The sequence below is a fragment of the Patagioenas fasciata genome, chromosome 27 (genome assembly GCF_037038585.1).
Source record: "Patagioenas fasciata isolate bPatFas1 chromosome 27, bPatFas1.hap1, whole genome shotgun sequence".
Lineage (NCBI taxonomy): Eukaryota > Metazoa > Chordata > Aves > Columbiformes > Columbidae > Patagioenas > Patagioenas fasciata.
In genome coordinates, this window is record NC_092546.1 from 1,024,661 (window position 1) to 1,304,590 (window position 279,930).

The 279,930-nt window shown below is 55.8% G+C and overlaps 5 protein-coding genes and 2 long non-coding RNA genes across 12 annotated transcripts; 1 reads left to right on the forward strand and 6 right to left on the reverse strand.

Annotated features, from left to right (window-relative positions):
* Positions 1–1,867: 1,867 nt before the first annotated feature.
* On the reverse strand, positions 1,868–109,935 carry LOC139825711 (dynein axonemal heavy chain 9-like). Of its 2 annotated transcripts, XM_071799732.1 has the most exons (50): positions 109,768–109,935; positions 109,573–109,656; positions 103,610–103,806; positions 102,798–102,956; positions 101,926–102,006; positions 101,188–101,318; positions 99,344–99,555; positions 98,917–99,150; positions 96,241–96,408; positions 94,244–94,360; positions 93,369–93,519; positions 92,275–92,389; positions 90,379–90,447; positions 89,305–89,431; positions 87,178–87,433; positions 85,096–85,337; positions 82,208–82,343; positions 80,985–81,181; positions 80,466–80,890; positions 78,249–78,471; positions 75,829–75,995; positions 74,592–75,462; positions 71,431–71,561; positions 70,193–70,319; positions 66,648–66,800; positions 65,311–65,436; positions 64,440–64,679; positions 63,189–63,349; positions 62,000–62,156; positions 60,493–60,597; positions 57,686–57,843; positions 57,243–57,381; positions 55,628–55,915; positions 54,942–55,152; positions 52,544–52,671; positions 51,961–52,069; positions 51,132–51,279; positions 49,689–49,863; positions 46,558–46,731; positions 44,967–45,174; positions 40,191–40,356; positions 36,702–36,804; positions 35,219–35,458; positions 27,882–28,043; positions 26,896–27,092; positions 23,732–23,894; positions 21,002–21,125; positions 18,054–18,196; positions 6,473–6,517; positions 1,868–1,927 (listed from the first exon to the last, which is right to left on the reverse strand). In XM_071799732.1, exons 1-50 carry the CDS (start codon positions 109,918–109,920, stop codon positions 1,883–1,885), a joined length of 8,841 nt encoding a protein of 2,946 aa, XP_071655833.1. In that variant the 5' UTR covers positions 109,921–109,935; the 3' UTR covers positions 1,868–1,882. The 2 variants fall into 2 exon arrangements, with proteins under 2 accessions (XP_071655833.1, XP_071655832.1); XM_071799731.1 differs by lacking the exons at positions 1,868–1,927; positions 109,573–109,656 and adding an exon at positions 4,991–5,338.
* A 3,272-nt stretch (positions 109,936–113,207) lies between these two features.
* Positions 113,208–134,521, reverse strand: LOC139825678 (dynein axonemal heavy chain 9-like). Of its 3 annotated transcripts, none has more exons than XM_071799518.1 (13): positions 133,849–134,521; positions 127,692–127,888; positions 126,880–127,038; positions 126,008–126,088; positions 125,271–125,401; positions 123,427–123,638; positions 123,000–123,233; positions 120,324–120,491; positions 118,327–118,443; positions 117,452–117,602; positions 116,358–116,472; positions 114,469–114,537; positions 113,208–113,521 (listed from the first exon to the last, which is right to left on the reverse strand). In XM_071799518.1, exons 1-13 carry the CDS (start codon positions 133,999–134,001, stop codon positions 113,308–113,310), a joined length of 2,001 nt encoding a protein of 666 aa, XP_071655619.1. In that variant the 5' UTR covers positions 134,002–134,521; the 3' UTR covers positions 113,208–113,307. The 3 variants fall into 3 exon arrangements, 2 of the variants coding, with proteins under 2 accessions (XP_071655619.1, XP_071655621.1); XR_011735892.1 differs by having other exon boundaries at positions 113,438–113,521; positions 116,393–116,472; XM_071799520.1 differs by lacking the exon at positions 126,008–126,088 and having other exon boundaries at positions 113,232–113,521.
* Positions 134,522–134,796: 275 nt separating this feature from the next.
* Positions 134,797–157,274, reverse strand: LOC139825685 (dynein axonemal heavy chain 9-like). 3 transcript variants are annotated; one of them, XM_071799576.1, is made up of 14 exons: positions 156,963–157,274; positions 150,804–151,000; positions 149,992–150,150; positions 149,120–149,200; positions 148,379–148,509; positions 146,535–146,746; positions 146,108–146,341; positions 143,432–143,599; positions 142,426–142,542; positions 141,551–141,701; positions 140,493–140,571; positions 138,562–138,630; positions 137,488–137,614; positions 134,797–134,945 (listed from the first exon to the last, which is right to left on the reverse strand). In XM_071799576.1, exons 1-14 carry the CDS (start codon positions 157,113–157,115, stop codon positions 134,841–134,843), a joined length of 1,983 nt encoding a protein of 660 aa, XP_071655677.1. In that variant the 5' UTR covers positions 157,116–157,274; the 3' UTR covers positions 134,797–134,840. The 3 variants fall into 3 exon arrangements, with proteins under 3 accessions (XP_071655677.1, XP_071655678.1, XP_071655679.1); XM_071799577.1 differs by lacking the exon at positions 149,120–149,200 and having other exon boundaries at positions 156,963–157,271; XM_071799578.1 differs by lacking the exon at positions 134,797–134,945 and having other exon boundaries at positions 137,527–137,614; positions 140,458–140,571; positions 156,963–157,273.
* Positions 157,275–174,108: 16,834 nt separating this feature from the next.
* Positions 174,109–175,662, reverse strand: LOC139825707 (uncharacterized). The gene is made up of 3 exons (XR_011735933.1): positions 175,000–175,662; positions 174,338–174,502; positions 174,109–174,223 (listed from the first exon to the last, which is right to left on the reverse strand). It is a non-coding gene; the product is annotated as an uncharacterized lncRNA (long non-coding RNA).
* Positions 175,663–177,707: 2,045 nt separating this feature from the next.
* LOC139825719 (uncharacterized) lies at positions 177,708–178,429 on the reverse strand. The gene is made up of 3 exons (XR_011735950.1): positions 178,338–178,429; positions 178,023–178,082; positions 177,708–177,935 (listed from the first exon to the last, which is right to left on the reverse strand). It is a non-coding gene; the product is annotated as an uncharacterized lncRNA (long non-coding RNA).
* Positions 178,430–185,008: 6,579 nt separating this feature from the next.
* On the forward strand, positions 185,009–210,550 carry LOC136115773 (uncharacterized). The gene is made up of 3 exons (XM_071799477.1): positions 185,009–185,067; positions 197,693–197,893; positions 205,885–210,550. Exons 1-3 carry the CDS (start codon positions 185,009–185,011, stop codon positions 206,864–206,866), a joined length of 1,242 nt encoding a protein of 413 aa, XP_071655578.1. The 3' UTR covers positions 206,867–210,550.
* LOC139825670 (coiled-coil domain-containing protein 81-like) lies at positions 207,465–212,019 on the reverse strand. The gene is made up of 4 exons (XM_071799478.1): positions 211,887–212,019; positions 211,155–211,216; positions 210,499–210,655; positions 207,465–207,490 (listed from the first exon to the last, which is right to left on the reverse strand). Exons 1-4 carry the CDS (start codon positions 211,948–211,950, stop codon positions 207,465–207,467), a joined length of 309 nt encoding a protein of 102 aa, XP_071655579.1. The 5' UTR covers positions 211,951–212,019.
* Positions 212,020–279,930: the final 67,911 nt, after the last annotated feature.

The window sequence follows — 279,930 nt, forward strand, 5'->3', positions numbered from 1 at the left end:
CACCCTGGCACAACACCTGCACCCAACACCACCCCAGCACAGCACAGGCAGCTGCCGTGTTCCCCCTCTCCAGCTTTGGGCTCTGGGATGTCGGCACCAGGATTCACAGCGTGCAATTCCACTGCGTGCTGGGACAGCAAGTGCTGCTACGTAACTGCCAACGTGGGTTCTTCAGCTGGTGGCAAAGAGCTGGGGCCCACAGCCAACAGCATTTTCCATCACCACAACACACCCCACAACCCACAGGAACATCCAGACTGACCAGCTGCAGCTCTGGAGAAGTTACACACACTCAGCAGTTTTCCCAAAAGGTTTTTGCTCCAAGGCTCTCAGGGAAACCACTGCCCTGAGAGTCACAGGCCCAGGACCTGGCAGCCAGCGCTCACCACGGGAGCACAGGGATCTGCCAAAGATCTGGTGAACCAGCACGGTGGTCTGGTGATCCAACCTGGAGACAGCAGCACCAGAGCTCACACCGCCCCTCCGCAATGGCCACCTCCGTGAGCCACCGCAGGATCCAAACCCATCCCAGTGGCAGCTCCTCTCTCCTTCCAGTCAGGAGCATCTTGCCAACATTTATCCAGCACTTGCAGTGGCCACTAAGCAGGCCTGGAGCTGTCAGGAGAAAGGACTCCCTGGAGCTCACCCAGCTCTAAACTCAGCCCCAACCTGCTGCTGCCTCGGCAGCCGGCACTGCGAGCGGCGCAGAGATGGAGCAGTTGGCAAAGAGCTTTGCAAGGCAGAGCCCTCTGGGGCACAGCACTGAGCTGGACCCACTTCCCCTCTGCGTGACCCAGCGTCAGCCAAGAAAGCAGCAAGCTAAATTTCACAGGAACGGAAAATTAACATGGAAACGCTCATTTGTTCCCAGGTCGTACCTGTGGGATCGCCCCGAGGCTCACGGACACACTCAGGTGAAGCAGTCAAGGAGCCGCTGCCTACAGGGACGGCTGGAATCGAGCAGAAAGGAAAAGCGTTTCCATTTCACGTTGTGAAATGACCTGCAGCGCCTGGACGGGGGTCAGGCAACAACACGGGACCCAGACGCATGCTGAAATTGCCAAAGCTGCAGAGGGGCTGCAGACCCCTTGTCTGGGACCTGGCAGCTTCCAAACTACTGTGTCCAGGCCACATGCAACACCCCTCAAGGACCAGATGGACCAACACGGGGCCTCTCAGGGCCTTCTGACCAGGAGACCTCTCACACACACAAAAGGAAACCCACACTAACGTGGGAGCATGGAGCACCAGGGCAAAAAATGATCATCCATGTTTCTCCTAAATCAGAGCCTGCTGGCTACTGCAAGGCTCAACTATTGCAAGAAAACGTTCACAAATAATAAACCAAATACTAACAAACGCAAAAGGCCAGTAACCAATGAACACTGAACACTTACCCCTGCGATTCCCCTCAGGCTCAGGAACAGGATTACACCAAGAGGCTTGATCAGCATGGACTGCAGGAACCAAACAGGGAGTCAAACACGGGTGGGGAGCTTCCATGGCACGTTGTGATCTCCTGCTTCCTCAGTCACCTGCTGTGATGGGAGAGGGTGAGATAATGACACGAGACACATACAGAGGTGTGTGTTCCCACAGCTAGAAACAGAGCACGGGTGACCTTTTTGCTGAGACCTAGCAGGTTTTCAGGCAAATTGAACATTCATGACTTGTCTGTGTAATACCACCAAGGCACAAAACGCTTTTGGAAAGCCTCTGAGAGGATCTTGGGTACAATCACACATGAATAACCTATTAAAACACGAGTGTTTATTCGCTCAAGCAGACAGACAGTGACAACTCACCTCTGGGACAGCCCAAGGCTCCTAACCAGGACCCAGCTGAGAAGCTCGATCAACTCTGCCAATGCCATGTCCTGGAGTCAAGCACAGATCAGAGAGGTTTCCAGGCTCACCGAGCAACACTCCTGCATTCCAGGGAAAAGAGGACATAGACAAGAGAGAAAAAACAAAACACAACACAACATATTTAGGACAACAGTGCCCATATCTTGCAGAAAAATAGCCGTATTTGGGGAAAAAACTGGCAAAATGACAAAATATTCCAAATATTTGGGGGCTAAATTGGTCAACACAGGCAAAACAATCTGAGTATTTGGGCAAAAAGTGGCCCAAAGAGGCAAAAACATCCACACTTGGGTGCAAAGCTGTCGGCAAACATGAAAACATCCCATATTTGGGATCACAGTGCCCATATCAGGGGAAAAAATGGGCAAAAGCACCTGAGTATATCGGGTCAAGAGAGGCAGAAAAAACCAAAGCACCACTAGATTGAGCAAAACTGGCCAAAAAGGGGTATAACATCCCCAGATTCAGGGTGAAACTGGACCAAAGAGTCGAAGTATGCCCAGATTTGGGTAAAAAAATGGCCAAAAATGGCCCAAACACCCCCAGATTTGGGTATAAACAAAACTGGAAAACCAAAGAACTCCCAGATATAGGCAGAAACGATCCCAAAGGGCACAAATGTGCCCAGGTTTAGCTCTAAAGTGGCCCAAAGTGCCAAAGCAATCCCAGCTTTGATTTGAAACGGGCCCAAAGGCTCAAAGCGCGCCCTGGGATGGGGCCGTGTGGCACGAGGCTGGGGGGCAGGGAGGGCCCCACAGGGACTCAGTGCTGGTTTCTGCCCTGTGCCAGCACTCCCAGCCCCTGCTTGCCCAGAACCTGCCCCTGAAGCAGCCGCAGCCCCTCTCCCCTCCCTGCGGGTGTCTGCCCCCTGCCCACACCCTGGTGCTGCCTGGCTCGCCCTGCCCGGCCCAGCCCGGCTGCTCTCCCGGCCCCAGCCCCAGCCCTGGCCCCACTGCTGCCCTGCTGAGCTGCTCGGGGCTGGGTGCTGCCCCTGCTCGCCCACCTGCTCCCTGCGCTCGGCTGGAGCAGCCTGGGCGTCCCGGGCTGGCAGGGACACCAGGAGGAGGAACAGGGTGAGGACCATGGCCCCCACGCTCGCCCCATGATGCTGCTGCTGCCAAGACACAGCACAGCACGTCACCATGGGGCTCTGACCTCACAGTCACATTGGAATCACCACATCTGCACACTGCTGCATGGCCTTGTGCTACACCAGCATGGAAGGAACAGAAGTGGAGAAGGGTGCACCTATTTTGGGAGGCAGCTCTGCCTGTGGGAGTGCACAGGCTCTCACTTCTTGCTTCCCAGAAATCAATCAATCAATCAATCCCAAAAGCTACATATTAATAGTAAATTTAAATAAAAAAAGCCAACTTCAAGGGTCTTTACTTGTAGCTATATTTGTCAGGCAGCTCTCTGGGAAGAAACCAGCTTTTCCTGCTAGTTTGACCACAGCTTCAACGCCTTTAAAGCCACCACTTCTGAGCTCTGCTGCTCCAACACAGCCTCACAGCCCAGCAAAATCATAGTGCAGGCAGAAAGCTTCACCATACAGAGATGGAGACAGTCAGGAATACGTTCCTCTCAAAAGCAGACACTGCAAGCCACTCTTCCTCTTGCTTACCAAATTCAGACAGCGTTAGAAAACAACAACAAGGAAGCGAGATTCTTATTTTATGCACCCCATTGTATGGACCATTCAACATCAAGTCCAACCGAAGTCTGAACCTCCGAATGAGAAATGCCATCTTCAAATTTCTAGGAAAATGAAGGGCTTTGAAGTGGCAAGACCATAAAATGTTCATTAAAGCACTGCCATGCAAGTCCGCACCCCTGATCACAGACCACCTGCCCTGGTACCAAAGGCAGTGATGTTCTCAGCTGACATCTGGAAAGCAGCACAAAGTCTCATGTTCTCCAGTGCCAAACATGTAGTTTGGAACTGAAACAGGGCAGTAAACCATCTCCAGTCAGTCTGTTTTCATTCGAGTACATCAGGACAAGCTCAGTTCACGTTCACCAGGAATCACAGCAGGTCCCACCCGTCCCTGCAGACCCCAACACCGCTCCTGTGCAGGGTCCCCAGGAGCAGTAAGCACAGAACAAGAAACCTCCCTTCCAAAGAAGGCCCACAGCTGCTCTTCCAACGAGCTGCATAAGCAGCAGCTGAGAACAACCTCTGCTGTAGCTGCACCAGGCTCTGCTGTCTGCAGAAGGAGAGCAGCTCCTAAATGATCCCCAGCCCTACAGACACAGCCCAGGGCAGTGATGAGGAACCACCAGAGTGCAGGGACACCTGGCCATTCAGTTGAAGCTGCTGGGGAGAAGGACAGAGGACTAGCAAGAGACAAATCAGACAAGAGAGAAGACAGAGGAGCTGAGAGAGAAACAAACACACAGGGAAAAGGACGGAGAGATGAAGGCAAAAAGGCACAATGAGCTGGGATGAGACAGGGAGGAAGAACCAGCAGGGCTGATGAGCAGGACAGAGGGATGGGGAGGGGGGAGGAGGAGAAGCAGGAAGGGGCTGTGAGCACCTTGGTGCCACCCTCGCCACCCTTGGCCACCGCCACCGCCACCCCAGTGACCCCCACGGCTCCACCAATGAACTGCAATGATGGCACGAGGCGTGCGTGTGTCTCTGGGGTCCCTGTGGCCAGCTGTGTGTCCCACGGGTGTGTGTCTGTGCTGGGGCACGTATCCCATGGCTGGCATGGCCAGGACAAGCACGTCTGCAGGATGGAGCTGCCCCAGCCTCCCTGCTCCTGTGCTGGCTCTGACTCGTGCCCATGACCCAGCCCGTCTCCACATCCCAGCAGTCTCTGTGACCCAGGCCATCCATGTCCCAGCCTATCTCTATGTCCCAGCCCACCCCCATGTCCCAGTCCATCTCCATGTCTCAGCAGCCTCTGCGTCCCCAGGTGTCCTGGTTTTGGTAAAAACAAGTTTCTCTTTTAGTGAATTTTGCCTGTCAGCCAAAGCCTTCATGTCAGCTGCATTTTCCTGGAGAACCAGACACATGTTTTGGCAAACCCAGCAATGGAATGGAAACTTATTGACAAGCACAGATGGACATCTCGCGAGAGGGGCAACGAGAAACCGGTGACCAACTGTGTATAACATTCCGTTCACGTGAATACTTCATATAAAAGTGGGAGATCACGAGGATCTCATCCCTTTTTCCCTTCCCTTTTGCCTTTTTCCTTCCCTTCTGCTCATGGCCGACATCAGGAGAGGACCTTGCTGGTCGTCCCTGCGAACGGAGGCCAGTGAGAGACTGAATCCAGCTCCGGTTGGCTGCAGAGTCTGATCCAGGACTTTGGGTGCTGGCTCTGCAGTTGCTCAGACTTACAAGATGGGTTTTGTATATTTGTATTATTTTCTCTGTTCTCATCAGTAGCATCAGTAAAACATCTTGAACTTTTCCAACTCTCTCCCCTCTGTGCTTCTTCCCCTCCCGATCGCCTGTGCTGAGTGGGAAGGGGGGAGAGGGAGGGGCAAAAGGGGAAAGTGGGGGGGAGAGGAGGTTGACAACACATCTGCCAGGGTTTGATTGTCACCCCGCAATCTTAACCCTCGACAGGGACGGACATGGGGACAGAGGGACAGAGGGACAGAGGGACAGAGGGACAGAGGGACGGATGGACGGACAGAGGAAGGGACAGAGGGACGGACACGGGGACAGAGGGATGGACAGATGGATGGACAGACTGACCGTTACATGGGGACACCGGGGACAGGCACATGGGGACACTGGGGACAGGCACATTCTGACACTGGGGACAGGCACATGGGGACACCAGGGACAGGGACATGGGAACACCAGGGACTCTATGGGACACCCAGGGACAGTGGGGATAGTGGGGACACCAGGGACAGTGGGGACACCGGGGACAGCAGGGACACCCAGGGACACTGGGGACACCGGGGACAGCAGGGACACCCAGGGACAGTGGGGACACCCAGGGCCACCAGGGATACTGGGGACACCAGGGACACTGGGGACAGTGGGGACAACAGGGAGAGCAGGGACACCCAGGGACACTGGGGAGAGCAGGGACAGTGGGGACAGGAGGGACACCCAGGGATGCTGGGGACAGTGGGGACAGCAGGGACAGCAGGGAGAGTGGGGACACTGGGGAGAGCAGGGACACCCAGGGACAGTGGGGACACCCAGGGACAGTGGGGAGAGCAGGGACAGCGGGGACAGTGGGGACACCCAGAGATACCCAGGGACACTGGGTTCAGAGGGGACACCCAGGGACAGTGGGGACACCCAGGGACACTGGGGACAGTGGGGACACCCAGAGACAGCAGGGAGAGCAGGGACAGCAGTGACACCCAGTGACAACAAAGGGACACCACAGGGATACGCAGGAGAGAACACAGGGACACCAGAGGACAGCGGGGGACACCACGGGGCCACTTGGGGACACCGGCAGACACTGGGGGAACACCACAGGGACACCATGGGACACCACAGGGACACCTGGGGACACCAGGGTCACCTGGGGACACCACAGGACACACAGGGACTCCCAGGGACACCATGGGACACCCAGGGACAATGCGGGGAAACCTGGGGGACACCTGGGGCCACTCACTGGGGTCCAGGCGCAGGGACTGCTGGGCCGGGTACCACTGGGGATCTGCAGGACAGAGGGGACAGTGGAGGTGGCACCGCGGGGACACGGATGGCGAGGACAAGGGGGGGTCCCCAGGATGTCACAGTGCGCCCTGAGGACAAGGGGGGGTCCCCATAGTGTCACAATGGGCCCTGGGGACAAACGGAGTCCCCATAGTGTCACAATGGGCCCTGGGGACAATGGGGGGTCCGGACGGTGTCACAATAGGCCCTGGGGACAAGGGGGTCCCCAGGATGTCACAATGGCCCCTGGGGACAATGGGGGGTGCCCAGGATGTCAGAACGGGCCCTGAGGACAAGGTGGGGTCCCCATGGTGTCACAATGGGCCCTGGGGACAAAGGGGGATCCCCTGAAAGTCACAATGGGCCCTGGGGACAAAGGGGGTCCCCAGGATGTCACAATGGCCTCTGGGGACCATGGGGAGTCCTGGGATGTCACAATGGGCCCTGGGAAAAAGGGGGGGTGTTGTGACATCACAATGGGCCCAGGGGACAAGGGGGGGTTCCCTAATTGTCACACTGGGCCCTGGGGACAAAGGGGGGGTCCCCATAGTGTCACAATGGGCCCTGGTGACAATGGGGGTCCCCATGGTGTCACAATGTGCCCTGGGGACAATGGGGGGTCCTGCGATGTCACAATGGGCCCTGGGGACAAAGGGCGGTCCCCAGGATGTCACAATGGGCCTTGGGGACAATGGGGGGTCCTGGGATGTCACAATGGGCCCTGGGGACAAAGGGGGCTCCCCAGGATGTCACAATGGGCCTTGGGGACAATGGGGGGTCCTGGGATGTCACGATGGGCCCTGGAGACAAAACGGGGGGTCACCATGGTGTCACAATGGGCGTGGGGACAAAGGAGGATCCCCTGAAAGTCACAATGGGCCCTGGGGACAATGGGGAGTCCTGGGAAGTCACAATGGGCCTTGGGGACAAAGGGGGCTCCCCAGGATGTCACAATGGGCCCTGGGGACAAAGGGGGCTCCCCAGGATGTAACAATGGGCTCTGGGGACAAAGAGGGGTTCCCCACGGGGCCACGATGGGCTCTGAGGACAAGGGTGTCCCCAGGATATCACATGGGTCCTGGGGACAATGAGGGGTCCTGGGATGTCACAATGGGCCCTGGGGACAATGGGGGGTCCTGCAAAGCCACAATGGCCCCTGGGGACAATGGAGGGTCCTGGGACGTCACAATGGGCCCTGGGGACAAAGAGGGGTCCCCTGAATGTCACAATGGGCCCTGGGGACAAGGGGTGGTCCTGGGATGTCACAATGTGCCCTGAGGACAAAGAGGGGTCCCCTGAATGTCACAATGGGCCCTGGGGACAAAGGGGGGGTGCCCAGAATTTCACAATAGGCCCTGGAGACAAAGAGGGGTCCCCTGAATGTCACAATGGTCCTTGAGAACGAGCGGGGTCCCCACAGTGCCACAATGGGCCCTAGGGACAAACTGGGGTCCTGGGATGTCACAATGGGCACTGGGGACAAAGGGGGTCCCCATGGTACAACAATGGGCCCTGGGGACAAATGAGGTCCCAAGGATGTCACAATGGGCCCTGGGGACAAAGGGGGACCCTAGGACGTCACAATGGGCCCTGGGGACAATGTGGGTTCCCTTGAAGGTCACAATGGGCCCTGGGGACAAAGGGGGGTCCCCAGGATGTCACAAAGGGCCCTGGGGACAAAGAGGGTACCCAGGATTTCACAATGAGCACTGGGGACAAACGGGGGTCCCAGGATGTCACAATGGGCCGTGGGGACAAGGCGGGGTACCCATGGTGTCACAATGGTCCCTGGGGACAATGAGGGGTCCTGGGACGTCACAATGGGCCCTATAGACAAGAGGGGATCATTGGGATGACACAATAGGCCCTGGGGACAAAGAGGGGTCCCCTGAATGTCACAAAGGGCCCTGGGGACAAGTTGGGTCCCCATGGTGTCAAAATAAGCCCTGGGGACAAAGGAGGTCCCCATGGTGCCACAATGGGCCCTGGGGACAAAGGGGGTCCTGGGACGTCACAATGGGCCCTGGAGACAAAGGGGGTCCCCAGGATGTCACAATGGGGCCTGGGAACAAAGAGGGTCGTGGAATGTCACAATGAGCCCTGGGACAATTGGGGATCCCCAGGATGTTACAATGGGCCTTGGGGACAAAGATGGGTCACATGAATGTCACAATGTTCCCTGGGGACAAAGGGCGGTCCCCAGGATGTCACAATGGGCCCTGGGGACAATGGGGGTCCCCACGGTGTCAGAACGGGCCCTGGGGACAAAGTGGAATCCTGGAATGTCACAATGGTCCCCAGTGACAAAGGCGGTCCCATGGAGCCACAATGGGCCCTGGCGACAAAGGGGGTCCCCAGAATGTCACAATGGGCCCTGAGGACAAAGTGGGGTCCTGGGACATTACAATGGGCCCAGGGGACAAGGGGGTCCCCAGGATGTCACAATGGGCTCTGGGGACAATGGGGGTCCTAGGATGTCACAATGGGACCTGGGCACATAGTGGGTCCCCAGGATGTCACAATGGGCCCTGGGGACAAGCGGGGTCCCCAGGATGTCACAATGGGCACTGGGGAAAAGGGGGGTCCCCATGGTGCCACTATGGGCCCTGGGGACAAGGGGGTCCCCCGAATATCACAATGGGCCCTGGGGACAAAGTAAGGTCCTGGGCTGTCACAATGGGCCCTGAGGACAAGGGGGTTCCCCATGATGTCACAATGGGACCTGGGGACAAAGGGGGTCCCGGGATGTCACAATGGGCCCTGGGGACAAGGGGGGTCCCCAGGATGTCACAATGGGCCCTGGGGACAACGAGGGGTCCTGGGACGTCACAATGGGCCCTGGGGACAAAGGGGATCCCCATGGTGTCATAATGGGCCCTTGGCACAATGGGGGGTCCCCAGGATGTCACAATGGGGTCTTGGGACAAAGAAGGTCCCCAGGATGTCAGAATGGGTCCTGGGGACCAGAGGGGGTCCTGGGATGTCACAATGGGTCTCAATGACAAAGGGGGTCCCCATATTGCCACAATGGGCCCTGGGGACAAACAGGGTCCCCAGGATGTCACAATGGGCCCTGGGGACAAGGGAGGTCCTCAGGATGTCAGAATGGGCCCTGGGGACAACGGGGGGTCCTGGGACGTTCACAATGGGCCCTGGGGACAAGGGGGTCCCCAGGATGTTCACAATGGGCCCTGGGGACAAGGGGGTCCCCACGGTGTCACAATGGGCCCTGGTGACAAATTGGGGTCCTGGGATGTCACAATGGGCCCTGGTGACAATGGGGGGTGCCCATGGTGCCACAATAGGCCCAGGTGACAAAGGGGGTCCCCAGAATGTCACAATGGGCACTGGGGACAACGGGGGTCCCTAGGATGTCACAATGGGCCCTGGGGACAATGAGGGGTCCTGGGATGTCACAATGGGCTCCAGTGACAAATGGGGTCCCCATGGTGTCACAATGAGGCCTGCGGACAATAGGGGGTCCTGGGATGTCAAAATGGGTCCCCAGTGACAAGGGGGGTCCCTACGGTGTCACGATGGGCCCTGGGGACAAGGGGAGGGGTCCTGGGATGTCGCAATGGCCCATGGGGACAAAGGGATTCCCCAGGATGTCACAATGAGCCCTGGGGACAAAGGGGGTCCCCACAGTGTCACAATGGGCCCTGGGGACAAAGGAGGTCCCCACAGTGTCACAATGGGCCCAGGGGACAAAAGGGGGACTCCAGGATGTCACAATGGGCCCTGGGGTAAATGGGGGGTCCTGGGATGTTACAATGGGCCCTGGGGACAAACGGGATCCTGGGATGTCACAATGGGCCCTGGGGAAAAGGGGGGTCCCAGGATGTCACAATGGGCCCTGGGAACAACGGGGGCTCCTGGGATGTCACGATGGGCCGTGGGGATAAAGGAGGTCCCCATGGTGTCACAATGGGCCCTGGGGACACAGGGGGTCCCCAGGATGTCACAATGGGCCCTGGGGACAAAGGGGGTCCCCATGGTGCCACAATGGGCCTTGGGGACAACGGGGTCTCCCCAGGATGTCACAATGGGCCCTCAGGACAAGGGGGGTCCCCAGGAGGTCACAATGGGCCCTGGGGACATGGGGTATCCCGACGGTGTCACAATGGGCCTTGGGGAAAAAGGGTGGTCCCCAGGATATCTCAGTGGGCCCTGGGGACAATGGGGGGTCCTGGGATGTCACAATGGGCCCCAGTGACAAATGGGGTCCCCATGGTGTCACCATGGGCCATGGGGACAAAGGGAGTCCACAGAATGCCACAACGGGTCCTGCGAACAAGTGGGGTCTCCACGGTGTCACAATGGGCCCTGGGGACAAAGTGGGGTCCCCAGGATGTCACAATGGGTCCTGGGCACAAGGGGGTTCCCGACGGTGTCACAATGGGCCCTGGGGACAAAGCGGGGTCCTGGGATGTCAAAATGGGCCCCAGTGACAAATCGGGTCCCCATGGTGTCACAATGGGCCCTGGGGACAAAGCGGGGTCCTGGGATGTCAAAATGGGCCCCAGTGACAAATGGGGTCTCCATGGTGTCACAATGGGCCCTGGGGACAAAGCGGGGTCCTGGGACATCACAATGGGCCCTGGGGACGAAGAGGGGTCCCCAGGATGTCACAATGGGCTCTGGGGACAATGGAGGGTCCTAGGATGTCATAATGTCCTCTGGGGACAAAGGGGGGGTCTCCACGGTGTCACAATGGGCCCAAGTGACAAAAGGGGTCCCCACGGTGCCACTATGGGCCCTGGGGACAAGGGGGTCCCCCGGATGTCACAAAGGGTCCTGGGGACAAAGAGGGTGCCCAAGGTGCCACAATGGGGCCTGGGGACAAAGGGTGTCCCCAGGATGTCTCAGTGGGCCCTGGGGACAATGGGGGTGCCCACGGTGTCACAATGGGCCCTGGGGACAAGGGGGGGTCCCCAGGATGTCACAATGGGGCCTGGGGAAAACGAGGGGTCCTGGGATGTCACAATGAGCCCTGGGGACAAAGGGGGGTCCCCATGATGTCACAATGGGCCCTGGTAACAATGGGGGGTCCTGGGATGTCACAATGGTCCCCAGGGACAAATGTGGTGCCCATGGTGTCTACAATGGTCCCTGGGGACAAAGTGGGGTCCTGGGACGTCACATTGGGCACTGGGGACAAAGGGGGTCCCCATGGTGCCACAATGGGCCCCAGTGACAAAAGGGGTCCCCATGGTGCCACAGTGAGCCCTGGGGACAAAGGGGGTGCCCAGGATGTCACAATGGGCCCTGGGGACAATGAGGGGTCCTGGGACGTCACAATGGGCCCTGGGGACAATGGGGAGTCCCTTGAATGTCACAGTGGGTCCTGGGAACAAAGGATGGCCCCCAGGATGTCACAATGGACCCTGGGGACAATGGGGGGTCCTGGGATGTCACAATGGGCCCTGGGGACAAAGGGGGTCCCCACGGTGCCACGACGGACCATGGGGACAATAGGGTCCCCAGGGTGTCACAATGGGCCCTGGGGACAAAGGGGGTCCTCATGGTGCCACAATGGGCCCTTGGGACAAAAGGGGTCCCCAGGATGTCACAATGGGCTCTGGGGACAATGGGGGGTCCTGGGATGTCTCAATGTGCTCTGGGGACAAAGGGGGGGTCCCCACGGTGTCACAATGGGCCCAAGTGACAAGAGGGGTCCCCACGGTGCCACTATAGGCCCTGGGGACAAGGGGGTCCCCCGGATGTCACAATGGGCCCTGGGAACAATGTGGGGTGCCCATAGTGTCACAATGGGTCCGCAGTGACAAGGGGGGCCCCACCCTGTCACAATGGGCCCTGGGGACAAAAAGGGTCCCCAGGATGTCACAATGGGCACTGGGGAAAAGGGGGGTCCCCTGAATGTAACAATGGGCCCTGGGGACAAAGGGGTCCCCACGGTGTCACAATGGGCCCTAGGGACAAAGTGGGGTCCTGGGATGACACAATGGGCCCCAGTGACAAAGGGGTTCCCCAGGATGTCACAAAGGGCCCTGGGGACAAAGAGGGTGCCCATGGTGCCACAATGCGGCCTGGGGACAAAGGGTGTCCCCAGGATATCTCAGTGGGCCCTGGGGACAATGGGGGTGCCCACGGTGTCACAATGGGCCCTGGGGACAAGGGGGGGTCCCCAGGATGTCACAATGGGGCCTGGGGAAAACGAGGGGTCCTGGGACGTCACAATGAGCCCTGGGGACAAAGGGGGGTCCCCATGATGTCACAATGGGCCCTGGTAACAATGGGGGGTCCTGACATGTCACAATGGGCCCCAGGGACAAATGTGGTGCCCATGGTGTCTACAATGGTCCCTGGGGACAAAGTGGGGTCCTGTGACGTCACAATGGGCACTGCGGACAAAGGGGTCCCCATGGTGCCACAATGGTCCCTAGTGACAAAAGGGGTCCCCATGGTGCCACAGTGAGCCCTGGGGACAAAGGGGGTGCCCAGGATGTCACAATGGGCCCTGGGGACAATGAGGGGTCCTGGGACGTCACAATGGGCCCTGGGGACAATGGGGAGTCCCTTGAATGTCACAGTGGGTCCTGGGAACAAAGGATGGTCCCCAGGATGTCACAATGGACCCTGGGGACAATGGGGGGTCCTGGGATGTCACAATGGGCCCTGGGGACAAAGGGGGTTCCCCACGGTGCCACGACGGACCATGGGGACAATAGGGTCCCCAGGATGTCACAATGGGCCCTGGGGACAATGAGGGGTCCTGGGACGTCACAATGGGCCCTGGGGACAATGGGGAGTCCCTTGAACGTCACAGTGGGTCCTGGGAACAAAGGATGGTCCTCAGGATGTCACAATGGACCCTGGGGACAATGGGGGGTCCTGGGATGTCACAATGGACCCTGGGGACAAAGGGGGTTCCCCACGGTGCCACGACGGACCATGGGGACAATAGGGTCCCCAGGATGTCACAATGGGCCCTGGGGACAATGAGGGGTCCTGGGACGTCACAATGGGCCCTGGGGACAATGGGGAGTCCCTTGAACGTCACAGTGGGTCCTGGGAACAAAGGATGGTCCTCAGGATGTCACAATGGACCCTGGGGACAATGGGGGGTCCTGGGATGTCACAATGGGCCCTGGGGACAAAGGGGGTCCCCACGGTGCCACGACGGACCATGGGGACAATAGGGTCCCCAGGGTGTCACAATGGGCCCTGGGGACAAAGGGGGTCCTCATGGTGCCACAATGGGCCCTTGGGACAAAAGGGGTCCCCAGGATGTCACAATGGGCTCTGGGGACAATGGGGGGTCCTGGGATGTCACAATGTGCTCTGGGGACAAAGGGGGTGTCCCCACGGTGTCACAATGGGCCCAAGTGACAAGAGGGGTCCCCACGGTGCCACTATAGGCCCTGGGGACAAGGGGGTCCCCCAGATGTCACAATGGGCCCTGGGAACAATGTGGGGTGCCCATAGTGTCACAATGGGTCCGCAGTGACAAGGGGGGCCCCACCCTGTCACAATGGGCCCTGGGGACAAAAAGGGTCCCCAGAATGTCACAATGGGCCCTGGGGAAAAGGGGGTGCCCGGGATGTCACAATGGGCCCTCAGGACACGGCTGGGTCTCCATGGTATCACAATGGGCCCTGGGGACGAAGTGGGGTCCTGGGATGTCATAATGGGCACTGGGGACAACGGGGGGTCCTGGGACGTCACAATGGACCCTGGGGACAAGTCGGGGTCCCCAGGACATCACAATGGACCCTGGGTAAAAAGGGGGTCCCCACGGTGTCACGATGGGCCCTGGGGACAGGGTGGGGTCCCCACGGTGTCAAAATGTGTCCCCAGTGGCAAGGGGGGTCTCCATGGTGTCAAGATGGGCCCTGGGGACAAAGGGGGGTCCCCATGGTGTCACAATGGGTTCCCAGTGACAAGGGGGGGTCCCCATAGTGTCACAATGGGCCCTGGGGACAAAGGTTGGTCCCCTGAATGTCACAATGGGCCCTGGGGGCAAAGGGGGGTCCCCAGGATGTCACAATGGGCCCTGGGGACAAAGGGGGGTCCCCATGGTGTCACAATGGGTTCCCAGTGACAAGGCGGGGTCCCCATAGTGTCACAATGGGCCCTAAGGACAAAGGTTGGTCCCCTGAATGTCACAATGGGCCCTGGGGACAAAGGGGGGGTCCCCAGGATATCACAATGGGCTCTGGGGACAATGGGGGTTCCCCAGGATGTCACAATGGGCCCTGGGGACAAGGGGTTATGGGGTTGTGTTAGGGGGTTGGAGGATTAGGTGGTGCAGGATTTGGGGGTGCAAGGCTGGGGGAGCAGGATTTTGGGGGGCCTGATTTGGGCTACAGAGTCTGGGTGTGCAGGTTCCAGGGGTGCAGGATTTGGGGGTTCAGGGTTTAGGGGTGCAGTGGTTTGGAGTGCAGTGTTTTGGGGTGCAGGGTTTGGGGAAGGATGATATGGAGGTGCAGGGTTTAGGGTGCAGGATCTTGGGGTGCAGGGGTTTGGGGTGGGGGGCTTGGTAGGGCAGGATTTGGGGGTGGAAATTTTATTGGGTAGGGCTGGGGGTGCAGGATTTCGGGGTGAAGGGGTTGTGGGGTGCAGGGTTGTGGGGTGCACGGTTTGGGAGATCGGGACGTGGGGCTGGAGGATTTGGGGGTGCAGAGTTTGGAGCAGCAGGATCTGAGGGTGCAGACTTGGGGGGTGCAAGATTGGGGGTAGCAGGGTTTTGGGGAGCAGGGTTTAGGTCAGCAGGATCTTGGGGTGAAGGGGTTTGGGGTGAAGGGTTGGGTTGGACAGGATCTGGGGTGCAGGTTTTTAGGGTGCAACTTGTGGGGGGTCAGGATTTGGGGTACAGGGTTTCGGTGTCCAGGGTTTAATGGTGCAGGGTTTGGGGGTGCGGGTCTTGGGGAGGCAGAATTGGGGGTGCAGGTTATTGGAGTTAAGGGATTTGGGGGTGCAGATTTTGGGTGTTCAGGACCTGGGGGTGCAGGATTTGGGGATGTAGGTTTGGGGGGGCAGGGCTTAGGGTTTCAGTATCTTGGGTTGAAGAGGTTTGGGGGGAAGGGTTGTGTACGGCAGGATTTGGGGGTGCAGGGCTTTGGGCTGAGGGTTTGGGGGTGCAGGGTTCGCATGTTCAGGAACTGGGCGTGCAGGATTTGTGTTTGCAGGTTTGGGGAATTTTGCGGTAAAGGATTTGGGGTGCAGGGTTGGGGACGCAGGATCTGAGGGTGCAGCGTTTGGGGTGCAGAGTTAGGGGCTGCAGGATCTGGGGTGCAGGGTTTGGGGGGCACTGTTTTGGGGGGAAGGATTTGGGGGATGCAGGGTTTAAGGGTTTAGAATTTAGAGGTGTCGAATTTTGGGGTGCAGGAGGTGTGGGGTTTGGGGTTGCAGGATTTGGGGGAGAATGGTTTGGGGGTGCAAGACTTGAGGGTGCAGGGTTTGGGGGTTTGGGGCATGGGGCTGGAGGATTTGGGGGTGCAGGATTTGGAGTGCAGTGTGTGGGGGTGCAAGATCTGGGGGTGTACGAGCATTGGGTGTGGGATTTGAAGGACAATGATTTGGGGGTGCAGGGATTGGGGGTGTAGGGTTTTGGGGTTGCTGCGTTTGGAGATTCGGGATGTGGAGGTCAAGGATTTAGGGGTACAAGGGCTGGCTGCAGGATTTGGGGTACAGGGTTTGGTTGCAGGAATTCGGGTGCAGGGTTTGAAGTGCAGGGCTAATAGGGGCAGGATTTGGAGGTGCAAGATTTGGTGGTCTGGGGTACTGGGGTGCAGGGTTTTGGGGTGCGGGATTTGGGGGTGCAGGTTCCATGTCTTTAGGAACTGGGCGGGGAGGGTTTCTTGGTGCGGACCTTTGAGTGCAAGTTTGAGGGGCCTTGATTTTGGGGTGCACGGTTTGGGGGGCAGGATTCCGGGTGTAAGGTTTTGAGGTGCAGGACTTGGGGGCGCAGGTTTCACACGTTAAGGAACTGGGGCTGCAGAGGTTGGGGGTGCAGCGTTGTGGGCTGCAGGGTTGAAGGGTGCAGGATTTAGGGGTACAGGTTTTGGGGGTGCAGGACCTGGGGGTGCAGGCTGTAGGGATCAGAATATGGGGGTGCAGGGTTCTGGGGTGCAGGATCTGGGTGAGCAGGCTGTTGGGGTACAGAACCTTGTAGGTCAGCGTTTAGAGGCAGGATTTGGGGGTGCAGGGCTTTGGGGTGAGGGGTCTGGGGTGAGGGGTCTGGGGTGAGGGGTTCAGGTGTTCAGCACGTGGGGGTGCAGGACTTAGGGGGTTGGAGGATTTGGGGGTTGGAGGATTTGGGGGTGCAGGGATATGGGGTGCAACTTGTGGGGTGCAGGGTTTTGGGTATAGGGTTTTGGGGTGCAGAGTTTTGTGGGGGAGGATTGGGGGAGCAGGGTTTCAGGGTGCAAGGTTCAGTGGTGCAGGGTTTTGGGGGTGCAGGGTTTAGCGCCAGAATTGGGGGTGCAGGGTTTGGGATTGCAGGGTGTTGGGGGAAGGATCTGGGGGTACAAGATTGGGGGTAGCAGGGTTTTGGGGAGCAGGGTTTCGGGGTCAGGCTTTAGGGGGACAGGGTTTGGGGGGCAGGGCTGGGAGGGATGATTTTGGGGTGCAGGGTTTAGGGCAGGAGGATCTTGGGGTGAAGGGGTTTGGGCTGAAGGGTTGGGTAGGACAGGACTTGGGGTGCACGATTTTAGGGTGCAACTTGTGGGGGCAGGGTTTGGGGTCCAGGAGGTTGGGGGTGCAGGGTTTGGGGTGTAGGATTTAGTGGAGCAGGGACTGGGGGTGAAGGTCTTGTGGAGGCAGAATTGGGGGTGCAGGTCTTGGGGAGGCAGAATTGGGGGTGCAGATTTTGGGTGTTCAGGACCTGGGGGTGCTGGATTTGGGGATGTAGGTTTTGGGGGGTAGATTTTGGGGTGCTGGGTTCGGGACATGGGTCTGGAGGATTTGGGGGTGCAGGGTTAAGGGGTTTAGGATTTTGGGGTGCACAGTTTAGGGTGCACATTCTGGGCATGTATGATTTGAGAGTGCAGGGCTTTGGGGTACAGGATTTGGGGTGCAGGGTTTTGGGGTCAGGATCTGGGGGTGCAGCATTTTGAAGTGCAGGGTTTGGAGGAGGGAGGTTTTGGGGGGGAAAGATTTGGTGGTTCAGGTTTTGGGGGTGCAGTTTTAAGAGGGTGGAGGATTAGGGGTGCAGGATTTGGGGGTTCAGGATTTGGGGCTGCAGAGTATGGGAGGGAAGGATCTGGGGCTTCAGGATTTGGGGGTGCACTGTTTGGGGGTGCAGGGTTTAGAAGTCAGGTCTCAGAGTGCAGCGTTTGGGGTGCAGGGGTTTGGTGGGAAATTTAAGGTTGCAGACTGTGGGGTGCACAGGACTGGGGCACAGGATTTGGGGGTGCGGGGTTTCAGGGTTCAGGATTTGGAGGTGTGGAGGTTTGGGGTGCAGGGGATGGGGGTGAAGGATCTGAGGCTGCAGGGCGGTGCGGGAAGGATTCACCCCATGCTCCTGCACCAAGGCAGATGGCGAAGACCTGAACTCCCCCAGCCTGTCTCACCTTCAGCTGCCGTCGAACACGCTCTATAAAAAACTTCCAGCAAGTCTCCCTGGAGTCCACCAGCCCTCGGCCTTTGACTTCATTCCTCACGCTGTTGATTATGTTTTCTACTTCATCATCGGGGAAGAGATCAGGGATTTCACCTGAGAAGAAGGCAGGTTTGGGTTTACTGGTCTGGATTTTGTTGCAGTCGCAGAGCAAAGTGAAGCAGGTGCCTCCCTCTTCAGGGCCTTGGGGAAAACCCTTCCTTGAGAAAAATCGTTGTGCCAGGCGCCCATAGGCCCCAGCAGCAGCAAAGTGGCACAGAACATCATTCTGCTAAAAAATAAGCCCTTGTGAGAGCAACATTTCTCATAAAAGTATGAGCTAAACAAACACAGAATAAAGCCAAAGTACAGAAAGTCCATTTTTGTCAGATCGACAGTGCTGATTAGATTACAAAAAAAAATCGCAAATACCTAATATGCTATACACAATAATGAAATAATTTCAGTTTTGCAAATCAATTAGTTACCTGTACCGTTCCTGCAGCTGTTCAATGCCATTGCCAGTGCTGGTAAAATAACTCCCACATCACCAAAACATTTTAAAAGCCAGAAATCTTTTAAAAACTTTTTAAAGTTAATAGTTATGCAACTGATTGCCAAAAACATAACCAGCCAATTTTTCTTTTTTTTCTGGTTACTTAATTTATCACCTATTCACTTCCCTTCTGGCTTCTGATTTGATTGAAATCATTATTATTGAGTGAGATACTGTCAATATGAGCACTAATTACTTAGGAAAATACACTAATCAGATATCTGCTTGTTTATAAGAGAGTCTAAAATATATATTCTGTTCTAGCTCCTTAGGTGATGGAAAGAAGTGAAACAAGTAAGAAAAACAAGCCTGTAGAGAGCGGGAAGCAGCCAGAGCCCTCAGGCAGCACCCGCTGGGTGGCACTAGGTCACGTTTTGGGAGGTCATAGAACCACAGAACGTCCTGACATGGACAGGACCCCCAAGGATCATGGAGTCCAACTCCTGTCCCTGCAATGACAACCCCACAGTTCACACCGTGTGTCTGAGGACACTGCCCAGTCTCTCCTTGAACACTGTCAGGCTGGGGCCGTGACATCGCCCTGGGAGCCTGTTCAGTGTCCAGCGCCTCTGGGTGAAGAACCTTTCCCTCATGTCCCACTGCCCTCCCTGGCACATCTTCTGCCGTTCCCTGGGCTCTGTCACTGTCACAGAGAAGAGCTCAGCCCTGCCCCTCCTGCTTCTGCTGAGGAACCTGCAGCCCCATGAGCTCTGCCCTCAGTCTGCTCTGCTCAAGCTGAACAAACCCAGGGACTTCAGCCGCTCCTCATATGGTTTCCCCTCCAAACCTTCACCAGCTTCATGTCCCTCTGGACACCCTCCAGTAGCTTTATCTCCTTTTCTCCTGTGTCCCCAGCCCTGCACACAGTGAATGCTGCAGGTGAGGCCGCCCCAGCACAGAGCAGAGCAGGACAATCCCCTCCCTGCCCGGCTGGCCGTGCCGTGCTGGATGCACCAGGACACGGGGCCCTCTTGGCTCCAGGGACACTGTTGGTTCATGTTCAACTTGCCACTGACCAGAACCCCCAGAGCTCTCCATGGAGCTGCTCTCCAGCATCTCGTCCCCCAGTCTGTCTGTACAGCCAGGGTTGCTGTGTCCCAGGTGCAAAATCTGGCACTTGCCCTTGTTACACTTGTCATGGTCCCTCCCATGGTCCCTTCCTCAGTCCTCAGTCCAGCCACAATTCTGAGCTGCCTCCCCAGACCCTGAGTGAGGACTTCTGATCTGTCCCCTCTTCCCCACATAGCAGCTACAGGAAAATGTGACACCTTTCTGAACCACCGCAAAATGACCTGGACATCCCAAACCAGGCTGCTTGGCCTGCCCCTTGCTGCAGGACACTGCAGAGCTTCACTTCATGTCATGAGATATTTGTGCCATCTACACAGGTGACAGGAGCTACTCACCAGCCTCCACAACAACCCCTGTCTTTACTCCTGATTACAAATTTATCACAGGCAGAGATTGTTTGCTGCTCAAACCATCTGGCCAATTTACAGCCACATATGTCAACTCTGGAGTTTCGCACAAACTATCACTTCCCTGTGCTTTCAACTCTCCAGTCCTCACCATGCACAGAGGTCACCCGAACCAGCTGGAGTCTTCCCACTCCTGACTCATAAATAAGGAAAAAAGCATCATGCAGTTGGTAGCAGTGATTTTCCAGGGACTCTGGGGAATATGCCCAGGCTGGGTTACCCCCTGCGGTCACGGTGACACAGCCGCACGCTCCCACGTGCGCTGTAGCTGCAGTGCGCCCTGCATGGGGAGTGCTCCACCACACATACTCATGCCATGTTCTGCAGCGAAACAGAGCATCTGTGTGTAGGCTGGCTATTCTGCAATTGTTTGGGCAAGCAACAACTCAAAAACTTTAATGGAAAAACAAAGAGGAAAAGGACTGCAATGGGACAAGCAGCTAGGTGACGCACACAGACACGGTCATTTGGTGGCTTTGTACCATCCACCAACTTGCAGTCAAATATTCCAGCCAGGAAAAACCTTATTAGGTAACTAGAGTGTGGATGCATGAGATCCACAGGTCAAACTCTTCATCTGTTGATACATTCCTTGGGCTCTGTCCTCAGCTGCAATGTCACAACAGACACGTCTCTTAACTGTAGAGAGTATACCATGAAGTACGGAAAAACTAGGTACACAACATCAGAGAAAGAAAAACTATCAGATGATGGAGTACATCCTCACAAAGGAGACCTTATCATGGCTTTTAGTCCAGAACTTAACCCACATATCTTCTAGCTCACTTCATATATTGCCCTTCTGTATATTCTAAAACCACAGATGCTACCATGAGCACAACCACACTGAGAAGGGGGAAAGGGGAAATCAAGCAATGACAGAGGTACCTGATGCTAAGAAGTCATTCACCAGCACCAAGAACTGCTCATCTGCCACTTGAGCGTCGGTCATCAGGAACACGATGCCTATGTTCTTCACACCGGCTTTCAGGTACAGGTTTGCCAGGTCTGCCTGGACGTTGAAAAGCAAGAGGACTTAGGGGGTGCACCTCCATTCTGCAAAACTCAGGTAGGTACCACATCTACAAGCAGGATATTTCAGAATCTTCCCATTAACCAAGAATAAAGCAATGGCAATTAATTAGCGTGAAACTGCACTTTGGCCACTCTCCATCTTCATGGCTGAGTCTGCCAGGTTATATGGGGGAGTCTATCGCTGTCATCATTGTAAGACTTTACCCAGTAAGACTTGACGTTACGGCCAGGTCTGTGTAACACAAAAAAAAAGAGAAAGAAGCCCTGGCCAGCACCGCTACACACAGGGAAATGCTTGTAGCTGGAACACCTGGAGGTCAATGGATGTGGCTAAAGACATCAGTGCAGTCCCTGGTTGTGGAGGCTGCCCTGGGAGTTCAGAAAGGCTTACTGTGGGCACAATAAGTCACTATACGGGGACATTAAAGCACCACAGGGACTGGGAGGGACAGCAGCCACTGAAAATGTTGGACCTTGGTGTCCCCATGCTGTAGATTTCTCTGATTTCACAACTATACCTGAATTTTCTTTTTTTTTTCTGAGGTGCTGCAACACATTTCTTTCTGCTTGTGAAGAAAGGAGAAGGACACCTTGTGCAAACAGGGATGTTTTCAGTTTTATTCCTTTCCAGAGTCTGAGCAGGGACTCGCCCTTCAGTGTCCCACTCAGTGCAGTGATGCTGACAGAGAAACTGCTCATATGGAAAAGCTGTTTCACCTCAAAGGGGACAGTGTCCTGATGAAGGACACAGTGTCCTCCTGATGAAGGACACCAACTTCTTGAAATCCAAGTTGTTCATGAGATGGGAAAAACGCCATCATCCCGCTCAAACTCCATCATTTCCTTCCTGCCCCTCCAAGCAGGATACAAGGCATGCGGGAGACACTGAAGGAATTTACTGGCCTGTGTTCCAGAAACTTTCTTAGAAATTCAGCAAATACACACGCTCCCTCAAAAAGAATCATTTGTTACTTCCATCACTGGAAATTTGAATTAGATCAATTATAACAGCACGAGGGGCCAATGCCAGACAGGGTAATCTGTCACCATCCTGCTCTTCCATATCTAAGAAAAAAAGATGACTCCATATTTCATAAACTCTTTGAAAATGAATAGAGAGTGAAGGGAACATCAAATTATCTTCCACCTCCACAGACAGAAGTAAAGACATGCTTTGAAAACAAGTTTATTAATGCTGGTTTCAAGCTATATTCCTAGATGGGAGCACAGGTTTTCTCAATGAACAGGCAGGTAGGAGCTAGAAAATTGTACGAGTGGGGCTGAAGAACACAGAGGAAAGTTGAAAATACCCAATGGATGGAGGATCAGGCTTGTGTGACGTGACAAAAACATGACAAAAACAACCTGTACACAACTACAGGTCATCAGGCCCTGCCTCTGATGGGGAAGGAAGGCAAGGGTTCATTGGCCATCGCATCTCCCGAGCAGAATGGCGTGAAGTTACTGAGGTTGTGATTTTTACAACATTTCTGATGAGAATCCTTTTGCCAGCAGCTAAAATACTTGAAAATCATTTCAACGATATTTTACAATGTTGATTTGTAACTTCTGTGCTCACTAGCCTGTGCATAGATATAAGCACAGGCACCTGTTCTCTATAGTGAACCATCCACCATCCCCTCAGTCCCTCCCTCATACAAAATCCTGGTGGAAGGACTGGATACGACTTTGGAACTCTCCTCCTGCTCTCTCCTGCTCCTTTTCCACCTCCAAATCACTCCACAACAGGCACCTCACAGGTGAGCTAATTACCACATCTTGGTTTAATTAGAAATAATAGTCAAATACGGTTTCTTGAACAAGCATTAACTGCATGTCCACACCAGGGGTTTATCATCGGAGCCCAGCGCTGACTCTGAGCCTTGGGCTGGGATGTTGTTGGGTCTGGCCAGCTCAGAGGGCTGGCAGGGGACATCAGGCCTGTCTGCACCCCACAGATGTGTTGGGAAGCACTGCTCCTCTCTGCAGTCCCATATAGTCTCTGGAGCTTTTTACTGTCTTCACAATGGCGTCATTCAACACGCAACAAGACAGAATCACAGGATCCCAGCCTGGTGGGGGCTGAAGGGACCTCTGCAGATCCCCAGTCCAAGCCCTGCTCACGCAGGGTCACAGAGCAGATCACACAGGTGGGTCCAGGCGGGTTTCAATGTCTCACAGAAGGAGACTCCACACCTGCTCTGGGCAGCCTGGGCCAGGCTCTGGCACCTCCCAGCAAACAAGTTTCTCCTCATGTTCAGATGGAGCCTCCTGTGTTTCAGTCTGTGCCCGTTGCCCCTCACCCTGGCGTTGGGCACCACTGAACAGAGTCTGGTCCATCCTCTGACACCCACCCTGAGATATTGATCCATTGATCAGATCCCTCTCAGCTTCTCTTCTCCAGCTCAACAGCCCCAACTCTCACTGAGTCTTTCCTCATCAGAAAGATGCTCCAGACCCCTCAGCATCTTTGTCTCCCTCTGGTAATTCCTTGTCCTTCTTAAATTGGGGATCCCAAAGTTTTCAGGGCAAGTTCTGCTTTTTATTCCCTTCCGCTCCACCTCAGCCCCAGGAGTCACCCACCTTCAGGTCAGGGATCCCGTACCCTTTCCTCAGCGTGATCTGGAAAAGCTCCAGGGAGCTGATGAAGGCCGCCAGCCTGGTCAGGCTCTGCTTCCCGCTTCCACCCACGCCGACCAGGAGAGCGTTCCCTCGGGGGGACTCCAGGATCCGGTTGATGCGGCAACTAAATTGAAGCATATAAAATCTGTCATTAATAAGAGTATTTTTCTTATTCTCTGCCCACTGCTTTTCAATATATATTTTAATCACTAGGAAACCGTAGTCTGAATGGGATGAAAAATGTCAATCTAAGAGACATGTCAGCAATCAATCCCCATCTCTGCTGAGGCCCAAACAAAGGACGTAGCTGATTAAAAAAATAGTTTGGTGGCGATTCAAACTGTGTCCAATATTTTTCCACCTGCCAAGTCCTGCTGGATAGAAATATTTTAAGGTGAAGGCCTGGATGTCTTTGCAGGGAGGACAAGGGAAAAAACACATTACATGGACATGCAAATAGTGAGAACAGAATTCATGGCTCTGGTGCACCTCTCCAGTGAAGGTTCCTCTTCACAAAGCATTTTGGGTTCATGTTCAGGTGAAGGGTCCTGCTATGCATTAAAGCATATTCATATACATCTGGAATAGCATAATACCTGTCTGGAAAATACAGTCCAACATTATTTATCCAAGCCACCATTAAGAGTGAGATTTTGTCACACTTAAAATGAACTTGCTATTGTTTTTCAGGTCTGTTCACTTGTCCTTGAGAGTTGCACAGTGAGCTCTGCCCCCAGTCTATTCTCTTTAAGCAATTGCTGACATCCCCACGTTAAAATCCCAAGTGAGGGAGGTTTAGAGGATCCTACCTGTGAAAACCTCACTGTCAGGTGTCTGAAATGCAAGCACCATTCCCCTCTTGACATCACTGCCTTTATTCAACTCACTTAACTGAGTATTTTCCTAGACTAATCTAATTAATTTTTCAAATAAGACTGCAAGAAATACTGTACTGCTTTATTACAACTCAAGCGTCTTATGATCTATGTGCAGACTCCCACAGATTGTGAAATTAAACCCAGAATAGCAATCCAGCTTGTGTGGAGAGCTGGAATGTTCCTGCTTTTCATTCTCTAGCTGGCTGTCCCCAAAAGCAAGGGCACGGGGTGTGCGTTGGGAATGGGCACCATGAGCCCCGGGTCAGGAGGTGACTGACCCATATCCCCCACCTCCCCACATACATTAACTCCCTTACTTTTTTTTCCCAACAGAAACTTCACAACAAATTCAAGATGTCATCCATAAGCTGTTGGAGATGGAATAATTTGTGTGTTTCAGCAAAACGCAATTTCCAAATGCGCTGAATCGAAATCACTCAGCTCCAGTGAAAATCATGCTGAATACTCAAACCTCGCCTTCCCGACTACTCACAATATTAACTGGAGGGATACTGACAGGATTTGTTGAAAATCCCAATTTATGTAAAGTGCAAAAGAAGCACAAGATTAAAATTACTGTCACCTTTCTGCAAGCAGAAACACCAATGGACATCAGGTTGCATATGACTCATTAATACAAAGAAGTAAATGCCCAAACTATAAGGGAAGCCATGCCCCAGCACAGCCAGCACGCTGCACCGCAAAAGGAACAGATTGCTGAGCTCTTAGAACAGAACTGGTTAAACAGCTAGTTAAAAGGAGTAGAAATTTATATATATATATGTATTTTTTTAATTTGCATGAGAGTAACTGCATTAGGTTACCAGGTCCAGCAAACCTGAAATCACCCACACAAGCGTGCAGCAGGACAGCGGCTTCCTTCTAGCTTAGTCACAAACCTGCTCTTCATGATACCATGTTTCCAGGCAAAATCAGTTAAAACTATGATTTACAGGGGAGGTTCATCTTCAGAAATTATCTGAGGCCAGGTCTGCATTTCAGCCCCCAAAAATCAGACCACACCTGGAATATTGTGTCCAGTTGTGGCCCCTCAGCTCCAGAAGGACAGGGAACTGCTGGAGAGAGTCCAGCGCAGCCACCAAGATGCTGAAGGGAGTGGAGCATCTCCCGTGTGAGGAAAGGCTGAGGGAGCTGGGGCTCTGGAGCTGGACAAGAGGAGACTGAGGGGGGACTCATTCATGTTTACAGATATCTAAAGGGTGAGTGTCAGGAGGATGGAGCCAGGCTCTCCTCGGTGACAACCAGTGATAGGACAAGAGGCAATGGGTACAAACTGGAACACAGGAGGTTCCACTTAAATTGGAGAAGAAACTTCTTCCTGGTGAGGGTGTCAGAGCCTGGCCCAGGCTGCCCAGGGAGGTTGTGGAGTCTCCTTCTCTGCAGACATTCAAACCCCCTGGACCCCTTCCTGTGGAACCTCAGCTGGGTGTTCCTGCTCCATGGGGGGATTGCACTGGATGAGCTTTCCAGGTCCCTTCAACCCCTGACATTCTGGGATTCTGTGATTCTGTGGAATTCCCAACAAGCATTTAAATCATGTGTAAGAGCTGGAGGTACGTGTCACGATCCATACCACAGGCATGTAAATAGCTTCATAATGATCAACGGAGGCTCGCTATTTTCATATAGTCCCACGTGTCCAGTTTCCACAGGGAATCCAGCTGGACCTCCAGGCATCGGAATGCAAGCAGGCTTTCCAAAGGATCCAGGCAATTTAAGTGCCTCAGTCCATTCAAACTAGTAGCCTGAATTCACGTAATCTCACATTATATACATTTGAAAATCCCACTGAGAATTGTGTAAACGTGCCTCTAACCCAGTTGTGAAAGCATTTAGGGACATCCTGGTGTAACTAGTTCTGTGGCTGGCTGTCAAGTGAAGACAAAAAGCACTTGATCAATGTCATGTACAATAAACGTCTGTGCCGTATGCAGAGCATCAAGGGCCAAAGATGTAACAGCAACCAGACTTCAAACGACCAGCAGCATGCTGACCCTCCATCCGACAGCCCCGCATCCTCACAGTGTCAAAAGATCCCCCCAGCAGCAGCTGGAGAAGCAGGGCAGTATTTGTGCAGGACACACCACGTGGGCAGATGAAGCTTCTGCACACCTCCAGCTCCTTCTGCTCTAATAATGGATACCGACATCCTCCAGAAACCTCCATGGAAACAATCTGCATGGATAAAAGCTACAATGAGAGCATAAAGACAGAAAACTCCCTTACACGTGGCACATGGCGTCCTCAAACAGCACCAGGCTCATGGCAGCGTTGACTTCGTTGTAGCTGCCCAAGGCTTCCACAAGGATCTTGTTCAGCTCCTCCCAGGTCGGAACTGGCCTGTAGCTGGGTTCTCCAACGCCTTTAGCGAAATGGCAATAAATGTTCATTCGCTTGGTCTGCTCTAAAGTTTCCTCAATGTCCTGTCAAATTTAAAAATCATTTTTAAAAAAGGTATATAAGAAGTAAAGGAGAAAACACTGCAGCTCTATGTCATCTTTCCAAGTGAAGCACAGTGTTCCAAAAAATGTCCACATAGCTGCACCTGTGTGTTGAAAAAGGGGAAAGAGCGACAAAAGGGAAGGAAAGGGAAAGGATAAAGCCCCAATACTTGCTCTGGACCTTTTGTAAATCACAAGAACTCATCACCTTAAGAAAATGTGAGCACAAGAAAAGCCCCACAGCAACAGCTACAGCATGACACTGTTGCATGGACAATGATTAACAGCCAGAGGAAAAAGCACTGTCTGCGTTACTGTGATATTTGCAGGACTCCAATGGCAACACTGCCGGGTGATGACAGGACTGAAGCAAAGCAGGTCTAGAGCTTCCATTAGGAAGATATTTTGGAAAAAAAGGAAAGCACTAGGGATTTGTGCCTGCATCTCACTTTACTCCCACCAAGACTGGGGATCTGACTCTTTTGCTTTTGCCACAAGACTCAAGACATTTAAATAAAATAATTTAATTAATTCACAGAGCCGAAATCTCCTCTCCCCGGTGCCCTTAGGGAGAGCATCGTTCACCCAAATACCAACATTGGCAGCCCAGGAAGCAGTTGACAGAGATTTTGCTCCTGGTGTCCCACCAAGAGCATCACACTCCCTGCAAGTGAGAGACTGGCAGACCTTGGGTCAAACTTCTCTTGCCCAAGGAACCTTTTTCCTGTAAGCACGTACGTTATTATCAGAGTTATGAACCTCAACACTTACGTCATATAATTTCTTCACCGTCTCCAGCTGGATTTTATCAAAGGTACCATAATCCTTTTCTTCAACCATCTTATCCCGGTAGACTCGGTTTGACTCGTGCAGGTAGAGTTTCACCAGGTCTTGGGGGTGCTGCAGACGTTCCGGGGTAGAGAACAGAAGGCCCTGTGGGGTGCAGAGACCAGCAGTAAACCCCACCTTGACCTGAAGGGCCTGATGTCTCCCCAGCATCCAGGCTGAATGGGGCTGAATCACTCAAAATGCAGAGTTACTGTAACAACCTGCAAATAAACTTCTGAAGAAGCCCCTGGAGAACGTGCCCTTCGTTACCTCCAATTTCCCAAAGCAATTGTATATATTACACCAATTTTAATAGCCAAAGTGCATCCCCAGCGCAGCCTGATCTCCAAGAGTGCGTAGGGTCAGACACCAGCCCGACGGGCGGGTTTCTGCATCCCAACACCACAGCACGGCTGCTTTGTCAAGAAGAAGATAGTTTGGACATCTTAGCGGTGATGATTTTTTTCTAAAATCAATTAATTTTAATTAGGTGCATTCTGGCTGCAGGAAATATTAGTTTCTGTCTGCTTATCACAGCATGTTTACCATGAACTCTATTAAAATGCATAAAAGAATTATATTTCAAAGAGGTGTCACCTATTACTAAGCCTATTAACAGCACCCAGGGTTTTCAATGGCATGTATTAAACAGACAGTTTTTATTCCTAACATCTAATTATTTACACACAAAACATAAAATGTATTAAAAGCAATGTAAAGCAGGCCATCTCAGCTCGATGGATCATGGCTCAAATCATTTGGGTTTCACATTTGTCATTACAGCTGTCAAGCTGTTATTTTATTTATTTCAGAGAAAAGATAGTGAGAAGAGCTGATGACTCAAAGAGAATAAGGTGAAACCCATCAGGTCCTAAAAAAAAGTCACTCTAAAGACACTCCAAGCCACAAAAGTTGTGTTCTTGATGCAAGCAAATGTAAGGCTCAGAGGGAAGAAAATCCACGTTTCACAAATCTGTAAGCAGTTTATTAACTTAACACCTGAACATCTCCCCTTCCTTCACTTTACAGACCCGACTCTCCCGACTCCTCTCAGCAGAGCTACCAGGCTCTGCCACGGCAACCAGCTGCGTCCCCAGAGAGCGACGGGGACGCTCTAGATATGGAAGAAATTGCTGCCCCTGAGGGTGCTGAGAGCCTGGCCCAGGTTGGCCAGAGAGGTGGTGGATGAACCATCCCTGGAGACCAGGCAAGAAAAATAAATAACTTTTTCTTTGCAGTCTAAATAACATTCAAAATTATACTAACTAGTGCAGCATAGCGACCCCTTTCTAGCTGTCCTGCACTGCTGGATGAAGCACCTGCTCTCCTTTCTCCTGACGTTCTTCTTGGGGAGCCTGGAGCTGCCTCAGCAGCGGTGACATGAAAACAATGACAAACACAACAACAGCGTGTGGGCCACAAACTCAAGAGTCCTATTTAAAGCGCCAATTTTTAAATCTGCTCTGATATCAGGGAGGGTTGACGAGAGGCTCCAGTCACCCCCTTGGCACTGCATAGAATCACAGAATCATTTCAGCTGGAAGAGACCCTCACGAGCATCGAGTCCAACCATACCCTAATTCTAGCATGAAACCATGTCCCTAAGCACCTTGTTTAAACACCTTTCAAACCCCTCCGGGGATGATGACTCCACCACTGCCCTGGGCAGCCTGTTCCATAGCACCGTGGTTGCCATGTGCGATAGAGCAGCTGCTGGCACCTGGACCTCTGTTAGGAAGAAAAATAGCAGAGATGGGAAGAGAGAAGGAGGGGGAAGCTGTGAAACCAGACTGGCTCAGGTAACCACACGCCAGCCAAACCCAAGGTAAAGCTGTGCCAAACAACCGTGCCAGACCAAGGCACAAAACAAACTCTTGCTGACCCTGCGCCCATCTCGCCGCCGTCATTCCCAACTCAGCCACAATGTCAGCACGTAACACACAAGGTGCATTTCGGTGCTTCAAGCCTGAAGTTTGCAGGGCTCTTTAGTGAGCTCAACCAAGGGTGAACATGAAAATCCCTCCCCATGCAAAGGAGTGAGGAGTTCACTGGCAGCGGAGCCGACGTGGAGCAGCAGGACACGCCGGAGCCCCCGCTGCTGTCTGGCTGTCAGGAGGAGAGAGCCTGCTCTTCCCCAGCTGCCACAGATCTTCATGTGACATGCTGCTTCAAAATCTTGTTAGAAATAGGAATAAAAAGCAAAATACAACCCTGCTGGGTCTATGATTATTATTTTACAGAGATGACAGATATAATTTAGAGCATAATACCATGGTAACCCTTTCAGATGGAAAGAAAGACAGCAGCAGGGCTTTCTCTGGTGGGAGCCAGCGGGGAATGTATTTTTAAAAAGCATAATCCACAACTCTGTCACTGCAGAGACCTGTCTGCTTTAATCAAGGGTAAATTGCTTGGAGCGTACCAATCAATTTAACTCTGCAGTGCATGGTGGGACCCAGAGGCACGAAAAGGTGCTGTAGAAGTGCAAGACAAAGTAGTGTCGGACTTGAACCACAGACGGGACCCACTACAGAGCGAAAGTAACAGATAATACCTTCTGATGAGCCCAAAGGATTACAAAGGACTGAAGGGTGACCTTGCCCCTGCAGCAGTAACATCAGTAACAGTAAATTATATACTCACAACAACCAGGAGCCAGGCTGCCGTTCCTGCAGACCTTGCCTAACCCTGCTCCAGCCCCTTCTTGCCTGTCATCCCTGACTGTGGTTTCCAGCCCCTCCTCATATTTCCAGTGAAACGTGACGGCAAATTAAAGTCAGATTATTACAAATTATTACGGTACTTGCTGAGCCTTCTGTAGTCATTTAAAACCAGCCACGAGCCCAGGGGGCTGAAGATGGTCATAGATTTTGAGGTTCCTTGTTATTCTTTTTAAAAATCAGGAAGCAGCATCCTTCAGCCCAGACCCTGGTGTGTTCCCAGGTCAGCAGTGACCCGAATGTGTTTGTGTACTCAGCAGAGGAACCATGCCCAGTGCTGGCTTCCCCTCTTCATCCCCCTTCTTCACCCACAGCCCTTCTGCCAGTCGCCACCTCCCTGGAGACTCATGTTCCCCTTTGGGAGCCAAACCCCCCCACAACACACACATTACCCTGGTGTCACATAGGACAGACCAGCTTATCTCTACTTGAGGGCCTGAACCAAAGTTTCACCCTTGGCCAGCTGACGCCAGACAAGCAGCAGCACTGAGTACAATGCTGAGGCATTTAATGCTGTCCAGCTGAAGGTGAAGTCCAGAGACAAAATCAAATTAGAACAGTGGATGAAAATCATTGTTCTGCAAGGATACATGGAATTTCTCACAGCCTTCCCAAGTCAACACAACTAGATGGTTCATCTCAGGAGAAACCTATTGTACAGCCAGGGCAGCCTGGAAAACAACACGGCTCAAGCAGTTCAGACAGGAACCCACACAACAGAAGAAGACACCTGTGTCCTTGAACAGCCGCTGGAACCCAGGCTGGATATCCTGACATGTTTCAAAAAGCATTAGAGACCCACACTTGGGCAACAGAGTGAAACCACACCTGTGTCCCTGATGGGGCGCTGGACACCCTTCTGGCCTCCACAGCCTCGGATGAACCTGGATATCCTCACCTACCTGAATCTGAGCACCTTGAACTGGAGCCTAATCCCACCTTAGATCTGCAAAGTGCTGATGTCTGACAAGAGGACAGTCACCTTGGACTCCTTTCACCTCCAGTGAATGAGGTGCTTCAGAAACACAGTTCCTCTGAGCTCTTCTCCGTGTTTGTCCATGAGGAAGAGCTGATGCACTACAGACAGAAATGCCCATTTTTCTCTGCTGGGGGAGAGGACGCGACTCGCCAGGCAAAAGGGAATCCCACTGAAGATACTCAGACCCCCAGAGACGATCATTCCAATCAGTCAGGACAAACATGAACAGTGCTTGACAAAGTCAATCCACTGCTGCCTGCCGAGCCTCCTACCCCTGGGTGTATAGGTTGCTCTTTTCCCTTTGGTTTCACCAATACCTGACAAATCTCTCTGGTATTTTGCCATCATTTGTAGTGAACACCTGGAGTCACCTTCAGCTGAACCCTCGCTCCAAGCAACGCAGACATCAGCCTGACCAGCTGGAGCCAGGTGGCAATGGGTCTTGGGTGCAGAAGGGAAAACATGAGAGCAGTAAGGACCTGTACCTGTTGAAAGGAATTATTGCTGACTTGATTTGGGGCCGTCTTCCTTGTTCTGTGCAACACTCACATGCGTACAATGTCCAAATTCATTAGCTGCAGCAATTAAGATACAAGTTCTTGGAGTGTTTTGTAATGAGGTAATTAGCACAGGACTCCTTGTCATAAGAGCTGTCAGGCAGTTTTGACAAAGGGAATCAAGCTGGGCTTCTAAGGTTGGTAGGTGCAGTATTAATATATAATATATTATGTATATAACAGTATGTATATAATAGTGAGATAACAACAGAGCCACTGGACAGGCTGCAAATGGAGCCATTTTAAGGACCTGTGCAGAGCCAGCAGTATCACAGCACAGCGGCAGCAAGTCCAGGGGCTGACCCCTCCACAGCTGCAATTTCTACGTGCTTTGTGCCTTTAACAGTTGTCATTGGCTGCTTGTATAACTACAGAACAGTCGGTAAAACAACAATCTCCCAATGCCCTTCACACACACAGCTATTGTGCAGGCGGTGTTTGATTGCTTGTCTGGGATTAAAAGGAATTTGAAAAAGGCAACATGCACCGAGCTACATCCACCAGTTCTCCATCTGCCCACAAGCTAAGGAAACTCACATGTCCCTAACCAGGAAAAGGGGGTTGTTTATTCCTTTATCTTTTTTTTTTTTTCCCAGTTAGCATCATATCAAGGGTCATGGGCCATGGTAGACTGGAAGGTGGGTGGAGAACTGGCTGGCCCAGCAGGCTCCGAGGTCTCACTGGAGCTCCAGTGTTCCGCAGGGGCTGGTACCGGGGCAGTGGGTGTCTCCATGCGGGAGCCAGCAGTGCTCTCCCAGCAGGGCTGCAGCTGGCACTGACCACGCAGAACGCAAAGGGAAGGACCTTGACAGGCAGACAAAAGCTGTGTGAGGTTCAATCCACTTTTGGGGCCCCCAGGACAAGAAAGACATTGACATACTGGAACGAGTTCAACGGAGGCCACCAAGGTCATAAAATGGTGGAGGACAGGACATGCAAGGAAAGGCTGAGAGAAATCGGTTTGTTCAGCTCGGGGAAAAGGCGAAGGGGAATTTTAATTCTGTTTCTATCCCTGGAGACATCCCAGGCCAGGCTGGATGGGGCTCTGAGCAACCTGAGCTGGTGAAGATGTCCCTGCTCATGGTAGGGGTGGCACTGGGGGAGCTGGGAAGGTCCCTCCAACCCAAACTGTTCTGTGATTCTTTGACTCTGTCTACAACTACCTAATAGGGAGTTATAGAGAAGACTGAGCCAATTTTTTTTGGAGGTGTATAGCAAAAGGACAAGAGGTAACAAACTGCAGGAAGGGAAATTCCAACTGAAATAAAAATATATCAGCTTCACCGTGGAGTGGGTTTAGTGGTGTGACAAGGGTCGGAGAGGTTATGGGAACTCCAGTCATGGAAACATTCAAAACTTGGCTGATCAGCCTGACCTGACTTTGAAGCCAGCACTGCACAAGAAGGGTTTGGACAAGAGAGTGTGAGCTAAATTATGAGTTTATGAAGATTGAATGAAAGTAACACATGGAAATGCATTCCCGGAGTCCAGAGCTTCTTTCACACTCAATTTCAGGAAGAAAATTGTGTTCCCGTAGGGACAAACAGGATATCAGGAGATCTCAAAAACTCAAGAATATTTAATGTGAAGGAATAATCAAGAATTAATCCAAAAGCTAAGGAAGGATTTCAAGAAAAATTGGACCACTATTTAAATAAACATTATGAAGCCCAGGAGCCAGACTCCCCCACTCCTGAAGCCACGTGATAAACAAAACAACACCTGAGCTCAGTCGCTGCTCCTGCCCCAGCATCCAGACCTGGCAGGACATTTCCTAATATCCCACAACCTGAGCACCTTTCAAGCAGGTTACAGTTAAAATTAAAGCTTCCCATGGAAATGCTGCTTTTCTCTCTCTGCCTTTCAAAGCACAGATTAACCAGAAGTCAGGAGTTAACACGACCCACATCTAACATCAAAAGCTGCTGATGTTTAGCTGAGCATAAGTGACAGGTCTGATTCTTTCTTGGCACAAAAGAGTTATTAACTTTTTCAAGGCCCTGTTTTTGCATTTCCCACTACGTCATTACTTCAGTTCTTGTGTGATGGACCAGACCACAAGGCACCAAACTTTCAGTACGTACTTAGGAGAACAGGTGTTAAGAAGGACAGCAACAAGTTACAAACCGGGGTTCTACAAGAGTTTATGGTGTTCCAAACCTCTCGATTCGGCTGCTGAGAACCTTCTCAAATTTTACTAATCAGCCTTAAACTCTGAAAGGCTCTTTGAGCAGTAATATCTACTGCTTCAAAGTATGAGATTTCAGGGGAAAAAAAAGTCTCTCCGTTGTTGGAAGAAAATATTTCTAAATCTGAACAACTTCCCCTTGGTACAGAACTGGCTCTGGTGGAAATTCAGTTTTAGCAATTAAGTCAAAGCTGGGTTTGATTCAATTATCACCTTTTTAAATGCCACCCTTCATGCACATACTGAGCATCTGACCATCAAGAAGCTAAGAGGACATGCCAGTACAGGCCAACAAGCTAAGCTGGATCTAACTTCAGGGCCAGTAACCCACTAACTATCCACCACCTGCTTCAGTACAATAAAATACTTTGCCTGTGTGGTGGAACAGTGCCATTAATCCCCACATTTACACGTGTGGAACTGAGGCTCCCAAAGATGAGCGCAGCTCCATCGCACTCACCATCAGTCATTTAAGTGCTGAAGTCGGAAGCCCAAAGCTCCCTTCAGCTGGTCCCTTCTACAGCCAGAGGGCGTTTCAACCCACCCCAAACCTGCACATCCATCTGGAACTACTCATCCCTCCCCGCTGACCACAAGAGGCTGGAAAGTAACTAAGCTTCTCAAAGCCATGGGCAATGGTTCTGGAATCCATCCAAAACTAACAAGGAATTAAGGAATGGCCTAAGGTCACCCACTTTACTCAGGGCACACACGTGCTGTGTCATTTTTAGGTAGGAGACTGCATTCTGCCCACCAGAGCTAGAGGAACACAGCTCCGCAGCCTCTTGTAGCATCGGGACAAGCTTCAAGTCCCACAGGACAGCAACTGCACTTACTTGGAAGATATTGGAGAAGTCTCTCAAGTTGAAAATGTACTGGAACTTGATGGCTGTTGGAAGGAATGTAGCGGCTACTTTCTGGTGCAGTCCCAGGGCAAGGGCAATCAGCTGCTGAGCTGATTTTTGCACAGCCCCCGAGAAATTTCCACTTGTCAGGTGCTGCGTTAAAATGGTGCTATAGATCCTGGACAAGGCATCCTGCCCAGGGATGGACAGCGCGAAGACACAGAAGTGACGCTGAGGGAGAGAAAGGAAGGCATGGAAAGGTCAGAGAGGTAGAAAAACACCTTTCAAGCAAAATGCCCTTGGGGATTTGCTGTGATAATCTCATCTAGGCTCCCTTTCCCATGAAATGCTGGACCAGATGATCTTTTGAGGTCCCTTCCAACCTGGGTTGTTCTATGATTCTCTGATTTGCAGTCCACCTGAACAAGGTTATTTCCCTCTCCCAGTTTGCCAGCAGAGCTCAGGTGGGAAGTGACATCACTCTGCTCACTAAACCAGGGATTTTCAACTGCATCTCACCAATGCTACACTGGAAGTGCAGTCCATTGAAGAGCCAAAGGGCTCTGAAGGTCCCACCGACCTCTGACAAAGCCCAGTCACTGTCTCTATTAAGAGCAGCCCCTGGAAGGTGCCATCTCCCAGAGGACCTCTTTACTAATTTGGAACTTGCAAAGTTGCCCATGGGACACTTCATTTTAACTCCACACCTTGCTGAAGAGGAGCCAGGGTCCAAGCTGACTCTGGTCATTAGGTTTCTCCATGATGAAATGAATTTTGCTCACTGCTACCCAGTCCCTCCATCGGTTGGCAGCTCCCAAAAATCAAAGTCTAATGTTTAAGATCTCTTCCCAAATCTTCTGTTATCAGCAGCGCCTGAACTGCTTTTTGTTTGGCTTGGGGTTTTTTTGTTCGGTTAGGTTTTTGGGGGGATTTGGTTGGTTGGTTGGTTTTGGTGTTCTTTGTTTTGTTGGTTTTGTTTGGTTGCTTGGTTTGGGGTTTGTTGGGGTTTTTGTTGTTGTTGTGTTTTGGTGTGGCTTGGGTTTTTTTTTAGTTTTGTCTGTTTTCTTCGTTTGGGTTTCTCCCCCACACCTCTTTTTACTGACAGCTGCAGCAGACAATTCTGGAAAGCAGGCGGCGTTAATGCACCATGCTTCAGAGCTAAATACGAGCTAAATGAAGGCAAAATCTGCCTGTATGGACCAGAAGGTTGTCCTGAAAGTAGGTGTTAAGCTGGCTGGCAACTTTTGACTTCCTCCTCTGACGGAGCTGCAGAATGCGAGGAAAAACAAACAAGGGAATAAGGGACCCAGTTCGGTGCTTCACTATTAGGAATCACAGTCACTCGACAGATTCGTGCCATTTGTACTGATAAAACAACAGCAGGATCTGCCAGTGGTTGTCCTCTAACCTCACGTTTAAATGATCCACCCCAAAATAAACCCAGCGATGCACCTGCCGTTGTGCAGGGCTTTACCTGCAGCCGAGGGTTGATGGTGAAGCTCCCCGCCGTCGGGTTCACGCACGACACATACTGCACGTTCGTGATCTCCTTCAGCGACAGCTTGGTCCAGTCGTACCTTCGGGCAAAACACAAGCAGCAGCACAGTGACCACGGCCACTGCCTCTCTCAGTACGTGTCCCTGGGCTGCCAGAGGCCGCTTGTCTTCAGGGGGTCAAATTCTGCGTCTTGCCAAGATGAGGCCCAGGCCCAGGTTGCCGGCCTATCTGTACACGGCCTGGCACACGCGAGTCCTGCTCCTGGTGGAAATCCTTCAGCTTCAACAACCTGTAGCTAATATTTCTATCAGTAATAAGCACTGAGCAAAGCCCCTGGGCCATACTCTTCACTTGCATGGAAATGGCAGAAAACAGCAGGAGTGTCTCTGGTTTGATCCCAACCCGGGACAGGGTGTGAGAGACTACAAGGGTGACTCTCAAACACTGTGGCAAACCCAGCCCTGCAACACCCAGTCATGGGAGACGGGCCATCGTGAGCAGGTGAATGGTGATTTACATGTCAAGGCCGAGGTGACAGCCACAGACAAAGGCTGGGTGACACAGGCAGTGCTGTGTTGAAGGACACGCAGCCTGTGCGCTGACAGGCCCGACACGGTGTCAAGGCCCAGGCTGAGAGACCCTCCGGGCCTCCCCCATCTTCCACAATCACCCCCAGTGACGCCTGCACAAAAGCCCAGGTGATCCCGAGGGCTATAAACCCTATAAAACCTGTGCCAGCACGGGCAGGGTGCCACCCTGGGGACCCTTCCACCCACCGGGCTGACCACGGGAACCGAACCACACACCACAGGGTGCTGAACCCTGACTACAGACCCAAGCATTCCTGCATAGGAACTGGACCTGAGACTACAAACCCCTCAAACACACCACGGAGCCCTAAGGGTGGTGAGACCTTTCCTTTCCCTTTCCTTTTCCTTCCCTTCCCATTTCCTTCCCCCTTCCTTTCCCCTTCTTTTCTTCCTCTCTCTTTCCTTCCTCTATTCCTATTTCTTTGCCTTCCTTTTTGTGAGTAATACAGTAACATAAGGTTTAGAGCCCCACTTGTGCCACAAAACTCTTTCATGTGAATCTTTTCGCTGCTAAACTGTTTATCGATTGAGCTTAAGTAACATAAATCCTTCTGCCACTGAGTCATTTGCCAATTGGACCAAGCTACAAAAAATAAAGGTCTTTTGTTTGTGGACCTTCAGGATTGTATGTACTTTTTTCCAACCCAGGGGACTGACAAATCTCAGTCACACCTCCCCCAACCATAGCGCCAGGTGGGACATGACAAGGGTCAGCAGGCTGCTGCTGCCGGGGGAGGACAGGGAGTCCTGGGCTCCCTGGTTTAAGAAGGACAAGGAATTACTGGAGAGAGTCCAGCGGTGGCTACAAAGATGCTAAGGGATCTGGAGCACCTTTCTTGTGACAAGAAACTGAGAGAGCTGGGGCTGTTGAGCTGGAGAAGAGAAGCTGAGAGGGATCTGATCAATGGATCAATATCTCAGGGTGGGTGTCAGAGGATGGACCAGACTCTGTTCAGTGGTGCCCAGCACCAGGGTGAGGGGCAGCGGGCACAGACTGAAACACAGGAGGCTCCATCTGAACATGAGCAGAAACTTGTTTGCTGGGAGGTGCCAGAGCCTGGCCCAGGCTGCCCAGAGCGGGTGTGGAGGAATTGAAAACCATTCCAGTGGTTAAAATTCAGACAGTCAAGAAAACACACCTTCAATGAAAATAAAGAAATAATGGGAAGGGTTATTAGAATGGAGTCGTGAGACAGGTAAACTGAGCCTTGGCAGCTAGGAAGTGTCAGGTAGTCTGTAAACCCTGCCGTACCCAACCAACGGGGAACTGGGGAGGGAATTTGCAGTTGGGATTAGGGGTGGATATAAGCAGTGGCTTTTTGCCCTGTTTTGTGTGCCTACCTTTAGGTGGAACACCCGACCTTGCAAAATCGTTAATAAAATATGCTTTGCTGAGAGATCCTACCTGAGCCTATTATATTGGTGAGATGATAACTTCCTGCATGCAATACAGTGCCCAGTGGGCACTGCTGAGCACATGGGCAGAAGGCCTCGATGTGTCTGGGAGGGGACCCATGGCATGCTGCATCCGCCCGCACCTCGCTGCATCCCCTGTACGTTGCTGCATCCCCCCGCACCTCGCTGCATCCCCTGTACGTTGCTGCATCCGCCCGCACCTCGCTGCATCCCCTGTACGTTGCTGCATCCCCCCGCACCTCGCTGCATCCCCTGTACGTTGCTGCATCCGCCCGCACCTCGCTGCATCCCCTGTACGTTGCTGCATCCGCCCGCACCTCGCTGCATCCCCTGTACGTTGCTGCATCCGCCCGCACCTCGCTGCATCCCCTGTACGTTGCTGCATCCCCCCGCACCTCGCTGCATCCCCTGTACGTTGCTGCATCCGCCCGCACCTCGCTGCATCCCCTGTACGTTGCTGCATCCGCCCGCACCTCGCTGCATCCCCTGTACGTTGCTGCATCCGCCCGCACCTCGCTGCATCCCCCTATGCCTCACTCCATCCCCCACACCTCGTTGCATCCCTCTGCGCCTCACTGCATCCCCCTACTCCTCGCTGCAGCCCCTTGTGCCTCCAACGCTCCCTCGCAGCTCCCTCACCCTCTATCTGCCTGACTTCCCTGACACCCACAGCCCAAGATTTCTGCCTCCGCTCCACTGTCTCTGTTCCTCGGAAGCTTTTGGCAGAGCTCAGGCATGCACACAGCTGAGGAGAGTGGAAATTGCAATGCGTCCCTGCCCTGTATTCCCTGTGGAGAGATGCAAATATTCATGTCCCACACAGAGCTGCTGGCTAAAGTGTAAAACACACCAATCTCCTTCCAAAACAGTCACTGCTTTTCCTTCAAATCACCTCTGCCTAGATAATGGTTGTTTGCTGCTGCCTGACAGAAGACAATGTTAGGTGCTCACAGCAGGGGGGTTCACCCCAGCTGAGGCCAAATCCACAGCCGCCTCTGCTCTCAGCGTCGCGGGGCAGCAAGGCCGAGCATCGCGCTCCCCTCGCAGGCTTTGCACTGGGACCACAGTCACAAGCCACAGCAAGAGCAGAGCAAAGCTCCTCTCAACCCAGCTATGAGTAAGCAATCAAGCGGTATTAAAGAAGCGATGGACAACGTCCTCGGACACACGGTGTGAACTGTGGGGTTGTCCTGTGCAGGGACAGGAGCTGGACTCGATGATCCTTGCGGGTCCCTTCCAGCTCAGGACGTTTTGTGATTCTAAGTGAATTTGTTTGCTGGGGACAGGGGAAGCCCTGAGGGTGCTCAACCCTCAGTTCACCCAGAGCCTCCCAACCAGCTCTAGCCCAGCAGTATGCAATGGGAAGAGGGACCCACGCTTTGAGATTCTCTCAAACCCACTCCCCAGCACTGGAGCTGAACAAAAAGGTCTCCGACAACCAAGCCCAAGCAGGCTCCTACCAGTGGCCGTAGTCCAGGTGCTGCCGGATCAGCGTATGGGGCTGCACTGTCCCGTAAGCGTCCACCTCGGGCATGTTGAGATCATCAATGAAGTACACGAGCTTCTTGGTACCTGGAGGGCCATAATTCCTACCAGCCTTTTTCTCCAGAGGTTTCTCAAGCATACCTGTAGGGAGGCAGAGGTGCAAAGCTCATCTACTGGGAGAGCAACTGCTGCAAAATAAAAATGATTTCTCAGCCCAGCTCAATGCTGTGCTGTGTGTAGCTACAGCGGCCCCTCAAGGAGCTGAGATGTCCCCCAGCTGCAGCTGTATGAGGAGCAGCTGAGGGGCCTGGGGGTTCAGCTGGAGAACAGGAGCTGAGGGGAGACCTTCTGATCTCTGAACTGCCTGAAAGGAGCTTGGAGCCAGGGGGGGTCGGGCTCTGCTCCCCAGGAACAAGCACCAGGAGCAGAGGAAATGGTCTCAAGTTGCACCAGGGGAGGCTGAGGCTGGATCTGGGGAACAATTTCTTCCCCAAAGGGCTGTGGGGCATTGGAACAGGCTGCCCAGGGCAGTGCTGGAGTCACCAGCCCTGGAGGGTTGGACAGACGTGGAGATGAGGTTCTCAGGGACTAGAGTGCTAGAGCTGGGTTACGGTTGGACTCGATGATCCTGAAGGTCTCTTCCAACCAAACTGATTCTATGATTCTACAGTGCAGCTGGGAGCCCTGCAGGGACCCTTGGTCAGCACTTTGGTTTGACTTAAATCAGAAAGCTCTCAACTCTTCCTTCCAAACAAAAATACAACAAACTTCGTCTGCTACAAAACATGTCTACCTCAGAGCAAACAAGAGCTTTTCATGCAAGATAAAGCCTTTTGAATCTCTTCTGCATAATTTTTTAAACGAAATCTTGCTTGCAGAGGTGGCTGTGCCAGAGCAGTGAGCGTCCCCTGCTGCCTGCCCCGGCGATGCGGCAACTGCAGCGTGGCCAGGGCAGCAGGCACTGGGCGCTGCGATGGAGAAAGGGAGATGGATGCTGTGGGCACAGAAGCCCACGAGCAAAGCTGCTGGTTTTGTGAATATATGCATCTTTTACCCTGTTAGACAAAAATAGGCGATCTCAGGGCCAAATTCCTGGACATCTTCAGAACAACCAACATGACACTTTTATTTAAATGCATCAAATAATCATAAGTTCCCTGATCTTCTCACCAGCGTTACCCAACCCTCCAGATAATGTGACAAGACTTAATTCCAACACGAGCTGTCAAATTACCACCTAGTTTCAAGTAGGGTCACGCACACGCAAAGGAAAGCACGGAGAGAACAGTTTCGCATTTCAAAGCCTTGGAAGACTTTAATTTGTTTTAGCAGAAGGCTGGGGTCATATGTTGCTCTAGCTCATAAAACGTGGGGAATATTTATAATCCTGGGCTGATATTTAATAAAAATCACCCCACGTCGCTGCACATCATGTTCTATAGGTTATTGATTCCTCTGATTGCAGCCCAGGCAACCTTTACTGTCTCAGTAAGTGGAAAAGCAAACGGAAGCAACGCTCCTCTGCCCAGACCCCGGGTGGGTTTTCTGCCCTGTGCTTACTCGAAGAATTTGTTTCATTAGCAGTTTTGGGTTGGCAACAGACCTATAAGGTGCTATAAAGCAGCACACGGTAAGTAGCAATTCTTTGTAATTAGGGAAGACTGGCAAATGTAAACGGGACTGGGAGTTTTTTTAAGCCATTTATTATCACGTGCAAAAGTTGTTAAGGAAGATTTATATTCCGTTGGTTTGTTTCAGATCACAGACCTTTCAAAACGCTGGGTTTTTCCTGCTTGGGTGCACTGCAGACAGCTCGCCTTGCTCACCACTCAAAACGCAGCTGATTTCTTGTCACAGACAGTTGCTGCACAAAGGAATGGATTGTGCTACGGAAAATGATGAATCTTTCCTCAGCGGAGCCTCTCTCCCCGTTCAATAAAACCACAATATTTGAAATTTCTGGTAGCAAGTTAAATTAAGTGTTTCAAATAAGCATTTAATTTAAATTTAATTAGTCCCTAATTAACATATAAAATCAGCCCTTTTTGAGGTTAAACAAGTATGCAAGAGATTCATCACACTGAAATGCAATTACTGGGGATCAAGTGACATGTTCGTGGAAGTGGTATTTTAATTCAAAGCCGTATCTCACAATAATAATAAGGGGCGGTGTGTCTGTGTGAGATCCTGACACATACTCAAACCAGCACCTCAAAGAAACAGTCTGGACACCTCGTACCTTCTGGTTGGTGAGCAAGGGAGAGGGAAAAAAAGAACCCAAACAAAAAAACCACAAGATTTATTGCAATTTCTCTGAATGACAGAAGTCAGGGCTACATCTGATGGAGGGGCAGAGGCCCAAGAGGGCACGAAGCAGAGCGAGGCCCAGGGCAAATGCCACAGAATGTGGTATTTAGTCACAATAAACTACAGAAAATCCCCAAACTGGCCCCAGGTTCAGGCAGAGAGAGTGTTGGGCTCCTTTTAACCCCTGTGCACACGGCGCTTCTGGAAGCCACAGGATGCAGGGATGGGTTGAACAACAACTCTGCTTCCCCTAAGGGCTGCATCTTATACATCTCTGCAGCAACAGGCACCTTGTCTAAGGAACTACTGGAACTCAGGTTAGGATCTTTTTTAAGTAAGAAAAAATCCAAAATTACTTTGTGCCCATGTTTTACAAATTTAAAGATGTGCCTGCTGGGGAAAAGAATAAAGCAGCCAAGTGACAAACTACACAAAAAGGGACAAATTAACTCTAAAAAATGAGCAGCAGGGATCCAGGCCAAGCAGTATAAATCATGCTTCTCAATGCAAATCTCACCACCACATCTTCATCCACACACAAGACAACTTGCTCCTCTGTGCAGGGGAAGAAAATCACTGACTCAGCCCACAGCTCATGACCAGGGACACGGTGCCAGGTCTGCCTGTACAAATAACACCTGCACACACTCGCCCATCCAGCTGGAGACAAACGGCTGCACATTCACAGAATCACAGGATCCCAGGCTGGTTGGGCTGAAGGGACCTCTGCAGATCCCCCAGTCCAAGCCCTGCTCACGCAGGGTCACAGAGCAGATCACACAGGTGGGTCCAGGCGGGTTTCAATGTCTCAGAGAAGGAGACTCCACACCCGCTCTGGGCAGCCTGGGCCAGGCTCTGGCACCTCCCAGCAAACAAGTTTCTGCTCATGTTCAGATGGAGCCTCCTGTGTTTCAGTCTGTGCCCGCTGCCCCTCACCCTGGCGTTGGGCACCACTGAACAGACTCTGGTCCATCCTCTGACACCCACCCTGAGATATTGATCCCATTGATCAGATCCCTCTCAGCTTCTCTTCTCCAGCTCAACAGCCCCAGAGCTCTCAGTCTCTCCCCATAAGAAAGAATCTCTAGGTCCCTCAGCATCTTTGTCCCCCACCCAGGCAGCTGGACAGACAGACAGACAGACAGACAGACAGCTCAGCCCATTTAGCAGCTCAAGGGCATTTTGCAGAGACCCCAACACAGGGAAAAAAGCAAAGGGGCACCTGGGAGGGAGGAGGGAGACTGCAGCCATCACACACTAGCAAGACCCAAAACCCTTCAGACCTGCCCCAGAAAGCTGCCGTGACTCCACGACACAGCCCCAGGTGACACAGCGTGGGCTGAGCCTGTGCTGTCACCTCTGCGAGTGGATCAGTCCCACAGGGCAACTTTAAACTCTGACACCTTCCTTAAAACATCTGCAGTGTCGGGAGCCCAGCAGAGCACAGACAGGGGCTGTGATGCTCATGGCCGTGAGCGTGTTCGCCCCAGGGCCACCTGGCCAGGAAAAACCCACATGGTGAAGGTTAAAACCTTGGTCTCACTGGTGCTGGTCCTGTAGAGGGAGTAAAGGGATTTCAGGACACTTGGGTCAGACCAAACTCCATAAAGGAAGTTATTTTGGTTTACAGTGACCCACAGCTGTTGTTCAACTCAAAACAAGCAAGGTTGTTTCATTCCTGATTAATAAATACATGTAGAAAATTATCCTCTCTCTTTAGGTCAACTGAAAGTGAAAATACCATTCCAAAATGAGTCACTTTTCAACAATTCCCTCTTTCTCTTCATCTGTGAAAAGACTACACAGCAGAACTGACCTTATCCTGGTCTCAAACTTCATCTTTCACTGATGTGCCAAAATCCTCATCAAAGATATTCTCATGGGCTTCCCCAGGTCAGAGCCTCCCAGGGTCAGCAGCCGTGTCCCCTGGGGCGGTGGGATGTGGCACCCGCTCCGTGGGAGCACACGGGGCTGCATCAGGATGCGGGGGACAGCCCAGGAACCAGCAGCACCTGCACATCCCCATTAGCACTGTCCTCACTGACAACTGGGATGCAATTCCCATCATTGCACTCTGAGGACAGCTTAGATCCCAGCCAAGCAACCCATTCTATTCAGCACGGGCTTAAATTCAAGCGTATTAAAGACACACCTCAAGTCAAGTACGAGCTGTGTGCTGTAGAGAACAGCAGCAGATTTAAGTGTGTGCTTTGCACAGCCCTGAACCAGAGTCGTGGTGTTCAGAATTCAATCCCTCATGTTGGGAAATGCCATTTTCCATAAAACCAGGAGTCTGCGGACCAGTGAGTTTCACAGTGGGATTTAAGAGTCAGTGGGTGCCAGTGCAGTGCCCACAGTGCACACCCAGCTCCAAACCCCGACGGACACCCCAGGAATTTGGTGACCTGCCAGGCAGAAGTCCCACATCTCAGCCATTGTCTTACCTTGCAGCATGGCAGAGGTGGCGTAGTAGTTAAACGGGACCTTCTTCACCACATAGGCGTCTGTATCCAGTGAGCAGAGCTTGTCCCCCACCAGCACAGACTTCCCCGTGCCGGCGTTGCCCACCAGCATCACGGGGCGCCGGCGCTCCAGGAGCCTGTCCATGAAGTACCGCACACGGACCGTCTCGGTGGTGGGCACCAGGCAAGCCTGAGAGGGGCAAAACGAGCAGGTAAGTGTACCCATCTGTGGCACCACCCCACTGCCATGTTCTGAGGAGACATCAAACTGGGAGAGCCAGGAATGAGTGCGGTGACCTGAGTTTCTAGATGGCGCTAGGAAGGGAACAATACACTGCTACCAACCATTCAAGTCAAACTATCTGTACAGACGAAACAATGACAGCGGGATGCTGAGAGCAACATCTGGATCTCCCCGCAAACACACATTTTGCTAAAATGGTAACAATTTTTACAAGTCATCTGCTCACTGTGGCACCTCTAAAAGGAAAGAAAGGCATAGCTGGCAAACGCAATTCACTACCTGCAGCAACTCTCATTTTTCGTCCAAATCATATAAACAACCCTATTTTCAGCCACGCAGAATGACGAGATGGTGTCTCAGGGACTTTGTCACTACGTTGTCCCACATCCTGCTTCTCTCTGCAGGCCAAACGCACCTCCATCCCGCACCCTGGGCACACCAGCCCTGGCTCATAGGTGTCTCTGAGCCTGCGCCTCATGTACATCACTCAGCTCTGGAAGATGGATGGAGGATGAGTCTTCACAGTCAAAGTACAGTAAAGAAAGATGGGTAATTGAGTTGTACTTCATAAAGAATGTGTCAAGGGTTTTGATTGTGGGGTGACAATACAACCATGGCAGATGTGTTGTTAGCCCCCTCTCCCCCACCTTCAGCCCCTCTCTCTCCCCCATTCCCACTCAGGACAGGTGATTGGGAGGGAAAGAAGGATAGATAGAAGAGAATTGGAAAAATTAAAGATGTTTTACTAATGCTACTAATAAGAATAGAGAAAATAATACAAAATATACAAAACCAATCTTGAAAGCCCCAGCAACTGCAGAGCCAGCACCCAAAGTCCTGGACTGGACTGTGCAGCCAACCGGAGCTGGATTCAGTCTGTCATGAGGCCTCAGTTCGCAGGGACGACCAGCAAGGTCCTCTCCTAATCTCGGCCATAAGCAAAATGGACGAGATCCTCGTGATCTCCCACTTTTATATGAAGTATTCACGTGAATGGGATGTTATACTCTGTTTGTCAGTTTCTTGGTCACCTGTTTCTCATTGCCCCTCTCGCGAGATGCGAATCTGTCCTTATCAATAACCTCACATTCCATTGCTATGTTTACCAAAACATGGATCTGGTTCTCCAGGAAAACGCAGCTGATATGAAGGTTTTACCTGACAGGCAAATTCACTAAAAGAGAAACTTGTTTTTAACAAAACCAGGACGGAATGCCATTCTTATTATGAAGTGCTTGACCTCGAATGAGACTTCAATTGAAATGCCTGCATACAGTCACTAAAATGCATGTGCTCTTCCCAGACAAAACACGTGCAAGGTTCACATACCTGTAAGGGCATTTCTGGATCAAATTCAAACTGAGGAATAAGTTTAGACCAAGGTTCAAACTTCTTCGTTTCTGGATCAATGTAGAAGTCAAAGACTGTGCCCTGAGAGGGAAACTTGATAGTCTTGAATTCTGCCACCCACCACTTGCTGAACTCCACTCTGTAGTCCACAAGCTATAAGACAAAAAGTGGAGAAAATACACTAATCTGGATCAATTAATTAGTAATGGAGAATGTTATCTATCCCAGTCCACCAGAGCGGGATTAGTCCTTAAAATATATTCCACAGCATAAAGTTCTTATCATTTTTCCTGCTATTAAGCCTAATTTTTCATTTTCTTCATTTCTGCTCATCAGTCCTATTTATTCATCTAAATAATTCATCCTCTGTGTTGATCACTCTTGGTATGTCTGAGACTAGATAGATGGATCAATTTGAAAAAGAGAAATACGTGCCTATGACTAAACAGACCACTTGATTGATTCTTGGTGCCTACTTCTTCCAACAGACAAGGACACAACATCCGTCTACATCTGTGCTCATGGTCAGTCACAGCATGCATACCAAAGCCTTTCCTCATCAATCACACCACTCTATTCAGAGTGAGTTGTTGTCTTCTGGCTTCTTTTCAAGCCACAACGTTTCAGACAAGCAGGACTGCAGACACCAGCGTACCAAAGCAGCAGCGAGGGTCTGCCCCTTTGACCCCGCCGTGATTCTGCGCTGCCACATTCCCCTCAAAGCACCCGTTTCCTTGCTTTTCCCCATTGTATCTTTCTACACATGGAGATTTTGGAGCATCTGAATTTTTTCAACTGGGGTGACAGTTTTGCTTTAGATGCTGGGTCAGGACTCACAAAATGTGCTTAGTCCCCTCCTCTGCCCTAGGTCTCCTGTATGACATTGGGCCAGCCATTCTGCCCAAACACCTTCCCATGTGGACAATGGGAACCGGAGAGAGGTGGAGGGGAGGAGGAGAGGAAAATTGCTGTGAGAAAGATGTTTGTGAAATACCGGACGCATCATTTAGCCCGTTTTAACAGCACAGTTTGTTCCTGGGGTGTCTGCGGGTCTCTCCTCCCCATAGCCATACAATGTGGGGTCACCAACACATTGTCCATAGGCTGCTCGGCCTCCATAAGGAAACCTGGGTTTGTTGCTGAACTGAACCAAGTGTCCTCCATAAAGCCTCCTGAGCCACAGTCCCTCAAAAGACCAGTGGATTTGAAAAACACATTAATAGTATCCACGATTTTGCAGACTCATGCTATTCAGAGAGGCAGAATCCCTGTAATTCTCCATTCTCCTGTTGTTATAACTCCTCAGCAGCGGCAGCAGAGTAGCCCGCAGTGGAGCGGGACGTGCGTGGCTGCTAAAAGCTTTCCCACAAGGGTGCCCTTACCCCGCACAGCCAAACCGCCTGCAAGCGCGCTGTGCCGCGCTGCCCGCCCTCCCTGACCCCGCGGTTAAATGGAGCCACTCCAGCCCCAGCTCTATTGCCAGAACGGTGTGGAATTCAAACCACTTCCTTAATAAAAACCCCATATGGATTACCGCTAATTTCAGAGCCAGGAAATGGCAAATCTATCATCTGTTTTTATACAGGGGCCCCGCTACCCACCAACAAGCACCGAGTAGTGGGAAGCCTCCCAGACTGTTTCTCCTGACATTTCGGCCGCGAAAGGTCAGCGCGAAGGGCACCTTCGGTGGAAAGCAATAAACAGATTTTATATTGGATCATTTTTCATCAGGCTCCCCATTGCTCGGACTGCTGTACCCTCGCACTCTCAGCTCTGACATTTACAGAGCATCGCGGGCAGTAACGCACAGCCAGGCTCCCGGCGGAGCCTCCCGGAGGGTCGCTGTGCCTGCAGCTGCTCCTGCAGCCCACCCAGAGCCACTACCGCAGGCAGGAGCCCGGCCTGATGCACCCGAGACTGACTGTGCGGCATGGGGAACACAGCGGCCAGCTGCCACAGCACCGCACACCAGCATACTTGCGCTTGTACTGCTGAAGCAAAGACAAGTAGTGCTTCCCAGGCTTTATTGTGTTTTGTTTTGTTTCTTTAAGTCATCCTAGACCGGCAACACTAAGGCTGAGTATTTCCCAGCTGGCACATGGGAAATGGAGGCTCCACAAGGACCAAGGAAGCTGGTCTCGCACAGCTCATTCAATGGTCACAAGGTGTGATGGCACCAAGTGAGCACCCAGCTGAGCTTGAGCTGTGTTGTTCAGCACTTCCTGAAGCATCTGATCCTTGGCATGGAGCAAATCTGAAGAGACCAGCAGACACTCTAGGTCTGGCGTTAAGGTACATGAAAACACACAAAGAGACCCCTGGGAGCGCTTGAGCAGCCATCAAGAACGGCAGTGCCTCCACCCGAGCTGGGGAGGGGTGTCTGGTGTTACATTCGTGGAGAGACCTCCCGCATAGTCCAGACAACACAGAGTTTGACACAAGCCCAGCGGAGATCAGACGTGGATCTCCAAGCCCTTGACAGCAGTGCAGTGTGGGCAGACCCAGACATCAGGACTACACACTTTAGATCTGAGGATAAGGCGTCCTCTGACTAGGGGATGCAACCACCCAAGAGTAGGTGTGCCCCTGTGGCCACGAAAGTCAATGGCACCTGGGGTGCGTTAGGAAAAGTATGACCAGCAGGTCAAGGGAGGTTGTTCCTCCGGCTCTGCTCTGCCCTGGTGACAAAACACCGGCTGGTTTGTGTTATGTAGCACGTCTACCTGTGCAGTCAGAAGGCTGAAAGACTGCTCCACTGATACATCCATCTGATAAATCAGTCTTAATTTGATCACATTATGCACATCCACAGCCTTCTATAAGTTAACCTTATGTTTCTCCCCAGTGAAATGCATCTGCATAAGCAAACATCCCTCCACCTTTACCACTGACCCCTCAGCTGTTCTCCGGTGGTGTTACACCCTGGATAACGAGGCCTTTCGTAAAAGGAATTGTTGTGTTTCTAGTTTATTATCACCTATATGAGAGCCCCAGGAAAACAGCATTACTGGCATAGCACTATGTTTCAGAAAGTATGAAGAAATCAAAACAACACAAAACCACACAAACAAACTGTGTGAAAGATGCTGAAGAGGCATCTTCCGTCTTACCTGATCTCGAAACATTGATCCACCAAAGGCCCAGGCGGCAGCAAAGACAAAGTAAAGTTCATAAAGCTCCTTGGGACAGTCAGGAGGTGTGTTCTCCTCTGCCAGGAGACATTCAAGGAGGTAGCACAACATCTGAACCATACTCTGTTCAGGAATGGGAATAATCTTCTTAAATCTAAGGGATGGAAATTAGAAAGCAATACGTCCATCACAACCCAGGAAGACTAGAAATGCTCTTTCAGAATACTGGCATTCTGCTTGTCAGCGGTACGTGTCCTATTCCCAGGTACAATAAAGAGAACACCCATTCTCACACTCAGACCCGCTGGCACCGGCACATATACAAGTAATAACAATAATCAGAAGTTTCAAGCATTTTAAAACTTTGATCTTCTTGAAAGAAGCAGAATGGAAGACTTGCTAAAGGCAATGATTTCCTGCGAGCACGATGAGTTCAAAAGCGGTCAAATAGAGGAGTAATAAAATAAACCCTTTCATCTTGCCATTTTACATTCATTTAAGCTACACTTACAGAATTCCAAACTAATATTGTAGCTGCACTGAAGTCCTCCATAAAGTAATTATAGCTATTTGAAAGGTTGGTTCTACGATTTCTGAATTAAGCAAGCTACCAAAACACTCAGCTCAGGGTTGCCTGCAGCTAATCCCGTGGATTTCACGCTCTGAGACAATGTTCAGCAAACAGAATGGGAAACGTCCGATTGACTTTGCTACCAACAGTCAAAACCAACTTGGTCCCACAGAGAGAAGTTCCCTAGCACAATGTTTAAGTCCTGATTCCAGACCCTTCTGACACATCCCCCTTTTGGCTGACATCTCCCATGCTCACTGATTTTTCTTTTGTTTTTAAAGGAAAGTGCAACTATAGGAAGCAAGTAGAGGATGGGAGATGCTCCCTTAAGTTTTCTGGGACTCTACTTTGGCCAGTCCTCACCACAGTATGAGAAAGAGAATGGTTTCACATGATGATAAGCAAGAACCACATGACTTCCCTGTGGACACCGCTTTAAAGCCAAATCAAGCCAAGAAGCACTAGGACCCTTCCAAATACCCAAGTTCTTAATGAAAAATAACTTGTGGAGTGGGCTCAGGTCTAGCCTGACACATCAGGAGGCTGAAAAGCTTTCTCTTTGGGATCTGCCGGAATTATTTTCCAAGAGATAGAGAGTTGATACAGGAAATACAATAAAAATCAAATCAAAATCAGATGAAAACCAGATCTGACCAACACGATACAGGCAGGAGCGTCACTTTGCCCACCTCGCCCTGCTGGTTCTCTGAGCTTAAGCCAATGATGCTCAGGGCTTCCAGGGGCAAGGAGGATCATGTGCAGCACAACCCAGCGCAGCACAGCTGGGCTGGACAGTGGCAGGTGTCCCCATGCCCTCACCACGGGTGACACAATCACTCATCAGATGGTACCTTGTTCTGAGGGTGTCCAGGCAAATGGGCAGGTACTTATCAAACAAAATGGTCAGGTTGGCTCTTTCGGACTGGATCTCTCGCCTGTCGATCCAGCTGCTCACTGGAGGATTCCAGCCCAGATCCGACGGGTTGATGTACAGGATCCCTTTAGGCCCAGGGTAAGAGAGAACATATAGTAAAGACATAGCAGAAACTGTTCCTTTCTTCCAGCAGAGTTTACCAGGTACTTTCACACAACTAAAACCCTATCAAATATGACGGGACGTCCCATTACCTGCCCCCTTTTCCTGCCCCACTGCAGAGTAGAAACATGAACAGCGAAGAAACTTCACCCTTGAAACCACGGCGCTTTTCATGACCTTGCCCTAAATTCAGAACATTGTCTTGTCTGAGCAGTTTCATTGCTCTGGGCCCCATTTCCCCATGTGTAAAACTAGGGGACACCTCCATTCCCTTCTCCCATACTTCATGCACTTCTTCAGAAGATCAAGAACTCTTTGAGACAGATACTGTCCTTCTCCTCATAAAGTCCATCCAAAGGGCTTTGCACAACAGGAGCACTCAGCAACGCTGAAGCCATGATCACCCACCAACAGTCAGAGTGCTCTGGGTAAATCTCCAGGATGATGACAGCTCCACATGTGCATTTGGGGTCAGGATCCTCAGTTTGTCTGTCAGAAACCTGCCCTGCCCACCCACGGCCGCTGTGATCTCAGGTTGGGTACTTGCAACAGGAGTCAAGTTGGCCAACAGAAGACTGGTTAATGGCACGAGATCCTCCTGGGTTCACGGCAAATCCCAGTGCGGAGCTCAGGCCAGGACTCACCCGCTCGGGACACGGTTGCTGGGGTGGCTGTGCGCAGGTGGCTGATCTCAAACACCAACCGCATCGTTGGGTTCAGAGGGATTCTCTCATTGCTCGCCAGGGTCAGCACCTGCATTGGGCAGACAGACAGACAGAATGACATCTTCCCCAGGAACAGGAACGAAAAGCATTCAGCACTTTGCACTAAAAAGCTTGGTTGCTGCCAGCACAGTTCCTTGAGGGAATGCAGCTGATTTCCAGCAGGTAGTAGAACTGTCTTCCATGACTCAAAGGAACAGCACTCCCTTCGAGCGGCGGAAAAAGGTGTGGAATTATGACCCCACCCTATTTTTGAAGGGCCTGGAGTTACAATCAGGACATCTGTGATTATCCATGAGCCCAGTTCCAGGAAGGGAAATTACAATGAAACCATGATTTGAGCTATTTCCCCTCATGCACCATTTTCTATATGTGATATTGTTTGGTGTATCTGAAGAAACACAACCGCATTATTCTAGGAGGTGTTATTTCAGCATCTGCATTTTTAGGCTGAACCATGCCATGCAGTCAAAGAATATCTCCTTCTTTAACTTATATTCATTACCTTATTATCATCCATCACAGTATTAAGAGACTCAATCCACATTGGATCAATATCTCCATCTAGTACCATCCACTTGGGACCGTCATGCGTGATGTTGGCCAGCTCTCGCATGATTGATGAAAACAGGCCTGGGAGGGTGACAGGAAGATGGTGATGAACACTGAACTTGACACCTGCTCTAACGGTTTTCTCCAGCAACACAGTAAAAATTACTCTAATTAATGCTTTCCTCTCAAACATGCAAAACTCTATGTGCCTATACGTAAATATTACTATATCACAATACGGTTCTAGTTTGCTTTAAAGTGAAAAAAGGGTTATCAGTTATCACTACTGAAAATGATTGCAGACCTACGCACGAGCTTCATTCCCACCGAGAATCATAAGGGATAAGAAAAATGTAGAGTAGCTACTCAAAGGCAAAAGGCGGCATGAATTATACAATGCAGAGAAAACCACCTGAATATGCCTAGGAAATCCTTATAAATATTTTTTTGTGGCTCAAAGTATATCAGGGCAATCAAGATGCATTAAACGCTGGGTCATGGCTTTAGTGAGACTGAGGGGAGAACAAGCACAGAATGACATTGAATGACAGAACAAAATGTTGGTAAAATCAAGGAGAGAGAGGATACAGAGTCTCAAGGGGAGTAAATAATGAATGTTAAGAAGACCACGAAGGCTGGGAATAGAGCAGCAGCACTGCAGAGCAAATGAAAACTCCACAAAACTATTGCTCTCCTCTGCATGTGAAAATACCTCGGGAGATGCTGGTCTTCATGAAAAAACATCAGGCAAACATTAAAAAAAAGCCTCTCTTCCAGTGAATTGTGACAAGAACTCTTTTTTTTTTTCTTTTTTTCTCCAGGACAAGCTATTTCTTTGTGATCCAGATCAGGAACAGCTAGTGGCACCATCTGACTGAAGACAAAGCTTGTGCTCAGCAAATGCAGAACGGCTCACCTGGAACAGGTGTGCGATCCCGAGACTGGGTCAACAAAAATAACGCTTCAGCGCCTCTGCCTCCAGCCAGTTCCTTACGTGTTGGACACACGCCTTGGGAACCACTCCGACATTATTAGCATCAGAAACAGTTGCTGTCTCAGGGCATCAGGGCTTCCCTCGGATACACCGCGGCAGCGGGGAGAGGAAAGCGCCTCTGTCCTGACCTTGTGCATCCACAGCACACGGCTCTCTTGGGGTTTAAAAGAAGAGTTTTGTTCTGCAAAGAACACTTTTGGGATTCCCATATGGGACCTTTTACCACCTAACATGTAGGACCTTTTCAACTTCTGATAATGTGACAGGATAAAACTGGGGAGCGGAAAAGCAGGGGCTGATCTGTAAGGGAACAGGTCACCTCTTGCTAGGCTGTGGTGGAGATTGCCTTGCTGGTCTTTGACAACATGAAACAACATTTTCAGGAATGGTTACTGCAGAAAATATCTGCCTTGAAAGCTCAGGGAGGAGTGCCACTATTTCATTTAAACCATCGCAGGCCAGAAACCACTGGACAGTCACCTGTAAAATGTCCCTCCTGCTGTTCGGTGTCACCGCTGCCCTCGATCTGCAGCCACTGCTGCAGCCAGTCTGCACAGTTCAGGCTGTACCCTGCACGTCCCTCTGCCACTTTGATTTAGGCTCCCTAATTACAATTAGAAAGAAATTAACCTGGCATTGGAGCAAAGCAGGGGGTCGGGAAGGGTCCATGGCGGGGCCAGGGGAGGTGGGTGGCAGCTCATCTGCTGCTGTGGATGATTCATGGTAATGTCTTCCCTCACCTCCCCCACACCTCCCAAACCCGCCGCACACGTAAATCGAAGCTGCCTTTATGTATCAGTCACAACCCAACATTTCCACTCCAGATTTTCTGTAATTTCCAGCAAGTTTGAAATGTTCCTCAGGAGTAAGCAGGATCAACAGCTTGGCAAACGCTGGTGTGCTACAGAGATCGGGCAGCCATACTGAGTGGAAAAACTGACGTTAAGGCTGCTGTGCGTGCTATCAGCAATGAAAACCTGGGGATGGGACATTTTTTGGGGTCCCAGTGCACACCACAGTGCAGGAGGGACATCTCTTCCATCACTGGTCCAGCCAACTCCCAAAACCTGCCTGCCCCACTTAGGAACTGGTAAGTGTTGGTATTAATGGGCATTAAAATTATTCTTAGGGCAATAGGATCAAGTAGGCTTATGCTATATTTCCCATGTGAAGATCAAAGAGCTAAAACATCCTGTGTATCCTTTCAACAACAAACTGTCATGTGGCTGTAGGCAGCAGACAAGCACCTGGGCTCTCAGACCTGCACATGAAGAACCAGTCACCCTGCTGCTGCTCGGGAAAGTCATTAAAAATACCCGTCTTTATCTACATATTTCAGACATGAAATGACATTTACCGTCTTTCCATTCTCTTGTTGCTGGGTTAATGATGCCAAAGAGCTCATCATTGGTGACTGCCTTGGGGTTGAGGTCTGTCCAGACAGGACATCGCTTCATTATCTGGTAAGTCCTGTTCAGGGATCTCATCACCTGAGACTTGCCCGTGCCCGCGTTACCCACCACGCAGACAGAGTGCCGGACCGTCAGCAACTCCTCCAGCTGCACCACCTGAGAAAAACACTCCCAAATTTTAGACAAAGATGCCAAACTGAAGTTCAGGTCTATAAAATAGGTCCCACTGGGCCACCTCTTTAGAAAGACGTGACCCTGAGACACAAGCAGATTTGACAATTGAGTTTGGTCCAGCCACTCTAATCACAATGGGTGAAATCCTCAGCCTGCAGACAAACTTTCAGCGCTGTTTATACTTGACAACCACCACCTGATGAGGCCCTGCTCTCCAGGGGCTACACTTTCATGAGCCTACAAAAGTTGGCCCCTTTGGAAGCCCAGAGACTGATCCAGTGCTGACTTCAGGAGCAGGTGCAACTGCCTCAGACCCAGCACAGCTGACTGCCCTCCAGCGAGATCTGCCTGCAAGGACAATGCTGTGCAGAGCTCTCTTTGTAGAAGCAAAGCTGTTTGAGAAAACCCAAATGATTTGATGGCGACGTGGGTGTAGCAGAAGATCTCTTGGTCTTACTTTGAGCACAAAGTTGTCCTCAGCCTGCAGCCGGAGGTCCAGCACAGCCTGCCTCACAAACGACTCAAAATTCAGGTCACGCTTCCGAGGCACATCCAGTGCAGGGAATAGATCCCCAATCAGCCCCATAAACACCGGCACATCATCCGTCACAATCTTGGGGATGTTGAAGTCACGAAGAGAGCGCATCAGAACCTGGTCTTCGGGTCGCTCTGGGTCATCTCGCTTGAGGGAGCCAGCAACAACTAGCACTGACTTAATGGCACGCAAGCCCCAGTCGTAGTGATCCTACACCAGAGGAAGAAAAAAAAAGAGGCATGAGTTTATGCTTAGACAGTACCATGTAGGGTGAAGAACCACCATTCCCAAACTGCCAGACTAGTAAGCAATGAAAATACATCTAAATCTGTTATTTGCATTGTGGCCAGAGACCTTCTCCAGCCTGAGTGACCTGGTTTCCATCTCAGTAGGTGAGATTCCCGTCAGGGACAGTATTAAAGAGTCAAATAATTCAGCTGTTCAGACCATCACGTGGGCTCACAGTTGGCAGTAAGACAGCAGCAGGATTTGCACTCCAGAGACCAAAGCAATTTGTTTCACCTAAATCATAAAGCACCTATAGCAAGGCCAGCCAGCCCCCTGCATCTGCAGGAGCCACCAAGGTGAAAGGCTTGTTAGTCCATTATGAGGCCCCAAAGACCCAAGTTTCTCCACCCTGCCCATCACAAGATGACAAGCCTGTTTGGTCTCAGAGGAGGTCCAGGAATAAGGGGTCAGTAAAGACATTGCTGAAAAAGTACCACAAAACGGCATGAGAAGAACTCTCAAGCCAACAAACAACTGTTCATATTTCTGTCCCGTTAACACCCTCCAGAGCACAGCTCGACAGCTGACTGCTCTGTGTGGGAGGCCATGGCTTCCACCAGGCCCCTCAAGGCACAGCACCAAGTTTCTGCGACAGAGCATATCCCACCCAGCCTCATGCTGGCACAGCCAAGATCAGGTTTGTATCATCAGGAATCCTGATTCAGGTCTCCTCTGGACCCAGCTTCGATCTACACAAATAATGACAAGGAAAAATCTGATTTGCTTTGCACTGACAGTAACTCTAACAAGACCTGGAACCAGCCTAAGGCTGAACTCAGAGAGGGACACCATAAACCCTTTGCAGGCAGGAGAATCAATAGGAAGAGACTGGAAAGCAAAAGGTCACTGAATACTACCCCAAACATGGTGTCATTTAAACTCACTGAAAGGTCTCCCATTAATGCAGCTGGTCAAATGCTTTTGTCCCTGCAGATGCTCCAGTAAAGCAGTCTGAAAATTTTATTGCTCCGATGATCACAGTATCACAGTATCACAGTATCACAGTATGTTTGGGATTGGAAGGGACCTCAAAAGATCATCTAGTCCAATCCCCCTGCTGGAGCAGGAACGCCTAGGTGAGGTCGCACAGGAATGTGATCACCAACCCTCTCCTCCCCCAGCAGCCAGTGCAAATGCAGTCATTAAATAAAAGCTGTGAAACGTTAGCCATGGAGCTGAGCAGCACAGTGCCATGTTTCTGCTGATTTTGGAGATTCATCATACCACTCAGCCACAGAACCAGGCTCACCTGCTTGGACAGGAGCTCTTTGCAGAGTTGGTAGAGAGTAATGAACTTCCTGGCTAACACCCGGGCCTCGATGAATCCCTCAGCCAGCAACATAATTTCACAGATCAGCTCAAAGTCTGGCACAACCATCGCACACGGCCTAAAATGACAGGTGAGGAGGCATTGCAGAACAAGTATTTCTTGACTACAGGTCTTACAGGCAGCGCATTTGCAGCTTCATCTTCTAGGCCTTCTTTTATGAGCCAGGTCACCCTCTGCCTTCCCCACAACAAGGGACAGAGCTCCTTTGCCCTGCCTGTGCGTGCCCAGACCCAGGCCTGTTGTGCAAGGCTTAAACTACCTGCGAATGCCCTATGCAAGTGAATTCCCCAAGGACATGAGGTCGAGCCTGGATGTTCCAAAAGACAGTTTCTGCCAGGTCACAAACCCTGACCTGGACTCACCTGAAGAGAGCTTTTAAATTCTCAGGTAGCTCTGTTCGCCCTGCGTAACCAGGGTTCATGGTGATGAAAATGCCTACTGATGGTACTAAGTTGATGTCTTCTCCAAGAAAATTGAAGGATTTCTTCTTCTCCCGTATTGCATCCTGCACGCTCTTCACCTAGAAATCAAGACAGTACTATAGTATCAGCGTTCACTTATGAAAAACACATCAGACAACGGTGCTTCCTTCGTTACTCTTGGCCTCGTGACAAATGGGGCTAATCACTGTTTTATTTTTTACCGGCAGCACAAAGCTTTATACACTGTTTGGAGTACATCAGCATGGCAATATCAATTTCCCATCTCAGTCAAACTCTGGCAAAGCAGAAAAAAGAGCTGAAGAGAGTGGAAAGTCAAAATGCAAAGGAGTTGCAAGACTTCACACCTTTGCTCCATGAGACAATGATGAACGTGGGTCAGGAAGAGCAACTCAGGAGCGGGAAATGTCCCCAGCACTGCCTGCATTCACCTTGGCTTTTGACATCACCTGTGGGACACTGCTCAGCACATCTCACAGCAAAAACACCACCAGAGGCTCCACCATCTCTGAACCAGCCAGCCCAGCAGAGGTCTGATGTGTGAGAGAGACACAGGGCAGTACAGGTATCCACAACATAGCCAACACCCAAACGCACTCCCCAAAGTCTATCACAATATGGGCCCATTATTCCCTTTACCCATCTCACCTCTCCCCACACAGCGTTGCTCTTCAGGACATCCCAAAACCCTCCTGTGCCTGCTCCGTTCCCTGACCAGGCCCAGAGAAGGGGTAGCACCTCCCAATAAGCTTGGCCTCAGCTTAGTTGTAAACTGACCACTTGATATCACTTTTAAAGATTTTGGGACATCAGATGTTTGATTTAAAACCAAAACCAGAAGGCAGAAGCTGTAAAACCTCTCCTAACACCTTCACTCACTAATATTATATTGTTTTTTATATTTGCCTGATTGCAGCTTTGTTCTGCTCATTCCTCTCCTTCCGAAGAGTTCACCTCTCTGCAAACAGCACCTCAGCGAGGGGCAAATCTCTCTCTATTCACCGCTCTAACCTCACTACTGTTTGCCATCTCAAAGTAAAGCAATTAAAGGAATTTTTCCCTGTAAGGAACCATATCGACATCAGCTGCATGAGTAAGACAGCCAATTAAACATCGCCATGGTAACACTCCTAATAGCAGCCAGGAGACACCATGATGGAATGACGGCCGTGCCGCTTTCTTCAGCTGCCACGCTCCAGCCAGGAGCCAGGGAACCATTAGCAGTTGAGTCATTCCTGGGCTTCTTTTGTTCAGCTTCCCTTTTTATTTCAAGATCCTCAAAGACTTTTTTTCAATGACAACTTTAAACTAGGACCTGACGGAAGAGAAATTGAGAGGGAATGATACATAAACTCTTGTACCTGCCTGGGGCTTCTCTGGGATGCCACATAAGGTACCAATTATGAGTGAAACAGATGAGAAGAATGAGGAGTTCATGGAGGGGTTCAGAACAATGTCTTTGACCGAAACATTTACAGAAGTGTAGAAACTTCTGAGCTTTATATCTTTCTATAACACTGAGCCCAAAAGGGAGTCCAGGAACAATTCAGCACCTCAATCAGATATTAGGATCCTAAAACACGCACTCAGCTGACAGTTGGATCCTGAAGAACTTGGGCACTTTGGCACCTCAGTTTTCTGCACTGAAGCCCCCCAAGGCTTCCCCTGTATAAAATAATGCCAGGTTTCCTCATGGGCTGGTAAGAGGAGGGGAAGGAGGACGCGAAGTGACAGATTATATATATAAGCACGAGAGCACAGGACTTTCTGGCACGATGGGGAGGCCAGTCTCCCTTCCAGCCCTTCTCCAGGGATGCTGCTGCGCTTCACACGAGACTCACCAACACAATGCACTGAGCAGCTGAACTACAGAGGAGATGAGAAACCATTCGCCAGGGGAAACACCCATGCCCAGCTGGGCACCACTCCAATAGCTCTGTCCCAGGTTTAATCCCACGGTGTCAGGGTACCCTGGGCAAGCGCGTCAGCAAGGGCCGCAGATCTGCCCCAGATTCCAGCTCCCGAGTGTCACCAGCTGACACCGGCTTTTGGGAGCACCACGGGGCTGCACGCATTCCTCCAAGGAATGGTGCCAGTTGGCCAGGAATACCTTCCAAAGCCACTTGGCAGAGCTGTCGTTACAGACACCAGAACTAAATCCACAGCCATATAGTTTTGGAGACAGGTTAAGAAAATTAATCCTGAATGTATTCCCATTTCCTGAGTATGACACACAACCTGTGCCTGACCAGGGGTGATAAGGAACCCCCAGAAGTCCAGCGGATCTGCCCCAAACACCCCTCTTCCCCTCTGTGAAAATTATTCCCTACATTGCAGACTGAGCAGCCGCAAGTCAAGGCAGCTTCTCTGTCTTGAAACGATGTGCTGCAATTATCTCACAGCAGATTAACGACACGAGTGCTTTCCTGAGGAGGAACAGGTACAGAGCCATGGTGCGTAGTGGTCTGGGAAAAGATGCTACAAAGAATTGTCTTGGCACAAATGCTGTAACTGGGGCAAGAAAAGTGACAAATATCTTTGCAGCACGTAACTGCGACATCTTGGCAGTGCTGTGATATTCATGTGATTAATCTTGAGATCTAATCCCACACCTGCCTATACACAGAACTGAAACCGGCAATATGCAATTGCCATTTTTACCCTTGCTCCAAAGACTGCAGAATGGCTCTGCTCTGTTTGTATTTATTTATGAGTGTTTCTCCACTCACCTGTACAGCAACCACAGAAAGGACCTCAACTGAGATCCTGTTAAATTCATCAAAACAGCCCCAGGCTCCCGTCTGGGAAAGGCCTTTGTAAATATTCCCACAAGACTGGAAAAACAAAACAAAAACAAAGATTACAAGAGTGAAATCATAAATGGAATCAACTCCAGCAAAAAATTGATTTTATTTCCCAGCCTGTTTATTTATAGCAATTTACAGTCTATTGTGGGTATTTAGAAAAGTGCATGGAAACAGCAGGCACAACTCAATTATAATATTTATAGCTCTGCGCAGCTTGCCACTTTATCTGCTAATTGCACTTTCTCGATATATCTGTGCACCAGTTTCATTTAAAGGTCACTTGTGCTGAATTACTGATGGTCCCGTTTCCTGGGAGAGCCCATAAGCTAAATGAAATATGATCCGAGGCTACCAAAATCACTGTACCGTGCCAGACTGGCAGAGAGCAAGACTCAGCCTAATGATTCAGTGCTCTGTAGCGGCTGAAGGTTCACTATGTTTTGGGTTTATTCTGGGAGAGGATCCTGAGAAAACCAGGACAGGTCCCTCCCCGTGCCAGGGGCTGCCAGGTCGCGAGCACGCCGAGAAGAAACGACCAGGGTCCAACTATCAGCACAGCCTTGGTCTCAACTGAACAGACCAACATTTTTGAAGAATTACACATGAAATCTAACTCCAGAAAGGAAGGGAAATGCATAATGAGGCAGAGAAGATAGTTCGGGTCTCTGCCTCCTGAAGAACCTTGTGCAAATCTTAGAGAAGGAACGGGACGAGAAGGAAAAGGCATTCAGCTTAAAGGAGTGTAGCAGGGATTTGGAGAGAGGTGATCACAGAATCCCAGCCTGGTGGGGCTGAAGGGACCTCTGCAGATCCCCCAGTCCAAGCCCTGCTCACGCAGGGTCACAGAGCAGATCACACAGGTGGGTCCAGGCGGGTTTCAATGTCTCACAGAAGGAGACTCCACACCCGCTCTGGGCAGCCTGGGCCAGGCTCTGGCACCTCCCAGCAAACAAGTTTCTGCTCATGTTCAGATGGAGCCTCCTGTGTTTCAGTCTGTGCCCGTTGCCCCTCACCCTGGCGTTGGGCACCACTGAACAGAGTCTGGTCCATCCTCTGACACCCACCCTGAGATATTGATCCCATTGATCAGATCCCTCTCAGCTTCCCTTCTCCAGCTCAACAGCTCCAGCTCTCTCAGTCTCTCCTCACAAGAAAGAAGCTCCAGACCCCTCAGCATCTTTGTAGCCCACTGCTGGACTCTGTGCAGTTATTCCTTCTTAAACTGGGGAGCCCAGAACTGGACACAACTCCAGATGTGGCATCACCAGGGCAGAGCAGAGCGGAAGGAACAACCTCCCTTGACCTGCTGGTCATACCTCTCCTAATGCACCCCAGGTACCATTGGATTACTCTCATCCTTCAGGTTTGCTCGGGCCCTGAGCATCCCCAGCCCCATGTGACCGCACTGCAGCCGAGGTGGGAGCCATACCTTGTAGTCCATCTGCTCGGAGCAGTTAAACACGTACACCATGATGCCCAGGGCTCGCCCCAAATCTTTCGTAGTCTCCGTCTTGCCAGTGCCCGCAGGGCCTGCAGGTGCTCCGCTCATGGTCAGGTGCAGTGACTGGGTCAGGGTGATGTAACATCTTCCACAGTGAATGATGAATGAAAAAAGGAAATATGTCCAATAGGTCAACTGTGGGCTGCAGGGCAATAGCACTAGAGCATTGCACTCAGCAGAGCCTCTCCTCTGAAAAGCTGTACGTGAGCAGGGGTCATGTCTGAGCTGAAAGCCTTCTTGGCATTAATTACCACCTCTGCTCAGCTCTGTTTTCTCCAAGAGATACTCATCTTCCACCAAGGTCTGCCCAAACCTCTTCATGTCCAGCTTGTGTTCTCTCTGGATCCTCATACAACTCATGGATATTGGGCACATCTCAGGCAGTATGAGAAAAGGACAGCTTTTCTGGAAGACCTGTCACTGACAGAAACCTGCTCAGGTGGCCTATGAGTGAACCCAACTCAAAGCTGCAGCAAGTCCCAAAGTTTCTCCATCATGTTGATGATGGACACTGGGGTGGTGTCCACATGTGAGTATCTATACTACCTGTATAAGCCACAGAGGTGTAGTCAATATAGCCAACAAAACCTGATGATACCTGGGGGCTTGACGCAGCTGACTAACACAGGTGACTAGAGCCACCTGAGATGCTCTTGGTTGCTGAAATGTCACATAGGGTGGAGAGATATGACAAGGGGTCCATAGGAGACTTTTACACTTCTGGATTGGCAGCTGGAAGCCAGGTGGGACAACACAGAGTATCTCAAGTAACCCTAGGTGTCCCCACTGAGGCAACCAGGTAGATGTCTGCTTCAAGATGGGATGAAAGCTCTCTAGACTCACCAGCTTTATGGACTGTGGACATCTTGTGCACAGGAAGACACCCACAAGTGTTTTAATGTGTGAGCTGAATCCCACCCAGGGATCTGATGTACAAATTCCCCAGAGGGTACCACCAAAAACCAGATAAGAGTTAGAGCTCGACCACTGGAGTGCTGGGACATGGAGACAGAACAAGAGGGATACAGGTGTCTGAACTAAATCCATCTTTGGTTGGCATCTCTCTCTCTACCTGTGTGGCAAAGCCCAGCTATGACATTGTGTCCCAGGGACTTACCTGTCGGTCAGCGGAGTGATCACAAGCCGAGGGGTATTGCCAAGGTATTCATAGGAGTACAGGAACTGTGCGTCACAGATGTTGGCAAAGCAGTGCCGTTCCTCATCTGACCATCTGTGCCGGAGCTGTGACAGCCAAATGAAGGCCTGGGCATTGTCCACCTGCAACACACCCACAAACACCATCACAGGAAGGCCGGGGATGCCAGACACATGCAGCTCGGGGGCCAAAATAGCGACTGCTATAAAATTTTCATGGGGGATGACTGGTCCTCACTGCAAGGCAGGTGTGGTGAGGAAGGCCGCCTCCTTGCAATGCGGTGAGAAATGTCACCTCCCCATCTCCCATCAGTAAAGGGGGGGAACCAAATTAGTGACCACATTGGTGGGAGAGGAAAAAATTAATGGCCAAGAGAAAGAGCCTTACAAAAAGACTCCTGAATAGATTTAAGAAGCAGCAAGTCATGAAGAAGGTCTCATAATGCAACCAGAGTGAGAGAAGGAGCAGAGGCCATCTAGACAAGGAAGAGGTTGCAGACAGCACCAAGGAAACAGACTGGGGACAGGTGGACAAAGACAGGCATGGCCAGCGCTCTCTGCACAACCAGCAGGCAGGTCCAGATGCATCACTTCACCCCAGGCTGGACCGAGGCACCACTGAGCCCAGCTGAGCCTTGAAGACAGAAACCCTGTGAGCAGCCTGGCTGCCTCTGAGATGACACAGATGAGGGAAGAGCCACAACCCAATACATTCAGGGCATCTTCCCACCCACCTGCAAGGCTAAACACTTGGCATGGTGTCAGGGACAGGGGAGTAGTGTGGGAGAGGTGTTGCAGGAGAAGGGAGTCCCACATAAGTCCCTGTGGCCCCACACCAGACAAAGGACGCTACAAAGAACAAAGCTTGAATGCTTTTTCTTACTTTCTAAAGTCAAAACTGAGACTGAGTCCAGCAGCCTCCCAACACACCACCATCATCCACCAGCACATGTCTTGGCACCAGGACGCAGTGCCGCGCTCTCACTCCTGGTGTGAATCTGCAGCAACTACAAGTTGGTGTTGCAGGGCCATGACACAGCACAGCTCTGCAGGCTTACAGGGGCTTTCTGCACACTTACTACAAACATTGTAGAAATAAATTTAGTCATACGTCTCCCACTGAGACCGGCAGTGATCTGAATGGCCAGTGGTTGGGCCCCCTGAAGCCCCCTCTCCAGCACCCACAGAACTGTGCTGAACTGCCAACACCAACCTTCTGTGCTATCATCTTTGGCACCACATCCCGAGCATGCACGTCGATGGTGCAAATGGTCATGATTTTCTGTCTGTCGCCCTTGGAGAGCTGCCCGATCAGCATGGTAACGAGGGTGTTCAGCTGGGTCACTTGCTTCTTGTGATATTCCTTCATCGCATTCTCGTAGCCTTCCTCCACCCTGGCAAAGGCAATCCCAACCTCGGTTGTCCACCAGATCTGGGTGCAGCAAAGCGCCACCTAGGGAAATAGGCTGGTTCAGTATCAGGGAAAATACCAAAGCTTCCTTATGTTCAAGAGTGTCGGATCCACAGGGAGATCAAGGATGAAACATCCGTGACATGAAATTAAGTATTTTTTCATACAGTAGTCACAGCAGACAGTACAACAAGGATCTGCTCCATGACATTCATTTAAAACACCATATCAGTGATAGACACATTTAGCAGCTAGTTATAAGTAAATCAGCACCTTTCACATGCCTGACACAGCAGAGGAGGAAGAGTTGGAGACCACGAGGTTGTCAGAGGTGCATCTGAGGGGCTCTTCACTCTTATCAGGCCTCACCACTTTGCCTTCCTGCTGCACCTCTCACTGCTCTGGCTGTACAGACTGCACTGCCCAAGCCCCTGGGCTCTGTCACCCAACCAAGAGCCCCAACCAGAGCATGGAGCTCAGCCTGAAAACTCCATCAGGAGACCGCCAGGATAAAGGACAACTCATCCTCCCTTTCTCCTGGATAGCAAGGTGGAGGCCAGAAACATGCCTGTCCACAGCTGCTGAAAGAAGGGAAGGGCAGGACTGATGGGGAACCCAAGAGCTACCTTTCCACGAGCCAGCCTGAGTGGTGATAAGAAGCAGTGGCAGATACCTGGGCAGGATAGTCAAAGAGCCATTGTTCCCTTGGTTTTTCCTCATAAGCCATGACGGCTTCTGTCATCTCATCTCTCATAGTAGCCCTCATGCTGTCTAGTACATGACTGAGCCAGACTTCAACCTGGAAAAGAGATTAAATCCCAGTAACACATTTGCTCTTCTTAAGTGCCTTTGGTAATTAGTGAAGATAGGAAATGAGGCAAGCATCTCAGTTCTCTTTAGACTGGACATGAGGGAAAGGTTCTTCACCCAGAGGTGCTGGACACTGAACAGGCTCCCAGGGAGGTGTCACAGCCCCAACCTGACAGTGTTCAAGGAGAGACTGGACAACGCCCTCAGACACACGGGGTGACCTGTGGGGTTGTCACTGCAGGGACAGGACTTGGACTCCATGATCCTGGTGGGTCCCTTCCAGCTCAGGACATTCTATGAGTTAACCAAACCTCACAGCCTCCTTCAGACTGGGTAGATTTGGCTAATTCTGGTACTGTAGGATTAGCATCTACTTCCAGACACCAAGAACAGAAGACAGATTTTTTTCTTGAACTCTAGCTACAGGAGGAACCAAAATGAACTCCGTCAATGAATAATTTGGTCAGGTGTGTTCCACCTCCAGGCCATGACAGAATCCCTGGTGGGATGTGGGCAGTCTGCCAGCAGCAGAAGAAAGATGCTGCCAAACTTGGGAACACAATTCCTGCTGAATTTCATATTTCACAGGCAAAGCCCTCAACAAGAAGACAGACTGAACGCAGCAAGCTCCATTGCTGGGGAGCTCAGTAGCCGGTATTACGTACTTTAGCTTCCTGTAATAGACCATGCAGAAAGGTGAAACTACCAGGATAGATAAGCTGAGCAGTAGCTTGATTCTTACATTTCATACTTTCACTCGTGGTATGAAATAATGAAGACTTGAGAAACAGGTAAAAGGCCTTCTCCTGCCAAACACACCCGTGCAGAGGTACTATGGAATAGCTTAGTCTCTTTTCAGTCTGCATCCCCTCCCTCACCGAGGATATTTGTAGCAAGCTTTAAGACTAACCTTCAAAAGGTCTTAGAAAAAATCAAATTAAAAACCTAGTCAGAAAAATGGCACAGCTCTTTCTCTCACAGTGGACTGCGACATCCACGTCCCCCCTTAGTGAGGACCTATCCAGAGTGACACGAAAGGTTGTGGTGTAAGGAGGTACTAAATCACCACCTCTTCCAGCTTTTCTCATGCACCAAGGGAGAGCAGTGAAGCTCTATGACGTCTTGGCAAGGGATCTCACACGAGGGGCAGGGGAGCAGACTCCACCGGACAGTTTTGATAGACAAGGACTTCCCTCTCACCTGCCCACTGCAGTCACAGGGCTCGCTGAAGCTGACGTACTCCTCCTCTCTACTGTACATTCCCAGGCCAACCTTGGTTGGCTTTTGCTCAGAGTCCAGCTGGAATTTCATCCTGGCCAAGCCGTCAAAGAGTTTGGAAAGATGACGTTGCACCTGCAAAACGGGTTGTATAAATAAAGCAACCGAGACAGGACGAGCGGAATGAAGATCACTATACATGTCACAAGCAAAATCATGTTAACAAAATATCTTGGATATTTAGGTAGCACCACATCTTCTCAAATGTGGCCAACATACTGCCAACAAAAGCCTCTTGCTGTCTCTTGTAATACTTCCACCTATTTCTACGTAATTTAGAAAACAGACATGCCTTAATAAATCATGTTTCTCCATTGGGAAATCTTCCATACAGAGCAAAAGCATAGAAAACATTGAAACACCTCATGACTCCTACCCCAAATTTCCCTACATGTAGTGATGAGAAGTCTGTAGCCATTTCTCCACCTCATCCTATTCTCAGCACAACGTGGAGTTTTCTTCACTATGAACTTTCCTGTTTTTCCACTACTAGAAACTGATTTTGTGCTAGTGAAATATCCTAAATTCTCTTTCATGGAGAAGAAAGATCTTTATTTCTGCCTAAGACCTATGATAAACAGCCCAGACCTCCTATAGAACAACCATGTTCACCAAAAGCACTCTTCCAGAAGGAAAAGAATAATTCAGTTCTTTCCTGTTCACCTCCATCTGAGTCTGCAAAGCCAACAGGGAGATGCTGTGGGCTCTCAACATCAGCATCTGCCTGCTGGGAGCTGAGCAGGTCACCAGCACTTCTTCCAGACCACTGCGTAACACACAACTGCATCACTGCGCGCCCCACGCCAATGAAGGTGAGATTCTCCTAGGATTGACGTCCCCACAGAAAGGGGAAGCTCCCAAAGCAGTCCCAGACAGGAGCTGCCTCTCTCAATTACAGCAGAGAGGTAGAAAAACTCCCATAGGGGAGATGAGAAATGAGGGAAAGGGACCTGGGGGTCCTGGGGACAGCAGGGTGACCATGAGCCAGCACTGGGCCCTTGTGGCCAGGAAGCCAATGGTACCTGGGGTGGGTTAGAAGGGGGTGGTCAGTAGGTCAGAGAGGTTCTCCTGCCCCTCTGCTCTGCCCTGGGGAGACCACACCTGGAATATTGTGTCCAGTTGTGGCCCCTCAGCTCCAGAAGGACAGGGAACTGCTGGAGAGAGTCCAGCGCAGCCACCAAGATGCTGAAGGGAGTGGAGCATCTCCCGTGTGAGGAAAGGCTGAGGGAGCTGGGGCTCTGGAGCTGGAGAAGAGGAGACTGAGGGGGGACTCATTCATGTTTACAGATATATAAAGGGGGAGTGTCAGGAGAATGGAGCCAGGCTCTCCTCGGTGACAACCAGTGATAGGACAAGGGGGAATGGGTTCAAACTGGAACACAGGAGGTTTCACTTAAATTTGAGAAGAAACTTCTTCTCAGTGAGGGTGGCAGAGCCTGGCCCAGGCTGCCCAGGGAGGTTGTGGAGTCTCCTTCTCTGCAGACATTCAAACCCCCTGGACCCCTTCCTGTGGAACCTCAGCTGGGTGTTCCTGCTCCATGGGGGGATTGCACTGGATGAGCTTTCCAGGTCCCTTCCAACCCTGACATTCTGGGATTCTGCGTGAGATGCCCAATGCTCTGATGCTTTCAGAGAAGGAAGGGTGGAGGTGGATTTGTCCATCTAATTCTGACTCACTGACTCACAAAGAACTACAACCCTCCCTCTCATGAGCTGTGCTGCAAGTGGACGCAGCTTCTCACACACATACAAGCAGGGCCAAACCCTGGGAGGTGCTAAGTGACTCTGAGAAGCACAGGGCACTCAGCATCCCCCCAGATCACAGAATCATTTTGGGTGGAAGAAACCCTCAGGATCAAGTCCAGCCATACCCTAGCTCTGGCACTAATCCATGTCCCTAAGAACCTCGTCTAAATGTCTTTTAAACCCCTCCAGGGATGGTGACTCCAGCACTGCCCTGGGCAGCCTGTTCCCATGCCCCACAGCCCTTTCTGGGAAGAATTTTTTTACAATATCCAATCTGAACCTCCCCTGGCACAACTTGAGGCCATTAAGCGTATCTTGAGGCCATAAGCTTATCTCTTTTCAAACTGTAAGTAAACCGTAGAAACTTTTTCTTACATGTAGAAGCTTCTGGTCACAAATCCCCAGCTGCCCCTTCCCAGACCCTGTCCAGTCTGGAGGGTTCGGACACAACCCCAGCACTTGCTGCGATCCTGCTGCCAGAGCCCGAACGCACCTGAATCTGCACAAGTTCAGCACCCAGTTCACGAGGATAATGTCATTGTGTATTTAATCCTCCTTTAGGAATCATCAGACTTTGAAACTACATTGGGAAGGCTGAGAGTGTATCTATGTATGATACTGCTTGACATTTACTTTGATTTTACTGCAAATACTTTTGAATAACAGAAAACACCAGGAATTTCTTCTTACTCAATAGAGCATTTCAACACAGTATCTTTGCTTCCTGTGTTTTTTTTTTCCTCTTCATTTTAAATATCAATCAACTATGTATTTATGATACTCTGTGGGCTGAAATCACCCAGCAGCAGACACAGATAGAAGCAGCGTTAAAGGTTAGAGGTAAACAACAGCATTTCCAAATACACATGCAAACCTGCTCCATTCCTGTGCTCACATCAATACTGAAAATGGTGGAAAGCCTGAAGAAAGTGAAAATACTCGCTACCAAAAGACAGAATTAGGACTTTGTTCATCATCCAACACTCGCCTTTTGCTGTGAACGTTTTGACTGGTTTTATGCACCAACCTCTGAATAAAAGATGCGTCCCAAACAAGGCCAAGCAGAGCTGTGCAGGGGTGGGTGGCAACCCAAGGAAGTCCTGCCTTGGCCACAGCCACTGTCTGACCACCAGCTGTCTTACCTCTTCCAGGCTGTGTTCTGCTCTTCCCCTGTAAACAGGCCATCCCAAAGACCTTTGCATGGGGGAAGGAAGAAGTGGCTGACTAGCAGATGTCTCCTCTGCCTAAAAACAGAGACGTCTCCAAGCCCTCGGTTGTCAACACTGTCACATTTGAATGATCGGTCTGTGGCTCTTTCAACAACAGATGCTGTTTGCTGGCATCCCAGCTTGGGGAACCAAGCTCAGCAACAAGTTTTGGCTGAGATCCTCAAGAAATGGTTTCCCCCAACCTCACTGTATCCCAGCAGAAACAAACCCACTGTTTTTATGGTATCAAGAACATAGCTCTGCTCTGTGCAGTGCTTTCAGAACCATCTGCAAGCATCACCAGGGACAGATGGGACAACATACAGTGTGCGCATTGCCTTTCAGAGACGACAGATGAAGGCCAGCAGTGAAAGAGTTATTGTTAATCCAAGTGAGGGTGGGAGAAAAGGCACTCAAGAAAGGATAAGCTACAGCTGAGTCCCTAGACAGCATCTTCCACCCTGACATTACTGACAGCTGGAAAATGTGAAGGTGACATAGTGCAAGGCTTACCAGCTGTGGGTTGGTGCCATTGGAAAGAATATCCAATAAATCTGCTGAAGAAACAAAGTAAAATCTGGGAAAGGCCAATCTTTTCATGTCCAAATATTCAGCCAAAGCCTTCTCACACAGGGACAACCTGGGGAGAAGAGCAGAAAAATAGAGCCCAGGACAGGCGGGTGAATATCCTTTAATGTGTCGTGCTACAGTTTGGGTTATCGAGCAGATTCTCCCCTCCCATGGGGAAATGCCAGACATGAGCTGAGCCTGCAGGCTGGTCCTTTACAGCATTTTCCAAATAGATAACAAAGCACATAGTAACTCATAGATCTCTCTCCACTCCCAAGGGTCAAACAGACAAAGAGTCAGAGAATCCTCACCAAAAAGCAGAAACACAGGTGGAAGAAGAGGCTAGAAAGGCTTTGCAGTCTGACTTACTGTTTTAGACAAGCTCTCAACTGCCACAGGTGATTTCACACTAGGATGAAAGTTTCCAAAACTGCTTTTATTCTAATGAGCACATTTTAAAGTCTGATTCAAACCTACTCAGCTTTTTGTGCTTGTGAAGCCTGAAAAGAAACTTGTTTGCTCCGTTCTAAAATGAATCTCTCAGTGTTTACATGTTAAACTGCTGCTGAGCTTTCAAAGTTCATAAATAACATGCAGTTAGTCCTCCGTGGGGAACACGGGCCTTATCTGTTTAGGAAGTAAAATTAGATCTCTATTTTAAATGGATAGTTATTACTGACACAACAGCTCTCACGTTAACTTGTTAGGTGTGTTCCAGGTAGAGTAGCTCATATGTTAGGTGAGAACTGTATCCATCTCTGGACATTAAGGTCTTTCTCAGGGAGTTTAGTTATACCATCTGTGAAGGGTACACACACAAAGATAATTTTGTTAATTAAAGCACACGGGATCAGCTCTGCTGCAGATATCCCTGCTTGGACTGCTAAATAGATATTTAAGACACCAAATTTGGGGTGGCAGTGAGGCCACATGTTATTAAAACCAACTGAGTGCCTAGCTTTGTATGTGTGCAAATCAATATTCAAGATAAGAGTTTGCACATACGCAAAGCCAGAATCCACCTTGGGGGCTTCAGGGTGATGGATCATGAATAAAAAGACTCAATGTGTGAATGCAAAGAACGCACAGTCCAGAAGGAAAGCCTTGGAGCACAGGTTAAACCAACTTATTAGAGCTGATCCCAGTCTCTGACAAAATCCTGGGACTGAAGTTGTACCTACCTACTCTGAATGTCCTCCAGTTGTTGGGACAGACCTGGTTTATTGGTGGCCTCAACCACATTTGGGGTTTTCTGAGTTTCATAGGCCAGTTCTTTAAAGTCCGCATCAATCCCTTCAAAGCGTTTGGAGTCCTAAAAAGCAACACAAACATGTTCATGGTAAAACATGGATTTTGTGCTAAAGGTCTCCATCCTCTGGGTGCTGTCTTTGGGTTGAGGGGAAAACCTTCTGTCCAGTGCAGACAGGGACCCCTCCACCATTCCAGAATGGCTCTTCCACTGACTTGCCTGAAACTAGTCTGCAAACAGGCACTTGCCTTCTTGTCACTGTATCCCAAAGGGGTTGTGGATAAAGTGCTCCATGCAGGAGGCAATGTCTAGGACCAACCATTTTCATGGGATTTAATTCCCCTTGGAAAACCTCATAAATCTCTCTCTCCCATGTCCAGGTGAAGTGCCAAGTTTCCCTGGCTGCAGCAGCAGGAGATGCTCCCACACCGTGGAAAGGCTACCAGCCTCATGTGAGTGCACTCCTCCCCTCCTGCTACAGCACAGGAATCCCAACACCCATCCACAAAACGGGTATGATGACTCTTGTAGAGGAGAGCCCTTCCTTGCCTTCAATGAGGGTATGGAAACCCCACGTCAGCACCGGAGGCCCACATCAACAATTATGCTCCATATCTAACAGGGACTCTGAATTTCTGGAGCTAAACACTGAAGAATAAAGCAAGCTATGTTCAAAACATCTCTGCTCCTCCCTTCTTCCCAGGTCAGGCCTCCTAAGTGAGGCGGGACACTGAACAAGTGTTCCAAGCAGTCCAGGTAACACTTCCACGCTACCCTGTGTTCAGCCCCAGGAGCAAGGCTCCATCTGGAAGGTTGAGCCCTCCCTACACTCACGCCACAGATCCAGCTCCAGGTGAGCATCCCACAGCCTGTCAGCACATCCCCCCAGCCCTGGATGCATCCTGAGGGTGCTCAGCTACAGAGACTTTGAGCTTCAGTCTTTCTTTTACGGAAGAGAAGCTGCTGACTGAGCCACCTGTGTCCCTGGAGCCAAGAGGGCCCCGTGTCCTGGTGCATCCAGCACAGCACGGCCAGCCGGGCAGGGAGGGGATTGTCCCGCTCTGCTCTGTGCTGGGGCGGCCTCACCTGCAGCATTCACTGTGTGCAGGGCTGGGGACACAGGAGAAAAGGAGATAAAGCTACTGGAGGGTGTCCAGAGGAGGGACATGAACTTGGTGAAGGGTTCGGAGGGGAAACCGTATGAGGAGCGGCTGAAGTCCCTGGGTTTGCTCAGCTGGAGCAGAGGAGACTGAGGGCAGAGCTCATGGGGCTGCAGGTTCCTCAGCAGGAGCAGGAGGGGCAGGGCTGAGCTCTTCTCTGTGACAGTGACAGAACCCAGGGAATGGCAGCAGATGTGCCAGGGAGGGCAGTGGGACATGAGGAAAAGGTTCTTCACCCAGAGGTGCTGGACACTGAACAGGCTCCCAGGGAGGGGTCACAGCCCCAACCTGACAGTGTTCAAGGAGAGACTGGGCAACGTCCTCAGACACATGGGGTGAATTGTGGGGTGTCCTGTGCAGGGACAGGAGTTGGACTTGACAATCCTGATGGGTCCTTCCAAGTCAGGACATCCTATGGTTCTATGGTTCATACCACTGCCAGACAGCTACTGAGATGCAGACAGCTGCCCAGCAGGATGCAAATGTAAATCATGATGCAATTTCATACATGACATTAGATAGCTCCTGGATATTAAGAGCTTGCTGGCACATGGTACAGCCTCAGGGCACTGGTTATCAGCACCTGTATATATTGCCCAGTGAGCGAGGTGTGCCCAGAATCATAGAATCATTTAGCTGGAGGAGACCATTGAGATCACTGAGTCCAACCATAACCTAAATCTAGTACTAAACCATGTTCCTCATCTATACATCTTCCAGGGCTGGTGACTCCAGCACTGCCCTGGGCAGCCTGTTCCAATGCCCCACAGCCCTTTGGGGAAGAAATTGTTCCCCAGATCCAACCTCAGCCTCCCCTGGCGCAACTTGAGGCCATTTCCTCTGCTCCTGGCGCTTGTTCCTGGGGAGCAGAGCCCGACCCCCCCTGGCTCCAAGCTCCCTTCAGGCAGTTCAGAGATCAGAAGGTCTCCCCTCAGCTCCTGTTCTCCAGCTGAATCCCCCAGGTCCCTCAGCCGCTCCCATCACACTTGTGCTCCAGCCCCTCACCAGCTCCATTCCCTCCTCTCAACTTGCTCCAGCACCACAAGGGCTTTCTTGGTGTGAGGGGCCAAAAACTGCCCCCAGGACACTCAGCACAGCGTGCTCTCTGAAGCAGATGGAGGAACAGTCCAAGCAGAGCAGAGTGCAGGGTTGGAGACAGAACAGTGTGTTGTCCAGGGGTCAATGGGCTGCGCACATCCCCTCGTGGGTGTTCATCCCACAGTGGTGCTGTCAGCGATGCTGCTCGTGAACAGGGACGGGGGTCACACAGCCAACTGTGGGTCACTCGTGAGTGAAAGGCAGGTTCCTCCACAGGGCTGCGAGTGGTCCAGCGGGGCCAGGAACAAGCTTGGAAGACTTTCTAAATAATCAAGAGAATAGGGAATAAGACTGGAAGCTGGACTCAAAGACAGCCCTGAGGAGGTCACAACCCTGAGGAGGGCATCAGTGACAACTCTGCTCAATTTTCTGAAGCTGAAGTGGGAGAAGAGCTGCTCTCCTGCTGCACCAGCACTGGAGGCAGGGAAGCGGATACTGCAAAGCTGCCTGGTCCAGCTCTGATTTGACAATTTGCACCATCTGAGTAATTATCTCCGTCTTCTCCCCTCCAAGGAAAGAGGGAACATGCCTGTATCACTGAAGGAAGCCAGCAGCCTCCTGCTCAGCCTCCAGGAACTCTGCATCTGCTGTGCAATGGTGGAGGGGAGGAAAAACAGTTTCTCAGCAGGGTTCAGGCACAACCAACAGTACAAAAACATCCTGGGGCAACACTGGGGAAACTGCTGTAGCATTAAGGGAGCCTCCAAGAAAGCAATGCAGCAAGAGAACAGTCCTGCTTGGGGGAACACGGCAATATAGACAACCTTCTTCTGTGTAATGGAGGCTCTTCTTCAACGCTTTCCACACAGGAAAAATAGGATTTGGGATTTCATACCTTAGGAAGCTGTGCCCGTATATCTTCTGAGCCTATGAATATGCTCTCCAAGTGAGACCACGTACGCTGCACTTCGAACCAGAGAGAAATGACGGAATCTGTTGTGGACAGCTTCCTCTGCCATATGGACACTTCCTCCAAGAAGAAAGCGATACATTTGGATGTCATTAAATTCTGCAGCTGCACCTGGTTGTCTTCTAAAGTTTCTATGAGTTCCTCGTCTGACTTCAGCAACGGGATGTTCGTCCGGGGGTGAGGCTCATACTGAAACTCCATGGTGCTCCAAGTCATTTTTAGCTCCTTCAGGACTTTCTCCATACTCATTTCTCGTACCGCTTTGTCCACAATGCCACGAACCCCATCCTCAAAGTTATGGAGGTTGAGCTTCAGGAGGTCAGCCAGCGTGGTGTCCGAGTCCATCACAAACCTCACACCCGTCACCTGCATCAGCTGATTCCAGTGCCTTTCCCTAATGGCGGGATTTTGAAGTTCTGCCACAGCTTTCAGGGCCGTCAGCATGTTCTTCACCTTGCTGTCCAGCCCAGTGAAAGCATCCCACGCCCTCACCTCCTTATCCAAATTCCGAATCTCTCTTGCAAACTTTTTACACTCCAGATCCATGTTTTCCACGTTAATATCCGCCCATTTGGTGGTCTGCCAGTCATCAAGGCAAGTGCCCACAAGGGAGATCATAGCCCAGAGCTCTTTGAGAAGACACAGCTCCTTTCGGCACTGCTTCAGTTGTTTATAGTCTGGCACTATGACTTCAAACAGACCAGCTGATTCATAAATCGAGGTCATGGCTGACTCCGTTTGTTTAATCTCAATGTGCTTTGTATCCAGCAGTTGATAAGGCTTTTTGGTGTCAAACCTAGAAAGAAATGTTTATTCTTCATAAGTGATATTGTAACAACTTCTAAAGAAAACATAAAACAAATGGTGCCTCTGAGACACAAAGCAGACATGATACATCTATAGTACCCATTGATGGTGCAGCCACATGGCACTGCTGACAACCCCTTTAAGCAATATTGTGCACTCAGCATCCAGATTGAATCTCTTGCTAACACCTTACAGTGTTTGCAGGGACAAAACACCCAGGGCATAACAGATACAACACCGTGAGCAGGTAGGAAATGTATGCAAGGGTTCAAGAACACATCCTCAGGACACTCCGAGATGATCCCATGAAGCTTTTCTTCCTCAGGGCTTCTCTGATGTTATAATTTCACTGTACCTGAATGGTGCTTCTTTCCGAAATCGCTCTCTGAATCTGTGTTGCTCAACATCAAACGCCGCACAGCTCTTGCGCACAACTGTCATTTCGTTCGCCTGCAGAGGAGCCACATGCTGCTTCACAGCTATCGCCAGCTTCTTTATATTGTTCCATTTTTCTGGCAGCTCCTGCAAGCAAAATTTAAATGACGGTAGGCAGTATTTGCTATTTGATATAAGATGTGACCGATCTGTTTATGGACAATCACAGAACAGGAAAAGCAACAGATTCCAAGGAAGTTTTGTTGTGATGCAAAAGCTAAACACAATTTGGGATAAAACTTATCAGTTATCCACAATTTTGAAGACGAATGAAGACTGAGACTTTAAAACTGACTGCTCTGATTGCAAAAACATGTTAAATAACTTCAGAAGAAGGGTCCCAGACCAGATCCTGGGCTCCCAGGATGGCTCAGTGGTTGAGAGAGCACAGTTCTCCTGACACCGAGCCCAGCAGGACCCAGAGCTGGCTGGAGGCAGGAGGGTGGGCTGAGGATGCAAGTTCATCACATCGTCCGGCTTCCCAGAGCTAATTAAGAAACAGAGCCTGGGAAATTTCCAGCCAGCTCTTAGAGCAGAAGATATTATGCCAGAAGGACTTCTACAGAGCTTTCTGGGGCAAATCCCTCCAGCCTGCCTGTATAATATTAGTACTAAATAAGACAGTTTCTTTCTCAGGACTGCATCCAAGCTGCTGGTGCACAGCACTGCTAACAATCCACCCTTTGCACCTGGGATTTTATTTAGAAAGAGATTTGATTTCTTCTCTTCTCACTAGACTTCTCGAGCCAAATCCTCACCCCAGACAGTGACACCAGCCAGGGCTCTGCTGTCCTCAAGTCCCACAGCTTTGCTCTCCCACTTCCCCAGGTACTGTGCCAGCCTACAGGAAAGACTTTGGGCTTCTTTTCATCCCAGTGCACATAGTTGAGAAGACTAATGGAGATGCACCAACACTATGCAAAGAAGCGAAATAACCTGGAGGCAGCAGAGGCGGCCAGAGCAGGGCCAGTCCCTCCTGAGGGGTCTCTTTCTGGCACTTCATGTTCCAGTCTCTGTAGAAATCACTATCCATGACCATAGCAGGGCACACATGGAGCTGCTTCCTTGTCCTTCTCATACAAACTATCAGCTCCAGCCCATCCATCTTCATGGCCATGGAGGGAGCGGTACCTGGAGGAACTTACTTTGGTTTTCCTACTGTGTACAGCAGTGAATGAATTATTCAACTATGTGTTGCTGTCACTTGCCAGAAAGAACGAAACTGTTTTGTTATCTCCTACATCTGAATGGCTGCCCTGCATACCTCATTTCTTCTGTCAGAGAAATAAATCAGTTGTTCAAATCTACACGCACAAACAGGCACCAAGCAAGCAGCTCTTGGGCAGAGGAATCAGCAGAGCTGGGTTCCCCATAGCACCATTTTTTATGCTGAACTGAAGCTGCTGTAGCAGCCAAAACATTCATTTAATGCAGCTCTTCTGTTTTTCAGGGTGTCTGTAGGAATCCAGTTATCTTTAGGACCCTTACCCGTGTCAGATTTGGTGATACAACCATCCGTGGATCACGGCTGCACCAGCAGAAAACTGGGGGATTGCTAAACCCCGCTCAGGTCCCATCCAAGCCTGCAGCAGAGGGAGGAACTTCTCCCCAAAAAGCTCTGCCTTAAACCTGGTGTCCTACACAGAGCCCTCTGCACACAACGCCCCGTGACTAAGGGGTATCCATCAGTATGCAGCCACACGCTCCTCCACCGTAACATGGTGACTGCTGCCAGTTCCCCAAGGCTGGCTGGGCATCCCACAGGCTTTTCCAACCTTCACCTCATGGTCCCCTGTCCAGAAATGAGAAGAATTCCCCAAAGAAAAATTGATTCATCAGGGCCAGATGTGGAAAGGTGCTGAAATACTTTCATAACGTGCTCCCAGTGATGTCCTTTGGGTCAAGCAGATTGGGTGTTATAGACCTAGTGGAGGACTGAAGTCCTATGAGAAGGCGACTCCTCTGCCAACATTATCCTTCCCATCTCCACAGTTGCCAAGAACTGGCTTATTTAAAAATAATTATAATTCAAACTAATTAACAGATGTATTTGAAAATGCATTAATTTTTTTCAAGAGTAATCGCTGAGAGTTGGAGCAGGCAATTCTATGTTTTTCATACATAACAAAAGGCTTAATCTCTGCTTTAAAAGAAAAATCTCAATATAACTCCAAAATTTAGAGCTATTAAGGCACATCCCACAATAGTAAAATACTATCCACTGAGGCCCTCTAATGACAGGGAGTGGGGCTTTAAATATTCCTGCAATGCTCTTAAGCTCATACTCTTTGACCCTGGCTACTCGGCAAACCGCCGTGTCCACCGCAGCTTTTCACCCACCTCCAGTTGCTTATAGACTTCCTCCGGCAGCTCTTGCTCATACGTCTTCAGCAGTTCGACGGTTTGCTTCAGGGGCTCGAACATGGCATCGGTGACACTGTGCCTTTCCTTAACGGCCAGGAGATGCCCCATGATCTCCACCAAACCATCATAATCGCCTTTTTCAACCTTTTTGCTCAAACCTTTGTCAGCAGTTTTTATGAACTCGTCCAGGTCAGACAAGCTGTAGAACACAAAACAGGAAAGCACCAAATGAGAGCAGTTCCTACCGGAATCATCCAGGCAGCTGGACTGGCACGGAGAGGGAAAGGCCTGGCTAACTCTGCCCATCACATGGCAACATGCTGAGGGCATCAGAACCACAGTTCATGCTCACAGGGATCCATAGATGTGGTACAGCTTCCTGTGAGGAACGGATAAATGGGTTGGGACTTCACAGGTTGGAGAAAAGGCATTTGAGGAGCACAAGTCTTACGAGGAGCAGCTGAGGGAGCTGGGGCTGTTCAGCCTGGAGAACAGGAGATGAGGGGAGACCTGATCTCTGCAACTGTCTGAAAGGAGGTTGGAGCATGGAGGGGGTTGGTCTCTTCTCTCAGGTAGCAAGTGATAAGATAAAATGGCCTCAAATTTCTCCAGGGGAGGTTCAGATTGGGTATTAGGAAAAAAACTATTCACAGAAATGGCTGTCGGGCCTTGGAACAGGCTGCCCTGGGCAGTGGTGGAGTCACCATCCCTGGAGGGGTTGGATAGACATATAGATGAGGTTCTCAGGGACATGGGGTAGTGCCAGAGTTAGGTTATGGTTGGACTCTGTGATCTTGATGGTCTCTTCCAACCAAACAGATTCTATGACTCTATCCTATGATTCTATAAGGGAGACCTGTGAGCTCGGGTCTGTGGTCTGAAGAGAGTGAATTTGAAAGGACAGTTTTCATGTCATCTCTTCCAATACAAGAATTCAACAAATGAACCTGGTAGGTTGTAAAGCTACAACAAACAGGGATTCTTCTTCGCACGCTGCCTTATTTCAGAGGGTAAGTCTCTGCTGCAGAAGGATGCAGATGTTAAAAATTCACAGCGGTTCAGAAAAGCAACCGAACATTTGTGGGAGAAAAAAAAATCCATCCAGGTCTTTAGATACAAAGGTACAACCCATGACTCTCAAAGTCCTCAGGTATGAATGGTTAGAGACAAGGAGACTATTTGGGGGAAGTTTCCCTACCTGCTTCTTGATCTCACCAGCTGCTGGACACTGTTAGCAGAGCTTGATGGGCTCCTGGATCTTTGGTCCTTTCCATTCTTCCCTTCTCAAAACGCTTACTTTTGAAGTGCCCGCTTAAATTCTGTGGATGCTGCTGGACCAAAACATAGCCCTAAACACTTCACCTATTAAAGACTAAACTGCTGAGTCAGGAGCTCTTAAGAAGAACTCCTAAATGCCTGTTCTAACCTATGCAAAAACCTCTTTGCACAGGAATTATCGTGCTGAAAAGAACACAAGAGATCACAGCAGCCACCACACGCAGCAGCCTTCACTAGTACATATGTCTGTAAATATTTCTTCGTAAGCATCCAAGCCCTGTGGCATCCTTCAGCTGCTACTACTCAAATAAATCACCTAACACATCATCCTGCAGAGACCAGGCGGCTGAGCAGCTATTCAGAGCAGGGAACACATGTTAATTCAAAACTTACATCCAAAGCTCCTCCTTTTTGTAACCTTGAAACTGCCTCCCCATGACTGCTCATGCCAGGCAACCCAAATTACTTTTTTTACAAAGAGTGCACTCAAAAGAGCACTGCATTTAGAAACGGAGCAAGTATCTCATGGCATTAATGCAGCTTTACTGATGGCAAATTCAACAAAATAAGCATAGAGCCCTAGAAGAGATCAGATTAGTTGGACCAGGATGAACAGACAAACAGACATCCTGTCCAACACCACACAGTAGGTCGTAGGAGCATCAGCTCGCAGGATGTCGATGGTACCGAGTTCGTGGAACTGTTTGCACTTTACACACTCAGCTGGACCAGCTGCTCCCAGCAGAGACGAGGGGATGAAAGTCAGCAGAGATGCGATGGAGCTGGCAGGGGGTGTGTGCCCCCTCCTCTTGCTCCTGTATTAGCCTTTTGCTTATCAGTGTGAAATGATAAAGCCCAGCCAACACAAGAGAAACCCACTTTGGTTCTGGGAAGAAGAGGTAGAACGGTTCCTACCTGTGCATGACGTGGTCCATGAGATGCTGCTTGAACACCAAGCTCCACCGTTTAATCACGTTCAGCAGAGACGCTTTGAAAGGCCGAGCATCAACTTTCATCCAACTCTGGAAAATGCTGATGGGCTCGATGCGATTCACCTCCTCATAGATCTTCTCGTAGGAGTCAATCTGCTCTCGGAACTGCTGCAGCGTGGGAGGTGACTCAGGGACCCCGTTCTCTGCATGGGCCTCGATTTCTGCCGCAGTGAGAATGTGCCCGTAGAGGAGGAACTGGCGGAAGAACTCCTTTCTGTCCTCCCCGTACAGGTAGGAGTAGCGGTCGAAGGCACTGCGGTAATCACAGCAGGCCGCCATCACGGCCTGCACACGCCCCATCAGCTCATGGCGCATGTCGGCCAGGTCAGCCATGTCCTCCATGTCAGCCTGGAGAGAAGAGGAGAGGAGCTCGCAGTGATGCGGGGGCAGCGTGGCACCTCCTCACTGCCACACAGCGTGAGGGAGCTCCACAGCCACGGACCTGGTAGTGGAGGAAGCCGCTGTGCTCAGCCAGCCTGGGCACCAGCGATGAGATCCGGTAGATGTCGTTGAGAAGACCTTCCACCACGTCGTAGAAGCCGTCGTTTGTGCCAGGGTCCAAGGAGGGTTGAAATATCAAATCTGGGATCACCAAATCCAGCTGCACCTCAAACAGGGGAGGAAGCCCTGCCTTGGGATCTGGTAGGGAAGAACAGAGGTGCCAGGTTATTTTTGAAGGGGAGAAAAGTGATCTAGAGCCACCACTAACATCCCACCACAAGACACACACATGCCCCACAGGGACACCAGGCAGGTGGGACACCCACTCGCTGGGTCCAGTGACATTGTGTCTGCATACAACGCAGAGGGGAGGCTGCCAAACCAGCTGGTGTTCTGGTACCCACAGGAGATACTGGAGAACAGATGAGACACAAGTGATTTAAGGACCGGAAAAATGCTGTGGAGGGAAGCCTTAAAGAGACCAGGCTCTTCAGCTAATCAAAAGGGAGTCTGAGAGCTGAACAATTACAGCGCATAAGTACTTAAAGAGGAGAAAAACAACAGGAACCAAGAGGCTCTTTAATTTAGTGGAGAAAGGCATGAAAAAATAAAACACCAACTGGTTTCACAAATGTGAAATTATGTGCTTGTTTTTAACAAGATGGTGAGGAACTGGATGCAATTCTCCAGCTCAGTGTGCCTCCACATCCAGGAGGGAAGCGTTCTGAAGATGTGCTTTAGCTGGACACAGCTGCTCTCAGCAGAGTGACCCTCCGTGGCAGCCTTAGGCAGGAGCTCTGCTTTGGTGACCCCTCTCCTCACTCCTCAGTGATGGAGGTTTTTCTTTCATGTCTTTCATCCACAGAACCAACTCTTGAGACTCTCCACAAACGAAAGGTTGTGTCACCTTGATGCTTTGTGCATGGGAGGTCAGGAGATGGCTGATGCCCAAGAACAGACTTGGAATGATGCCTCAATTCTGTCTGTTCACAAATCCCAGCAAATGGTGCACAGTCATCTCTGTCCCTTCCCTTGAGCAAGGCTTTGCTCCAGTGACCAGGGGACAGAGTTACCCTCTGAGTCTGGAGGCTCCTCCAGCACTTGCTGTAGACAATGCAAGAGGCAGAGTAGAAAGACCACCACAAGTCAAAGCACAAAACAGAAACTTCCTTTTGGTGAGACTGAAGATGGTATCACGGCCAGAGCTGAGGAACCAGCAGTTACCTGTGTTTTCGAGGAGGTACTTGAGTGAGCACTCAATGGCAGTGAAGAATCCATCCAGAACTATCTCATCCACGTAATCCACATAGGCCTTCCAGATGTCAGATGCTGGGTCTGCAAGTAAGAGGCTCTGGTTTTCCTGGAAGAAAAAGACGACACTTTGAAATACAGCGGGGCTGAGTCTGTCCTACAAGAGCTGCCCACAGCTGAGGACTCATGGCAATGAGCACACAGGTACCAGCCCTGCGGGGGGTGAGAAACCAGACAGACGGATGTTGCTGCTGGTAGCATGGCCACAATTTTCTCCTTCTGTCAAGGGCTGCTTTGTCATCTGAAGCAACTCAAAATAATCACAAGGTAAAAATGGAGTGCGTGAGAGACTTAGCAGCCCTGCAACCTTCTCCTCCCTCTTCTCTGAGGCCAAAGGGCTCAAGGGTGCTTTGCAGACCTGGGCCAAAGGCTCATCCCAATGCATGAAGCCTCAGTCCTTGTGGCCTGTATAATGTTACCTTGGGTGGATGAGTCCTTCCAAGTGGACTGCTTACACCTCTGCCCTACAAATGGTCATGTCAAAACAAGAGAACTTTAAAATTCAGAAAAGGGTTTTTAAATAAACCAAGTGAAAATAGTTAAAGATTGGGATCAGAAGACAAAGGGTTGGCTTACAGCCTCCCTTCTCAGCTTATTGCGTTCCTTACCTCCAGGCAAGTTCACAGTCAGGAAATTCACGGTTTTCTAGGCCACAGAATGGCCCCATCCTTCTTGCGTCTCCTCTTCCACACCCACAAGACCGGCCTGGGTATCCATCCCCTGCACCTCCCAGGCTCTGCCGTGATCCTGTTCCGGCCTTGCTATGCCCTCTGAGGGCTCTTTCTCCTAAGCCTGCCAGGGGCTCTCAACACAGGCACGGGCTCAAAAAAAACGTAAGGTCCAGCTTGCAGTCTGCTGCCAGGGGTTCAAAGCCGGCTGTATTTCATCTCTGGGGACACAGGAGAGGGTGCCATTCCCAGTGGCATGGCAGCTTGGCACACATGAGATCATAGAATCATTCTGGTTGGAAGAGACCCTCAAGATCATCGAATCCAACCATAACCTAACTCCACCACTAACCCATGTCCCTAAGAACCCCATCTGTACATTTGTTAACACCTCCAGGGATGTGACTCCACCACTGCTCTGGGCAGCCTATTCCAAAGCTTCACAATCCTCTCTGTGAATTATTTTTTCCTAATATCCAATCTGAACTTTCCTTGGTGCAACTTGAGGCCACTTCCTCTCATCCTATCTCTTACTACTTGGGAGAAGAGACCAACCCCCTCCATGCTCCAACCTCCTTTCAGACAGTTGCAGAGAGCAAGAAGGTCTGGCCTCAGCCTCCTCAAGATAGAGTGGCATTGCCAACTGGGCTTGAGTCAACCCAGAGTTGCTGCTCCCCAACTTTACACATCAACGCTGAGTGATTAAACTGTTAACAGAGCAAGCCAGGGCTCTGGTGCCTTGCAGACTCACCTCCACATTTTGCTGACACAAGAGAAAGGGGAACTTCACAGGACTGAACACTATGGGAATGCCCATTTGAAAGCACCACCCCCTCTTCACCGTCCCATGCCCTTGTATTTGACAATGCCCCCTTGTCACTGGTGTTCTACTGAACCTTTACTCCAGAGGCCTCATCCTGGTGCAAAAGGGCAATGCAAGCCAGCATCTCACTGTCCTGCCTGTGCTTGTGGGTGCACGTACCCAAACTCTCTGTGCTCTTCTCTCAGCAGCCTCAAGACTCACCTGCTCAAAAGAAGACCTGAACACCCAAGGGAAACACAGCAGACCAGCTCTTGGCCCCTTTGCTGCTGTTCCTCCAGGTTTGACCAGCACAGCAGGACAGAGGCATGGGGACATCCTATTTTGGGCCACGGTGCCTTTCCCTCCCCAGGACCTTCATGCTGCTTTGCAGTTGGTCCTGCCCTGTGAGCCACCAGAGCAGCGGTGCCAGCCCTTCTGCCTTGGCCACAGCCCCATGTTCTCTCCGGTCAATTTAGGAAGTGTTCCCATCTTTTGGGTGTAGCTGGAGGTGGTTGAGCCTGTCACAGCTGTAGCAGCAGGACAACGTGGGCATAGTAAAATCCTCGCCGTGGGTTCAGAGGGTACAGAAGTGGGTCAGAAGCCCAAGGCTGAGTGCAGACAGTGAAGTAAGGTGAGCAACAAGGGCTCAGTGTCCCAGAGAGGGTCAGCCCAGTCTCTCCAGAGTCCAAGGCCAGATGGTGACCCTCAGGAGTGGGCTGGACCTAAAATCCATCTGCCTTCCAGCCAAGGTGCTGTCCCTGACACGCTAAAACCTCTGGGCAGGTGAGGCGCAGAGATTTGGGCTTTCTCCTGCTCTGCAAAGAGGACTCTCAGCTCTGGCAAAGCCACTGGAAAAAACCCAGGGTTCAGACAGCAGCTTTTTTCTTGTTACTCAGCTTCTCCCTGGACTGACAGCGTCACCTCCTGCTCCCACAGAGGAACAACAAGCCTAAAGCAGAAAGGTCAGCCACAGCCAGCTGCCTCTCCATTTTAAGGTGAATATTTCGGAGGAGTTTTTCCTCTGAGCAGGATCCCAAAGCCTGATGCACGACTCCCCTCTAGTGGCTTCACAAGAACCAGGACTGGGAGCCAGACTGGGCTGCATCGGCTCCCACTCCTGCTCCAAACTCGGTGCCTGGTCAGCAGCCCCGCACACTCAGCTGTACCAGCTCACCCATCAAAGTATTCCTTAATCAACAACAGGTAAGTTTTTCAAATGAGTTAAGGGAGTTAATTTTAAGGTGAAGCAGCTCTGGACATTTTCACCAGAGCGGAGAGACACCCAGAGCCTATGAAGAGTCAACAAACCCCTGGAGAAGGTCCCCCCTCACCTTCACCAGCAGATGAATCCTCTGCCCTGACTCTCGGACAAGGCTGTAACGCCGTTCCAGGCGGTCCTGACAGTCCTCCAGGCTCAGCAGCGATTCTCTTTTACAACCTCTTCTCACAAATATGGGCGACGCCCACGATCCCACGATGGTCTGGATCTCCTCAACATTGTTTTTGGCTTTCTGTATCCTCTGCTCGAGGTCATGGACATCATCCATCACCATGGAGATGTGATCCCAGACACCTGGTAAAAAATGAGATGATTGACTACTTTTTTTCAGAGCTGCATGGCCAAGCTCTTGTGCACTCTCCATAAGACTTTTCCCCCACGGTTTCATGTATTTCTCACCCATCATTAACACAAGAGACTTACCACCTCAACCAAAAGAGTCACTTCTAGCTCCCTCCTACCCCAACAATCCATGGTACAGCTGCAGCCTCTGTTTTCTGCCAGGAGCACCAGCACCGTGGGGACGTCTGACACTTCCCCCTTTCCCGTACCCAGATTTAATCTGCTACCAGAGAGAGAACAAGGACAACAGGCTGAGTGTTCCTGCCACTGTCACTAGAGCAGGGACCCACAGCCCCACAAACACAGGCTGTGACAGCCCAAGGTACCAGCGAGGGCTGCATTTAGATTCAGGGAACTTCATCTGCAGGAAAGTCCCTTCATCTTTGTTGTGCAATGGAGAAAGAGTTTTTCAGCATGAGGAATTCTGCTTTGCAAGTTCCCAAGGGAGGACACTTGTTCCTGTTCATACCACAAGCCTGATGACAGAAATATATATTCCAACAGCGAGCAGTTTGCTTTCACCAAGAGGAAACAAATTGTCTTCCTCCATTCTGCTTTGCAGTTAAAACTGATCAAGCAAGAACACTGGTTAAATCATCCCAAAGTCACGGTGCACAAACCTCACCACTAACCACAGTATTTCATCTGGCTGGAAAGGATAACGAGGTGGCCCTGGCCCCCACCGGGAGAAGTCTGTCCCAAGCCAGATGGCTGGGCCAAGGGGTCCCAGTCCCTGCACAACTCAGGGAGAAAGCAGTGCCTTGGGGACACAGGGACATGACCACACAGTGGGTCACTTGGGCTGGCACGGGCAGGGAGCAGACTCTTCAACCCCAGCCTTGCCAGCTCTCACAAACCCCAATCTTGCCGTTTCCTCAGCATCACTGCTTACAGGGCAGCCTCTCTTCCCCAAAAGCCCAGAGGGAAGCTGAAGGGATCAGGATCCTGTCCCCAGCCCAAGCAGATCAAGGTAAGATGGGAAGGAGCAGGCAGGCTGGGGGCTGCCCTTTGTCTCCCCAGTGCTGGCTCTGCTGGAGAGTCCCCTGCCCTGCTGTGAACTGTCACTGGGAACCAGGTGATGGAGGCTGGGGACATGGGAGGAATCTGATGAGACCCAAGTGAGCAGGTTAACCATGAGCAATGTGCCCTGTGGCCAAGAAGGTTGATGGTACCTGGGCTGCGTGAGTAGGAGTGTGGCCAGCAGGTCGAGGGAGGTGAATCCTCCCCCTCTGCTCTGCACTCGTGAGGCCCCATCTGAGTGGTGTGTCCAGTTCTGGGCACCCCAGTTTAAGAAGGACAAGGAATTACTGGGGAGAGCCCAGCGGTGGCTACCAAGATGCTGAGGGGTCTAGAGCATTTTTCTTCTGAGGAAAGGCTGAGAGAGCTGGGGCTGTTGAGCTGGAGAAGAGAAGCTGAGAGGGATCTGATCAATGGGATCAATATCTCAGGGTGGCTGTCAGAGGATGGAGCAGACTCTGTTCAGTGGTGCCCAGCACCAGGGTGAGGGGCAACGGGTACAGACTGAAACACAGGAGGCTCCATCTGAACATGAGCAGAAACTTGTTTGCTGGGAGGTGCCAGAGCCTGGCCCAGGCTGCCCAGAGCGGGTGTGGAGTCTCCTTCTGTGAGACATTGAAACCCGCCTGGACCCACCTGTGTGATCTGCTCTGTGACCCTGCGTGAGCAGGGGGGTTGGACTGGGAGATCTCCAGAGGTCTCTTCAGCCCTCACCAGTCTGGGATTCTGTGAAATCCTGTACGGCCTCTTTTGCCCTAACACAGAGCTAGCTCACCCTCCATCTTCCAGTTGAGTGTTTCTTCTGCCTTCTTCAGCTTCAAGTTAATATCCCACAGCTGCTCCTGTATGAGAGGGTATTCGACCTCCAGGACTGTCTTCAGGACCTTGTTGTATCTGTTCACCATCAGCTCCAAGTTGGCCGCCAGCTGCCGGTATGACTCCTTGGAGGAATAGATTTCTGCTGCCGTGGGTGGGATGGCTCCCAGCCGGCTGCCAGACAGGTAGCTCAGCTCCCTCAGCACCGACACCAGCTGCAGAAACAAGGCAGAGAGCTGAATGTGAGACAATCCTCCCCATTCACCTGGTAGACACCCTCCCGTCAATTCTGGGGATCTTAGGGGGTTCCTGCTGTTTTATTCACAAAGCAGTACGCTCTGAGAAGGGCCTGGACACCTCCTAGTCCAGACCATCTCCCTCCCATTGATCTTTGCCTCTGATTTGCTTCCCAATCAAAGACATATAGCTCTGTTAACTACCCAGCCAGCAAACCCTGTGCAGCCTCTAAAAGCCATGATGATCTCTGGTCTTCTCAGCTATCCTCATCAATACAGTCTTTCAGCAATACTGTGCCTGCAGGAGGAGGCACAACCAAAAGCATCTTTGAGTTGTGATGGAACGGGATTGAGTGGGTTATTAAACTATAAACCCAAGTAGAAGTGAGTCCCTGCAACAAACGGAGCAGCAAGGTCTTCCAACGCAATATATCACTTCTAAGACAAAAAAAAAAAATCTTTGCTCAGTTTAGTGGCTTGTGAGAGGGAAAATGCTCCTGAAACTGCACATTTTGGCTGGGTGACAGAAATTCAGTATATTGTATGGGCAATGGCAGGGGTGAGGAGTATCTACAATACTAAAGTGACTATGTCCACAATGACAAGAAGAGGAAAGAAAGACGGAGCGCAGAAGGGTGAAGGGAGCAGTTTGAGGAGGTGGATGGAAGAGGATGGGATGGGAGGAAGGGAAAAGCAGGGGATTGAGGGAGCAGGAGGCCAAGTGAGATAGAACCAAACTCCCCTCCCTTTTATGCACTGGAATGTCTGAGACATCCCCACCATGGTGTCAAGGATGTCTTACCCTCTTTCCCTCTCCTCCATGGAAGGTGAGCTCTGGAAGATTCTTTAATGTTGAAGGGTTGCAAATACATCCTCCCTTTAGGCAAAATGAGGTGCTCCTATCTGCTCTGAAGGGCATGAAGGGGCTGCTAAGCAGGCACCTGAGGACATGAGGCAGTCCTCAGTATGGAAAGCTGAGAGCAGCGCAGAAGCACTCAGAGACTGGAGCTGAGAACATGCTCAGCACGTCACAGGCTCCAAACCCTGGCACCAGGGTGAAGGGTGGAAAACATCCCCTGGGGCCATTTGCTTCCCACCTTAGCAAGGAGATTCCAAGGAGCTGGACAAATCCTTTGTCTGAGAGCCAAGCTGGAATGAGCTCTGGAACCTCAACACTTTTCTCTAACAGCAGCAAGTCCCAGGGAAAGGGGGAAGTGTTTGATGTTTTCCCAGGCCCCTGAGATTCAGCACCTCCGCAGCAAATGGCATTTCACATTTGAGAGGCCCCAGAACCTTTGAATCCACCTCTGCACTCTGCTGGCTTGGACCCTGCCTCTGCTTTGGGCAGGGGGATGGTCAGGCCTCCCTGTGCTGGAGAGGGCAGCCCTAGGGAACAGAGACCTACTGGAAGCCTCCTGCACCACAATTAAGGAAATCCAACAGCCACAACACTGAAGTAACAAAACAAACCTTTCCTGGGATTTTTATACCCTTTCAGGAAGCTCAGATTTCAGGTAAACATAACACGAACCCACGTCTGTAGGATGATGCTCCTACGCTCCCCACACCAGCGTCAAACCAACCTGCTCTGGAGATGTTGACACCAGTTAACATCTGGCTACTCACAGACTTTCTGGCTTTAATTACAATCTGCGCTGCTTAAACTGTAATCCTGATATTTTACCAGGAGACAGAGCCCACAAAGGGGATGGTTAATTCATGTCACCCATAACAGATGCTCCAGGGACCTCAGCAGAACAGATCTAGTAGCGATCCCACCAGACTTGCCATGCACGGTGGGGCACAGCTTGGAGACGTGCCCTCCAGCAGACAGGAAAGCTAGTTCTTACCTGGGGATCAAAATTAACTGTGATCAGTTTGGTTTCTGGATCTCGCCGGATAAGCGGTTGAGTAAGGTTGTACTGTGATTTTTCAGAGACTGTCTGGGACCAGTCTGCATAGAGCTTCTCCTGATACCTGCCGAAAAACAAACAAACAAATTAAAACATCCACCACGTAGCTGCCAAGCCCGCACACCAAGACATAGAACCAAATAAAAGCCAAGTCCACTTCTGAGGGCTGAAGAACATCAAGGAATATTTAAAACCCACCCACACCACCTCCATAAAGATCTTGGCTTCAAAGACAAACACCTGAAAACCAGTGACAGCATCAAGTCAGGAAAACAAAGATCCCCCAAGTACCATTCTTAGCAGAGGATTCAAATTTGGGGACAAACATTCAAAAGCTCAGAGCAATCAGTTCAGTTTTAGCATCAAACATTAAGATATTAAGTGAGGTGCAACGAATCCCACTCCCACTTGTGGAATACACACATTACAGCCACGGTAAGTACACTGTGAATGGGCACAAGTGGATTGAGACTTCTGGTCAGCTCAGGTTTTCTACCACAGCATCTCCTACATCCAAAAGAATCTCGTTCCAACATTTCTGCTGGGCTGCACAGCCCCTGTCCCTCCCATGCAAACTTCTCATTTCAAGATATCACAGAAAGACTGTGGTGTGTAGCAAAGGATTCCTCCTCCTCTCTCATCACAAAATTCCTTCTGGCTTAGAAAGAGACATTCTCAGGCCCTGGGCTTGCAAACGTGCTGAAAGGTGGTTTAGAGAAGGAGAAGGAAATGGCCTCAAGTTGCACCAGGGGAGGTTCAGACTGGATATTAGGAAACATTTCTTCCCCAAAGGGCTGTCGGGCATTGGAACAGGCTGCGAGGGCAGTGGTGGAGTCACCATCCCTGGAGGGGTGGACAGACGTGGAGACGAGGTTCTCAGGGACACGGGGCAGTGCCAGGGTTGTGTTAATGGATGGACATGAGGGTCTCTTCCAACCAAAACAATTCTATGATTCTATAAGGTTTGGCTTTTTTTCATATAGTTACAGTCATGCCTGAGCCACCACTTACCTGTCGAGCAGCTGGATCATTTCTTCATACTTCTCTATCACCCTTCTTCCTTCAGCAGAGTCCAAGCAGCTGGTGGCACAACAGACAAGCTCAGCGTTACATTTAGCCCTGTGAGGCTGCAGTCTCTATTTACCCCTTCCCAAAACCACCCACCACCTTGCAGGCAGAGCCTGGCTGGGGATCTTACATTCCAACCCCACCATATCGCCCAAAACCATTTCACTGCACAAAAGCTCTCCAAGCCCCAGTGCGCCCTTTTGCGGGTGTTTGCATGGCAACTGGCAAATGAGAACCACGTCCTGGGGGAAGAACAAGGGCCCAGAGCTGCTGGAGGAACACTGGTCTCCGTAACATACTCAATGCTCCGGTGTTTGCACAGAGCAGGGCAACCTCTGCTCACCAGCCACCACTTTCTGAGGTCAAAGAGGCACAGAAAGAAGCAGAGTGTGGCTCCCGGCAGATGAAGCTCTTGGCGGTGCCCAATTCATGCCCCTCAAACCGAAGAGCAAAGGTGTCCCAGAGTGCGGGAGGCAGAGCCCTGGCCACGCTGCCAGGGCTGTACAGCCCAGGGAACAGCAGGCCAGAGGAATTCTTATCATGCTGTCTTTTCCCCACTGTTTCATCTACAATATCCAAGTTTTCCTCAAGATGGTTGTTGATTTTGGAGGACATATTGACAAAACTTGAATTAACTTAACCAAAAGCTGGAAAAAAGGAGCGCCTGAGCAGTCACCGCTGGGCAAGTGCTGAGAAACCTGCTGGAAGTAAACAAGTCCTCTGAGCAAATCCAAGTAAATCCCAGCAAAACCACTTTTGTTTCTCCTTTTTAATCCTTTTTCCCTTTCAACAGCATCATGTCACCACCGTTGCAGAGCATGTTATTAACTACTCTAAACAGAGGACAGAAAATCAGTGTGAAATGCAGATCTGGGTCCTTCATGGTGGACAAAAATTTGCCATTTAGGTTCAAATCAGACATGATAACTTGGGCTCTGTGCTGGGAACAGCCCAAGAGTTTGTTTCATTGCACCAATGTCTTTGCTGCTGCAGAATAACTGTGCACTTAAAGACACTTAATGGCAAGATACAGTGAGAGAAGGTTACAAACATGGTACAGTGACGGTCAACTTATTTTGGTCAAGTACATTAAAAAAGTGGATCCATTTACACAGAATCCTGACCAGCACACGTGAAGCCATTCCTGTGAGCTACCAGGTGCAGTCCCTAGAACATCCTCAGTTGTCATAAGTCCAACACTGCCTTGCTTACAGAGCTCTTAAACGTTGTCTCATGTGGTGCCAGCTGTGAGTATGAGGCCATACTTCCCTGACACCATCCGTTATAACAAGCATTTGGGTGATAAATATACCAGCATTGGTTTCTTTCCTTGATCTTGGGAGATGGCTCCTTTGTTTAACGCTGAGAAAGTTTTCTTCTGCCCAACAAAATGCTCGTCTGCTCCCCAACATGCAAACCCAGCTCCATCGACCCATCTCAGCTGAGTCCAGCCCAGCACTTCTCTGCTATTCACAGTTTGGATGATGCCAGAACCAGGACTTGCAGCTGAGGAGGTCCTGGAGAACATGCTGAGTGGGATTGCAGCAGGAAAGGTTCTGATACCTCTTTCAATTGCAACCCGGGAACTATGTCTGAAAGCTGAATAGCCCACTGTGCCTCTTAATCGCTTCAAAACAAATCCAGTTAATGAGTTTCTTAAAAAAAATAATGATCACAAGGAAGCTGAAAAGCACCAGTGCAACCACTTCACACCTCTTTGACTAAGAATTATTTCAGCTATAACCATGGGATAATGTTCACCACAGAAAGAAAATCAGATTGATTACAGAGAAGATAGCAAGGTGGTCATAAAGCAACTTAGCTGGAACAGACACGCACAGATGTGGGATGTGCCTGAAGTGATCAAACGGCACCTGGATTCGCGCTCGCAGCTCCTGCGCCCAGCGCAGCGCTCCAGCCACCGGCGGCATGTTCTTGTGCACAGGGGGGGATCCTGGGGAGGGCACATTGGAACAGCGTTTGACTGAACACTGCACTTGTAACCCCAAAGATGCAACAACAGAACCTCATCTGCAGAAAACTGCTCTGATTTCCCAGCTTCCTTCCTTAAATCCAACATCTGCCACACTGATGTAGGTCTGTGACCAAGGCGAGTGCCTCTGGATCTCGAATAAGGAGCTGAGATCAAACGAGAAGCCCAGACTATGTCCAAACCTGAGCTGATGTGAGGTGTCCCTTGCCTGGGACACATTCCCCGCCCCTCACAAACACTGACATAGGGATTTCTGACCAGGAGTTACTTCTGTCCGTCTTATCTAACAGCCACAGAACAATAACCACAAATTCACAGCAAATGATTCTCTCCATGATTCTCTCCAGCCCAGGACTTGTCTCGTTCCAGTATGATCTTTCTGAGGCAAGTAAATAGGTTATTGTTCAAAATGACACACTTGAATCCTCATAATCTGATAGAAATCCACCCATTCCCCCCTGTGCCAACAGTCACGGGGAATAATAAACTTGGAAAAGGCTGATTAAACCCTTGGTTACAAAGTCCCACTCGCATACTTTGCATTTTAAGCATTGTAAGGGAAACAAAATAAATTCATTCTGAGGAGCACATGAGTGGGTTTGCAGGTCCCATGGGGTGTTGGAGGCAGCACACAAACGTGGAGAGAAACCTCCTGTCACAGCCTCGCTGGGAGAAAAGCTCGGCATGTGTCTCCATTCCCAGTCACATATCATGCATACACATTTGAAAAAGGGTATTTTTACTCCTAACCAATTATTTGCTTTAATACTAAGAACAGAGCTTTCCCAGGCATTTCCATTGCCACTAGGAGCTACAGAGGCTGAAAACATCTGCAATTTGTAAAGTTTTGGGTTCCTTAGAAAAATAAATCATTTCCCCCCCAAATTAATCTCAATCAAACTCCCTGTAAAACCCATTTTACTCAGCACGTTCTACCTACCGAGCTTCAGCTCTGCCTGGATGTGCCGGGAGTAGATCAGCCTGGCGTGGTCCAGGGCCCTGCTGAACATGCTGATGAGGACGGAGTATTTGCCAGCAGCATCTGCAGCGACTACCGGTCGCTCCAAAAGGCTCCCGAACATGTCCAGCAGCTGTTGGGGTGAACACGCAGGAAAAGAAGAGGGGAAAAATTTACAACCCCGACTCCTGCAGAGAGATCAGCTGGGACCTTCCTCCCCAGCCCAGATGCTTCAATACTGTCCGCACCAATGGGCACTTTGGAAAAAGGAAATTTGCTCCCTTTGTTACGGGGCCTCTCAGACTTTCTCTGGGGTTGGACCACATTCCAACTGTTGTTCTTCAAATGCTTCAAGATTTTCTATTTTTTTCAAAAAACTCACAAAGATAAACACTGTCACTTGCTAAAGTCTTTTCTACAAATGCTTATATTGATTTTTTTAAAAAAATACCATTTATTATTTCTGCAAGATAGATTAATTGATAAATAAACCAGCTTTGTTTCTAGAAAACCTGTTTCCAAAACTGAAACAGATCCATGTATTAATAATATTAACAAATTGATACTAACAATATCAATTCTCACCAGGAAATCCTAGAAAAAGCATGATTTCCCCCAACTTGCAGAGAGAGACACAAATATATCTCCTGGCATCCAAAAGCTTTGTGAGGGACCCACCAGCCTGAGCATCCCAAACCAAGAGCAGCCCAAAAGCTACAAGTCCCACTGTCCCACCAGCAAACACCAGCCCCATGTGCCTGTGGCTCCAGCACTGCCTGGTCTCCTCAGCGTGATTCTCACCGAGCCGGGTGCCCTGATTTCCCTTTTAGGGAAGAGCAAGGGAGCGATAAACAAACCTTGAAGGCGTGGTCCAAGTTGGAGGCGTCATCAAAAGCCTGGATGAAAATGGTGCCCAGCCGACGGTCCATGTCTTCTACTTTCTGCTGGAAACCAAAGGCATCCTGCTCAAAGTCCTGCACAAAGGCAAAACACAAGCTGTGAGGCTGCAAGATGGCACTAGGAAGGTACCTGTAACTCCTCGATCCAGAGATGCCCTCTCTTATTCACCGTGAACTAAGCCACTCCTCTGGCCAATCTTCAGCCATCGCAACGTGGCAAAGTCCTCACGAAGCTTGAGAACATTTCTGTGCTGTCCCATGGCTGAGATGTTGGCCCTTTCTCTGGGAGGGACCCTTTGGTCCTGAGGGCTTTCCACAGCCCACATGGCACTATCTTCAGCCTACAGGCAAGATGGACTATTTCCACACCCTCTCCCCCACCACTTGGCCTGAAGACCACACCATCATCCAGAAAACCCACGGATGCACCTGCTGAGTCCCAAATCCAACCTACTTTCAAGTCAAAACAAGCCTGTGGTTCCATGGTGAGCTGGTTGTGAGTGAGGCAGTTTCAAAACACTCGCACAGGTTGCCCAGAGAGGCTGTGGAGTCTCCACACTTGGACATAGGTAATCTTGGAGATATTTCACCTGACCAGTCACAGTCCTGCTCTAGCTGAGCCTGCTTTGAGCAGGGAAGGTGGACTGGGTGATCTCCAGAGGTCCTTTTCAAACTCAACAGTACTGGGTTTCTGTAATTTCCATCATCTTCTTGCACTGCTTTTCTTGCTTCAATTGTAATAAATCCTTTGAACTTCAAGAGTAACATCTATATTTGTTTTCCTACACGTAAAAGAGTCCAAATCAAAGACTGAACTTGACAGTCCGTGACAGTCCTTCTGTTCTAGCTTGGACAAAACCACTAAAAATGAGGTCATGTGTCTCTTTTCCAAAGGACAAAGTGCAAGGAAATAGCTTTTACTATTGCTACTGCTGAGCTCCAGCAGATCCAGATGCCATGTTTTAGCTAAAAAAAACGGCTCCAGCAGTGGCAGAGGGTGCAAAACTAGAGCACTGAAAGAACAAACATGACTCAGAGTCACACAAATGGCCATGGGGTCACCAAACCCAAGCCACCTCCTGCAGAGCCACTGTCACCTCTCCTCTGTGCCTGCCCTGCTGAAGGAGGGGTGCTATGGAGCAAGCAGCTTTCCAGCAAGAAACACTGGGGACGTGCCACCCCCTGCAGAGATGTACTGGGAGCTGCAGGAAGCAAAGCACGAGCCACCCATCCCCACACCAGGCAGGTCCCAGAGGGCTGGGAATATTCCTTTAATTAAAGCACTACTGATAATAAAATAGAGCATCCTTGAATTCTGAGAGCCCCAGATGCCATGTGTTCATCTAGGCAGGAGCGAACACATCCCAGAGATGATCTGAGTTGGCCCTCATCAGGCAAACTACCTTGTTTTTCCAAAACTAAGACAGAGTCTTATATTAATTTTTGCTGCAAAAGATGCTTACTTTTTTACATGTATAGCTGCCTGGACCCTATTTAAATTGACTTTTTTATGAACTGTAACTAGGGCTAATTTTTTGAATAGGGTTCATATTTCAAGCATCCTGAAAAATCATGCTATAGCTTGTTTTTGGGGTAGGTCTTATTTTTGGGGAAACATGGTAAATACCAAGAGCAGGAAAGCAAAGAGATGTGGGTGTTGGTATAGCTCTTATACCTCAGCAAGCACCATGTACAGCAAAAGCTTGTGCATAACTCATGGAAATCCCAGTTTCCCAGCTGCACTGATCTAAGGTGCTGATCTAGCAAGATATGTTAGATATAGACGTGCAAGAAGTCCCAAATCTCTGCAGGAAAGGCCAGCGGCTCCCTGTTCCCTCCAGTACCAGATCAGATCATAATGAAAGGAGGAAAGAGCTGGGAAGAAGATAGCAGGAAACTGCTGCTTTGGAAACATGCACATGTTCCTGATGTTCCCGCAAACTGGTCCCACCTACCGTGTTGGTCAGGTCAAGACAGTCATAGGTTCGCTCTGAAAACACCTTGTATGCCTCCTGGAATTCCTCATACATGTCCAGGACCTGCTGGCCCAGGGTCTTCCCTTTAATCCCACTGAATTCAATTTTCTCCAGCTTCATCAAGTCCAAGGAAGTTGCCAGGAGATCCTTCAAAGTCAACGGAGGGAGACACAGGTCATGATGTTGACAAAAGAAGATGACAACAGCTGTCACGACAGAGTTGCACTTGCTGAGGGACCTTCCCAAGCACAGCGCTGGTGCTCAGGCTGGGTGGCAGGGATGGGAAGGGGGGAGCCTGATCTGCCTGTCCTGAGCATCAGTGGCTGCTCATAACACGTCCCTGCCCAGTGAGACCTGCTGCAGCCACTAGAAATACCATGACAACTGTAAAATCGCTTTTAAGTGTATTTAAAGGACAGATCCAAAGCAGGATATGAGACTCTTATATGTCATCCAGCATAGCTAAGAATCCCAATTTTATAGGTATTAACCGAGGACAGATTTCTAATATTTACAGGTACCCAAACTGTCCAAAGCTCCTGCGCAGTCAAACCTCCACGTGTCCAAGTGGGTGTTGCAGCACCTGCCCCGCTGGCCCTCTCTGCTGAGGTGGCACACGGGTCCTTCCCTTCCCTTCCCATCCTCTGCAGCCTGGCAGTGTCACCTCTTGGGAAAATGTCCCGCTCCCCCAGTGGTGGTGGCAGCACTGGGCAGCTCTGCTGCCATCCCACCTCATCTGTCTCCCTAGCTAGGGCCAAGTAAGGGCTGGTTGAACATCCATTGTCTCAGAGGACCAGGAGAAATGTGCACAGGAATGTACTGGTGGCCACTCTCTGCTTGCACTTGTCCTGGGGCCACCCGAGCAGGGCAGCAGGTTTTACCACAGACACGTAATATGAAACAGTGCAACGAACCAAAGGAAAGGGATCCTTCCCTCTTCACGTGCTCATGGGCTACCCATGCACCAGTGTAACTGCAGCTTTTATGAAAATTCGAAAACAAATGCACATATGCATTCATATTCACTTCGACACACCAGCACATCCGCTTGAACAAATACCTAGTAAGGCAAAAAAATAATGTGGAAATACCAGTTGTCCCTTGCTTTGTCTTGCAAGGTTGCTTGAAATGAAGTGATGAGGGGAAATTGAGACGGAGAGAGATGCAGCAGTTTTCCTCATTAACAGGCTGGTGTGCACTATGCTTTTAATTATTGTTTTACAGCTCACTCCGCAGGCTCTCCCTCTGACTCCAGATACTGCAGCTTCTACTGTCCCTGGAGTGTGGGACAGCCACGGAAGGAGGAAACAGACACTGGTCAAAACGCACAGTGCCCCAGCTCAAAACCTCCCCACTGGCTTTTGTCTGCAGCCCATATCCACAGTGTGCCCATGGCATCCATGGAATCCCAGCAGTCAGTGCCCCAGAGCCTTTACAGGGTCCCAGTAAACCTGTCACCAACACTGTCCTCATGATAACCTGCAGTTATTCCTGTGTCTATTTATATTCCTCTCTACACCGACCAGCATAATTTGGTTTATTTCACATCAAACCCTACTGGAAACCATCATTATGAATACTTTTAAAATAGGCACCAGTCATGACAGTTTTCAACATAGTTAATTAAGGAACACATAAAAGTATATGGCACATTTAAAGCAGTAAAACTGCAAACACCAGCAACCTGTACACTGGCCATCCAACCCTACACACTGAGAACGCAGCAACAATCAACAAAGAAATTCATTTGGGATGTGTGTGGAGAGCAGATGAATGTGTGTGGTTAGCCACGTGAGAGATAACAGGTACATGCAAGGTCTGTACAAGAGGTACATACAGTATCTGTATAAGAGGTATATACAGTGTCTGTATAACAGGTACATATGGTGTCTGTATGTCTGTGGTCTCCAGACACAGCCATGTGGTAAGGAGAGCATAGGGAGCTCCCACATTCACACTCAGACCTGCTCTCTGCAGAACATCTCCTGTGGCTCAAGGAGCCCTTGGCCACACTGGGAGCTCAGGGATGACACCCCAATGTCCCTGCCTCAGGTGACAGATCTGGCAAACAGGGACACCCCTGAGCCACAGCACCCCAGTTTGATGGACTATGAGGATGCGAAGGGACAACCTGGTGAGGAACGTGTCCCTGCTCCTCCCCAGGCCCACGTGGCACAGCCAAGGGGATCCTGCCATCTGGCCTCTCCAAGACAGGCAGGACCCAGCTCTAGGGTGTCATAGAATCATAGAACCATTTCAGTTGGAAGAGACCCTTAAGATCATTGAGTCCAACCATAACCTAAATCTGTCTCTGATGGCACCAGGAGACCTGGGAGATTACATTGCTTTATTTACAGCTGTGCAAACCACACCTCCAGTAATCCTCCTTTTCTTGCCCCAACAGGAGCAAGGAGTCCAACGGGACTCCTGAGAGCAAAAAACACACCTATCAACCTGACCAGCTTACATATGCACTGAGCAGGACATAGTAAAACACAGTCTTAGACTCGCTGTAACAGGAGACCTAACAGCAAAAGAGTGGCCCCATTCCCTGGTATCAGGTGAAGCTATAGAAAGCAAAGATGCCAGCAAGTGATCTCCTGGCTACAGAGTTCTCCTGACGGTTTGCAATGTTTTTCAAGACCAGAGTCTCACCTCCACCATCTCCAGTCTCTTCAGGAAGGTGTCCAGCCTCGCAAACACCATCGTGGAGCTGAAGTCCCACTCCCTCACTTCTTGGCCTGGTTCATAATACATGTGCAGTTTTTCCCTTCTCTCCTCAAATGCCTCTTTGAACATGTTCAGGATACCGAGCACCATTCGCACCTTGCCCAGGCTCTCCTCCATGTCCCCTTTCAGAAGGTCTTCTGGAGACAGGTACACCAGGGCCTGGAAGAGCAAAATCACACCTGAGAGGTCACTTCTGCCATCATGGAAAACAAGGACTTCTTGTGTTGAACACATTTGAACCTGTTTATTAAGTTAAATGTTGCCTAAAGAATCACTTTTCCAGGGAAGGACAATAGGAAGAAGGGGAGAGGGGACACAGGGGACTGCAAACACAGGCATCACAGCCACAGACCTGCTCAATGAGAAGGTTGCAGATCTCCTGGAGCAGCACCACTATCCGCACGGGCATGTTGTAGTGCTTGGAGGCGACCCAGATCAAACACACCACGTGGAGCAGGGGGAGCAGGAAAGGCTTCACCTCGCTGAACTCAACCCTCTCTACGTCTTCCAAGCGGCGCTTGAGGGGTGTCAGGTGCAGGTGAACGTCCTGAGCTTCAGTCAAAGCTGTGTTGAGAGACGTGAGAAGCGGTAAGAACCACCCAGCTGCGGTGTGCTGGGTTCCCAGCTAGGTGCTGGCCTCACCACATGGAAAAGTGCCTGGGAAAAGAAACTGTCCTGACAAGCACTGAGCACCCTCAGCCACCTGTGTGCTGCAGGTCACTCACTCGTGAACATCACTCACCTGCGGCAGTAACCAGAACAGAAATAAGCTGATGTGATGGCAGGGGACAGGGAGCTGGGACAGGGCTTCGTGGAGAGCCTGAGTCCACAACTGCTAAAAAGTCACACGGAATTTGCCCAACAGCACCAAAAATACAGTGCTGCCATGGCTGTGAGCCATGGCCTTGCTGTACAGCACGACAGGCTGTACAGCCTTGGCCTGAGCCCTTTTTAGCTCAGTTTTGGCTCAAGCAACTCCTTGTCCAGTGGGCAGATGACGACGGCCCCACTAGTCCTGACTGTAATAGAAAACCTGTCAACAGTAAAGCAACTGATGTCTGACTCGTCGAAAGCTTTAGCTTAGCTCTGTACAGCTGTGTGGTTTTACCCTGAAGAATTACCCCAGAGCGCAAGCATTAATAAAACCAGATCGTTGTGCAATTAAACCTGTGGACCAACAAGAAGTGACAGAAGTGCTTGAATGCATGCAAAAATAACCCCTAAGGCCCAAGACCAAGGAAGAAGAGACTCCCACTATCAGCATCACCCTCCCAGCAAATCCACCAACAGCAGCCACACCAGTACAATGCCAGGGAAAGGGGCAGAGACTTAAAAGCAGGTGCACACAAATCTGAACTGCGCTGTAATGGAAATTAACAATTATAGTCCAAATTATCCAATTAGGGTTAGTATCGCTGTAGCCGGATTAAAACCAAATATTTGTTGTATTTTGATTAAACCCTTAAAGTATTAATTAGTTTAACAATGAACCCTTGGCTCCTTATATAAGGGGTGTTTCTCCAGCCCATTTAAACTGCACAATGCAGAGTGTGACACAGATCCTTAAGAGATTCAATGTTTGCACGTGAAGTGGTGAAGAACAGTGTTTTCTGCCAGCACGTGCACAGCTAACACAGTCTGGATGGTTTCATTGTGCCAGAGAGCAGCTGGGTTGGACATGGATGTCCAGCTGTGTTGGTCTGCAGGGACAGACCAGCAGGACTACACTGTTTTTCACTACAGACAGGGATTTGCAATATTTCCTTGGGCTGCGCTCAACTCCCCTAAGCAAAGCAAAGCAAGGAAATTCGGGCTGCAGTGGCCAAAGCCTGAGAAGCAGCGCTCTAACAAAGCAGTCTTAGGTACAAGATCTGTCCTCTTAGTCTGAACTCCCATTCCTGCATAATAACACCAGAGGAGCTGGTGGAAGTTGAGGTGAGTCCTGTTAGAGTAATGCAAACACTTTATTACAGCAGAATAAATTCCCAAACCCATTCACCCTGAACTTTGGCAAGAGTCTGGCTCAACAGACCAGCGATGGAGCTTGTCCCAGCCTGGAAACAAAAGCCTAGACTCAAGCACAAGCAGCCCAGTCTCAATTCACAAACTAGAAAGATTTGGCTTGAAATCAGTCACACCAGGCCATGAAGAAAGGCCAGAAGCCAGCACTGTGGTAAAGTTGCCCCAGCATCTCACCTGCCTCAACATCCATTAGCATGGTTTTGAAGGCTGGGATGTAGCTGCTCTCAACTCTCTCCAGCAGCTCCATCATGTTCCTGACCTTCCTCGTTGTCAGCTGGTTGTAAATGCATTCCAGGTCATCACACCTACAGCAACCGAGACACAGAATCACAGAATCAGTTGGTTGGAAGAGACCCTCAAGATCGAGTCCAACCATAACCTAACCCCTGGCACTGCCCCATGTCCCTGAGAATGTCATCTCTGTGACTGTTCAACCCCTCCAGGGATGGTGACTCCACCACTGCCCTGGGCAGCCTGTTCCAATGCTTCACAACCCCTTCTGGGAAGAAATGTTTCCTAATATCCAACCTCAGCCTCCCCTGGTGCAACTTGAGGCCGTTTCCTCTGCTCCTGGCGCTTGTTCCTGGGGAGCAGAGCCCGACCCCCCCTGGCTCCAAGCTCCTTTCAGGCAGTTCAGAGATCAGAAGGTCTCCCCTCAGCTCCTGTTCTCCAGCTGAACCCCCCAGGTCCCTCAGCCACTCCCATCACACTTGTGCTCCAGCCCCTCACCAGCTCTATTCCCTTCTCTCAACTCACTCCACTACCTCAAGGTCTTTCTTGGCCTGAGGGGCCCAAAACTGATTTGAGGTTTGGCTTCCCCAGCGCTGAGTACAGTGGGACAGTCATTGCCCTGGGCCTGCTGGCCACACTGTTCTTGATGCACACCAGGATGCTGGTGGCCATGTTACCCACCTACACTGGGCCATCAGCTGTCCCCCAACATCATCTGTTTCCCCTGGGCCTGATTCAGGGCTTCCTCCAGCTACACATGGACTGTGGAAATGGGAGAAAGCTGCATGAGGCACAGACAAACCCTACAGGACAGAAAGTGCTGAGTTCAGCATGACAGCAGCTCTGCTACTGACAGAACATCGCTGAAAAAAAGCCATCGTGTTTCTGCAGGCATTACCAACAGCTCTCCAGCCAGCAGGGCTTTGCCCCGAGTCAGCCTGAACCAGTACAGCACAAAGGTTTTCAAAGGGCAGGAGGAAATACCACTCCCAGGCTCCTGAGCATCTAAAGCCCCTCTGGCCCTGACAGATGAACAGCAGCCAGCTGAGATGCACCATTTCCAGACAGCCCCCAGCAGGTGTCCATCAGCAATTACTCCTGTGGATGGCTCCTAGTGAACAGTGACGAAAGAGTGCCCAGAGCGGGTGTGGAGTCTCCTTCTCTGAGACATTCGAACCCGCCTGGACCCACCTGTGTGATCTGCTCTGTGACCCTGCGTGAGCAGGGCTTGGACTGGGGGATCTGCAGAGGTCCCTTCAGCCCAACCAGCCTGGGATCCTGTAAAGGGCATTTCTGAAAAAAGTCCCTTGAGGTGTAGCCCCTGTGGTGGGGCTAAGTTAAAACACAGCCAGCTGCCCAGTGACCTCCCAGGCACTTTGCAGATCACGATGATTTTCTGTGCGGGAGCAATTTTCCTTAGTTGAAGCCTACATGAACCCCAAGTGGCCTGTTCTTCTCAACTCATGGAATTAGCAGCCCCACCACCAGCACTCTCCCTCTACACAAAACCAGCACCACAGGGCACCATGCACTGGCCAGGCTGCTCTGGGTACCTGTTCTTCCAGAACTCCAGCTCCACCTTCGGGTTCGGATTGCTGCCTTGCAGGAGAGGCTCTGAAGACTCTTTCTTCAGTGCCTCCTGGATCTGGTGGCTCCAGTCTATGATGGCCGACTCCATGGCATACACCAGAGATTTATCTATCCGTTCCATGCTGTAGTAAACAGAGTACGTGATTAACTTTGTTGATGTGCATTGCTCAGTTGGATCTACTTCCAATGGCCGTGTGGGCAGCTGGATTTTACAGGGTTTCACATTTCAAAACCACAAAACAATCAAACCCCATAAGATTTTGTCACTGGTTTAATATAGGAATTACACTCTGGAGAAAATGGCTGAATGTCTGCAGCAGTGTGGGCAACAACACTGTTCATAAAGTGAATGGTGGAAATGAAGAGCCAGTCGCCACCTCTCTGCACAGCCAGTCATTGTCACATCAGATCCATTCAGGTTCAGGATCTGACCTGGAGACTCACACATCCAGCAAGATTCTCTCTCCCCATACCATTCTGCCTCAAAATATTCTACATCCCTGCAGTCATTAACTCACTTAATTCAGCAAGAAACACCACCAAGTGGGCTGGGAAGCTGAGGACAGGTCACCCCACTGCCTTGGAAGCAGTAACTTCTCACAAAATCCCACCCGCACCACGTCCTGTCTGAGGAGTGATTCATTCCACTGCACCCACACATCTCCTGGGGTTCCACAGGGGCACGCACGCAGCCCAGACACGATGACAACTTGATGTACAAACGCATCTGCTTCTCTGGACCTTCCAGAACCTGTTATTTTGGGGTGGTACTCACGATTTCTCATTTTCCAGATCAATGTCCTCAATTCCCTCTGAGCCAGCTGGGAGAGGCAGCAAGGTCTTGCCGTCTACTTGGCCAACAACTGTGAAAATGGTACTTTTGAGGTTGTGGACATGACGCACGATGTCTTGTGACACCACTTGTGGCCAGCCCTGATGGTTCTTCTTGTTCGTTAGGATGGGCACGATCACCTACAGCGGGAGTCACGGAAGACCAATGGAGAAAAAAGTGCAGCAGGAGACAGACGGGCCACCAGGCTCTGAGGTCTGTGCTTGGCCAAGCCTGGAGACCCATATTCATTGCTGTCTCAAGCAGTTCCCATGTGAAATAGAGGCAGCTGATGATGAATGGGCATCTCTACAGGCCCACTTTATACAGCAGAACACCCTTTTCCCCAAATCCAAGCAGCCAAGGAGGGTGGAAGCCAGTAGGCAAAGTGAGCAGCCCCATCCCCAGGCTCTCCCAGCCTTTCAAGCCCGCAACTGGAGATGGCCCCATGGGCTGCTGTCCCTTGCCCTCACAACTGTCCCCGGTGCTTGGTCCCCATGTCCCTGCCCATGGGCACAGCCGTCAGGCTGCCCTTTGAGCCTGCCAGGGCTGGGCTGAGCTCAGTGTGCTGCAAGGGAAGGTCTGCTGGTACCCCCTGGGATACACTGGTGGTGAGGGTCCCCCAGGTCCCAGCTGCAGCCCACCAAACAGGAGCTTTGCCTTTATCAGCACTTTTACTGACCCGGCAGCATGGGGTTGTGGGGCTGGTCGGGGTTTGCCCAGATTTGAGCTGCTTTTGGCTTGTTTGAGCTGTGACAGCAACACCGTGTCTGTCACCTATCCTGGCTGGCTCTGCACTGGGACCAGCCTGTGGCAACAGCCTAACAAAGCCAGGTTGTCCCTAGTGACAAACAACAGCCCTTTGTGTTACTGGACTCAGGGTGGGGGTAGGGGAGGGGGGGGAGGTGACTAAAGGCATAAAAATAGCTGCAAATGGACATAAAATTGAAACGGAATAAAGCAGCTCAGCACCTCCATGGTGCTGTCCCAGGATGCTGAAGACTCTTTGGAACTGTGGCTGGCTCTGTAGACCCGAAGAAGACCCGACCAGCCACCTTCGTGCCCAGGGAGCCGTGGGAAGGGGGAGCACAACCCCAGGGAACACACGGGCAGGTGCTGACGAGTTCACCTTCAGCAGTTTTAGCTGCATTATTAGCAAGATGTGTCTCTATTACTTAAAGCATGTGGACTGCTAATGCCAGTGATGTTGTAACCAGGCAAATGACAGCCGTTCATTTTCTTTCTGACTGTTAAAATGATAACTGGACTCAGGATGAAGCCCCAGCCCACAGAGCAGGTGTGTTCCCTTCGGCACCGCAGGAGTGAAGCAACAAGTGGACAAGGTCACCAGCTGTGACCCCTCACTGAATAAAGACAAAGTGTGGGCAGAGGAACACACGACCCCAACCCCAGGAAATTCAAGACCTTTTTCACCTTCACGCAGACCCACCCCATCTGCCTGACCCAGCACCACCGCTGCTTTTGCCTTCAAGTGAAGCTTGAGAGGAAAATAGGATGAAAACCAGGCACAATCTGCTCCCTGCAGAAATACTGCATGTCTGCACAGGGGAGAGCAAAGCCTGCAAACACGCAGCTGGGACGCACAATCCCGGCTCCCAAAGGCATTCAGAAAACAGGATTTAACAGGATCTGCCAAAGTGTTCCTACCCCACCATCTACCCATAGCAGACGGTGCTTGCAATGCTATTGGCCAGCCGTGATGCAAAACCACTGTTTGTGCAGACTTCGCAAGACCACGGGGCTCATCAAAACAAAAGCTCCCCGTATAAATAATGTGTTTTCTCACAAAACCAGGATAACCAGTCTGGCAGCCTGCTCTTGGGAATCCAATCTATCAGTCACCATCTTAATATACCAAACATCATGATCAGAGCTTCTCAAATCCAGCAGCTCCTCTGCTTTCCCATTACAGCCTCATTCCTGAGACTTCTCCAGGTGAGGAGCCATCAGGAATAAACCGAAACAACATTGTCTAGTTCAGGCTAATAACACAGCAAAGCAAAAGCACTCGAACCTCTTGACGATCTCTTTAAGAAAACATCAGCCCACCTGAGATAACCCGACACTGAGCTACAGGAGGCTCCTGAACATCACAAAACACTTTTTCACTATGAGAGTAATCGAGCACTGGCCCAGGTTGCCCAAAGAGGTTGTGAAGTCTCCATCCTTAGAGATAATGAAGAGCTACCTGGACATGGCCCTGGGCAACTGGCTCTGGATGGCCCTGCTTGAGCAGGGGTTTGGAGTAGGTGACCTGCAGATGTCCCCTCCAGCACCTGTGGGTACATCAGTCCCACAAGGACCCCACTGATAGACAGAGCTGATGTGGATCAGCATTCAGGTGGTTTATATGAGTTCTAAAGCCGTCCATGGTACTGCAAAGGGCAGAGTTAAGGGTACAAGTGCATCAGCAGAGAAGGGAGGGAGGCCAAGGAGCCTGTCTGTAGGAGGGGACACCTTCCCCGCTGCCATGTGCGAGGGGCACCCGGTACTCATGGGTGCCAGGGCTCCCTCTGCACCTCCGGGGCTGCCCAGGCCTCACAGGATCCCAGCCTGGTTAGGTTGAAGGGATCTCTGCAGATCCCCCAGTCCAAGCCCTGCTCACGCAGGGTCACAGAGCAGATCACACAGGTGGGTCCAGGCGAGTTTCAATGTCTCAGAGAAGGAGACTCCACACCCGCCCTGGGCAGCCTGGGCCAGGCTCTGCCATCTCCCAGCAAACAAATTTCTCCTCATGTTGAGCCTGCCCCCGTGGCCCCTCATCCTCACCTCCTCCACGAGGGCGGCAAAGTGCCGCAGGGCATCGGCGGGCAGGTCCCCGCAGAGCAGCTCCCCGGGGCCGGCGCCGGGGGCCCGCAGGAAGAACAGCCCCTTGCGGCGGGCGGCGGGGGGCGGCGGGGGCGGCCCCAGCTCCAGCTCCCCGGCCGGGCCCCGCCAGAGCAGCAGCGCCGGCCCCGCCGGCCCCGCCAGGAAGCTCCGCAGCAGCGGCCCCGCCGCCTCCCCGCCTGCCCAGCGCTCCCAGCGCTCCGCCGGCACCCCCAGCCCCCGCGCCGCGCACCGGCACAGCCGCTCGGCGCCAGGCACCGGCTCCACCGCCTGCTCCATCCGGCCGGCACCGGCGGGTGTTTGCGGGGAAGAGCCGCGTTGCCCGGGGGAAGGGACACTGCGAGGAGCCGGGGGCGGGCCGGGGCGGGACCCAGCTCGCCTGGGAGACGCAGCTGCCCCGGGCAACCACGGGTATCAACACAAGCTGGGGATGGAGGGCCTGAGAGCAGCCCTGCGAAGGACTTGGGGGTGCTGGGGGATGCTCCCTCTGGGGGGGGTCTGGATACCACTGGATCCACCTGGGCACCCCCAAAGTGGCTTTTTAGCACTTATTTTTCTCCTGAAAAAGCAAACACAGTGGGGCTTTCTCCCACCTGGTTTGGCCTTTAGGAAGGGAAGAGCAGAAGAAGGGGCCTTGGGGACTAGAACCACTACGCAAACATTTGATTAGGGAGACAGGAGCTAGAGATTTGTCTGTCACTGTGGAAGAGGTGACAGCGGTGTGATCTTTGCCTCCAGACTAATCCCAAAAATATGCCCAAGCTAGAAATGGGTCAAATGGGGAAAGGGAATGGGCCTGGACCACAATGGCAAACTGATTGTTCAGAACTCCCAGGAAAAGGGGGGTACCGATATTTGTTGGTATTAACTGATGTTTTTTCAGGTTGGCCAGAAGCGTTCCCTACCAGGACAGCAAAAGCTTAGGAGGTGACTACAGCACTGATACACAAAATAATACCAAGGCTTGGAGGCCCAGCTGTTAGATCCTCTGATTGAGGGCCACATTTTACTGACGAGTATGTGAAGTCTTTTACAGAAAACTTTGAAACCATAATAGGAAGGTCCATTTCAAGATCCCCTGACTGCTACCAATATCGGAGAACAGAATGCCTGGATTCGCCATTCTAGAGTGAAGAAAGCCTGCGAAACACCATGGAGGGTAACCCGGGCACAACCTGGAAAACTCTGTTTTTCACAGTCACCTTTTGGTCCTTCTGGGGGACCAGCCTGGGTGGTGCTTCCCGCATTGGGAAGAAGAAACCCAAAAGAACAAACAAGTAGAATTTTTGGTAGATATGGGGGCAACACTAATGAAAACCTGGATAGAAGAAACTTCAACCCCATGACGGGAGGGGCCTTTTTCTTGTTTTGTTAACTACAGAACCAGCCGCTGCCCCCACCCTGAAGCACACAGGCTGTTGTCCCACACTGCCAGCACCACCCCCCTTCTTTTAGCAGGATCATTTTATCTGAGCATGGCAGTGGCCCTAAAGGCACTTGCTTTGATAGAGCTGTCTCAATAAGGTGTTGAACAAGTCCTCGCAGACACGGAATGATGTAGCACGCTATAGAAATCAGTGCTTCTGTTACTTCGATTAAAGAAGTAATTTCTCTCAATATTCCAAACCAAGATTCTAACAATCCCATGAGTGGACTATCTACACCTGAATTCTCAGCCAATTCTTCTGCTGAAGCTGTGGTTAGACATATATCACCTTTTTCTGCCAACATCGTATCGGGGACCATGTTATTTTCCCATGCCATTCTACTAGTAGCATCTAATTGCTTGGTGATTCATTTAACTGCTTGTCTAGTATAACTTATAAATAAATGTTATTTATCCCGTCTACATTCTTGTTTGTAGTTACCTACCAAAACAAAAAGGACTCAGAACCCGCAGCTACCTTGACTTCTTGCTTTGTGTTCCTTGGGGACTCCTCTGGGGACCCCAATCTAATTGAAATAAACCCTGTCATCAGAGGAAAGCCCTCAACTCCTTTTTCTGTTGCCCTGATGGATCACAGTGTTCAAATGCCAGGGTAAAAGGAATTTCCAATTGTACGACGTCACAGGTACCTTCCCAGTGGGGGATAAAATGGAATGAAGTGTCATCTTCCCACAGTACCACCAAAGATCCACTCAAGAAGCATTTGAGGACATATGAGGACCAACTTCCCGTGTCTCTGCACACCTACTCATGTTCCTAGGAACTTGGTATCATTCCTGCCGCGTCGTGAGAGACAGGCAGTATGATTTTCAATTATTCCTGAAAATGCCAGGGGGATTTTGATATTTTTCCCTGCAAAGCTGGAAACAGGAGGGAGAGAGTATGACACGACTTATTTCTCCATGCCGTAGAGTCTTGGCATAAGGCTAAGACGCACTCCATCCCCTGTCAATCTTCGCTCCACCCCAGAGGGAAGGGTACCACTTGGGCCACAGGCCTTCCTGCCGCACAGGCACAGCAATTGCTCGTTTAGGCTTTGCACCATATATTTGATCCATTCTACCCAGGCATTTGTACCTCCATATATGTTGAACCTTCCCAGGGCATCTTTTCTACTAATGTCTATTTGTGATCCATAAACCCCACTTACTGAATCATCTGCTCTCTGCCTTGCAATTAGCAAAGGGTTGCACTGCAGAGACTCACATCCTGGGAGAGACTGTCCTTTAGATAGGGTCATTTTTCTTTTCAACTCTATAACCGTTCATTGCTCACTGTCCATCCCCTAAACTCTGTGCTCCAAATAACACTGTACCAGGAGGGGCAATGAGAGCACAGCCGGCGGCCTTCCCCGGCCCCAACCACCGCCTGCCCGCCCCAGTCCGCCGCAGCGAGCCCGGCCGCCCATCCCCGCCCAGAGTTCCTCCCCACCCCCCGCCCCGGCCTTTCGCCAGCGAGTTCGCCTCCCCCCCGGGAAGCCGGGGCGTCCCTGCCGGCTCCGTGCCCGGGGTGGACGGGGGTGGACGGCGGGGGGGGGTGCGCGGGGGGGGGGGGGGGGGGCACGCGGGCGTCCCGCGGTTTCTCAGCCCCGCTGTCGGAGGCCTAACCCCCTCACCTGCCCGTGCTGCCGCCTCCCGCGCTTCTTCCTCGGTGGCTCGCTCGCTCGGTCCCTCGGCCCGCTGCCCGCCCCGGCCGCGGGCTGAAGAAGAAACCGACCCCGCCAGCGGCTTTGCCTCCCCCCGGGGAGGCATAGAGACACCGCGTCCCCGTCCCCGTCTCCCCGTCCCGGCCCGCCTGCCTCCCTGCCTACCCGCGCGCGGGGTTCCTCGGCCGATCGGCAAGACGCTCCCGCGCTGGCCTCCCCGCGACCGCCCGCCCGACGGGCTTGACTCCGAGCGACTGACCGTTGGGCACCTGGCGGGGGGCAGGGGGCCGGTTGCCGGGCGTCGGGGAGAGCGCGCATGCGCGGCGCGCGCAGTTGCCGACCCCCTCCGGCCCTTCCCGCGGGTGGGCCGGAGGGGGCGGGGGGCAAGGCGAGGGCGGGAGAGACCGCGCTTTGGGGTGCGGGCGGGGGGGGGGGGTGTTTGTGCTCGCCGTGCAGTCTGAGCCGGAACACGAAGTGAAATTATACGGCGGCGGCGGCGGCGGCAGGTGCGGGTGGGGGGCACGACGACACCACCACGACCCCACCGCCCCTGCCGAAATAAACCCCCACCAAAAAAAAAAAAAAACCGCCACGAAACCCGCATCCCCACGCCACGCGCGAGCCCCGAAACTCCAGACACGGACTCGCCGAGCGTGTGCACGGATCGCGAGGGTCGAAAAGCTCGACTCGTAGAGTCGCGTACACTGTCCCGCAGCCACCCGCGAGAGGCTCGCTCGGTCGCGTCCAGATCCTGTCCCTGCGTAGGACCAACCGCCCCGCCGTTCCGGTTCAGTCCTTGCCCGCCGGTCCCACTTACTTAGACTAAGCCTAAAATGCACAGATCTCTCCATAAGGATGGGTTTTATACTCTACTTCCACAATCTGCTGGCAGTACAAAAGAATAAGCGGCAGATCTACTTAGGCTGAGTCACGGTGCTTTGCTCCTAAGACCATGCGTACCATGGGAATATTTCAGCTGCATGTCCCACCCCAACCCCAGAGAGCAAGAGCTCCAGGAACAGGTGGAGAAACAGGGAAGAACACTGCAGTGCTTCTGAGAAATAAAGCAAGGACAGAAAGGCAGACGGGCATGCTGTGGAACCTTCTCCTTACCCGGCTGTGCTGCTGCCACTCACATAATGACACTGTAGAGCAAGTACTTTTAGCACCTCTTCTGTGTTTCACGTTCCAGGAACCCTTCCCCTGGAGATCCAGCTGCTGAGGTGGAGACTCATGACCTGGACCCCATGGCTTCGGGGCAGAGGCTCTGATGGGGAGGAGAAGAGACCAGGGGTTGCACTGGGAAATGTGTCTTTGCTGCAGAGGATTTGAGAGAGGTTCCGAAATCCCATCCCCAGCATTTCTGGTAGCAGTTAACTCCTCCTTCCCATGTCTATGTGGCCTGTAGTTGTGTCTCTGTCCCTGGGTCTGCTCCCTTTCAGTGTCACAGACCCCGTCCCACCCGCTGTGTGCTCAGCTCTGTCCTGCTCACACCGCCTGGCACTGCCCAGGGGCAGCTCTGTGTGTGCAGGGGCTCAGGAGCAGCTCAGACAAGTCCTAACGAGAACTGGGGTCTCTGTGTCTTCTCCAAAGTAGAGAAATGAATCCCCATCTCCCACTGCACACCCAGACAACCAAGAGTGGAAAACTGAAAGCACAGACTCCTTCCCTTGCAGCTGTTCCTGTCTTGATGTCGTTGTTCAGAAGGACTCTCTGCCATGTCTGTGGGGTTGATCTGGAGCTCTGAGCAGCCCTGACCCACACAGCACCCTCCAACCCCACAAGCTCCCTGCCTGCCCTGCCGGGGGTCGCTCCTTCCACCCACAGCTGCTGCCATGGGATCTCCCTGGGCAGGCTGAGCGCTGACCCTGGCAGGCGGCAGAGTCCCTGCCCCGGCACAGACCTGGGGAGCAGGGACCCTGCTCTGCAGGACAGCCCTGGGCACCCCTGGGGGCTCACCCGGCTTCACAGCTGTTCAAAATTGAGGTGCAAGATCCCCCACCTTACAGATCCCACCAGCTGTGCCTGTGCCAGTTTTAGGAGATGCCTCCAGGAGCTACAGCTGCATTGCCCTGCACCCAGAGACTTACCAAGGCAAGGGCTCTGATTTGCTTCCCAATCAAAGACATATAGCTCTGTTAACTACCCAGCCAGCAAACCCTGTGCAGCCTCTAAAAGCCATGATGATCTCTGGTCTTCTCAGCTATCCTCATCAATACAGTCTTTCAGCAATACTGTGCCTGCAGGAGGAGGCACAACCAAAAGCATCTTTGAGTTGTGATGGAACGGGATTGAGTGGGTTATTAAACTATAAACCCAAGTAGAAGTGAGTCCCTGCAACAAACGGAGCAGCAAGGTCTTCCAACGCAATATATCACTTCTAAGACAAAAAAAAAAAATCTTTGCTCAGTTTAGTGGCTTGTGAGAGGGAAAATGCTCCTGAAACTGCACATTTTGGCTGGGTGACAGAAATTCAGTATATTGTATGGGCAATGGCAGGGGTGAGGAGTATCTACAATACTAAAGTGACTATGTCCACAATGACAAGAAGAGGAAAGAAAGACGGAGCGCAGAAGGGTGAAGGGAGCAGTTTGAGGAGGTGGATGGAAGAGGATGGGATGGGAGGAAGGGAAAAGCAGGGGATTGAGGGAGCAGGAGGCCAAGTGAGATAGAACCAAACTCCCCTCCCTTTTATGCACTGGAATGTCTGAGACATCCCCACCATGGTGTCAAGGATGTCTTACCCTCTTTCCCTCTCCTCCATGGAAGGTGAGCTCTGGAAGATTCTTTAATGTTGAAGGGTTGCAAATACATCCTCCCTTTAGGCAAAATGAGGTGCTCCTATCTGCTCTGAAGGGCATGAAGGGGCTGCTAAGCAGGCACCTGAGGACATGAGGCAGTCCTCAGTATGGAAAGCTGAGAGCAGCGCAGAAGCACTCAGAGACTGGAGCTGAGAACATGCTCAGCACGTCACAGGCTCCAAACCCTGGCACCAGGGTGAAGGGTGGAAAACATCCCCTGGGGCCATTTGCTTCCCACCTTAGCAAGGAGATTCCAAGGAGCTGGACAAATCCTTTGTCTGAGAGCCAAGCTGGAATGAGCTCTGGAACCTCAACACTTTTCTCTAACAGCAGCAAGTCCCAGGGAAAGGGGGAAGTGTTTGATGTTTTCCCAGGCCCCTGAGATTCAGCACCTCCGCAGCAAATGGCATTTCACATTTGAGAGGCCCCAGAACCTTTGAATCCACCTCTGCACTCTGCTGGCTTGGACCCTGCCTCTGCTTTGGGCAGGGGGATGGTCAGGCCTCCCTGTGCTGGAGAGGGCAGCCCTAGGGAACAGAGACCTACTGGAAGCCTCCTGCACCACAATTAAGGAAATCCAACAGCCACAACACTGAAGTAACAAAACAAACCTTTCCTGGGATTTTTATACCCTTTCAGGAAGCTCAGATTTCAGGTAAACATAACACGAACCCACGTCTGTAGGATGATGCTCCTACGCTCCCCACACCAGCGTCAAACCAACCTGCTCTGGAGATGTTGACACCAGTTAACATCTGGCTACTCACAGACTTTCTGGCTTTAATTACAATCTGCGCTGCTTAAACTGTAATCCTGATATTTTACCAGGAGACAGAGCCCACAAAGGGGATGGTTAATTCATGTCACCCATAACAGATGCTCCAGGGACCTCAGCAGAACAGATCTAGTAGCGATCCCACCAGACTTGCCATGCACGGTGGGGCACAGCTTGGAGACGTGCCCTCCAGCAGGCAGGAAAGCTAGTTCTTACCTGGGGATCAAAATTAACTGTGATCAGTTTGGTTTCTGGATCTCGCCGGATAAGCGGTTGAGTAAGGTTGTACTGTGATTTTTCAGAGACTGTCTGGGACCAGTCTGCATAGAGCTTCTCCTGATACCTGCCGGAAAACAAACAAACAAATTAAAACATCCACCACGTAGCTGCCAAGCCCGCACACCAAGACATAGAACCAAATAAAAGCCAAGTCCACTTCTGAGGGCTGAAGAACATCAAGGAATATTTAAAACCCACCCACACCACCTCCATAAAGATCTTGGCTTCAAAGACAAACACCTGAAAACCAGTGACAGCATCAAGTCAGGAAAACAAAGATCCCCCAAGTACCATTCTTAGCAGAGGATTCAAATTTGGGGACAAACATTCAAAAGCTCAGAGCAATCAGTTCAGTTTTAGCATCAAACATTAAGATATTAAGTGAGGTGCAACGAATCCCACTCCCACTTGTGGAATACACACATTACAGCCACGGTAAGTACACTGTGAATGGGCACAAGTGGATTGAGACTTCTGGTCAGCTCAGGTTTTCTACCACAGCATCTCCTACATCCAAAAGAATCTCGTTCCAACATTTCTGCTGGGCTGCACAGCCCCTGTCCCTCCCATGCAAACTTCTCATTTCAAGATATCACAGAAAGACTGTGGTGTGTAGCAAAGGATTCCTCCTCCTCTCTCATCACAAAATTCCTTCTGGCTTAGAAAGAGACATTCTCAGGCCCTGGGCTTGCAAACGTGCTGAAAGGTGGTTTAGAGAAGGAGAAGGAAATGGCCTCAAGTTGCACCAGGGGAGGTTCAGACTGGATATTAGGAAACATTTCTTCCCCAAAGGGCTGTCGGGCATTGGAACAGGCTGCGAGGGCAGTGGTGGAGTCATCATCCCCGGAGGGGTGGACAGACGTGGAGACGAGGTTCTCAGGGACACGGGGCAGTGCCAGGGTTGTGTTAATGGATGGACATGAGGGTCTCTTCCAACCAAAACAATTCTATGATTCTATAAGGTTTGGCTTTTTTTCATATAGTTACAGTCATGCCTGAGCCACCACTTACCTGTCGAGCAGCTGGATCATTTCTTCATACTTCTCTATCACCCTTCTTCCTTCAGCAGAGTCCAAGCAGCTGGTGGCACAACAGACAAGCTCAGCGTTACATTTAGCCCTGTGAGGCTGCAGTCTCTATTTACCCCTTCCCAAAACCACCCACCACCTTGCAGGCAGAGCCTGGCTGGGGATCTTACATTCCAACCCCACCATATCGCCCAAAACCATTTCACTGCACAAAAGCTCTCCAAGCCCCAGTGCGCCCTTTTGCGGGTGTTTGCATGGCAACTGGCAAATGAGAACCACGTCCTGGGGGAAGAACAAGGGCCCAGAGCTGCTGGAGGAACACTGGTCTCCGTAACATACTCAATGCTCCGGTGTTTGCACAGAGCAGGGCAACCTCTGCTCACCAGCCACCACTTTCTGAGGTCAAAGAGGCACAGAAAGAAGCAGAGTGTGGCTCCCGGCAGATGAAGCTCTTGGCGGTGCCCAATTCATGCCCCTCAAACCGAAGAGCAAAGGTGTCCCAGAGTGCGGGAGGCAGAGCCCTGGCCACGCTGCCAGGGCTGTACAGCCCAGGGAACAGCAGGCCAGAGGAATTCTTATCATGCTGTCTTTTCCCCACTGTTTCATCTACAAGTTTTCCTCAAGATGGTTGTTGATTTTGGAGGACATATTGACAAAACTTGAATTAACTTAACCAAAAGCTGGAAAAAAGGAGCGCCTGAGCAGTCACCGCTGGGCAAGTGCTGAGAAACCTGCTGGAAGTAAACAAGTCCTCTGAGCAAATCCAAGTAAATCCCAGCAAAACCACTTTTGTTTCTCCTTTTTAATCCTTTTTCCCTTTCAACAGCATCATGTCACCACCGTTGCAGAGCATGTTATTAACTACTCTAAACAGAGGACAGAAAATCAGTGTGAAATGCAGATCTGGGTCCTTCATGGTGGACAAAAAATTGCCATTTAGGTTCAAATCAGACATGATAACTTGGGCTCTGTGCTGGGAACAGCCCAAGAGTTTGTTTCATTGCACCAATGTCTTTGCTGCTGCAGAATAACTGTGCACTTAAAGACACTTAATGGCAAGATACAGTGAGAGAAGGTTACAAACATGGTACAGTGACGGTCAAGTTATTTTGGTCAAGTACATTAAAAAAGTGGATCCATTTACACAGAATCCTGACCAGCACACGTGAAGCCATTCCTGTGAGCTACCAGGTGCAGTCCCTAGAACATCCTCAGTTGTCATAAGTCCAACACTGCCTTGCTTACAGAGCTCTTAAACGTTGTCTCATGTGGTGCCAGCTGTGAGTATGAGGCCATACTTCCCTGACACCATCCGTTATAACAAGCATTTGGGTGATAAATATACCAGCATTGGTTTCTTTCCTTGATCTTGGGAGATGGCTCCTTTGTTTAACGCTGAGAAAGTTTTCTTCTGCCCAACAAAATGCTCGTCTGCTCCCCAACATGCAAACCCAGCTCCATCGACCCATCTCAGCTGAGTCCAGCCCAGCACTTCTCTGCTATTCACAGTTTGGATGATGCCAGAACCAGGACTTGCAGCTGAGGAGGTCCTGGAGAACATGCTGAGTGGGATTGCAGCAGGAAAGGTTCTGATACCTCTTTCAATTGCAACCCGGGAACTATGTCTGAAAGCTGAATAGCCCACTGTGCCTCTTAATCGCTTCAAAACAAATCCAGTTAATGAGTTTCTTAAAAAAAATAATGATCACAAGGAAGCTGAAAAGCACCAGTGCAACCACTTCACACCTCTTTGACTAAGAATTATTTCAGCTATAACCATGGGATAATGTTCACCACAGAAAGAAAATCAGATTGATTACAGAGAAGATAGCAAGGTGGTCATAAAGCAACTTAGCTGGAACAGACACGCACAGATGTGGGATGTGCCTGAAGTGATCAAACGGCACCTGGATTCGCGCTCGCAGCTCCTGCGCCCAGCGCAGCGCTCCAGCCACCGGCGGCATGTTCTTGTGCACAGGGGGGGATCCTGGGGAGGGCACATTGGAACAGCGTTTGACTGAACACTGCACTTGTAACCCCAAAGATGCAACAACAGAACCTCATCTGCAGAAAACTGCTCTGATTTCCCAGCTTCCTTCCTTAAATCCAACATCTGCCACACTGATGTAGGTCTGTGACCAAGGCGAGTGCCTCTGGATCTCGAATAAGGAGCTGAGATCAAACGAGAAGCCCAGACTATGTCCAAACCTGAGCTGATGTGAGGTGTCCCTTGCCTGGGACACATTCCCCGCCCCTCACAAACACTGACATAGGGATTTCTGACCAGGAGTTACTTCTGTCCGTCTTATCTAACAGCCACAGAACAATAACCACAAATTCACAGCAAATGATTCTCTCCATGATTCTCTCCAGTCCAGGACTTGTCTCGTTCCAGTATGATCTTTCTGAGGCAAGTAAATAGGTTATTGTTCAAAATGACACACTTGAATCCTCATAATCTGATAGAAATCCACCCATTCCCCCCTGTGCCAAGAGTCACGGGGAATAATAAACTTGGAAAAGGCTGATTAAACCCTTGGTTACAAAGTCCCACTCGCATACTTTGCATTTTAAGCATTGTAAGGGAAACAAAATAAATTCATTCTGAGGAGCACATGAGTGGGTTTGCAGGTCCCATGGGGTGTTGGAGGCAGCACACAAACGTGGAGAGAAACCTCCTGTCACAGCCTCGCTGGGAGAAAAGCTCGGCATGTGTCTCCATTCCCAGTCACATATCATGCATACACATTTGAAAAAGGGTATTTTTACTCCTAACCAATTATTTGCTTTAATACTAAGAACAGAGCTTTCCCAGGCATTTCCATTGCCACTAGGAGCTACAGAGGCTGAAAACATCTGCAATTTGTAAAGTTTTGGGTTCCTTAGAAAAATAAATCATTTCCCCCCCAAATTAATCTCAATCAAACTCCCTGTAAAACCCATTTTACTCAGCACGTTCTACCTACCGAGCTTCAGCTCTGCCTGGATGTGCCGGGAGTAGATCAGCCTGGCGTGGTCCAGGGCCCTGCTGAACATGCTGATGAGGACGGAGTATTTGCCAGCAGCATCTGCAGCGACTACCGGTCGCTCCAAAAGGCTCCCGAACATGTCCAGCAGCTGTTGGGGTGAACACGCAGGAAAAGAAGAGGGGAAAAATTTACAACCCCGACTCCTGCAGAGAGATCAGCTGGGACCTTCCTCCCCAGCCCAGATGCTTCAATACTGTCCGCACCAATGGGCACTTTGGAAAAAGGAAATTTGCTCCCTTTGTTACGGGGCCTCTCAGACTTTCTCTGGGGTTGGACCACATTCCAACTGTTGTTCTTCAAATGCTTCAAGATTTTCTATTTTTTTCAAAAAACTCACAAAGATAAACACTGTCACTTGCTAAAGTCTTTTCTACAAATGCTTATATTGATTTTTTTAAAAAAATACCATTTATTATTTCTGCAAGATAGATTAATTGATAAATAAACCAGCTTTGTTTCTAGAAGACCTGTTTCCAAAACTGAAACAGATCCATGTATTAATAATATTAACAAATTGATACTAACAATATCAATTCTCACCAGGAAATCCTAGAAAAAGCATGATTTCCCCCAACTTGCAGAGAGAGACACAAATATATCTCCTGGCATCCAAAAGCTTTGTGAGGGACCCACCAGCCTGAGCATCCCAAACCAAGAGCAGCCCAAAAGCTACAAGTCCCACTGTCCCACCAGCAAACACCAGCCCCATGTGCCTGTGGCTCCAGCACTGCCTGGTCTCCTCAGCGTGATTCTCACCGAGCCGGGTGCCCTGATTTCCCTTTTAGGGAAGAGCAAGGGAGCGATAAACAAACCTTGAAGGCGTGGTCCAAGTTGGAGGCGTCATCAAAAGCCTGGATGAAAATGGTGCCCAGCCGACGGTCCATGTCTTCTACTTTCTGCTGGAAACCAAAGGCATCCTGCTCAAAGTCCTGCACAAAGGCAAAACACAAGCTGTGAGGCTGCAAGATGGCACTAGGAAGGTACCTGTAACTCCTCGATCCAGAGATGCCCTCTCTTATTCACCGTGAACTAAGCCACTCCTCTGGCCAATCTTCAGCCATCGCAACGTGGCAAAGTCCTCACGAAGCTTGAGAACATTTCTGTGCTGTCCCATGGCTGAGATGTTGGCCCTTTCTCTGGGAGGGACCCTTTGGTCCTGAGGGCTTTCCACAGCCCACATGGCACTATCTTCAGCCTACAGGCAAGATGGACTATTTCCACACCCTCTCCCCCACCACTTGGCCTGAAGACCACACCATCATCCAGAAAACCCACGGATGCACCTGCTGAGTCCCAAATCCAACCTACTTTCAAGTCAAAACAAGCCTGTGGTTCCATGGTGAGCTGGTTGTGAGTGAGGCAGTTTCAAAACACTCGCACAGGTTGCCCAGAGAGGCTGTGGAGTCTCCACACTTGGACATAGGTAATCTTGGAGATATTGCACCTGACCAGTCACAGTCCTGCTCTGGCTGAGCCTGCTTTGAGCAGGGAAGGTGGACTGGGTGATCTCCAGAGGTCCTTTTCAAACTCAACAGTACTGGGTTTCTGTAATTTCCATCATCTTCTTGCACTGCTTTTCTTGCTTCAATTGTAATAAATCCTTTGAACTTCAAGAGTAACATCTATATTTGTTTTCCTACACGTAAAAGAGTCCAAATCAAAGACTGAACTTGACAGTCCGTGACAGTCCTTCTGTTCTAGCTTGGACAAAACCACTAAAAATGAGGTCATGTGTCTCTTTTCCAAAGGACAAAGTGCAAGGAAATAGCTTTTACTATTGCTACTGCTGAGCTCCAGCAGATCCAGATGCCATGTTTTAGCTAAAAAAAACGGCTCCAGCAGTGGCAGAGGGTGCAAAACTAGAGCACTGAAAGAACAAACATGACTCAGAGTCACACAAATGGCCATGGGGTCACCAAACCCAAGCCACCTCCTGCAGAGCCACTGTCACCTCTCCTCTGTGCCTGCCCTGCTGAAGGAGGGGTGCTATGGAGCAAGCAGCTTTCCAGCAAGAAACACTGGGGACGTGCCACCCCCTGCAGAGATGTACTGGGAGCTGCAGGAAGCAAAGCACGAGCCACCCATCCCCACACCAGGCAGGTCCCAGAGGGCTGGGAATATTCCTTTAATTAAAGCACTACTGATAATAAAATAGAGCATCCTTGAATTCTGAGAGCCCCAGATGCCATGTGTTCATCTAGGCAGGAGCGAACACATCCCAGAGATGATCTGAGTTGGCCCTCATCAGGCAAACTACCTTGTTTTTCCAAAACTAAGACAGAGTCTTATATTAATTTTTGCTGCAAAAGATGCTTACTTTTTTACATGTATAGCTGCCTGGACCCTATTTAAATTGACTTTTTTATGAACTGTAACTAGGGCTAATTTTTTGAATAGGGTTCATATTTCAAGCATCCTGAAAAATCATGCTATAGCTTGTTTTTGGGGTAGGTCTTATTTTTGGGGAAACATGGTAAATACCAAGAGCAGGAAAGCAAAGAGATGTGGGTGTTGGTATAGCTCTTATACCTCAGCAAGCACCATGTACAGCAAAAGCTTGTGCATAACTCATGGAAATCCCAGTTTCCCAGCTGCACTGATCTAAGGTGCTGATCTAGCAAGATATGTTAGATATAGACGTGCAAGAAGTCCCAAATCTCTGCAGGAAAGGCCAGCGGCTCCCTGTTCCCTCCAGTACCAGATCAGATCATAATGAAAGGAGGAAAGAGCTGGGAAGAAGATAGCAGGAAACTGCTGCTTTGGAAACATGCACATGTTCCTGATGTTCCCGCAAACTGGTCCCACCTACCGTGTTGGTCAGGTCAAGACAGTCATAGGTTCGCTCTGAAAACACCTTGTATGCCTCCTGGAATTCCTCATACATGTCCAGGACCTGCTGGCCCAGGGTCTTCCCTTTAATCCCACTGAATTCAATTTTCTCCAGCTTCATCAAGTCCAAGGAAGTTGCCAGGAGATCCTTCAAAGTCAACGGAGGGAGACACAGGTCATGATGTTGACAAAAGAAGATGACAACAGTTGTCACGACAGAGTTGCACTTGCTGAGGGACCTTCCCAAGCACAGCGCTGGTGCTCAGGCTGGGTGGCAGGGATGGGAAGGGGGGAGCCTGATCTGCCTGTCCTGAGCATCAGTGGCTGCTCATAACACGTCCCTGCCCAGTGAGACCTGCTGCAGCCACTAGAAATACCATGACAACTGTAAAATCGCTTTTAAGTGTATTTAAAGGACAGATCCAAAGCAGGATATGAGACTCTTATATGTCATCCAGCATAGCTAAGAATCCCAATTTTATAGGTATTAACCGAGGACAGATTTCTAATATTTACAGGTACCCAAACTGTCCAAAGCTCCTGCGCAGTCAAACCTCCACGTGTCCAAGTGGGTGTTGCAGCACCTGCCCCGCTGGCCCTCTCTGCTGAGGTGGCACACGGGTCCTTCCCTTCCCTTCCCATCCTCTGCAGCCTGGCAGTGTCACCTCTTGGGAAAATGTCCCGCTCCCCCAGTGGTGGTGGCAGCACTGGGCAGCTCTGCTGCCATCCCACCTCATCTGTCTCCCTAGCTAGGGCCAAGTAAGGGCTGGTTGAACATCCATTGTCTCAGAGGACCAGGAGAAATGTGCACAGGAATGTACTGGTGGCCACTCTCTGCTTGCACTTGTCCTGGGGCCACCCGAGCAGGGCAGCAGGTTTTACCACAGACACGTAATATGAAACAGTGCAACGAACCAAAGGAAAGGGATCCTTCCCTCTTCACGTGCTCATGGGCTACCCATGCACCAGTGTAACTGCAGCTTTTATGAAAATTCGAAAACAAATGCACATATGCATTCATATTCACTTCGACACACCAGCACATCCGCTTGAACAAATACCTAGTAAGGCAAAAAAATAATGTGGAAATACCAGTTGTCCCTTGCTTTGTCTTGCAAGGTTGCTTGAAATGAAGTGATGAGGGGAAATTGAGACGGAGAGAGATGCAGCAGTTTTCCTCATTAACAGGCTGGTGTGCACTATGCTTTTAATTATTGTTTTACAGCTCACTCCGCAGGCTCTCCCTCTGACTCCAGATACTGCAGCTTCTACTGTCCCTGGAGTGTGGGACAGCCACGGAAGGAGGAAACAGACACTGGTCAAAACGCACAGTGCCCCAGCTCAAAACCTCCCCACTGGCTTTTGTCTGCAGCCCATATCCACAGTGTGCCCATGGCATCCATGGAATCCCAGCAGTCAGTGCCCCAGAGCCTTTACAGGGTCCCAGTAAACCTGTCACCAACACTGTCCTCATGATAACCTGCAGTTATTCCTGTGTCTATTTATATTCCTCTCTACACTGACCAGCATAATTTGGTTTATTTCACATCAAACCCTACTGGAAACCATCATTATGAATACTTTTAAAATAGGCACCAGTCATGACAGTTTTCAACATAGTTAATTAAGGAACACATAAAAGTATATGGCACATTTAAAGCAGTAAAACTGCAAACACCAGCAACCTGTACACTGGCCATCCAACCCTACACACTGAGAACGCAGCAACAATCAACAAAGAAATTCATTTGGGATGTGTGTGGAGAGCAGATGAATGTGTGTGGTTAGCCACGTGAGAGATAACAGGTACATGCAAGGTCTGTACAAGAGGTACATACAGTATCTGTATAAGAGGTATATACAGTGTCTGTATAACAGGTACATATGGTGTCTGTATGTCTGTGGTCTCCAGACACAGCCATGTGGTAAGGAGAGCATAGGGAGCTCCCACATTCACACTCAGACCTGCTCTCTGCAGAACATCTCCTGTGGCTCAAGGAGCCCTTGGCCACACTGGGAGCTCAGGGATGACACCCCAATGTCCCTGCCTCAGGTGACAGATCTGGCAAACAGGGACACCCCTGAGCCACAGCACCCCAGTTTGATGGACTATGAGGATGCGAAGGGACAACCTGGTGAGGAACGTGTCCCTGCTCCTCCCCAGGCCCACGTGGCACAGCCAAGGGGATCCTGCCATCTGGCCTCTCCAAGACAGGCAGGACCCAGCTCTAGGGTGTCATAGAATCATAGAACCATTTCAGTTGGAAGAGACCCTTAAGATCATTGAGTCCAACCATAACCTAAATCTGTCTCTGATGGCACCAGGAGACCTGGGAGATTACATTGCTTTATTTACAGCTGTGCAAACCACACCTCCAGTAATCCTCCTTTTCTTGCCCCAACAGGAGCAAGGAGTCCAACGGGACTCCTGAGAGCAAAAAACACACCTATCAACCTGACCAGCTTACATATGCACTGAGCAGGACATAGTAAAACACAGTCTTAGACTCGCTGTAACAGGAGACCTAACAGCAAAAGAGTGGCCCCATTCCCTGGTATCAGGTGAAGCTATAGAAAGGAAAGATGCCAGCAAGTGATCTCCTGGCTACAGAGTTCTCCTGACGGTTTGCAATGTTTTTCAAGACCAGAGTCTCACCTCCACCATCTCCAGTCTCTTCAGGAAGGTGTCCAGCCTCGCAAACACCATCGTGGAGCTGAAGTCCCACTCCCTCACTTCTTGGCCTGGTTCATAATACATGTGCAGTTTTTCCCTTCTCTCCTCAAATGCCTCTTTGAACATGTTCAGGATACCGAGCACCATTCGCACCTTGCCCAGGCTCTCCTCCATGTCCCCTTTCAGAAGGTCTTCTGGAGACAGGTACACCAGGGCCTGGAAGAGCAAAATCACACCTGAGAGGTCACTTCTGCCATCATGGAAAACAAGGACTTCTTGTGTTGAACACATTTGAACCTGTTTATTAAGTTAAATGTTGCCTAAAGAATCACTTTTCCAGGGAAGGACAATAGGAAGAAGGGGAGAGGGGACACAGGGGACTGCAAACACAGGCATCACAGCCACAGACCTGCTCAATGAGAAGGTTGCAGATCTCCTGGAGCAGCACCACTATCCGCACGGGCATGTTGTAGTGCTTGGAGGCGACCCAGATCAAACACACCACGTGGAGCAGGGGGAGCAGGAAAGGCTTCACCTCGCTGAACTCAACCCTCTCTACGTCTTCCAAGCGGCGCTTGAGGGGTGTCAGGTGCAGGTGAACGTCCTGAGCTTCAGTCAAAGCTGTGTTGAGAGACGTGAGAAGCGGTAAGAACCACCCAGCTGCGGTGTGCTGGGTTCCCAGCTAGGTGCTGGCCTCACCACATGGAAAAGTGCCTGGGAAAAGAAACTGTCCTGACAAGCACTGAGCACCCTCAGCCACCTGTGTGCTGCAGGTCACTCACTCGTGAACATCACTCACCTGCGGCAGTAACCAGAACAGAAATAAGCTGATGTGATGGCAGGGGACAGGGAGCTGGGACAGGGCTTCGTGGAGAGCCTGAGTCCACAACTGCTAAAAAGTCACACGGAATTTGCCCAACAGCACCAAAAATACAGTGCTGCCATGGCTGTGAGCCATGGCCTTGCTGTACAGCACGACAGGCTGTACAGCCTTGGCCTGAGCCCTTTTTAGCTCAGTTTTGGCTCAAGCAACTCCTTGTCCAGTGGGCAGATGACGACGGCCCCACTAGTCCTGACTGTAATAGAAAACCTGTCAGCAGTAAAGCAACTGATGTCTGACTCGTCGAAAGCTTTAGCTTAGCTCTGTACAGCTGTGTGGTTTTACCCTGAAGAATTACCCCAGAGCGCAAGCATTAATAAAACCAGATCGTTGTGCAATTAAACCTGTGGACCAACAAGAAGTGACAGAAGTGCTTGAATGCATGGAAAAATAACCCCTAAGGCCCAAGACCAAGGAAGAAGAGACTCCCACTATCAGCATCACCCTCCCAGCAAATCCACCAACAGCAGCCACACCAGTACAATGCCAGGGAAAGGGGCAGAGACTTAAAAGCAGGTGCACACAAATCTGAACTGCGCTGTAATGGAAATTAACAATTATAGTCCAAATTATCCAATTAGGGTTAGTATCGCTGTAGCCGGATTAAAACCAAATATTTGTTGTATTTTGATTAAACCCTTAAAGTATTAATTAGTTTAACAATGAACCCTTGGCTCCTTATATAAGGGGTGTTTCTCCAGCCCATTTAAACTGCACAATGCAGAGTGTGACACAGATCCTTAAGAGATTCAATGTTTGCACGTGAAGTGGTGAAGAACAGTGTTTTCTGCCAGCACGTGCACAGCTAACACAGTCTGGATGGTTTCATTGTGCCAGAGAGCAGCTGGGTTGGACATGGATGTCCAGCTGTGTTGGTCTGCAGGGACAGACCAGCAGGACTACACTGTTTTTCACTACAGACAGGGATTTGCAATATTTCCTTGGGCTGCGCTCAACTCCCCTAAGCAAAGCAAAGCAAGGAAATTCGGGCTGCAGTGGCCAAAGCCTGAGAAGCAGCGCTCTAACAAAGCAGTCTTAGGTACAAGATCTGTCCTCTTAGTCTGAACTCCCATTCCTGCATAATAACACCAGAGGAGCTGGTGGAAGTTGAGGTGAGTCCTGTTAGAGTAATGCAAACACTTTATTACAGCAGAATAAATTCCCAAACCCATTCACCCTGAACTTTGGCAAGAGTCTGGCTCAACAGACCAGCGATGGAGCTTGTCCCAGCCTGGAAACAAAAGCCTAGACTCAAGCACAAGCAGCCCAGTCTCAATTCACAAACTAGAAAGATTTGGCTTGAAATCAGTCACACCAGGCCATGAAGAAAGGCCAGAAGCCAGCACTGTGGTAAAGTTGCCCCAGCATCTCACCTGCCTCAACATCCATTAGCATGGTTTTGAAGGCTGGGATGTAGCTGCTCTCAACTCTCTCCAGCAGCTCCATCATGTTCCTGACCTTCCTCGTTGTCAGCTGGTTGTAAATGCATTCCAGGTCATCACACCTACAGCAACCGAGACACAGAATCACAGAATCAGTTGGTTGGAAGAGACCCTCAAGATCGAGTCCAACCATAACCTAACCCCTGGCACTGCCCCATGTCCCTGAGAATGTCATCTCTGTGACTGTTCAACCCCTCCAGGGATGGTGACTCCACCACTGCCCTGGGCAGCCTGTTCCAATGCTTCACAACCCCTTCTGGGAAGAAATGTTTCCTAATATCCAACCTCAGCCTCCCCTGGTGCAACTTGAGGCCGTTTCCTCTGCTCCTGGCGCTTGTTCCTGGGGAGCAGAGCCCGACCCCCCCTGGCTCCAAGCTCCTTTCAGGCAGTTCAGAGATCAGAAGGTCTCCCCTCAGCTCCTGTTCTCCAGCTGAACCCCCAGGTCCCTCAGCCACTCCCATCACACTTGTGCTCCAGCCCCTCACCAGCTCTATTCCCTTCTCTCAACTCACTCCACTACCTCAAGGTCTTTCTTGGCCTGAGGGGCCCAAAACTGATTTGAGGTTTGGCTTCCCCAGCGCTGAGTACAGTGGGACAGTCATTGCCCTGGGCCTGCTGGCCACACTGTTCTTGATGCACACCAGGATGCTGGTGGCCATGTTACCCACCTACACTGGGCCATCAGCTGTCCCCCAACATCATCTGTTTCCCCTGGGCCTGATTCAGGGCTTCCTCCAGCTACACATGGACTGTGGAAATGGGAGAAAGCTGCATGAGGCACAGACAAACCCTACAGGACAGAAAGTGCTGAGTTCAGCATGACAGCAGCTCTGCTACTGACAGAACATCGCTGAAAAAAAGCCATCGTGTTTCTGCAGGCATTACCAACAGCTCTCCAGCCAGCAGGGCTTTGCCCCGAGTCAGCCTGAACCAGTACAGCACAAAGGTTTTCAAAGGGCAGGAGGAAATACCACTCCCAGGCTCCTGAGCATCTAAAGCCCCTCTGGCCCTGACAGATGAACAGCAGCCAGCTGAGATGCACCATTTCCAGACAGCCCCCAGCAGGTGTCCATCAGCAATTACTCCTGTGGATGGCTCCTAGTGAACAGTGACGAAAGAGTGCCCAGAGCGGGTGTGGAGTCTCCTTCTCTGAGACATTCGAACCCGCCTGGACCCACCTGTGTGATCTGCTCTGTGACCCTGCGTGAGCAGGGCTTGGACTGGGGGATCTGCAGAGGTCCCTTCAGCCCAACCAGCCTGGGATCCTGTAAAGGGCATTTCTGAAAAAAGTCCCTTGAGGTGTAGCCCCTGTGGTGGGGCTAAGTTAAAACACAGCCAGCTGCCCAGTGACCTCCCAGGCACTTTGCAGATCATGATGATTTTCTGTGCGGGAGCAATTTTCCTTAGTTGAAGCCTACATGAACCCCAAGTGGCCTGTTCTTCTCAACTCATGGAATTAGCAGCTCCACCACCAGCACTCTCCCTCTACACAAAACCAGCACCACAGGGCACCATGCACTGGCCAGGCTGCTCTGGGTACCTGTTCTTCCAGAACTCCAGCTCCACCTTCGGGTTCGGATTGCTGCCTTGCAGGAGAGGCTCTGAAGACTCTTTCTTCAGTGCCTCCTGGATCTGGTGGCTCCAGTCTATGATGGCCGACTCCATGGCATACACCAGAGATTTATCTATCCGTTCCATGCTGTAGTAAACAGAGTACGTGATTAACTTTGTTGATGTGCATTGCTCAGTTGGATCTACTTCCAATGGCCGTGTGGGCAGCTGGATTTTACAGGGTTTCACATTTCAAAACCACAAAACAATCAAACCCCATAAGATTTTGTCACTGGTTTAATATAGGAATTACACTCTGGAGAAAATGGCTGAATGTCTGCAGCAGTGTGGGCAACAACACTGTTCATAAAGTGAATGGCGGAAATGAAGAGCCAGTCGCCACCTCTCTGCACAGCCAGTCATTGTCACATCAGATCCATTCAGGTTCAGGATCTGACCTGGAGACTCACACATCCAGCAAGATTCTCTCTCCCCATACCATTCTGCCTCAAAATATTCTACATCCCTGCAGTCATTAACTCACTTAATTCAGCAAGAAACACCACCAAGTGGGCTGGGAAGCTGAGGACAGGTCACCCCACTGCCTTGGAAGCAGTAACTTCTCACAAAATCCCACCCGCACCACGTCCTGTCTGAGGAGTGATTCATTCCACTGCACCCACACATCTCCTGGGGTTCCACAGGGGCACGCACGCAGCCCAGACACGATGACAACTTGATGTACAAACGCATCTGCTTCTCTGGACCTTCCAGAACCTGTTATTTTGGGGTGGTACTCACGATTTCTCATTTTCCAGATCAATGTCCTCAATTCCCTCTGAGCCAGCTGGGAGAGGCAGCAAGGTCTTGCCGTCTACTTGGCCAACAACTGTGAAAATGGTACTTTTGAGGTTGTGGACATGACGCACGATGTCTTGTGACACCACTTGTGGCCAGCCCTGATGGTTCTTCTTGTTCGTTAGGATGGGCACGATCACCTACAGCGGGAGTCACGGAAGACCAATGGAGAAAAAAGTGCAGCAGGAGACGGACAGGCCACCAGGCTCTGAGGTCTGTGCTTGGCCAAGCCTGGAGACCCATATTCATTGCTGTCTCAAGCAGTTCCCATGTGAAATAGAGGCAGCTGATGATGAATGGGCATCTCTACAGGCCCACTTTATACAGCAGAACACCCTTTTCCCCAAATCCAAGCAGCCAAGGAGGGTGGAAGCCAGTAGGCAAAGTGAGCAGCCCCATCCCCAGGCTCTCCCAGCCTTTCAGCCCGCAACTGGAGATGGCCCCATGGGCTGCTGTCCCTTGCCCTCACAACTGTCCCCGGTGCTTGGTCCCCATGTCCCTGCCCATGGGCACAGCCGTCAGGCTGCCCTTTGAGCCTGCCAGGGCTGGGCTGAGCTCAGTGTGCTGCAAGGGAAGGTCTGCTGGTACCCCCTGGGATACACTGGTGGTGAGGGTCCCCCAGGTCCCAGCTGCAGCCCACCAAACAGGAGCTTTGCCTTTATCAGCACTTTTACTGACCCGGCAGCATGGGGTTGTGGGGCTGGTCGGGGTTTGCCCAGATTTGAGCTGCTTTTGGCTTGTTTGAGCTGTGACAGCAACACCGTGTCTGTCACCTATCCTGGCTGGCTCTGCACTGGGACCAGCCTGTGGCAACAGCCTAACAAAGCCAGGTTGTCCCTAGTGACAAACAACAGCCCTTTGTGTTACTGGACTCAGGGTGGGGGTAGGGGAGGGGGGGGAGGTGACTAAAGGCATAAAAATAGCTGCAAATGGACATAAAATTGAAACGGAATAAAGCAGCTCAGCACCTCCATGGTGCTGTCCCAGGATGCTGAAGACTCTTTGGAACTGTGGCTGGCTCTGTAGACCCGAAGAAGACCCGACCAGCCACCTTCGTGCCCAGGGAGCCGTGGGAAGGGGGAGCACAACCCCAGGGAACACACGGGCAGGTGCTGACGAGTTCACCTTCAGCAGTTTTAGCTGCATTATTAGCAAGATGTGTCTCTATTACTTAAAGCATGTGGACTGCTAATGCCAGTGATGTTGTAACCAGGCAAATGACAGCCGTTCATTTTCTTTCTGACTGTTAAAATGATAACTGGACTCAGGATGAAGCCCCAGCCCACAGAGCAGGTGTGTTCCCTTCGGCACCGCAGGAGTGAAGCAACAAGTGGACAAGGTCACCAGCTGTGACCCCTCACTGAATAAAGACAAAGTGTGGGCAGAGGAACACACGACCCCAACCCCAGGAAATTCAAGACCTTTTTCACCTTCACGCAGACCCACCCCATCTGCCTGACCCAGCACCACCGCTGCTTTTGCCTTCAAGTGAAGCTTGAGAGGAAAATAGGATGAAAACCAGGCACAATCTGCTCCCTGCAGAAATACTGCATGTCTGCACAGGGGAGAGCAAAGCCTGCAAACACGCAGCTGGGACGCACAATCCCGGCTCCCAAAGGCATTCAGAAAACAGGATTTAACAGGATCTGCCAAAGTGTTCCTACCCCACCATCTACCCATAGCAGACGGTGCTTGCAATGCTATTGGCCAGCCGTGATGCAAAACCACTGTTTGTGCAGACTTCGCAAGACCACGGGGCTCATCAAAACAAAAGCTCCCCGTATAAATAATGTGTTTTCTCACAAAACCAGGATAACCAGTCTGGCAGCCTGCTCTTGGGAATCCAATCTATCAGTCACCATCTTAATATACCAAACATCATGATCAGAGCTTCTCAAATCCAGCAGCTCCTCTGCTTTCCCATTACAGCCTCATTCCTGAGACTTCTCCAGGTGAGGAGCCATCAGGAATAAACCGAAACAACATTGTCTAGTTCAGGCTAATAACACAGCAAAGCAAAAGCACTCGAACCTCTTGACGATCTCTTTAAGAAAACATCAGCCCACCTGAGATAACCCGACACTGAGCTACAGGAGGCTCCTGAACATCACAAAACACTTTTTCACTATGAGAGTAATCGAGCACTGGCCCAGGTTGCTCAAAGAGGTTGTGAAGTCTCCATCCTTAGAGATAATGAAGAGCTACCTGGACATGGCCCTGGGCAACTGGCTCTGGATGGCCCTGCTTGAGCAGGGGTTTGGAGTAGGTGACCTGCAGATGTCCCCTCCAGCACCTGTGGGTACATCAGTCCCACAAGGACCCCACTGATAGACAGAGCTGATGTGGATCAGCATTCAGGTGGTTTATATGAGTTCTAAAGCCGTCCATGGTACTGCAAAGGGCAGAGTTAAGGGTACAAGTGCATCAGCAGAGAAGGGAGGGAGGCCAAGGAGCCTGTCTGTAGGAGGGGACACCTTCCCCGCTGCCATGTGCGAGGGGCACCCGGTACTCATGGGTGCCAGGGCTCCCTCTGCACCTCCGGGGCTGCCCAGGCCTCACAGGATCCCAGCCTGGTTAGGTTGAAGGGATCTCTGCAGATCCCCCAGTCCAAGCCCTGCTCACGCAGGGTCACAGAGCAGATCACACAGGTGGGTCCAGGCGAGTTTCAATGTCTCAGAGAAGGAGACTCCACACCCGCCCTGGGCAGCCTGGGCCAGGCTCTGCCATCTCCCAGCAAACAAATTTCTCCTCATGTTGAGCCTGCCCCCGTGGCCCCTCATCCTCACCTCCTCCACGAGGGCGGCAAAGTGCCGCAGGGCATCGGCGGGCAGGTCCCCGCAGAGCAGCTCCCCGGGGCCGGCGCCGGGGGCCCGCAGGAAGAACAGCCCCTTGCGGCGGGCGGCGGGGGGCGGCGGGGGCGGCCCCAGCTCCAGCTCCCCGGCCGGGCCCCGCCAGAGCAGCAGCGCCGGCCCCGCCGGCCCCGCCAGGAAGCTCCGCAGCAGCGGCCCCGCCGCCTCCCCGCCTGCCCAGCGCTCCCAGCGCTCCGCCGGCACCCCCAGCCCCCGCGCCGCGCACCGGCACAGCCGCTCGGCGCCGGGCACCGGCTCCACCGCCTGCTCCATCCGGCCGGCACCGGCGGGTGTTTGCGGGGAAGAGCCGCGTTGCCCGGGGGAAGGGACACTGCGAGGAGCCGGGGGCGGGCCGGGGCGGGACCCAGCTCGCCTGGGAGACGCAGCTGCCCCGGGCAACCACGGGTATCAACACAAGCTGGGGATGGAGGGCCTGAGAGCAGCCCTGCGAAGGACTTGGGGGTGCTGGGGGATGCTCCCTCTGGGGGGGGTCTGGATACCACTGGATCCACCTGGGCACCCCCAAAGTGGCTTTTTAGCACTTATTTTTCTCCTGAAAAAGCAAACACAGTGGGGCTTTCTCCCACCTGGTTTGGCCTTTAGGAAGGGAAGAGCAGAAGAAGGGGCCTTGGGGACTAGAACCACTACGCAAACATTTGATTAGGGAGACAGGAGCTAGAGATTTGTCTGTCACTGTGGAAGAGGTGACAGCGGTGTGATCTTTGCCTCCAGACTAATCCCAAAAATATGCCCAAGCTAGAAATGGGTCAAATGGGGAAAGGGAATGGGCCTGGACCACAATGACAAACTGATTGTTCAGAACTCCCAGGAAAAGGGGGGTACCGATATTTGTTGGTATTAACTGATGTTTTTTCAGGTTGGCCAGAAGCGTTCCCTACCAGGACAGCAAAAGCTTAGGAGGTGACTACAGCACTGATACACAAAATAATACCAAGGCTTGGAGGCCCAGCTGTTAGATCCTCTGATTGAGGGCCACATTTTACTGACGAGTATGTGAAGTCTTTTGCAGAAAACTTTGAAACCATAATAGGAAGGTCCATTTCAAGACCCCCTGACTGCTACCAATATCGGAGAACAGAATGCCTGGATTCGCCATTCTAGAGTGAAGAAAGCCTGCGAAACACCACGGAGGGTAACCCGGGCGCAACCTGGAAAACTCTGTTTTTCACAGTCACCTTTTGGTCCTTCTGGGGGACCAGCCTGGGTGGTGCTTCCCGCATTGGGAAGAAGAAACCCAAAAGAACAAACAAGTAGAATTTTTGGTAGATATGGGGGCAACACTAATGAAAACCTGGATAGAAGAAACTTCAACCCCATGACGGGAGGGGCCTTTTTCTTGTTTTGTTAACTACAGAACCAGCCGCTGCCCCCACCCTGAAGCACGCAGGCTGTTGTCCCACACTGCCAGCACCACCCCCCTTCTTTTAGCAGGATCATTTTATCTGAGCATGGCAGTGGCCCTAAAGGCACTTGCTTTGATAGAGCTGTCCAATAAGGTGTTGAACAAGTCCTCGCAGACACGGAATGATGTAGCACGCTATAGAAATCAGTGCTTCTGTTACTTCGATTAAAGAAGTAATTTCTCTCAATATTCCAAACCAAGATTCTAACAATCCCATGAGTGGACTATCTACACCTGAATTCTCAGCCAATTCTTCTGCTGAAGCTGTGGTTAGACATATATCACCTTTTTCTGCCAACATCGTATCGGGGACCATGTTATTTTCCCATGCCATTCTACTAGTAGCATCTAATTGCTTGGTGATTCATTTAACTGCTTGTCTAGTATAACTTATAAATAAATGTTATTTATCCCGTCTACATTCTTGTTTGTAGTTACCTACCAAAACAAAAAGGACTCAGAACCCGCAGCTAACTTGACTTCTTGCTTTGTGTTCCTTGGGGACTCCTCTGGGGACCCCAATCTAATTGAAATAAACCCTGTCATCAGAGGAAAGCCCTCAACTCCTTTTTCTGTTGCCCTGATGGATCACAGTGTTCAAATGCCAGGGTAAAAGGAATTTCCAATTGTACGACGTCACAGGTACCTTCCCAGTGGGGGATAAAATGGAATGAAGTGTCATCTTCCCACAGTACCACCAAAGATCCACTCAAGAAGCATTTGAGGACATATGAGGACCAACTTCCCGTGTCTCTGCACACCTACTCATGTTCCTAGGAACTTGGTATCATTCCTGCCGCGTCGTGAGAGACAGGCAGTATGATTTTCAATTATTCCTGAAAATGCCAGGGGGATTTTGATATTTTTCCCTGCAAAGCTGGAAACAGGAGGGAGAGAGTATGACACGACTTATTTCTCCATGCCGTAGAGTCTTGGCATAAGGCTAAGACGCACTCCATCCCCTGTCAATCTTCGCTCCACCCCAGAGGGAAGGGTACCACTTGGGCCACAGGCCTTCCTGCCGCACAGGCATAGCAATTGCTCTTGTTTAGGCTTTGCACCATATATTTGATCCATTCTACCCAGGCATTTGTACCTCCATATATGTTGAACCTTCCCAGGGCATCTTTTCTACTAATGTCTATTTGTGATCCATAAACCCCACTTACTGAATCATCTGCTCTCTGCCTTGCAATTAGCAAAGGGTTGCACTGCAGAGACTCACATCCTGGGAGAGACTGTCCTTTAGATAGGGTCATTTTTCTTTTCAACTCTATAACCGTTCATTGCTCACTGTCCATCCCCTAAACTCTGTGCTCCAAATAACACTGTACCAGGAGGGGCAATGAGAGCACAGGCGGCGGCCTTCCCCGGCCCCAACCACCGCCTGCCCGCCCCAGTCCGCCGCAGCGAGCCCGGCCGCCCATCCCCGCCCAGAGTTCCTCCCCACCCCCCGCCCCGGCCTTTCGCCAGCGAGTTCGCCTCCCCCCCGGGAAGCCGGGGCGTCCCTGCCGGCTCCGTGCCCGGGGTGGACGGGGGTGGACGGCGGGGGGGGGTGCGCGGGGGGGGGGGGGGGGGCACGCGGGCGTCCCGCGGTTTCTCAGCCCCGCTGTCGGAGGCCTAACCCCCTCACCTGCCCGTGCTGCCGCCTCCCGCGCTTCTTCCTCGGTGGCTCGCTCGCTCGGTCCCTCGGCCCGCTGCCCGCCCCGGCCGCGGGCTGAAGAAGAAACCGACCCCGCCAGCGGCTTTGCCTTCCCCCGGCGAGGCATAGAGACACCGCGTCCCCGTCCCCGTCTCCCCGTCCCGGCCCGCCTGCCTCCCTGCCTACCCGCGCGCGGGGTTCCTCGGCCGATCGGCAAGACGCTCCCGCGCTGGCCTCCCCGCGACCGCCCGCCCCACGGGCTTGACTCCGAGCGACTGACCGTTGGGCACCTGGCGGGGGGCAGGGGGCCGGTTGCCGGGCGGCGGGGAGAGCGCGCATGCGCGGCGCGCGCAGTTGCCGACCCCCTCCGGCCCTTCCCGCGGGTGGGCCGGAGGGGGCGGGGGGCAAGGCGAGGGCGGGAGAGACCGCGCTTTGGGGTGCGGGCGGGGGGGGGGGTGTTTGTGCTCGCCGTGCAGTCTGAGCCGGAACACGAAGTGAAATTATACGGCGGCGGCGGCAGGTGCGGGTGGGGGGCACGACGACACCACCACGACCCCGCCGCCCCTGCCGAAATAAACCCCCACCAAAAAAAAAAAAAAAAACCGCCACGAAACCCGCATCCCCACGCCACGCGCGAGCCCCGAAACTCCAGACACGGACTCGCCGAGCGTGTGCACGGATCGCGAGGGTCGAAAAGCTCGACTCGTAGAGTCGCGTACACTGTCCCGCAGCCACCCGCGAGAGGCTCGCTCGGTCGCGTCCAGATCCTGTCCCTGCGTAGGACCAACCGCCCCGCCGTTCCGGTTCAGTCCTTGCCCGCCGGTCCCACTTACTTAGACTAAGCCTAAAATGCAAAGATCTCTCCATAAGGATGGGTTTTATACTCTACTTCCACAATCTGCTGGCAGTACAAAAGAATAAGCGGCAGATCTACTTAGGCTGAGTCACGGTGCTTTGCTCCTAAGACCATGCGTACCATGGGAATATTTCAGCTGCATGTCCCACCCCAACCCCAGAGAGCAAGAGCTCCAGGAACAGGTGGAGAAACAGGGAAGAACACTGCAGTGCTTCTGAGAAATAAAGCAAGGACAGAAAGGCAGACGGGCATGCTGTGGAACCTTCTCCTTACCTGGCTGTGCTGCTGCCACTCACATAATGACACTGTAGAGCAAGTACTTTTAGCACCTCTTTTGTGTTCCACGTTCCAGGAACCCTTCCCCTGGAGATCCAGCTGCTGAGGTGGAGACTCGTGACCTGGACCCCATGGCTTCGGGGCAGAGGCTCTGATGGGGAGGAGAAGAGACCAGGGGTTGCACTGGGAAATGTGTCTTTGCTGCAGAGGATTTGAGAGAGGTTCCGAAATCCCATCCCCAGCATTTCTGGTAGCAGTTAACTCCTCCTTCCCATGTCTATGTGGCCTGTAGTTGTGTCTCTGTCCCTGGGTCTGCTCCCTTTCAGTGTCACAGACCCCGTCCCACCCGCTGTGTGCTCAGCTCTGTCCTGCTCACACCGCCTGGCACTGCCCAGGGGCAGCTCTGCGTGTGCAGGGGCTCAGGAGCAGCTCAGACAAGTCCTAACGAGAACTGGGGTCTCTGTGTCTTCTCCAAAGTAGAGAAATGAATCCCCATCTCCCACTGCACACCCAGACAACCAAGAGTGGAAAACTGAAAGCACAGACTCCTTCCCTTGCAGCTGTTGCTGTCTTGATGTCGTTGTTCAGAAGGACTCTCTGCCATGTCTGTGGGGTTGATCTGGAGCTCTGAGCAGCCCTGACCCACACAGCACCCTCCAACCCCACAAGGTCCCTGCCTGCCCTGCCGGGGGTCGCTCCTTCCACCCACAGCTGCTGCCATGGGATCTCCCTGGGCAGGCTGAGCGCTGACCCTGGCAGGCGGCAGAGTCCCTGCCCCGGCACAGACCTGGGGAGCAGGGACCCTGCTCTGCAGGACAGCCCTGGGCACCCCTGGGGGCTCACCCGGCTTCACAGCTGTTCAAAATTGAGGTGCAAGATCCCCCACCTTACAGATCCCACCAGCTGTGCCTGTGCCAGTTTTAGGAGATGCCTCCAGGAGCTACAGCTGCATTGCCCTGCACCCAGAGACTTACCAAGGCAAGGGCTCTGATTTGCTTCCCAATCAAAGACATATAGCTCTGTTAACTACCCAGCCAGCAAACCCTGTGCAGCCTCTAAAAGCCATGATGATCTCTGGTCTTCTCAGCTATCCTCATCAATACAGTCTTTCAGCAATACTGTGCCTGCAGGAGGAGGCACAACCAAAAGCATCTTTGAGTTGTGATGGAACGGGATTGAGTGGGTTATTAAACTATAAACCCAAGTAGAAGTGAGTCCCTGCAACAAACGGAGCAGCAAGGTCTTCCAACGCAATATATCACTTCTAAGACAAAAAAAAAAAATCTTTGCTCAGTTTAGTGGCTTGTGAGAGGGAAAATGCTCCTGAAACTGCACATTTTGGCTGGGTGACAGAAATTCAGTATATTGTATGGGCAATGGCAGGGGTGAGGAGTATCTACAATACTAAAGTGACTATGTCCACAATGACAAGAAGAGGAAAGAAAGACGGAGCGCAGAAGGGTGAAGGGAGCAGTTTGAGGAGGTGGATGGAAGAGGATGGGATGGGAGGAAGGGAAAAGCAGGGGATTGAGGGAGCAGGAGGCCAAGTGAGATAGAACCAAACTCCCCTCCCTTTTATGCACTGGAATGTCTGAGACATCCCCACCATGGTGTCAAGGATGTCTTACCCTCTTTCCCTCTCCTCCATGGAAGGTGAGCTCTGGAAGATTCTTTAATGTTGAAGGGTTGCAAATACATCCTCCCTTTAGGCAAAATGAGGTGCTCCTATCTGCTCTGAAGGGCATGAAGGGGCTGCTAAGCAGGCACCTGAGGACATGAGGCAGTCCTCAGTATGGAAAGCTGAGAGCAGCGCAGAAGCACTCAGAGACTGGAGCTGAGAACATGCTAAGCACGTCACAGGCTCCAAACCCTGGCACCAGGGTGAAGGGTGGAAAACATCCCCTGGGGCCATTTGCTTCCCACCTTAGCAAGGAGATTCCAAGGAGCTGGACAAATCCTTTGTCTGAGAGCCAAGCTGGAATGAGCTCTGGAACCTCAACACTTTTCTCTAACAGCAGCAAGTCCCAGGGAAAGGGGGAAGTGTTTGATGTTTTCCCAGGCCCCTGAGATTCAGCACCTCCGCAGCAAATGGCATTTCACATTTGAGAGGCCCCAGCTCTCATCAGGCCCCAGCACCTTTGAATCCACCTCTGCACTCTGCTGGCTTGGACCCTGCCTCTTCTTTGGGCAGGGGGATGGTCAGGCCTCCCTGTGCTGGAGAGGGCAGCCCTAGGGAACAGAGACCTACTGGAAGCCTCCTGCACCACAATTAAGGAAATCCAACAGCCACAACACTGAAGTAACAAAACAAACCTTTCCTGGGATTTTTATACCCTTTCAGGAAGCTCAGATTTCAGGTAAACATAACACGAACCCACGTCTGTAGGATGATGCTCCTACGCTCCCCACACCAGCGTCAAACCAACCTGCTCTGGAGATGTTGACACCAGTTAACATCTGGCTACTCACAGACTTTCTGGCTTTAATTACAATCTGCGCTGCTTAAACTGTAATCCTGATATTTTACCAGGAGACAGAGCCCACAAAGGGGATGGTTAATTCATGTCACCCATCACAGATGCTCCAGGGACCTCAGCAGAACAGATCTAGTAGCGATCCCACCAGACTTGCCATGCACGGTGGGGCACAGCTTGGAGACGTGCCCTCCAGCAGACAGGAAAGCTAGTTCTTACCTGGGGATCAAAAGTAACTGTGATCAGTTTGGTTTCTGGATCTCGCCGGATAAGCGGTTGAGTAAGGTTGTACTGTGATTTTTCAGAGACTGTCTGGGACCAGTCTGCATAGAGCTTCTCCTGATACCTGCCGGAAAACAAACAAACAAATTAAAACATCCACCACGTAGCTGCCAAGCCCGCACACCAAGACATAGAACCAAATAAAAGCCAAGTCCACTTCTGAGGGCTGAAGAACATCAAGGAATATTTAAAACCCACCCACACCACCTCCATAAAGATCTTGGCTTCAAAGACAAACACCTGAAAACCAGTGACAGCATCAAGTCAGGAAAACAAAGATCCCCCAAGTACCATTCTTAGCAGAGGATTCAAATTTGGGGACAAACATTCAAAAGCTCAGAGCAATCAGTTCAGTTTTAGCATCAAACATTAAGATATTAAGTGAGGTGCAACGAATCCCACTCCCACTTGTGGAATACACACATTACAGCCACGGTAAGTACACTGTGAATGGGCACAAGTGGATTGAGACTTCTGGTCAGCTCAGGTTTTCTACCACAGCATCTCCTACATCCAAAAGAATCTCGTTCCAACATTTCTGCTGGGCTGCACAGCCCCTGTCCCTCCCATGCAAACTTCTCATTTCAAGATATCACAGAAAGACTGTGGTGTGTAGCAAAGGATTCCTCCTCCTCTCTCATCACAAAATTCCTTCTGGCTTAGAAAGAGACATTCTCAGGCCCTGGGCTTGCAAACGTGCTGAAAGGTGGTTTAGAGAAGGAGAAGGAAATGGCCTCAAGTTGCACCAGGGGAGGTTCAGACTGGATATTAGGAAACATTTCTTCCCCAAAGGGCTGTCAGGCATTGGAACAGGCTGCGAGGGCAGTGGTGGAGTCATCATCCCCGGAGGGGTGGACAGACGTGGAGACGAGGTTCTCAGGGACACGGGGCAGTGCCAGGGTTGTGTTAATGGATGGACATGAGGGTCTCTTCCAACCAAAACAATTCTATGATTCTATAAGGTTTGGCTTTTTTTCATATAGTTACAGTCATGCCTGAGCCACCACTTACCTGTCGAGCAGCTGGATCATTTCTTCATACTTCTCTATCACCCTTCTTCCTTCAGCAGAGTCCAAGCAGCTGGTGGCACAACAGACAAGCTCAGCGTTACATTTAGCCCTGTGAGGCTGCAGTCTCTATTTACCCCTTCCCAAAACCACCCACCACCTTGCAGGCAGAGCCTGGCTGGGGATCTTACATTCCAACCCCACCATATCGCCCAAAACCATTTCACTGCACAAAAGCTCTCCAAGCCCCAGTGCGCCCTTTTGCGGGTGTTTGCATGGCAACTGGCAAATGAGAACCACGTCCTGGGGGAAGAACAAGGGCCCAGAGCTGCTGGAGGAACACTGGTCTCCGTAACATACTCAATGCTCCGGTGTTTGCACAGAGCAGGGCAACCTCTGCTCACCAGCCACCACTTTCTGAGGTCAAAGAGGCACAGAAAGAAGCAGAGTGTGGCTCCCGGCAGATGAAGCTCTTGGCGGTGCCCAATTCATGCCCCTCCAACCGAAGAGCAAAGGTGTCCCAGAGTGCGGGAGGCAGAGCCCTGGCCACGCTGCCAGGGCTGTACAGCCCAGGGAACAGCAGGCCAGAGGAATTCTTATCATGCTGTCTTTTCCCCACTGTTTCATCTACAATATCCAAGTTTTCCTCAAGATGGTTGTTGATTTTGGAGGACATATTGACAAAACTTGAATTAACTTAACCAAAAGCTGGAAAAAAGGAGCGCCTGAGCAGTCACCGCTGGGCAAGTGCTGAGAAACCTGCTGGAAGTAAACAAGTCCTCTGAGCAAATCCAAGTAAATCCCAGCAAAACCACTTTTGTTTCTCCTTTTTAATCCTTTTTCCCTTTCAACAGCATCATGTCACCACCGTTGCAGAGCATGTTATTAACTACTCTAAACAGAGGACAGAAAATCAGTGTGAAATGCAGATCTGGGTCCTTCATGGTGGACAAAAATTTGCCATTTAGGTTCAAATCAGACATGATAACTTGGGCTCTGTGCTGGGAACAGCCCAAGAGTTTGTTTCATTGCACCAATGTCTTTGCTGCTGCAGAATAACTGTGCACTTAAAGACACTTAATGGCAAGATACAGTGAGAGAAGGTTACAAACATGGTACAGTGACGGTCAACTTATTTTGGTCAAGTACATTAAAAAAGTGGATCCATTTACACAGAATCCTGACCAGCACACGTGAAGCCATTCCTGTGAGCTACCAGGTGCAGTCCCTGGAACATCCTCAGTTGTCATAAGTCCAACACTGCCTTGCTTACAGAGCTCTTAAACGTTGTCTCATGTGGTGCCAGCTGTGAGTATGAGGCCATACTTCCCTGACACCATCCGTTATAACAAGCATTTGGGTGATAAATATACCAGCATTGGTTTCTTTCCTTGATCTTGGGAGATGGCTCCTTTGTTTAACGCTGAGAAAGTTTTCTTCTGCCCAACAAAATGCTCGTCTGCTCCCCAACATGCAAACCCAGCTCCATCGACCCATCTCAGCTGAGTCCAGCCCAGCACTTCTCTGCTATTCACAGTTTGGATGATGCCAGAACCAGGACTTGCAGCTGAGGAGGTCCTGGAGAACATGCTGAGTGGGATTGCAGCAGGAAAGGTTCTGATACCTCTTTCAATTGCAACCCGGGAACTATGTCTGAAAGCTGAATAGCCCACTGTGCCTCTTAATCGCTTCAAAACAAATCCAGTTAATGAGTTTCTTAAAAAAAATAATGATCACAAGGAAGCTGAAAAGCACCAGTGCAACCACTTCACACCTCTTTGACTAAGAATTATTTCAGCTATAACCATGGGATAATGTTCACCACAGAAAGAAAATCAGATTGATTACAGAGAAGATAGCAAGGTGGTCATAAAGCAACTTAGCTGGAACAGACACGCACAGATGTGGGATGTGCCTGAAGTGATCAAACGGCACCTGGATTCGCGCTCGCAGCTCCTGCGCCCAGCGCAGCGCTCCAGCCACCGGCGGCATGTTCTTGTGCACAGGGGGGATCCTGGGGAGGGCACATTGGAACAGCGTTTGACTGAACACTGCACTTGTAACCCCAAAGATGCAACAACAGAACCTCATCTGCAGAAAACTGCTCTGATTTCCCAGCTTCCTTCCTTAAATCCAACATCTGCCACACTGATGTAGGTCTGTGACCAAGGCGAGTGCCTCTGGATCTCGAATAAGGAGCTGAGATCGAACGAGAAGCCCAGACTATGTCCAAACCTGAGCTGATGTGAGGTGTCCCTTGCCTGGGACACATTCCCCGCCCCTCACAAACACTGACATAGGGATTTCTGACCAGGAGTTACTTCTGTCCGTCTTATCTAACAGCCACAGAACAATAACCACAAATTCACAGCAAATGATTCTCTCCATGATTCTCTCCAGCCCAGGACTTGTCTCGTTCCAGTATGATCTTTCTGAGGCAAGTAAATAGGTTATTGTTCAAAATGACACACTTGAATCCTCATAATCTGATAGAAATCCACCCATTCCCCCCTGTGCCAACAGTCACGGGGAATAATAAACTTGGAAAAGGCTGATTAAACCCTTGGTTACAAAGTCCCACTCGCATACTTTGCATTTTAAGCATTGTAAGGGAAACAAAATAAATTCATTCTGAGGAGCACATGAGTGGGTTTGCAGGTCCCATGGGGTGTTGGAGGCAGCACACAAATGTGGAGAGAAACCTCCTGTCACAGCCTCGCTGGGAGAAAAGCTCGGCATGTGTCTCCATTCCCAGTCACATATCATGCATACACATTTGAAAAAGGGTATTTTTACTCCTAACCAATTATTTGCTTTAATACTAAGAACAGAGCTTTCCCAGGCATTTCCATTGCCACTAGGAGCTACAGAGGCTGAAAACATCTGCAATTTGTAAAGTTTTGGGTTCCTTAGAAAAATAAATCATTTCCCCCCCAAATTAATCTCAATCAAACTCCCTGTAAAACCCATTTTACTCAGCACGTTCTACCTACCGAGCTTCAGCTCTGCCTGGATGTGCCGGGAGTAGATCAGCCTGGCGTGGTCCAGGGCCCTGCTGAACATGCTGATGAGGACGGAGTATTTGCCAGCAGCATCTGCAGCGACTACCGGTCGCTCCAAAAGGCTCCCGAACATGTCCAGCAGCTGTTGGGGTGAACACGCAGGAAAAGAAGAGGGGAAAAATTTACAACCCCGACTCCTGCAGAGAGATCAGCTGGGACCTTCCTCCCCAGCCCAGAGGCTTCAATACTGTCCGCACCGATGGGCACTTTGGAAAAAGGAAATTTGCTCCCTTTGTTACGGGGCCTCTCCGACTTTCTCTGGGGTTGGACCACATTCCAACTGTTGTTCTTCAAATGCTTCAAGATTTTCTATTTTTTTCAAAAAACTCACAAAGATAAACACTGTCACTTGCTAAAGTCTTTTCTACAAATGCTTATATTGATTTTTTTAAAAAAATACCATTTATTATTTCTGCAAGATAGATTAATTGATAAATAAACCAGCTTTGTTTCTAGAAAACCTGTTTCCAAAACTGAAACAGATCCATGTATTAATAATATTAACAAAATGATACTAACAATATCAATTCTCACCAGGAAATCCTAGAAAAAGCATGATTTCCCCCGACTTGCAGAGAGAGACACAAATATATCTCCTGGCATCCAAAAGCTTTGTGAGGGACCCACCAGCCTGAGCATCCCAAACCAAGAGCAGCCCAAAAGCTACAAGTCCCACTGTCCCACCAGCAAACACCAGCCCCATGTGCCTGTGGCTCCAGCACTGCCTGGTCTCCTCAGCGTGATTCTCACCGAGCCGGGTGCCCTGATTTCCCTTTTAGGGAAGAGCAAGGGAGCGATAAACAAACCTTGAAGGCGTGGTCCAAGTTGGAGGCGTCATCAAAAGCCTGGATGAAAATGGTGCCCAGCCGACGGTCCATGTCTTCTACTTTCTGCTGGAAACCAAAGGCATCCTGCTCAAAGTCCTGCACAAAGGCAAAACACAAGCTGTGAGGCTGCAAGATGGCACTAGGAAGGTACCTGTAACTCCTCGATCCAGAGATGCCCTCTCTTATTCACCGTGAACTAAGCCACTCCTCTGGCCAATCTTCAGCCATCGCAACGTGGCAAAGTCCTCACGAAGCTTGAGAACATTTCTGTGCTGTCCCATGGCTGAGATGTTGGCCCTTTCTCTGGGAGGGACCCTTTGGTCCTGAGGGCTTTCCACAGCCCACATGGCACTATCTTCAGCCTACAGGCAAGATGGACTATTTCCACACCCTCTCCCCCACCACTTGGCCTGAAGACCACACCATCACCCAGAAAACCCACGGATGCACCTGCTGAGTCCCAAATCCAACCTACTTTCAAGTCAAAACTTACTTTTTTACATGTATAGCTGCCTGGACCCTATTTAAATTGACTTTTTTATGAACTGTAACTAGGGCTAATTTTTTGAATAGGGTTCATATTTCAAGCATCCTGAAAAATCATGCTATAGCTTGTTTTTGGGGTAGGTCTTATTTTTGGGGAAACATGGTAAATACCAAGAGCAGGAAAGCAAAGAGATGTGGGTGTTGGTATAGCTCTTATACCTCAGCAAGCACCATGTACAGCAAAAGCTTGTGCATAACTCATGGAAATCCCAGTTTCCCAGCTGCACTGATCTAAGGTGCTGATCTAGCAAGATATGTTAGATATAGACGTGCAAGAAGTCCCAAATCTCTGCAGGAAAGGCCAGCGGCTCCCTGTTCCCTCCAGTACCAGATCAGATCATAATGAAAGGAGGAAAGAGCTGGGAAGAAGATAGCAGGAAACTGCTGCTTTGGAAACATGCACATGTTCCTGATGTTCCCGCAAACTGGTCCCACCTACCGTGTTGGTCAGGTCAAGACAGTCATAGGTTCGCTCTGAAAACACCTTGTATGCCTCCTGGAATTCCTCATACATGTCCAGGACCTGCTGGCCCAGGGTCTTCCCTTTAATCCCACTGAATTCAATTTTCTCCAGCTTCATCAAGTCCAAGGAAGTTGCCAGGAGATCCTTCAAAGTCAACGGAGGGAGACACAGGTCATGATGTTGACAAAAGAAGATGACAACAGTTGTCACGACAGAGTTGCACTTGCTGAGGGACCTTCCCAAGCACAGCGCTGGTGCTCAGGCTGGGTGGCAGGGATGGGAAGGGGGGAGCCTGATCTGCCTGTCCTGAGCATCAGTGGCTGCTCATAACACGTCCCTGCCCAGTGAGACCTGCTGCAGCCACTAGAAATACCATGACAACTGTAAAATCGCTTTTAAGTGTATTTAAAGGACAGATCCAAAGCAGGATATGAGACTCTTATATGTCATCCAGCATAGCTAAGAATCCCAATTTTATAGGTATTAACCGAGGACAGATTTCTAATATTTACAGGTACCCAAACTGTCCAAAGCTCCTGCGCAGTCAAACCTCCACGTGTCCAAGTGGGTGTTGCAGCACCTGCCCCGCTGGCCCTCTCTGCTGAGGTGGCACACGGGTCCTTCCCTTCCCTTCCCATCCTCTGCAGCCTGGCAGTGTCACCTCTTGGGAAAATGTCCCGCTCCCCCAGTGGTGGTGGCAGCACTGGGCAGCTCTGCTGCCATCCCACCTCATCTGTCTCCCTAGCTAGGGCCAAGTAAGGGCTGGTTGAACATCCATTGTCTCAGAGGACCAGGAGAAATGTGCACAGGAATGTACTGGTGGCCACTCTCTGCTTGCACTTGTCCTGGGGCCACCCGAGCAGGGCAGCAGGTTTTACCACAGACACGTAATATGAAACAGTGCAACGAACCAAAGGAAAGGGATCCTTCCCTCTTCACGTGCTCATGGGCTACCCATGCACCAGTGTAACTGCAGCTTTTATGAAAATTCGAAAACAAATGCACATATGCATTCATATTCACTTCGACACACCAGCACATCCGCTTGAACAAATACCTAGTAAGGCAAAAAAATAATGTGGAAATACCAGTTGTCCCTTGCTTTGTCTTGCAAGGTTGCTTGAAATGAAGTGATGAGGGGAAATTGAGACGGAGAGAGATGCAGCAGTTTTCCTCATTAACAGGCTGGTGTGCACTATGCTTTTAATTATTGTTTTACAGCTCACTCCGCAGGCTCTCCCTCTGACTCCAGATACTGCAGCTTCTACTGTCCCTGGAGTGTGGGACAGCCACGGAAGGAGGAAACAGACACTGGTCAAAACGCACAGTGCCCCAGCTCAAAACCTCCCCACTGGCTTTTGTCTGCAGCCCATATCCACAGTGTGCCCATGGCATCCATGGAATCCCAGCAGTCAGTGCCCCAGAGCCTTTACAGGGTCCCAGTAAACCTGTCACCAACACTGTCCTCATGATAACCTGCAGTTATTCCTGTGTCTATTTATATTCCTCTCTACACTGACCAGCATAATTTGGTTTATTTCACATCAAACCCTACTGGAAACCATCATTATGAATACTTTTAAAATAGGCACCAGTCATGACAGTTTTCAACATAGTTAATTAAGGAACACATAAAAGTATATGGCACATTTAAAGCAGTAAAACTGCAAACACCAGCAACCTGTACACTGGCCATCCAACCCTACACACTGAGAACGCAGCAACAATCAACAAAGAAATTCATTTGGGATGTGTGTGGAGAGCAGATGAATGTGTGTGGTTAGCCACGTGAGAGATAACAGGTACATGCAAGGTCTGTACAAGAGGTACATACAGTATCTGTATAAGAGGTATATACAGTGTCTGTATAACAGGTACATATGGTGTCTGTATGTCTGTGGTCTCCAGACACAGCCATGTGGTAAGGAGAGCATAGGGAGCTCCCACATTCACACTCAGACCTGCTCTCTGCAGAACATCTCCTGTGGCTCAAGGAGCCCTTGGCCACACTGGGAGCTCAGGGATGACACCCCAATGTCCCTGCCTCAGGTGACAGATCTGGCAAACAGGGACACCCCTGAGCCACAGCACCCCAGTTTGATGGACTATGAGGATGCGAAGGGACAACCTGGTGAGGAACGTGTCCCTGCTCCTCCCCAGGCCCACGTGGCACAGCCAAGGGGATCCTGCCATCTGGCCTCTCCAAGACAGGCAGGACCCAGCTCTAGGGTGTCATAGAATCATAGAACCATTTCAGTTGGAAGAGACCCTTAAGATCATTGAGTCCAACCATAACCTAAATCTGTCTCTGATGGCACCAGGAGACCTGGGAGATTACATTGCTTTATTTACAGCTGTGCAAACCACACCTCCAGTAATCCTCCTTTTCTTGCCCCAACAGGAGCAAGGAGTCCAACGGGACTCCTGAGAGCAAAAAACACACCTATCAACCTGACCAGCTTACATATGCACTGAGCAGGACATAGTAAAACACAGTCTTAGACTCGCTGTAACAGGAGACCTAACAGCAAAAGAGTGGCCCCATTCCCTGGTATCAGGTGAAGCTATAGAAAGCAAAGATGCCAGCAAGTGATCTCCTGGCTACAGAGTTCTCCTGACGGTTTGCAATGTTTTTCAAGACCAGAGTCTCACCTCCACCATCTCCAGTCTCTTCAGGAAGGTGTCCAGCCTCGCAAACACCATCGTGGAGCTGAAGTCCCACTCCCTCACTTCTTGGCCTGGTTCATAATACATGTGCAGTTTTTCCCTTCTCTCCTCAAATGCCTCTTTGAACATGTTCAGGATACCGAGCACCATTCGCACCTTGCCCAGGCTCTCCTCCATGTCCCCTTTCAGAAGGTCTTCTGGAGACAGGTACACCAGGGCCTGGAAGAGCAAAATCACACCTGAGAGGTCACTTCTGCCATCATGGAAAACAAGGACTTCTTGTGTTGAACACATTTGAACCTGTTTATTAAGTTAAATGTTGCCTAAAGAATCACTTTTCCAGGGAAGGACAATAGGAAGAAGGGGAGAGGGGACACAGGGGACTGCAAACACAGGCATCACAGCCACAGACCTGCTCAATGAGAAGGTTGCAGATCTCCTGGAGCAGCACCACTATCCGCACGGGCATGTTGTAGTGCTTGGAGGCGACCCAGATCAAACACACCACGTGGAGCAGGGGGAGCAGGAAAGGCTTCACCTCGCTGAACTCAACCCTCTCTACGTCTTCCAAGCGGCGCTTGAGGGGTGTCAGGTGCAGGTGAACGTCCTGAGCTTCAGTCAAAGCTGTGTTGAGAGACGTGAGAAGCGGTAAGAACCACCCAGCTGCGGTGTGCTGGGTTCCCAGCTAGGTGCTGGCCTCACCACATGGAAAAGTGCCTGGGAAAAGAAACTGTCCTGACAAGCACTGAGCACCCTCAGCCACCTGTGTGCTGCAGGTCACTCACTCGTGAACATCACTCACCTGCGGCAGTAACCAGAACAGAAATAAGCTGATGTGATGGCGGGGGACAGGGAGCTGGGACAGGGCTTCGTGGAGAGCCTGAGTCCACAACTGCTAAAAAGTCACACGGAATTTGCCCAACAGCACCAAAAATACAGTGCTGCCATGGCTGTGAGCCATGGCCTTGCTGTACAGCACGACAGGCTGTACAGCCTTGGCCTGAGCCCTTTTTAGCTCAGTTTTGGCTCAAGCAACTCCTTGTCCAGTGGGCAGATGACGACGGCCCCACTAGTCCTGACTGTAATAGAAAACCTGTCAACAGTAAAGCAACTGATGTCTGACTCGTCGAAAGCTTTAGCTTAGCTCTGTACAGCTGTGTGGTTTTACCCTGAAGAATTACCCCAGAGCGCAAGCATTAATAAAACCAGATCGTTGTGCAATTAAACCTGTGGACCAACAAGAAGTGACAGAAGTGCTTGAATGCATGCAAAAATAACCCCTAAGGCCCAAGACCAAGGAAGAAGAGACTCCCACTATCAGCATCACCCTCCCAGCAAATCCACCAACAGCAGCCACACCAGTACAATGCCAGGGAAAGGGGCAGAGACTTAAAAGCAGGTGCACACAAATCTGAACTGCGCTGTAATGGAAATTAACAATTATAGTCCAAATTATCCAATTAGGGTTAGTATCGCTGTAGCCGGATTAAAACCAAATATTTGTTGTATTTTGATTAAACCCTTAAAGTATTAATTAGTTTAACAATGAACCCTTGGCTCCTTATATAAGGGGTGTTTCTCCAGCCCATTTAAACTGCACAATGCAGAGTGTGACACAGATCCTTAAGAGATTCAATGTTTGCACGTGAAGTGGTGAAGAACAGTGTTTTCTGCCAGCACGTGCACAGCTAACACAGTCTGGATGGTTTCATTGTGCCAGAGAGCAGCTGGGTTGGACATGGATGTCCAGCTGTGTTGGTCTGCAGGGACAGACCAGCAGGACTACACTGTTTTTCACTACAGACAGGGATTTGCAATATTTCCTTGGGCTGCGCTCAACTCCCCTAAGCAAAGCAAAGCAAGGAAATTCGGGCTGCAGTGGCCAAAGCCTGAGAAGCAGCGCTCTAACAAAGCAGTCTTAGGTACAAGATCTGTCCTCTTAGTCTGAACTCCCATTCCTGCATAATAACACCAGAGGAGCTGGTGGAAGTTGAGGTGAGTCCTGTTAGAGTAATGCAAACACTTTATTACAGCAGAATAAATTCCCAAACCCATTCACCCTGAACTTTGGCAAGAGTCTGGCTCAACAGACCAGCGATGGAGCTTGTCCCAGCCTGGAAACAAAAGCCTAGACTCAAGCACAAGCAGCCCAGTCTCAATTCACAAACTAGAAAGATTTGGCTTGAAATCAGTCACACCAGGCCATGAAGAAAGGCCAGAAGCCAGCACTGTGGTAAAGTTGCCCCAGCATCTCACCTGCCTCAACATCCATTAGCATGGTTTTGAAGGCTGGGATGTAGCTGCTCTCAACTCTCTCCAGCAGCTCCATCATGTTCCTGACCTTCCTCGTTGTCAGCTGGTTGTAAATGCATTCCAGGTCATCACACCTACAGCAACCGAGACACAGAATCACAGAATCAGTTGGTTGGAAGAGACCCTCAAGATCATCGAGTCCAACCATAACCTAACCCCTGGCACTGCCCCATGTCCCTGAGAATGTCATCTCTGTGACTGTTCAACCCCTCCAGGGATGGTGACTCCACCACTGCCCTGGGCAGCCTGTTCCAATGCTTCACAACCCCTTCTGGGAAGAAATGTTTCCTAATATCCAACCTCAACCTCCCCTGGTGCAACTTGAGGCCGTTTCCTCTCATCCTGGCGCTTGTTCCTGGGGAGCAGAGCCCGACCCCCCCTGGCTCCAAGCTCCTTTCAGGCAGTGCAGAGATCAGAAGGTCTCCCCTCAGCTCCTGTTCTCCAGCTGAACCCCCCAGGTCCCTCAGCCACTCCCATCACACTTGTGCTCCAGCCCCTCACCAGCTCTATTCCCTTCTCTCAACTCACTCCACTACCTCAAGGTCTTTCTTGGCCTGAGGGGCCCAAAACTGATTTGAGGTTTGGCTTCCCCAGCGCTGAGTACAGTGGGACAGTCATTGCCCTGGGCCTGCTGGCCACACTGTTCTTGATGCACACCAGGATGCTGGTGGCCATGTTACCCACCTACACTGGGCCATCAGCTGTCCCCCAACATCATCTGTTTCCCCTGGGCCTGATTCAGGGCTTCCTCCAGCTACACATGGACTGTGGAAATGGGAGAAAGCTGCATGAGGCACAGACAAACCCTACAGGACAGAAAGTGCTGAGTTCAGCATGACAGCAGCTCTGCTACTGACAGAACATCGCTGAAAAAAAGCCATCGTGTTTCTGCAGGCATTAGCAACAGCTCTCCAGCCAGCAGGGCTTTGCCCCGAGTCAGCCTGAACCAGTACAGCACAAAGGTTTTCAAAGGGCAGGAGGAAATACCACTCCCAGGCTCCTGAGCATCTAAAGCCCCTCTGGCCCTGACAGATGAACAGCAGCCAGCTGAGATGCACCATTTCCAGACAGCCCCCAGCAGGTGTCCATCAGCAATTACTCCTGTGGATGGCTCCTAGTGAACAGTGACGAAAGAGTGCCCAGAGCGGGTGTGGAGTCTCCTTCTCTGAGACATTCGAACCCGCCTGGACCCACCTGTGTGATCTGCTCTGTGACCCTGCGTGAGCAGGGCTTGGACTGGGGGATCTGCAGAGGTCCCTTCAGCCCAACCAGCCTGGGATCCTGTAAAGGGCATTTCTGAAAAAAGTCCCTTGAGGTGTAGCCCCTGTGGTGGGGCTAAGTTAAAACACAGCCAGCTGCCCAGTGACCTCCCAGGCACTTTGCAGATCATGATGATTTTCTGTGCGGGAGCAATTTTCCTTAGTTGAAGCCTACATGAACCCCAAGTGGCCTGTTCTTCTCAACTCATGGAATTAGCAGCTCCACCACCAGCACTCTCCCTCTACACAAAACCAGCACCACAGGGCACCATGCACTGGCCAGGCTGCTCTGGGTACCTGTTCTTCCAGAACTCCAGCTCCACCTTCGGGTTCGGATTGCTGCCTTGCAGGAGAGGCTCTGAAGACTCTTTCTTCAGTGCCTCCTGGATCTGGTGGCTCCAGTCTATGATGGCCGACTCCATGGCATACACCAGAGATTTATCTATCCGTTCCATGCTGTAGTAAACAGAGTACGTGATTAACTTTGTTGATGTGCATTGCTCAGTTGGATCTACTTCCAATGGCCGTGTGGGCAGCTGGATTTTACAGGGTTTCACATTTCAAAACCACAAAACAATCAAACCCCATAAGATTTTGTCACTGGTTTAATATAGGAATTACACTCTGGAGAAAATGGCTGAATGTCTGCAGCAGTGTGGGCAACAACACTGTTCATAAAGTGAATGGTGGAAATGAAGAGCCAGTCGCCACCTCTCTGCACAGCCAGTCATTGTCACATCAGATCCATTCAGGTTCAGGATCTGACCTGGAGACTCACACATCCAGCAAGATTCTCTCTCCCCATACCATTCTCCCTCAAAATATTCTACATCCCTGCAGTCATTAACTCACTTAATTCAGCAAGAAACACCACCAAGTGGGCTGGGAAGCTGAGGACAGGTCACCCCACTGCCTTGGAAGCAGTAACTTCTCACAAAATCCCACCCGCACCACGTCCTGTCTGAGGAGTGATTCATTCCACTGCACCCACACATCTCCTGGGGTTCCACAGGGGCACGCACGCAGCCCAGACACGATGACAACTTGATGTACAAACGCATCTGCTTCTCTGGACCTTCCAGAACCTGTTATTTTGGGGTGGTACTCACGATTTCTCATTTTCCAGATCAATGTCCTCAATTCCCTCTGAGCCAGCTGGGAGAGGCAGCAAGGTCTTGCCGTCTACTTGGCCAACAACTGTGAAAATGGTACTTTTGAGGTTGTGGACATGACGCACGATGTCTTGTGACACCACTTGTGGCCAGCCCTGATGGTTCTTCTTGTTCATTAGGATGGGCACGATCACCTACAGCGGGAGTCACGGAAGACCAATGGAGAAAAAAGTGCAGCAGGAGACGGACAGGCCACCAGGCTCTGAGGTCTGTGCTTGGCCAAGCCTGGAGACCCATATTCATTGCTGTCTCAAGCAGTTCCCATGTGAAATAGAGGCAGCTGATGATGAATGGGCATCTCTACAGGCCCACTTTATACAGCAGAACACCCTTTTCCCCAAATCCAAGCAGCCAAGGAGGGTGGAAGCCAGTAGGCAAAGTGAGCAGCCCCATCCCCAGGCTCTCCCAGCCTTTCAAGCCCGCAACTGGAGATGGCCCCATGGGCTGCTGTCCCTTGCCCTCACAACTGTCCCCGGTGCTTGGTCCCCATGTCCCTGCCCATGGGCACAGCCGTCAGGCTGCCCTTTGAGCCTGCCAGGGCTGGGCTGAGCTCAGTGTGCTGCAAGGGAAGGTCTGCTGGTACCCCCTGGGATACACTGGTGGTGAGGGTCCCCCAGGTCCCAGCTGCAGCCCACCAAACAGGAGCTTTGCCTTTATCAGCACTTTTACTGACCCGGCAGCATGGGGTTGTGGGGCTGGTCGGGGTTTGCCCAGATTTGAGCTGCTTTTGGCTTGTTTGAGCTGTGACAGCAACACCGTGTCTGTCACCTATCCTGGCTGGCTCTGCACTGGGACCAGCCTGTGGCAACAGCCTAACAAAGCCAGGTTGTCCCTAGTGACAAACAACAGCCCTTTGTGTTACTGGACTCAGGGTGGGGGTAGGGGAGGGGGGGGAGGTGACTAAAGGCATAAAAATAGCTGCAAATGGACATAAAATTGAAACGGAATAAAGCAGCTCAGCACCTCCATGGTGCTGTCCCAGGATGCTGAAGACTCTTTGGAACTGTGGCTGGCTCTGTAGACCCGAAGAAGACCCGACCAGCCACCTTCGTGCCCAGGGAGCCGTGGGAAGGGGGAGCACAACCCCAGGGAACACACGGGCAGGTGCTGACGAGTTCACCTTCAGCAGTTTTAGCTGCATTATTAGCAAGATGTGTCTCTATTACTTAAAGCATGTGGACTGCTAATGCCAGTGATGTTGTAACCAGGCAAATGACAGCCGTTCATTTTCTTTCTGACTGTTAAAATGATAACTGGACTCAGGATGAAGCCCCAGCCCACAGAGCAGGTGTGTTCCCTTCGGCACCGCAGGAGTGAAGCAACAAGTGGACAAGGTCACCAGCTGTGACCCCTCACTGAATAAAGACAAAGTGTGGGCAGAGGAACACACGACCCCAACCCCAGGAAATTCAAGACCTTTTTCACCTTCACGCAGACCCACCCCATCTGCCTGACCCAGCACCACCGCTGCTTTTGCCTTCAAGTGAAGCTTGAGAGGAAAATAGGATGAAAACCAGGCACAATCTGCTCCCTGCAGAAATACTGCATGTCTGCACAGGGGAGAGCAAAGCCTGCAAACACGCAGCTGGGACGCACAATCCCGGCTCCCAAAGGCATTCAGAAAACAGGATTTAACAGGATCTGCCAAAGTGTTCCTACCCCACCATCTACCCATAGCAGACGGTGCTTGCAATGCTATTGGCCAGCCGTGATGCAAAACCACTGTTTGTGCAGACTTCGCAAGACCACGGGGCTCATCAAAACAAAAGCTCCCCGTATAAATAATGTGTTTTCTCACAAAACCAGGATAACCAGTCTGGCAGCCTGCTCTTGGGAATCCAATCTATCAGTCACCATCTTAATATACCAAACATCATGATCAGAGCTTCTCAAATCCAGCAGCTCCTCTGCTTTCCCATTACAGCCTCATTCCTGAGACTTCTCCAGGTGAGGAGCCATCAGGAATAAACCGAAACAACATTGTCTAGTTCAGGCTAATAACACAGCAAAGCAAAAGCACTCGAACCTCTTGACGATTTCTTTAAGAAAACATCAGCCCACCTGAGATAACCCGACACTGAGCTACAGGAGGCTCCTGAACATCACAAAACACTTTTTCACTATGAGAGTAATCGAGCACTGGCCCAGGTTGCTCAAAGAGGTTGTGAAGTCTCCATCCTTAGAGATAATGAAGAGCTACCTGGACATGGCCCTGGGCAACTGGCTCTGGATGGCCCTGCTTGAGCAGGGGTTTGGAGTAGGTGACCTGCAGATGTCCCCTCCAGCACCTGTGGGTACATCAGTCCCACAAGGACCCCACTGATAGACAGAGCTGATGTGGATCAGCATTCAGGTGGTTTATATGAGTTCTAAAGCCGTCCATGGTACTGCAAAGGGCAGAGTTAAGGGTACAAGTGCATCAGCAGAGAAGGGAGGGAGGCCAAGGAGCCTGTCTGTAGGAGGGGACACCTTCCCCGCTGCCATGTGCGAGGGGCACCCGGTACTCATGGGTGCCAGGGCTCCCTCTGCACCTCCGGGGCTGCCCAGGCCTCACAGGATCCCAGCCTGGTTAGGTTGAAGGGACCTCTGCAGATCCCCCAGTCCAAGCCCTGCTCACGCAGGGTCACAGAGCAGATCACACAGGTGGGTCCAGGCGAGTTTCAATGTCTCAGAGAAGGAGACTCCACACCCGCCCTGGGCAGCCTGGGCCAGGCTCTGCCATCTCCCAGCAAACAAATTTCTCCTCATGTTGAGCCTGCCCCCGTGGCCCCTCATCCTCACCTCCTCCACGAGGGCGGCAAAGTGCCGCAGGGCATCGGCGGGCAGGTCCCCGCAGAGCAGCTCCCCGGGGCCGGCGCCGGGGGCCCGCAGGAAGAACAGCCCCTTGCGGCGGGCGGCGGGGGGCGGCGGGGGCGGCCCCAGCTCCAGCTCCCCGGCCGGGCCCCGCCAGAGCAGCAGCGCCGGCCCCGCCGGCCCCGCCAGGAAGCTCCGCAGCAGCGGCCCCGCCGCCTCCCCGCCTGCCCAGCGCTCCCAGCGCTCCGCCGGCACCCCCAGCCCCCGCGCCGCGCACCGGCACAGCCGCTCGGCGCCGGGCACCGGCTCCACCGCCTGCTCCATCCGGCCGGCACCGGCGGGTGTTTGCGGGGAAGAGCCGCGTTGCCCGGGGGAAGGGACACTGCGAGGAGCCGGGGGCGGGCCGGGGCGGGACCCAGCTCGCCTGGGAGACGCAGCTGCCCCGGGCAACCACGGGTATCAACACAAGCTGGGGATGGAGGGCCTGAGAGCAGCCCTGCGAAGGACTTGGGGGTGCTGGGGGATGCTCCCTCTGGGGGGGGTCTGGATACCACTGGATCCACCTGGGCACCCCCAAAGTGGCTTTTTAGCACTTATTTTTCTCCTGAAAAAGCAAACACAGTGGGGCTTTCTCCCACCTGGTTTGGCCTTTAGGAAGGGAAGAGCAGAAGAAGGGGCCTTGGGGACTAGAACCACTACGCAAACATTTGATTAGGGAGACAGGAGCTAGAGATTTGTCTGTCACTGTGGAAGAGGTGACAGCGGTGTGATCTTTGCCTCCAGACTAACCCCAAAAATATGCCCAAGCTAGAAATGGGTCAAATGGGGAAAGGGAATGGGCCTGGACCACAATGGCAAACTGATTGTTCAGAACTCCCAGGAAAAGGGGGGTACCGATATTTGTTGGTATTAACTGATGTTTTTTCAGGTTGGCCAGAAGCGTTCCCTACCAGGACAGCAAAAGCTTAGGAGGTGACTACAACACTGATACACAAAATAATACCAAGGCTTGGAGGCCCAGCTGTTAGATCCTCTGATTGAGGGCCACATTTTACTGACGAGTATGTGAAGTCTTTTACAGAAAACTTTGAAACCATAACAGGAAGGTCCATTTCAAGACCCCCTGACTGCTACCAATATCGGAGAACAGAATGCCTGGATTCGCCATTCTAGAGTGAAGAAAGCCTGCGAAACACCACGGAGGGTAACCCGGGCGCAACCTGGAAAACTCTGTTTTTCACAGTCACCTTTTGGTCCTTCTGGGGGACCAGCCTGGGTGGTGCTTCCCGCATTGGGAAGAAGAAACCCAAAAGAACAAACAAGTAGAATTTTTGGTAGATATGGGGGCAACACTAATGAAAACCTGGATAGAAGAAACTTCAACCCCATGACGGGAGGGGCCTTTTTCTTGTTTTGTTAACTACAGAACCAGCTGCTGCCCCCACCCTGAAGCACGCAGGCTGTTGTCCCACACTGCCAGCACCACCCCCCTTCTTTTAGCAGGATCATTTTATCTGAGCATGGCAGTGGCCCTAAAGGCACTTGCTTTGATAGAGCTGTCCAATAAGGTGTTGAACAAGTCCTCGCAGACACGGAATGATGTAGCATGCTATAGAAATCAGTGCTTCTGTTACTTCGATTAAAGAAGTAATTTCTCTCAATATTCCAAACCAAGATTCTAACAATCCCATGAGTGGACTATCTACACCTGAATTCTCAGCCAATTCTTCTGCTGAAGCTGTGGTTAGACATATATCACCTTTTTCTGCCAACATCGTATCGGGGACCATGTTATTTTCCCATGCCATTCTACTAGTAGCATCTAATTGCTTGGTGATTCATTTAACTGCTTGTCTAGTATAACTTATAAATAAATGTTATTTATCCCGTCTACATTCTTGTTTGTAGTTACCTACCAAAACAAAAAGGACTCAGAACCCGCAGCTACCTTGACTTCTTGCTTTGTGTTCCTTGGGGACTCCTCTGGGGACCCCAATCTAATTGAAATAAACCCTGTCATCAGAGGAAAGCCCTCAACTCCTTTTTCTGTTGCCCTGATGGATCACAGTGTTCAAATGCCAGGGTAAAAGGAATTTCCAATTGTACGACGTCACAGGTACCTTCCCAGTGGGGGATAAAATGGAATGAAGTGTCATCTTCCCACAGTACCACCAAAGATCCACCCAAGAAGCATTTGAGGACATATGAGGACCAACTTCCCGTGTCTCTGCACACCTACTCATGTTCCTAGGAACTTGGTATCATTCCTGCCGCGTCGTGAGAGACAGGCAGTATGATTTCCAATTATTCCTGAAAATGCCAGGGGAATTTTGATATTTTTCCCTGCAAAGCTGGAAACAGTAGGGAGAGAGTATGACACGACTTATTTCTCCATGCCGTAGAGTCTTGGCATAAGGCTAAGACGCACTCCATCCCCTGTCAATCTTCGCTCCACCCCAGAGGGAAGGGTACCACTTGGGCCACAGGCCTTCCTGCCGCACAGGCATAGCAATTGCTCTTGTTTAGGCTTTGCACCATATATTTGATCCATTCTACCCAGGCATTTGTACCTCCATATATTTTGAACCTTCCCAGGGCATCTTTTCTACTAATGTCTATTTGTGATCCATAAACCCCACTTACTGAATCATCTGCTCTCTGTCTTGCAATTAGCAAAGGGTTGCACTGCAGAGACTCACATCCTGGGAGAGACTGTCCTTTAGATAGGGTCATTTTTCTTTTCAACTCTATAACCGTTCATTGCTCACTGTCCATCCCCTAAACTCTGTGCTCCAAATAACACTGTACCAGGAGGGGCAATGAGAGCACAGGCGGCGGCCTTCCCCGGCCCCAACCACCGCCTGCCCGCCCCAGTCCGCCGCAGCGAGCCCGGCCGCCCATCCCCGCCCAGAGTTCCTCCCCACCCCCCGCCCCGGCCTTTCGCCAGCGAGTTCGCCTCCCCCCCGGGAAGCCGGGGCGTCCCTGCCGGCTCCGTGCCCGGGGTGGACGGGGGTGGACGGCGGGGGGGGGTGCGCGGGGGGGGGGGGGGGGGGCACGCGGGCGTCCCGCGGTTTCTCAGCCCCGCTGTCGGAGGCCTAACCCCCTCACCTGCCCGTGCTGCCGCCTCCCGCGCTTCTTCCTCGGTGGCTCGCTCGCTCGGTCCCTCGGCCCGCTGCCCGCCCCGGCCGCGGGCTGAAGAAGAAACCGACCCCGCCAGCGGCTTTGCCTCCCCCCGGCGAGGCATAGAGACACCGCGTCCCCGTCCCCGTCTCCCCGTCCCGGCCCGCCTGCCTCCCTGCCTACCCGCGCGCGGGGTTCCTCGGCCGATCGGCAAGACGCTCCCGCGCTGGCCTCCCCGCGACCGCCCGCCCCACGGGCTTGACTCCGAGCGACTGACCGTTGGGCACCTGGCGGGGGGCAGGGGGCCGGTTGCCGGGCGGCGGGGAGAGCGCGCATGCGCGGCGCGCGCAGTTGCCGACCCCCTCCGGCCCTTCCCGCGGGTGGGCCGGAGGGGGCGGGGGGCAAGGCGAGGGCGGGAGAGACCGCGCTTTGGGGTGCGGGCGGGGGGGGGGGTGTTTGTGCTCGCCGTGCAGTCTGAGCCGGAACACGAAGTGAAATTATACGGCGGCGGCGGCGGCGGCAGGTGCGGGTGGGGGGCACGACGACACCACCACGACCCCGCCGCCCCTGCCGAAATAAACCCCCACCAAAAAAAAAAAAACCACCGCCACGAAACCCGCATCCCCACGCCACGCGCGAGCCCCGAAACTCCAGACACGGACTCGCCGAGCGTGTGCACGGATCGCGAGGGTCGAAAAGCTCGACTCGTAGAGTCGCGTACACTGTCCCGCAGCCACCCGCGAGAGGCTCGCTCGGTCGCGTCCAGATCCTGTCCCTGCGTAGGACCAACCGCCCCGCCGTTCCGGTTCAGTCCTTGCCCGCCGGTCCCACTTACTTAGACTAAGCCTAAAATGCACAGATCTCTCCATAAGGATGGGTTTTATACTCTACTTCCACAATCTGCTGGCAGTACAAAAGAATAAGCGGCAGATCTACTTAGGCTGAGTCACGGTGCTTTGCTCCTAAGACCATGCGTACCATGGGAATATTTCAGCTGCATGTCCCACCCCAACCCCAGAGAGCAAGAGCTCCAGGAACAGGTGGAGAAACAGGGAAGAACACTGCAGTGCTTCTGAGAAATAAAGCAAGGACAGAAAGGCAGACGGGCATGCTGTGGAACCTTCTCCTTACCCGACTGTGCTGCTGCCACTCACTTAATGACACTGTAGAGCAAGTACTTTTAGCACCTTTTTTGTGTTTCACGTTCCAGGAACCCTTCCCCTGGAGGTCCAGCTGCTGAGGTGGAGACTCAGGACCTGGACCCCATGGCTTCGGGGCAGAGGCTCTGATGGAGAGGAGAGGAGATCAGGGGTTGCACTGGGAAATGTGTCTGCACTGCAGGGGATGTGAGAGAGGTTCCGAAATCCTGTCCCCAGCATTTCTGGTAGCAGTTAACTCTTCCTGCCCATGGCTGTGCTGCCTGCAGCTGTGTCTCTGTCCCTGGGTCTGCTCCCTTTCAGTGTCACAGACCCCGTCCCACCCGCTGTGTGCTCAGCTCTGTCCTGCTCACACCGCCTGGCACTGCCCAGGGGCAGCTCTGTGTGTGCAGGGGCTCAGGAGCAGCTCAGACAAGTCCTAACGAGAACTGGGGTCTCAGTGTCTTCTCCAAAGAGAGAAATAAATCCCCATCTCCCACTGCACACCCAGACAACCAAGAGTGGAAAACTGAAAGCACAGACTCCTTCCCTTGCAGCTGTTCCTGTCTTGATGTCGTTGTTCAGAAGGACCCTCTGCCATGTCTGTGGAGTTGATCTGGAGCTCTGAGCAGCCCTGACCCACACAGCACCCTCCAACCCCACAAGCTCCCTGCCTGCCCTGCCGGGGGTCGCTCCTTCCACCCACAGCTGCTGCCATGGGATCTCCCCGGCAGGCTGAGCGCTGACCCTGGCAGGCGGCAGAGTCCCTGTCCCGGCACAGCCCTGGGGTGCAGGGACCCTGCTCTGCAGGACAGCCCTGGGCACCCCTGGGTGCTCACCCAGCTTCACAGTTGTTCAAAATTGAGGTGCAAGATCCCCCACCTTACAGATCCCACAAGCTGTGCCTGTGCCAGTTTTAGGAGATGCCTCCAGGAGCTACAGCTGCATTGCCCTGCACCCAGAGACTTACCATGGCAAGGGCTGCAAAGGTTTCTCCTCCAGTGAGCTCTCAGTCATCCTCCCAATCCTGACCACCTTTAATCTCTCTCTGCCTTGCTCGTCTCCCTGAGATCCCCAGGCAGAGCCCTCAGCCCTGCTGCGTGTGCAGAGGAGCTGCTCCTGGGCAGAGCTGTCTCTCTGCAGCGCTGCCGCTTGCCAGGAGCTCCCTGTGTCCCAGGAGCCCAGCCCAGCTCAGCAGCACAGGAGCAGCCCAAGGCGCTTTAATGACCCCTCTGGTGGGTTTGGTGCTGAGTCCATGAACCTCAGACCCTGAGGGCAAGTTGAAGAAGTCAAACTCAGATCTAAACTTCAAAGTTTCTTGTAATGTTAATGAATCCCACTGAGGGACACAGCTGAGAAACCATCCCCAGGGCAGCTGGGACAGAAAACTTGAAGCAGAACAAAGGGTAAGCATGTGAAAGGTGGCTCTGATGCTGAGTAAACCTGAATGTGTTTCATTAACCAAAGGGCCAAACCCTGACTCCCAGCCCTGAGAAGGCAGATCCTGTCCCTCCCACATTGCCCAGTGCCCTTCCTGGACAGTGTGATGTGGGGCTGTGCAAGGCCAAGGGCAGGACTACGGTCCCACACCTCCCAGGTTCCTGGTTGGGGACAAGGAGGCCATGAGGCCCCTGTGCTGGAAGGACAAGGTGTCTCCTCACAGGCATCAGAGGTGCAGACAACAGCCATAGCCAAGGGGAGAAGGAGCTCATGTCTGTTGGGGCTTTCAGCCTCTTTACATCCCTTGATCATCTCCACCACAGCCTGTCCTGTGCTGTGGCATCCCCTGCACCTCTTTCCCTGCAGGCTGCAGACATCCCCCCTGCTGCCCCACCTTGCTCTTGGCTGAGCATCTTCCTCCCTTTGCTGAGATCTCTGCATCCTCCCCAGCTGTTCCTTGAAGCACAAAGCCTTGGGCTGATGCAGACTCCCTCTGCTGACCTGCTCCACCACAGCACTGCCCTTCCAGTCACATTCCTTCCTGCTCATCTCCAGCCTGGACCTCCCCAGCTGCACTTTGGGCCATTATTTCTTCATCTTGTCAAAATTCAGAGTTATCTGATGGTAAATACCAGATGCGTGAAGTTGTGCCTGGGGACAGACAATGTCAGCTGAAGGCTGAGGAGTCAGCATGAGAGGGCAGAACAACATGGGCAGTGTTGTGGTGACTGGACATCAACTACAGGATCCCTGATCAGGAAGAGGAATTAGATGAGGCCTCGTTCAGACAAATGAAAGAAGCCTCATGTTTCCAGGGCCGTGTCCTTGTGGCAGACCTTAGACATCCCAGTCTCTGCAAGGTACCAGCCATCCATGAGGGGTTGGAGCTCATTGACATCATCTTCCTGACACGGGTGACTGAGGAGTCAGTGAGGTGAGGTGCCCTGTGGGACTTCACACTTACAAACCACAAAGAGTTGGTCAGGATGGAACAGTCAGGGATGGGAAAGTGGAGCTGAGGCTCCTGGGAGATGATCACAAGGCCAAGAGCAGGATTTCAGGAGAGCAAGCTTTGGCCTGCTGAGGGACCTGCTTGGGTCCTATGGGATATGACCTTGGTGTCTGCAGTGCTTTTCTCTCACATTTCCTCCCTCCTCTCTCCCACCTGCTGTTGTGCAGCGTTTTTTACCCTTTCTCAACTACAATATCCCAGAGGTGCTGCCAGCATCACTGAGTGGCTCAAATTTGGGAAGGAGTGGATCCATCTTGGAGCCAGCTGAAATCGGCTCTGTCTGACATCGGTCAAACTCCTGTACTTGCCCTGACATTCACTGGCCTGGCGAAGTGGCAGGTGCCAACAGTCCAAAGGATCTTGGGCCAACTGCTCGACAGAGCTGCCTTGTGGGCCAGCGAGGGTGATCTTCACCTGGATCTGGAACTGGGAAACAAGGAAACCCTGGTGAGGGATGTGAACATCAGTGTCCACCTTGGTTGTTGTGACCATGACACAGTGGGGTCCCAGGCACCAGAGGGGAGGGAGGAAGGCCAGCAGCAGAGCACAGGCTGGTGGGCTCCAGAGGAGAAGACTTTGACGTACTGGGGGCTGGTGGGCGACGTGGTGACATGGAAGTCGGTCTGCAGGGTGAAGGAGCTCAGGAGACATGAGAAGCCTTACAGGACAGCCTGCTCCAAGCTCAAGAATGATCTCTGCAAGTACCCATGAAAAGAAGCATTTATGTCATGAGGCTGCTTGTCTGAACTGATGGAGCTCCAGGGCACAAAGGCAGCACACAGGAGGTGGGAGCAGGGGAAGCTGCAAAGGAGGAATTTAGAAACCTTGTCCATGGATGTGGGGATGATGCCAAAGCTGCCCTGGACTTGATACCCGAAGGGGAAGCACAGTAAGATGTGCTGATACAGCTTCCTTACAGTAAGAGAATAGACAGGGTGATCGTGGGACTGCCGCTGAACTTCCTAAGAGTAGAATCAGACAGGACTGGGGTACTTCATGGCTTCTTTGCCTCCATCTTCACCACCAAGGTCTCCTGGGACTTTGTTCCTGAAGGCAGGAGTCTGGAGAACACCCAGCAGTGGATGGGGCTCAAGTCAGGGGTGACCTGAGCAAACTCAGACACCATTACAGAACAGGAGATGGGTCACTTGACCAGCTCCCTGAACACAAGTATCACTGTGCTGTGGCACCTGAGATTCCCAGGAACACCCACCTTGTTGGTGCAGAGGAGTGTGATTCCTCCAGAGGTGGCCTGGCCTATCCCCTCACTCATAAAGTGATTTAGGCACCTTCTTTTGTGACATTTTCAGTCTTTATCAGGAGATGCTACACATCAATATGAACCGGAGGCTGCTGCTACCACCTGTTCTGGAAAGGGAGGGAAGGGCAAGCAGAGGAGGATATAGAAGTAATGGGGCTTTACCGCTATTTCCTGTGGAAATGTTCTCTGTTTGGCTGTTCCTGAAATCTCCCTGATCATCCACACCAGACTTGAAGCCTTTAGGAAAATGATGCACAGAGCCTTGGCTTGTAAGAGCATTTTCGGTTCTTTATAGAAGTACTTTTAGAAAGGCCAGCTCTGTCACAGCAGTGCCCATTGCCTGTCCCTGCCTGCGCTCACAGCACTGACACACAGCAGGACGGGGACCAAGCTGCCAGAGCACTCAGGCCTTGCACCAACACCAGGGATGAGAAGGAGAGTGGGGGAGTGGAACCAGAACAGCTCTGGAAGAACAAGCACTGGTGCTCCCTGGCAGGGCTGCCATGCTGGACATTTTTCGCCCTTCTCCCACACACAATAACTCTCCCTGAACCTCCAGAAAAGCCTTGGAGGAAGAATATCAGTGAAAAACATCACTGCGGAGCCCTTTATTTTGTTTAAATACACAGAGAGCATGGCTCCATATTTATACAGCCAGTGGGTTTAAAAGGAAAAGAAGACAGTGAGTTAGAAAGGAGATGACTAAAATATCATGATTTATTAAAAAATAAACACCACCACCACACACACAGGTCTGGGCCTCTAATAAGTTCCATTAAAACTGTTATCCATTAAAGAGAAGATGCTGAACACTTTATTATTTTTGAAATGCATCCCTCCATCAGTTTCCACAGGGCATCCTTGAGCTCCTGGTTCCTCATGCTGTAGATGAGGAGATTCAATGTTGGAGGTGCCACCGAGTACAGAACAGAGACCAACAGGTCCAGGATGGGGGAGGAGATGGAGGGGGGCTTCAGGTAGGCAAACATGGCAGTGCTGAGAAACAGGGAGACCACGGCAAGGTGAGGGAGGCAGGTGGAAAAGACTTTGTGCCGTCCCTGCTCAGAGGGGATCCTCAGCACGGCCCTCAAGATCTGCACATAGGACGCCACGATGAACACAAAACACACAAATCCTAACCAGACACTGACCACCAGAAGCCCAAGTTCCCTGAGGTAGGTGCCCGAGCAGGAGAGCTTGAGGATCTGGGGGATTTCACAGAAGAACTGGCCCAGGGCATTGCCCTTGCACAGTGGCAGTGAAAATGTATTGGCCGTGTGCAGCAGAGCAGTGAGAAACCCAGTGGCCCAGGCAGCTGCTGCCGTGTGGACACAAGCTCTGCTGCCCAGGAGGGTCCCGTAGTGCAGGGGTTTGCAGATGGCAACGTAGCGGTTGTAGGACATGATGGTGAGAAGAAAAAATTCTGCTGAAATGAAAAAGAAACACAGAAAGAGCTGTGCAGCACATCCTGCATAGGAAATGACCCTGGTATCCCACAGAGAATTGGCCATGGACTTGGGGACGATGGTGGTGATGCAGCCCAGGTCGAGGAGGGCGAGGTTGAGCAGGAAGAAATACATGGGGGTGTGGAGGTGCTGGTCCCAGGCTATGGTGGTGATGATGAGGCCGTTGCCCAGGAGGGCAGCCAGGTAGATGGCCAGGAAGAGCCAGAAGTGCAAGAGCTGCAGCTCCCGCGTGTCTGTGAACGCCAGGAGGAGGAACTGGGTGATAGAGCTGCTGTTGGACATTTGCTGCCTGTAGGCATGAGGACCTGTGCAAGGAGGAAAAGACAGTGACGGTTTTGATGAGACTTCTCTGGGAAAAAGCCAAAGCCATTTCTCACAGACCCTCCCACAAAGAGACCCATTTTTTTCTTTTTCCAGGAGAACGTCCTGGCTGGAGGCCTCGTGTGTGCTTGGTGAGTGTGCAATGAAGAGCAGGGTCTCTGCCCAGGGGCTCTTGAGCAGTCAGCCTGACCCTGTGTGATTGGGTGGGCAGGGGCCAGTCCTGGGGTTCGGCTTTGTCAGCTGGAACCGCTCCTGGTGCAGAAGGGACTGTCAGCATCTGTACCCCCAGGCCTGAGAAACTGAGTTGGAGAGGTCTGGTGTTTCTACATCTGCTTCTGCCCTCCCACCCTGGGGAGTGTTGTTGGGTGTCAGAAGCCCTCAGCATTTCTCCTGCACTCAGGGAGAACAGAGTGAGTCCTGTGAGACCAGAGGATGCCTGTGGGTCAGTGCAGAGTGAGGGCAGCTGCTCTGTCCCTCTGTCCTGCTCCAGCTGCCCTGGGCTGGCACTTTTCTGAGACAGAGGCTGATCACACTCCCATGTTACCCTGAAAAGCCACCAGGCACTGCTGAGAGCAGAGGGATCCACCACAGAGAACAACATGTCCAACCTTTCCCAAGGTCTCAGCACCCCACGTTTAGCCCAAGACACACATGGATCAGTCCCCAGACCCACAGACTGCATTGCCCACACCCCACAGGTCAGAGCAAAGCTGGACACGTGTTCCCATGGACACACCTGCAGGAAAGGACCCACAAGATCAGGCTGTGACTCTGCAGCTGAAACTCCCATCCCCAGAGAGCCTGACAGCAAGAACAAGATCCCAACAGCAGTGACCCAGAGCAGGGGAGCAAGAAGGACAATGCGGTGAGGGTGGGTGTGAGAGAGGCCAGGGCAGAGGCAGCCGGGCACTCAGACAGCGTCACCCTTCCCCAGCTGTGCAGCCACCTCCCAGACACCAACATTGCCGGGCAGCTGCTCTCAGCCCCTGTGCTCTGCAGAGGAACTGGAGCTCTGGCTGCACAGGAGCTGCTCCATGCCTTGGAGCCCCCGGCCCTGAGGGCAGAGGCTTTGCTGGGTGGGAGAGGAGGCCAGGGGGCTGCTCACAGGAGGGATCTGCACTGCAGGGGATCACAGGGACTTTTCTCTGTTCTCCCTCCCATAACAATGCCAGGTTTAGTTTCCTCTCATTTCTGATCATTTCCCTGCTGCCTGGAGATTCTCCCCCTGGGAGGTGTTTCCCTGTCCATGTCTCTTCCCTGCCAGTGCTCACAAACCCCATCCCACCCTCTGTGCCCTCCCCCTGGCCCTACAGATCCTGCCTGTTCACAGGGCACTGCCTGGGGGCATCTTCCTGTTTGTAGGCTGGAAAACAGGACAGGTCAGACTAGGCTGAGGGGTCCAGCCAAGGTGATGCAGGTGCTGTGCACAGGCAGAGGGGTGGTGAAGGGATGTTATGAGCCTTCTGGCAGATGTGCTGATCACTCAGAGCTGCAGTTCAGGAGTCTCAGTGACTTGTTTAAGCATTAGAGCTCATTTTCATTTTATCTTTTCCTGCACCCCCACCCCTTGGGAGAGGAAACTGAAAAGACAGGCTCAGGAAAGCTCCTTATCTGTGTGGTAATCCTTGCACTGATCTTGTCCTTGAGGCATCCTCTTGGAAAAATGCTGGGGGTGATCTGGAGCTGTGAGCAGTGCTAACCCACACAGCACCCTCTCCACAGCAGAAACACATTTCCTGCCCTATAGGGTTTGCTCCTTCATGCGACAGCTTCTCCTCTCAGTGTTGTTGGGATCACCCTGGGCAGGCTGAGCGTTGACCCTGGCAGGCGGCAGAGTCCCTGCCCTGGTACAGCCCTGGGGTGCAGGGACCCTGCTCTGCAGGACAGCCCTGGGCACCCCTGGGAGCTCCCCCTGCAGTATCCATCAGCAGAAGGTGCCATGATGCCCTTCCCCACTGACAGTGCCGCAGGGAAGCCCTGCTCTAGAGTGTGTTCTTCTCTACAACAGAGATACTGTGAGAGAGACCTGACAGATCCTGCAAACTGAGTCATGTACCAGCTTTAGGAGATCCCTCCAGGAAATGCATGATGCACAGAGACTTACCGTGTTAGGACTGTGAAGATTTGTCTCTCAGTGAGCCCTCAGCAACGAACCACCTACATTGCCTTTCCCCTCTCTCTGCCTGGCTCCTGTGCCCTCGGTGCTGCAGGCAGAGCCCTCAGCCCTGCTGCGTGTGCAGAGGAGCTGCTCCTGGGCAGAGCTGTCTCTCTGCAGCGCTGCCGCTTGCCAGGAGCTCCCTCTGTCCCAGGAGCCCAGCCCAGCTCAGCAGCACAGGAGCAGCCCATGATGTCCCTTTCTCTGTCCCCTCTGGGCTCCCTCCACGTACCCCTGGGGCTCAAGAGGCACATCCTTTCAAACAGCCTCAAGTGATCAGTGATTCTCTCTCCTCTGAACAGACACTTCTTGCCAACATTGTGTTCTCTGTATTAAAAAATAAATCAGTATGAGAATCATGTTTTTTTGTCCCATCATTAGGCAGGACACAAGGAATGTTACAGCAAATTATCAAATTTCTGTAAACTGTGGATGGGAATTTCTTCATTTGAATGAGTTTAAGCATTATATTCTGGTTTTATACTCCTAGGTCTAGAGAGACATTCATCAATCTTTGGCCATGTCATGTCTGAGCTCTGAAGCAAAGCCTTTGCACACATGGGCTCTTGGACACTTGGTACCAGGTTTCCTGTGGCAGGTCAGAGCTGGGCTGGTGCCACAGCTGGGGTGGTTCAGCCCAGATGTGAGGCAATGGCCTCAGCCAGGGACCTGACTGGGGAGCTGGAGCTGTCAGTGCTGCAGACAGAGCTGTGACACGGGTGGAATGAACTGCCAGGCAGGGTGGCAGAAGTGAGTTCATCTGGTCTGCAAGGACAGCAGCCTCCAAGCACAGGACAGCCCAGATCAGAACTCAGTCTGGACCTCTAAGGCAATTCAAGGGCCCATAATGAGCTGTTACTACTGCAGGAACAGTTAAAGGAGAAACAAAGACACTGTGTGGCCACTGATGAATATAAGAAGAGTAGGAGGGAAGAATCCCTGTGTCCTCTTGTTCTTCCGCTTCACCAGCAAGGTCTACCAGGCCTCTGTGACTGGAGGCAGAACAACCAGCAGTGGATGGGATCAAGTCACGGGCCACTGGATCTAACACAACCCTTTCCAGCCTATGGGACAGCAGGGGCAGCATCCCAGGAGCTGAGACAGCAGGACGGTGTCACAGTGAGGCCACTCTCCACCATCTTGGAAAGCTCATGGAGACTGGGGGGACTCCCTGACCACTGGCAGCTCTCACACAGTGTGTGCACTTTTCAGAATGGCCAATGGGTGAGCAGGGGAACTAAGGGCTGTGCCCCAGAACATGTCCACTGGGACCCCATTTCTGGGTGTCTGGAAGAGAAGGTGACGGGGTTTACCCAGGGCAGGTTGTGCCTGTCCATCCTCTTTGTTTTCTGTGAGGAAAGGACAGGGTTTGGATGTGGGCAGAGCAGCTGTTATTATTATTATACTCCCCCAACACCATAGTTTGTATTGCATTCCCTGCTGCACTTGGTACCTGACTCGTGGAGCCCGGACGGTTCAGGCATTCATTTTTCCAGTGTCCTTCCTCCTTACAATAAGCACATTGATTTATACCAAGCTTTACAACAGGTCTTAAAGGAGTTCCCTGAACATTCCGAAAACCGCGCCCTCGGCCGCCTCTGGTTCCTCTACCACGGGCTTCCATTCCTATTCCCCTGCCTTGCCCTTGGACCAGGGCCAACAAGTCTTGCTGAGAACGCCTCGACTGTTCCTTTTCTCTATTATTATAAACTTTCCAGGCTGTTTCTAACATAACATCCAGATCTCGTAGTTGTGCCCCCTCCAGTTTCTGTAATTTCTTCCGAATGTCATCCTGAGACTGTCCCAAAAAGATTAAAGCCAACTGAACCCTTGCTTGTTCCGTTTCAATATCTAAATCCATATATCTTTTTGCAGTTTCCTTCAATCTTTCTAAAAAGGTTGAAGGGGATTCATTCTTTTCCTGCCTCACATTATACAATTTTGACCAATTCATTTGTTTCGGCATAGCAGTCTGAACACCGATCAATAACCAGTCCTGATATCTCCGGAGGCGAAGCTGACCACCCCCAGTATTATAATCCCATCGGGGATCCTCTTTTGGGAAATTTTCATCAACATTACCGCCCACTGTTCCATTCCGAATATCCTCCCTTACTCTATCTCTTGCTACCCGTATAACCACATCCTTTTCTGTAGAATACATCGAAGTGTCAAGAATCACTTGCAAATCATCCCAATCAGGATTCTGCGTTTTAATTATCATTTTAATTACCCTTGCAACCTTGTCTGGGTTTTCCCGGTAAGGACCAGCTGATTGTTTCCAGATCACTAAATCTCCTGGCGAAAACGGGACTTTTACATAAACCGGCTCTCCCCCCACTCCTACTGCTTGTCGCAGGGGTGCTATTACATTTGGCAGTCCACCCCCCTTTTGGGCTTCCTTTCCTCTGTTCCTAGTTCTGTGGGATATTGGTGTGGTTGTTACTCCTTTTACACCAGCTGCTGCCCCCACATCCCCACTGGGATCAATATCACTTTCAGTAAGACGCACAGGTGCCGAGGGTTTAAGGGGTTTAGGTGCAGAAGGTTCAGTTTCTGAAGGCGCAACATCGAGACCCGGCAGATCTAATTTTAAAGCGTTACCGCTACTGTTCTCTACAGCCAAACACGTCATGCATTTCTGTTCTGCCGTACAGCCCATACATTTATCATTAGTACCGCTCCTCCGCACTAACATTAACCCACATTCCTTCCTCCAGTCCTGTTTTTGTACAAGATAGAAAAAGAGATCCACATACTGTACCTCATCCCATTTACCTTCCCTTTCACAAAACCTCATGAATTCACTAATAGTTCCAGGTTCTAAAGTACCCTCCGGTGGCCACCGCACTTCATTAGGCAAGTCATACTCAGGCCAGCAGTGAGTACAATATTCAATTAATTTCTTTTTACTCATAGATTGTCCAAATCCAGCCTCCTTCCAATGTTTCAACAAACAGTCCAGTGGTGACATCTTTGTATCGCTCATATCAACACAAAAGGGTAACACACAGACGATTAACACAGAAAGGTAACACACAGATAACTTTACCAGAACAGCAGTAAAGACGGATCAAACCACCAGTTTCAACAGCAAATACAGATCAAATTGCTAAAACTGTAGACCAGGTCCTGAACAGCACAGATAACCAGATCAGGTGAGCGCAAATAACCAGACCAAACCAGGTGCCGAGCCTGCGGCGTAAATAACCAGAACCAGAACCAGATGCCGAACCTGCAGAGGTTTCCCTCGGTCTAACGGACGGCGGCCTGGGCAATACCCCGGGAGCTCCCTGCCCAACCGAGCGTGGCTTTCGCCGCGTCTGACCGGCAGGCTACCAAATGCCTGACCAGCAGGCTACAGGACCAGAACAGAACCAGACCAGATGGGTACCCAATAATCCAGGTAAAACAACAGATAAAGCACCTTCTTACCAATCAGAGGTCCGTCGTGAGCAGCGGAGAGCCGGTCGCGTCCGATGCACTCCCCAAGAATACCTCGGTGCCGGCCGGAGCAGGATCGAGACGCGATCCGTCTCAGCAAAGCTCACGAGGTCCCATCTGGGTCGCCAAAATGTCAGCAATCAGGACACACAACCACGGACGTAGTTCTATGCGGTGCTTTATTTCAGCGCTGGGAAACCAGGGGTTCGCACCCAAAGCTGGTTTCAAACAGCTGATTCAGACCATACCTTATTATACAAGTTGGTCACATACATATTCATTACACCCCTGACAACCATTAGCATATCCCACACCTATTCTAGCACAAACTTTCTATCTAAAAGATGCTATAATTATCAGTTATTTTCTATGGTACCAACTTTAAAAGAATATATCGTAAATCTATGTCCACCTTAAGAATAAGGCTCGGTTACAGTTACCTGCCTTATAAGAATATACCATAAATCTATGTCAGCTTTAAGAACAGAGTTTGGTTACTGATTACAAGAGTTCTATGGCTACAGGGCTGGTTGCCATCCTAATATTAATCCAACTGTAACAGATCCAGCGATATTCAGGGAAGACCCATCCTGTCCTGTTCCATGGAAAAAAAAATCATTTTGTAAGGTCGATTACTATCACTGGGGTTCCCGCACGCCGGCTTTTGGGATCCGGCGCTCGGACAAAACCCATCCCCACCCCTGCAGGAAACACCGAGAGCGCGGCTGCAGCACGTTAGCACCCCAAAACCCCCAGGCTGCCCCATAGACACCCTAGAGATCCCCCCAGGGATCTGGGCATGGGCTTGGGGACAGCGAAGCGGGGACGGAAAGAGCCGAAGTAAGGACGGAAAGAGCCGAAGCCGAAGGCGCAGGGCGGAGAGAGATGAAGCGGGGACGGAAAGAGACGAAGGCGGCGAGGCCGGAAAGAGCCGAAGCGGTTACGGAAAGAGCCGAAGGCGCAGGGCGGAGAGAGACGACGAGGAGGCGGAAAGAGCCGAAGAGGGGACGGAAAGAGCCGAAGGAGCAAGGCGGAGAGAGACGAAGAGGAGACGGAAAGAGCCGAAGGCGCAGGGCGAAGAGAGACGAAGCGCGTACGGAAAGAGCCGAAGGCGGCGGAAAGAGCCGAAGGGTAACGAGCAGGGGCGGCACCACCCGAGCGTTGCCGGGGCGAGCCGAAGAGGAGGCGGGGAGAGCCGAGCGCTTCCGAACGGCGCCGAGGAGCGTGCAAGGATACCCGAGCGGTTCCGAACGGCACCGAAGAGGAGGTGGGGACACCCGAGCGGTTCCGAACGGCGCCGAAGAAGAGGCGGGGACACCCGAGCGCTTCCGAACGGCGCCGAAGAGCGTGCGAGGACACCCGAGCGCTTCCGAACGGCGCGGAAGAGGAGGCGGGGACAACGGCGCCATCTTGGCCGTCACGGAGCTGGAGGTCGTTAAGGAGCTAATTAGCGCTAATGAGGGGATGGGGCTGATTGAGGAGCTGGATTGAGGTTAATGAGGTCGGAAAGCAATTAATGAACATCTGGAGAAGCAGCTCGTTAAGGAACCCAATTAATGAACACCTAGAGAAAAGCCGCTCGTTAAGGGCTGAATTAATGAGTGGGGGAATCTGCTCATTAATGAACCCCGTGGCTCGTTAAGGGCCAACGCTTAATTAACGTAGTAACCAATAAACTCAATTCCTAAAGAGCGGGAGCCGCTAATTGGTGGGGTGGGGGTAATTAACCCATCGACCCCCCAGAGAGCACCCAGGCGTTCGGGGCGTGGCCTGAGGGCGCCCCGCCCACCGGCCGCTGATTGGCTGAACGATAAAGAGCGTGACTCCCCCCCCCCCGCGAGGCCCCGCCCCCTCCCGGCTCTTAAAGCGACAGTGACCCCAATAATTGATTGTTTGGGGGGGTTGTCCCGGAGTTCGGGAGGGACCCAGGAGTGCCCCAAGGGAGCCAGGAGTTCGGGAGGGACCCAGGAGTTCCCCAAGGGACCCAGGAGTTCCCCAAGGGACCCAGGACTCAGGGAGGGACCCAGGACTCAGGGAGGGACCCAGGAGTGCCCCAAGGGACCCAGGAGTTTGGGAGGGACCCAAGAGTTCCCCAAGGGACCCAGGAGTCCGGGCAGGGACCCAGGAGTTCCCCAAGGGACCCAGGAGTGCCCCAAGGGACCCAGGAGTTCAGGAGGGACCCAGGAGTGCCCCAAGGGACCCAGGACTGAGGGAACGACCCAGGAGAACCCCAAAAGATCCAGAGGTTCGGGAGGGACCCAGGAGTGCCCCAAGGGACCCAGGAGTTCGGGAGGGACCCAGGATTTCCCCAAGGGACCCAGGAGTTCCCCAAGGGACCCAGGACTCAGGGAGGGACCCAGGACTCAGGGAGGGACCCAGGAGTTCCGCAAGGGACCCAGGAGTTCGGGAGGGACCCAGGAGTGCCCCAAGGGACCCAGGAGTTTGGGAGGGACCCAAGAGTTCCCCAAGGGACCCAGGAGTCCGGGCAGGGACCCAGGAGTTCCCCAAGGGACCCAGGAGTGCCCCAAGGGACCCAGGAGTTCGGGAGGGACCGAGGAGTCGTGCGTGTGGATGAACAGAAGGGTGTTGGGTTCTCCAGTGGGTTGGGGGTGACATAGAGTGCCCCATAGACCCCCATAAGTGACCCATAGTGCCCCATAAGTGACCCATAGAGCCCCATCAGTGCCCCATAGAGCCCCATAAGTACCCCAGAGAGCCCCATCAGTGCCCCATAGAGCCCCATAGGTGACCCATAGTGCCCCATAGGTGACCCATAGGGCCCCATCAGTGCCTCACAGAGACCCATAAGTGCCCCATAGCGTCTCCGCACTGCCCCATAGGGCCCCACAAGTGACCCATGGAGCCCCATTACTGCCCCATAGAGCCCCGTAAGTGCCCCACAAATGACTCATGAGCCCCATAAGTGACTCTTAGCGACCCACAAGTGCCCCCTAAGTGCCTGTTAGTGACCCCCAAGTGCCCCATGGAGCCTCATAAGTAACCTATAGTGCCCCATAAGTGACTCTTAGTGCCCCATAAGTGCCTTTTAGTGACCCCCCACGTGCCCCATAGCGACCCACAAGTTCCCCATACGTGCCCCATAGAGCACCATAAGTGACTCACAGAGACCCATAAGTGCCCCATAGCGTCTCCCCAGTGCCCCATAGCGCCCCACGAGTGACTCATGGAGCCCCATAACTGCCCCATAGAGCCCCATAAGTGACCCATAGTGCCCCATAAATAACTCACAGAGCCCCATAAGTGACCCATATAACCCCGAAAGAGGCCTCTACTGACCCACAAGTGACTCATGGAGCCCCATAAGCAACTCATACAGATCCACAAGTGCCCCATAGTGTCTCCCCAGTGCCCCATAGTGCCCCACAAGTGACTCATGGAGCCCCATAAGTGCCCCATAGAGCCACATAAGTGACCTCTAGTGCCCCAAAAGTGATGCATAGAGACTGGGTCCATCCCGAACTCCTGGGTCCCTTGGGGCACTCCTGGGTCCCTCCCTGAGTCCCGGGAGATCAGGGAAGGGACCCAAAGAAAGGACCCAGGCGTCCGGGAGGGACCCAAATAAGGGACCCAGGCGTCCAGGGGGGGAATCAAATCCGGGACCTGTACAGGGATCCAGGCTCCGGAAGGGACCCAGGAGTGCCCCAAGGGACCCAGCAGTGCCTCCCTGAACTCCTGAGTCCCTTGGGGTACTCCTGGGTCCCTCCCGGACGCCTGGGTCCCCTATTTGTGTCCCCCCTCCCGTAACCTACAGTGCCCCCTACATGACTCATAGTGCCCCACAAGTGCTCCATGGAGCCCCATAAGTGACTCTTAGCGACCCATAAGTGCCCCATAAGTGCCTGTTAGTGACCCCCAAGTGCCCCATAGCGACCCACAAGTTCCCCATTAGTGCCCCGTAGAGACCCATAAGTGACTCATAAGTGGCTCATAAGTGACCTAGTGCCCCATAAGTGACCATAGAGACAGGGTCCCTCCCGAACTCCTGGGTCCCTGCGGCACTCCTGGGTCCCCCCGGACGCCTGGGTCCGCTCTATGGGTCCCCCCGGACTCCTGGTTGCGGCACTTATGGGGCTCTATGAACCACCAGGTGTTCCATGTCCATAATGACCCCAGGAACGCCTGTACATGTTCATAAAGTGAGTCTCAGGTCACCATTTCCATAGCCCCTCCCTGGCCCTCCCCTGTTCGCCTGCGCAGTGGCACTGGGTGAATTTGAGGAGGGGTCCTTGGGGTCTTTGGATGAAGGCTCCTTCAGCTTCCTCACAGTGGATTTGTACCTTTGGCTCATTATGAGGAACTGGCTGGAACCCAAGTGGCCAAACCGACTGAGACCAGACTGTCACCCACTTTTTGCTGTAAATCTTGGCCATCTCGTCTCCTCAAGGTTGCAGCTGGTGCTGTGGCGATCTCGGCATTTGATGAAGTCCTGCTCTTTTTAGCACAATCGGTTACATACAGCTCTAAACTAGATATTCATTATGTGGCTTAGAATGTTAGCTTGTTAGTAGGCCCTTACTATGTAGTTGCTTAACCCTTAAAACGTTAGTTCCCTCTATCAATATAACTTCCTAAACGAGCTTCATAATATTTTACACAGAACTTAACCACCTTTTTCCTTTTTCCAGGTTCAGAGTCCGTGCCTCATTTGGTTGTATCTGTGCACTCTGAACATCTCAGCACGGATCACAACCGCACTTCCCACAAGGCCCAAGTCTCAAGGGCTCTCCAGAACCCCTCTGCTGGCAGCACAGCCGCTTCCCGCACTAACAGCACCGCAGTGCTGAGCGAGGGGAAACAGCTCAGGCGAGCAGGAGAGCTGTGTGTGAGGAAGACTGGGACCCGCTGCTAACAGGCACCGTTACAATGAGACACGAAGGCAGAGGAGGCCTTTCCAGAGCAAAGGTGAGGGACAGAAGCCCCACGTCCACCCCACACTGAGCAGAGCCAGTCATCCCCCAGCCCCTGGTAAAGACGTGGGAGCGTGTGCCCGCACCCGACTCCCCCACCTCTTCCCTCTGCTACTGATAAGAACAGAGAAAATAATACAGACTACACAAAACCAATCTTGAAAGTCTCAGCAACTGCAGGGCAGGCACCCAAAGTCCTGGACTGGACTCTGCAGCCAACCGGAGCTGGATTCAGTCTGGCACTGGCCTCAGTTCGCAGGGACAACCAGCAGGGTCCTCTCCTAATATCGGTCATAAGCAGAAGGGAAAAAAGAAAAGGGAAAAGGGAAAGGGATGAGATCCTCGAGATCTCCCACTTTTATATGAAGTATTCACGTGAATGGAATGTCACACACCGTTGGTCAGTCTCTTGGTCTCCGGTTTCTCGTTGCCCCTCTCGCGAGATGTCCATCCGTGCTTATCATTAAGTTTGCATTCCATTGCTAGGTTCACCAAAACATGTGTCTGGTTCTCCAGGAAAATGCAGCCGGTATGAAGGGTTTAGCTGACAGGCAAATTCACTAAAAGAGAAACTTGGTTTTTGACAAAAGCAGGACAGAAGGACATGTCTCTACTGCAGGTGTCCCCGTCCTCTTCTCTCTGGGGGGCACAAACTGCCCTCGTGGGGTCCGGTTTCCCTCTGAACAAGGGGCAGTGAGCAGCACACAAACCCTCCGGGGCACCCCAGAGGGTGGCAGTGCCCTGGGGATCTCTGGGTGCTGCCATCGCCAGTGAGGCCACCGCTGGTCCAGAGGCAGAGTGCTGGGGACAAGGGGTCCCCAAAGGTACCCCAGGACAGGGGGTCTGTGAATCCAGCCAGGCACAGAACACTGGAGCCCTGTTCAAGAAGATACTCTGTGCCACCCAGACAGATACAGGGAAAGGCACAGGCTCCATGGATCTGAGCACCTTCTGCTCCCTGTCTCAGCAGCAAAGGAACCCCATTCCCACACAGATCCCCATGACCACACTGGTACTTGCTGGCCCTGGGCGGTAGGACAAGGGAGTCAGCACTTACCCCTGCACAGCTGTACCCAGAGGAGCAGCCACAGCGTCTGAGGGCACAGCAGTCCCTCTGTGCCCATCCTGAGCCTCCTGCCCTGATGGCACCTCCCTCTGTGCCGCACTCCCTGCCACAGCTCCAGGGACTCGTGGCAGCAATGATAATGATGACAGGAGGGCAATATATCTCTGCAGATCCCCCCAGTTACAGGAGGAGCCAATCGAAGCAGCAGCACCTTTTTAGACATCGTGGGGAGCCATCTCCCCTCCCCAGTCCTCCAATGAACTTCTCCAGCGCCATTCATGACCATAAATGAGGGACGGCTCCGCTGCAGGTGCCACATCACTGCAATGGTAGAACATCACAGGACAGGGCTGGCTGTAGTGGGGGAAACAATTTGTTCACCCCTTGAGCTCTGAGTGTGGACCAGGAGCACTGAGCATGTGCTGCGACTGGCACATCCAAGAGCCCGAGGTGAGAGTGTCCAGTGACCCCGGTGCCATAAGACCCAGGGGGCTGGGACTGCACCGGGGCTGTGTCAGGAAGGGAAGGAAACAGCCCCTGTGACAGAGCCCGCTGTGCTGGGAGCAGCAGGTGGGAAAGGGCACGGGGCTGGGCAGCTCCTGTACCTCCTGGGGACCCTGTGACAGCACATGGACGGTCGGCACCGAGCTCCATGGCCATGGGGTGTCACTGGTGACGAGAGCACTGCTCCTCCTACTGCCACTGCTGTGTGCTCATTGGTTACACTGACAGTGACCTCACACCCTCTACTGCCACCACTGTGTGCTCATTGGTTACACTGACAGTGACCTCACACCCTCTACTGCCACTGCTGTGTGCTCATTGGTTACACTGACAGTGACCTCACACCCTCTACTGCCACTGCTGTGTGCTCATTGGTTACACTGACAGTGACCTCACACCCTCTACTGCCACTGCTGTGTGCTCATTGGTTACACTGACAGTGACCTCACACCCTCTACCGCCACTGCTGTGTGCTCATTGGTTACACTGGCAATGACCTCACACCCTCTACCGCCACTGCTGTGTGCTCATTGGTTACACTGACAGTGACCTCACACCCTCTACTGCCACTGCTGTGTGCTCATTGGTTATATTGACAGTGACCTCGCACCCTCTACTGCCACCGCTGTGTGCTCATTGGTTACACTGGCAATGACCTCACACCCTCTACTGCCACTGCTGTGTGCTCATTGGTTACACTGACAGTGACCTCACACCCTCTACTGCCACTGCAGTGTGCTCATTGGTTACACTGACAGTGACCTCGCACCCTCTACTGCCACCGCTGTGTGCTCATTGGTTACACTGACAGTGACCTCACACCCTCTGCTGCCACCGCTGTGTGCTCATTGGTTACACAGACAGTGACCTCGCACCCTCTACTGCCACTGCTGTGTGCTCATTGGTTACACTGACAGTGACCTCACACCCTCTACTGCCACCGCTGTGTGCTCATTGGTTACACTGACAGTGACCTCACACCCTCTACTGCCACCGCTGTGTGCTCATTGGTTACACTGACAGTGACCTCACACCCTCTGCTGCTGCTTGTTCTTCCAGAGCTGTTCTGGTTCCACTCCCCCACTCTCCTTCTCATCCCTTGTGTTGGTGCAAGGCCTGAGTGCTCTGGCAGCTTGGTCCCCGTCCTGCTGTGTGTCAGTGCTGTGAGCGCAGGCAGGGACAGGCAATGGGCACTGCTGTGACAGAGCTGGCCTCACAACAGCCTTTCCGGAGAGAAAGGTGATCTCCTATGGGCAGGATGGGAAGATTTCGGTCTTCGTACAGAGATTCTCCCAAGAACACGGCCACACAAGTGGCCACAGGTGCAACATCATTGTACAGCTGAACAGTGTGTGTGTGCAGGGCTGGTACAGCAGTGTCCTCTCACAGCCAGGCCTCCTGCCAGAGACCTGCAGGACCAGCAGAGCAGGGGCTGGGCTGTGCCCCTGTGCACTGGACACCCCACGGAAGGAGCCTCAGGTCAATCACCGTGCACTGTCCCCTCAAATCCACCATTTCCAGCACTGGCCTCTCACCCAGAGAAGCTGTTCTTCCCTCCATGCATGGACACTGAATGAGTATTCAGCATTCTGTGTCTGCTTTGTACAGCTGAGATGAGAGCATGCACACCATGTACGTCAGGTGACATGAACCCGAGTGAGCACAAACACCATCAACTATTCCTTGGGGTTCCATGAAGGCCTGTGGCACAGACAAGGTCTTGAGGTCACTTCATGTTGGAAGAAACATCCCATTGTTCACTGCCTGCATGCAGCACTGGGATGTGATTCCTTCACCCAAGGTCCTTGTGTCCATTCTTTCTGCCATGGGACATCTCAGATGGGTGCAGAGCAGGTGACGCAGCGCAGGGCTGAGGTGCCTCCCGTCCATTGGGAGTGACAACGGGAGGCCAGAGGGACACTGTGACTCCTGCCTCTGTGTTTAAAAGGGACCGACTCTGTCTCTGAACACTCCTGGGTGCAGAAGGAGTTCACGAGGCCAGCTCAGACAAGGACACCTGACAGACCCTGACATTTCTGTGTGTGACTCCAAGAACAAACCTCAGTGGCTCAGTGAGATTCATCTCAGTTGCTGGAATGGCTCATTGCAAGTGCTCCTGTCTGCTCCGTCACCCTTGCCCATGATCCTGGGTTGTGCTCTCAAAAGTACCAGAGCACTCAGAGAGGTTCTGGGGTCCTTGGAAAAGGCAGACATCCAACCCAACTTCAAGAAGGGCTCTTTAATTAAAATCCAGCCGTTTCCTCAAGAAGAGCTGCTCCTCCACCTGGTTTAGCGCCAGCAGCACAGGGCTCTCAGGCTCCATCGAGATCTCGGCCGCTTCCATGAAGAGCACACGGTGACAATGGTCTGAGTTGCCAGGGAGCTGATGGAGGGGTCAGTCTCCTCCTCCAAGGGCTGAATGGCTGCAAGGGAAAGAAGCAGAGCCCAAATGAGCTCCCATGTCTACAGAGACCCCCAGGCATCCCCTCCCGACCACACTCCCTGCTCACCTCTGCAGATCTCAGACAGACTCTCCTTGCTTGGGTCCCTCAGGTGCCGCACAGCCAGCCCTGGGCACAGAGCTCCATCAGCCCCTGCTCCCTCCCCTCATCAGCGCCGACCCCAGGGGAGAGCAGGAGCCGAGATCTTGGGACCGAGCAAGGCGGCCACCATGGCCACCTGGGTGGGCACGGCTGGGAGGGGAGGCCAAGGGCCTGCACGGGGCAGCCGGGGCTCTGGCAACCACAGGGCTGCTCCTTGTGCCAGGGCAGCGGCAGGGACTGGGGCCGGGCTGCCGAAAGAGGGACCTGGGGGCTGTGACTCACCAATGAACCTCAAGGCGGCCTCTTGCAAGCTGGTCTGAGGGTCCCTCAGGTACGGCAGGCTCTGCCTCAAGAGCTCTTGAGCCCTGCTCCTGTCCCGCTCCAGCTGGAGAGAGCACACGGGTGTGAGCACCTCACTGTCCCTCCCCAGCTGGCCGGACCAGTCCCTCCTCCCAGGAACCCACATTCCCCTTCCCCTCCGACCATTCCCGTGTCCCAGCCAGGAGCCCTGTGGGGCTGAGGCTGAGAGAGAGACACAGGCCGAGGGGTCCCAGGGGTGCTGAGTGCCCTCACTCCCGCTGGCTGCGGGGCAGAGGGAAGAGCCCTTGGGGGCTCTGTTCTTGAGTTCAGGGAACAAGGATGCAGCTCGGGGCTGCAGCAGGACAGGCGAGGCACATCTGCAGAGCCCACAGCACAGACATGTGGGGCAGCCCCGTCCAGCCTGGGCCCTGGGCCCTGGGGTTGTCCTCACCAAGCTCTCTCCAGTCCTCCATGTCTGCTGAGTCTGCACGAGGTGTCCAAGCTGTTTCCACTTGAGGAGCTCTGCTGCATCCAGGAGGGCTTCCCTGGCCACCTACGGAACAGCAGAAGCTGGGAGATGGCACCACGGTTGGGGAAGGAGACCTGGTGTCCCCCTCCTCTGGGCTTTGTTCCTGGGGTGATTCTGCCCTTAGGGAGCAGGGGTCCCAAACGTCCAGGGGTCTCTTCCCTGCATCACCGCTCAGCTTTGAAATCCGCACCTTGGCCACGCTCTGCACTTGGTCACTCATGTGGAAGAAGAGAGGGAGCAGGCCAAGTCGCACCGTGTTCTTCATCCTTCTCTTGTCGTTCTCCACCACCATCTTCATGAGGTCCCTGAAGAGGCTGATGGAGATCTTTCTCAGCTGGCTCAGCTCCTGAGAGGGAGAAGCACAGTAGGACCTGAGCACCAGCAGCTCTCTGCCCACGGGGAGCAGAAGCTCCTGCACGGCTGATGGGAGGGGAGATACTCCAGGGCGGCGTTGTGCACACTGCAGCTGTGGCCAGATCTGCGGCCCTGGGTCCACGAAAGGCCACTCAAGAGACTTGTTAAGCAGTGCCTGTGCCTCAAAGTGCTCTCCCAACCACCCAGCATCCCCCACCAGCTTCAGCAGCCATGGTGGGGAGGAGCTGTGGGAGCAGCTGGCAGGGAGCAGCTGGGCTGGGCTGCAGAACCAGAAACCATCCCACAAGAGTCCCGGGGAGAAAGCAGAGAAGTCCCTGCTCCGCGTGGCCGGGCTGAAGGGCAGCTGTCATTGCCCAGTTCTCATCCACTAGGCTCAGGTTTATACACCAGCCTTACGTCATCAAAGAAGGGCAGGAGAATCTTTGCCAGCGGCACGGCGATGGGGCTGGCCTCCTCCCTCTCCAGCTGAGCCATCACGTTTCTGAAGACCACCAGAGCCTTGGTCTTGATGACATTATTGCCATACTGCAGGACCCACGACAGGTCTGGCAGCATGACCTTCATTTTTCTGGCCTGTATGAAGAAGAGAGTTTCCCTCTTGGGACCAGGTCCATGTCTGGAGAGCTCCCCAGGCAGCCAGCAGGCCCCACCATGGCAGGGAGGGCCTTTGGAGCAGGCACCCCAGCCACTGCCAGCCCAGGCCAAGCCCGAACCCACTGCACCCTTGGCTGCCACCACGGCTCCCTTGGCATGACCCTACTCACCATCTCTTCTCTCTCTGACAGCGTCATCAAGCCCCTGAGCACCAGGGAGAGCACCTTTGGTCTTCGCTGCCTCAGAAACCTCATGATGAGGTACATTGGAGCAAACTCCTCATCTTGCAGGTCACTGCTGGCCAGGATCTGAAAGCAAAGCCGACAGTGAGCGACCGGTAGAGCTGGTGGGGCTCCCTGCACTGTGCAGCTCCTGGGGCACCAGGAGCTTTATCCAGTTACTCACAGCCAAGCGAAGGATGGATGTGTCCTCCCAGCATGTATGTAAGACCCTACGGTGCCTGTCCTGGAGTTGGATGTGCAGCTCCTTCAACACGTTCTGCAGGGTCTGGGGCACGGAGAACATCACCTCCCACAGTGCCAGGGCAGTGCTGCAGGAGAGCGCTCTGTCAGCAGGGCAGCCTGGGTCACAGCAGCGTGGCCGGGCTCAGCGCTGCAGGATGGTGGGGATGCCCTGGGCAGCAGCAGAGGCTGAGCTGGTGCTCCTGTGGGGCTGGCAGGAGCACAGTGGGGGGCTCTGGGCTGGCTTGCTCAGCTGTGGCTGCTGCGGGCCTGGCTGACCCCCAGCACTGGGAAGCGTGGTGGGATGGAGGGTCCTGCTCCTTGGGGGTGTCCTGCAGGATTTGTTGGCTCTGTGTCCCTCTCCCCACAGGGAACAAGCCCTCATGGCTTTTGGGGCCAGTACCTGTCTGCTGGTGGTGCGATTGTCAGCAGCGTGGACACCACCTCCCCAGGGCACTTGTCAGCCATCCAGACAATTAGGGACACCACTCTCTGCCGGGCTGGGGCCGTGTTGATGCACCCCAGGGTTTTGTGGATGCAGCTCGTGATCTTTGGCACCTGGAGGAGACACAGGTGAGGATGGTGCTGCCACTGGAGTGCAGCCATTTCCTCACTGCCCTTCCCATCCCTCTCTGTCGCCTTCATGTGGCTTCACTTTACTGGGATTTGGGAGGAAGAGATGGATGGAGGGAGAACAAGGTTGGACAGGGCCGAAGGGCAATCCAGCCAAAGGCCACTTACATCCACCAGCCAGAAATCGCAGTCTCTCTTGACCACATCCAGCATGTTTCTGGCGGCCTTCTTGTCAAAGGTGCTGGAGTCGGTCAGTGCCTCGATGAACACCAGGACCATGTCTCTTCTCTCGGAAGGCTGGAGATGTTCTGCAAAGAGCTAAGGGAGGAAGGGAGGCAGCGAAGCCAAGTCACACCGAGTGCCCTGGTGCTGCTGCTTCGCCGGGCGGTGCCAGCAGCCCTGCAGAGACGCCCGGCGGTGCTGTGGGTGCTGTGGCAAAGCTGGCAGCAGGGGCGGCAGGGACTGCTGGGGAGGAGGAGGAGAGAGGCCCGGGGTGAGGGGGGAGAGTTGGAGTCATGGGCAGAGGGTGCTGGTCCTGCCGTGAACCAGGGCTTGCTGGTGGCCAGCAGGACTGGGGCTGCTGCTGGGACACTGGAGAGCAGCCCTCGCATGGTCCCTGCTCGGGGACAGCAGGAACCCTCTCAGCAGGGACAGGGAGGCCACACCAGCCCCCTGAGTTTGGAGGCCTTTGCTCTCACAAGTCCCCTGCTGGTGCCACAGCAAGGGGGGAGCTCATTACCTTGGTAATTTGAGGAGCGCTGGACGAAGAGATCAAGGAGGTGACCTTGGCTTCCCAGTCCTCCTGGAGTTGTGCATTCTCCTCTGGCAGCATCACGCCTAAAAAGCAGGGAAATACAGAAGAGCTGGTGAGACACAGCATCTTCGCCAGTACCGAACAGAGCTTTGAACCTGGAATGCCCAAGCAGGGAGGTTATGACCAACAGTCAGGGGAGGAGGTGGTGGAGAGCAGTGCCACGGAAAGGCTGACCCTCCTCCAGTGCACATGTGCGAATGCTCCTGGCCCTGGAAACTCCAAGGCGCTAGAGCTCTGCATGCAGTGCCCCAGTTCAGTTCCATGGCTGGAATAGCGGTGATGTGGGGGACGTCTCGCATGGCTGCAGTGCTGCGGGTCAGGAGCAGAGGAGGGACAGTGCTGGTGACATGGTGTTGTCTCCAGCAAGCAGGAGAAGAGTCCACCACAACACCCAGGGAGACAAGCAGAGGTACTGGCTGATGTGGCTGTGCAGAGGGATGTATCCCACCACAGCTTCTCTTACAGTGTTGCTGACACTTGAATTGGAAGAGGAAACAGAGAGTGTCCAAAGCCAAACAGCTGGTCTCTTCTTCCTTGAATGACAGGAATAGGAGGAGATGTCCTAGCAGCTGTCCGAGGATTGGCATCTGGATCTCAGCACCGGAATCATCTCTGTCCTCATTCGGATGAGCCTGGACAAGGGCAAAGGAAGTGCAGAAGGGCTGAGGGTATGTGGGGCTAAAGCCCTGAATCCAGGAATGTGCCCAGGGCTGGATCGAGGGTGGTCAGAGCTTTGCAGGGCCCTGCAGACCCCAATCCCAGAACAGCCCCATGCGGGCAGAGCTGCCAGACCTGGGCTCCCTCGGTGCTCCTTGGGCAGTCCCGGCCAACACAAGGCTGGGGCAGAGCTGGGTCCTGGCAGAGCAGGGAGTGCCTGGTCCTTACCTTCAGTGAGGAGTAGTTGGCCAGCAAGAAGCTCAGCAGCCTCATCCTGCCCACGGCCCTCTCCCGCACAGATGCCCTCTCAGAGGTGCTGAAGGTCAAGAGCATCTGGGAAGAGAGAAGCTGCTGGTGAGCCCTGGGAGCAGCCACCGCTCCAGCAGAAGCAGCACTGCTCAAGTCCAGGCTTGGACTGGCCTAGTCCATTAAGACTTCCTATGATCTGGAACAAAGCCTGTAATGGGTTCCTGTCCTCTGGCAGGCTTGGGACAAACGCCCCGGGCCAGCCCTGTGGCCAGGCAGGAAGGCGGATGCCACCCTCTGCGGCCACTGTGCTGCGGAAGAGCCTGGTGGGCAGCCCCTGGCTCCCCAAGGAGGTGGGCACCCTCCCGGCAGCGCTCTCTGCACGGCACGGGTGGGACTGTCACCTCCAGAGTGGACACCCCGTCCCCCAGGGTGAGGAACAGCCCTGGTGAAGCCCACTCTTTGCACACGCCAGACCTGGAAGATATCCTGCATCTTCTCACTGACTTGAGAGGCAGGAGAGTTGAGCACCAACGCCACAAGCATGCTGTCCACAGCCTTCATGGTCTGCAAGGAAGACAATGAGTTATGGCAACGTTTCCTGCCATCCCCCTCACCCCAAGAGACTGATCTGAAGTCCCAGCACCAAGGGAGGACTCGTGCGCTGCTTCACTGTGCCTGGGAGAGACCCAGGGGCAAATAATCTGCTGCTGTCAGAGCAGCCCATGGCACTGGACGTGGCCAGGCCCACGGGAACGGGGGAAGGGACAACAGTGGGAAAGCAAAGCTCGTCTGGGATCTCTGGTCATAGCACAGCAGGGGGTGACCAGAGAGCAGCCCAGAGGGACTGGGGCTCCTGTAGCTCCCCCAGCACTTACCATGAAGTAGAGGTAAGGTTTCAGGTCCCTCATTTCCTCTTTTGGAGGAAGCATGAAGACGCTGGAGAAGCAGGCCTGCATGTGGCTCCTATCTTTGCCTTCCAGCACCTCCTCCACGAAGCTACAAAGAGAGAGGGGCCAGTAGGACACTGGTGCTGGGAGCAGTGCCTGGAGGTCTCGTACAGGTGTACACGGGGCTCTGGGGCAGGAGTCCCCAGGAAGGATGGACAGGTACCTCATGTCGGCCATGGCAAATGCGGCAATCCGCTGCACCACTGTGGGCAGTTGGTCCCTGGGCTCCTCTTCCAGCAGCACCTGCAGAGCGCAGCCGGGATGGGACCTGGCAGCTGCCAGCACCCAGTGCCACCAGCCCCCGGCCCTGCCCAGCACTGTCCTCACAGGTGCCGGTGCCGGGGGCATTGCTCACTTCCCCAGCGCTGCCGGGTATCCCCTCACCTCGATATTCTCTACCAGCTCGTATCTCTGGCAGAAGAGGTCTAGGCCCTGGGACAAGTCGTTGTATGTTGCATCTCTGAAGATCATGGCAATGCATTTAAGGAACTCCATCTTCTGTTCCTCGTCCTGGCAGCCAGGGGACAGAGAGACAAACAGGAAGCATGAGATGAGGACTCGCGGCCAGCGGCACCGCAGCATGGGGTGCAGTGCCCATTAGAGACCTGGGAGCAGCAACTCTGCCCAGCCAGCGCCCTCCAGCACCCCGCAGCAGAGCCCCTGCCAGCAGACGCCGGCACAGCCGCCTTCCAAAGGGCCGCGGTTACCTTGTCTGGGCTGCTGACAAGGGACACGATGGAGTCCACATGTTCTGGTTCCACCTCATATGCGGGTAACGAATCGGCATCTAATAAAGGAGGAGAGCAGGGAGGGCTGCACAGAGGGTTTGCAGGCAAGAGAGAGCAGAGGAAGGAGCTCTGCCCCATGTCCATCCCAGTGCCCGCTGCCCCGGCACAGCCTCCCTGTGCGTGTGGGGGCTGGAGGGTGGCCAGCAGAGGGGCTGCGATGCTGGAGCCAGGCAGGACGGGGAAAGCCCCCGGTGCAGCAGGTGAGGAACTCGCTTCAGACGGGCAGGAAAGGTCCCCGTCCCGCAGCACGGTGCCTCCTGCCCGCCCAGCTGCCTCTCGCTGCCCGTGCCCTGCAGCAGGAGCTGGGTCCCCTCTGCCCGCAGAGGCTGTGCTGGGGCTGGCTCCCCACTTGGAGCAGCCCTGGGCTTCAGGCAGCATCATCACCACCCATGGGAACCCCCTGCCAGCGTGTGGGGAAACGTGATCCTGGTGTGGAGCGGGGAGCGATCGCTGGGCCCCACCCTGCCCAGACAATCAGGGCCCCTCACTCACCGATCTGCAGTGGCTGGACCACATCCACCTGCTTGGGCTGCGGGACCTCCTGGGGACCCCCAACCTCCTCCTGCCAGGCCACCCGGGGGCGGCTGGGGGGTCTCTCCTGCCAGGCCAAACTAGGTCGGATGGGGGGTCTCTCCGCCATTTTTAAGTCAAAGGGAAGGATTACGGATGGGGAAGGTGGACGCTTCGGCAAACGCCTCGGTGCTGCAGCTCTGCCAGAGGCAGCGGTGAAAGGTGTGGGATGCGCCCGTGTGCTCCTCGTCGGGGAAAGACGGGAGCTGAGCTCAGGATCTCCCTGCTCCAAGTCTGCCGGGGGCAGCAGAGTCTGCCGGGGCAGCTAGAGCTGGGTTGTGGTTGGGCTCGATGATCTTAAGGGTCGCTTCCAACCAAGAAGATTCTCTGATTCTCTGAGAGATGTGGGCTACGCTCGGGGCTCTCGCCAGCTCCGTGCTCGCACCCTGTCCCGTCACCGTCCTGTCGGACAGTGTGGGCTGGGCCCGCAGCGGCGCTGAGCACATGCGGGGCAGTGGGTGTCACCAAGTGAGGTCACAAAGGGCCCCACTGTGACCCTGTGCCTGGGCAGGGAGGGTCAGGATGTCCCTTGGGAGGCACAGGCCAGCTCAGCCCTGGGCACCTGGCTGCTGAGTTTCCATCCCAGTTTCTAAAAGCTCCAGCACCCATTGCTCTGAGCAAAGTCTTGAACAGTCTGCTGCACCGCTCCATGTTCCCAGCGGCTGGTGCATGATGGGGGTGTCACAGACACACTCAATGCCACGCTCCTTGCTCCAGACGCCTATGAGGATGTTGCGGAAAGGATCCCGTTGGCTGGCTCAATTCTCTCTGGGCTGCCAGGGGTGGCAGATGCACTCGATCCCCCAATCACCCCCAGCCAAACCAGAGCAGTTTGGTCCAGGCTCCAGAGGAGGGAAGGGGCTGAGCCGTAACCAGGTCAAGAACTCCTGCCAGGAGACCCACGGGGAAGCAGAAGAGCACATGAGCACTGGTGATTTGTGAGCGCACGAGTCTCAGACACACTTTTCTTACTGTGCGTAACGTGACTGTGAGCCTATCACTTCACTCCGTAAATATGACAGCCTGGATGAGCCCACTGTGAGCTCTCCCTGCTAAATAAGTGAGCTGTGTGGCAATGGTTTTGCTACTCAGAGATAAGTTTAGTATTAATCATTTACCTTAAGTAGATGCACACTAAATATAATCAATTCTTTAGGACATAAGGTGGTATGATTTTTAATATACTCTTTGCTTCGTGTTACTTGATAAGCTGGATTTGCTAAAATTTTAATCCGCAAAGTTCTGCTCATATCTACCAAAAGCAACTACAAACTACACTGATCACTTACAAGACAATGCCCGTATTGCACTTCGCGGAGAAGAAAGGAATTTGCGTCCAGGCAAAACAGCACCTGCAAGGCTATGGACAATAAACAATGTCTACAGCTCAACACAGCAAAGCCCACGTGGAATCAGAGAAGTTTGCCACTGGAGCTTTAAACAGGGACTGCAGGGCGAACGGTTATCAGGGAGAGAAGAATCCTGACCGTGTGCTCCGTGAACGGGTACAGGCACCTGCAGAGAAGGCCAGCAGCATTGGGCTTGGCGTATTTCCCACATGCAGTGAACAATAGAGTGAACCTGCCACGGAATTCTTGAAGTTGCACTTGTCTTTAAGAAATCCAAACGCTGTTCTGCACTGAGCAGAACCCTAAATTGCTCTCCAGTGACACCACATCGCCACAGGACTTGCTGTTCAAGGCCCAGGACCGTGCTGCAGGCGGTGCCATGCAGCACAGTTCATGTTTCCAGCCATCTGGTCGTGGTTTCCACCATTGTAAGCACGGAGCTCTTGCCGTGGCGGGTTTGTGGCGCTGTGATATGGACACTTCAGTCATCGCCCCCATACCACACAGGCTTTGACCGCTTGTCTTGCTTGATCGTCGCGCATGTTTCACAATGGCGGGTAACCTGTGCAACAGTGTCCATGGTCGAGTCCACCCCTCAACCACGAGCCCATCCATGTGCTGCATCCCTTCCTCGATGACCTGGGGCATCGTGGGCCCAATGGGACCCCAACAATTCACCTTCATCTTGCCAGTGCAAATCTATCTCAGCCACTTCAACCTGGGCAGCTCGATCCCCCCGCTGGTTGTTCGATCGGGTTCTGCACTGGGCCGAATCTCGGGCACACGGCTTCTCCGTGGCAAACTCTCACAGGCAGGTTCTCCATCTCCATGAGCAGCCCAGATGGGTTGGGCTCTGCGCGGCCAGCGGCTCTGCTTCCACTGCTGGAACCAGCGCCACGGGGCATTTCCCACCATCCGTGAGAGAGCAGAGATGGAGCTTCTCAGACGCTGGGGCCTCTTCAGCCCCTGTCAGGATGGCGGGTGCTGGGTCTGGGATTTCTCCCTGGCTCCTTGTACCAAATGATTGGTCAGACCGCTTGTCAATCATCTGTGTGCTGCACTCCCGCCAGGTGTGATTGGTGCAGCCAGCACAGCCCGTCCCTCAACGCTGACAAGCTGTTCAACTCTCGCCACCTTTCCTGCAGGTCTCAAAGCTTGATTGGCTGGTTACATGTCAATCATGTGACTTGCCCCGACTGCTTAAATGTGATTGGCTGTATTTCATCCACTGACTCCCCATACATTTCTGGTTGGTTGTTGCCAGGCAACGAGCTCCACCTAAAAATGAACCTGAGGGCCCTGAACAAAGGCCGTGGGTGGTAAAAGACACGTTGGGACCCTAGACATGAGGATTTGTCCCCAAGAAGGAGGCTCTGGGCACTCAAAGGACGGGTAGATGCTACAGATGGGGCTTTGGGCCCTGCACACAAGGGCATCCTCTTGGTTCCCACCCGAGCTGGGTTTGGTGCCCGTGACCCCACGGAACGACACCTGTGCTGTCCGGAGTGGCCGCGGAACAGACGGAGCCCAAAGCCACGGCCTCCAGGACCTCAACGGGCTGTTGTGACATTTCATGGATGTTTCACACGGACTGAGGGCAACTGTCTGTGTGTGACATCAAAGGGCGGGGAGGGGAGCGGTGGTTGGTGAGGGCGTGTTGGATCGTGTGGGACCTGAGCCTGACGTCCATGGGGTGGAACAAGGGGTCCAGAAAGGACCGTGGTGGTGGCCACGCTGCTCCTGCGTGGAGCTCCAGAGGCTGCAGGGGGATTTCTGCTCCACCAGGGCCCAGCACAAGGCAGTGGCCCGTTCATGTCTGTCCCTGCTCTGGGGCTGTGACCCCAGCAGCACCTGCACAGCAGCAGTGTCCTCACTGCCAACACCGGCTCTTTGCTCTGCCCCTCTGTCCCCATCTCCCCGTGCTCTCCTCCGCCCCAGGCACCTTTCCCACCTCCTCCAGGACCCACCGCGGCCTCTGTCTGTCCCTATAGAGACCCATAGAGACCATAGAGATCCATAGAGAACCATAGAGACCTACAGAGACTCATAGAGACCTTAGAGACCCATAGAGGCCACAGAGAGCCATAAACACCCGTAGGGACCCACAGAGTCCGTAGGGACCCACAGACTCCATAGAGACCCATAGAGACCCACAGAGACCATAGAGCCCTGTAGAGACCATAGAGATCCATAGAGACCCATAGAGACCTACAGAGACTCATAGAGACCATAGAGGCCACAGAGAGCCATAAACACCCATAGGGACCCATAGAGACCATAGAGACCCATAGAGATCCATAGAGAGCCAGAAACACCCATAGGGACCCAAGGAGACCATAGAGACCCATAGAGGCCACAGAGAGCCATAAACACCCATAGGGACCCATAGAGACCATAGAGACAGATATCAGTATATATACAGATATCAGTATATATTCCGGGAAGAGATTGTGTTTTACATTTAGACTTCATAGTCCGATGTCTCTCGGTCCTTCCCCTAAATTAACTTGTCAATACAGGTATCAGTATATATGCAGGTGTCTATATATTCCAGGAAAAGACCATGTTTTACATTAAGGATTCACAGTCCAATGTCTCTTGATCCTTCCCCCCTGCTGGGCTCAGGTGCCAGGTCCTCAGTGATGTAAAAACAACAATTCTTCGTTAAATGTTCCTTAAAATACTGCAGCTTTAGTTCCTACCAGGAGGGCGTGTTCTGTGTGCCGTTGACATTTCACACATATTACACCAATTGATTTATTCTCCCTGTTCAGTTCTTTCTACGCATGTCTTGTTATGTCCATAGGGAACCACCAGACGATGTTCTTGTCACCAGGTAGATCATCCTTCCCACATGTAATTTGGATGGTCCCCAGCTGATCCACGGTGCTTCATGTGTTCTACCGTCTGCCTTCTGCATCATGTGGTGATGGATCTGTCTCTGTGTTTGTGTGGCACGTGTCACATCAGCAGCATTGTCCCAGCCAGCTCACTGCATCTCTTTCTCTTCTCCCTCTGCTGTCACCATGACTGTACCAGCTGTCTGCTGTGCTTCCTGACCTCATGGACCCTCTGGTCCTGCCTCCCTCCTGCTGGCCAATCCTGTTCCTGCAAAACAAGTGACAACCAGTCAGTGTCCCCTCTGTGGCACCTGGACCTTCCAGGGCAGGACGGCTGGTGGAACTGTCACCCTCAGCCAAGGCTCTGTCTGGAGTCTTCTCCTGGCACAGGAACAGCGCTGGCTGTGCCTGCTGAGCACCACGCTGCCCCACGGAGAACAGCAACAGTCGCAGAGTGGGTCTCTATGGTTTCTATGGGTCTCTATGGTCCCTATGGGTCTCTAGGGGTCTCTATGGTCTCTATGGGTCTCTATGGTCTCTATGGATCCCTATGGGTGTTTATAGTTCTCTGTGGCCTCTATGGGTCTCTATGGATCTCTATAGGTCTCTATGGGTCTCTATGGTCTCTATGGATCCCTATGGGTGTTTATGGCTCTCTGTGGCTTCTATGGGTCTCTATGGATCTCTATAGGTCTCTATGGGTGTCTATGGGTCTCTATGGGTGTCTATGGTCTCTATGGGTCTCTATGGTCTCTATGGATCCCTATGGGTGTCTATGGCTCTCTGTGGCCTCTATGGGTCTCTATGAGTCTCTATAGGTCTCTATGGGTCTCTGTGGTCCCTATGGGTCTCTATGGTTCTCTATGGGTCTCTATGGGTCTCCATGGTCTCTATGGATCCCTATGGGTGTTCATGCCTCTCTGTGGCCTCTATGGGTCTCTATGGTCTCTATGGGTCTCTATGGTCTCTATGGTCCCAGTGAGTCTCTATGGGTCTCTGTGGGTCTCTAGAGTCTCTATGATCCCTTTGGGTCTCTATGGGAAAATCAACAGGGGGACCTGTGGACCTCAGCACCCCTGGGCTCCACCATGGCCCAGTTCAGCAGCCCTCGGCCCGAGGGCTCAGCGCAGGGACAGCCCCACAACCAGGGGCAGAGTGGTTCCTGCTGCTGCCCCGAGGGTCACCAGCCCCACGCAGCCCTGAGCCAGAGTGCAGGTGCCTGAGCTGGGCTGAGCTGGAAGGGGCTGCAAAACAGCTCATCGGGAGGAGGCGATGGGAGAAGGTGCTGTGTGTGTGGCACCGGGGATGAACTGACACCCTCAGTTTGGTGTCTGGACCCGTGCTGGGCTTGCACATGGACTGAGCCCCAGCTCAGAGCACAAATTGCTGTTACCAGCCCTGGGTGCCAAGCGCTGGTCCTGCTCTCTCCTCCCTGGTGCGACCCAAGTGCACGACTGCCCTGTGGCCTCTATGGGTCTCTATGGTCCCTATGGGTCTCTATGGGACTCTATGGTCTCTGTGGTCCCTATGGGTCTCTATGGTCTCCATGGGTCTCTATGGGTCTCTATGAGTCTCTATGGGTCTCTATGGGTCCCTATGGGTACCTATGGGTCTCTATGGTCTCTATGGTCTCTGTGGGTCCCTATGGGTCTCTATGGGTCTCTATGGTCCCTGTGGGTCTCTATGGGTCTCTATGGTCTCCATGGGTCTCTATGGGTCTCTATGGGTCTCTATGGTCTCTGTGGGTCCCTATGGGTCTCTATGGGTCTCTATGGCCTTGGGGCTTGGGGAACTCGGGTCAAAAGGAAAGACAGACTGGTGTGGGTATGGGATCTCTTAAGTGTCCTGGGATTGCTTTGCTAATCACTCTGTAACAGTTCCAGGGCTATTAACTCTATATGTGCCAGAGAGGCAAATAAGTCCATGAACCAACTTTCCAACTAAGGTTTCCTTCTTACAAAAAAACACACTTCCATTTTCTCATCGGCAACCGACTGAAAGATGGGAGCTGAAGCAACATCCGCCTCTTGTGAAAACAGGTAACAACAGATGGTTCCCTTCAGTCGATCCTTAGTTGCTTCCTCCACAGGAAAACTGTCCATTAATTTAATCTTTGGTGTACAGGCAGGGCCTTGCTGATGTTCCTGTGTCGCAGCAAGAGTGTGGATGTCAGGCTTTCTGCAGATTTGTGGCTGAGTTTTCCTGTTTTCCCGTAACCCGGACAATCTTGCTGTGGACTCCTGAAGTCTCCCATAGGCTGGTGGGTTTAGAGAAGGACGGGGAGCTCTAGTGAGCTCAGGGAGGACCAGGCAGCATCACAGGCAAAGCAGACGGGAACTCGACTGGGTGAACATTAATGGAATTTATTGATAGAAGAAGCAGGAACGTCTCCCATATCTTTGGGCAGATCACCATGCACCCTGAACCGATACAGGCAGGGTGACTCCCATTGACCTCCACTTATCCCCATTGATCTCCATTGATCCCCATTGACCCTCATTGATCCCCATTGATCCCCGTTGATTCCCATTGAATCCCATTGACTCTTACTGACCCTCATTGACTCCCACTGACCACCATTGACCCCCATTGATCCTCATTAATCTCCATTGATCCCCATTGACCCCTATTGACTCCCATTGACCCCCATTGACCCTCATTTACTCCCATTGATCGCCTTTGATCTCCATTGATCTCCATTGACTGCCATTTACTCTTGTTGCCCCCCATTGACCCCCATTGACTCCCATTGCCCCCAGTTGACCCCAATGACCCCCATTGACTCCCATTGATCACCATATTAAGTTAGCAGGAGTTATTGAGAGGCTTTGAACTAGATTTGAAGGGAGAGGGGGACGAAACCAGATGTGGCAGAGGCACAGCCAAGGGCGACATGCTGGCATCTGAGGGCAGTGCTAATGGTGCCCTTCGGTCTGCCACCCAGTGCTATCAATGGCCCAGCTGAAGTGCATCTGTACGAATGCACGCCGCACGGGCAACAAACAGGAGGAGCTGGAAGCCCTTGTGAGGCAGAGAAGCTGTGATTTAATTGTCATCGCAGAAACATGGTGGGATAACTCTCGGAGCTGGAGCACTGCAATGGATGACAGTAAACTGTTCAGAAGGGATAGGCGAGGAAGGAGAGGAGGTGGGCTGGCCATGTATGCTAGGGAGGGTTTTGATTGTCTGGAACTTTATGAGGGTGATGATAGGGTTGAGTGTCCATGGGTAAGAATTAAGGAGAAGGACAACAAGGTGGACATCCTAGGGGATGGTCTGTTACAGACCACCCAGCCAGGATGAACAGGCAGATGAAATATTCTACAGACAGCTGGGAGAAGTCTCCCGATCACCAGTCCTTGTTCTTCTGGGGGACTTCAGCCTACCAGGTGTCTGCTGGAAGTGCAACCCCACAGACAGGAAACAGTCCAGGAGGCTCCTGGAGTGTATGGAAGACAATTCCTGACCCAGCTGGTCAGTGAGCCAACCAGGGAAGGAGCCCCACTGGATCTGTTGTTTGTCAATAGAGAAGGGCTCATTAGAAGTTGCCTTGGGTGTAGTGATCATGAAATAATTGAGTGTTCTATCCTTGGAGAAGTTAGAAGCGTGGTCATCAGAACTGCTATTTGGCCTTCAAGGGCAGACTTGGACCTGTTCAGGAGGCTGGTTGGCAGAGTCCCTTGGGAGACAGTTCTGAAGGACAACGCAGCCCAGGAAAACTGGTCTCTCTTCAAGAAGGTGATCTCAGAGGCACAGGAGCAGTTGTCCCCGTGTGCTGGAAGGTGAGCCGGTGGGGAAGAAGGCTGGCCTGGCTGAACAGAGAGCTGGGACTGCAACTTGGGAATCAAACAGTAACTCTTGGAAGAAGGGACAGGCAACTCAAGGGAACTGCAAGCATGCTGTGAAGTTATGCAGGGAGAAAACAAGGTCTGAAGCCCAACTAGACCTGACGCCAGCTACTGCGGTAAAATACAAGACGAAATACTTCTATAAATACATCAGCAAGAAAAGGATAATTTAGGAGCATCTCCACCCTCTGGTGTGTGTGGAAAAACACAATGACAGAGATGAGGGAAAGGCTGAGGTGCTAAATGCCTTCTCTGCCTCAGTCTTTAAGAGTCCGAGCGGTTGTGCTCCAGGTACCCTGCCCCCTGAGACAGGAGACAGGGATGGGGAGCAGAATGAAGCCCCAATAGCGCAAGGGACAATGGTTGGCGACCTGCTACACCACTTGGACACCCACAAGTCTATGGGGCCAAATGGGATACACCCAAGGGTGCTGAGGGAGCTGGCTAAGGTGATCACTGAGCCACTGTCAATTATTCAGCTGCAGCCCTGGCTAAGTGGGGAGGTCCCAGTTGACCGGAAATTGGCAAATGTGGCACCCATCTATAAGAAGGGCCAGAAGGACAATCCAGGGAACTACAGACCTGTCCGTCTGCCCTCGGTGCCGGGGAAGGTCATGGAGCAGATGATCCCGAGTGACATCAGGCAGCACATACAAGAAAACCAAGAGATCAGACCCAGTCAACATGGGCCTATGAAAGGCAGGTCCTGATTGACCAACCTATCTCCTTCTATGACAAGGTGACCGACTGAGCAGATGAGGGAAAGTCTGTCGTGGGGAGTGAATCCACCACACAGGCTGTGGATGTTTTGTCCTTGGACTTCAGTAAAGCCTTTGACACCGTATCCCACAGCATCTCCTGGAGAAGCTGCAGCTCATGGCCTGGATGACGGATCTGCGATGGGTAAAGAACTGGCTGGAGGGTCGGGCCCAAGGAGACAAATCCAGTTGGTGGCCGGTCATGAGTGGTGTCCCCAGGTCTCAGTATTGGGGTCAATTTTGTTCAATCTCTTTATCAATGATCTGGATGAGGTGATCAAGTGCACTCTTAGCAACTTTGCAGATGACACCAAGTTGGGTGTGAGTGTTGATGCACTGGAGGGTGGGAAGGCCATGCAGAGGGATCCGGATGAGCTGGATTGTTGGTCTGAGGCCAATTGTCTGAGGTTTAACATGGCCATGCACTTCACTTGGGTCACAACAACCTCTACAGGTTCAGGAAGAGTGGTTGGAAAGCTGCCTGGCAGAGAGCGATCTGGGGGTGTTGGTTGACAGCACCTGCACATGAGGCAACGTGTGCCCAGGTGACTGAGGGGAGACCTTATTGGTCTGTATAACTACATGAAAGGAAGTTGTAGCATGGTGGGTGTTGGTCTCTTCTCCCAAGTAGCAAGTGATAGGACAAGAGGAAATGGCCTCAAGTTGTGCCAGAGAATGTTCAGACTGGATATTAGGAGACATTTGTTCATGGAAAAGGTTGTGAAGCAGTGGAACAGGCTGCCCAGGGAAGTGGTGGAGTCACCATCCCTGAAGGAGTTTAAAGGATGTTTAGATGGATTTATTAGGGACATGGTTTAGTGCTAGAGTTGGGTTATGGTTGGACTCAATGATCCTGAGGGTCTCTTAGAGCTGATATTATTCTATAATTCTATTGACAAATGGAATTCAGGACAGTTATTCCCTTTAATATGCGTTATAGGCCTGCAGTGTTACGTGAGGTGCCAAGGCTCTCACACACCCCTACATGCATTGGGCAGGGACGGCGATGGTCCTGTCCAGGGCAGCCATCCCCATTCACAGTGAGTGTGGGACGGACACACAGACAGCACTGCAGACAAATTCGGTGCCTTTGTGCAAGAAACTCATTCCCACCTCTGAAGCATCACAAGATCTGTCCCTTCTCTATCCAGTAGATGTAGGGCAGCCCATGAATAGGAAGCGCATCACACCGGGGTGTCCATGGGTATAGCTACACTGCCAAATTTCCTTTCCCTCTTTTCACCATCTTGTTCTCATCCCCTTGATAACACAATCAAGGCACAGACAAAGCATTGTCACACTGGGCCTGTCAGCAGCACCTTGTCATTCCTAGAGATCAGTGACACGTCTGCCCAAGTACCTCAGGGGCAGCAGAGACACCACTGACTAAACACACGTTTCCTTCCGGGTCTGTCATTCCCAGCCCTGTTTCTCCCTGTCCTTGGGGACAGCAGGGCTTGCTCACTCTCCTCTTGCCCAATTTCAGCCCTAACTTTCCATCTGCCAAGCACTGTAACATTACTCTGCTGCTTTGGCTGCAGCAGTGCAGGAGTAGCCTGAGAGTGCTTGAAGGGTGGTTTCAGAGGTGGTGGAGGTTTTCTGCATAGTGGGAAAGAACATGAGAAAGAAATAATGGCACAAAGTGCAGCTGGAGAGGTCCAGGCTGGAGATGAGCAGGAAGGAATGTGACTGGAAGGGCAGTGCTGTGGTGGAGCAGGTCAGCAGAGGGAGTCTGCATCAGCCCAAGGCTTTGTGCTTCAAGGAACAGCTGGGGAGGATGCAGAGAGCTCAGCAAAGGGAGGAAGATGCTCAGACAAGAGCAAGGTGGGGCAGCAGGGGGGATGTCTGCAGCCTGCAGGGAGAGAGGTGCAGGGGATGCCACAGCACAGGACAGGCTGTGGTGGAGAGGATCAAGGGATGTAAAGAGGCTGAAAGCCCCAACAGACATGAGCTCCTTTTCCCCTTGGCTATGGCTGTTGTCTGCACCTCTGATGCCTGTGAGGAGACACCTTGTCCTTCCAGCACAGGGGCCTCATGGCCTCCTTGTCCCCAGCCAGGAACCTGGGAGCTGTGGGACCATAGTCCTGCCCTTGGCCTTGCACAGCCCCACATCACACTGTCCAGGAAGGGCACTGGGCAATGTGGGAGGGACAGGATCTGCCTTCCCAGGGCTGGGGGTCAGGGCTTGTCCCTTTGGTTAATGAAACACATTCAGGTTTACTCAGCATCTAAGAGAACTTCACCTTGCTTTTCCTGACCTGTTGTCACTGCATCCCGTTTTCTTCTCTAACCGGACCATGGGGTCAGTTCCTCAGTAGTGTCCCTTAGTGGGACTCATTAACATTGCAAGAAACTTTGGAGTTTGAATCTGACTTCTTGAGAGGTTTCATCAGCTTCCCCTCAGGGTCTGAGGTCCATGGACTCAGCACCAAACCCACCAGAGGGGTCATTAAAGCGCCTTGGGCTGCTCCTGTGCTGCTGAGCTGGGCTGGGCTCCTGGGACAGAGGGAGCTCCTGGCAAGCGGCAGCGCTGCAGAGAGACAGCTCTGCCCAGGAGCAGCTCCTCTGCACAGCACAGCAGGGCTGAGGGCTCTGCCTGGGGATCTCAGGGAGACGAGCAAGGCACTGCCCTGGCTCAGAGAGCTCCGCTGAGCCCCTGCAGAGGACGCGGAGGCCAATTCACACCTGAGTTTTACATACAGGAACACTAAACCAGCCCCCAGGAGCATCCCAAGCCTCTGGAGACACTGGTACAAGCGCAGTTTCCCCTGGCGAGTCCCTTCCCACCCGCAGCTCGTGGAAGCCTCACCCAGGGTGCTGGAGAGACCCTCGGTCGGGGCACCGAGGTCCTGGGCTGCGGTCAGCGGTGTCACAGGGTGGTTGGGCAGCTCCTGGCGGGGCTGTTCATGCCGTCTCCTCTGGTGAGCCGTGCTCAGCCGCTGCTGCGCGGTCTCTGGGAGAAAGGCAGAGAGAGAAGCTGTCAGAAAAGCTTCAGGGCTTGGGCACTGTGGCCCCAGGCCCAGTGGGGAGGGTGAGGAGACACCTCCCTGATGCAGACGCTGCTGCTGCTGCTCCAGCTGCTCCTGCTGCTGCTGCGGGACCTGCTCCTCCTCTGGCCGCTTTGGGTTTAAAAGCCCAAGTCTCTTTCGCCTTGTGTTCCCTCCCCCTGAGAGGCCCCCAGTCTCGACTTTTCTTTGCTGTACGTTTTAAGTTGTATTTTGTCTTATAATTCAAGTATCTTTTTAAAATGCAAACGCCTGAGACTCTGATACAGGGAACCTGGGGACAAGAACGTTCCTGTGGCAGTTTGTGCACACGAATCCGCGTGTGGCACTGCTTTGCTGATGGAGCTGGGAAGGAAATCCTCGTCCTTCTCTGGAGCCAAAAAACCACACGCGGTGGTTGGAGAAACTGCCAGTTTGACCTGGAAGGACGAAGCCAGAATTTGAGGGCAGAAATCAGTTGCCCCAGGTCCTTAGGTCTGGAGGTTGCTCTGGGATGTTCTTCTGGTTTTTAAAGGCCATGTTCCAGAACACAACGATGCCAAGTGAAGGGTCCAGGCTGTGTTTTCCTCCCCGCGCATTTCCCTGTGTGATCTGCTCTGTGACCCCCCCGTGAGCAGGGGTTGGACTGGGGGTCTGCAGAGGCCCCTTCAGCCCCACCAGGCTGGGATTCTGTGGCTCTGTGACTCTGCACTGCGGTTCCCCAGCACCTCCAGGATGTTCCACAGCCCACAGGCAACTGCAGCTTTTCCTTTTCGGGCCGATTTCTGAAAAACCCCTGGCTCTTGTGCTGGGCTTCACCTCCCGTCCGGGTACCCCGGGGTGACAGCGGGGCCTCTCCGGTCCTTCCGCGGGCTCTGCCCGGTCGGAGCAGCAAGGCCGGCGATGGGGAGGGGTTCCCGGGGAGGGCAGAGCCCGTCCCGCGGGGCTGCGGGGACGTTTCTAGGCAGGCTCCGCGCTAAACAGCCCCGTTGCTAGGGCAGGGGGGCATTCCCAGCCCGGCGCTGCGGTAGACAGACCCGTTGCTACGGCTGCGGGGCCTTCCAGGCCGGACTCCGCGCGGCGCGGCCCCCGTCGCTATGGGAACGGGGCCCTTCCAGTGCGGGCGGCGCGCAGCATGGCGGTGCCCCTGCCGAGCGCGGCGCTGAGCGGCGTCCGGAGCGGGCGGGCGTTCGGCACGGCCGGTGAGTCCCGGGCCGGGGAGCCCCGGTTCCCCTGCGCGGGCAGCGGGAGCCGCTTGGGGCGTGGCGGGGAGAGCGCTCGGGCGGCTGAATTGCTGGCGTGGCCGGCTCGGGGAGGCGGGGGTGGCTCCGGCTCTTCCCGGGCTCTCTCGGCCTCGTCTCTTGCGCTCTGGTGAAAGCGGGAACTCTCTGGCAGCGAAGAGATGGAGTGAACAGCAGAGGCAATGCCGCTGTTCGGCGGCATTCTTTATTTCATCAGCGCTGGGCAGCACTGGTAGACGCTTGCACCTGGGCAGGAACAAGCCCAGGTTCCAGCCTAAGCTGGGGAAGGACCTGTTGGAGAGCAGCGAAGGGGAAAGGGACCTGGGGGTCCTGGGGACAGCAGGGTGACCATGAGCCAGCACTGGGCCCTTGTGGCCAGGAAGCCAATGGTACCTGGGGTGGGTTAGAAGGGGGTGGTCAGTAGGTCAGAGAGGTTCTCCTGCCCCTCTGCTCTGCCCTGGGGAGACCACCCCTGGAATATTGTGTCCAGTTGTGGCCCCTCAGTTCCAGAAGGACAGGGAACCGCTGGAGAGAGCCCAGCGCAGCCACCAAGATGCTGGAGGGAGTGGAGCATCTCCCGTGTGAGGAAAGGCTGAGGGAGCTGGGGCTCTGGAGCTGGAGAAGAGGAGACTGAGGGGGGACTCATTCCTGGGGATCAATATGGAAAGGGGGGTGTCCCGGAGGCACCCCAGGTTCGTTTAAGGGACAACAGGGTCCAAAACAACTTTTGTTAAACCGATGAGAAACAGGGTTTTAGCATCCAAAAGTGACTTGAATACAGGTTCGGATACCAGTTGAGGAAAATGATGAAGGGGCAGCAACCAATACGACAGGCGGTGCACAGAGTGCATGCACGTGGCTTCACCAAAACAGTGCCGGAGCCGTCCCTGAGTCCGGGAGGAGTCCGCACTTGCCTGAACACGGTGTGGGGTTATTTTGAAGAGATACACGTACTGTAGTGAGTACGGAAAGTGCACACTCGCGATTCTGCGAGGGTAAATTTATAATACACTCGCAATCCTGCGATGGGCAGTTTCACTCACACCCGTAGCGGCAAGGCAGCGGAGTCTCCATCCCGGGGGGGCTCTCGGCGGCAGCATCTCGCTCGTGCTGTGAGAGACCCGCGACAAATGGGCGGAGTCTTGACGAGAGTCCCGTTTTTTATTGGCTGATCACATCTGACTGTGGGCATTCCAGAAGCTTCTCTGCACCCCCACTCTGGCTGTGGGTGCCCCTGAAGCCTCCAAACATCCCCCACACTGGCCGCGGACGCCCAGCGGCTCCCTGGCACCTCGGCGCTCCCTTCTCCTAACGGCCCTGGCCAGGGGCTCTGGGGCCAAACAAAAGAAGCTGTAGCAGAGAGAGAGGGAGATGTGTCTACTCCTTCCATGATGAAGGAGGGAGGGGGAGAGAGGGGGGTTTGCACCCTGCCACACCCACTGTCCTGTCCTGTACCCCACTATACTGCCCCTTCACCCTGCATACCCCCTCCCTACCCCCCTGCACCCCAATGTCCTCCACGTGGTGCTGGTGGATGGATCCAGCTCAGCACAGGGTGGGGTGCCCGACTACTCTTCCTGGGCCCCCCCCAAATCCTGCTGTGAACCAGCAGGTCCCAGTACAGCCCAGCACCGCTGTGCCTGCCCAGGGGGTTGCAGCCAGTGGGGGGTGCCCAGGAGTGGGTGCTGACAGTTTGGGGGAGCACCCGCCTGGCCCCAGCCCAGGGCAGCGTGTTGGGGTGATCCTGGGTCCCCACACCATGACACCCAGCAGCAGCCACTACGTGTGTGTCACAGGGCTGTGCTTGTCCCCCTGTACCCTGCAGGGCTGGGGACACACACACATACCCAAGCACCTCAGAGCCCCCACCACCCCCTCCCACAGGCATCCCCACTCTGATGCCTTCATCACCCTGAGCATCCTCACCTGCACCCCCATGCTCCTGGACACCAATTTAAGCCCAGCAGCCCCAGTGCTGGGATGTGTTGTGCTCAGCTCTGTTCCCTGTGCCCACTTTGGGGGTTTCCTGCGTTATCTGCCCCCACTTAGGTGTTTTATTTCCCCCTGATGGATGCTGGATGTGCAGTGGGACCTGCTGCTGTTGCCATGGTCCCCCTTTGCTGCCCAGGGTGGGGGTGCTGGGACCACCTGCAGCCCCAGCTCATTTGGGGGGTGATGACTGGCAAACCAGCCTTCCCCCCACCCTGGGGGCACCCATTCTGCCCCCCTCTCTGTGCACTCTAGGTTCTCCCCATCCCTCTTCCCCTCTGCATCCTCTCTCCAGTTCCTCTGATCCCAAATATCACAGCTCCTGTGCTTCCCCCTCACACCCCCCATGCCCCAGATTCTTTCCTGGGTCTCCCCGATTCCTCTTTACCCCTCCAAATCCCCTCCAGCTCCGTTGCCCTCCGCAGGGCTTTGCTCCTGTCCCCTGCTCAATCACCTCTATCCCCACCGAGCACCTTCAGCTTGGCTCTGGTCCCTGCATGCTCACTCCCACCCTGTGTGACACCCCCTGCACCGTCCCATCCCTTTCCCCCTCCCCATATACACTTGGATCCTCTCTGAACCCGTCTCCAAGACCCTCCCTGGGTTTCTGTGCCCCCTGCTCTGCTCCAAGCTCCTCTGGGGCCACCCAGACCCCTCTGTCCCTTCCTCTGCTCCCCGTGCAGCAGAGTGGCCTGTGAGAGCTCGGGCAGGATGTGCTCCCCGTGTTCCCCCTGGATGGGACCCTGCCCCACGGTGTCACAGCGAAGAGAGCCTGGAAAGAGGCTTTGCTGTCATCCGCTCTGGGTCGCCCATGGCGTGGCTGGGCTGGGACAAGCACCAGCCGCCTCCTTCCCCAGGGGAGCTGGAGCTGGTCACATTGTTGTGCAGGTTTTGGCAGTCGTTCTCCTTGCTGGTGTTCTTCAGATGACCTGAATCCCAGAGCACAAAATCTTTCCTATTGAGATTTCTCCCAAACAGGCACGGGTGTCAGAGCCGGCGAGCTCCAGAGTGAGCGCTGTGCTGTCCCCGCGCTGTCCTTTGTCCCTGCGTGAGCAGTGAAAGCCTGGCAGCTGTGTGGGGGTGTTATTTTTCTCTGCTAAAGTGGCTGAAGCATTTCAAAGGGTTTCCCCAGGTGTTCTTGGCAGAGAGCTAAAGCCAGGCACATTTCCCTGGCCTCTGCATCACCCAAGACACTTCAGTTCTGCTTTTCCACCAAGCTGAGTGGTGTTGTCGATGCGCTAGAGGGAAGGGGTGGCATCCAGAGGGACCTGGACAGGCTGGGGGGTCCATGTGAACCTCGTGAAATTCAACCAGGCCAAGTGCAAGGTCCTGCACCTGGGTCAGGGCAATACCCAGTACCAGCACAGACTGGGGGAGGATGGATGGATGGATGGATGGATGGATGGATGGATGGATGGATGGATAGCAACCCTGTGGAGAAGGGCTGGTGGGTGACAAAAGGGACATAAGTCTGCAATGTGCATTTGCAGCCCAGAGAGCCAAATGTCTCCTGGGCCACATCACCAGCAGGTGGAGGGAGGGGATGCTCCCCCTCTGCTCTGCTCTCCTGGGGCCCCCCAGAGAACCGAGTCCAACTCTGGGTTGTCTGGCACAAGACAGACATGGACCCCAGGGGCTCTGTCCCTCTGTCACCAGTGCTGCCTCAGTCCCACCCTGCTCCCTCCAGCATTTTAGAACGATGCTAAAACCCAACCTGTGGCTGGTGATGCCAACCCAGGCGATGTGTGGGTCAAAAATCACCATCACATATATTAACCCTCCTAAAACCAACATGGAAATGGCAGATGTTTGTGCCTCCTTGTGTGGATGCAGCTCTGGCTGCCTCGTCCCGCATCCCACCCTTGCAGCTCCAGGACAGACCCCACACTGGTGGCCCTGCCTGCATCTCCCGTCCCAGAACAGCCAAAGGAGCCGCTTGTTTTGGCCTCCAACTGGCTGATTTAGCCTGGTTCCCTTTCTCCATGAAGGATAAAACCCGGTGCTGAGGCTCCGGTGTCAGTCCCAGCCTGTGCCTACCCTTCGTTGTGTGTCATTTCATGTGATTTTGATCACATCCTTGAAAACAAAAAGAACCTCCAACCCACTCAGTCTCAGCCCTCCCAAGGCAGAGATATTTCCGCGTGGTGAACGCTCCCATGCAAATTCTCCCATGTCCTATTTTAGGTTTCTCGCCGGCACTGGCTGCAGACAACTGCGCTGGAGCTCCTGTCAAGCCTTAGACAAGGGTCTCAGGGATATGGGTCAGTGCCAGGGGTGGGTTATGGTTGGGTTCCATGATCTTGAGGGTCTTTTCCAACCAAAATGATTAATGAGTTTTTAGGGTTTATCCCAAATGATGGGAACCCCCGGTTCCAGCTCTGCTCTTTACCAAATACCTTTTAGAGGCTGAAGAGGAAGGAGACGCAACACCTCAGCATACGGGGGGTCTTCCCCAAAGCTTCCCAGTGTCCCTTCTGTCTCCTCTGCACATCAGGGCAGGGCACAAGGGACAAAGTACCACCAGCACGCTCTGAAAGGTCATCATTTCTACCAGCTGCAACCTGATCTGGGTGAAGATGTCCCTGCTCATGGCAGAGGTTGGACTGCATGAACTGTGAAGGTCCCTTCCAACCCAAACTGTTCTGTGAGTCTGATGGCTGCACTCCAGTGGCGGGGATTCAGTTCAGGAGGGACCCAGGTTTTCAGGAATGCGGACCCAGGAGTTTGGGAGAGAGGACCCAGGAGTCCTGGAGAGAGGACCCAGGCGTCCGGGAAAGGGACCCAGGAGTTCAGGCGGGGATTCAGGTCAGGAGGGACCCAGGAGTTCGGGAAAGGGACCCAGGAGTTCGGGAAAGGGACCCAGGCGTTCAGGAAAGGGGACCCAGGAGTTCGGGAAAGGGACCCAGGAGTTCGGGAGAGAGGACCCAGGAGTTCAGGTGGGGATTTAGTTCAGGAGGGACCCAGGAGTACCCCTAAGGACCCAGTAGTTGGGGAGGGACCCAGGAATTTGGGAAAGGGACCCAGGAGTCCTGGAGAGGGGACCCAGGAGTTCGGGAAAGGGGACCCAGGGGTACCCCTAAGGACCCAGTAGTTGGGGGGGGACCCAGGAGTGCCCCAAGGGACCCAGGAGTTCGGGAGAGAGGACCCAGGCGTTCGGGCGATCCCGCTGCGTGGCCACGCCCCCTCCCCATCACCCCGCCCCCCTCTCCTTGGCCCCGCCCCCTCCGCCCCTGCACCGCGCGGCCTCCCCGGAGCCGAGCGGGCTCCGTCCCTCTCCTCCCCCCCCGCCCCCCCTGTGCTCCGGGTGCCGAGTTCGAATCCCCCCGCAGCCGCCTCCTCCCCCCGCTCCCTCGGTGTGCGGGGCCTTGCGGGAGCGCTGCGTGCGGGGCAACGCGGGGCGGGAGCCCCCGGCGCCCCCGGGATGCGTGAGGGCGGCCGGCAGGGCCTGCGGCTGAGAGGAATCAACCTGACAAGAGGTTTTGTTCCATGGAACAGGACAGGATGGGTCTTCCCTGAATATCGCTGGATCTCTTACAGTTGGATTAATATTAGGATGGCAACCAGCCCTGTAGCCATAGAACTCTTGTAATCAGTAACCAAACTCTGTTCTTAAAGCTGACATAGATTTATGGTATATTCTTACAAGGCAGGTAACTGTAACCGAGCCTTATTCTTAAGGTGGACATAGATTTACGATATATTCTTTTAAAGTTGGTACCGTAGAAAATAACTGATAATTGTAGCATCTTTTAGATAGGAAGTTTGTGTTATTACAGGTGTGGAATATTCTAATGGTTGTCAGGGGTGTAATGAATATGTATGTGACTGACTTGTATAATAAGGTATGGTCTGAATCAGCTGTTGGAAGCTTTGGGTGCGAACCCCTGGTTTCCCAGCGCTGGAATAAAGCACCGCATGGAGCTGCGCCCGTGGTTCTGTGTCCTGATTGCTGACATTAGCACAAATCACAACTGCATTTTTCACATCCTCCTCCTCCTCCTCCTCCCGCTCCTGTCCGGGATGTGCAGCTGCAGCAGGCTCAGTGCCAGGGCCACAAGGTGCAGGGGCACCAAGAGCGGGGCCGCAGCCGAGCGGGTCCAGCAGAGCCTTGGGGAGGGCTGCCCTTGGAGCAGGGCCGGAGCTCCAGCCCTCTCCCTGCAGGCCTTTCCCTGCCCCCCCAGCGCTCACCCACTGCCCAGCGCAGCCTCACAGCCACCAAGGAAACACCCACAGCGTGAGACCCAGCGGTTTGCAGGGGGGGCTTTACTGATGGGGGCAAGAGCTGGTGCCAGCAGCCTGGCCGGCACTGGCGCTCGTCACGCCGGAGAAGGCTCTTGCTGGACGTCTCTCTCGCGAGCCTCAGCGCCTGAGACGGTCTCCTGGCACCGGCCGACGTGGAGCAGATCCGCTCTCCAGAGCTGCGGAGTTGAGTACAAAGCTCTGCAGTCTTGTATGCACAGAGGTGCAGAGCAACAAGTCTGGTCAGGACACCTGTGGTGGGATCTGCTGCTGTCTGGAGAGAGCAGGTCCAGGTCCCTGGGGTGCAGTCCCACCCTGCTGCTCTCCGTGCCCCCAGGGCTGTCAGGAAAACACCCTCTTTGCCCAGCTCTGGCCTGAAGCTGGCCCACAGCCCCTTTTTCAGAGGCGAGCACTCCAAAAGGCAAACACTCAACTGGGAATGCTCTTTCCCCAGTTGTTTTTCACGGCCTGCGGTACCTGGGCCTCCCATTGCTCTGGCTCTTTTTTCCAGGCCTTTGGCGGTGCCACTGCTGCGCTTCTGCTCTATCTTGCTGCACAAGGACTCCCAGAGCTTGCGTGTTTCCTCCTCCGTGCACACGCGGGGCTGCGCCTGCAGGACCACGGCAATGCAGCAGCAGGCAGTGCTGGTGTCCCTGGCAGGGGCTGGGGGGATTTCAGCGCCCCCCTCCCTCCTGCCCCTTCTTTTCAGCCTCTCCATCAGCCCTGCTTTGCTCACGGTCCCGACTGCAGAGCCTTTCTGCAACGACCCCTGAGCCAAGGGAGCGCGGGGCTGAAAGCAACCCGGCTGCTTGCTGTCCCAGACCAGCCTGGCCGCACCGTTGTGCCGTCGCCATTACAAACGCCACCACATCAACCTTGGGGACGTACCGGTCCTGCCCTCCTCTCCCCCGCCTTGGCAGGGGGTGCAGCCTGGGGTGCAGCTTCCCGCAGGTGTTGGCTGCTGCCTGCCTCTTTCCCCGACCGTTCCCAGCGCAGCACGGCCAGCTCGCTGCAGACACACAGCGGGAGGAGGTGGTGTGAGCACAGGAGCGCACTCCAGCCGGGCTCCCAGCTGGGCGCCAGCCGCGGCCGCAGGAGCGGCTCTGCCGAGAGGCCGGTGCCAGGAGAAGCGGCTCTCTCCCGCGGGGCTACGGGGAGCAGGAGGAAGGGACTGCGGGAGAGGAAGCACTGCCCGTGTCCGGAGAGATTTACCACTGGAGCTTGTCCTGCAGATCCAGCTGCTCATCCCTCTCCCCTCTCCTCTTGCGGGCCACCTGCCCCAGGATGCAGGTCACCACCTCCCGCAGGGCCTGGTCTGTCCGTGGGGAAAGGCTCCTGCAACAGCAAGGACAAAGTCTCCCTGACTCTGCAGCTGGGACCGTCCTGCCTCTTCCCACACTCAGCCCCACAGCTATGCGGCCCCGTTCTGCCCCACAGCCCCCTGGAGGCAGGAGGGGTTTCAAGCCCCTGCTCTGGCCCCTGCCGTGGGGTCTAACCCAGCCCGTTCCCGTGGCTGCAGAAATCCCCGGGCGCCCTGTGCAGCCCCGTGGCTCGGGGGTTGGCTCCCTGTACCCACCACCTCTGGCTCACCCCCACTGCCCCAGGGCTCGGCTGGAGCGGGCACACTCGTACCGCTTCGGGGGGACGCTGTTGTCCTCAGGGACTGTGGGGGGCTCTTCTCCGGCCTCTTCCCAGTCCTCCATAATGGTCCTGATCTCCAGCAGGTCCCAGCTGGACTCGTCTGACTCCACGCTGCTCGGGGAGCTGTCTGAGGAGCACTCGGGGGAGCTGGATTCCTGCACAGGAGGAGACTCTCACACAACAGCCCCGCACCCGGAGGGTGCTGCTTCCCAGCACGCAGACCCCAGAACACTTCTGGATGGACCACAGGGGACAGGGAGAACCGGGAGAAGGAGCTCAGCAGGCCCTGGGGTGACCTCTGAGTGTCACCAGGGTTTCACTGCAACTCTGTGTCCCCCTTCTTGCTCAGGAAGGGCAGCATCACCCGCCCGGCTCTGCTGCAGCAACGCTGCTGTGACGGCTTGGGTGCCAGAGGTGCTTTGCGGTCTCAGCCGCCCCGCGGGAGAAAGTGCTCTTCTTCTGCAGGAATCCCAAGTACCTGGCTCCTCTGCATCTCCTCTGGGTTTTCTGCCTCTCCTTCCACACCGGGTGTCTCCTTTTCTGCCTCGGCCTTTGCTTTCATTGCTCCGGCTGACAGCCGTTTACTTTTTTCCCCTACCGCCGCCTCTTTTTTCTTCTTTTCCTCTCCTTCCAGGAATTTCTGGATATACTGTGGAAGCTTCTCCTCTTTCTTCTTCTGCCGTTTATTCTGGAGGCCGAATGAAATGCAATAGCAGGCAGCATCAGTCTGTCCTGCCACGGCTGAGCTGTTTCCCTCCCTTCCCTCCCTTCTCTTCTGCCTCGCTGTCCACGCTGGTTTGCTCCCAGGTTCCCGCAGGCTCCGCCGAGGAGCCCGTCTGGGATGACCAGGGAGATCAGCCACCACCGGGCTACAAACCAGCCGGCAGCTGGCGAGCCCAGACCAGCCCTGCAGTCACCCGGCCGACAGAAACAGCCCCACGTGAGGGCTCTGGGGGTGTTTCCAGGCTGCTGGAAGTGACAAGTATATTCTCAACTGACAGTGACCCGCCTCCCTTCAAGCAAACACCAAAGCAACCGGTCAGTGGTCCCGTGAACACCCAGTGAAGAATCTTGTGAGCGCTGGCATGTGTGGAGCAACGCTGCTCTACAGTCCAGTAGGATGTGCTCCTGCAGCATCCGGTGTCGGGTACCTTTTCTCTCCTCTCAATGGCTCTGGCTATGAAGTCCACTTCTCTGGGGGCAACCAGAGGCGGTAGCTTTCCTTTCTCCTCCTTTTCCTTCAAGCAGCTCCTCTGGATGACCGGTAGCTGCCTGCAAAGACACAACAGGGCGTGTTGGCAGGAGCGCAGGAGGAGCTGGTTCTGCATCCTGTGCTTCCAGGTGGCGCACCTGCTTCTGCAGCAGAACGGGCTCTGCTCACATCCTTGTGATCAAGTCCCCAGGCACAGAGAAGACCCCAAGCTGTCAGCCTCGGATGTGCCCAACAGCCCCCCTGCAACCCAGGATGCCCAGGTCTCGGCCCTCTCTTGCTGGAGCACCCAGAGGAACAGGGTCCTGTGCCCGGAGATAGCGCTATGCCCTGTACGGGCAGGGTGGGCGCTGGGGACACAGTGTCAAAGGGGGGAGGACACGACCCCACGGAAAAGCGATCCTGCCAATGAGCTCTCCGTAAGACAGGCGTCAGCGCAGAAGAGGCTCCTGGTTACTCAGGGCCATTCTCTGCAGTAACTAACTGCAGAACTCTGTTCTCAGCAAACAGAAAGGCCAGGCTCATTTCAACCTGAAGGGAACGCCAAAATGACCTTCTGCTCCTGGAACGAGCCTTTGCACTTGGCTACTCAAGAGATCTGCACATCGGAAGGGAAGAAAGAAATGGTGGTGCCAGCAGAGTCTGCCAAGAAGCTGCAGACACTGCCATGAGCAAGAAACCGTGAGTCAGTGGGACGTGGGCAAAGCGCACGTGGGGTGTTTCCGGGAGAAACGTCTCGCTCCCACAGAGACCGGAGCAGGGGGCCACGCTCACCCGTTTGTGCGAGTGTCTCACCTGGCGCAAGGCTCACTCCCCTCGGCTTTCTGACCCTGCTCCGGCGTCACAGTCAGGGCAGGTAACCGATGTGGAGGAAGCCTGGCTCGACGGAGGAGGCGCTTCCCGGCAGCATCCTCTAGAAACGGGAAAGGAGACGGTTCTTCAGAACAGCATCTCGGTGTTGTTCTGGGAACCGGGTGCCACTCGTGTGCCAGTTCCAAGGAGAGTGACGTGCGGGTCTGCTCAGGGCTGTGGTAACACTGGGGAAGGTGGTCCTTTTCATCCCTTTGGGGGAAAGCCATGTTTCCTGGGAGGTCTTAGGCCTCTTCTGACACTGTTTTTTCATCCAACGCCCCATGCCCACAGTGCACCGTTATTCCCTGGGGAAGACTGTTTGCATGGCTTTCTCTCATCCGTGTGCTGAAATGGGGGGTTCCATGGGAGATACTGGTGCTGTCCAGGAGTCATTCTGGGGAGGGGAATCATTTATCTCAAGGGAACCCGGCTCTGGGGTTTCTGCATTGGTCCCGTGCACACAGATTTGCTGCTGGGGCAGGTTCACACCACAGGCCGTCACCTTTTCCCTTCACACATCCGTTCAGGTCTATCAGCGCTGGCACTTTGGGCACGGTCTCAAGTTGGTACCTGGCAGAGGAAGAAGGCAGCAGGCTGAAGAAAGGACACCACGTTGTTTCCCACCGCAGCCCAACCCGGAGGGACGCAGCAGAAGCTCCAGTGCCGGGAGAGGCCCCGTCAGCCTGTGCCCGCGTTTCTCCATCCCTCCCTGAGAATGGCCGTCCTCCCACAAAACCCCCTTGCTGCTGCTGGGGAAATGACTCTGCTCATCGCGCACATGGAGAGCAGAGTATTATCTAGTGCTCTGGTTTTCTAAGACGCCTTTGAATTCTGATCTTGCCCTCCGAGTTCCTCGTAAAGCCTTGCAGATTAACGTTTCCGGACCTAAGAGCAGTCTCTCCCAGAGAGGAAAGAAAAGGAGCAGGAGAAACGTAGCGGGAAATGTTGCCTAAATGCGTCTCTAGGCCCACAGCAGGACAGATGCAGAAGCCGTGCCACTGTCCCCCGTTCCTCAAGTGAAGTCAAACGTACCATGGCAGGACAACAACACGTCCAGAAGAGGTCTGGGAAGCAGCGGTGTCATGGCGTGAGATGACCGAGTCCCTCATCTCCGGCATCTGCAACGAGGACAGAGGCGGATGACGGGAGGAGCGGACGCTGGGAAGGGCCGGCTGCTCGCTCCGCCTCAGCCCAGCGCCAGCAAAGAGCCAGAGCCGCCCAAGGGCTCTGGGCTCAGCAAGCCTTGTCCTGCCTGTGCCTCTGCTCCCGGCCCCCAGAGTGGGGCACGCAGCGCTCCCCGCCATCAACGCCGGCCTTTTCTCGCAAAGTGCAGCTCCTCTTGGGGTGGCTCTTGCAAAGCCCGGCCATTGCACGCCAGGGAGGTGCTCTGCAGAGAGCCTGCTGTGCTCTAGAGCTCCAAGAGCCCAGGGGCTGAACGAGGCATGGCCGGCCAGGGGAAAGCAGCCCCCAGAAAGCATTTCAGAAGCAGCAGGAGTGGCGCTGGGAAAGTGAAAATCCTACCTCGAGAAGAGCTTGCAGCATCTTGCCAGCGCCATTCAGCCTTTCCAGAAAGTCTAAGTAAAATCTCATTTTCACGTCTTTTCCCTGGACAATCAGCATGCCCACGTCCCTCCAGATGATGGCAACGTTCTGCCCGTTCTCTACGCAGGCATGGAAAAGGTGCGTGGTCCTTTCCATGTAGAGCTGCACGGTGCCCTCAGAGACAGCGTTCTCTGAGGCTATCTCAGCATACGGCAGTTGCTCGAAATCTTGGTGGCCTGAAAGACGAGAGAAGAGGAACACATGAGCTTGCAGACCTGCTGGGCAGGCTACAATCAAAGGTCTGCAGCCTCCAGGCCCTCGGGCAACACTTTGGTACTGGGCTGTCTGGCTGGGCCAGCGCCTCTGAGGAGACGCTCGGCTTGTCCCTTCCTCTTAAAGCGGACAGTGAGGTGCGGAGCAGACAGCGGTGGCTTCTCTGATACAGAAAGGGAAACAAAGAGTCTTAGGCACTTGGTGGGAAGAAGAGTGACTGCGGGACAAAGTGGGGAGATAGGCGCCAGGTCCCAGGGCAGCTGGAGGGTGCCAGCCCGCACTCGGTGCTGTCTTTGTCTTTAGAGAGAAACGCACCCCAAACACAGCCCCAAGCTCCTGGTGCTCCCCGGGGTCCCACAACAGCTGCCCCAAAGGCAGCAGTGACCAGAAGGCGCAGGTGTCCCGCCAGTGGCTTTTGGAAGGAACCGTCTTTCCCCCCTGGGTTTCCCCTGCTTTTCCCCCGTGCAAGGAGGCTGAGGGAGCTGGAAGAGCCCCGGCATTTGCCTGGACGAGGTCTAGAGCAGCGGAAAGGGGGAGCAAGAGTTGAAGCATCATGGAACCAGAAGACACCACACCAAGGAAGCTGTGAGGGACCCTGTTGTGGAAGCAGGACAAAGAGAGTGCGCTCTTAGCTGCATTGTCCTCTGGTGATTCTTTAAAACAAACAGCTGGGCAGGGTCCTTCCACAGCCGGCTGGCTTTGTCGAGTGGAGCTCTTGGCAGGGCCGCGGTGGGTGGTTGGTGCTCCCCTCAGTCACCTCTGGAGAGCACAGCACCCCTCCCACCCTGCTCAAGGCCAGCGCCGCTTTCACGCTGCTCACCAGGAAAGTCTGTGCAAGCACAGCGGAGCTCACGGTCCTGCGCAACAGCCTTTTCAGGTTGAAACACGGGTCTCTCCACGATCACCAGATCCTGCTCGCTGAGGGCTACTCGCTTCGTGACAACCGCAAAAGTCCCGATTCCGGGAATGCGGACAGCCTGGAACAGAGGAGATGGCGGATGGGAAGAAGCCTTGGAGGGGCAGACGGGTGACTTGTCAGAGGAGGCTGATGGTGCTTAGTGCCCTGCCCTGGCCTGAGGTACAAAGGAGCAAGATGGGCTCCTTGGGAGAACACAAACAGGGGCTGCGCTTTTCCCTCGCACCCCGCTTCAGCTACGAAGAACCAAATAGGTGAGGGAAAGCTGACAAACACCCTCTGGCTCAATCAGATAGAAGGCAGGGGGTTCCCACGCTTGGAATAAATCCAGATGTGTCCCAGGCTTCCAGGTTTTCACATGCAACTCTGACGGGGGGACCTTCTTGTACATCTGAATGGACAGAGAAGGTGTCCATGTCACGGTGTGCATTGCAGTGTTGTGCTGGGGCGTTGCTCCTGCTTTCAACGCAGGGGAAGAACAGCTGCACCCGATGGCAAAGGGCTGTCAGGACTTGATCAGCGTTCATCAGGGTGTGAGGGGAGAAGGAGGTGAGGCCCACCTGGTGGAGAGCCAGCTGCAGGCTGAGGTGATACGATGTGCTGGCCCAAATCTTAGCGAACTCTGGAAGAACAAGGGAAAGACCCGTCATGCTCTGAGGCAGCAAGCTCAAGACCATTCGGCCCACTCCTGTCCAAGGAGCGATGCATCTTTCACTCAGGCATTTCAGGTGGTCTCTCTCCAGCCCGGCAAGAACCAAGGCACACCTCCTGCTGCCTCCAAGGGGCTCCTTTCCTTGCGGGTGCAGCTCTCCAGGGTGTGACCCACTCCCACGGGAAGCCGGCAGTGCTCTGCCCTGCCCGCGGGGCACGGGGCTGCGCTCCACGCGGCTCTCGGAGGCTCAGGGCAGGCCCTGGTGTCTCCCCAGCAGGGGCCAGTTTTGCCGGGTCACATCTCTGAACACACAGAGCCCACGTGGCCCACGAGCACCTTCAGCTCTTCCATTCAGACGTGAGCTCAGCGTGGGCAATGCCCAGCGCCAGGCAAGGGCAGCCCCTTGGGGTCAGGGGCTTCTGCCTGGGCTGCCCCAGGAAGGCAGGGGCCACGTCAGGGAGGGAACCAGGAGCCCTGGCTGCCACATCAGCCCCTCAGCCCTTTGGGATGGTCAAGCAGGTCCCTCCTTGCACTCACCACTCCTGAGCAACCACCCCCCACAGTCCTCGGGTTTCCGTGCCTGATTTCAGAGATGTCCTTGACCCAGACACACATGTGAAATTGGGCCTGAAGGCCTTACCATAACGCTCCAGCTTCTCAATAGTTGGGCTCAGGTGAGGCTGCAAGAAGAGCTGTCTTGCCATCTTAGTTCCACTCCTGCTTCAAGTCAACAACTGCAGAGAGTGGCTGGACAATGGCTTTACTGCTTCTCCTTGTCCTCGTCCTTCTCCTCCTCCGTCTTGTCCTGATCCTTCTTCTCCTTCTCCTCCTCCTCCTCCTTCCTTTTCTCTCCTCCTCCTCCTCCTTCTCCTTCTCCACCCTTCACCTCCTTGGTGCTGTCCTGCTCCCTCTCTCCGCCTTCTCCTCCTCACTGCAGAGCAGCTACTCCAGAGCAGAGCGGTGCGAGAGCAGCTCTCAGCACTTGGAGTCCACTCGGCCTCACCGGGGTGAGTGGGGCAGACGCTGGTCACGACAGGGACAGGGGGGCTGTCACCACTGTGACGTCTGGCTGTCCCACTGTGACCCTGGACCGTGTCACAGAGGGGCTGCACACACCCTCCCCCCAGGCCCTGCCAGGGGCTCTGCAGTGGGCAGGGGCTTCCGGGAGCTGCCCCCACCCCACTGTCTCCTGAGCGGGAGGGGTTTCCCCAGGCCACCCCTGCCATGTCCCCACATGGGGACACCGGGCTGCAAGCGCCGATGGGCTTCCTTCCACCCTTCCCCGCTTCTTCCTGCCCCTCTCACCCAACGTGTCTGCAGCGGGGAGCGCGGCTGCCCTGCCTGGCGCAGCTTGGGCAGGCGATGGCTGCTCACACCGGCTTTGGAGCCGGCTGCACCCCTCTCCCACCGGCCCCGGCAGCACCGGACCTGCTCCCACACGGGTCCCGCTGCAGCTCCCGCTGCTCACGGTTCCCAGTGCCATGGAGAGGACTGCTCTGATTTGCTGAAGGTGCTGAGGGGGGTGCCGTTGCCAAACTCGGGGAGGGGGTTCAGGCTGCCGAACCAAACAGGGTGGTGATGGATGGCCGCTGCTCCCTTGGTGTTCCCAGGAGAGAGGCCTGTCCATGCAGCAGCACTCGCGGTGCCCTAGGGCTCATTAACGCTCCGTGCCACAGGTCGCCCGGCTCCAGGCCGCCCGCCTGGTCCCACGGGCCGTCGAAGGGCTCAGGGTCGATAACTCTTGCGGGAATGGCAGGGTGTTCAGTTCCAGCTAAAGGGCCTTGGACAGATTACACGGAAGTGTTTTCTATGGGTGTAAGACGTGATGGCCCAGACCAGTGAGAACGATATCTCGGGTCAGAAAACCACCCCCGTGTGTGCGATGTGTGAATGTTGGGCCTGGGCGTGTGAACGAGTGGGTCGGAACGCCGCCCACAAGATACGCATGGGAACGTGACTGAAACCAGTCACAATAGGAGTGTGGTGTGTTTAGAATAACAATTATTGAACAAAGTCATTTGTCTAACCTCTTAGCCCAAGCTCATCCCTGTAAATCTATAAATGGAGAACCGTTAATAAAAGAGAGCTCAGCTCTGCCCGGCTCTGCTCTTGCTGCCAACAAGAACCCTGTGCCTGTGCGCCCCGTCTGCGCCTGTGTGAATCGTTCCTCATCGCCACAACGCTGACAATCCTTTCCTCAGAACCCTCCGGGTCCCCAGCACCCTCCTGTCTCGTCCTCCCTAACAATGATTCAGTCCCCATTCCTCCCCGTCTGCACAAAAACGTGGTTTGCAGGTCACCAAGCTGGGGACCCATCCCTGGGGCCGCACAGGCAGTGCCCCGGCCTTTCTGCCTTGTGGACCTGTGGATTTTCTTGAAGAATTCCTTGCCAGATTCAGGCAAGCGTATATCCGTAATATAATTTCTCTCTAAACACGTGGGTGTATTTTTCCTGGGGTTAGGGACTGTAATAGACTTAACGATACATTTGTTAATCAAACCGGTCTAAATGGATATGTTATCAGTGGCTGTGAAACCTGAGCGTGTGATATTAGTATATGCTGCCATTAAACAATGCAACCTGTATGTAGTCTTTGTAAAAAACTTGTTCCACAGATACGTGTAAAAGCCTAATTTAGCGTACCCTGCAGAACATTCAGGAAGAGACTGACAGAGAGAAGGGCCCAGTTGCATCCTTCTGTGAACAGGATAACGGGGTCTTCAGCACAAAGCGGGAGGAAAACCAGCTCAAGGCCTTGGAGCCCTGGCCAAACCCAGCGTGCTAGGCCAAGGATAAGAAATGCACAAAAGAACGGACCGCAGCCTTCATCCAAAAGACCCCCGCCCGTGACCACCCGCAGACACTGCGCAGGCGCAACAGGAAGGAGCCAGAGCTGAAGACTATAGATATAATTCCTTGGAACTCATTTTAATAAGAACGGCCTTGTCGAGGAAAAGTTATGAATGTGTATAGGCGTTCCTGGAATAACCATGAATACGTAATCCTTTACCACATGTAACCAAGCTGGCCGCTCCTGGAAAGGCGCCGTGGTGCAGCGCAGGCTCCCCGGCCGCCCAGCGCTCTTTTGCCCGCTTGCTGCAATAAATTCTAAGCAATTTATTCCGACGGGTGCGTGCTGTTTATCGTGATCGTCTGTAACACCGTGCACGTTTGCACGCGTACTTTCCGTGCTTAACACAAGCACGTGTATCAATTATTTCCTCGCACAATCGCGGGTGTATTTTCCTCCCCTGCTTCCGCACAAGCACGTGTAACTTTCCGTGCACATCTGCACGTGTATTAACCCTCGCAGGATTGCGAGTGTATTGTAAATTTACCCTCGCAGAATCGCGAGTGTGCACTTTCCGTACTCACTACAGCACGTGTATCTCTTCAAAATAACCCCACACCGTGTTCAGGCAAGTGCGGACTCCTCCCGGGCTCAGGGACGGCTCCGGCACTGTTTTGGTGAAGCCACGTGCATGCACTCTGTGCACCGCCTGTCGTATTGGTTGCTGCCCCTTCATCATTTTCCTCAACTGGTATCCGAACCTTTATTCGAGTCACTTTTGGATGCTAAAACCCTGTTTCTCACCGGTTTAACAGAAGTTGTTTTGGACCCTGTTGTCCCTTAAACGAACCTGGGGTGCCTCCGGGACACCCCCCTTTCCATATTGATCCCCAGGAATGAGTCCCCCCTCAGTCTCCTCTTGTCCAGCTCCAGAGCCCCAGCTCCCTCAGCCTTTCCTCACACGGCAGATGCTCCACTCCCTCCAGCATCTTGGTGGCTGCGCTGGGCTCTCTGCAGCAGTTCCCTGTCCTTCTGGAGCTGAGGGAGAACTGGACACAACATTCCAGGGGTGGTCTCCCCAGGGCAGAGCAGGGGGGCAGGAGAACCTCTCTCATCATCTTGCACAATAACGCCCCCAAACTGAGTAGTTTTGCCAAAAAGAAATTGCAAATCTTCCAAACTCTCGCAAATAAATTTGTAATTTCACCAAAAAATGCGCAAATCTTGCCTCAAAATACTAATTTCCCCCCCAATTGCAAATCTTGCCCCAAAACCTTGCAATTTTGCGCCAAAATCTACAAATCTTGACAAGAAAATCCGTAATTTTGCCCAAACTTGGCAAATTTGCAAAAAAATTTATAACCTTTTTGGGGGAAACACTCATTTTTTGATCCATTTTTTCGGGGGAAACACATTTTTTTATTAGAAACAAGTGCATATTTTGGGGAAAACCCCAATTTTAGGGCCATATTTGGGGAGAAACACCCATCTTTGGACCCATTTTTGGAGGGTGCACACAGTTTTGGGTGCACTCATTTTTTTGGGGGGGGGAAAACAACTTTTGGGCCCACATTTTGTGGGTAAACACCATTTTTTGGACACATTTTTGGAATGAAACAGCCATTTTCAGTCCCATTTTTCGTGGGGTAGTACCCATTCTGGAGGGAACAAGACCCATTGTTTTGGGAAAAAACCAATACTTCCACTACTTGAGGTCCATTTTTGGGGGAAAACACTCAGTTTTGCGGGGAACCCATTTTTATGGGGAAAAAGCATTTTTGGGGCCCATTTTTTGGGCAAAGTACACAATTTGGGGGTGTCCCAGTTTTGTTACAAACCAGACCGGGTCTCTTTCAGTGATTTTCTCTCAGCTAAGCTCTTCTCGGTCGCTGTACCTTTCTGGGTCAGCCTGCATATTTTTCCCAGGATGCCCGTGGCGCCGAACTGGAACTCGCCTCCAACCCCCGTCATCTTTTCGGTCCCCTAGCGGTGCCCGACAGCGACAGGGCAGGGGCTGTCTCAGGTCCTCCCCGTCTGCCCAACAGGGCAGGGCTCCATCGCCTTTGGGGGTGTCCCCTGGAGCCTCTCCGAGTGGCGCCAGCAACTCCGCGCTCAGCACCAGCGGGTGCGGCTCCTCCTGAGGGGATGGGGGATGAGGGGGCGGGGCCACCGGCCGGCGGCGCGCGGGGCTGAGGCGGCGAGCTGCGATTGGCCGGCCGGGCCGCAGCGGCCGTTCCCGCCTGAGCCTTGGGGCGGAGCCAGAGCGGGAGTGCGGGGGGCGGCCGGGCCAGGAGCCGCCCGCAGAGCGCCCGGAGAGCGGGCTTCGGGGACTCTGCCCGGGAACGAGCGGCAGGAGGAGAGGAGACGGCCCCAGCGGTACCGGGTGAGCTTCTGGCTGGAGCCTGGGAGCTGTTCCTCCCAGCGAGGGCTGTCGGGCACTGAACGGGCTGCCCAGGGCAGGGCTGGAGCCGCCATCCCTGGAGGGGTTTCCACAGGAGCTCCTGAGGGCCGTGGGCAGTGCCGGGGGGTTGTGCTTGGACTCCAGCACCTTCAAGGTGTTTGACACCCAAAGGGATTCTGTGGCACACTCAATTTTCACATTGCCATGGAGCCTGGAGGTCCCAGCGGGGTTTGGATCAGCGTGTTCTGGAACATTCTCAGTGGTCGGGTCTGTGTGCAGAGTGTGGTGGGAATGAGAAGAGAGGAGGTGGAGAGAACAGTGGGGAGGTGGAGGAGCAGGAGTGGAGGTGAATACCAGAGAGAGCGAGTGTGTGCGGATCAGCAGTGATCACCCCAAACCTGCCCCGCAGACACGGCACCCAAAATCCTGCACCCCAAAATACTCTTCCCAAACCTGCACCCCAGATCCTGACCCCAAGCCCTGCACCAAAACCTGCCCCTCAATCCTGCACCCCCAAATCCTCCACCCCCGATCCTGTCTTCCCAAACCCTGCACCCCAGATCCTGCACCCCCAAATTCGGCCCTACCAAACTATGCACCCCTAAACCCTACAACTGAAACCTTGCACCCCCTAATCCTGCCCTCCCTACCTTCCTGAACCCCGAAACCTGCACCCCAAACCCTGCATTCCCAAATCTTTCCGTCCTATACCCTCCACCCCTAAACCTGCCCCCAAACCCTGCACCCCAAAGAATTCCCTCCCAAACCTTGCACCTCCAAATCCTGCACCTCAAAGGCCTGGAAACCCAAGCCCTTCAACCCCATCCCTGCAACACCAAATCCTGTACCCCAAACCCAGCACCCCAGAATCCTGCACCCCAAATCCTGCCTACCAAACCTTTCACTGCAAACCCCTGCACCCCAAGATTGTGCTGCCCTAAACACTGAACCCCCAAATCCTGCAGACCCGGATCCTTGACTCCCAAGACTCTGCACCCCCAAATCCTGCACCCAAATCTCTCACCCCCACCACCCTGCACTCCCAACCCCTGCACCCCAAAACTCCACACCTCCAAATCCTGAACCCTGAAACCCCGCACCCCCAAATCCTGTGCCCCAGTCCTGTGCACCCCACACTCTGCAACCTTAAATTTCCCCCCAAGCCCCTGCACCCCAAACGCTGCACTCTGAGACCTGACTTCTAAACCCTGCACCCCCAACAGTGCACCCCCAAATCCTGAAGCCCCAGATCCTTCCCTCCCATACTGTACACCCCCAAATCCTGAACCCCCAGATCCTGAATTCCAGGATCTTGCACCCCCAGACCCTGCACCCCCAAATCAGACACACGAAAACTCTCCACCCCCAAATCTTGCACCTCTAAGCCTCCACCCCTTAACACTGCATCCCCAAATCTTTCACCCCAAAACCTCAACCCAGAACCCTTTACCCCAAAACCCTACACCTCCAAATCCTGAACCCTTAAACCCTGCACCCCCAGAATGAATGAACCCCCAAAACCTACACCCCCAGATGCTGCTGCCCCATACCCAGCACCCCAAACTCTGCACCCAGAAATCCTGCACTCTCATAACCCTGCACCTCAAATAATTCCCTCGACCCTGCACCCCCAGAACCTGTAACCCCAATCGCTGCACCCCCAGGTCCTGTCCCCAAACTCTGCACTGCCAGATCCTGCCCCCCTAAACCCTTAAAGCCCAAATATTGTACCCTCAGATCCTTCCTCAACACCCTGCACCCCCAAATTCCCCACCGAAAACCTGCACCCCCAGATCCTGCACCACCAAGTTCTGTGCCCTGAAGCCCTGCACTGAAAATCCTGCCCCCTAACTCTGCACCCCCAAATCCTGCACCCCCAAATCCTGCATCCCTAAACCCTGCACCCCCAAATCCTTCAACCCCCAAAGCCAATGCACTGCCAAACCCTGGACCCCCAGATACTGCACCCCAGAACCCTGCACGTTGAAATCCTGCACCCCCAAACCCTGCAGCCCAGAACCCTGTACCCGATATCCTGCCGCCCCACAACTTGCACCCCCCAAACCTGCAACCCCAAATACTGCACCCCAAATCCTGCATCTTGAAACCCTGCACCCCTAAATCCTTCCTCCCAAGCCATGATTCCCCAAAACCTGTAATACCAAATCCTGCACCCCTAAATTCAGCCCTACCATACTTTGCACCCCTATAATTCAGCCCTACCATACTCTGCACCCCTAAACCCTGAAATCTTACACCCCCTGATCCTGCCCTCCCAAATCCTGAGCCCTGCACCCCCAAAGCCTGCATTCCCAAACGCAGCAACCCCAGGTCCTGAACACCCAAACACTGCACCCCCAAATTAGGCAGCCCCAAACCCAGCACCCCAAAATCCTCCATTCACAAACTCTGCATCCCCCAAACCTGGACCCCCACATGTGCACCCCCAAAATCATGCCCCCCTGAAATGCTGCACTTCAAAACCCTGCACCCCTAAATCCTTCTCCCAAAACCCTGCCCCCCAAACCCTACACCCCAAGGTCCTTCCCCCACCTCCTGGAACCCCAAACCGTGCACCCCAAAGAATTCCCTCCCAAACCTTGCACCTCCAAATCCTGCACCTCAAAGGCCTGGAAACCCAAGCCCTTCAACCCCATCCCTGCAACACCAAATCCTGTCCCCCAAACCCAGCACCCCAGAATCCTGCACCCCAAATCCTGCCCTACCAAACCTTTCACTGCAAACCCCTGCACCCCGAGGTTGTGCTGCCCTAAACACTGAACCCCCAAATCCTGCAGCCCCAGTCCTATGCACCCCACACTCTGCAACCTTAATTTTCCCCCCAAGCCCCTGCACCCCAAACGCTGCACTCTTAGACCTGACTTCTAAACCCTGCACCCCCAAACAGTGCACCCCCAAATCCTGCACCCCTAATCCTCCACCCTTTTAACACTGCACACCCAAAACCTGAACCACCAAATCTTTCACCCCCAAAACCTCCCTCCTCCAAACCCTGCACTTCAAAATGCTGCACCCCCAAATCCTTCTCCCCAACACCCTGCACCCCCAGATCCTGACCCCAAAAGCCTGCACCCCAAATCCTGTACCCCAAAGCCCTGCACTCTCAAATCATACATGCCCAGAACGTGCACCCTAAACTGTGCACCCCAAAATCCTAAACCCCTTAACCCTGCACCCCCAAATCCTCCAGACCCATGTGCCGAACCCAGCACTCCAAAATCTACCCCCCAAAACCTACATCCCCAAATCCTGCACCCCCAGGTCCTGAACAGCCAAAATCTGCACCCCCAATTCTGCCTCCCCAAGACCTGCACCCCCAATTCTGCCTCCACAAGACCTTCACCCCCAGTCCCTGCTCCACTAAATCCTACACCCCCAAACCCTGCACCCCCAACCTCCTGTACCCCAAATCCTGCCCCCACAAGTTGCACCCCAAAACCCTGCTACCCCACATCTTGTACCCCCAGATCCTTCCCCCAACACCCTGCAATCCCAAACCCTGCACCCCCAATTCTGGCGCTAAACCCTGCACCCCCAGAACGCTGCACCACTGAACCTTGCACCCTGAAACCCTGCTCCCCCAATCCCCCCCCCCAAAACTCTGCACCCCAAAATCCTATACCCAAAACCCTGCACCCCACAAGTTGCACCCCATATCCCTGCACCCCCAAATCCCTGCACCCCCAAATCCTCCAACCCTCAGGTCCTGCACCCCCAGGTGCTGAACACCTGAACCCCTCACCCCAGACCCCTCACCCCAAAGCCCTGCACCCCCAAATCCTGCCTCTAAACGCTGACCTACAAGGTTCTGTACCCCAACAGCCTGCTCACCCAGATCCTGCACCCCAGAACCCTGCACCCCCATATTCTGATCCCTACAGCCTGCACCCCCAGCTCCTGCACCCCCAAAACCTGTACCCCTAAATCCTGCACCCTTCAACCCTGCAGCCCACAACGCTGCACCCCCAACCTCTGCAGCCCCAGTTCCTTAACGTGTGAAACCTGCGCCCCTAAGTCCTGCACCTCAAAACCTTACACCCGGAATCCTGCCCCCCAAACCATGCACCCCAAAATCAAGGCCCCTCAAACTTGCACTCAAAAGTCCGCACCAAGAAACCCTCCCCGCCCAGTTCCTAAAGACATGGAACCTGCACCCCCAAATCCCGCACCCCAAAACCCTGCAGCCCAGTACCCCAGACCACCAAATCTTGCAACTCCAAATCCTGCCCCCTTTAGCCCTGCACTTCAAACCCTGCACCCCAAATCCTGCAACCAAACCCTGCACCCCAAATCCTGCAACCAGCCCTTGTACCCCTAAATCCTTGACCTCCACATCCCGAATCTCCAAACGCAGCAACCCCAAAACCCTACACCCCCAATCCCTGCACCCCCAAATCATTGTCCTTCAAATCCCACACCCAATGCTCGTACACCCCAAGATCTTGCACCCCCACACACTGCACCCCAAATCCTGCACCCCCAAATCCTCCAGCCCCATGTCCCAAACCCCCAAACCCTGCACCCTCAAGTCTTGCACCCCCAAACCATTCTCCCCGAAATCCTGCAACCCCAAACCCCACACCTCCTGCACCCCAAAATTCGACACCTCCAATTCTAAACCCTTAAACCCTGCATCCCCCAAATCCTTCCCCCCAAAACAGTGCCCCCCAAACCCTGCACCCCAGATCCTGCAGCCCCTAACTCTGCACCCCAAACGCTGCACCCTCAGATCCTGCGTCCCCCAACCCTGCACCCCAAATCCTTTACCGCAAAATTCCCCAAACCTGCAAACCCAAATTCTGCACCCCCAGTTCCTAAACATGCGAACCCTGCACCCCCAAACATTCAGCCCAAAGCCCTGCACCCCCAAATCCTGCCGTACACAACCCTTCCCCCCAAACCTCTTCAACCCAAGGTACTGAAACCCTAAGCCCTGCACCCCAAACCTACATCCCCAAATCCTGCACCCCCAGGTCCTGAACACCCAAAATCTGCACCCCCAAATCCCTGAACTCTAAAAACCTGAACCCCCAATTCTGCCTCCCCAAGACCTGCACCCCCAAACCCTACACCACTAAACCCTGCACCCCCAAACCCTGTACCCCAAATCCTGACCCCCACAAGTTGCACCCTGGGGACAATGGGGGGTGCCCAGGATGTGAGAATGAGTCCTGAGGACAAGGGGAGCCTGACAGGGCCCGAGCAAACCCGACAGGGCCTGACGGAGCCTGACAGGGCCCGAGCAAACCCGACAGGGCCCGAGCGAATCTGACAGGGCCCGACGGAGCCCGACAGGGCCTGAGCAAACCCGACAGGGCCTGACAAGGCCCGACAGGGCCTGAGCAAACCCGACAGGACCCGACAAAGCCTGACAGGGTCCGATGGAGCCCGACAGGGCCCGAGCAAACCCGACAGGGCTCGATGGAGCCCGACAGGGCCCGAGGAAACCCAACAGGGCGCGACGGAGCCTGACAGGGCCCGAGCAAACCCGACAGGGCTCGACGGAGCCCAACAGGGCCTGAGGAAACCAGACAGGGCCCGACGGAGCCCGACAGGGCCCTAGCAAATCCGACAGGGCCTGAGCAAACCCGACAGGGCCCGACGGAGCCCGACAGGGCCTGAGGAAACCAGACAGGGCCCGACGGAGCCCGACAGGGCCCTAGCAAACCCGACAGGGCTTGACAAAGCCTGACAGGGCCCGAGCAAACCCGACAGGGCCCGAGCAAACCCGACAGGGCCCGACGGAGCCCGACAGCGCCCGAGCAAACCCGAAAGGGCCCGACGGAGCCTGACAGGGCTCGATGGAGCCCGACAGGGCCCGAGGAAACCCGACAGGGCCCGACGGAGCCCGATAGGGCCCGAACGAACCCGACAGGGCCTGACGGAGCCCGACAGGGCCCGAGCAAACCCGCAAGGGCCCGACGAAGCCTGACAGGGCTCGATGGAGCCCGACAGGGCCCGAGCACATCCGACAGGGCCCGACAAGGCCCGACAGGGCCCGAGCAAACCTGACAGGACCTGACAAAGCCTGACAGGGCCCGACGGAGCCCGACAGGGCCTGAGCAAACCCGAAAGATCCCGATGGAGCCTGACAGGGCTCGATAGAGTCCGACAGGGCCCGATGAAACCCGACAGGGCCCGACGGAACCCGAGAGGGCCCGAGGAAATCCGACAGGGCCCGACGGAGCCTGACAGGGCCCGAGCAAACCCGACAGGGCCCGACAGAGCCCGACAGGACCCGAGCAAACCCAACAGGGCCCGAGCAAACCCGACAGGGTTCGACAAAGCCTGACAGGGCTCGATGGAGCCCGACAGGGCCCGAGGAAACCCGACAGGGCCCGACGGAGCCTGACAGGGCCCGAGCAAACCCGACAGGGCCCGAGCAAACCTGACAGGGCTCGACGGAGCCTGACAGGGCCCGAGCAAACCCGACAGGGCCCGAGCAAACCTGACAGGGCACGAAGGAGTCCGACAGGGCCCGAGCAAACCCGACAGGGCCCAACGGATCCCGACAGGGCCTGAGCAAACCTGACAGGGCCCGACGGAGCCTGACAGGGCCCGAGCAAACCCGACAGGGCCTGACGGAGCCTGACAGGGCCCGAGCAAACCCGACAGGGCTCGATGGAGCCCGACAGGGCCCAAGGAAACCCGACAGGGCGCGACGGAGCCTGACAGGGCCCGAGCAAACCCGACAGGGCTTGACAAAGCCCGACAGGGCCTGAGGAAACCAGACAGGGCCCGACGGAGCCCGACAGGACCCTAGCAAACCCGACAGGGCCTGAGCAAACCCGACAGGGCCTGACGGAGCCCGACAGGGCCTGAGGAAACCAGACAGGGCCCGACGGAGCCCGACAGGGCCCTAGCAAACCCGACAGGGCTTGACAAAGCCTGACAGGGCCCGAGCAAACCCGACAGGGCCTGACGGAGCCTGACAGGGCCCGAGCAAACCCGACAGGGCACGAGCGAATCTGACAGGGCCCGACGGAGCCCGACAGGGCCCGAGCAAACCCGACAGGGCCTGACAAGGCCTGACAGGGCCTGAGCAAACCTGACAGGACCCGACAAAGCCTGACAGGGTCCGATGGAGCCCGACAGGGCCCGAGCAAACCCGACAGGGCTCGATGGAGCCCGACAGGGCCCGAGGAAACCTGACAGGGCGCGACGGAGCCTGACAGGGCCCGAGCAAACCCGACAGGGCCCGACAGAGCCCGACAGGACCCGAGCAAACCCAACAGGGCCCGAGCAAACCCGACAGGGTTCGACAAAGCCTGACAGGGCTCGATGGAGCCCGACAGGTCCCGAGGAAACCCGACAGGGCCCGACGGAGCCTGACAAGGCCCGAGCAAACCCGACAGGGCCCGAGCAAACCTGACAGGGCTCGACGGAGCCTGACAGGGCCCGAGCAAACCCGACAGGGCCCGAGCAAACCTGACAGGGCACGAAGGAGTCCGACAGGGCCCGAGCAAACCCGACAGGGCCCAACGGAACCCGACAGGGCCTGAGCAAACCTGACAGGGCCCGACGGAGCCTGACAGGGCCCGAGCAAACCCGACAGGGCCTGACGGAGCCTGACAGGGCCCGAGCAAACCCGACAGGGCTCGATGGAGCCCGACAGGGCCCGAGGAAACCTGACAGGGCGCGACGGAGCCTGACAGGGCCCGAGCAAACCCGACAGGGCTCGACGGAGCCCGACAGGGCCTGAGGAAACCAGACAGGGCCCGACGGAGCCCGACAGGGCCTGAGCAAACCCGACAGGGCCTGACGGAGCCCGACAGGGCCTGAGGAAACCAGACAGGGCCCGACGGAGCCCGACAGGGCCCTAGCAAACCCGACAGGGCTTGACAAAGCCTGACAGGGCCCGAGCAAACCCGACAGGGCCTGACGGAGCCTGACAGGGCCCGAGCAAACCCGACAGGGCCCGAGCGAATCTGACAGGGCCCGACGGAGCCCTACAGGGCCTGAGCAAACCCGACAGGGCCTGACAAGGCCCGACAGGGCCTGAGCAAACCCGACAGGGCCCGACGGAGCCCGACAGGGCCCGAGCAAACCCGACAGGGCCCGACGGAACCCGACAGGGCCCGAGCAAACCCGACAAGGCCCGAGGAAATCCGACAGGGCCAGACGGAGCCTCACAGGGCCCGAGCAAACCCGACAGGGCTCGACGGAGCCCGACAGGGTATGAGCACACTCGACAGGGTCCGACGAAGCCTGACAGGGCTTCAGCAAACCTGACAGGGCCCGAGCAAACCTGACAGGGCCCGACGGAGCCCGACAGAGTTCGACAAAGCCTGACAGGGCTCGATGGAGCCCGACAGGGCCCGAGGAAACCCGACAGGGCCCGATGGAGCCTGACAGGGCCCGAGCAAACCCGACAGGGCTCGACGGAGCCTGACAGGGCCCGAGCAAACCCGACACGGCCCGAGCAAACCTGACAGGGCTCGAAGGAGCCCGACAGGGCCCGAGGAAACCAGACAGGGCCCGACAGAACCCGACAGGGCCTGACGGAGCCCGACAGGGCCCGAGCAAACCCGACAGGGTTCGACAAAGCCTGACAGGGCTCGATGGAGCCCGACAGGGCCCAAGGAAACCCGACAGGGCCCGACAGAGCCTGACGGCGCCCAAGCAAACCCGACAGGACTCGACGGAGCCTGACAGGGCCCGAGCAAACCCGACAGGGCCCGAGCAAACCTGACAGGGCACGAAGGAGCCCTACAGGGCCCGAGCAAACCCAACAGGGCCCAACAGACCTTGACAGGGCCCGAGGAAACCCGACAGGGCCCGACGGAACCCGACAGGGCCCGAGCAAACCCGACAGGGCCCGAGGAAATCCGACAGGGCACGAAGGATCCCTACAGGGCCCGAGCAAACCCAACAGGGCCCAACAGACCTTGACAGGGCCCGAGGAAACCCGACAGGGCCCGACGGAACCCGACAGGGCCCGAGCAAACCCGACAGGGCCCGAGGAAATCCGACAGGGCCCGACGGAGCCTGACAGGGCCCGAGCAAACCCGAAAGGGCTCGACGGAGCCCGACAGAGCGCGAGCAAGCCCGACAGGGTCCGTCGAAGCCTGACAGGGCTTCACCAAACCCGACAGGGCCTGAGCAAACCCAACAGGGCCCGACGGAGCCCGACAGGGCCTGAGGAAACCAGACAGGGCCCGACGGAGCCCGACAGGGCCCTAGCAAACCCGACAGGGCCCGAGCAAACCCGACAGGGCTTGACGGAGCCTGATAGGGCCCGAGCAAACCCGACAGGGCCCGAGCAAACCCGACAGGGCCCAATGGAGCCCGACAGAGCCCGAGCAAACCCGACAGGCTCCGTCGCGCCCTGTTGGGTTTCGTTGGGCCCTGTCGGGCTCCATCGAGCCCTGTCGGGTTTGCTCGGGCCCTGTCGGGCTCCATCGGACCCTGTCAGGCTTTGTCGGGTCCTGTCGGGTTTGCTCAGGCCCTGTCAGGCCTTGTCAGGCCCTGTCGGGTTTGCTCGGGCCCTGTCGGGTTTGCCCGGGTCCTGTCGGGCTCCGTCGGGCCCTGTCAGATTCGCTCGGGCCCTGTCGGGTTTGCTCGGGCCCTGTCGGGTTTGCTCGGGCCCTGTGGGGTTTGCTCGGGCCCTGTCAGGCTCTGTCAAGCCCTGTCAGGTTTGCTCGGGCCCTGTTGGGTTTGCTCGGGCCATGTCGGGTTTGCTGAAGCCCTGTCAGGTTCGCTCGGGCCCTGTCGGGTTTGCTCGGGCCCTGTCAGGGTCCGTCGGGCCCTGTCAGGTTCGCGCGGGCCCTGTCAGGCTCCGTCGAGCCCTGTCGGATTTGCTCGGGCCCTGTCAGGCTCCGTCGGGCCCTGTCGGGTTTCCTCGGGCCCTGTCGGGCTCTATCGAGCCCTGTCAGGCTTTGTCGAACCCTGTCGGGTTTGCTCGGGCCCTGTCGAGTTTGCTCGGGACCTGTCGGGCTCTGTCGGGCCCTGTCTGGTTTCCTCGAGCCCTGTCGGGCTCCGTCGGGCCCTGTCGGGTTTGCTCGGGCCCTGTCAGGTTTGCTGAAGCCCTGTCAGGCTTCGTCGGACCCTGTCGAGTGTGCTCAGACCCTGTCGGGCTTCGTCGAGCCCTGTCGGGTTTGCTCGGGCCCTGTCAGGCTCTGTCGGGCCCTGTCGGATTTCCTCGTGCCCTGTCGGACTCTATCGAGCCCTGTCAGGCTCCGTCGGGCTCTTTCGGGTTTGCTCAAGCCCTGTCGGGCTCTGTCGGGCCCTGTCAGGCTTTGTCAGGTCCTGTCAGGTTTGCTCGGGCCCTGTCGGGCCTTGTCGGGCCCTGTCGGGTTTGCTCGGGCTCTGTCGGGCTCCAGCGTGCCCTGACGGGTTTGCTCGGGCCCTGTCGGGCTCCGTCAGGCCCTGTCGGGTTTGCTCGGGCCCTATCGGGCTCCGTGGGGCCCCGTCGGGTTTCCTCGGGCCCTGTCGGGCTCCATTGAGCCCTGTCAGGATCCGTCGGGCCCTTTCGGGCTCCATCGAGCCCTGTCAGGCTCCGTCGGGCCCTTTCGGGTTTGCTCGGGCCCTGTCGGGCTCCGTCGGGCCCTGTCGGATTTGCTCAGGCCCTGTCGGGTTTGTTCGAGCCCTGTCAGGCTCCATCGGGCCCTGTCGGGTTTGCTCGGGCCCTAACGGGCTCAGTCGGGCCCTGTCGGGTTTCCTCGGGCGCTGTCGGGCTCCATCGAGCCCTGTCAGGCTTCGTCGGGCCCTTTCAGGTTTGCTCGGGCCCTGTCGGGCTCCGTCAGGCCCTGTCGGGTTTGCTCGGGCCCTATCGGGCTCCGTCGGGCCCTGTCAGGTTTCCTTGGGCCCTGTCGGGCTCCATCAAGCCCTGTCAGGCTTTGTCGGGTCCTGTCGGGTTTGCTCAGGCCCTGTCGGGCCTTGTCTGGCCCTGTCGGGTTTGCTCTGGCCCTGTCGGGTTTGCCCACGTCCTGTCGGGCTCCGTTGGGCCCTGTCAGATTCGCTCGGGCCCTGTCGGGTTTGCTCGGGCCCTGTCAGGCTCCGTCAGGCCCTGTCGGGTTTGCTGCTGCCCTGTCGGGCTCCGTCGGGCCCTGTCAGGTTTGCTTGGGCCCTGTCGGGATCCGTTGGGCCCTGTCGGGTTTGCTCGGGCCCTGTCAGGCTCCGTCAGGCCCTGTCTGGTTTGCTCGTGCCCTGTCGGGCTCTGTCGGGCCCTGTCAGGTTTGCTTGGGCACTGTCGGGCTCCGTCAAGCCCTGTCGGGTTTCCTTGGGCCCTGTCGGGCTCCATCGAGCCCTGTCAGGCTTTGTCGAACCCTGCCGGGTTTGCTCAGGCTCTGTCGGGTTTGCTCGGGCCCTGTCGGGCTCCGTTGGGCCCTGTCGGTTTGCTCGGGCCTTATCGAGTTTTCTGAAGCCCTGTCAGGCTTCGTCGGACCCTGTCGAGTGTGCTCGGGCCCTGTCGGGCTCCGTCGAGCCCTGTCAGGTTTTCTCGGGCCTTGTCAGGCTCCATCGAGCCCTGTCGGGTTGCCTCGGGCCCTGTCGGACTCCACTGAGCCCTGTCAGGCTCCTTCGGGCTCTTTCGGGTTTGCTCGGGCCCTGGCGGGCTCCGTCGGGCCCTGTCAGGCTTTGGCAGGACGTGTCAGGTTTGCTCGGGCCCTGTCGGTCCTTGTCGGGCCCTGTCGGGTTTGCTCGGGCTCTGTCGGGCTCCAGCGTGCCCTGTCGGGTTTGCCCGGGCCCTGTCAGGCTCCGTCAGGCCCTGTCGGGTTTGCTCGGGCCCTATCGGGCTCAATCAGGCCCTGTCGGGTTTCCTCGGGCCCTGTCGGGCTCCATCGAGCCCTGTCAGGCTCCGTCGGGCCCTTTTGGGTTTGCTCGGGCCCTGTCGGGCTCCGTCGGGCCCTGTCGAGTTTGCTCGAGCCCTGTCGGGCTCCGTCGGGCCCTGTCTGGTTTCCTCGGGCTCTGTCGGGCTTTGTCGGCCCTGTCGGGTTTGCTCGGGCCATGTCGGGTTTGCTGAAGCCCTGTAAGGCTTCGTCGGACCCTGTCGGGTTTGCTCGAGCCCTGTCGGGCTCCATCGAGCCCTGTCAGGCTCCGTCGGGCCCTTTCGGGTTTGCTCGGGCCCTGTCGGGCTCCGTCGGGCCCTTTCGGGTTTGCTCGAGCCCTGTCGGGCTCCGTCGGGCCCTGTCTGGTTTCCTCGGGCTCTGTCGGGCTCCGTCGGGCCCTGTCGGGTTTGCTCGGGCCATGTCGGGTTTGCTGAAGCCCTGTCAGGCTTCGTCGGACCCTGTCGGGTTTGCTCGAGCCCTGTCGGGCTCCGTCGGGCCCTGTCGGGTTTGCTCGGGCCCTATCGGGCTCCGTCGAGCCCTGTCGGGTTTGCTCGGGCCCTGTCAGGCTCCGTCGGGCCCTGTCGGGTTTCCTCGGGCCCTGTCGGGCTCCATCAAGCCCTGTCAGGCTTTGTCGAACCCTGTCGGGTTTGCTCGGGCCCTGTCGGGTTTGCTCGGGCCCTGTCGGGCTCTGTCGGGCCCTGTCTGGTTTCCTCGGGCCCTGTCGGGCTCCGTTGGACCCTGTCGGGTTTGCTCGGGTCCTGTCGGGTTTGCTCGTTCCTGTCGGGTTTGCTCGGGCCCTGTCAGGCTCCGTCGAACCCTGTCGGGTTTGCTCGGGCCCTGTCAGGCTCCGTCGCGCCCTGTCGGGTTTCCTCGGGCCCTGTCGGGCTCCATCGAGCCCAGTCAGGTTTGCTCGGGCCCTGTCGGGTTTGCTCGGGCCCTGTCGGGCTCCATCGGACTCTATCAGGCTTTGGCGGGTCCTGTCGGGTTTGCTCAGGCCCTGTCGGACCTTGTCAGCCCCTGTCGGGTTTGCTCGCGCCCTGTCGGGCTCCGTCGGGCCCTGTCAGGTTCTCTCGGGCCCTGTCAGGTTTGCTCGGGCCCTGTCAGGCTCCGTCAGGCCCTATCGGGTTTGCTCGAGCCCTGTCGGGCTCCGTCAGGCCCTGTCAGGTTTGCTCGGGCCCTGTCGGGCCTTGTCAGGCCCTGTCGGGTTTGCTCGGGACCTGTCGGGTTTGCCCGCGTCCTGTCGGGCTCCGTCGGGCCCTGTCAGATTCGCTCGGGCCCTGTCGGGTTTCCTCGGGCCCTGTCAGGCTCCGTCAGGCCCTGTCGGGTTTGCTCGTGCCCTGTTGGGCTCCGTCGGGCCCTGTCAGGTTTGCTCAGGCCCTGTCGGGATCCGTTGGGCCTTGTCGGGTTTGCTCGGGCCCTGTCAGGCTCCTTCGTGCCCTGTCAGGTTTGCTCGGGCCCTGTCGGGTTTGCTCGGGCCCTGTAAGGCTCCGTCGAGCCGTGTCGGGTTTGCTCGGGCCCCGTCAGGCTCCGTCGGGCCCTGTCGGGTTTCCTCGGGCCCTGTCGGGCTCCATCGAGCCCTGTCGGGCTTTGTCGAACCCTGTCGGGTTTGCCCACGTCCTGTCGGGCTCCGTCGGGCCCTGTCAGATTCGCTCGGGCCCTGTCGGGTTTGCTCGGGCCCTGTCAGGCTACGTCAGGCTCTGTCGAGTCTGCTCCTGCCCTGTCGGGCTCCGTCGGGCCCTGTCAGGTTTGCTTGGGCCCTGTCGGGATCCGTTGGGCCCTTTCGGGTTTGCTCGGACCCTGTCAGGCTCCGTCAGGCCCTGTCTGGTTTGCTCGTGCCCTGTCGGGCTCCGTCGGGCCCTGTCAGGTTTGCTTGGGCACTGTCGGGCTCCGTCGGGCCCTGTCGGGTTTCCTTGGGCCCTGTCGGGCTCCATCGAGCCCTGTCAGGCTTTGTCGAACCCTGTCGGGTTTGCTCAGGCCCTGTCGGGTTTGCTCGGGCCCTGTCGGGCTCTGTCGGGCCCTGTCTGGTTTCCTCGGGCCCTGTCGGGCTCTGTTGGGCCCTGTCGTTTTGCTCGGGCCCTGTCGGTTTTTCTGAAGCCCTGTCAGGCTTCGTCGGACCCTGTCGAGTGTGCTCAGGCCCTGTCGGGCTTCGTCGAGCCCTGTCAGGTTTGCTCAGGCCCTGTCGGGCTCCGTCGGGCCCTGTCAGGTTTGCTCAGGCCCTGTCGGGATCCGTCGGGCCTTGTCGGGTTTGCTCGGGCCCTGTCGGGCTCCGTCGGGCCCTGTCAGGTTTGCTCGGGCCCTGTCGGGTTTGCTCGGGCCCTGTAAGGCTCCGTCGAGCCCTGTCGGGTTTGCTCGGGCCCTGTCAGGCTCCGTCGGGCCCTGTCGGGTTTCCTCGGGCCCTGTCGGGCTCCATCGAGCCCTGTCAGGCTTTGTCGAACCCTGTCGGGTTTGCTCGGGCCCTGTCGGGTTTGCTCGGGTCATGTCGGGCTCTGTCGGGCCCTGTCGGGTTTGCTCGGGCCCTGTCAGGCTCCGTCGGGCCCTGTCGGATTCCCTTGGGCCCTCTCGGGTTCCGTCGGGCCCTCTTGGGTTCCGTCGGGCCCTGTCGGGTTTCCTCGGGCCCTGTCGGGCTCCATCGAGCCCAGTCAGGTTTGCTCGGGCCCTGTCGGGTTTGCTCGGGCCCTGTCGGGCTCCATCGGACTCTATCAGGCTTTGGCGGGTCCTGTCGGGTTTGCTCAGGCCCTGTCGGACCTTGTCAGCCCCTGTCGGGTTTGCTCGCGCCCTGTCGGGCTCCGTCGGGCCCTGTCAGGTTCTCTCGGGCCCTGTCAGGTTTGCTCGGGCCCTGTCAGGCTCCGTCAGGCCCTATCGGGTTTGCTCGAGCCCTGTCGGGCTCCGTCAGGCCCTGTCGTTTTGCTCGGGCCCTGTCGGTTTTTCTGAAGCCCTGTCAGGCTTCGTCGGACCCTGTCGAGTGTGCTCAGGCCCTGTCGGGCTTCGTCGAGCCCTGTCAGGTTTGCTCAGGCCCTGTCGGGCTCCGTCGGGCCCTGTCAGGTTTGCTCAGGCCCTGTCGGGATCCGTCGGGCCTTGTCGGGTTTGCTCGGGCCCTGTCGGGCTCCGTCGGGCCCTGTCAGGTTTGCTCGGGCCCTGTCGGGTTTGCTCGGGCCCTGTAAGGCTCCGTCGAGCCCTGTCGGGTTTGCTCGGGCCCTGTCAGGCTCCGTCGGGCCCTGTCGGGTTTCCTCGGGCCCTGTCGGGCTCCATCGAGCCCTGTCAGGCTTTGTCGAACCCTGTCGGGTTTGCTCGGGCCCTGTCGGGTTTGCTCGGGTCATGTCGGGCTCTGTCGGGCCCTGTCGGGTTTGCTCGGGCCCTGTCAGGCTCCGTCGGGCCCTGTCGGATTCCCTTGGGCCCTCTCGGGTTCCGTCGGGCCCTCTTGGGTTCCGTCGGGCCCTGTCGGGTTTCCTCGGGCCCTGTCGGGCTCCATCGAGCCCAGTCAGGTTTGCTCGGGCCCTGTCGGGTTTGCTCGGGCCCTGTCGGGCTCCATCGGACTCTATCAGGCTTTGGCGGGTCCTGTCGGGTTTGCTCAGGCCCTGTCGGACCTTGTCAGCCCCTGTCGGGTTTGCTCGCGCCCTGTCGGGCTCCGTCGGGCCCTGTCAGGTTCTCTCGGGCCCTGTCAGGTTTGCTCGGGCCCTGTCAGGCTCCGTCAGGCCCTATCGGGTTTGCTCGAGCCCTGTCGGGCTCCGTCAGGCCCTGTCAGGTTTGCTCGGGCCCTGTCGGGCCTTGTCAGGCCCTGTCGGGTTTGCTCGGGACCTGTCGGGTTTGCCCGCGTCCTGTCGGGCTCCGTCGGGCCCTGTCAGATTCGCTCGGGCCCTGTCGGGTTTCCTCGGGCCCTGTCAGGCTCCGTCAGGCCCTGTCGGGTTTGCTCGTGCCCTGTTGGGCTCCGTCGGGCCCTGTCAGGTTTGCTCAGGCCCTGTCGGGATCCGTTGGGCCTTGTCGGGTTTGCTCGGGCCCTGTCAGGCTCCTTCGTGCCCTGTCAGGTTTGCTCGGGCCCTGTCGGGTTTGCTCGGGCCCTGTAAGGCTCCGTCGAGCCGTGTCGGGTTTGCTCGGGCCCCGTCAGGCTCCGTCGGGCCCTGTCGGGTTTCCTCGGGCCCTGTCGGGCTCCATCGAGCCCTGTCGGGCTTTGTCGAACCCTGTCGGGTTTGCCCACGTCCTGTCGGGCTCCGTCGGGCCCTGTCAGATTCGCTCGGGCCCTGTCGGGTTTGCTCGGGCCCTGTCAGGCTACGTCAGGCTCTGTCGAGTCTGCTCCTGCCCTGTCGGGCTCCGTCGGGCCCTGTCAGGTTTGCTTGGGCCCTGTCGGGATCCGTTGGGCCCTTTCGGGTTTGCTCGGACCCTGTCAGGCTCCGTCAGGCCCTGTCTGGTTTGCTCGTGCCCTGTCGGGCTCCGTCGGGCCCTGTCAGGTTTGCTTGGGCACTGTCGGGCTCCGTCGGGCCCTGTCGGGTTTCCTTGGGCCCTGTCGGGCTCCATCGAGCCCTGTCAGGCTTTGTCGAACCCTGTCGGGTTTGCTCAGGCCCTGTCGGGTTTGCTCGGGCCCTGTCGGGCTCTGTCGGGCCCTGTCTGGTTTCCTCGGGCCCTGTCGGGCTCTGTTGGGCCCTGTCGTTTTGCTCGGGCCCTGTCGGTTTTTCTGAAGCCCTGTCAGGCTTCGTCGGACCCTGTCGAGTGTGCTCAGGCCCTGTCGGGCTTCGTCGAGCCCTGTCAGGTTTGCTCAGGCCCTGTCGGGCTACGTCGGGCCCTGTCAGGTTTGCTCAGGCCCTGTCGGGATCCGTCGGGCCTTGTCGGGTTTGCTCGGGCCCTGTCGGGCTCCGTCGGGCCCTGTCAGGTTTGCTCGGGCCCTGTCGGGTTTGCTCGGGCCCTGTAAGGCTCCGTCGAGCCCTGTCGGGTTTGCTCGGGCCCTGTCAGGCTCCGTCGGGCCCTGTCGGGTTTCCTCGGGCCCTGTCGGGCTCCATCGAGCCCTGTCAGGCTTTGTCGAACCCTGTCGGGTTTGCTCGGGCCCTGTCGGGTTTGCTCGGGTCATGTCGGGCTCTGTCGGGCCCTGTCGGGTTTGCTCGGGCCCTGTCAGGCTCCGTCGGGCCCTGTCGGATTCCCTTGGGCCCTCTCGGGTTCCGTCGGGCCCTCTTGGGTTCCGTCGGGCCCTGTCGGGTTTCCTCGGGCCCTGTCGGACTCTATCGAGCCCTGTCAGGCTCCGTCGGGCTCTTTCGGGTTTGCTCGGGCCCTGTCGGGCCTTGTCGGGCCCTGTCGGTATTGCTCGGGCTCTGTCGGGCTCCAGCGTGCCCTGTCGGGTTTGCCCGGGCCCTGTCAGGCTCCATCAGGCCCTGTCGGGTTTGCTCGGGCCCTATCGGGCTCCGTGGGGCCCTGTCGGGTTTCCTCGGGCCCTGTCGGGCTCCATCGAGCCCTGTCAGGCTCCGTCGGACTCTTTCGGGTTTGCTCAGGCCCTGTCGGACTCCGTCGGGCCCTGTCAGGCTTTGTCAGGTCGTGTCAGGTTTGCTCGGGCCCTGTCGGGCCTTGTCGGGCCCTGTCAGGTTTGCTCGGGCTCTGTCGGGCTCCAGCGTGCCCTGTCGGGTTTGCTCGGGCCCTGTCGGACTCCGTCAGGCCCTGTCGGGTTTGCTCGGGCCCTATCGGGCTCCGTGGGGCCCTGTCGGGTTTCCTCGGGCCCTGTCGGGCTCCATCGAGCCCTGTCAGGCTCCGTCGGGCCCTTTCGGGTTTGCTCGGGCCCTGTCGGGCTCCGTCGGGCCCTGTCGGATTTGCTCAGGCCCTGTCGGGTTTGCTCGGGACCTGTCGGGCTCCATCGGGCCCTGTCGGGTTTGCTCGGGCCCTATCGGGCTCCGTCGGGCCCTGTCGGGTTTCCTCGGGCCCTGTCGGGCTCCATCGAGCCCTGTCAGGCTTCGTCGGGCCCTTTCAGGTTTGCTTGGGCCCTGTCGGGCTCCGTCAGGCCCTGTCGGGTTTGCTCGGGCCCTATCGGGCTCCGTCGGGCCCTGTCGGGTTTCCTTGGGCCCTGTCGGGCGCCATCGAGCCTTGTCATGCTTTGTCGGGTCCTGTCGGGTTTGCTCAGGCCCTGTCGGGTCTTGTCTGGCCCTATCGGGTTTGCTCGGGCCCTGTCGGGTTTGCCCACGTCCCGTCGGGCTCCGTCGGGCCCTGTCAGATTCGCTCGGGCCCTGTCGGGTTTGCTCGGGCCCTGTCAGGCTACGTCAGGCTCTGTCGAGTCTGCTCCTGCCCTGTCGGGCTCCGTCGGGCCCTGTCAGGTTTGCTTGGGCCCTGTCGGGATCCGTTGGGCCCTGTCGGGTTTGCTCGGGCCCTGTCAGGCTCCGTCAGGCCCTGTCTGGTTTGCTCGTGCCCTGTCGGGCTCCGTCGGGCCCTGTCAGTTTTGCTTGGGCCCTGTCGGGATCCGTTGGGCCCTGTCGGGTTTGCTCGGGCCCTGTCAGGCTCCGTCAGGCCCTGTCTGGTTTGCTCGTGCCGTCGGGCTCTGTCGGGCCCTGTCGGGTTTCCTTGGGCCCTGTCGGGCTCCATCGAGCCCTGTCAGGCTTTGTCGAACCCTGTCGGGTTTGCTCAGGCCCTGTCGGGTTTGCTCGGGCCCTGTCGGGCTCTGTCGGGCCCTGTCTGGTTTCCTCGAGCCCTGTCGGGCTCTGTTGGGCCCTGTCGTTTTACTCGGGCCCTGTCGGTTTTTCTGAAGCCCTGTCAGGCTTCGTCGGACCCTGTCGAGTGTGCTCAGGCCCTGTCGAGCTCCGTCGAGCCCTGTCAGGTTTTCTCGGGCCTTGTCAGGCTCCGTCGGGCCCTGTCGTGTTTCCTCGGGCCCTGTTGGACTCCACTGAGCCCTGTCAGGCTCCGTCGGGCTCTTTCGGGTTTGCTCGGGCCCTGGCGGGCTCCGTCGGGCCCTGTCAGGCTTTGTCGAACCCTGTCGGGTTTGCTCGGGCCCTGTCGGGTTTGCTCGGGCCCTGTCGGGCTCTGTCGGGCCCTGTCTGGTTTCCTCGGGCCCTGTCGGGCTCCGTCGGGCCCTGTCGGATTTGCTCGGGCCCTGTCGGGTTTGCTGAAGCCCTGTCAGGCTTCGTCGGACCCTGTCGGGTTTGCTCGGGCCCTGTCGGGCTCCGTCGAACCCTGTCGGGTTTGCTCGGGCCCTGTCAGGCTCCGTCGAGCCCTGTCGGGTTTCCTCGGGCCCTGTCGGGCTCCATCGAGCCCTGTCAGGTTTGCTCGGGCCCTGTCGGGTTTGCTCGGGCCCTGTCGGGCTCCATCGGACCCTATCAGGCTTTGGCGGGTCCTGTCGGGTTTGCTCAGGCCCTGTCGGGCCTTGTCAGCCCCTGTCAGGTTTGCTCGCGTCCTGTCGGGCTCTGTCGGGCCCTGTCAGCTTCTCTCGGGCCCTGTCAGGTTTGCTCGGGCCCTGTCAGGCTCCTTCGTGCCCTGTCAGGTTTGCTCGGGCCCTGTCGGGTTTGCTCGGGCCCTGTAAGGCTCCGTCGAGCCGTGTCGGGTTTGCTCGGGCCCCGTCAGGCTCCGTCGGGCCCTGTCGGGTTTCCTCGGGCCCTGTCGGGCTCCATCGAGCCCTGTCGGGCTTTGTCGAACCCTGTCGGGTTTGCCCACGTCCTGTCGGGCTCCGTCGGGCCCTGTCAGATTCGCTCGGGCCCTGTCGGGTTTGCTCGGGCCCTGTCAGGCTACGTCAGGCTCTGTCGAGTCTGCTCCTGCCCTGTCGGGCTCCGTCGGGCCCTGTCAGGTTTGCTTGGGCCCTGTCGGGATCCGTTGGGCCCTTTCGGGTTTGCTCGGACCCTGTCAGGCTCCGTCAGGCCCTGTCTGGTTTGCTCGTGCCCTGTCGGGCTCCGTCAGGCCCTGTCAGGTTTGCTTGGGCACTGTCGGGCTCCGTCGGGCCCTGTCGGGTTTCCTTGGGCCCTGTCGGGCTCCATCGAGCCCTGTCAGGCTTTGTCGAACCCTGTCGGGTTTGCTCAGGCCCTGTCGGGTTTGACAGAGCCCTGTTGGGCTCTGTCGGGCCCTGTCTGGTTTCCTCGGGCCCTGTCGGGCTCTGTTGGGCCCTGTCGTTTTGCTCGGGCCCTGTCGGTTTTTCTGAAGCCCTGTCAGGCTTCGTCGGACCCTGTCGAGTGTGCTCAGGCCCTGTCGGGCTTCGTCGAGCCCTGTCAGGTTTGCTCAGGCCCTGTCGGGCTCCGTCGGGCCCTGTCAGGTTTGCTCAGGCCCTGTCGGGATCCGTCGGGCCTTGTCGGGTTTGCTCGGGCCCTGTCGGGCTCCGTCGGGCCCTGTCAGGTTTGCTCGGGCCCTGTCGGGTTTGCTCGGGCCCTGTCGGTTTTGCTCGGGCCCTGTAAGGCTCCGTCGAGCCCTGTCGGGTTTGCTCGGGCCCTGTCAGGCTCCGTCGGGCCCTGTCGGGTTTCCTCGGGCCTTGTCGGGCTCCATCGAGCCCTGTCAGGCTTTGTCGAACCCTGTCGGGTTTGCTCGGGCCCTGTCGGGTTTGCTCGGGTCATGTCGGGCTCTGTCGGGCCCTGTCGGGTTTGCTCGGGCCCTGTCAGGCTCCGTCGGGCCCTGTCGGATTCCCTTGGGCCCTCTCGGGTTCCGTCGGGCCCTCTTGGGTTCCGTCGGGCCCTGTCGGGTTTCCTCGGGCCCTGTCGGACTCTATCGAGCCCTGTCAGGCTCCGTCGGGCTCTTTCGGGTTTGCTCAGGCCCTGTCGGGCTCTGTCGGGCCCTGTCAGGCTTTGTCAGGTCCTGTCAGGTTTGCTCGGGCCCTGTCGGGCCTTGTCGGGCCCTGTCGGTATTGCTCGGGCTCTGTCGGGCTCCAGCGTGCCCTGTCGGGTTTGCCCGGGCCCTGTCAGGCTCCATCAGGCCCTGTCGGGTTTGCTCGGGCCCTATCGGGCTCCGTGGGGCCCTGTCGGGTTTCCTCGGGCCCTGTCAGGCTCCATCGAGCCCTGTCAGGCTCCGTCGGACTCTTTCGGGTTTGCTCAGGCCCTGTCGGACTCCGTCGGGCCCTGTCAGGCTTTGTCAGGTCGTGTCAGGTTTGCTCGGGCCCTGTCGGGCCTTGTCGGGCCCTGTCGGGTTTGCTCGGGCTCTGTCGAGCTCCAGCGTGCCCTGTCGGGTTTGCTCGGGCCCTGTCGGACTCCGTCAGGCCCTGTCGGGTTTGCTCGGGCCCTATCGGGCTCCGTGGGGCCCTGTCGGGTTTCCTCGGGCCCTGTCGGGCTCCATCGAGCCCTGTCAGGCTCCGTCGGGCCCTTTCGGGTTTGCTCGGGCCCTGTCGGGCTCCGTCGGGCCCTGTCGGATTTGCTCAGGCCCTGTCGGGTTTGCTCGGGACCTGTCGGGCTCCATCGGGCCCTGTCGGGTTTGCTCGGGCCCTATCGGGCTCCGTCGGGCCCTGTCGGGTTTCCTCGGGCCCTGTCGGGCTCCATCGAGCCCTGTCAGGCTTCGTCGGGCCCTTTCAGGTTTGCTTGGGCCCTGTCGGGCTCCGTCAGGCCCAGTCGGGTTTGCTCGGGCCCTATCGGGCTCCGTCGGGCCCTGTCGGGTTTCCTTGGGCCCTGTCGGGCGCCATCGAGCCCTGTCAGGCTTTGTCGGGTCCTGTCGGGTTTGCTCAGGCCCTGTCGGGTCTTGTCTGGCCCTATCGGGTTTGCTCGGGCCCTGTCGGGTTTGCCCACGTCCCGTCGGGCTCCGTCGGGCCCTGTCAGATTCGCTCGGGCCCTGTCGGGTTTGCTCGGGCCCTGTCAGGCTACGTCAGGCTCTGTCGAGTCTGCTCCTGCCCTGTCGGGCTCCGTCGGGCCCTGTCAGGTTTGCTTGGGCCCTGTCGGGATCCGTTGGGCCCTGTCGGGTTTGCTCGGGCCCTGTCAGGCTCCGTCAGGCCCTGTCTGGTTTGCTCGTGCCCTGTCGGGCTCCGTCGGGCCCTGTCAGGTTTGCTTGGGCCCTGTCGGGATCCGTTGGGCCCTGTCGGGTTTGCTCGGGCCCTGTCAGGCTCCGTCAGGCCCTGTCTGGTTTGCTCGTGCCGTCGGGCTCTGTCGGGCCCTGTCGGGTTTCCTTGGGCCCTGTCGGGCTCCATCGAGCCCTGTCAGGCTTTGTCGAACCCTGTCGGGTTTGCTCAGGCCCTGTCGGGTTTGCTCGGGCCCTGTCGGGCTCTGTCGGGCCCTGTCTGGTTTCCTCGAGCCCTGTCGGGCTCTGTTGGGCCCTGTCGTTTTGCTCGGGCCCTGTCGGTTTTTCTGAAGCCCTGTCAGGCTTCGTCGGACCCTGTCGAGTGTGCTCAGGCCCTGTCGGGCTCCGTCGAGCCCTGTCAGGTTTTCTCGGGCCTTGTCAGGCTCCGTCGGGCCCTGTCGTGTTTCCTCGGGCCCTGTTGGACTCCACTGAGCCCTGTCAGGCTCCGTCGGGCTCTTTCGGGTTTGCTCGGGCCCTGGCGGGCTCCGTCGGGCCCTGTCAGGCTTTGTCGAACCCTGTCGGGTTTGCTCGGGCCCTGTCGGGTTTGCTCGGGCCCTGTCGGGCTCTGTCGGGCCCTGTCTGGTTTCCTCGGGCCCTGTCGGGCTCCGTCGGGCCCTGTCGGATTTGCTCGGGCCCTGTCGGGTTTGCTGAAGCCCTGTCAGGCTTCGTCGGACCCTGTCGGGTTTGCTCGGGCCCTGTCGGGCTCCGTCGAACCCTGTCGGGTTTGCTCGGGCCCTGTCAGGCTCCGTCGAGCCCTGTCGGGGTTCCTCGGGCCCTGTCGGGCTCCATCGAGCCCTGTCAGGCTTTGTCGAACCCTGTCGGGTTTGCTTGGGCCCTGTCGGGATTGCTCGGGTCCTGTCGGGCTCTGTCGGGCCCTGTCATGTTTGCTCGGGCCCTGTCAGGCTCTGTCGGGCCCTGTCGGATTTCCTCGGGCCCTCTCGGGTTCCGTCGGGCCCTCTCGGGTTCCGTCCGGCCCTGTCGGGTTTCCTCGGGCCCTGTCGGACTCTATCGAGCCCTGTCAGGCTCCGTCAGGCTCTTTCGGGTTTGCTCAGGCCCTGTCAGGCTCCGTCGGACCCTGTCAGGCTTTGTAAGGTCCTGTCAGGTTTGCTGGTGCCCATTCGGGTTTGCTCGGGCCCTGTCGGGTTTGCTCGGGCTCTGTCGGGCTCCAGCGTGCCCTGTCAGGTTGGCCCGGGCCCTGTCAGGCTCCATCAGGCCCTGTCGGGTTTGCTCGGGCCCTATCGGGCTCCGTGGGGCCCTGTCGGGTTTCCTCGGGCCCTGTCGGGCTCCTTCGTGCCCTGTCTGGCTCCATCGGGCCCTTTCGGGTTTGCTCGGGCCCTGTCGGGCTCCGTCAGGCCCTGTCAGGCTCCGTCGGGCCCTTTCGGGTTTGCTTGGGCCCTGTCGGGCTCCGTCGGGCCCTGTCGCATTTGCTCAGGCCCTGTCGGGTTTGCTTGAGCCCTCTCGGGCTCCATCGGGTCCTGTCGGGTTTGCTCGGGCCCTATCGGGCTCCGTCGGGCCCTGTCGGGTTTCCTCAGGCCCTGTCGGGCTCCATCGAGCCCTGTCAGGCTTCGTCAGGCCCTTTCAGGTTTGCTCGGGCCATGTCGGGTTTGCTGAAGCCCTGTCAGGCTTCGTCGGACCCTGTCGGGTTTGCTCGAGCCCTGTCGGGCTCCATCGGGCCCTGTCGGGTTTGCTCGGGCCCTATCGGGCTCCGTCGGGCCCTATCGGGTTTCCTCGGGCCCTGTCGGGCTCTATCGAGCCCTGTCAGGCTTCGTCGGGCCCTTTCGGGTTTGCTCGGGCCCTCTCGGGTTCCGTCCGGCCCTGTCGGGTTTCCTCGGGCCCTGTCGGACTCTATCGAGCCCTGTCAGGCTCCGTCGGGCTCTTTCGGGTTTGCTCAGGCTCTGTCGGGCTCCGTCGGGCCCTGTCAGGCTTTGTCAGGTCCTGTCGGGTTTGCTCGGGCCCTGTCGGGCCTTGTCGGGCATAGTCAGGTTTGCTCGGGCTCTGTCGGGCTCCAGCGTGCCCTGTCGGGTTTGCCCGGGCCCTGTCAGGCTCCATCAGGCCCTGTCGAGTTTGCTCGGGCCCTATCGGGCTCCGTGGGGCCCTGTCGGGTTTCCTCGGGCCCTGTCGGGCTCCATCGAGCCCTGTCTAGCTCCATCGGGCCCTGTCGGGTTTACGCGGGCCCTATCGGGCTCCGTCGGGCCCTGTCGGGTTTCCTCGGGCCCTGTCGCGCTCCATCGAGCCCTGTCGGGCTCCATCGGACCCTGTCGGATTTACGCGGGCCCTATCGGGCTCCGTCAGGCCCTGTCGGGTTTGCTCGGGCCCTGTCGGTCTCCGTCGGACCCTGTCAGGTTTCCTCGGGCCCTGTCGGGCTCCATCGAGCCCTGTCAGGCTTTGTCGAACCCTGTCGGGTTTGCTCGGGCCCTGTCGGGTTTGCTCGGGCTCTGTCGGTCTCTGTCGGGACCTTTCTGGTTTCCTTGGGCCCTGTCGGGCTCCGTCGGGCCCTGTCGGGTTTGCTCGGGCCCTGTCGGGTTTGCTAAAGCCCTGTCAGGCTTCGTCGGACCCTGTCGAGTGTGCTCGGGCCCTGTCGGGCTCCGTCGAGCCCTGTCGGATTTCCTCGGGCCCTGTCGGGTTTGCTCAGGCCCTGTCGAGGTCCGTCGGGCCCTGTCGGGTTTCCTCGGGCCCTGTCGGACTCCATTGAGCCCTGCAAAGCTCCGTCAGGCTCTTTCGGGTTTGCTCGGGCCCTGGCGGGCTCTGTCGGGCCCTGTCAGGCTTTGTCAGGTACTGTCAGGTTTCCTCGGGCCCTGTCGAGCCTTGTCGGGCCCTGTCGGGTTTGCTCGGGCTCTGTCGGGCTCCAGCGTGCCCTGTCGGGTTTTCCCGGGCCCTGTCAGGCTCCGTCAGGCCCTGTCAGGTTTGCTCGGGCCCTATCGGGCTCCGTCGAGCCCTGTCGGGTTTCCTCGGGCCCTGTCGGACTCCATCGAGCCCTGTCAGGCACCGTCGGGCCCTTTCGGGCTTGCTCGGGCCCCGTCGGGTTTGCTAGGGCCCTGTCGGGCTCCATCGGACCCCGTCAGGCTTTGTCGGGTCCTGTCGGGTTTGCTCAGGCCCTGTCGGGCCTTGTCAGGCCCTGTCGGGTTTGCTCGGGCCCTGTCGGGTTTGCCCGCGTCCTGTGGGGCTCCGTCGGGCCCTGTCTGGTTTCCTCAGGCCCTGTCGGGCTCCGTCGGGCCCTGTCGGGTTTGCTCAGGCCCTGTCGGGTTTGCTAGGGCCCTGTCGGGCTCTGTCGGGCCCTGTCTGGTTTCCTCAGGCCCTGTCGGGCTCCGTCGAGCCCTGTCGGGTTTGCTCGGGCCCTGTCAGGCTCCGTCGCGCCCTGTCAGGTTTGCTCAGGCCCTGTCAAGATCCGTTGGGCCCTGTCGGGTTTGCTCGGGCCCTGTCGGGCTCCATCGGACCCCGTCAGGCTTTGTCGGGTCCTGTCGGGTTTGCTCAGGCCCTGTCGGGCCTTGTCAGGCCCTGTCGGGTTTGCTCGGGCCCTGTCGGGTTTGCCCGCGTCCTGTCGGGCTCCGTCGGGCCCTGTCAGGTTCGCTCGGGCCTTGTCGGGTTTGCTCGGGCCCTGTCAGGCTCCGTCAGGCCCTGTCGGGTTTGCTCGGGCCCTGTCAGGCTCCGTCGGGCCCTGTCAGGTTTGCTCAGGCCCTGTCAAGATCCGTTGGGCCCTGTCGGGTTTGCTCGGGCCCTGTCGGGCTCCTTCGTGCCCTGTCAGGTTTGCTCGGGCCCTGTCGGGTTTGCTCGGGCCCTGTCAGGCTCCGTCGAGCCCTGTCAGGTTTGCTCGGGCCCTGTCGGGTTTGCTCGGGCCCTGTCAGGCTCCGTCGAGCCCTGTCGGGTTTGCTCGGGCCCTGTCAGGCTCCGTCAGGCCCTGTCTGGTTTGCTCGTACCGTGTCGGGCTCCATCGGGCCCTGTCAGGTTTGCTTGGGCACTGTCGGGCTCCGTCGGGCCCTGTCAGGCTTTGTCGAACACTGTCGGGATTGCTCAGGCCCTGTCTGGTTTGCTCGGGCCCTGTCGGGCTCTGTCGGGCCCTGTCTGGTTTCCTCGGGCCCTGTCGGGCTCCGTCGAGCCCTGTCGGGTTTGCTCAGGCCCTGTCGGGTTTGCTGAAGCCCTGTCAGGCTTCGTCGGACCCTGTCGGGTTTGCTCGGGCCCTGTCGGGCTCCGTCGAACCCTGTCGGGTTTGCTCGGGCCCTGGCAGGCTCCGTCAGGCCCTATCGGGTTTCCTCGGGCCCTGTCGGGCTCCATCGAGCCCTGTCAGGTTTGCTCGGGCCCTGTCGGGCCTTGTCAGGCCCTGTCAGGTTTGCTCGGGACCTATCGGGTTTGCCCGCGTCCTGTCGGGCTCCGTCGGGCCCTGTCAGATTCGCTCGGGCCCTGTCGGGTTTGCTCGAGCCCTGTCAGGCTCCGTCAGGCCCTGTCGGGTTTGCTCGGGCCCTGTCGGGTTTGCTCGGGCCCTGTCAGGCTTTGTCAAGCCCTGTCGGGTTTGCTAGGGCCCTGTCGGGCTCCGTCGAGCCCTGTCTGGTTTCCTCAGGCCCTGTCGGGCTCCGTCGGGCCCTGTCGGGTTTCCTCAGGCCCTGTCGGGTTTGCTAGGGCCCTGTCGGGCTCTGTCGGGCCCTGTCTGGTTTCCTCAGGCCCTGTCGGGCTCCGTCGAGCCCTGTCGGGTTTGCTCGGGCCCTGTCAGGCTCCGTCGCGCCCTGTCGGGTTTGCTCGGGCCCTGTCGGGCTCCATCGGACCCCGTCAGGCTTTGTCGGGTCCTGTCGGGTTTGCTCAGGCCCTGTCGGGCCTTGTCAAACCCTGTCGGGTTTGCTCGGGCCCTGTCGGGTTTGCCCGCGTCCTGTCGGGCTCCGTCGGGCCCTGTCAGATTCGCTCGGGCCCTGTCGGGTTTGCTCGGGCCCTGTCAGGCTCCGTCAGGCCCTGTCGGGTTTGCTCGAGCCCTGTCAGGCTCCGTCGGGCCCTGTCAGGTTTGCTGAGGCCCTGTCGGGATCCGTTGGGCCCTGTCGGGTTTGCTCGGGCCCTGACGGGCTCCTTCGTGCCCTGTCAGGTTTGCTCGGGCCCTGTCGGGTTTGCTCGGGCCCTGTCAGGCTCCGTCGAGCCCTGTCAGGTTTGCTCGGGCCCTGTCGGGTTTGCTCGGGCCCTGTCAGGCTCCGTCGAGCCCTGTCGGGTTTGCTCGGGCCCTGTCAGGCTCCGTCAGGCCCTGTCTGGTTTGCTCGTACCGTGTCGGGCTCCATCGGGCCCTGTCAGGTTTGCTTGGGCACTGTCGGGCTCTGTCAGGCCCTGTCAGGCTTTGTCGAACCCTGTCGGGTTTGCTCAGGCCCTGTCGGGTTTGCTCGGGCCCTGTCGGGCTCTGTCGGGCCCTGTCTGGTTTCCTCGGGCCCTGTCGGGCTCCGTCGGGCCCTGTCGGGTTTGCTCAGGCCCTGTCGGGTTTGCTGAAGCCCTGTCAGGCTTCGTCGGACCCTGTCGGGTTTGCTCGGGCCCTGTCGGGCTCCGTCGAACCCTGTCGGGTTTGCTCGGGCTCTGGCAGGCTCCGTCAGGCCCTATCGGGTTTCCTCGGGCCCTGTTGTGCTCCATCGAGCCCTGTCAGGTTTGCTCAGGCCCTGTCGGGCCTTGTCAGGCCCTGTCGGGTTTCCTCGGGACCTGTCGGGTTTGCCCGCGTCCTGTCGGGCTCCGTCGGGCCCTGTCAGATTCGCTCGGGCCCTGTCGGGTTTGCTCGGGCCCTGTCAGGCTCCGTCAGGCCCTGTCGGGTTTGCTCGTGCCCTGTCGGGCTCCGTCGGGCCCTGTCAGGTTTGCTCAGGCCCTGTCGGGATCCGTTGGGCCCTGTCGGGTTTGCTCGGGCCCTGTCGGGCTCCTTCGTGCCCTGTCAGGTTTGCTCGGGCCCTGTCAAGTTTGCTCGGGCCCTGTCAGGCTCCGTCGGGCCCTGTCGGTTTTCCTCGGGCCCTGTCGGGCTCCATCGAGCTTTGTCAGGCTTTGTCGAACCCTGTCGGGTTTGCTCGGGCCCTGTCAGGTTTGCTCGGGTCCTGTCGGGTTCCGTCGGGCCCTGTCGGGTTTCCTCGGGCCCTGTCGGACTCTATCGAGCCCTGTCAGGCTCCGTCGGGCTCTTTCAAGTTTGCTCAGGCCCTGTCGGGCTCCGTCGGGCCCTGTCAGGCTTTGTGAGGTCCTGTCAGGTTTGCTCGGGCCCTGTCGAGCCTTGTCGGGCCCTGTCGGGTTTGCTCGGGCTCTGTCGGGCTCCAGCGTGCCCTGTCGGGTTTGCCCGGGCCCTGTCAGGCTCCATCAGGCCCTGTCGGGTTTGCTCGGGCCCTATCGGGCTCCGTGGGGCCCTGTCGGGTTTCCTCGGGCCCTGTCGGGCTCCATCGAGCCCTGTCAGGCTCCGTCGGGCCCTTTCGGGTTTGCTCGGGCATTGTCGGGCTCCGTTGGGCCCTGTCGGATTTGCTCAGGCCCTGTCGGGTTTGCTCGAGCCCTGTCGGGCTCCATCGGGTCCTGACGGGTTTGCTCGGGCCCTATCAGGCTCCGTCGGGCCCTGTCGGGTTTCCTCGGGCCCTGTCAGGCTCCGTTGGGCCCTGTCGGCTTGCTCGGGCCCTGTCGGGTTTTCTGAAGTCCTGTCAGGCTTCGTCGGACCCTGTCAAGTGTGCTCGGGCCCTGTCGGGCTCCGTCGAGCCCTGTCAGGTTTTCTCGGGCCTTGTCAGGCTCCTTCGGGCCCTGTCGGGTTTGCTTGGGCCCTGTCGGGTTTGCTCAGGCCCTGTCGGGTTCCGTCGGGCCCTGTCGGGTTTCCTCGGGCCCTGTCGGACTCCACTGAGCCCTGTCAGGCTCCGTCGGGCTCTTTCGGGTTTGCTCGGGCCCTGGCAGGCTCCGTCGGGCCCTGTCAGGCTTTGTCAGGACGTGTCAGGTTTGCTCGGGCCCTGTCGGGCCTTGTCGGGCCCTGTTGGGTTTGCTCGGGCTCTGTCGGGCTCCAGCGTGCCCTGTCGGGTTTGCCCGGGCCCTGTCAGGCTGTGTCAGGCCCTGTCGGGTTTGCTCGGGCCTTATCGAGTTCAATCATGCCCTGTCGGTTTTCCTCGGGCCCTGTCTGGCTCCATCGAGCCCTGTCAGGCTCCGTCAAGCCCTTTCGGGTTTGCTCGGGCCCTGTCGGGCTCCGTCGGGCCCTGTCGGGTTTGCTCGGGCCCTGTCAGGCTCCGTCGGGCCCTGTCTGGTTTCCTCGGGCTCTGTCGGGCTCCGTCGGGCCCTGTCGGGTTTGCTCGGGCCATGTCGGGTTTGCTGAAGCCCTGTCGGGCTCCTTCGGGCCCTGTCAGGTTTGCTCGGGCCATGTCGGGTTTGCTGAAGCCCTGTCAGGCTTCGTCGGACCCTATCGGGTTTGCTCGAGCCCTGTCGGGCTCCGTCGGGCCCTGTCGGGTTTGCTCGGGCCCTATCGGGCTCCGTCGGGCCCTGTCGGGTTTCCTCGGGCCCTGTCGGGCTCTATCGAGCCCTGTCAGGCTTCGTCGGGCCCTTTCGGGTTTGCTCGGGCCCTCTCGGGTTCCGTCCGGCCCTGTCGGGTTTCCTCGGGCCCTGTCGGACTCTATCGAGCCCTGTCAGGCTCCGTCGGGCTCTTTCGGGTTTGCTCAGGCCCTGTCGGGCTCTGTCGGGCCCTGTCAGGCTTTGTCAGGTCCTGTCAGGTTTGCTCGGGCCCTGTCGGGCCTTGTCGGGCATAGTCAGGTTTGCTCGAGCTCTGTCGGGCTCCAGCGTGCCCTGTCGGGTTTGCCCGGGCCCTGTCAGGCTCCATCAGGCCCTGTCGGGTTTGCTCGGGCCCTATCGGGCTCCGTGGGGCCCTGTCGGGTTTCCTCGGGCCCTGTCGGGCTCCATCGAGCCCTGTCGGGCTCCATCGGGCCCTGTCGGGTTTACGCGGGCCCTATCGGGCTCCGTCGGGCCCTGTCGGGTTTCCTCGGGCCCTGTCGCGCTCCATCGAGCCCTGTCGGGCTCCATCGGACCCTGTCGGATTTACGCGGGCCCTAGCGGGCTCCGTCAGGCCCTGTCGGGTTTGCTCGGGCCCTGTCGGTCTCCGTCGGACCCTGTCGGGTTTCCTCGGGCCCTGTCGGGCTCCATCGAGCCCTGTCAGGCTTTGTCGAACCCTGTCGGGTTTGCTCGGGCCCTGTCGGGTTTGCTCGGGCTCTGTCGGTCTCTGTCGGGACCTTTCTGGTTTCCTTGGGCCCTGTCGGGCTCCGTCGGGCCCTGTCGGGTTTGCTCGGGCCCTGTCGGGTTTGCTAAAGCCCTGTCAGGCTTCGTCGGACCCTGTCGAGTGTGCTCGGGCCCTGTCGGGCTCCGTCGAGCCCTGTTGGATTTCCTCGGGCCCTGTCGGGTTTGCTCAGGCCCTGTCGAGGTCCGTCGGGCCCTGTCGGGTTTCCTCGGGCCCTGTCGGACTCCATTGAGCCCTGCAAAGCTCCGTCGGGCTCTTTCGGGTTTGCTCGGGCCCTGGCGGGCTCTGTCGGGCCCTGTCAGGCTTTGTCAGGTACTGTCAGGTTTCCTCGGGCCCTGTCGAGCCTTGTCGGGCCCTGTCGGGTTTGCTCGGGCTCTGTCGGGCTCCAGCGTGCCCTGTCGGGTTTTCCCGGGCCCTGTCAGGCTCCGTCAGGCCCTGTCAGGTTTGCTCGGGCCCTATCGGGCTCCGTCGAGCCCTGTCGGGTTTCCTCGGGCCCTGTCGGGCACCGTCGGGCCCTTTCGGGTTTGCTCGGGCCCCGTCGGGCTCCGTCGGGCCCTTTCGGGTTTGCTCGGGCCCTGTCGGGCTCCGTCGGGCCCTGTCGGATTTGCTCAGGCCCTGTCGGGTTTGCTTGAGCCCTGTCGGGCTCCATCGGGTCCTGTCGGGTTTGCTCGGGCCCTATCGGGTTCCGTCGGGCCCTGTCGGGTTTCCTCGGGCCCTGTCGGGCTCCATCGAGCCCTGTCAGGTTTGCTCAGGCCCTGTCGGGCCTTGTCAGGCCCTGTCGGGTTTCCTCGGGACCTGTCGGGTTTGCCCGCGTCCTGTCGGGCTCCGTCGGGCCCTGTCAGATTCGCTCGGGCCCTGTCGGGTTTGCTCGGGCCCTGTCAGGCTCCGTCAGGCCCTGTCGGGTTTGCTCGTGCCCTGTCGGGCTCCGTCGGGCCCTGTCAGGTTTGCTCAGGCCCTGTCGGGATCCGTTGGGCCCTGTCGGGTTTGCTCGGGCCCTGTCGGGCTCCTTCGTGCCCTGTCAGGTTTGCTCGGGCCCTGTCAAGTTTGCTCGGGCCCTGTCAGGCTCCGTCGAGCCCTGTCGGGTTTGCTCGGGCCCTGTCAGGCTCCGTCGGGCCCTGTCGGTTTTCCTCGGGCCCTGTCGGGCTCCATCGAGCTTTGTCAGGCTTTGTCGAACCCTGTCGGGTTTGCTCGGGCCCTGTCAGGTTTGCTCGGGTCCTGTCGGGTTCCGTCGGGCCCTGTCGGGTTTCCTCGGGCCCTGTCGGACTCTATCGAGCCCTGTCAGGCTCCGTCGGGCTCTTTCAAGTTTGCTCAGGCCCTGTCGGGCTCCGTCGGGCCCTGTCAGGCTTTGTCAGGTCCTGTCAGGTTTGCTCGGGCCCTGTCGAGCCTTGTCGGGCCCTGTCGGGTTTGCTCGGGCTCTGTTGGGCTCCAGCGTGCCCTGTCGGGTTTGCCCGGGCCCTGTCAGGCTCCATCAGGCCCTGTCGGGTTTGCTCGGGCCCTATCGGGCTCCGTGGGGCCCTGTCGGGTTTCCTCGGGCCCTGTCGGGCTCCATCGAGCCCTGTCAGGCTCCGTCGGGCCCTTTCGGGTTTGCTCGGGCATTGTCGGGCTCCGTTGGGCCCTGTCGGATTTGCTCAGGCCCTGTCGGGTTTGCTCGACCCCTGTCGGGCTCCATCGGGTCCTGACGGGTTTGCTCGGGCCCTATCAGGCTCCGTCGGGCCCTGTCGGGTTTCCTCGGGCCCTGTCAGGCTCCGTTGGGCCCTGTCGGCTTGCTCGGGCCCTGTCGGGTTTTCTGAAGCCCTGTCAGGCTTCGTCGGACCCTGTCAAGTGTGCTCGGGCCCTGTCGGGCTCCGTCGAGCCCTGTCAGGTTTTCTCGGGCCTTGTCAGGCTCCTTCGGGCCCTGTCGGGTTTGCTTGGGCCCTGTCGGGTTTGCTCAGGCCCTGTCGGGTTCCGTCGGGCCCTGTCGGGTTTCCTCGGGCCCTGTCGGACTCCACTGAGCCCTGTCAGGCTCCGTCGGGCTCTTTCGGGTTTGCTCGGGCCCTGGCAGGCTCCGTCGGGCCCTGTCAGGCTTTGTCAGGACGTGTCAGGTTTGCTCGGGCCCTGTCGGGCCTTGTCGGGCCCTGTCGGGTTTGCTCGGGCTCTGTCGGGCTCCAGCGTGCCCTGTCGGGTTTGCCCGGGCCCTGTCAGGCTGTGTCAGGCCCTGTCGGGTTTGCTCGGGCCCTGTCAGGCTCCGTCGGGCCCTGTCGGGTTTGCTCGGGCCCTGTCAGGCTCCGTCGGGCCCTGTCTGGTTTCCTCGGGCTCTGTCGGGCTCCGTCGGGCCCTGTCGGGTTTGCTCGGGCCATGTCGGGTTTGCTGAAGCCCTGTCGGGCTCCTTCGGGCCCTGTCGGGTTTGCTCGGGCCATGTCGGGTTTGCTGAAGCCCTGTCAGGCTTCGTCGGACCCTATCGGGTTTGCTCGAGCCCTGTCGGGCTCCATCGGGCCCTGTCGGGTTTGCTCGGGCCCTGTCGGGCTCCGTCGGGCCCTGTCGGGTTTGCTCGGGCCCTGTCAGGCTCCGTCGGGCCCTGTCTGGTTTCCTCGGGCTCTGTCGGGCTCCGTCGGGCCCTGTCGGGTTTGCTCGGGCCATGTCGGGTTTGCTGAAGCCCTGTCGGGCTCCTTCGGGCCCTGTCGGGTTTGCTCGGGCCATGTCGGGTTTGCTGAAGCCCTGTCAGGCTTCGTCGGACCCTATCGGGTTTGCTCGAGCCCTGTCGGGCTCCATCGGGCCCTGTCGGGTTTGCTCGGGCCCTATCGGGCTCCGTCGGGCCCTGTCGGGTTTCCTCGGGCCCTGTCGGGCTCTATCGAGCCCTGTCAGGCTTCGTCGGGCCCTTTCGGGTTTGCTCGGGCCCTCTCGGGTTCCGTCCGGCCCTGTCGGGTTTCCTCGGGCCCTGTCGGACTCTATCGAGCCCTGTCAGGCTCCGTCGGGCTCTTTCGGGTTTGCTCAGGCCCTGTCGGGCTCTGTCGGGCCCTGTCAGGCTTTGTCAGGTCCTGTCAGGTTTGCTCGGGCCCTGTCGGGCCTTGTCGGGCATAGTCAGGTTTGCTCGGGCTCTGTCGGGCTCCAGCGTGCCCTGTCGGGTTTGCCCGGGCCCTGTCAGGCTCCATCAGGCCCTGTCGGGTTTGCTCGGGCCCTATCGGGCTCCGTGGGGCCCTGTCGGGTTTCCTCGGGCCCTGTCGGGCTCCATCGAGCCCTGTCGGGCTCCATCGGGCCCTGTCGGGTTTACGCGGGCCCTATCGGGCTCCGTCGGGCCCTGTCGGGTTTCCTCGGGCCCTGTCGCGCTCCATCGAGCCCTGTCGGGCTCCATCGGACCCTGTCGGATTTACGCGGGCCCTATCGGGCTCCGTCAGGCCCTGTCGGGTTTGCTCGGGCCCTGTCGGTCTCCGTCGGACCCTGTCGGGTTTCCTCGGGCCCTGTCGGGCTCCATCGAGCCCTGTCAGGCTTTGTCGAACCCTGTCGGGTTTGCTCGGGCCCTGTCGGGTTTGCTCGGGCTCTGTCGGTCTCTGTCGGGACCTTTCTGGTTTCCTTGGGCCCTGTCGGGCTCCGTCGGGCCCTGTCGGGTTTGCTCGGGCCCTGTCGGGTTTGCTAAAGCCCTGTCAGGCTTCGTCGGACCCTGTCGAGTGTGCTCGGGCCCTGTCGGGCTCCGTCGAGCCCTGTTGGATTTCCTCGGGCCCTGTCGGGTTTGCTCAGGCCCTGTCGAGGTCCGTCGGGCCCTGTCGGGTTTCCTCGGGCCCTGTCGGACTCCATTGAGCCCTGCAAAGCTCCGTCGGGCTCTTTCGGGTTTGCTCGGGCCCTGGCGGGCTCTGTCGGGCCCTGTCAGGCTTTGTCAGGTACTGTCAGGTTTCCTCGGGCCCTGTCGAGCCTTGTCGGGCCCTGTCGGGTTTGCTCGGGCTCTGTCGGGCTCCAGCGTGCCCTGTCGGGTTTTCCCGGGCCCTGTCAGGCTCCGTCAGGCCCTGTCAGGTTTGCTCGGGCCCTATCGGGCTCCGTCGAGCCCTGTCGGGTTTCCTCGGGCCCTGTCGGGCACCGTCGGGCCCTTTCGGGTTTGCTCGGGCCCCGTCGGGCTCCGTCGAGCCCTGTCAGGCTCCGTCGGGCCCTTTCGGGTTTGCTCGGGCATTGTCGGGCTCCGTTGGGCCCTGTCGGATTTGCTCAGGCCCTGTCGGGTTTGCTCGACCCCTGTCGGGCTCCATCGGGTCCTGACGGGTTTGCTCGGGCCCTATCAGGCTCCGTCGGGCCCTGTCGGGTTTCCTCGGGCCCTGTCAGGCTCCGTTGGGCCCTGTCGGCTTGCTCGGGCCCTGTCGGGTTTTCTGAAGCCCTGTCAGGCTTCGTCGGACCCTGTCAAGTGTGCTCGGGCCCTGTCGGGCTCCGTCGAGCCCTGTCAGGTTTTCTCGGGCCTTGTCAGGCTCCTTCGGGCCCTGTCGGGTTTGCTTGGGCCCTGTCGGGTTTGCTCAGGCCCTGTCGGGTTCCGTCGGGCCCTGTCGGGTTTCCTCGGGCCCTGTCGGACTCCACTGAGCCCTGTCAGGCTCCGTCGGGCTCTTTCGGGTTTGCTCGGGCCCTGGCAGGCTCCGTCGGGCCCTGTCAGGCTTTGTCAGGACGTGTCAGGTTTGCTCGGGCCCTGTCGGGCCTTGTCGGGCCCTGTCGGGTTTGCTCGGGCTCTGTCGGGCTCCAGCGTGCCCTGTCGGGTTTGCCCGGGCCCTGTCAGGCTGTGTCAGGCCCTGTCGGGTTTGCTCGGGCCCTGTCGGGCTCCGTCGGGCCCTGTCGGGTTTGCTCGGGCCCTGTCAGGCTCCGTCGGGCCCTGTCTGGTTTCCTCGGGCTCTGTCGGGCTCCGTCGGGCCCTGTCGGGTTTGCTCGGGCCATGTCGGGTTTGCTGAAGCCCTGTCGGGCTCCTTCGGGCCCTGTCGGGTTTGCTCGGGCCATGTCGGGTTTGCTGAAGCCCTGTCAGGCTTCGTCGGACCCTATCGGGTTTGCTCGAGCCCTGTCGGGCTCCATCGGGCCCTGTCGGGTTTGCTCGGGCCCTGTCGGGCTCCGTCGGGCCCTGTCGGGTTTGCTCGGGCCCTGTCAGGCTCCGTCGGGCCCTGTCTGGTTTCCTCGGGCTCTGTCGGGCTCCGTCGGGCCCTGTCGGGTTTGCTCGGGCCATGTCGGGTTTGCTGAAGCCCTGTCGGGCTCCTTCGGGCCCTGTCGGGTTTGCTCGGGCCATGTCGGGTTTGCTGAAGCCCTGTCAGGCTTCGTCGGACCCTATCGGGTTTGCTCGAGCCCTGTCGGGCTCCATCGGGCCCTGTCGGGTTTGCTCGGGCCCTATCGGGCTCCGTCGGGCCCTGTCGGGTTTCCTCGGGCCCTGTCGGGCTCTATCGAGCCCTGTCAGGCTTCGTCGGGCCCTTTCGGGTTTGCTCGGGCCCTCTCGGGTTCCGTCCGGCCCTGTCGGGTTTCCTCGGGCCCTGTCGGACTCTATCGAGCCCTGTCAGGCTCCGTCGGGCTCTTTCGGGTTTGCTCAGGCCCTGTCGGTCTCTGTCGGGCCCTGTCAGGCTTTGTCAGGTCCTGTCAGGTTTGCTCGGGCCCTGTCGGGCCTTGTCGGGCATAGTCAGGTTTGCTCGGGCTCTGTCGGGCTCCAGCGTGCCCTGTCGGGTTTGCCCGGGCCCTGTCAGGCTCCATCAGGCCCTGTCGGGTTTGCTCGGGCCCTATCGGGCTCCGTGGGGCCCTGTCGGGTTTCCTCGGGCCCTGTCGGGCTCCATCGAGCCCTGTCGGGCTCCATCGGGCCCTGTCGGGTTTACGCGGGCCCTATCGGGCTCCGTCGGGCCCTGTCGGGTTTCCTCGGGCCCTGTCGCGCTCCATCGAGCCCTGTCGGGCTCCATCGGACCCTGTCGGATTTACGCGGGCCCTATCGGGCTCCGTCAGGCCCTGTCGGGTTTGCTCGGGCCCTGTCGGTCTCCGTCGGACCCTGTCGGGTTTCCTCGGGCCCTGTCGGGCTCCATCGAGCCCTGTCAGGCTTTGTCGAACCCTGTCGGGTTTGCTCGGGCCCTGTCGGGTTTGCTCGGGCTCTGTCGGTCTCTGTCGGGACCTTTCTGGTTTCCTTGGGCCCTGTCGGGCTCCGTCGGGCCCTGTCGGGTTTGCTCGGGCCCTGTCGGGTTTGCTAAAGCCCTGTCAGGCTTCGTCGGACCCTGTCGAGTGTGCTCGGGCCCTGTCGGGCTCCGTCGAGCCCTGTTGGATTTCCTCGGGCCCTGTCGGGTTTGCTCAGGCCCTGTCGAGGTCCGTCGGGCCCTGTCGGGTTTCCTCGGGCCCTGTCGGACTCCATTGAGCCCTGCAAAGCTCCGTCGGGCTCTTTCGGGTTTGCTCGGGCCCTGGCGGGCTCTGTCGGGCCCTGTCAGGCTTTGTCAGGTACTGTCAGGTTTCCTCGGGCCCTGTCGAGCCTTGTCGGGCCCTGTCGGGTTTGCTCGGGCTCTGTCGGGCTCCAGCGTGCCCTGTCGGGTTTTCCCGGGCCCTGTCAGGCTCCGTCAGGCCCTGTCAGGTTTGCTCGGGCCCTATCGGGCTCCGTCGAGCCCTGTCGGGTTTCCTCGGGCCCTGTCGGGCACCGTCGGGCCCTTTCGGGTTTGCTCGGGCCCCGTCGGGCTCCGTCGGGCCCTTTCGGGTTTGCTCGGGCCCTGTCGGGCTCCGTCGGGCCCTGTCGGATTTGCTCAGGCCCTGTCGGGTTTGCTTGAGCCCTGTCGGGCTCCATCGGGTCCTGTCGGGTTTGCTCGGGCCCTATCGGGTTCCGTCGGGCCCTGTCGGGTTTCCTCGGGCCCTGTCGGGCTCCATCGAGCCCTGTCAGGCTTCGTCGGGCCCTTTCGGGTTTGCTCGGGCCCTGTCGGGCTCCGTCAGGCCCTGTCGGGTTTGCTCAGGCCCTATCAGGCTCCGTCGAGCCCTGTCGGGTTTCCTCGGGCCCTGTCGGGCTCCATCGAGCCCTGTCAGGCTTCGTCGGGCCCTTTCGGGTTTGCTCGGGCCCTGTCGGGCTCCATCAGGCCCTGTCGGGTTTGCTCGGGCCCTATCGGGCTCCGTCGAGCCCTGTCTGGTTTCCTCAGGCCCTGTCGGGCTCCGTCGGAACCTGTCGGGTTTGCTCAGGCCCTGTCGGGTTTGCTAGGGCCCTGTCGGGCTCCGTCGGGCCCTGTCTGGTTTTCTCAGGCCCTGTCGGGCTCCGTCGAGCCCTGTCGGGTTTGCTCAGGCCCTGTCAGGCTCCGTCGCGCCCTGTCGGGTTTGCTCGGGCCCTGTCGGGCTCCATCGGACCCCGTCAGGCTTTGTCGGGTCCTGTCGGGTTTGCTCAGGCCCTGTCGGGCCTTGTCAGGCCCTGTCGGGTTTGCTCGGGCCCTGTCGGGTTTGCCCGCGTCCTGTGGGGCACCGTCGGGCCCTGTCAGATTCGCTCGGGCCCTGTCGGGTTTGCTCGGGCCCTGTCAGGCTCCGTCAGGCCCTGTCGGGTTTGCTCGGGCCCTGTCAGGCTCCGTCGGGCCCTGTCAGGTTTGCTCAGGCCCTGTCGGGCTCTGTCGGGCCCTGTCGGGCTCCGTCGGGCCCTGTCGGATTTGCTCGGGCCCTGTCGGGTTTGCTGAAGCCCTGTCAGGCTTCGTCGGACCCTGTCGGGTTTGCTCGGACCCTGTCGGGATATGTCGAACCCTGTCGGGTTTGCTCGGGCCCTGTCAGGCTCCGTCGCGCCCTGTCGGGTTTCCTCGGGCCCTGTCGGGCTCCATCGAGCCCTGTCAGGTTTGCTCGGGCCCTGTCGGGTTTGCTCGGGTTCTGTCGGTCTCCATCGGACCCTATCAGGCTCCGTCGGGCTCTTTCAAGTTTGCTCAGGCCCTGTCGGGCCTTGTCAGCCCCTGTCAGGTTTGCTCGCGCCCTGTCGGGCTCCGTCGGGCCCTGTCAGGTTCTCTCGGGCCCTGTCAGGTTTGCTCGGGCCCTGTCAGGCTCCGTCAGGCCCTATCGGGTTTGCTCGAGCCCTATCGGGCTCCGTCTGGCCCTGTCAGATTCGCTCGGGCCCTGTCGGGTTTGCTCGGGCCCTTTCAGGCTCCGTCAAGCCCTGTCGGGTTTGCTCGTGCCCTGTCGGGCTCCGTCGGGCCCTGTCAGGTTTGCTCAGGCCCTGTCGGGATCCGTTGGGCCTTGTCGGGTTTGCTCGGACCCTGTCGGGCTCCTTCGTGCCCTGTCAGGTTTGCTCGGGCCCTGTCGGGGTTGCTCGGGCTTTGTCAGGCTCCGTCGGGCCCTGTCGGGTTTCCTCGGGCCCTGTCGGGCTCCATCGAGCCCTGTCAGGCTTTGTCGAACCCTGTCGGGTTTGCTCGGGCCCTGTCGGGATTGCTCGGGTCCTGTCGGGCTCTGTCAGGCCCTGTCATGTTTGCTCGGGCCCTGTCAAGCTCTGTCGGGCCCTGTCGGATTTCCTCGGGCCCTCTCGGGTTCCGTCGGGCCCTCTCGGGTTCCGTCCGGCCCTGTCGGGATTCCTCGGGCCCTGTCGGACTCTATCGAGCCCTGTCAGGCTCCGTCGGGCTCTTTCGGTTTTGCTCAGGCCCTGTCGGGCTCCGTCGGGCCCTGTCAGGCTTTGTCAGGTCCTGTCAGGTTTGTTCGGGCCCTGTCGGGCTCCGTCGGGCCCTGTCGGGTTTCCTTGGGCCCTGTCAGGCTCCATCGAGCCCTGTCAGGCTTTGTCGAACCCTGTCAGGTTTGCTCGGGCCATGTCGGGTTTGCTCGGGCCCTGTCAGGCTCTGTCGGGCCCTGTCTGGTTTCCTCGGGCCCTGTCGGACTCCTTCGAGCCCTGTCAGGTTTGCTCGGGCCGTGTCGGGTTTGCTCGGGGCCTGTCAGGCTCCGTCGAGCCCTGGCGGGTTTGCTCGGGCCCTGTCGGGGCTTGTCGGGCCCTGTCGGGTTTGCTCGGGCTCTGTCGGGCTCTAGCATGCCCTGTCGGGTTTGCCCGGGCCCTGTCAGGCTCCGTCAGGCCCTGTCGGGTTTGCTCGGGCCCTATCAGGCTCCGTGGGGCCCTGTCGGGTTTCCTCGGGCCCTGTCGGGCTCCATCGAGCCCTGTCAGGCTCCGTCGGGCCCTTTCGGTTTTGCTCGGGCCCTGTCGGGCTCCGTCAGGCCCTGTCGGATTTGCTCAGGCCTTGTCGGGTTTGCTCGAGCCCTGTCGGGCTCAGTCGGGCCCTGTCGGGTTTCCTCGGGCCCTGTCAGGCTCCATCGAACCCTGTCAGGCTCTGTCGGGCCCTTTCGGGTTTGCTCGGCCCCTGTCGGGCTCCGTCAGGCCCTGTCGGGTTTGCTCGGGCTTTATCGGGCTCCGTCGGCCCCTGTCGGGATTCCTGGAGCTCTGTCGGTCTCCATCGAGCCCTGTCAGGCTCCGTCAGGCCCTGTCGGGTTTGCTCAGGCCCTATCGAGCTCCGTCGGGCCCTGTCGGGTTTCCTCGGGCTCTGTCGGTCTCCATCGAGCCCTGTCAGGCTCCGTCGGGCCCTGTCGGGTTTGCTCGGGCCCTGTCGGTTTTGCTCAGGCACTGTCGGGTTTGCTCAGGCCCTGTCGGGTTTGCTTGGGCCCTGTCGGGTTTGCTCGGGCCCTGTCGGGCTTCCTCGGGCCCTGTCGGGCTCCATCGAGCCCTGTCAGGCTCCGTCGGACCCTATCAGGCTTTGCTCGGGCCCTGTCGGGCTCCGTCAGGCCCTGTCGGGTTTGCTCGGGCCCTATTGGGCTCTGTCGGGCCCTGTCGGGTTTCCTCGGGCTCTGTCGGTCTCCATCGAGCCCTGTCAGGCTCCGTCGGGCCCTGTCGGGTTTGCTCGGGCCCTGTCGGGTTTGCTCAGGCACTGTCGGGTTTGCTCAGGCCCTGTCGGGTTTGCTTGGGCCCTGTCGGGCTCCGTCGGGCCCTGTCGGGTTTCCTCGGGCCCTGTCGGGCTCCATCGAGCCCTGTCAGGCTCCGTCGGGCCCTTTCGGGTTTGCTCGGGCCCTGTCGGGCTCCGTCGGGCCATGTCGGGTTTCCTCGGGCCCTGTCGGGTTCCATCGAGCCCTGTCAGGCTCCGTCGGGCCTTTTTGGGTTTGCTCGGGCCCTGTCGGGCTCCGTCGGGCCCTGTCAGGCTTTGTCAGGTCCTGTCAGGTTTGTTCTGGCCCTGTCGGGCCTTGTCGGGCCCTGTCGGGTTTGCTCGGGCTCTGTCGGGCTCCGTTGGGCCCTGTCGGGTTTGCTCGGGCACTGTCGGGTTTGCTCAGGCCCTGTCAGGATCCGTCGACCCCTGTCAGGTTTGCTCGGGCCCTGTCGGGATCCGTTGAGCCATGTCGGGTTTGCTCGGCCCCTGTCGGGCTCCATCGAACCCTGTCAGGCTTTGTCGGGTCCTGTCGGGTTTGCTCAGGCCCTGTCGGGCCTTGTCAGGCCCTGTCGGGTTTGCTCGGGCCCTGTCGGGTTCCGTGGGGCCCTATCAGGTTTGCTCGGGCCCTGTCGGGTTTGCTCAGGCCCTGTCAGGCTCCGTCGACCCCTGTCAGGTTTGCTCGGGCCCTGTCGGGCTCCGTCGGGCCCTATCAGGTTTGCTCGGGCCCTGTCGGGTTTGCTCAGGCCCTGTCAGGCTCCGTCGAGCCCTGTTGGGTTTGCTCAGGCCCTGTCAGGCTCCGTCAGGCCCTGTCGGGTTTGCTCGGGCCCTGTCGGGCTCGGTCGGGCCCTGTCAGGTTTGCTCAGGCCCTGTCGGCATCCGTTGGGCCTTGTCGGGTTTGCTCGGACCCTGTCGGGCTCCTTCGTGCCCTGTCAGGTTTGCTCGGGCCCTGTCGGGTTTGCTCGGGCCCTGTCAGGCTCCGTCGGGCCCTGTCGGGTTTCCTCGGGCCCTGTCGGGCTCCATCGAGCCCTGTCAGGCTTTGTCGAACCCTGTCGGGTTTGCTCGGGCCCTGTCGGGATTGCTTGGGTCCTGTCGGGCTCTGTCGGGCCCTGTCTTGTTTGCTCGGGCCCTGTCAAGCTCTGTCGGGCCCTGTCGGATTTCCTCGGGCCCTCTCGGGTTCCGTCGGGCCCTCTCGGGTTCCGTCCGGCCCTGTCGGGTTTCCTCGGGCCCTGTCGGACTCTATCGAGCCCTGTCAGGCTCCGTCGGGCTCTTTCAAGTTTGCTCAGGCCCTGTCGGGCTCCGTCGGGCCCTGTCAAGCTTTGTCAGGTCCTGTCAGGTTTGCTCGGGCCCTGTCGGGCCTTGTCAGGCCCTGTCGGGTTTGCTCGGGCTCTGTCGGGCTCCAGCGTGCCCTGTCGGGTTTGCCCGGGCCCTGTCAGGCTCCATCAGGCCCTGTCGGGTTTGCTCGGGCCCTATCGGGCTCCGTGGGGCCCTGTCGGGTTTTCTCGGGCCCTGTCGGGCTCCATCGAGCCCTGTCAGGCTCCGTCGGGCCCTTTCGGGTTTGCTCGGGCCCTGTCGGGCTCCGTCGGGCCCTGTCGGATTTGCTCAGGCCCTGTCGGGTTTGCTTGAGCCCTGTCGGGCTCCATCGGGTCCTGTCGGGTTTGCTCGGGCCCTATCGGGCTCCATCGGGCCCTGTCGGGTTTCCTCGGGCCCTGTCGGGCTCCATCGAGCCCTGTCAGGCTTCGTCGGGCCCTTTCGGGTTTGCTAGGGCCCTGTCGGGCTCCTTCAGGCCCTGTCGGGTTTGCTCGGGCCCTATCGGGCTCCGTCGAGCCCTGTCGGGTTTCCTCGGGCCCTGTCGGGCTCCATTGAGCCCTGTCAGGCTCTGTCGGGCCCTTTCGGGTTTGCTCGGGCCCTATCGGGCTCCGTCGGGCCCTGTCGGCTTTGCTCGGGCCCTGTCGTGTTTGCTCGGGCCCTGTCAGGCTTTGTCAAGCCCTGTCGGGTTTGCTAGTGCCCTGTCGGGCTCCATCGGGCCCTGTCTGGTTTCCTCAGGCCCTGTCGGGCTCCGTCGGGCCCTGTCGGGTTTGCTCAGGCCCTGTCGGGTTTGCTAGGGCCCTGTCGGGCTCCGTCGGGCCCTGTCTGGTTTGCTAGGGCCCTGTCGGGCTCCGTCAGGCCCTGTCGGGTTTGCTCGGGCCCTGTCAGGCTCCGTCGCGCCCTGTCGGGTTTGCTTGGGCCCTGTCGGGCTCCATCGGACCCCGTCAGGCTTTGTCGGGTCCTGTCGGGTTTGCTCAGGCCCTGTCGGGCCTTGTCAGGCCCTGTCGGGTTTGCTCGGGCCCTGTCGGGTTTGCCCGCGTCCTGTCGGGCTCCGTCGGGCCCTGTCAGATTCGCTCGGGCCTTGTCGGGTTTGCTCGGGCCCTGTCAGGCTCCGTCAGGCCCTGTCGGGTTTGCTCGGGCCCTGTCAGGCTCCGTCGGGCCCTGTCAGGTTTGCTCTGGCCCTGTCAAGATCCGTTGGGCCCTGTCGAGTTTGCTCGGGCCCTGTCGGGCTCCTTCGTGCCCTGTCAGGTTTGCTCGGGCCCTGTCGGATTTGCTCGGGCCCTGTCAGGCTCCGTCGAGCCCTGTCAGGTTTGCTCGGGCCCTGTCGGGTTTGCTCGGGCCCTGTCAGGCTCCGTCGAGCCCTGTCGGGTTTGCTCGGGCCCTGTCAGGCTCCGTCAGGCCCTGTCTGGTTTGCTCGTACCGTGACGGGCTCCATCGGGCCCTGTCAGGTTTGCTTGGGCACTGTCGGGCTCCGTCGGGCCCTGTCAGGCTTTGTCGAACCCTGTCGGGATTGCTCAGGCCCTGTCTGGTTTGCTCGGGCCCTGTCGGGCTCTGTCGGGCCCTGTCTGGTTTCCTCGGGCCCTGTCGGGCTCCGTCGGGCCCTGTCGAGTTTGCTCAGGCCCTGTCGGGTTTGCTGAAGCCCTGTCAGGCTTCGTCGGACCCTGTCGGGTTTGCTCGGGCCCTGTCGGGCTCCGTCGAACCCTGTCGGGTTTGCTCGGGCCCTGGCAGGCTCCGTCAGGCCCTATCGGGTTTCCTCGGGCCCTGTCGGGCTCCATCGAGCCCTGTCAGGTTTGCTCGGGCCCTGTCGGGCCTTGTCAGGCCCTGTCAGGTTTGCTCGGGACCTATCGGGTTTGCCCGCGTCCTGTCGGGCTCCGTCGGGCCCTGTCAGATTCGCTCGGGCCCTGTCGGGTTTGCTCGGGCCCTGTCAGGCTCCGTCAGGCCCTGTCGGGTTTGCTCGGGCCCTGTCGGGTTTGCTCGGGCCCTGTCAGGCTTTGTCAAGCCCTGTCGGGTTTGCTAGGGCCCTGTCGGGCTCCGTCGGGCCCTGTCTGGTTTCCTCAGGCCCTGTCGGGCTCCGTCGGGCCCTTTCGGGTTTGCTCGGGCCCTGTCGGGCTCCGTCGGGCCATGTCGGGTTTCCTCGGGCCCTGTCGGGTTCCATCGAGCCCTGTCAGGCTCCGTCGGGCCTTTTTGGGTTTGCTCGGGCCCTGTCGGGCTCCGTCGGGCCCTGTCAGGCTTTGTCAGGTCCTGTCAGGTTTGTTCTGGCCCTGTCGGGCCTTGTCGGGCCCTGTCGGGTTTGCTCGGGCTCTGTCGGGCTCCGTTGGGCCCTGTCGGGTTTGCTCGGGCACTGTCGGGTTTGCTCAGGCCCTGTCAGGATCCGTCGACCCCTGTCAGGTTTGCTCGGGCCCTGTCGGGATCCGTTGAGCCATGTCGGGTTTGCTCGGCTCCTGTCGGGCTCCATCGAACCCTGTCAGGCTTTGTCGGGTCCTGTCGGGTTTGCTCAGGCCCTGTCGGGCCTTGTCAGGCCCTGTCGGGTTTGCTCGGGCCCTGTCGGGTTCCGTGGGGCCCTATCAGGTTTGCTCGGGCCCTGTCGGGTTTGCTCAGGCCCTGTCAGGCTCCGTCGACCCCTGTCAGGTTTGCTCGGGCCCTGTCGGGCTCCGTCGGGCCCTATCAGGTTTGCTCGGGCCCTGTCGGGTTTGCTCAGGCCCTGTCAGGCTCCGTCGAGCCCTGTTGGGTTTGCTCAGGCCCTGTCAGGCTCCGTCAGGCCCTGTCGGGTTTGCTCGGGCCCTGTCGGGCTCCGTCGGGCCCTGTCAGGTTTGCTCAGGCCCTGTCGGCATCCGTTGGGCCTTGTCGGGTTTGCTCGGACCCTGTCGGGCTCCTTCGTGCCCTGTCAGGTTTGCTCGGGCCCTGTCGGGTTTGCTCGGGCCCTGTCAGGCTCCGTCGGGCCCTGTCGGGTTTCCTCGGGCCCTGTCGGGCTCCATCGAGCCCTGTCAGGCTTTGTCGAACCCTGTCGGGTTTGCTCGGGCCCTGTCGGGATTGCTTGGGTCCTGTCGGGCTCTGTCGGGCCCTGTCATGTTTGCTCGGGCCCTGTCAAGCTCTGACGGGCCCTGTCGGATTTCCTCGGGCCCTCTCGGGTTCCGTCGGGCCCTCTCGGGTTCCGTCCGGCCCTGTCGGGTTTCCTCGGGCCCTGTCGGACTCTATCGAGCCCTGTCAGGCTCCGTCGGGCTCTTTCAAGTTTGCTCAGGCCCTGTCGGGCTCCGTCGGGCCCTGTCAAGCTTTGTCAGGTCCTGTCAGGTTTGCTCGGGCCCTGTCGGGCCTTGTCAGGCCCTGTCGGGTTTGCTCGGGCTCTGTCGGGCTCCAGCGTGCCCTGTCGGGTTTGCCCGGGCCCTGTCAGGCTCCATCAGGCCCTGTCGGGTTTGCTCGGGCCCTATCGGGCTCCGTGGGGCCCTGTCGGGTTTTCTCGGGCCCTGTCGGGCTCCATCGAGCCCTGTCAGGCTCCGTCGGGCCCTTTCGGGTTTACTCGGGCCCTGTCGGGCTCCGTCGGGCCCTGTCGGATTTGCTCAGGCCCTGTCGGGTTTGCTTGAGCCCTGTCGGGCTCCATCGGGTCCTGTCGGGTTTGCTCGGGCCCTATCGGGCTCCATCGGGCCCTGTCGGGTTTCCTCGGGCCCTGTCGGGCTCCATCGAGCCCTGTCAGGCTTCGTCGGGCCCTTTCGGGTTTGCTAGGGCCCTGTCTAGCTCCGTCAGGCCCTGTCGGGTTTGCTCGGGCCCTATCGGGCTCCGTCGAGCCCTGTCGGGTTTCCTCGGGCCCTGTCGGGCTCCATTGAGCCCTGTCAGGCTCTGTCGGGCCCTTTCGGGTTTGCTCGGGCCCTATCGGGCTCCGTCGGGCCCTGTCGGCTTTTCTCGGGCCCTGTCGGGTTTGCTCGGGCCCTGTCAGGCTTTGTCAAGCCCTGTCGGGTTTGCTAGTGCCCTGTCGGGCTCCATCGGGCCCTGTCTGGTTTCCTCAGGCCCTGTCGGGCTCCGTCGGGCCCTGTCGGGTTTGCTCAGGCCCTGTCGGGTTTGCTAGGGCCCTGTCGGGCTCCGTCGGGCCCTGTCTGGTTTCCTCAGGCCCTGTCGGGCTCCGTCGAGCCTTGTCGGGTTTGCTCGGACCCCGTCAGGCTTTGTCGGGTCCTGTCGGGTTTGCTCAGGCCCTGTCGGGCCTTGTCAGGCCCTGTCGGGTTTGCCCGCGTCCTGTCGGGCTCCGTCGGGCCCTGTCAGATTCGCTCGGGCCCTGTCGGGTTTGCTCGGGCCCTGTCAGGCTCCGTCAGGCCCTGTCGGGTTTGCTCGGGCCCTGTCGGGTTTGCTCGGGCCCTGTCAGGCTTTGTCAAGCCCTGTCGGGTTTGCTAGGGCCCTGTCGGGCTCCGTCGGGCCCTGTCTGGTTTCCTCAGGCCCTGTCGGGCTCCGTCGGGCCCTGTCGGGTTTCCTCAGGCCCTGTCGGGTTTGCTAGGGCCCTGTCGGGCTCTGTCGGGCCCTGTCTGGTTTCCTCAGGCCCTGTCGGGCTCCGTCGAGCCCTGTCGGGTTTGCTCGGGCCCTGTCAGGCTCCGTCGCGCCCTGTCGGGTTTGCTCGGGCCCTGTCGGGCTCCATCGGACCCTGTCAGGCTTTGTCGGGTCCTGTCGGGTTTGCTCAGGCCCTGTCGGGCCTTGTCAGGCCCTGTCGGGTTTGCTCGGGCCCTGTCGGGTTTGCCCGCGTCCTGTGGGGCTCCGTCGGGCCCTGTCAGATTCGCTCGGGCCCTGTCGGGTTTGCTCGGGCCCTGTCAGGCTCCGTCAGGCCCTGTCGGGTTTGCTCGAGCCCTGTCAGGCTCCGTCGGGCCCTGTCAGGTTTGCTGAGGCCCTGTCGGGATCCGTTGGGCCCTGTCGGGTTTGCTCGGGCCCTGTCGGGCTCCTTCGTGCCCTGTCAGGTTTGCTCGGGCCCTGTCGGGTTTGCTCGGGCCCTGTCAGGCTTTGTCGAGCCCTGTCGGGTTTGCTCGGGCCCTGTCAGGCTCCGTCAGGCCCTGTCTGGTTTGCTCGTACCGTGTCGGGCTCCATCGGGCCCTGTCAGGTTTGCTTGGGCACTGTCGGGCTCTGTCGGGCCCTGTCAGGCTTTGTCGAACCCTGTCGGGTTTGCTCAGGCCCTGTCGGGTTTGCTCGGGCCCTGTCGGGCTCTGTCGGGCCCTGTCTGGTTTCCTCGGGCCCTGTCGGGCTCCGTCGGGCCCTGTCGGGTTTGCTCAGGCCCTGTCGGGTTTGCTGAAGCCCTGTCAGGCTTCGTCAGACCCTGTCGGGTTTGCTCGGGCCCTGTCGGGCTCCGTCGAACCCTGTCGGGTTTGCTCGGGCCCTGGCAGGCTCCATCAGGCCCTATCGGGTTTCCTCGGGCCCTGTTGTGCTCCATCGAGCCCTGTCAGGTTTTCTCAGGCCCTGTCGGGCCTTGTCAGGCCCTGTCGGGTTTCCTCGGGACCTGTCGGGTTTGCCCGCGTCCTGTCGGGCTCCGTCGGGCCCTGTCAGATTCGCTCGGGCCCTGTCGGATTTGCTCGGGCCCTGTCAGGCTCCGTCAGGCCCTGTCGGGTTTGCTCGTGCCCTGTCGGGCTCCGTCGGGCCCTGTCAGGTTTGCTCAGGCCCTGTCGGGATCCGTTGGGCCCTGTCGGGTTTGCTCGGGCCCTGTCGGGCTCCTTCGTGCCCTGTCAGGTTTGCTCGGGACCTGTCAAGTTTGCTCGGGCCCTGTCAGGCTCCGTCGAGCCCTGTCGGGTTTGCTCGGGCCCTGTCAGGCTCCGTCGGGCCCTGTCGGTTTTCCTCGGGCCCTATCGAGCTCCATCGAGCTTTGTCAGGCTTTGTCGAACCCTGTCGGGTTTGCTCGGGCCCTGTCAGGTTTGCTCGGGTCCTGTCGGGTTCCGTCGGGCCCTGTCGGGTTTCCTCGGGCCCTGTCGGACTCTATCGAGCCCTGTCAGGCTCCGTCGGGCTCTTTCAAGTTTGCTCAGGCCCTGTCGGGCTCCGTCGGGCCCTGTCAGGCTTTGTCAGGTCCTGTCAGGTTTGCTCGAGCCCTGTCGGGCTCAGTCGGGCCCTGTCGGGTTTCCTCGGGCCCTGTCAGGCTCCATCGAACCCTGTCAGGCTCTGTCGGGCCCTTTCGGGTTTGCTCGGCCCCTGTCGGGCTCCGTCAGGCCCTGTCGGGTTTGCTCAGGCCCTATCGGGCTCCGTCGGGCCCTGTCGGGATTCCTCGGGCTCTGTCGGTCTCCATCGAGCCCTGTCAGGCTCCGTCAGGCCCTGTCTGGTTTGCTCAGGCCCTATCGAGCTCCGTCGGGCCCTGTCGGGTTTCCTCGGGCTCTGTCGGTCTCCATCGAGCCCTGTCAGGCTCCGTCGGGCCCTGTCGGGTTTGCTCGGGCCCTGTCGGGTTTGCTCAGGTACTGTCGGGTTTGCTCAGGCCCTGTCGAGTTTGCTTGGGCCCTGTCGGGTTTGCTCGGGCCCTGTCGGGCTTCCTCGGGCCCTGTCGGGCTCCATCGAGCCCTGTCAGGCTCCGTCGGACCCTATCAGGCTTTGCTCGGGCCCTGTAGGGCTCCGTCAGGCCCTGTCGGGTTTGCTCGGGCCCTATCGGGCTCCGTCGGGCCCTGTCGGGTTTCCTCGGGCTCTGTCGGTCTCCATCGAGCCCTGTCAGGCTCCGTCGGGCCCTGTCGGGTTTGCTCGGGCCCTGTCGGGTTTGCTCAGGCACTGTCGGGTTTGCTCAGGCCCTGTCGGGTTTGCTTGGGCCCTGTCGGGCTCCGTCGGACTCTGTCGGGTTTCCTCGGGCCCTGTCGGGCTCCATCGAGCCCTGTCAGGCTCCGTTGGGCCCTTTCGGGTTTGCTCGGGCCCTGTCGGGCTCCGTCGGGCCATGTCGGGTTTCCTCGGGCCCTGTCGGGCTCCATCGAGCCCTGTCAGGCTCCGTTGGGCCCTTTCGGGTTTGCTCGGGCCCTGTCGGGCTCCGTCGGGCCATGTCGGGTTTCCTCGGGCCCTGTCGGGTTCCATCGAGCCCTGTCAGGCTCCGTCGGGCCTTTTTGGGTTTGCTCGGGCCCTGTCGGGCTCCGTCGGGCCCTGTCAGGCTTTGTCAGGTCCTGTCAGGTTTGTTCTGGCCCTGTCGGGCCTTGTCGGGCCCTGTCGGGTTTGCTCGGGCTCTGTCGGGCTCCGTTGGGCCCTGTCGGGTTTGCTCGGGCACTGTCGGGTTTGCTCAGGCCCTGTCAGGATCCGTCGACCCCTGTCAGGTTTGCTCGGGCCCTGTCGGGATCCGTTGAGCCATGTCGGGTTTGCTCGGCCCCTGTCGGGCTCCATCGAACCCTGTCAGGCTTTGTCGGGTCCTGTCGGGTTTGCTCAGGCCCTGTCGGGCCTTGTCAGGCCCTGTCGGGTTTGCTCGGGCCCTGTCGGGTTCCGTGGGGCCCTATCAGGTTTGCTCGGGCCCTGTCGGGTTTGCTCAGGCCCTGTCAGGCTCCGTCGACCCCTGTCAGGTTTGCTCGGGCCCTGTCGGGCTCCGTCGGGCCCTATCAGGTTTGCTCGGGCCCTGTCGGGTTTGCTCAGGCCCTGTCAGGCTCCGTCGAGCCCTGTTGGGTTTGCTCAGGCCCTGTCAGGCTCCGTCAGGCCCTGTCGGGTTTGCTCGGGCCCTGTCGGGCTCCGTCGGGCCCTGTCAGGTTTGCTCAGGCCCTGTCGGCATCCGTTGGGCCTTGTCGGGTTTGCTCGGACCCTGTCGGGCTCCTTCGTGCCCTGTCAGGTTTGCTCGGGCCCTGTCGGGTTTGCTCGGGCCCTGTCAGGCTCCGTCGGGCCCTGTCGGGTTTCCTCGGGCCCTGTCGGGCTCTATCGAGCCCTGTCAGGCTTTGTCGAACCCTGTCGGGTTTGCTCGGGCCCTGTCGGGATTGCTCGGGTCCTGTCAGGCTCTGTCGGGCCCTGTCATGTTTGCTCGGGCCCTGTCAAGCTCTGTCGGGCCCTGTCGGATTTCCTCGGGCCCTCTCGGGTTCCGTCGGGCCCTCTCGGGTTCCGTCCGGCCCTGTCGGGTTTCCTCGGGCCCTGTCGGACTCTATCGAGCCCTGTCAGGCTCCGTCGGGCTCTTTCGGGTTTGCTCAGGCCCTGTCGGGCTCCGTCGGGCCCTGTCAGGCTTTGTCAGGTCCTGTCAGGTTTGCTCGGGCCCTGTCGGGCCTTGTCAGGCCCTGTCGGGTTTGCTCGGGCTCTGTCGGGCTCCAGCGTGCCCTGTCGGGTTTGCCCGGGACCTGTCAGGCTCCATCAGGCCCTGTCGGGTTTGCTCGGGCCCTATCGGGCTCCGTGGGGCCCTGTCGGGTTTTCTCGGGCCCTGTCGGGCTCCATCGAGCCCTGTCAGGCTCCGTCGGGCCCTTTCGGGTTTGCTCGGGCCCTGTCGGGCTCCGTCGGGCCCTGTCGGATTTGCTCAGGCCCTGTCGGGATCCGTTGGGCCCTGTCGGGTTTGCTCGGGCCCTGTCGGACTCCTTCGTGCCCTGTCAGGTTTGCTCGGGCCCTGTCGGGTTTGCTCGGGCCCTGTCAGGCTCCGTCGAGCCCTGTCAGGTTTGCTCGGGCCCTGTCGGGTTTGCTCGGGCCCTGTCAGGCTTTGTCAAGCCCTGTCGGGTTTGCTAGGGCCCTGTCGGGCTCCGTCGGGCCCTGTCTGGTTTCCTCAGGCCCTGTCGGGCTCCGTCGGGCCCTGTCGGGTTTCCTCAGGCCCTGTCGGGTTTGCTAGGGCCCTGTCGGGCTCTGTCGGGCCCTGTCTGGTTTCCTCAGGCCCTGTCGGGCTCCGTCGAGCCCTGTCGGGTTTGCTCGGGCCCTGTCAGGCTCCGTCGCGCCCTGTCGGGTTTGCTCGGGCCCTGTCGGGCTCCATCGGACCCTGTCAGGCTTTGTCGGGTCCTGTCGGGTTTGCTCAGGCCCTGTCGGGCCTTGTCAGGCCCTGTCGGGTTTGCTCGGGCCCTGTCGGGTTTGCCCGCGTCCTGTGGGGCTCCGTCGGGCCCTGTCAGATTCGCTCGGGCCCTGTCGGGTTTGCTCGGGCCCTGTCAGGCTCCGTCAGGCCCTGTCGGGTTTGCTCGAGCCCTGTCAGGCTCCGTCGGGCCCTGTCAGGTTTGCTGAGGCCCTGTCGGGATCCGTTGGGCCCTGTCGGGTTTGCTCGGGCCCTGTCGGGCTCCTTCGTGCCCTGTCAGGTTTGCTCGGGCCCTGTCGGGTTTGCTCTGGCCCTGTCAGTCTCCGTCGAGCCCTGTCAGGTTTGCTCGGGCCCTGTCGGGTTTGCTCGGGCCCTGTCAGGCTTTGTCGAGCCCTGTCGGGTTTGCTCGGGCCCTGTCAGGCTCCGTCAGGCCCTGTCTGGTTTGCTCGTACCGTGTCGGGCTCCATCGGGCCCTGTCAGGTTTGCTTGGGCACTGTCGGGCTCTGTCGGGCCCTGTCAGGCTTTGTCGAACCCTGTCGGGTTTGCTCAGGCCCTGTCGGGTTTGCTCGGGCCCTGTCGGGCTCTGTCGGGCCCTGTCTGGTTTCCTCGGGCCCTGTCGGGCTCCGTCGGGCCCTGTCGGGTTTGCTCAGGCCCTGTCGGGTTTGCTGAAGCCCTGTCAGGCTTCGTCAGACCCTGTCGGGTTTGCTCGGGCCCTGTCGGGCTCCGTCGAACCCTGTCGGGTTTGCTCGGGCCCTGGCAGGCTCCGTCAGGCCCTATCGGGTTTCCTCGGGCCCTGTCGGGCTCCATCGAGCCCTGTCAGGTTTGCTCAGGCCCTGTCGGGCCTTGTCAGGCCCTGTCGGGTTTCCTCGGGACCTGTCGGGTTTGCCCGCGTCCTGTCGGGCTCCGTCGGGCCCTGTCAGATTCGCTCGGGCCCTGTCGGATTTGCTCGGGCCCTGTCAGGCTCCGTCAGGCCCTGTCGGGTTTGCTCGTGCCCTGTCGGGCTCCGTCGGGCCCTGTCAGGTTTGCTCAGGCCCTGTCGGGATCCGTTGGGCCCTGTCGGGTTTGCTCGGGCCCTGTCGGGCTCCTTCGTGCCCTGTCAGGTTTGCTCGGGACCTGTCAAGTTTGCTCGGGCCCTGTCAGGCTCCGTCGAGCCCTGTCGGGTTTGCTCGGGCCCTGTCAGGCTCCGTCGGGCCCTGTCGGTTTTCCTCGGGCCCTATCGAGCTCCATCGAGCTTTGTCAGGCTTTGTCGAACCCTGTCGGGTTTGCTCGGGCCCTGTCAGGTTTGCTCGGGTCCTGTCGGGTTCCGTCGGGCCCTGTCGGGTTTCCTCGGGCCCTGTCGGACTCTATCGAGCCCTGTCAGGCTCCGTCGGGCTCTTTCAAGTTTGCTCAGGCCCTGTCGGGCTCCGTCGGGCCCTGTCAGGCTTTGTCAGGTCCTGTCAGGTTTGCTCGAGCCCTGTCGGGCTCAGTCGGGCCCTGTCGGGTTTCCTCGGGCCCTGTCAGGCTCCATCGAACCCTGTCAGGCTCTGTCGGGCCCTTTCGGGTTTGCTCGGCCCCTGTCGGGCTCCGTCAGGCCCTGTCGGGTTTGCTCAGGCCCTATCGGGCTCCGTCGGGCCCTGTCGGGATTCCTCGGGCTCTGTCGGTCTCCATCGAGCCCTGTCAGGCTCCGTCAGGCCCTGTCGGGTTTGCTCAGGCCCTATCGAGCTCCGTCGGGCCCTGTCGGGTTTCCTCGGGCTCTGTCGGTCTCCATCGAGCCCTGTCAGGCTCCGTCGGGCCCTGTCGGGTTTGCTCGGGCCCTGTCGGGTTTGCTCAGGTACTGTCGGGTTTGCTCAGGCCCTGTCGAGTTTGCTTGGGCCCTGTCGGGTTTGCTCGGGCCCTGTCGGGCTTCCTCGGGCCCTGTCGGGCTCCATCGAGCCCTGTCAGGCTCCGTCGGACCCTATCAGGCTTTGCTCGGGCCCTGTAGGGCTCCGTCAGGCCCTGTCGGGTTTGCTCGGGCCCTATCGGGCTCCGTCGGGCCCTGTCGGGTTTCCTCGGGCTCTGTCGGTCTCCATCGAGCCCTGTCAGGCTCCGTCGGGCCCTGTCGGGTTTGCTCGGGCCCTGTCGGGTTTGCTCAGGCACTGTCGGGTTTGCTCAGGCCCTGTCGGGTTTGCTTGGGCCCTGTCGGGCTCCGTCGGACTCTGTCGGGTTTCCTCGGGCCCTGTCGGGCTCCATCGAGCCCTGTCAGGCTCCGTTGGGCCCTTTCGGGTTTGCTCGGGCCCTGTCGGGCTCCGTCGGGCCATGTCGGGTTTCCTCGGGCCCTGTCGGGTTCCATCGAGCCCTGTCAGGCTCCGTCGGGCCTTTTTGGGTTTGCTCGGGCCCTGTCGGGCTCCGTCGGGCCCTGTCAGGCTTTGTCAGGTCCTGTCAGGTTTGTTCTGGCCCTGTCGGGCCTTGTCGGGCCCTGTCGGGTTTGCTCGGGCTCTGTCGGGCTCCGTTGGGCCCTGTCGGGTTTGCTCGGGCACTGTCGGGTTTGCTCAGGCCCTGTCAGGATCCGTCGACCCCTGTCAGGTTTGCTCGGGCCCTGTCGGGATCCGTTGAGCCATGTCGGGTTTGCTCGGCCCCTGTCGGGCTCCATCGAACCCTGTCAGGCTTTGTCGGGTCCTGTCGGGTTTGCTCAGGCCCTGTCGGGCCTTGTCAGGCCCTGTCGGGTTTGCTCGGGCCCTGTCGGGTTCCGTGGGGCCCTATCAGGTTTGCTCGGGCCCTGTCGGGTTTGCTCAGGCCCTGTCAGGCTCCGTCGACCCCTGTCAGGTTTGCTCGGGCCCTGTCGGGCTCCGTCGGGCCCTATCAGGTTTGCTCGGGCCCTGTCGGGTTTGCTCAGGCCCTGTCAGGCTCCGTCGAGCCCTGTTGGGTTTGCTCAGGCCCTGTCAGGCTCCGTCAGGCCCTGTCGGGTTTGCTCGGGCCCTGTCGGGCTCCGTCGGGCCCTGTCAGGTTTGCTCAGGCCCTGTCGGCATCCGTTGGGCCTTGTCGGGTTTGCTCGGACCCTGTCGGGCTCCTTCGTGCCCTGTCAGGTTTGCTCGGGCCCTGTCGGGTTTGCTCGGGCCCTGTCAGGCTCCGTCGGGCCCTGTCGGGTTTCCTCGGGCCCTGTCGGGCTCTATCGAGCCCTGTCAGGCTTTGTCGAACCCTGTCGGGTTTGCTCGGGCCCTGTCGGGATTGCTCGGGTCCTGTCAGGCTCTGTCGGGCCCTGTCATGTTTGCTCGGGCCCTGTCAAGCTCTGTCGGGCCCTGTCGGATTTCCTCGGGCCCTCTCGGGTTCCGTCGGGCCCTCTCGGGTTCCGTCCGGCCCTGTCGGGTTTCCTCGGGCCCTGTCGGACTCTATCGAGCCCTGTCAGGCTCCGTCGGGCTCTTTCGGGTTTGCTCAGGCCCTGTCGGGCTCCGTCGGGCCCTGTCAGGCTTTGTCAGGTCCTGTCAGGTTTGCTCGGGCCCTGTCGGGCCTTGTCAGGCCCTGTCGGGTTTGCTCGGGCTCTGTCGGGCTCCAGCGTGCCCTGTCGGGTTTGCCCGGGACCTGTCAGGCTCCATCAGGCCCTGTCGGGTTTGCTCGGGCCCTATCGGGCTCCGTGGGGCCCTGTCGGGTTTTCTCGGGCCCTGTCGGGCTCCATCGAGCCCTGTCAGGCTCCGTCGGGCCCTTTCGGGTTTGCTCGGGCCCTGTCGGGCTCCGTCGGGCCCTGTCGGATTTGCTCAGGCCCTGTCGGGATCCGTTGGGCCCTGTCGGGTTTGCTCGGGCCCTGTCGGACTCCTTCGTGCCCTGTCAGGTTTGCTCGGGCCCTGTCGGGTTTGCTCGGGCCCTGTCAGGCTCCGTCGAGCCCTGTCAGGTTTGCTCGGGCCCTGTCGGGTTTGCTCGGGCCCTGTCAGGCTCCGTCGGGCCCTGTCGGGTTTCCTCGGGCCCTGTCGGGCTCCATCGAGCCCTGTCAGGCTTTGTCGAACCCTGTCGGGTTTGCTCGGGCCCTGTTGGGTTTGCTCGGGTCCTGTCCGGCTCTGTCGGGCACTGTCGGGTTTGCTTGGGCCCTGTCAGGCTCCGTCGGGCCCTGTCGGGTTTGCTCGGGCCCTCTCGGGTTCCGTCGGGCCCTGTCGGGTTTCCTCGGGCCCTGTCGGAGTCTATCGAGCCCTGTCAGGCTCCGTCGGGCTCTTTCGGGTTTGCTCAGGCCCTGTCGGGCTCCGTCGGGCCCTGTCAGGCTTTGTCAGGTCCTGTCAGGTTTGCTCGGGCCCTGTTGGGCCTTGTCGGGCATAGTCAGGTTTGCTCGGGCTCTGTCGGGCTCCAGCGTGCCCTGTCGGGTTTGCCCGGGCCCTGTCAGGCTCCATCAGGCCCTGTCGGGTTTGTTCAGGCCCTATCGGGCTCCGTGGGGCCCTGTCGGGTTTCCTCGGGCCCTGTCGGGCTCCATCGAGCCCTGTCGGGCTCCATTGGGCCCTGTCGGGTTTACGCGGGCCCTATCGGGCTCCGTCGGGCCCTGTCGGGTTTCCTCGGGCCCTGTCGGGCTCCGTCGGGCCCTGTCGGGTTTACGCGGGCCCTATCGGGCTCTGTCAGGCCCTGTCGGGTTTGCTCGGGCCCTGTCGGGCTCCGTCGGGCCCTGTCGGGTTTCCTCGGGCCCTGTCGGGTTTGCTCCATCGAGCCCTGTCAGGCTTTGTCGAACCCTGTCGGGTTTGCTCGGGCCCTGTCGGGTTTGCTCGGGCCCTGTCGGTCTCTGTCGGGACCTTTCTGGTTTCCTCGGGCCCTGTCGGGCTCTGTCGAGCCCTGTCAGGTTTGCTCGGGCCTTGTCAGGCTCCGTCAGGCCCTGTTGGATTTCCTCGGGCCCTGTCGGGTTTGCTCAGGCCCTGTCGAGGTCCGTCGGGCCCTGTCGGGTTTCCTCGGGCCCTGTCGGACTCCATTGAGCCCTGCAAGGCTCCCTCGGGCTCTTTCGGGTTTCCTCGGGCCCTGTCAAGCCTTGTCGGGCCCTATCGGGTTTGCTCGGGCTCGGTCGGGCTCCAGCGTGCCCTGTCGGGTTTTCCCGGGCCCTGTCAGGCTCCGTCAGGCCCTGTCAGGTTTGCTCGGGCCCTATCGGGCTCCGTCGAGCCCTGTCGGGTTTCCTCGGGCCCTGTCGGACTCCATCGAGACCTGTCAGGCACCGTCGGGCCCTTTCGGATTTGCTCGGGCCCCGTCGGGCTCCGTCGGACCCTGTCGGGTTTCCTCGGGCCCTGTCGGGCCCAACGGAGTCTGACAGGGCCCGAGGAAACCCGACAGGGCCCGACGGAGCCCGATAGGGCCCGAGCAAAACCGACAGGACCCGATGGAGCCCGACAGGGCTCGAGCAAACCCGACAGGGCCTGAGCAAATCCGACAGGGCCCGACGGAGCCCGACAGGGCCCGAGCAAACCTGACAGGGCCCGAGAGAACCTGACAGGGCCCGACGGAGCCCGACAGGGCGCGAGCAAACCTGACAGGGGCTGACAAGGCCCGACAGGGCCTGAGCAAACCCGAAAGGACCCGCCAAAGCCTGATAGGGTGCGATGGAGCCCGACAGGGCCCGAGCAAAACCGACAGGGCCCGAGCAAACCTGACAGGACTCGATGGAGCCCGACAGGGCCCGAGGAAACCCGACAGGGCGCGACGGAGCCTGACAGGGCCCGAGCAAACCCGACAGGGTTCGACGGAGCCCGACAGGGCCCGAGCAAACCCGACAGGGTCCGACGAAGCCTGACAGGGCTTCAGCAAACCCGACAGGGCCCGAGCAAATCCGACAGGGCCCGACGGAGCCCGACAGGGCCCGAGGAAACCAGACAGGGCCCGACAGAGCCCGACAGGGCCCGAGCAAACCCGACAGGGCCCGAGCAAACCCGACAGGGTTCGACAAAGCCTGACAGGGCCCGACGGAGCCTGACAGGGCCCTAGCAAACCCGAGAGGGCTTGGCAAAGCCTGACAGGGCCTGAGCAAACCCGACAGGGCCCGAGCAAACCCGACAGGGCCCGACGGAGCCCGACAGGGCCCGAGCAAACCCGAAAGGGCCCGACGGAGCCTGACAGGGCTCGATGGAGCCCGACAGGGCCCGAGCAAACCCGACAGGGCTCAACGGAGCCCGATAGGGCCCGAGCAAACCCGACAGGGCCTGACGGAGCCCGACAGGGCCCGAGCAAACCCGAAAGGGCCCGACGAAGCCTGACAGGGCTCGATGGAGCCCGACAGGGCCCGAGGAAACCCGACAGGGCCCCACGGAGCCCGATAGGGCCCGAGCAAACCCGACAGGGCCTGATGGAGCCTGACAGGGCCCGGGCAAACCCGACAGGGCACGCTGGAGCCCGACAGAGCCCGAACAAACCCGACAGGGCCCGACAAGGCCCGACAGGGCCCGAGCAAACCTGACAGGACCTGACAAAGCCTGACAGGGCCCGGCGGAGCCCGACAGGGCCTGAGCAAACCCGAAAGAGCCCGACGGAGCCTGACAGGGCTCGATAGAGTCCGACAGGGCCCGAGGAAACCTGACAGAGCCCGACGGAACCCGAGAGGGCCCGACGGAACCCGAGAGGGCCCGAGGGAATCCGACAGGGCCCGACGGAGCCTGACAGGGCCCGAGCAAACCCGACAGGGCCCGACAGGGCCCGACAGGACCCGAGCAAACCCGACAGGGCCCGAGCAAACCCGACAGGGTTCGACAAAGCCTGACAAAGCTCGATGGAGCCCGACAGGGCGCGAGGAAAACCGACAGGGCTCGACGGAGCCTGACAGGGCCCGAGCAAACCCGACAGGGCCCGGGCAAACCCGACAGGGCACGCTGGAGCCCGACAGGGCCCGAGCAAACCCGAAAGGGCCCGACGGAGCCTGACAGGGCTCGATGGAGCCCGACAGGGCCCGAGCAAACCCGACAGGGCTCGACGGAGCCCGATAGGGCCCGAGCAAACCCGACAGGGCCTGACGGAGCCCGACAGGGCCCGAGCAAACCCGAAAGGGCCCGACGAAGCCTGACAGGGCTCGATGGAGCCCGACAGGGCCCGAGGAAACCCGACAGGGCCCGACGGAGCCCGATAGGGCCCGAGCAAACCCGACAGGACCCGATGGAGCCCGACAGGGCTCGAGCAAACCCGACAGGGCCTGACGGAGCCTGACAGGGCTCGTTGGAGCCCGACAGGGCCCGAGGAAACCCGACAGGGCCCCACGGAGCCCGATAGGGCCCGAGCAAACCCGACAGGGCCTGATGGAGCCTGACAGGGCCCGGGCAAACCCGACAGGGCACGCTGGAGACCGACAGAGCCCGAGCAAACCCGACAGGGTTCGACAAGGCCCGACAGGGCCCGAGGAAACCTGACAGGACCTGACAAAGCCTGACAGGGCCTGACGGAGCTTGACAGGGCCTGAGCAAACCCGAAAGAGCCCGACGGAGCCTGACAGGGCTCGATAGAGTCCGACAGGGCCCGAGGAAACCCGACAGGGCCGGACGGAACCCGAGAGGGCCCGACGGAACCCGAGAGGGCCCGAGGAAATCCGACAGGGCCCGACGGAGCCTGACAGGGCCCGAGCAAACCCGACAGGGCCCGACAGAGCCCGACAGGACCCGAGCAAACCCGACAGGGCCCGAGCAAACCCGACAGGGTTCGACAAAGCCTGACAGGGCTCGATGGAGCCCGACAGGGCCCGAGGAAACCCGACAGAGCCCGACGGAGCCTGACAGGGCCCGAGCAAACCCGACAGGGCCCGAGCAAACCTGACAGGGCACGACGGAGCCCGACAGAGCCCGAGCAAACCCGACAAGGCTCAACGGATCCCGACAGGGCCTGAGCAAACCTGACAGGGCCCGACGGAGCCCGACAGGGCACGAGCAAACCCGACAGGGCCTGACGGAGCCTGACAGGGCCCGAGCAAACCCGACAGGGCCCGAGCGAATCTGACAGGGCCCGACGGAGCCCGACAGGACGCGGGCAAACCCGACAGGTCCCGAGCAAACCCGACAGGGCCAGACAAGGCCCGACAGGGCCCGAGCAAACCTGACAGGGCCTGACGGAGCCCGAGAGGGCTCGAGCAAACCTGATAGGGCCTGACGGAGCCTGACAGGGCCCGAGCAAACCTGACAGGGCCCGAGAGAACCTGACAGGGCCCGATGGAGCCCGACAGGGCCCGAGCAAACCCGACAGGGCCCGAGCAAACCTGACAGGGCTCGATGGAGCCCGACAGGGCCCGAGAAAACCAGACAGGGCCCCACGGAGCCTGACAGGGCCCGAGCAAACCCGACAAGGTTCGACGGAGCCCGACAGGGCCCGAGCAAACCCGACAGGGTCCGACGAAGCCTGACAGGGCTTCAGCAAACCCGACAGGGCCCGAGCAAATCCGACAGGGCCCGACGGAGCCCGACAGGGCCCGAGGAAACCAGACAGGGCCCGACAGAGCCCGACAGGGCCCGAGCAAACCCGACAGGGTCCGACGAAGCCTGACAGGGCTTCAGCAAACCCGACAGGGCCCGAGCAAATCCGACAGGGCCCGACGGAGCCCGACAGGTCCCGAGGAAACCAGACAGGGCCCGACAGAGTCCGACAGGGCCCGAGCAAACCCGACAGGGCCCGAGCAAACCCGACAGGGTTCGACAAAGCCTGACAGGGCCCGACGGAGCCTGACAGGGCCCTAGCAAACCCGACAGGGCTTGGCAAAGCCTGACAGGGCCTGAGCAAACCCGACAGGGCCCGAGCAAACCCGACAGGGCCCGACGGAGCCCGACAGGGCCCGAGCAAACCCGAAAGGGCCCGACGGAGCCTGACAGGGCTCGATGGAGCCCGACAGGGCCCGAGCAAACCCGACAGGGCTCGACGGAGCCCGATAGGGCCCGAGCAAACCCGACAGGGCCTGACGGAGCCCGACAGGGCCCGAGTAAACCCGAAAGGGCCCGACGAAGCCTGACAGGGCTCGATGGAGCCCGACAGGGCCCGAGGAAACCCGACAGGGCCCGACGGAGCCCGATAGGGCCCGAGCAAACCCGACAGGACCCGATGGAGCCCGACAGGGCTCGAGCAAACCCGACAGGGCCTGACGGAGCCTGACAGGGCTCGTTGGAGCCCGACAGGGCCCGAGGAAACCCGACAGGGCCCCACGGAGCCCGATAGGGCCCGAGCAAACCCGACAGGGCCTGATGGAGCCTGACAGGGCCCGGGTAAAACCCAACAGGGTCCGACGGAGCCCGATAGGGCCCGAGCAAACCCGACAGGACGCGATGGAGCCCGACAGGGCTCGAGCAAACCCGACAGGGCCTGACGGAGCCTGACAGGGCTCGTTGGAGCCCGACAGGGCCCGAGGAAACCCGACAGGGCCCCACGGAGCCCGATAGGGCCCGAGCAAACCCGACAGGGCCTGATGGAGCCTGACAGGGCCCGGGCAAACCCGACAGGGCACGCTGGAGACCGACAGAGCCCGAGCAAACCCGACAGGGCCGACAAGGCCCGACAGGGCCCGAGGAAACCTGACAGGACCTGACAAAGCCTGACAGGGCCCGACGGAGCCCGACAGGGCCTGAGCAAACCCGAAAGAGCCCGACGGAGCCTGACAGGGCACGATAGAGTCCGACAGGGCCCGAGGAAACCCGACAGGGCCGGACGGAACCCGAGAGGGCCCGACGGAACCCGAGAGGGCCCGAGGAAATCCGACAGGGCCCGACGGAGCCTGACAGGGCCCGAGCAAACCCGACAGGGCCCGACAGAGCCCGACAGGACCCGAGCAAACCCGACAGGGCCCGAGCAAACCCGACAGGGTTCGACAAAGCCTGACAGGGCTCGATGGAGCCCGACAGGGCCCGAGGAAACCCGACAGAGCCCGACGGAGCCTGACAGGGCCCGAGCAAACCCGACAGGGCCCGAGCAAACCTGACAGGGCACGACGGAGCCCGACAGAGCCCGAGCAAACCCGACAAGGCTCAACGGATCCCGACAGGGCCTGAGCAAACCTGACAGGGCCCGACGGAGCCCGACAGGGCACGAGCAAACCCGACAGGGCCTGACGGAGCCTGACAGGGCCCGAGCAAACCCGACAGGGCCCGAGCGAATCTGACAGGGCCCGACGGAGCCCGACAGGACGCGGGCAAACCCGACAGGTCCCGAGCAAACCCGACAGGGCCAGACAAGGCCCGACAGGGCCCGAGCAAACCTGACAGGGCCTGACGGAGCCCGATAGGGCTCGAGCAAACCTGATAGGGCCTGACGGAGCCTGACAGGGCCCGAGCAAACCTGACAGGGCCCGAGAGAACCTGACAGGGCCCGACGGAGCCCGACAGGGCGCGAGCAAACCTGACAGGGGCTGACAAGGCCCGACAGGGCCCGAGCAAACCCGACAGGGCCCGAGCAAACCCGACAGGGCTTGACGGAGCCCGACAGGGCCCGAGCAAACCCGAAAGGGCCCGACAGAGCCTGACAGGGCTCGATGGAGCCTGACAGGGCCCGAGGAAACCCGACAGGGCCTGACGGAGCCCGACAGGACCCGAGCAAATCCGAAAGGGCCCGACGAAGCCGGACAGGGCTCGATGGAGCCCGACAGGGCCCGAGGAAACCCGACAGGGCCCGACGGAGCCCGACAGGGCCCGAGCAAACCCGACAGGACCCGATGGAGCCCGACAGGGCTCGAGCAAACTCGACAGGGCCTGAGCAAATCCGACAGGGCCCGACGGAGCCCGACAGGGCCCGAGCAAACCCGAAAGGGCCCGACGGAGCCTGACAGGGCTCGATGGAGCCCGACAGGGCCCGAGGAAATCCGACAGGGCCCCACGGAGCCCGATAGGGCCCGAGCAAACCCGACAGGGGCTGACAAGGCCCGACAGGGCCTGAGCAAACCCGACAGGACCCGCCAAAGCCTGATAGGGTCCGATGATGCCCGACAGGGCCCGAGCAAACCCGACAGGGCCCAAGCAAACCTGACAGGGCTCGATGGAGCCCAACAGGGCCCGAGGAAACCAGACAGGGCCCCACGGAGCCTGACAGGGCCCGAGCAAACCCGACAGGGTCCGACGAAGCCTGACAGGGCTTCAGCAAACCCGACAGGGCCCGAGCAAATCCGACAGGGTCCGAGAGAACCTGACAGGGCCCGATGGAGCCCGACAGGGCGCGAGCAAACCTGATAGGGCCTGACGGAGCCTGACAGGGCCCGAGCAAACCTGACAGGGCCCGAGAGAACTTGACAGGGCCCGACGGAGCCCGACAGGGCGCGAGCAACCCTGACAGGGGCTGACAAGGCCCGACAGGGCCTGAGCAAACCCGACAGGACCCGCCAAAGCCTGATAGGGTCCGATGGAGCCCGACAGAGCCCGAGCAAATCCGACAGCGCCCAAGCAAACCTGACAGGGCTCGATGGAGCCCGACAGGGCCCGAGGAAACCCGACAGGGCGCGACGGAGCCTGACAGGGCCCGAGCAAACCCGACAGGGTTCGACGGAGCCCGACAGGGCCCGAGCAAACCCGACAGGGTCCGACGAAGCCTGACAGGGCTTCAGCAAACCCGACAGGGCCCGAGCAAATCCGACAGGGCCCGACGGAGCCCGACAGGGCCCGAGGAAACCAGACAGGGCCCGACAGAGCCCGACAGGGCCCGAGCAAACCCGACAGGGTTCGACAAAGCCTGACAGGGCCCGACGGAGCCCGACAGGGCCCTAGCAAACCCGACAGGGCTTGACAAAGCCTGACAGGGCTCAAGCAAACCCGACAAGGCCCGACGGAGCCCGACAGGGCCCGAGCAAACCCGACAGGGCCCAACGGAGCCCGATAGGGCCCGAGCAAACCCGACAGGGCCTGATGGAGCCTGACAGGGCCTGGGCAAACCCGACAGGGCACGCTGGAGCCCGACAGAGCCCGAACAAACCCGACAGGGCCCGACAAGGCCTGACAGGGCCCGAGCAAACCTGACAGGACCTGACAAAGTCTGACAGGGCCCGGCGGAGCCCGACAGGGCCTGAGCAAACCCGAAAGAGCCCGACGGAGCCTGACAGGGCTCGATAGAGTCCGACAGGGCCCGAGGAAACCCGACAGAGCCCGACGGAACCTGAGAGGGCCCGACGAAACCCGAGAGGGCCCGAGGGAATCCGACAGGGCCCGACGGAGCCTGACAGGACCCAAGCAAACCCGACAGGGCCCGACAGGGCCCGACAGGACCCGAGCAAACCCGACAGGGCCCGAGCAAACCCGACAGGGTTCGACAAAGCCTGACAAAGCTCGATGGAGCCCGACAGGGCGCGAGGAAACCCGACAGGGCCCGACGGAGCCTGACAGGGCCCGAGCAAACCCGACAGGGCTCGACGGAGCCTGACAGGGCCCGAGCAAACCCGACAGGGCCCGAGCAAACCTGACAGGGCACGAAGGAGCCCGACAGGGCCCGAGCAAACCCGACAAGGCCCAATGGATCCCGACAGGACCTGAGCAAACCTGACAGGGCCCGACGGAGCCCGACAGGGCACGAGCAAACCCGACAGGGCCTGACGGAGCCTGACAGGGCCCGAGCAAACCCGACAGGGCCCGAGCGAATCTGACAGGGCCCGACGGAGCCCGACAGGACGCGGGCAAACCCGACAGGTCCCGAGCAAACCCGACAGGGCCTGACAAGGCCCGACAGGGCCCGAGCAAACCTGACAGGGCTCGATGGAGCCCGACAGGACCCGAGGAAACCCGATAGGGCCTGACGGAGCCTGACAGGTCCCGAGCAAACCCGACAGGGTTCGACGGAGCCCGACAGGGCTCGAGCAAACCCGACAGGGTCCGACGAAGCCTGACAGGGCTTCAGCAAACCCGACAGGGCCCAAGCAAATCCGTCAGGGCCAGACGGAGCCCGACAGGGCCCGAGGAAACCAGACAGAGCCCGACAGAGCCCGACAGGGCCCGAGCAAACCCGAAACGGCCTGACGGAGCCCGACAGGGCCCGAGCAAACCCGAAAGGGCCCGACGAAGCCTGACAGGGCTCGATGGAGCCCGACAGGGCCCGAGGAAACCCGACAGGGTCCGACGAAGCCTGACAGGGCTTCAGCAAACCCGACAGGGCCCAAGCAAATCCGTCAGGGCCAGACGGAGCCCGACAGGGCCCGAGGAAACCAGACAGGGCCCGACAGAGCCCGACAGGGCCCGAGCAAACCCGAAAGGGCCTGACGGAGCCCGACAGGGCCCGAGCAAACCCGAAAGGGCCCGACGAAGCCTGACAGGGCTCGATGGAGCCCGACAGGGCCCGAGGAAACCCGACAGGGCCCGACGGAGCCCGACAGGGCTCAAGCAAACCCGACAGGGCCTGAGCAAATCCGACAGGGCCCGACGGAGCCCGACAGGGCCCGAGCAAACCCGAAAGGGGCCGACGGAGCCTGACAGGGCTCGATGGAGCCCGACTGGGCCCGAGGAAACCCGACAGGGCCCCACGGAGCCCGATAGGGCCCGAGCAAACCCGACAGGGCCTGATGGAGCCTGACAGGGCCCGGGCAAACCCGACAGGGCACGCTGGAGCCCGACAGAGCCCGAGCAAACCCGACAGGGCCCGACAAGGCCCGACAGGGCCCGAGCAAACCTGACAGGACCTTACAAAGCCTGACAGGGCCCGACGGAGCCCGACAGGGCCTGAGCAAACCCGAAAGAGCCCGACGGAGCCTGACAGGGCTCGATAGAGTCCGACAGGGCCCGAGGAAACCCGACAGGGCCGGACGGAACCCGAGAGGGCCC

Excerpts from the sequence above, each read along its gene's own strand:
- LOC139825711 (XM_071799731.1), bottom strand. The coding sequence starts at position 109,920 with ATGCGCGCTCTCCCCGACGCCCGGCAACCGGCCCCCTGCCCCCCGCCA. Across the intron at positions 75,463-75,828 it reads CGGAAAGAAGCACCATTCAG|GTTTGACACCAAAAAGCCTT; the intron begins GTACAGTGAAAT and ends ATTTCTTTCTAG. Across the intron at positions 23,895-26,895 it reads GAGGACGCCATGTGCCACGT|TTGCCGCATCAACCGGATCC; the intron begins GTAAGGGAGTTT and ends GCTTCAATTTAG.
- LOC139825678 (XM_071799518.1), bottom strand. The coding sequence starts at position 134,001 with ATGCGCGCTCTCCCCGCCGCCCGGCAACCGGCCCCCTGCCCCCCGCCA. Across the intron at positions 127,889-133,848 it reads CCGAGGAACCCCGCGCGCGG|GTGATCGTGCCCATCCTAAC; the intron begins GTAGGCAGGGAG and ends CTCCCGCTGTAG. Across the intron at positions 120,492-122,999 it reads AGAGACTGGAGATGGTGGAG|GATCTCCTGGCAACTTCCTT; the intron begins GTGAGACTCTGG and ends TTGACTTTGAAG.
- LOC139825685 (XM_071799576.1), bottom strand. The coding sequence starts at position 157,115 with ATGCGCGCTCTCCCCGCCGCCCGGCAACCGGCCCCCTGCCCCCCGCCA. Across the intron at positions 141,702-142,425 it reads ACTTGGACCACGCCTTCAAG|CTGCTGGACATGTTCGGGAG; the intron begins GTTTGTTTATCG and ends TCACCCCAACAG. Across the intron at positions 138,631-140,492 it reads AGCTGCGAGCGCGAATCCAG|CTGCTTGGACTCTGCTGAAG; the intron begins GTGCCGTTTGAT and ends TTGTGCCACCAG.
- LOC136115773 (XM_071799477.1), top strand. The coding sequence starts at position 185,009 with ATGGGGAAGGTGGACGCTTCGGCAAACGCCTCGGTGCTGCAGCTCTGC. Across the intron at positions 185,068-197,692 it reads CAGCTCTGCCAGAGGCAGCG|GGGGGCATTCCCAGCCCGGC; the intron begins GTGAAAGGTGTG and ends TTGCTAGGGCAG. Across the intron at positions 197,894-205,884 it reads GCGGGCGTTCGGCACGGCCG|GTCCCAGCTGGACTCGTCTG; the intron begins GTGAGTCCCGGG and ends GATCTCCAGCAG.
- LOC139825670 (XM_071799478.1), bottom strand. The coding sequence starts at position 211,950 with ATGGCAAGACAGCTCTTCTTGCAGCCTCACCTGAGCCCAACTATTGAG. Across the intron at positions 211,217-211,886 it reads TGAGAAGCTGGAGCGTTATG|AGTTCGCTAAGATTTGGGCC; the intron begins GTAAGGCCTTCA and ends TTGTTCTTCCAG. Across the intron at positions 210,656-211,154 it reads TGCAGCTGGCTCTCCACCAG|GCTGTCCGCATTCCCGGAAT; the intron begins GTGGGCCTCACC and ends CCTCTGTTCCAG.